The sequence below is a fragment of the Erythrolamprus reginae genome, chromosome 2 (assembly GCF_031021105.1).
Source record: "Erythrolamprus reginae isolate rEryReg1 chromosome 2, rEryReg1.hap1, whole genome shotgun sequence".
NCBI classification, from domain to species: Eukaryota; Metazoa; Chordata; class Lepidosauria; order Squamata; family Dipsadidae; genus Erythrolamprus; species Erythrolamprus reginae.
Genome location: NC_091951.1, coordinates 199749333 through 200037690, shown reverse-complemented (window position 1 = coordinate 200037690; position 288358 = coordinate 199749333). Strand labels below are relative to the sequence as shown.

The following is a 288358-nucleotide window of genomic DNA, read 5'->3' as shown; positions in this document are numbered from 1 at the left end:
GCAAGCGATCGTGGGCTTCCTGTGGCATGCCCATGTCTTTACAGCACTATACAGCATTGGCTACCGATTAGTTTCTGAACACAATTAAAAGCGTTGGTTATGACCTATAAACCCCTACAGGGCATGGGACTAGATTACTTATGGGACTATCTTCTGCCTCATACATCCCAGTGTCAAGTCACACAAAGTCGGCCTTCTCCAGGTCCTGTCAGCCACAGAAGGTCATCTGTGGGACCTAGGGGAAAAGCCTTCTCTATGGCAGCCCCTGGTGCGTTTTACCATATGATTTAAATCAAAATTCTTTTCAGGTTCGGAGAAAAATGAAGGTCTTTCATCTCCCTGCTGTGCCTCCATGGCTGGCTCCAATCTTCGATGATTTGGGATTAAATGGTAACTGCTCATCTATTAATAAACAAAGAGATTTAGGAGCCAAGATATCTATGTCCTGCAGTTTGCAAAAGTCTTGGACAGTTATTTTTTCAAACAAAGGCAGATATACGTGTCCCAGGATCAATGTTTCAGGATCCAATCTTTGTCGGTCATGAGGTTTAGTCTTTGGAGCTTTTGGACTTAGGGAACTTCTCTCCAGCAGTTATTTTTTCCTCAACCCCCATTAGACCGTGAAGAAAAAAACCAATGGCAGAAACACAAATGGCTGATTTTTATGATCAGTGTTAACATTACATTATGATAAGGTATGCTATGTACAAATTTGTGTTCCGGAAATCTATTCCGAAAACCAAATGGGAACATATTATGCTGCCAGTTCTTGGAATAATTGGATGGGCAAGTTTGAATTACAAGTAGAAACATTAACGCAAGATAAATTTGGGGGAAGGAGTGAGTGGAAGCTTTAAATACCAGCAGAATACATTGGGAACGAAGTTTACCTCTGGAGGAGAACCCAGGAGTAACAGCGAATAAGGTGAGAAAAAAGAGCAAATTTCTTTTGAGGCTAACTCTTCAGGACAGATAGTTTGGTATAGTGGGCAAGGCAGTGGGTTAAAAACTTCTGGTTAGGCCTAGCAAAGGAAATGTGTTGCTTCTGATGTTGTATCACATATATTATATACAAACGATCAACAGTTCTCTGACAATACATAATTATTTATCTATGCAAATGATATAGCAGTGGCCAAAGAATGATCAAGTTTCGATGAGCTAGTTGGAAGACTCACTGTAGCCCTTGAAAAATTATGGAAATGTTTATTCAGAACAACAAAAATCAGGAAACAACTCTACAGAATTTATGGGATATGGCAAAAGCCTTCCAAAGAGGGGTAGTAATTGCACATTTGGCTAGGAGAAATAAAGGATTACAGTGAAAAAAATTATTGGGCAGTTTAAAACAAATAGAAATTGATTTACAAAAGAAATCCACAAAATTTAAGAAATTTAGAAGAAAACAAAATCTTATGAGACATAAGTTAAACTTATTAGACAAGAAGAAATAGCTAGGAGTATTAGATCAGCAAAACAAGATCATTTTGAAAATGCTAATAAGCTGGGCAGATGGCTATCCCATAAACTAAAAAAAGAAAAAGATAAAAATTATGATTCAACAACTTGAGGGTAAAGACAAAAAGGTATACTACCAACAAGATAAGAAAAAGGAGATTATATTCGAGTATTTTAAAGAACTACTGTATATGCAAAAGATGAAATTGAATAGGGAGAAATAATAAATTATTTTCAAGGTATGAATTTAAATACAATTAATAAAGATAATAATGAAATGTTGAATAGAGCCATAACTAAAGAGGAATTGATTCTAGCTGTCTCAAAACAAAAAAATAATAAAACACAGAAGTAAATACACTATTTTTGGCTACGAACAGTATCACAAGCCTTCCCTTAACACTTTAAACCCCTAAACTGTAATTTCTCATTCCCTTAGCAACCATTTAGATTATTACTCACCATGTTCATTTATTAAAGTGTATTTAAAAAAATATTTATTAAAGGCGGACGAAAGTTTGGGGATGACGTATGACGTCATCGGGTGGGAAAAACTGTGGTATAGGGAAAAAAACAGCAAAGTATTTTTTAATTAATATTTTTGAAAAACTGTGGTATAGCCGTTTCGCGAAGTTTGAACCCACGAAAATCGAGGGACCACTGTATATCCAAAATCTTGGGAAGAAGCAATATGATATCTTGGGAAGAAGATATATTGATTCAAAAAGAAGATTCAGACGCTAATCAAATTAAAAATTACAGAACAATATCCTTGCTAAATGTAGATTATAATATATATATGACTATAATAGCTGGAAGAATTAAAATAATTTTAAACAAAATTATTCAACCTGACCAAAATAGTTTTTTATCCACAAGACAAATTAGAAATAATACCTCAATAGTTTTAAACATACTAGAATACTATGAGGATAACAGTAATAAACAATTGGCAATGGTTTTCTTAGATGCACAAAAAGCATTTGATAACCGAAATTGGGACTTTCTAAAACAACAAATCAAAATTATGAAATTTGGCTCTAAATCTGAAAAGATGATTGATGCTATTTACACAAAACAAACAGCACGGATGAGGATAAATGGAGATATGATGGATGGATTTAACATTAGCAAAGGCATAAGACAAGGATGTCCACTATCCCCTTTATTATTTATCTTTTCAATTGAAATACTGCTTAATCAAATTAGAAATAATACCAAAATTAGAGGCACTAAGACCAAAAATGGATCATATAAAACCCAGGCATTTGCAGATAACCTGGTGTTCTTCCCTGAAGAACTGATAACCTCACTAATAAATTTATTACAAGAAATAGAAGCATTTGGGAAAGTTGCCGGACTTAAAATTAATAAAGACAAAACAAAAACTCTAACCAAAAACTGCACTCAAATTCAAATTAGGGAGCTAGCTGAAAAATCAGATCTTCAAGTGACAAAGAAAATTAAATATTTAGGTCTATGGCTTACAGCAAGATGCACCTCAATAAAAGAAGATAATTATACAAAACTCCTTCACAAAACAAGACCTAGAGAAGTGGAGTAAAATTCAGATGTCACTACTAGGCAGGATTGCAATTATAAAATCTAACATTTTACCAAGATGGCTCTCTCCTAGGGAGCGCATCCACATTTGCAGAGCAAGTTGACATTGTTGTCAATGAAGCAGTATGCATCATGATAAGATGCCTTAAACCCACACCAATTGAGAAAGTGTATCCTCTTATTTGTATTCTCCACCTAGGATTAGGAGAGTGGTAACAGCAGGTGTCCAGAGAACCAAACAATAGAATGATCCCTGACATATTCTGAATTGACAGGTGCCCCAAACTCATCAACTTAGATCTGGGAAGAGTTTTATGGCACAAAAATATGATTGAAGGCAGGAGAAAAAATGAATTAGAAGATGGAGGAGTGAAGTCACAAAACAAGAAATAATCCCAGAAGAAAATGTGGCGGAGGGATTTGATCTCTCGTATCTTACTTGGAGGACATTGAATAGCCAGAGGGTGGGAGCGCTTAAATATGGGACCAATATCCTTAGTTGTTGCAGCATAACAATATGTGCGAATATCGGGAGAAGAGGGTCTGGCTCAATTGCTGGTCTGTCAATTACTACCAATTAGAGTGCCCCAAGTTATTTATTTATTTATTTATTTATTTATTTATTTATTTATTTATTTATTTATTTATTAGATTTGTATGCCGCCCCTCTCTGTAGACTGTTTGTTTCTGGCCAATGGTCAAACAGAAAAGGTGGCCTCATTTTCTGATTTTAAGGTTTGATCTGGACGCCAAACAAACAAACAAACAAACAAACAAAGCAAATAAGCAAGCTCTAAGAAGTCAATAGCAAAACATTTCTGGAAAAGATTATCAAGAAAATCTATGGAGTTGAATGTTCAGAGATCAGAAGGGATAACTGATTTGAAACTTACAAGAATAAAACACCTGTATTAAGACAATAATTATTATCCTAAGGATGGCCTATCCTTATTCAAGCCATCTCTCCTTATAAGACTCTATTTCCTGGACTCTCATAGAAATTTTGTCAGATTTTGTTGAGAGAATGGAATAGAATGGAATGAAATGGAGTAGGGTAGGGGTAGGGTAGAGTAGAGTAGAGTAGAGTAGAGTAGAACAGAACAGAACAGAACAGAATAGAATAGAATTCTTTATTTGCCAAGTGTGATTGGACACACAAGGAATTTGCCTTTGGTGCATATGCTCCCAGTGTACATAGAAAGTCAAGATACATTTGTCAAGAATCACAAGGTACAACGCTTATTGATAGTCATTAAATTATTATTTAAATTTAAGATGTTAAATAAGATGTTAAACAAGCCTAACTTGTTATACTTCTCTTCTCTACAGCTCAGACATGGTGTTCTGGCTGTATTAAGGTTTTGGTCCTGTGGAGAATGATTCCCACAGAGGCAAAACTTTAAATCTCACTTTGTCCCACAGGATGAAGCACCCATGATCCATCCTTATATTTCAATAATTGAATTATGCTGTTCTAAGAGCAATTCTAGGACCGTTTCAAATACCACTTTGCCTTTAATCCACAGCTGGTGTTTCTCACTCAACTCTCTTCCAGAAAGACTGCTACACAAAGAAAGTCTCTCCTCTGCCCTAAGTGAGTGGCTTCATAAACAGCAACAAATGGATACTAGAAAATTACATGCACTCTTCCTAGCCAGCTTCCTTGTACTCATGTTCTTGGGGGTTCTCACAGAGGCCTGCGGCTGTAAGCGAGCAACTCTCAAGGAAGCATGTTGCCAAAGTGAATTTGGTGAGTTTTGAAAATGAATGTTTTCTCCCTTACATCCCTTACATCTCTTAGTACTCCCCTCTTCCATACTGCCTGCATAAATCCTTCCTATTGCAATATAATTCATTCCTATAGAAAACCTAAGGAATTCTTTATTGGCCAACTGTGATTCGACACACAACAAATTTGTGTTGGTGCATATGCTTTCAGTGTACATACAGGTACGTTCGTCAAGAATCATAAGGTACAACACTTTGTCGTAGGGTACAAATAAACAATGACATCACATTAAATCATAAATCAATATAAATCATAAGGATTCAAGCAACAAAGTTACAGTCATTTAGTCATAAGTAGCCAGAGATGGGTGATAGGAATGAGGAGAAGATTAATAGTAGTGCAGGCTTAATTATAATAATAATTTATTAGACTTGTATGCTGCCCGTCTCCGAAAACTCGGGGTGGCTGTTTGTGATAGCATTTGGGAAAAAACTAGTTATTCTGATTATGTCTAGGATGTGAGAGGTATGTAAATATTTTCACAGCCAATTTTTTGTCTCGTGCAGTATACAAGTTCTCAATGGAAGGCAGGTTCAGGGCCACCATCAGGAATTTTGGGGCCCCGTACAGCCTAAGTGTCTGGGGGCCCCCCCGCTATTTTAAAACTATTTTAAGTCGCCAAGCCACTCCATCCCCCGGGGATCATTTCCCGCTTCACGCCAAGCGAGGCGGCCCCATAGGCCAGTGTTTCCCAACCTTGGCAACTTGAAGATATCTGGACTTTAACTCCCAGAATTCCCCAGCCAGCGAATGCTGGCTGGGGAATTCTGGGAGTTGAAGTCCAGATATCTTCAAGTTGTCAAGGTTGGGAAGCACTGCCATAGGCTATTTCAGGAACTGGGTTAAGCCGATTGTGTGGACTCGTCCAGGAGAAAGAAAGAAGCAGGAGAGACAAGGGAAAGAAAGATCCTGGCATCGGTCAGGCGGAGCGAGGCTTATTTACAGCTCCTTGGCACTTCTCCCTTCTTGTTGACAAAACCATGTGCTTTCTAGCGAGGGGAGAGGGGAGGGGGATCCCACACCCGTCAGCCACCGGAGAGGAGCTGGAAAGGACGAGGGGAGAGAAAAAGCAGGGTACCAGCAGTCAGGCGGGTGTCTTGAGGGGGCACTCCCATCTGGAAGGAAGGGAAGAAAGGTGAGGGCGAGCTATGAAGGAAGGAAGGAAGGAATGGTAAAAGGGGCGATCAAGAGAGGAATGGGTGAATGAATGGACGGAGGGTGGAAAGGAAGCAAGGAAAGGTGTGAAAGGGGAGAGTAAGAGAGGAAGGAGTGAAAGAAGGGAGGGAGGGAGGGAGGAAAGAAGGGAGGAAGGAGAAGGAAAGCAAGAAATGGAGGGAGGGAAAGAAAGAAAGAAAGAAAGAAAGAGAAAGGGGGAAGGGACAGGAACAGAGGGAGGAAGGAAACTTATGAAAGGGGAGAGTAAGAGAGGAAGGACTGAAGGAAGGGAGGGAGGGAAGAAGGGAGGAAGGAGAAAGAAAAGAAGAAATAGAGGAAGGGAAGGTAAAAGAGAGAAAGAAAAAGAGCAAGAAAGAGAAAGAAAGAAAAAGAAAGAAAGAGAATGAAAGAGAAATAAAAAGAGAGAGGGGGAATGAAAGAAATGGAAGGAGGGAAGGAAGGAGAGAAAGAAAGCAAGAGAAAGAAAGCAAGAGAAAGAAAAAAGAATGAAAGAGAAAGAAAGAAAGAGGAAAGAAAGAGAATGAAAGAGAAATAAAAAGAGAGGGGGAATGAAAGAAATGGAAAGAGGGAAGGAAGGAGAGAAAGAAAGAGAAAGAAGGAAAGAAAGATAAAGAAAAAAGAATGAAAGAGCAAGAGAGAAATAGAGAAATAAAGAAAAAGCAACGAAAGAAATTGTGATTTTTACAATTCCCTCCTCCGCTCCCCACAAACCACCTACCCCTCTATCGCAAGAGGGAAGCGCCCGAGGCGCCGGGTTCCCCTTTCTCCCTCGCCCGCATCCTTGCCGCGGTGACTCACCAGGAGAAGGCTGGAGACCCACGCGGCTCCTCAGGGGGCCTTGCGGAAGGCGGCGGCGGAAGCCCCCATGGCCGGCGCTGGGTGTGAGAAAGGATGCTTTCTGCGCAGGCGGAGGCCAAGAGCTGAGAAGGGCGCGCCTTGCCTACCCTCTCCGGAAGAGCTGCCCATCTAGCAGTCCCGCTGCCCCATTGCCCAGCAGGGGATGATGGGCAAGGGACGCCTTGGGGAAGGAGGGCAGGGCGGGAAGGGAAGGAGGGGGCTGGCGGGGGTTTAGGAAAGGGGAGCCCGCCAGGCACAAGGGAACGCTGGCCGCATGGGGCTCCGAGGCCAGCCTTGCAGCTCCTCGGCAGGAGGAGCCGAAAGCCATCGGGAGAGGACTGGGCTCAGCAGGACCTCTTCTGGAAGTGAATTCCATAAACCAATGACCCTCTGGGTGAAGAAATATTTCCCTTGATTTGTCCTCACTTTCTTACCTATGAGCTTTAGGGAGTGCCCCCTCGTCCTAGTATTGTGTGATAGAGAAAAGAATTTTTCTCTATCCACTTTTTCTATCCCTTGCATGATTTTATACACTTCGATCAAGTCACCCCTTAAACGCCGTCTTTCAAGGCTGAAGAGACCAAGGCATTGTAACCTGGATATGATGGAATTTGCCTGTTATTGTCATCAATATTTTCATGTAATCAGGTTTCAATAAAGCATAGGGCAGTTGTGAATTGCATCTGTTTATGAGTATTTCATCCATCTTATATTAATTTCAGAAGTCTTTGTGAAGAAGACTAACCAGCACCATCTAGTTGGCTTTGTATTGAGAAATCTTCAATTTAAACCTCTTACTGGAAAATGTCTCTCACTCCTTCCCTCCCTCTCTTTCCCTCTTTCTGCAGTGATGAGGGTTAAATTTTTGGGTGTCATGGTGGATCCTGGCTCTCCTTCATATATGAAAGTAAATAAGTTTACTATTGAGCCCATCGAGGTAAGTCTCTCATCTTCCTGAAACTTATGTTGAAGAGCAAGTGGACAGATATTCAGTCTTTTTTGATGGGATATTTTTCCTCTCGTGATAAATTGTCCTAAACTGCTCTTGTCCTTATCATATCCAGATGTACAAAGGTCTACCCACGCTACGAAATAAAAAGGCTCTTTACAGCCCACAACAGGAATTCCTTCACTGTGGATATGTACACCACGGCCCTCTTGTGGGAGCAGACTACATAATTTCAGGTAGAGAATATCAATTATCTAATAACAGCACAATTAATACATAAATTAAAGAGGATGGCGCATTGCATACCAATATTTTCAACATTATTGTTGGTATATCTCGGTATAGCTGGGCTAAGAGACCTTCGACATACACCGAGCAGAGAATTTTAACAGAGTGTGGGTGTGTGATAAAGCCAAAGAAACAAAGACACAGACTTAGTTATGCTTAATAAGTACTATTTAAATATAGACAACAGATAGAAACAATTCATAATAAGCACTAAGCAAATACAATGCAATACGCACAAAGCTAATACACTCCCCCTCCAAGGCAAAGTAATAATGACTGAGCAGAAATGTGCATCACAGCGTCATTTGAGGGAAGAAGTACTGGCGCCCTCTAATGACGAACCAGCCTAGAATATTTAACAGTTAAAGAGACAGTACAATTTTACAGTGATAGTACAAGTTTAAAGTGATGGTACAGTACAAGTTTACAATGGCAAACCCTAACAAACATGTACCATGTACTATCAATTATCATTATTCCAATCTTCTCTCTATTATTTCTTGGTGACTTTTCATTTCATTTTTAGAGGTTATAAGCCAGTGTCAGTGAGGTATTGTCATTTCCCATAGAGATATCAAGAGTATAGATCTGTTGAGGAAAGGGTGTGTGGTGGTGCAGTGGCTTAATGACACTAGAACTGCTGGCCAGAAATGGTCTGTACTCCAAAGGTTTCAGCCCAGCCCCTGTGAGACCGAGTGAGATCTCCTCACTAATTGTCTAGTTCCTGTCCACCCCACAGTTCAAAAACATACAACATTTTATTTAGTTATTTATTTATTTATTCATTCATTCATTCATTCATTCATTTATTTATTTATTTATTTGTCAAAACATGTACAAGATAATAGGTATGGTATAAACATAAACAAAAGCAAAGTAGGTACAGTATAGGTAAATTTGGACAATAGGACAGTAGGACAGGGCTGATGGGCCCTTACAGACCTCTTAGGAATGGGGTGAGGTCGACTGTAGACAGTCTAAGGCACAGGTCCCCAAACGTGGCCATTTAAAGACTTGTGGACTTCAACTCCCAGAATTCCTCAGCCTGCTTAGCTGGCTGGAGAATTCTGGGAGTTGAAGTCCACAAGTCTTAAAGTTGCCAAGTTTGAAGACCTCTGGTCTAAGGTTTTGGGGTTTGAGGAAGAAACCACAGAGTCAGGTAAATGCATTCCATGCATTGATCACTCTGTTGCTAAAGTCGTATTTTCTGCAGTTGAATTTCAAGCGGTTTGAGTTTGAATCTATTTTGTGCGTGTGTGTTGTTGAGGTTCAGTGACTGGTAGGACATTGTGGTAGATGATTTTATGAACTACATTTAGATCAGATTGAAGGCAATGTAGCTCAAGGTTTTCTAAGCCCAAAATTTCAAGTGTGGTGGAATAAGGTACTGTATTCTATTGTGAGCAGAGGAGTGGAGGACTCTTCTTGTGAATTATTTCTGGATTCTCTCAATTGTATTAATGTTGAAAATTTATTTATTTATTTATTTATTTATTTAGTTAGTTAGTTAGTTAGTTAGTTAGTTAGTTAGTTAGTCCAATACATGATGATACACATTGAAGAGAATAGATAAGTAGTAATATAAATTAAGAAAAGGAAAGAAGAAAAGATATAAAAGTATAGGAGATCATATATGAAAGGAAGAAAAGATAAATGAGATAAGGAGAGACAATTGGACAGGGGATGGAAGGCACACTGGTGCACTTATGCAGTGTGGGTTCCAGACATGTGAGCTGTATTTGAGGATTGGTCTGGCAAATGTTTTGTATGCTTTGGTTAGCCGTTTAATATTGCCAGAGAAGAAGATTAGGTTAACAACTCTTAGTGCCTTTTTGACAATGTTGTTACAATGGGCTCTGGCACTTAGGTAATTAGATATGAGTATTCCCAGGTCCTTAATAGAGTGAGGGTCATCTACAAGGTTGGGTCCTCCAAGTTTGTATTTTGAGTTTGAGCTTGAGGTATTGACTGTTGTATTGGAATATCATTTTGAAAAATTGAATTTTCATTTATCTGTGCTATAATTCTTTATCCAATGCTTCTAAACATGCTTCTATGCATGCTTCTATGGAATCTATGGAGTCTACGGAGAGGAGAAGCATACAAATTTGATTAATAATAATAATAATAATAATAATAATCCATGTTTGTTTGTTGTGTTTTTATGGTTGTTTACAAGCATTGGAATCTATCAGAAATGGTAATTAGTTTATCCAGTTTACCCAGTGGCTATCTGTTTTTTTATTTGTAGGCAAGTATTGTGGGCATAATTTGAGAAAATATGGCATTTTTTGAATTCATTCTCCTCTTTGATAATTTTGAAAATATATTGCAATTATATTGCATGTATATAAATGGGTACCACTGTCAGAGTATTTTTTTAATTTGTGTTGGAAACGTGACGGAAACCAGGCACAAGGCAGTTTTCTCAATAAAGACACAACAGAAAGAGTTCCTTCCTCAGAAGGCTCCTTTACTTCTTTAGTAGTATCAAAATGTAACTCCTTTCTTTACACTATATTACAGAAGAAATCACTAATCAACTACTATCAGACCACACTATACTAAACCACTAAACCATTAGACCACACCCACGCAAAAGGTGTATTACATTACATACCTGTGCTGACCAATCGGATCATAGATCTGATTAGATTATAGATCAGATCATTGCATCATTGTGCTAAAACACCATGAGTCAGCGTTTTCTTTACTTCCACTGAACTTGTAATATTACTTCAGGGTTATATGCTGACAACCACTTCAGTGGGAAGCCTCATTCATAGCATTGAACAGAATGAACTACCGGTAACAATCTAGGCTGCCAAGACTGCACTGGCTCTAGTCAATGATGTCCCTAGTACATGTCCCTGACATTTTTTGCCATATGCAAAATAAATAATAAATGTTGAGAAAAGGACAAAGTTGGCTTATTTACAACTGACATCATTCCCTACTTAAAAGGTAGAGCAAATACCAGAAAGATGTCAAGAATTTTTAACAACAACAATAATAATAATAATTTATTAGATTTGTATGCCGCCCCCTCTCCGAATACTCGGGGCGGCTCAGAGCAATAATAAAAACAATGTTATAGCGAAACAAATCTAATATTTTTTTAAAAGCATATAAAACCCTATCATATTTAAAAACCAAACAACACATATATACCAAACATAAAATATAAAAGCCTGGGGGAAGATGTCTCAACTCCCCCATGCCTGGCGATATAGGTGTGTCTTGAGTAGTTTACGAAAGACAAGGAGGGTGGGGGCAGTTCTAATCTGGGGGGGGAGTTGATTCCAGAGGGCCGGGGCCACCACAGAGAAGGCTCTTCTCATGGGGCCTGCCAAACGACATTGTTTAGTCGACCGGACCTGGAGAAGGCCAACTCTGTGGGACCTTATCGGTTGCTGGGATTCGTGGAGTAGCAGGCAGTTCTGGAGGTACTCTGGTCCAATGCCATGTAGGGCTTTAAAGGTCATAACCAACACTTATTGTGAACAAATCATATCAGTTACATATTGACACCTTTGTTATGTATCTTTTCTATTTCATAAGGGTCGATGTTTGCTGATCATCTTCACATCAAAAGCTGTGACTTTGTAACACCATGGTATAAATTAAATGAGGAACAGAGAGAGCTCCTGAAGGGTGACGACAAAAACAAATGCAATACCATGTGTGCATAATTATAATCTTAATGGTCTTCACTGTCAATATACTAATGCTTAGAAAATGACAAATCAATTAGATGTACCTGAATGCTTGTTAGAAGAGAAAGCAAATGTTCAAAACAAGATAAACAGCAAATAAATCTAATAAATGAAATAAAATAAAATGTGATTTAAGAGTGTCCTTTATTTTTCAGATGTGTATGTTGTCCGTGTCATTCCATTTTGCTATATACAAAAGGAAAAAAAAAACATCCACAGTAAATATCATTAATAAGCCATGATAAACAGATAAACACTGTACAATTCACTATCTTAAAAACAGTTTTTTGAAAAATAGCAATTCTATGATAATTACATGATAACTCACAAGTTCATTTAATAGCAAGGTGCCATTCTATAATTTTTACCACTTTCTGAAAGGATGAGCTAAATAGGGGAAGCCATCTTCTCTCCAAAGGAACTGGGATTTCCCTAGGATTAGCGCTGCGATGGAAAGACGTGGTTCCGGTTCTTCCTCTTCCAGTTCTGGTTCTTCCAGTTTCATGGTTATTGCTAGAAAAAACATGTACGGTAACTCTTCCCAGCTACAAAGCTGAAGGGATTAGATACTGTGGCCTACAGGTTAATTCTCTGCCTTAGAAGGCAAAGGCTGCAAGCTGCCTGGCGATATAGGTGGGTCTTGAGTAGTTTACGAAAGACAAGGAGGGTGGGGGCAGTTCTAATCTGGGGGGGGAGTTGATTCCAGAGGGCTGGGGCCGCCACAGGGAAGGCTCTTCTCCTGGGGCCTGCCAAACAACATTGTTTAGTCAACCGGACCTGGAGAAGGCCAACTCTATGGGACCTTATCGATTGCTGGGATTCGTGCAGTAGCAGGCGGTTCTGGAGGTACTCTGGTCCAATGCCATGTAGGGCTTTAAAGGTCATAACCAACACTTATTGTGAACAAATCGTATCAGTTACATATTGACACCTTTGTTATGTATCTTTTCTATTTCATAAGGGTCAATGTTTGCTGATCATCTTCACATCAAAAGCTGTGACTTTGTAACACCATGGTATAAATTAACTGCGAAAAAGAAATTGTTCCTGGAGGGTGATGGCAATAAGAGATGCAATACTATGTGTGCATAATTATAATCTTAATGGTCTTCACTATCAATATACTAATGCTTAGAAAATGACAAATCAATTAGATGTACCTGAATGCTTGTTTAGAAGAGAAAGCAAATGTTCAAAACAAGATAAACAGCAAATAAATCTAATAAATGAAATAAAATAAAATGTGATTTAAGAGTGTCCTTAATTTTTCAGATGTGTATGTTGTCCGTGTCATTCCATTTTGCTATATACAAAAGGGAAAAAAAACATCCACAGTAAATATCATTAATAAGCCATGATAAACAGATAAACACTGTACAATTCACTATCTTAAAAACAGTTTTTTGAAAAATAGCAATTCTATGATAATTACATGATAACTCACAAGTTCATTTAATAGCAAGGTGCCATTCTATAATTTTTACCACTTTCTGAAAGGATGAGCTAAATAGGGGAAGCCAGCTTCTCTCCAAAGGAACTGGGATTTCCCTAGGGTTAGCGCTGTGATGGAAAGACGTGGTTCTGGTTCTTCCTCTTCCAGTTTTGGTTCTTCCAGTTTCATGGTTATTGTTAGAAAAAACATATAACTCTTCCCAGCTTCAAAGCTGAAGGGATTAGATACTGTGGTCTAGAGGTTAATTCTCTGCCTTAGAAGGAAAAGGCTGCAAGTTCAAATCCCAGTGAGGATATGGCTAGCTGATGAGGCCAGAACGAGGCCGAAATAGATCTATCCTAGTCTCCCTTAATATAGGATTGTTTGGATTGGTTTATGTGCCCTAAAATTGTTTTTGATTCCTGTCAACCACATAAATCTTTTTCTATGACTGGAAACTTCATTTTGAAAAATGCAAAATCTTAGTTGTGTAGTCAACAGTTGTTTTTTAGGATTTATTTGTTTGTTTGTTTGTTTGTTTGTTAAACATGTATAGGATAGTAGTTTGTATAAACATAACATAAGTAAAAATAATGATAAAGAGGACAATCGGACAGTAGGACAGGGATGGTAAGCACAATGGTGCACTTATGCATGCCCCTTACAGATCTCTTAGAAACAGGGAAAGGTCACCTGTCCACATCAGCACAAGAACACTTGACAACTCCCATAGCCCATTCAGTCATATGATATCACTTTGTCTTGTGTCCAACCCAGAATTTACAAAGTTTGATGCCAATTCTTTCTGAGCCTAAAAGCTAGTTAATTAATTAATCTGACAAGGTTCTGTTATTGCATCAAGTTATGAAAGGGGGGGAACATTTATTTCCTTCTCTTTGTTAACTGGTAGACACATAATCTTTTCCAACCATGTTGGGTTACTGCAAAAATCATTTTCCTTAATAACTGGTCTGTAGGGAGGCGGAACCAATGAAGATGTTCCGCCCCAGACGCCTGATGGACCCAGAGGGCTTTCAGACGGCGCTTGGGGTTATTCCAGAGGCACTCATCCACAGTTTGGCGGAGTCTCTTGCGGAGGCCTGGAACATGGCTGCAGCGGAGGCTCTTGACCGGATTGCGCCTTTGCGACCTCTCCGTGGCGCTAGACCCCGTAGAGCCCCATGGTTCAACGAGGAGCTCCAGGAGTTGAAACGCCAAAAGATACGTCTAGAGAAGCGATGGAGGAAGAGTAGCTCTGAATCTGATCGAACACTTGTAAGAGCTTTTATTAAGACTTACAAAGTGGCACTCAAGGCGGCAAGATGCGCGTACCATGCCGCCTTGATTGCATCAGCGGAATCCCACCTGGCCGCTCTGTTTAGGGTGACCTGCTCCCTTCTTAACCAGGGGGGAGTTGGGGAGCCCTTGCAGAGTAGTGCCGAGGATTTTAACACGTTTTTCGCTGATAAAGTCGCTCAGATCCGGGCCGACCTCGACTCCAATTGTAAAACAGAGTCGACTGACAATGAGTCAGTCGAGGTGACTGGGGCACGTACTTGTCCACCCGTCTGGGAAGAGTTTGATCTGGTGACACCTGATGAAGTGGACAAGGCCATTGGAGCTGTGAGTTCCGCCACCTGTCTACTGGATCCGTGTCCCTCCTGGTTGGTCTCGGCCAGCAGGGAGGTGACACGGAGCTGGGCCCAGGAGATTACCAACGCTTCCTTGGGGAGGAACATTTCCAAACCCGGATGGGACTCAGGGGCCAAGCTCATATATCCACCTTTGCAAACACCAGCTCAGGATGCAGTTTTACTATACCAGATTGTCCTAATGCAAAGAATCAGCTTTCGCCTTAGATACTGATGCAGGGGGTATGTGTGTGTAATTTGCCAACCATTCATTTAAAGAGTTAATTAAAGACAAGCTTCATAAGCTAAGGGCTACAAGACCTGCCAAAACCTCCCTTTAGTTATACTTTCTAGCTGGAAGGGGGGAGGACAAAAGAGGAAGAGGGTTCGGACTAGTGTGAAGGCTAAAAGGTTAAAAAGTTGCAACTGCCACAATTCCCTAGAGACCAGGGATCTCTGACCTTGGCAACTTTAAGACTTGTGGACTTCAACTCCCAGAATCCCTCAGCCAGCAAAGTTGCCACTACCACTGTTCCCTGTTGACAAGGAATCTCCGACCTTGGCAAGGGGATTCTGGGAGTTAAAGTCCACAAGTCTTAAAGTGACCATGGTTGGAGACCCCTGCTTTGGACCATGAAGTGCGCACATTAAAAGCCACAGAAGCGCAGACAGACAGCGCAAAGTTGCGAAGCGTTTACGAGGAGGAGGAGGAGGACGAAACCAGGCCGGAGCCAGAGTGCCTTCCTCCCACCGGCCAGGAAGAGAGCGTGGCAGTTGCCTCCCCAATGGGTGGCGGGAAACATCAGCTTGTCTTGCCACAGCTTGTCCTGGTGCCGCCTCCGAGCGCTCGAGTCAGCGCACTCTTCAGACCGACCCAGGCACTTTATCTGGAAGACAGCGGGGGGCTTGAGAGCCCTGCACATCTAGCCCTCGCGCAGTGCCTCCAGGTGTTCCTCCTTGCCCTGGATCAGCAGCACCTGCTTGTCGATCCAGCCCAGGAAGAAGGTCTAGGCAGCAGGGTGGTGGAAGAGGAGGCGGTGGAGGCAAGGGACTTGTGGCCGTCCCCCTCCCCGTGGCACAAGGTGAGCATGGTGGTCGGGTGTTTGCTGTCAGGCAGCAGGGGCCCGCTGATGTCAAACCCTGCCCCAGTCTGCAAATCCAGCTGCCCGGGAAAGTGACCAGGCTGAAAAGCACACCGCTTCCCTGGAGAAGCACATCACTTCCTGTGCAAGCGATCGTGGGCTTCCTGTGGCATGCCCATGTCTTTACAGCACTATACAGCATTGGCTACCGATTAGTTTCTGAACACAATTAAAAGCGTTGGTTATGACCTATAAACCCCTACAGGGCATGGGACTAGATTACTTATGGGACTATCTTCTGCCTCATACATCCCAGTGTCAAGTCACACAAAGTCGGCCTTCTCCAGGTCCTGTCAGCCACAGAAGGTCATCTGTGGGACCTAGGGGAAAAGCCTTCTCTGTGGCAGCCCCTGGTGCGTTTTACCATATGATTTAAATCAAAATTCTTTTCAGGTTCGGAGAAAAATGAAGGTCTTTCATCTCCCTGCTGTGCCTCCATGGCTGGCTCCAATCTTCGATGATTTGGGATTAAATGGTAACTGCTCATCTATTAATAAACAAAGAGATTTAGGAGCCAAGATATCTATGTCCTGCAGTTTGCAAAAGTCTTGGACAGTTATTTTTTCAAACAAAGGCAGATATACGTGTCCCAGGATCAATGTTTCAGGATCCAATCTTTGTCGGTCATGAGGTTTAGTCTTTGGAGCTTTTGGACTTAGGGAACTTCTCTCCAGCAGTTATTTTTTCCTCAACCCCCATTAGACCGTGAAGAAAAAAACCAATGCCAGAAACACAAATGGCTGATTTTTATGATCAGTGTTAACATTACATTATGATAAGGTATGCTATGTACAAATTTGTGTTCCGGAAATCTATTCCGAAAACCAAATGGGAACATATTATGCTGCCAGTTCTTGGAATAATTGGATGGGCAAGTTTGAATTACAAGTAGAAACATTAACGCAAGATAAATTTGGGGGAAGGAGTGAGTGGAAGCTTTAAATACCAGCAGAATACATTGGGAACGAAGTTTACCTCTGGAGGAGAACCCAGGAGTAACAGCGAATAAGGTGAGAAAAAAGAGCAAATTTCTTTTGAGGCTAACTCTTCAGGACAGATAGTTTGGTATAGTGGGCAAGGCAGTGGGTTAAAAACTTCTGGTTAGGCCTAGCAAAGGAAATGTGTTGCTTCTGATGTTGTATCACATATATTATATACAAACGATCAACAGTTCTCGGACAATACATAATTATTTATCTATGCAAATGATATAGCAGTGGCCAAAGAATGATCAAGTTTCGATGAGCTAGTTGGAAGACTCACTGTAGCCCTTGAAAAATTATGGAAATGTTTATTCAGAACAACAAAAATCAGGAAACAACTCTACAGAATTTATGGGATATGGCAAAAGCCTACCAAAGAGGGGTAGTAATTGCACATTTGGCTAGGAGAAATAAAGGATTACAGTGAAAAAAATTATTGGGCAGTTTAAAACAAATAGAAATTGATTTACAAAAGAAATCCACAAAATTTAAGAAATTTAGAAGAAAACAAAATCTTATGAGACATAAGTTAAACTTATTAGACAAGAAGAAATAGCTAGGAGTATTAGATCAGCAAAACAAGATCATTTTGAAAATGCTAATAAGCTGGGCAGATGGCTATCCCATAAACTAAAAAAAGAAAAAGATAAAAATTATGATTCAACAACTTGAGGGTAAAGACAAAAAGGTATACTACCAACAAGATAAGAAAAAGGAGATTATATTCGAGTATTTTAAAGAACTACTGTATATGCAAAAGATGAAATTGAATAGGGAGAAATAATAAATTATTTTCAAGGTATGAATTTAAATACAATTAATAAAGATAATAATGAAATGTTGAATAGAGCCATAACTAAAGAGGAATTGATTCTAGCTGTCTCAAAACAAAAAAATAATAAAACACCCAGACCGGATGGCCTTCCAGGTGAATATTATAAAGCTACTTTGGATATCATTGTAGACTTATTATTGTAAGTATGTAATGAAACCTTACAGAAAGCAATACAGTGTTCCCTCAATTTTCGCAGGGGATGCGTTTTGAGACCGCCCGCGAAAGTCGAATTTCCGCAAAGTAGAGATGCAGAAGTAAATACACTATTTTTGGCTACGAACAGTATCACAAGCCTTCCCTTAACACTTTAAACCCCTAAACTGTAATTTCTCATTCCCTTAGCAACCATTTAGATTATTACTCACCATGTTCATTTATTAAAGTGTATTTAAAAAAATATTTATTAAAGGCGGACGAAAGTTTGGGGATGACGTATGACGTCATCGGGTGGGAAAAACTGTGGTATAGGGAAAAAAACAGCAAAGTATTTTTTAATTAATATTTTTGAAAAACCGTGGTATAGCCGTTTCGCGAAGTTTGAACCCGCGAAAATCGAGGGACCACTGTATATCCAAAATCTTGGGAAGAAGCAATATGATATCTTGGGAAGAAGATATATTGATTCAAAAAGAAGATTCAGACGCTAATCAAATTAAAAATTACAGAACAATATCCTTGCTAAATGTAGATTATAAAATATATATGACTATAATAGTTGGAAGAATTAAAATAATTTTAAACAAAATTATTCAACCTGACCAAAATAGTTTTTTATCCACAAGACAAATTAGAAATAATACCTCAATAGTTTTAAACATACTAGAATACTATGAGGATAACAGTAATAAACAATTGGCAATGGTTTTCTTAGATGCACAAAAAGCATTTGATAACCGAAATTGGGACTTTCTAAAACAACAAATCAAAATTATGAAATTTGGCTCTAAATCTGAAAAGATGATTGATGCTCTTTACACAAAACAAACAGCACGGATGAGGATAAATGGAGATATGATGGATGGATTTAACATTAGCAAAGGCATAAGACAAGGATGTCCACTATCCCCTTTATTATTTATCTTTTCAATTGAAATACTGCTTAATCAAATTAGAAATAATACCAAAATTAGAGGCACTAAGACCAAAAATGGATCATATAAAACCCAGGCATTTGCAGATAACCTGGTGTTCTTCCCTGAAGAACTGATAACCTCACTAATAAATTTATTACAAGAAATAGAAGCATTTGGGAAAGTTGCCGGACTTAAAATTAATAAAGACAAAACAAAAATTCTAACCAAAAACTGCACTCAAATTCAAATTAGGGAGCTAGCTGAAAAATCAGATCTTCAAGTGACAAAGAAAATTAAATATTTAGGTCTATGGCTTACAGCAAGATGCACCTCAATAAAAGAAGATAATTATACAAAACTCCTTCACAAAACAAGACCTAGAGAAGTGGAGTAAAATTCAGATGTCACTACTAGGCAGGATTGCAATTATAAAATCTAACATTTTACCAAGATGGCTCTCTCCTAGGGAGCGCATCCACATTTGCAGAGCAAGTTGACATTGTTGTCAATGAAGCAGTATGCATCATGATAAGATGCCTTAAACCCACACCAATTGAGAAAGTGTATCCTCTTATTTGTATTCTCCACCTAGGATTAGGAGAGTGGTAACAGCAGGTGTCCAGAGAACCAAACAATAGAATGATCCCTGACATATTCTGAATTGACAGGTGCCCCAAACTCATCAACTTAGATCTGGGAAGAGTTTTATGGCACAAAAATATGATTGAAGGCAGGAGAAAAAATGAATTAGAAGATGGAGGAGTGAAGTCACAAAACAAGAAATAATCCCAGAAGAAAATGTGGCGGAGGGATTTGATCTCTCGTATCTTACTTGGAGGACATTGAATAGCCAGAGGGTGGGAGCGCTTAAATATGGGACCAATATCCTTAGTTGTTGCAGCATAACAATATGTGCGAATATCGGGAGAAGAGGGTCTGGCTCAATTGCTGGTCTGTCAATTACTACCAATTAGAGTGCCCCAAGTTATTTATTTATTTATTTATTTATTTATTAGATTTGTATGCCGCCCCTCTCTGTAGACTGTTTGTTTCTGGCCAATGGTCAAACAGAAAAGGTGGCCTCATTTTCTGATTTTAAGGTTTGATCTGGACGCCAAACAAACAAACAAACAAAGCAAATAAGCAAGCTCTAAGAAGTCAATAGCAAAACATTTCTGGAAAAGATTATCAAGAAAATCTATGGAGTTGAATGTTCAGAGATCAGAAGGGATAACTGATTTGAAACTTACAAGAATAAAACACCTGTATTAAGACAATAATTATTATCCTAAGGATGGCCTATCCTTATTCAAGCCATCTCTCCTTATAAGACTCTATTTCCTGGACTCTCATAGAAATTTTGTCAGATTTTGTTGAGAGAATGGAATAGAATGGAATGAAATGGAGTAGGGTAGGGGTAGGGTAGAGTAGAGTAGAGTAGAGTAGAACAGAACAGGACAGAATAGAATAGAATTCTTTATTTGCCAAGTGTGATTGGACACACAAGGAATTTGCCTTTGGTGCATATGCTCCCAGTGTACATAGAAAGTCAAGATACATTTGTCAAGAATCACAAGGTACAACGCTTATTGATAGTCATTAAATTATTATTTAAATTTAAGATGTTAAATATGTCTTTGAGCCTAACTTGTTATACTTCTCTTCTCTACAGCTCAGACATGGTGTTCTGGCTGTATTAAGGTTTTGGTCCTGTGGAGAATGATTCCCACAGAGGCAAAACTTTAAATCTCACTTTGTCCCACAGGATGAAGCACCCATGATCCATCCTTATATTTCAATAATTGAATTATGCTGTTCTAAGAGCAATTCTAGGACCGTTTCAAATACCACTTTGCCTTTAATCCACAGCTGGTGTTTCTCACTCAACTCTCTTCCAGAAAGACTGCTACACAAAGAAAGTCTCTCCTCTGCCCTAAGTGAGTGGCTTCATAAGCAGCAACAAATGGATACTAGAAAATTACATGCACTCTTCCTAGCCAGCTTCCTTGTACTCATGTTCTTGGGGGTTCTCACAGAGGCCTGCGGCTGTAAGCGATCAACTCTGAAGGAAGCATGTTGCCAAAGTGAATTTGGTGAGTTTTGAAAATGAATGTTTTTTCCCTTACATCCCTTACATCTCTTAGTATTCCCCTCTTCCATACTACCTGCATAAATCCTTCCTGTTGCATTAAAATTCATTCCTATAGAAAACCTAAGGAATTCTTTATTGGCCAAGTGTGATTCAACACACAACAAATTTGTGTTGGTGCATATGCTTTCAGTGTACATACAGGTACGTTCGTCAAGAATCATAAGGTACAACACTTTGTCGTAGGGTACAAATAAACAATGACATCACATTTAATCATAAATCAATATAAATCATAAGGATTCAAGCAACAAAGTTACAGTCATTTAGTCATAAGTAGCCAGAGATGGGTGATAGGAATGAGGAGAAGATTAATAGCAGTGCAGGCTTAATTATAATAATAATTTATTAGACTTGTATGCTGCCCGTATCCGAAAACTCGGGGTGGCTGTTTGTGATAGCGTTTGGGAAAAAACTAGTTATTCTGATTATGTCTAGGATGTGAGAGGTATGTAAATATTTTCACAGCCAATTTTTTGTCTCGTGCAGTATACAAGTTCTCAATGGAAGGCAGGTTCAGGGCCACCATCAGGAATTTTGGGGTCCCATACAGCCTAAGTGTCTGCCCCCCCCCCGCCATTTTAAAACTATTTTAAGTCGCCAAGCCACTCCATCCCCCGGGGATCATTTCCCGCTTCACGCCAAGCGAGGCGGTCCCATAGGCCAGTGTTTCCCAACCTTGGCAACTTGAAGATATCTAGAATTTAACTCCCAGAATTCCCCAGCCAGCGAATGCTGGCTGGGGAATTCTGGGAGTTGAAGTCCAGATATCTTCAAGTTGTCAAGGTTGGGAAGCACTGCCATAGGCTATTTCAGGAACTGGGTTAAGCCGATTGTGTGGACTCATCCAGGAGAAAGAAAGAAGCGGGAGTGACAAGGGAAAGAAAGATCCTCCTGGCATCGGTCAGGCGGAGCGAGGCTTATTTACGGCTCCTTGGCACTTCTCCCTTCTTGTTGACAAAACCATGTGCTTTTTAGCGAGGGGAGAGGGGAGGAGGATCCCACACCCGGCAGCCACCGGAGAGGAGCTGGAAAGGACGAGGGGAGAGAAAAAGCAGGGTACCAGCAGTCAGGCGGGTGTCTTGAGGGGGCACTCCCATCTGGAAGGAAGGGAAGAAAGGTGAGGGCGAGCTATGAAGGAAGGAAGGAAGGAAGGAAGGAAGGAAGGAATGGTAAAAGGGGCGATCAAGAGAGGAATGGGTGAATGAATGGACGGAGGGTGGGAAGGAAGGAAGGAAAGAGGGAAGGGACAGGAACAGAGGAAGGGTGCAAAGTAAGCAAGGAAAGGTGTGAAAGGGGAGAGTAAGAGAGGAAGAAGTGAAAGAAGGGAGGGAGGAAAGAAGGGAGGAAGGAGAAGGAAAGCAAGAAATGGAGGGAGGGAAGGAAAGAAAGAAAGAGAAAGGGGGAAGGGACAGGAACAGAGGAAGGAAGGAAGGAAACTTATGAAAGGGGAGAGTAAGAGAGGAAGGACTGAAGGAAGGGAGGGAGGGAAGAAGGTAGGAAGGAGAAAGAAAAGAAGAAATAGAGGAAGGGAAGGTAAAAGAGAGAAAGAAAAAGAGCAAGAAAGAGAAAGAAAGAAAAAGAAAGAGAATGAAAGAGAAATAAAAAGAGAGAGGGGGAATGAAATGGAAGGAGGGAGGGTGCAAAGTAAGCAAGGAAAGGTGTGAAAGGGGAGAGTAAGAGAGGAAGAAGTGAAAGAAGGGAGGGAGGAAAGAAGGGAGGAAGGAGAAGGAAAGCAAGAAATGGAGGGAGGGAAGGAAAGAAAGAAAGAGAAAGGGGGAAGGGACAGGAACAGAGGAAGGAAGGAAGGAAACTTATGAAAGGGGAGAGTAAGAGAGGAAGGACTGAAGGAAGGGAGGGAGGGAAGAAGGTAGGAAGGAGAAAGAAAAGAAGAAATAGAGGAAGGGAAGGTAAAAGAGAGAAAGAAAAAGAGCAAAAAAGAGAAAGAAAGAAAAAGAAAGAGAATGAAAGAGAAATAAAAAGAGAGAGGGGGAATGAAATGGAAGGAGGGAAGGAAGGAGAGAAAGAAAGAGGGAGAAAGAAAGCAAGAGAAAGAAAAAAAGAATGAAAGAGAAAGAGAGAAAGAAAGAAAAAGAAACAAAAGAAAGAAAGAAAGAGGAAAGAAAGAGAATGAAAAAGGAATAAAAAGAGAGGGGGAATGAAAGAAATGGAAAGAGGGAAGGAAGGAGAGAAAGCAAGAGAAAGAAAGAAAGCAAGATAAAGAAAAAAGAATGAAAGAGCAAGAGAGAAATAGAGAAAGAAAGAAAAAGCTACGAAAGAAATTGTGATTTTTACAATTCCCTCCTCCGCTCCCCACAAACCACCTACCCTTCTATCGCAAGAGGGAAGCGCCCGAGGCGCCGGGTTCCCCTTTCTCCCTCACCCGCATCCTTGCCGTGGTGACTCACCAGGAGAAGGCTGGAGACCCACGCGGCTCCTCAGGGGGCCTTGCGGAAGGCGGCGGCGGAAGCCCCCATGGCCGGCGCTGGGTGCGAGAAAGGATGCTTTCTGCGCGGGCGGAGGCTGAGAGCTGAGAAGGGCGCGCCTTGCCCACCCTCGCCGGAAGAGCTGCCCATCTAGCAGTCCCGCTGCCCCATTGCCCGGCAGGGGATGATGGGCAAGGGACGCCTCGGGGAAGAAGGGCAGGGCGGGAAGGGAAGGAGGGGGCTGGCGGGGGTTTAGGAAAGGGGAGCCCGCCGGGCATGAGGGAACGCTGGCCACACGGGGCTCCGAGGCCAGCCTTGCAGCTCCTCGGCGGGAGGAGCCGAAAGCCATCGGGAGAGGACTGGGCTCAGCAGGACCTCTTCTGGAAGTGAATTCCATAAACCAATGACCCTCTGGGTGAAGAAATATTTCCCTTGATTTGTCCTCACTTTCTTACCTATGAGCTTTAGGGAGTGCCCCCTCGTCCTAGTATTGTGTGATAGAGAAAATAATTTTTCTCTATCCACTTTTTCTATCCCTTGCGTGATTTTATACACTTCGATCAAGTCACCCCTTAAACGCCGTCTTTCAAGGCTGAAGAGACCAAGGCATTGTAACCTGGATATGATGGAATTTGCCTGTTATTGTCATCAATATTTTCATGTAATCAGGTTTCAATAAAGCATAGGGCAGTTGTGAATTGCATCTGTTTATGAGTATTTCATCCATCTTATATTAATTTCAGAACTCTTTGTGAAGAAGACTAACCAGCACCATCTAGTTGGCTTTGTATTGAGAAATCTTCAATTTAAACCTCTTACTGGAAAATGTCTCTCACTCCTTCCCTCCCTCTCTTTCCCTCTTTCTGCAGTGATGAGGGTTAAATTTTTGGGTGTCATGGTGGATCCTGGCTCTCCTTCATATATGAAAGTAAATAAGTTTACTATTGAGCCCATCAAGGTAAGTCTCTCATCTTCCTGAAACTTATGTTGAAGAGCAAGTGGACAGATATTCAGTCTTTTTTGATGGGATGTTTTTCCTCTCGTGATAAATTGTCCTAAACTGCTCTTGTCCTTATCATATCCAGATATACAAAGGTGTACCCGCGGTACGAAATAAAAAGGCTCTCTACAGCCCACAACAGGAATTCCTTCACTGTGGATATGTACACCATGGCCCTCTTGTGGGAGCAGACTACATAATTTCAGGTAGAGAATATCAATTATCTAATAACAGCACAATTAATACATAAATTAAAGAGGATGGCACATTGCATACCAATATTTTCAACATTATTGTTGGTATATCTCGGTATAGCTGGGCTAAGAGACCTTCGACATACACCGAGCAGAGAATTTTAACAGAGTGTGGGTGTGTGATAAAGCCAAAGAAACAAAGACACAGACTTAGTTATGCTTAATAAGTACTATTTAAATATAGACAACAGATAGAAACAATTCATAATAAGCACTAAGCAAATACAATGCAATACGCACAAAGCTAATACACTCCCCCTCCAAGGCAAAGTAATAATGACTGAGCAGAAATGTGCATCACAGCGTCATTTGAGGGAAGGAGTACTGGCGCCCTCTAATGACGAACCAGCCTAGAATATTTAACAGTTAAAGAGACAGTACAATTTTACAGTGATAGTACAAGTTTAAAGTGATGGTACAGTACAAGTTTACAATGGCAAACCCTAACAAACATGTACCATGTACGATCAATTATCATTATTCCAATCTTCTCTCTATTATTTCTTGGTGACTTTTCATTTCATTTTTAGAGGTTATAAGCCAGTGTCAGTGGGGTATTGTCATTTCCCATAGAGATATCAAGAGTATAGATCTGTTGAGGAAAGGGTGTGTGGTGGTGCAGTGGCTTAATGACACTAGAACTGCTGGCCAGAAATGGTCTGTACTCCAAAGGTTTCAGCCCAGCCCCTGTGAGACCGAGTGAGATCTCCTCACTAATTGTCTAGTTCCTGTCCACCCCACAGTTCAAAAACATACAACATTTTATTTAGTTATTTATTTATTTATTCATTCATTCATTCATTTATTTATTTATTTATTTGTCAAAACATGTACAAGATAATAGGTATGGTATAAACATAAACAAAAGCAAAGTAGGTATAGGTAAATTTGGACAATAGGACAGTAGGACAGGGCTGGTGGGCACGATGGTGCGGTTATGCATACCCCTTACAGACCTCTTAGGAATGGGGTGAGGTCGACTGTAGACAGTCTAAGGCACAGGTCCCCAGACGTGGCCATTTAAAGACTTGTGGACTTCAACTCCCAGAATTCCTCAGCCTGCTTAGCTGGCTGGAGAATTCTGGGAGTTGAAGTCCACAAGTCTTAAAGTTGCCAAGTTTGAAGACCTCTGGTCTAAGGTTTTGGGGTTTGAGGAAGAAACCACAGAGTCAGGTAAGTGCATTCCATGCATTGATCACTCTGTTGCTAAAGTCGTATTTTCTGCAGTTGAATTTCAAGCGGTTTGAGTTTGAATCTATTTTGTGCGTGTGTGTTGTTGAGGTTCAGTGACTGGTAGGACATTGTGGTAGATGATTTTATGAACTACATTTAGATCAGATTGAAGGCAATGTAGCTCAAGGTTTTCTAAGCCCAAAATTTCAAGTGTGGTGGAATAAGGTACTGTATTCTATTGTGAGCAGAGGAGTGGAGGACTCTTCTTGTGAATTATTTCTGGATTCTCTCAATTGTATTAATGTCGAAAATTTATTTATTTATTTATTTATTTATTTATTTATTTATTTATTTAGTTAGTTAGTTAGTTAGTTAGTTAGTTAGTTAGTTAGTTAGTTAGTTAGTCCAATACATGATGATACACATTGAAGAGAATAGATAAGTAGTAATATAAATTAAGAAAAGGAAAGAAGAAAAGATATAAAAGTATAGGAGATCATATACGAAAGGAAGAAAAGATAAATGAGATAAGGAGAGACAATTGGACAGGGGATGGAAGGCACACTGGTGCACTTATGCAGTGTGGGTTCCAGACGTGTGAGCTGTATTTGAGGATTGGTCTGGCAAATGTTTTGTATGCTTTGGTTAGCCGTTTAATATTGCCAGAGAAGAAGATTAGGTTAACAACTCTTAGTGCCTTTTTGACAATGTTGTTACAATGGGCTCTGGCACTTAGGTAATTAGATATGAGTATTCCCAGGTCCTTAATAGAGTGAGGGTCATCTACAAGGTTGGGTCCTCCAAGTTTGTATTTTGTATTCTGACTCCTTTTTTTTTTTTACCAATGTGTAAGACAGAGCATTTATGGTTGAGATTTTAAGTTGCCAGTTATCAGACCATTGTGATACATGGTCTAGATCTTTTTGAAGGATAGAAGTATTGTTGGTGGTGTTGAATAGTTTAACATTGTCAGCAAACATAATGCAGTTACTTATAATATGATCACAAAGGTTGTTTATGTAAAGAATGAATAGTGTTGGTCCTAGAATACTGCCTTGAGGGACATCACTGTTGGCAGGTGCAGGATTTGATAGGGCACTCCCTATTTTAATGATTTGTTGTCTGTTTGACAAGAACACAGCTATCCAATCATGAAAAGGACCAGAGATGTCATAAGATTTTAGTTTTCTAAGTAGTTGAGCAAAAAGATATTGTAGTAGTCTTCAGCAGTATTACAGTCAGAGAATAATGTTTGCCAATCAAGATAAGAGAGGTCAACATCTATGATATTATAGTTGGCTTTTTAAAAATTGTGATTGGTTATACTTTTATCGTGGTCATTTTTGTAAGGACATCTATTGAGACAAAAGTCAATCATGCTATGGTCGCTGCTTGAAAAGGGCTCTATTGTTTGTAGTCCATAAATTGAGTGTAAACTGTTGCAGAAGATGAAATTGAGACAATTGCTGAGTCTAGTATTGTTTGTTACTAGGTGTTCAAGCCCTAGATTAGTAGTACCATTGAACATTCATTTAGGGTCCAACTAATATGAGGTCACCAAGAAAAATGAGATGATGTGGGTAGGATGCTGCCCACATTAGTAGTGAGGTTAGCTTGTTTCCATGTGTGATGCCGTAATCAGGGTCTCTGTAGTATAATAGGAAGTGTGGAATTTACGGTCAGTTTGCAGATGATGGTTTCTGGAAGATCAAGTTCATGTCTAACTTAGATATTTTTAAGGTTTCGTGATTTTTGTAGAAGATGGCAACTCCACCTCCTCTACAGGTTTCAAGATCAGACCGGTAAACATGATAGTCTCTTATTGTAATAATGGAGTCAGAGAGGGCGGCATTCAGCCATGTTTTGCAGATGAATATAATGTTGAATTTACCAGTTTTTTGTAAGAGGAGGAGTTCAGGTATTTTGTTTATGATGCTTCTTGCATTAATTAGTTTGCATTTGAAATCAGCTGTTGGTGATATTGAGGAACTAAGGGGTGGGTATACTTAGTTTTGGGTGATGAGGGATTAGTTTTGGGTGGATGGGGGGGTGGTAGATTGCATGACTTAGCTTTGATGGTGTTAGTGCGGTAGTCAATGTATATGTCAGTATATCCTTGGTCTTGAAGACTTTTAAGATCTGCTGGGAGTTCACGGGAGCGGATTTGTTGCAGGATTTATAGGTCAGGCTGGGATTGGTGTCATTTCTGCTAATAGAGTTTATAGTATAGATGTATTTACATTTGGTGGATTCATCCTTGCAAACTAATCTACAAAATTGTGGGGCCACCAAACATCTCTATACTTGAACTTGGGACCATGTCTAGAAACTTCAGTGATGTCTTCAGAGGAGATTGTTTGTTCTAAAATTTTGCAAACCATTCATTGGTTCATTGGTGATATGCAGCCCAAATAAGATAGCGTTATTACGTTTCTATTCATGCCCAAGGGTGCCTTTGTTGAGTAAGGATATATTGTTTGAATGGTTGGTAGATGTATATGGTTGTGCATGTGACTGAGATAGTGGTTTTTGAGTTTGAGCTTGAGGTATTGACTGTTGTATTGGAATATCATTTTGAAAAATTGAATTTTCATTTATCTGTGCTATAATTCTTTATCCAATGCTTCTAAACATGCTTCTATGCATGCTTCTATGGAATCTATGGAGTCTACGGAGAGGAGAAGCATACAAATTTGATTAATAATAATAATAATAATAATAATAATAATAATAATAATAATCCATGTTTGTTTGTTGTGTTTTTATGGTTGTTTACAAGCATTGGAATCTATCAGAAATGATAATTAATTTATCAGTTTATCCAGTGGCTATCTGTTTGTTTATTTGTAGGCAAGTATTGTGGGCATAATTTGAGCAAATGTGGCATTTTTTGAATTCATTCTCCTCTTTGATAATTTTGAAAATATATTGCAATTATATTGCATGTATATAAATGGGTACCACTGTCAGAGTATTTTTTTAATTTGTGTTGGAAACGTGGCGGAAACCAGGCACAAGGCAGTTTTCTCAATAAAGACACAACAGAAAGAGTTCCTTCCTCAGAAGGCTCCTTTACTTCTTTAGTAGTATCAAAATGTAACTCCTTTCTTTACACTATATTACAGAACAAATCACTAATCAACTACTATCAGACCACACTATACTAAACCACTAAACCATTAGACCACACCCACGCAAAAGGTGTATTACATTACATACCTGTGCTGACCAATCGGATCATAGATCTGATTAGATTATAGATCAGATCATTGCATCATTGTGCTAAAACACCATGAGTCAGCGTTTTCTTTACTTCCACTGAACTTGTAATATTACTTCAGGGTTATATGCTGACAACCACTTCAGTGGGAAGCCTCATTCATAGCATTGAACAGAATGAACTACCGGTAACAATCTAGGCTGCCAAGACTGCACTGGCTCTAGTCAATGATGTCCCTAGTACAGGTCCCTGACATTTTTTGCCATATGCAAAATAAATAATAAATGTTGAGAAAAGGACAAAGTTGGCTTATTTACAACTGACATCATTCCCTACTTAAAAGGTAGAGCAAATACCAGAAAGATGTCAAGAATTTTTAACAACAACAACAACAACAATAATAATAATAATAATAATAATAATTTATTAGATTTGTATGCCGCCCCCTCTCCGAAGACTCGGGGCGGCTCACAGCAATAATCAAAACAATGTTATAGCGAAACAAATCTAATATTTTTTAAAAAGCATATAAAACCCTATCATATTTAAAAACCAAACAACACATAGATACCAAACATAAAATATAAAAGCCTGGGGGAAGATGTCTCAACTCCCCCATGCCTGGCGATATAGGTGGGTCTTGAGTAGTTTACAAAAGACAAGGAGGATGGGGGCAGTTCTAATCTGGGGGGGGGGGAGTTGATTCCAGAGGGCCGGGGCCACCACAGAGAAGGCTCTTCTCCTGGGGCCTGCCAAACGACATTGTTTAGTCGACCGGACCTGGAGAAGGCCAACTCTGTGGGACCTTATCGGTTGCTGGGATTTGTGGAGTAGCAGGCAGTTCTGGAGGTACTCTGGTCCAATGCCATGTAGGGCTTTAAAGGTCATAACCAACACTTATTGTGAACAAATGGTATCAGTTACATATTGACACCTTTGTTATGTATCTTTTCTATTTCATAAGGGATGATGTTTGCTGATCATCTTCACATCAAAAGCTGTGACTTTGTAACACCATGGTATAAATTAAATGAGGAACAGAGAGAGCTCCTGAAGGGTGACGACAAAAACAACTGCAATACCATGTGTGCATAATTATAATCTTAATGGTCTTCACTGTCAATATACTAATGCTTAGAAAATGACAAATCAATTAGATGTACCTGAATGCTTGTTAGAAGAGAAAGCAAATGTTCAAAACAAGATAAACAGCAAATAAATCTAATAAATAAAATAAAATAAAATGTGATTTAAGAGTGTCCTTTATTTTTCAGATGTGTATGTTGTCCGTGTCATTCCATTTTGCTATATACAAAAGGGGAAAAAAACATCCACAGTAAATATCATTAATAAGCCATGATAAACAAATAAACACTGTACAATTCACTATCTTAAAAACAGTTTTTTGAAAAATAGCAATTCTATGATAATTACATGATTACTCACAAGTTCATTTAATAGCAAGGTGCCATTCTATAATTTTTACCACTTTCTGAAAGGATGAGCTAAATAGGGGAAGCCATCTTCTCTCCAAAGGAATTGGGATTTCCCTAGGATTAGCGCTGCGATGGAAAGACGTGGTTCTGGTTCTTCCTCTTCCAGTTCTGGTTCTTCCAGTTTCATGGTTATTGCTAGAAAAAACATGTACGGTAACTCTTCCCAGCTACAAAGCTGAAGGGATTAGATACTGTGGCCTAGAGGTTAATTCTCTGCCTTAGAAGGCAAAGGCTGCAAGCTGCCTGGCGATATAGGTGGGTCTTGAGTAGTTTATGAAAGACAAAGAGGGTGGGGGCAGTTCTAATCTGGGGGGGAGTTGATTCCAGACGGCTGGGGCTGCCACAGAGAAGGCTCTTCTCCTGGGGCCTGCCAAACAACATTGTTTAGTCAACCGGACCTGGAGAAGGCCAACTCTATGGGACCTTATCGATTGTTGGGATTCGTGCAGTAGCAGGCGGTTCTGGAGGTACTCTGGTCCAATGCCATGTAGGGTTTTAAAGGTCATAACCAACACTTATTGTGAACAAATCGTATCAGTTACATATTGACACCTTTGTTATGTATCTTTTAAATTTCATAAGGGTCAATGTTTGCTGATCATCTTCACATCAAAAGCTGTGACTTTGTAACACCATGGTATAAATTAACTGCAAAAAAGAAATCGTTCCTGGAGGGTGACGGCAATAAGAGATGCAATACTATGTGTGCATAATTATAATCTTAATGGTCTTCACTATCAATATACTAATGCTTAGAAAATGACAAATCAATTAGATGTACCTGAATGCTTGTTTAGAAGAGAAAACAAATGTTCAAAACAAGATAAACAGCAAATAAATCTAATAAATGTAATAAAATAAAATGTGATTTAAGAGTGTCCTTAATTTTTCAGATGTGTATGTTGTCTGTGTCATTCCATTTTGCTATATACAAAAGGGAAAAAAAACCATCCACAGTAAATATCATTAATAAGCCATGATAAACAAATAAACACTGTACAATTCACTATCTTAAAAACAGTTTTTTGAAAAATAGCAATTCTATGATAATTACATGATAACTCACAAGTTCATTTAATAGCAAGGTGCCCTTCTATAATTTTTACCACTTTCTGAAAGGATGAGCTAAATAGGGGAAGCCATCTTCTCTCCAAAGGAATTGGGATTTCCCTAGGATTAGCGCTGCGATGGAAAGACATGGTTCTGGTTCTTCCTCTTCCAGTTCTGGTTCTTCCAGTTTCATGGTTATTGCTAGAAAAAACATGTACGGTAACTCTTCCCAGCTACAAAGCTGAAGGGATTAGATACTGTGGCCTAGAGGTTAATTCTCTGCCTTAGAAGGCAAAGGCTGCAAGCTGCCTGGCGATATAGGTGGGTCTTGAGTAGTTTATGAAAGACAAGGAGGGTGGGGGCAGTTCTAATCTGGGGGGGAGTTGATTCCAGAGGGCTGGGGCCGCCACAGAGAAGGCTCTTCTCCTGGGGCCTGCCAAACAACATTGTTTAGTCAACCGGACCTGGAGAAGGCCAACTCTATGGGACCTTATCGATTGTTGGGATTCGTGCAGTAGCAGGCGGTTCTGGAGGTACTCTGGTCCAATGCCATGTAGGGTTTTAAAGGTCATAACCAACACTTATTGTGAACAAATCGTATCAGTTACATATTGACACCTTTGTTATGTATCTTTTAAATTTCATAAGGGTCAATGTTTGCTGATCATCTTCACATCAAAAGCTGTGACTTTGTAACACCATGGTATAAATTAACTGTGAAAAAGAAATCGTTCCTGGAGGGTGACAGCAATAAGAGATGCAATACTATGTGTGCATAATTATAATCTTAATGGTCTTCACTATCAATATACTAATGCTTAGAAAATGACAAATCAATTAGATGTACCTGAATGCTTGTTTAGAAGAGAAAACAAATGTTCAAAACAAGATAAACAGCAAATAAATCTAATAAATGAAATAAAATAAAATGTGATTTAAGAGTGTCCTTAATTTTTCAGATGTGTATGTTGTCTGTGTCATTCCATTTTGCTATATACAAAAGGGGGGGAAAACCATCCACAGTAAATATCATTAATAAGCCATGATAAACAAATAAACACTGTACAATTCACTATCTTAAAAACAGTTTTTTGAAAAATAGCAATTCTATGATAATTACATGATAACTCACAAGTTCATTTAATAGCAAGGTGCCCTTCTATAATTTTTACCACTTTCTGAAAGGATGAGCTAAATAGGGGAAGCCATCTTCTCTCCAAAGGAATTGGGATTTCCCTAGGATTAGCGCTGCGATGGAAAGACATGGTTCTGGTTCTTCCTCTTCCAGTTCTGGTTCTTCCAGTTTCATGGTTATTGCTAGAAAAAACATATAATTCTTCCCAGCTACAAAGCTGAAGGGATTAGATACTGTGGCCTAGAGGTTAATTCTCTGCCTTAGAAGGCAAAGGCTGCAAGCTGCCTGGCGATATAGGTGGGTCTTGAGTAGTTTACGAAAGACAAGGAGGGTGGGGGCAGTTCTAATCTGGGGGGGGGACTTGATTCCAGAGGGCTGGGGCCGCCACAGAGAAGGCTCTTCTCCTGGGGCCTGCCAAACGACATTGTTTAGTCAACCGGACCTGGAGAAGGCCAACTCTGTGGGACCTTATCGATTGCTGGGATTCGTGCAGTAGCAGGCGGTTCTGGAGGTACTCTGGTCCAATGCCACGTAGGGGTTTAAAGGTCATAACCAACAGTTATTGTGAACAAATCGTATCAGTTACATATTGACACCTTTGTTATGTATCTTTTCTATTTCATAAGGGTCAATGTTTGCTGATCATCTTCACATCAAAAGCTGTGACTTTGTAACACCATGGTATAAATTAACTGCGAAAAAGAAATTGTTCCTGGAGGGTGACGGCAATAAAAGATGCAATACCATGTGTGCATAATTATAATCTTAATGGTCTTCACTATCAATATACTAATGCTTAGAAAATGACAAATCAATTAGATGTACCTGAATGCTTGTTTAGAAGAGAAAGCAAATGTTCAAAACAAGATAAACAGCAAATAAATCTAATAAATGAAATAAAATAAAATGTGATTTAAGAGTGTCCTTAATTTTTCAGATGTGTATGTTGTCCGTGTCATTCCATTTTGCTATATACAAAAGGGGAAAAAATCCACAGTAAATATCATTAATAAACCATGATAAACAGATAAACACTGTACAATTCACTATCTTAAAAAACAGTTTTTTGAAAAATAGCAATTCTATGATAATTACATGATAACTCACAAGTTCATTTAATAGCAAGGTGCCATTCTATAATTTTTACCACTTTCTGAAAGGATGAGCTAAATATGGGAAGCCATCTTCTCTCCAAAGGAATTGGGATTTCCCTAGGATTAGCGCTGCGATGGAAAGACGTGGTCCTGGTTCTTCCACTTCCAGTTCTGGTTCTTCCAGTTTCATGGTTATTGCTAGAAAAAACATATAATTCTTCCCAGCTACAAAGCTGAAGGGATTAGATACTGTGGCCTAGAGGTTAATTCTCTGCCTTAGAAGGAAAAGGCTGCAAGTTCAAATCCCAGTGAGGATATGGCTAGCTGATGAGGCCAGAACGAGGCTGAAATAGATCTATCCTAGTCTCCCTTAATTTTCAATTGCAGCAAAAACATGTGACACAAACACACACACACTAACATATATATATATATACACACAGTGAAAGGCTACCAAAATTTTTACTACCACACTGTGTGTGTGGCTTATGCAGGACGCCCTGCATTTTCATTCAACATCTTTCAGTGCAAATTGGGCGCTCTAGGGTGCAGCTCCATTTTCGCTACCCCACTGCGTTCCTCCCCGTCCAGGCAGGTGTATATGTACAGTCTATGTATATGTATGTTTTTGTATCTTTGTTGTTTCTATTTATGCTCCGTGTCATCAGTTGGAGTTGGGCAGTATCCAAGTTGAAGAAGATGAACAAGTCAATAAATAATAAGATGGGAATGCAATATTGAAAAAGAAGTGAGGGGCCATGTTCATTCCCAGTGATGTTCAACACTCTCACACACCCAATGCTTTTTCTTTACTTCCTGTCACTTTCCACTGCTGAACTTTCCCTCCATTCCATTCAATGTTTCTTGGTTGCCTTTTTCCCACCCTTCTCTCAGATTTTTTGACATTTTGTCATCTCAAATACTCCCTTGTCCAACTCTCCTACTTGCCTCCTGCTTTCTCTTTCTTGGCTCTTTGTTCCTTTATCCATATCTCTTCCTCCTCTCTGTTGGCTTTTCTTTTCTTTTTTTCATTAGTCAAGTGCTGGTTTTCCCAGCCCATGCATGATGCTTGGAAATTGTTTATCGCCGCTAAAACACTAAAGTTATAGGATTGTTTGGATTGGTTTATGTGCCCTAAAATTGTTTTTGATTCCTGTCAACCACATAAATCTTTTTCTATGACTGGAAACTTCATTTTGAAAAATGCAAAATCTTAGTTGTGTAGTCAACAGTTGTTTTTTAGGATTTATTTGTTTGTTTGTTTGTTTGTTTGTTTGTTAAACATGTATAGGATAGTAGTTTGTATAAACATAACATAAGTAAAAATAATGATAAAGAGGACAATCGGACAGTAGGACAGGGATGGTAAGCACAATGGTGCACTTATGCATGCCCCTTACAGCAGTGATTTTCAACCTTTTTTGAGCCGCGGCACACTTTTTACATTTACAAAATCCTGGGGCACACCACCAACCAAAATGACACAAAAAGACAGTAAATATTATTTATTTATTTACTATTTATTTATTCAATTTTTATGCCCCCTTCTCCTTAGACTCAGGGCGGCTTACAACATGTTAGCAATAGCACTTTTTAACAGAGCCAGCATATTGCCCCCACAATCTGGGTCCTCATTTTACCCACTCCCGTGTAACATCCCCTTATAAATACAGTCAATCATCAATCATCCCTCCTCAAATTTATACTACTGTCTCATTTCTGTCTCTCCCCCCCCCCCTCTTATATGTGTGTGTGTACTCAAACCATTTCCAAAACCAGGTGAGGGCTGGGGTTTTATTCTCTTTTATTCTTTTCGAAAACAGGTGAGGGCTGGGGTTTTTTTTTCTCTCTCTCTCTTGTTTCTCTCTCCTCTCATTCTCTGCCTCAATCATTTTCTCATTTCTCCCTTTTTGTTCTCATTTCTCTCTCTCTCTCCTTTCCTCTTCCTATCTGTCTCTCTTGCTTTCTTTTTCTCTCTCTCTGTCTTTCTTTCTTTCAGTATCTCTTGCTATCTCTCTTTTTCTCTTGCTTTTCTTCTCTCGTGCTTTTTCTTGTTCTTTCTCTCTCTCTGTTGCTCTCTCTCATTCTCTTATTTTCTCTCTCTCTCTCTTAGTCTCTCTCTCTCTTGTTCTCTCTTATTTTCTTTCTCTCTCTTGTTCTTTCTCTCTCTCTCATGCTTTCTCTCTCTTGTTCTTTCTCACTCTCTCTCTCTCTCTGTTGCTCTCTCTCATTCTCTCTCTTCCTTTCTTCTCTGTGGAGGCCAGCGAAGGTTTCCCTTAGTTTGAATGTTCCGAGCAAGCTGGCAGGGGGATGGGAAGCAGCCCCTTTACTGACAGCCCGGGACGGGACTGTGAGAGGGGTGGGCGTTCCCACAGCGCTTGGAGCGGCTAGCGGCCGGATCGCCAGCACCGCTGCAGCCACCGCTGTGGAAGAAGCCGCACCCCAAAAAAGCCAGAGAGAAGGAAGGATCGGGCGGGCGGGGACAGCCACAAGTGGAAGCCTCAGCCCTGTAGCCCCCTCGCGCCCATGGCTTCTCGTCGATGCCTCTGCCTGCCAGATCCGTGGGAGTGCTAATAGCGGCGGCGGCGGCGGACAGGAGCTCCCTCCCCCCCGCTATTCCCACCACCGCCGCTATTAGCACTCCCGCGGATCGGGCAGGCAGAGGCATCGACGAGAAGCCATGGGCGCGAGGGGGCTACAGGGCTGAAGCTCCCACTTGCAGGAGCCGCGCCCCCCCCGCTATTGCCTGCCACCGCCGCTATTAGCACTCCTGATGCCACAAGTGAAAGCCTCAGCCGCTGCTATTGCCATCCCGCCGAGTCCCAAGCTCACCTGCTGCAAAGAAGGAAGGCACGAAGAAGAAAGGCGCGAAAATGAAGGTGTGAAGAAGGAAGCCGGGACACTCAACTTCCGGTTTGGGAAGCGGAACTTGGCGGCACACCTGACCTTGTCTCGCGGCACACTAGTGTGCCGCGGCACACCGGTTGGGAAACGCTGCCTTACAGATCTCTTAGAAACAGGGAAAGGTCAGCTGTCCACATCAGCACAAGAACACTTGACAACTCCCATAGCCCATTCAGTCATATGATATCACTTTGTCTTGTGTCCAACTCAGAATTTACAAAGTTTGATGCCAATTCTTTCTGAGCCTAAAAGCTAGTTAATTAATTAATCTGACAAGGTTCTGTTATTGCATCAAGTTATGAAAGGGGGGGGAGCATTTATTTCCTTCTCTTTGTTAACTGGTAGACACATAATCTTTTCCAACCATGTTGGGTTACTGCAAAAATCATTTTCCTTAATAACTAGTCTGTAGGGAGGCGGAACCAATGAAGATGTTCCGCCCCAGACGCCTGATGGACCCAGAGGGCTTTCAGACGGCGCTTGGGGTTATTCCAGAGGCACTCCTCCACAGTTCGGCGGAGTCTCTTGCGGAGGCCTGGAACACGGCTGCAGCGGAGGCTCTTGACCGGATTGCGCCTTTGCGACCTCTCCGTGGCGCTAGACCCCGTAGAGCCCCATGGTTCAACGAGGAGCTCCGGGAGTTGAAACGCCAAAAGAGACGTCTAGAGAAGCGATGGAGGAAGAGTAGCTCTGAAACTGATCGAACACTTGTAAGAGCTTTTATTAAGACTTACAAAGTGGCGCTCAAGGTGGCAAGATGCGCGTACCATGTCGCCTTGATTGCATCAGCGGAATCCCGCCTGGCCGCTATGTTTAGGGTGACCCGCTCCCTTCTTAACCAGGGGGGAGTTGAGGAGCCCTTGCAGAGTAGTGCCGAGGATTTTAACACGTTTTTCGCTGATAAAGTCGCTCAGATCCGGGCCGACCTCGACTCCAATTGTAAAACAGAGTCGACTGATTACCAACGCTTCCTTGGGGAGGGGAGTTTTTCCAACACTCTATAAAGAAGCGCTCGTGCGCCCCCTCCTCAAGAAGCCTTCCCTGGACCCAGCCGTACTTAATAACTATCGTCCAATCTCCAACCTTCCCTTTATGGGGAAGGTTGTTGAGAAGGTGGTGGCACTACAGCTCCAACAGTCCTTGGAAGAAGCCGATTATCTAGGTCCCCAGCAGTCGGGTTTCAGGCCAGGTTACAGCACGGAAACCGCTTTGGTCGCGTTGATGGATGATCTCTGGCGGGGCCGGGACAGGGGTTTATCCTCTGTCCTGGTGCTCCTCGATCTCTCAGCGGCTTTCAATACCATCGACCATGGTATCCTTCTGCACCGGTTGGAGGGGTTGGGGGTGGGAGGCACTGTTCTCCAGTGGTTCTCCTCCTATCTCTCTGGCCAGTCGCAGTTGGTGTTAGTGGGGGGTCAGAGGTTGGCTCCGAGGTCTCTCCCTTGTGGGGTGCCTCAGGGGTCGGTCCTCTCCCCCTTGCTATTTAACATCTACATGAAACCGCTGGGTGAGATCATCCAAGGACATGGGGTGAGGTATCATCAATATGCCGATGATACCCAGCTTTACATCTCCACCCCATGTCCAGTCAACGAAGCGGTGGAAGTGATGTGCCGGTGCCTGGAGGCTGTTGGGGCCTGGATGGGTGTCAACAGACTCAAGCTGAACCCGGATAAGATGGAGTGGCTGTGGGTTTTGCCTCCCAAGGACAATCCCATCTGTCCATCCATTACCCTGGGGTGGGAATTACTGACCCCCTCAGAGAGGGTCCGCAACTTGGGCGTCCTCCTCGATCCACATCTCACATTAGAAAACCAAACCATCTCTCAGATGTGGCGAGGTTGGCGTTTGCCCAGGTTCGCCTGGTGCACCAGTTGCGGCCCTATCTGGACCGGGACTCATTGCTCACAGTCACTCATGCCCTCATCACCTCGAGGTTCGACTACTGTAATGCTCTCTACATGGGGCTACCTTTGAAAAGTGTTCAGAAACTTCAGATCGTGCAAAATGCAGCTGCGAGAGCAGTCATGGGCCTACCTAGGTATGCCCATGTTTCACCAACACTCCGCAGTCTGCATTAGCTGCCGATCAATTTCCGGTCATAATTCAAAGTGTTGGTTATGACCTTTAAAGCCCTTCATGGCATCGGACCAGAATATCTCCGAGACCGCCTCCTGCCGCACGAATCCCAGCGACCGATTAGGTCCCACAGAGTGGGCCTTCTCCAGGTCCCGTCAACTAAAAAATGTCGGTTGGCGGGCCCCAGGGGAAGAGCCTTCTCTGTGGCGGCACCGGCTCTCTGGAACCAACTCCCCCTGGAGATTAGGACCGCCCCTACTCTTCCTGCCTTCCGTAAACTCCTTAAAACCCATCTTTGCCATCAGGCATGGGGGAATTGAAACATCTCCCCCTGGGCACGTTTAATTTATACATGGTATGCTTGTCTGTGTGTCTGTTAGTATATGGGGTTCTTTTAAATCTTTAAATATTTTAATTAATTGGATTATTTATGATTTGTTTCACTTGTTTTGAGCCGCCCCAAGTCTTCGGAGAGGGGCGGCATACAAATCCAAATAATAAATAAATAATAAATACCAGCCACATTATGATGAGGAGGTCTTCTGCTCTATTTTTATTTACTGGATCGAATCTCTGGAGAGGGGTGGCAATCAAATCAAATCAAATCAAATCAAATCAAATCAAATCAATAAATTATATTTTCCTTCCTACTGTGTCCTATCTACATTGGCATTCCATATTCAAAATGCAAGCAGCACAACTTGCTTGCATGCTCTGTCATTAGCTTGTTCTTGACCATAAAACCTGTCAACTTCTTGTTCTCCATTGGTAGTTGAACATAAACCTAAATATTTATAATTTAAAGGGCCACCTGTGAAATATACTTGGTCACTGACTACATTGCATCCAAAAACTGGCCATACTATAAAAGCAGCACTATTCCTTTGGTTTTTATGCCCTGAGCAATAAAAAAAGAAGAAGCAACGATTCTAGTCCATTGCAACTTGTTAATTAATTAATTGATTTATTTATTTATTCAATTTTTATGCCGCCCTTCTCCTTAGACTCAGGGCGGCTTACAACCTGTTAGCAATAGCACTTTTTAACAGAGTCAGCCTATTGCCCCCACAATCCGGGTCCTCATTTTACCCACCTCGGAAGGATGGAAGGCTGAGTCAACCTTGAGCCGGTGATGAGATTTGAACCGCTGACCTACAGATCTAAAGTCAGCTTCAGTGGCCTGCAGTACAGCACTCTATCTGCTGCGCTACCCTGGCTCTTTAATGCTCAGTAGTAAAATCAGCCTTTCAATCTTTCAATATGTTCAATTTTCCTGCTTATGCTGCTTTACGGTTCATGTTCTTACTGTAATTCTGCCTTCAGAATTCTTTTTCCTTCATCGGCCACTGAACATCTGGAAGGCTTTAATCTAGATTTAATGTAGACATAGATTGACCAATCAATGCATCTCACAAAAACAGGAAAGAGTTCGGTTTATGGGCCATGCCAGGCTTTGAATAGCACCATGAAGGCAAACCTATGACACATGCGTCACAAATGGCACACAGAGCCATATCTGAGTGCACGCAAGGCATTGCCCTATGTGCGTGCCTGACAGCTGATTTTCAGCCTTCCGGAGGGCTGGAGTGGCCATTTTTAACCCTCCCCCGGCTTCAGGAAAATCTCCAGAATCTGTGGAGCCTTTATTTTGGCCCTCCTTGGGCTTCAGGAAAGCCTCCTGTAGCCTGTTGAAGGCAAAAAAAATGGCCCAATGGACCTAGCAAAAGTCCGAGAGTAGAACAACCCCCCCCCCCCCAGCTACAGTGTTTCCTTTACCAGCAGGAGGTGCTACAGACTCAGTTCCATAGTATTTTTCCTTGAAGGGAAGTAGAAGGAAAAAAGCATTTTTAAAAAATGAGATGATAATAATGATACAATGTCCCAGTATTGTGGCACCCTCTATTGATTAAATAAATGCTTGCTCTTCTTCTTCTTCTTTTTTTGATGGGTTGGAGAAATAAAAAGACGAAAAAACTTTCTGTGGCCCGTGGCCTTCCTGGATCTCTGGAGATTCCACCCCAGATCCCACTGTTTGGGCATGCAAGGCTTTTCCTCCCACTCAGCTCTGTTTGGGGATGGGAGGCTTTCCCCCTTCCCAGCTCCATTTGGAGAAAGAAAATCCCCCCCCCCACTCCCAGTTCCATTTGTGAAAAGAGGCTTTTCCCCTCTCCCACCACTGTTTTGGGATGTCAGGCCAAAACAGAGGGAGTCATGCGCGCATGCATGGTGGGTTACACACACATGTGCAGGGGGAGGGACGTTCAGGAGGGGTGTTGCATTATGGACATGGGTGCATATGTGACAGTGCAAGTGCGCATACTTTTGGCATGCGAGTGAAAAAAGGTTCCCCGTGACATGGTAAGAGCTATGGTGGCGCAGTGGTTGAAATGCAGAATTGCAGGCTAATTCTGCTGATTGCTGTTGTGGTTAGCTCTGGCCCAGCTCCTGCCCCAAGGAATGTGGAGGTGGAGGTGGGGGAGACATCCACACGCCGCTGTTCTGTCTGGGTCCCTCCAGAAGCCAACACCAAACCAAAAAGAGAAACCAGACACACTGGTAAAAAGCAAAGGCAGTTTATATAATTCAAAGCAAACACAGGTAACAGAAACTGTTCTTACAGACAGGAACACGCTGGAACTTCACAGAGGTTTCACGAAGACCATGAAATAAAACAGGATTCTTGCTGTCAAAAACAACACTGGAGATAACAAACCCACGCCTCCCCCAAGTCTTCCAGACTTCTAGGCCACAAGCCAAGATCAGAGACACCGAGAAGCAAAGCAGGGTCACAGAACTTCCAGTTGATAACGCTCCACAAGGCTGCAAGGGCGGGCCTGCCTTTTAAACCCTGCTGAGGAGAACCACACCCAAACCCAGCTGTTGCCAATTCAGTGATGCAAATACCTTTCTAATTGATCCCATCTCTGAGCTGCACGTCGCTGTCTCATGTCAATTATAGCCTGTGCGTCTTCATCCAATGAGTCCAGGCTACTAGCTGGGGAGAGGCCCCCCCCGGGGCTCTCAGGCTGCTCTCCCTCCTCCTCTTCCTGACTTTCCTCTCCCCCGTCTGCCTGGTCCTCCCCCTCCTGTTCACTGTCCTCCTCCTCCAGGCATGGAGCCAGCAGAGACACAGCCGGTCCCTGAGGAGCCTCAGGCTGAATCACAACATGCCGCAGGCCTGTTTTGCTCCCAGTAGAATCTGCTGACAAAGTCTCCTCTGACCAAGGAAGCGTGAGTGACAGGGAAGAGGGGAGTTTGGCAGACAGCCCAGGAGGAGATCAGTCATCTGTATCATCCCTGGATTCTGAACAAGAATTAATGACACATCCACACATGTGTAGAGTGATGCATAGGAGACAACAACTGAAGGATTATTACAAGAGAAAATGAGGCCACCTGTGGTTGGGTGGGGCTGCTGTAATTAGTGCGACAGATAAAAGTGCAGTCTGGTGTTTTAGCCTCATGGCAGTTTATCTGATTCGTTGTTTCATCAAGATCGTGGTTTTTGCTGTTCAGGATTGTGTGTGTGGACTCTCTGGACTTTAGAATTGGACTCAATTTCCCAGTTATTGGGTGAGCAATTAGACTGCATTTAACCTGTGTCTTGTGTGTACCAGAAAATCCCTTTGACATTTAAAAAGGGAGCTGTTTCTGTTTTTCTGTTTATAAAAACCTTTGGGTTTTCTTTTTATTGTGTGGTGTGTGTCTTCCTGGACTAATTACCCTGTAATTATGCGGTTGAGACACGCCAGAAGAACAATTGCCCGCTGTTCAATTCTGACCAGCTGAAGGTTGACTCAGTCTTCCATCCTTCCGAGATGGGTAAAATAAAGAACCATATTACAGGTCATTCCAGAGGGCCTTAAATACCTTGCACCAGCTGTTGAGCTACAACAGGGTTATAGCTCACAGGCTGGATGTGTCAAACGCTGGTCATGCCTACCTCTGGTTTAGCAAAGTGGGAAAAACTGTAATTCGTCATGTGACAACATGATACCCACGAGTTTGATGGCCCTGAGCTAGAGTGATTTATAACCCTTGTGAATATATCATTCGTTAGTTCTTATCTCATCTGGTTCTTCCTCCTATGTGGTTATTGCTACTGTTATATATATATATGTTTTCTTACCTTTGTTGTTTCTATTTATGCTCCATGTCATCAGTTCCAGTAGGGCAGTGTCCAAGTTGAAGAAGATGAACAAATCAATAAATAGTAAGGTGGGAATGCAATATTGAGTTTGTTTTCTGGGCCATGCCGGGCTTTGAAAAGCACCATGATGGCAAACCTCTGGAACACGTATCACAGGTGGCACGCAGAGCCATATCTGATTTTTGGCCTTCCGGAGGGCTGGGGTGGCCATTTTTATCCTTCCCAGGCTCCTGGAAAACCTCCAGAGTCGTTGGATGCTGAAAAATGGACCCAACAGGCCAGCAGTGGGCTACAAGCCGGAATGCTAAATTGCACTGGCCGCGGCGGCTCATAAGTGTTTACAGTACCAGTGCGATTTTGCTTCTGCACCTGTGGAGGTAGCAAAGTCATGCACAGAGCCGCAGGTGTGCCCGTATTTCTGCATGCGCAGAAGCAAAAAAACCTTGCCAAAACACAGGCGCACCTGCGGCTCTCTGAGCGATTTTGCTACCTCTACAGATGCAGAAGCAAGATCGTGCTGACCCCGCAAGCACTTACGAGCCACGGCGGTGAGTGCAATTTAGCATTCCGGCTCGTAGCCCACTGCTGCAACAGGCCTATCAGAAGTTCAGAATTTTCAGTAGACCTGTTGAGCCCTTTTTTGCCTCTTGAAGCCCAAGGAAGGCAAAAAATGGCCCAATGGGCCTACGAAAAATCCAGGCGCTTCAGTGAGACCTGCGTGCATGCATGGGCAGCGGGGTGGGGTTGTGCGCGCATGTGTGGGGGAGAGGGCCTTGTATTATGGGTGTGGGCGCACATACATTCACTATTACATGTGTTTGCATCCTTTTGGCACCCAAGCATCTCTGGAATACCACGTCAAGGACTATGCTTCAAACGTTGGGTTCATTTTTTAACTTTATATTGATTTTAATTTATTATTTAAATGTCTAACGTTTATGTGTACATTTTTTTTAATTTTTTATCGTGTGTGGGAACTTAGAACAAAAAACCCCACAGCTACAGTATTTCTTTTACCAGCAGGAGGTGCTACAGACTCAGTTTCATAGCCTTTTTCCTTGAAGGGAAGTAGAAAAAAAAGCATTTTTAAAAAATGAGATGATAACAGTGATACAATGTCCCAGTATTGTGGCGCCCTCTATTGATTAAATAAACGCCTGCTCTTCTTTTCTTTTCTTTTTTTTGATGGGTTGGAGAAATAAAAAGACGAATAAAACAGTGAGCAGATCTTAGAGAAAGTGAATAATAAAAATTGGGGGGGGGGGGAATCAGGAAGATGGGGTGGAAGCAGAAGAAAAACCAGATTAGTAAGAGCAGCAGCAATTGGGTCCAAGAAAGGAGCCAGAAACAGTAACTGATGTGACACACGGACCAAAATAGGGAAAGATGTCATATTTTTTATGCCGTTCCTAAAGAAGGAGCTCTGGTATTCCAGAAAGTTTGTTGAATCAAGCCAAAGGTCTAGTTAGTTATAGTTAATTTTAGCACCATTTTTTGCCATGGTCGTTCCGCAAATCTCAGAAAGTTGTTAAGCGAATCACATAGTTGTTAAACACATCCAGCTTCCATGGTTGAATTTATCAATTGAACTTGGGATACTGCGGTCACCATAAATGCATGTTGGTTGCCAAGTTCTTGAAATTTGATCAGGTGATCACAAGGCTGCTGAACTGTCATAAGCATGGGACTGCCCATTAGTCAGGTTTATTTTCAGTGCCATCGTAACTTCAAACAGTTGCTAAACAAATGTAAGTCAAGGAGGATCTGTAAAAAATGCATCACTACCCATCTCTACCCACCAGAAATTGGGATTTGGAAACCTATTGCCTCTAATGAGGGTAAACCCATTTTGCAGCTTTTTCTCCCTATTTTTCTAATGAGGAGTCCCAATCAGAGTTACCATCAAATGGAAAGAGAGTGACCTGGCCACACAGCCTATGCTTGATGGGAGGCTAAAGTAGACTTACCTGGACTTTGGACTTTCAGCACTCCTCATCCTTAGAAAGAATTCTAAAATTGATCTCTCTCCTTCACCTCAGGAAGAACCAGCATGACACCATAGGAGTTGTTATTATTATTATTATTATTATTATTATTATTATTATTATTATTATTTTGGCATACCGGTGTTGTGGTTAGCTCTGGCCCACCTCCTGCCCCAAGGATTGTGGATGTCGGGGAGACAGCCACATGCTGCAGGCCTGTTTTGCCCCCCCCCCCCCGGTAGAATCTGATGATGAAGGCTCCTCTGACCAAGAAGACATGAGTGACAGGGAGGAGGAGAGTGTGGCAGACAGCTCAGAAGGAGATAAATTATCTAGCACCTCCTTGGATTCAGAAAAAGAGTTAATGATACAGCCACGCATGAGGAGAGTGATGCATAGGCAACAACAACTGAGAGATTATTATCAAAGAAAATGAGGCCACCTGTGGTTGGGTGGGGCTGTGGTAATTAGTGAGGCTGCTATAAATAGCAGCCTGTGGGTTTGGCCATTGTGGAGGATTATCTGATCATTATGTTTTGTGACTGCTTTACTGACTTTGACCTTTTGTGTGCTGATTTCCCCCCGCTTTGAAACTAAACCAGAGCAAAGTGTGTTTCACTTTGTGAAAAAAGGACTGTGAATTGCCTCACAGCTGCAAGCTAAGTATTACAGAACTGATAAGGGACTTGTACAAATTACCAGTTTGTTTGGAGACGAGTGCTCTTTGCTATACCAAAAGAGGGCTTAGGTTAAGGGAATTTTCCTTATAAAGAACATTGTGTTGAATTTTCAAACGTGTGTGTGTCTGAAATTTTATCTGTGCATTTTTGGGAGGATTCTACCAGAGAGCCCGACAGAACAACCAGATGATGCAATGCAAGCACACTATTGTTGTAGTGCCAGTGGCAATAGTCATATACAGGTAACCTTTATTTAGCAACTGCATTTAGCTATCATTTAGCAATTATGAGTGATGAAAATCCTCACATTTAGGGCCTTACTTCAACCAAAGGAAGCTGAAGTAAGATCATAAGCACAGTTATGGTTTCTCTTAGTGACTGCTTTACTTAACAACAAAATTGCCGGTCTTGATTGTGATTGGTAAGTGAGGAGTGTCTGTGTTTTAAACTACTTAAATAAAAATTGGTGTCTGTCCATTTTCTTCCATGAAAACGTACTTTTTGATACATGCTTCTCACTCATTCTATCACTCAACTTTTCTTTCCCAACAGAGCCCCAAATGTATCCTTGCATCAGAGAATATTTCCTCAGTCCACCATTTGTTTTGGTTAAAAACTGTTCTAACCATAAGGATTATTGTAATTTCTAATCAGTTTGAACTTCACTGGACAGTTTGTTCTTTTCAAGAAAATTCAGAGGTTAAAAAAAAATAAGGTTCTGCATTTAGGCAAGAGAAACAAAATGCACAGGTCCAGTATATGTGGTACCTCACTCAATAGTAATAATTGTGAAAGGGATCTTGAAGTCCTAGTGGACAACCATTTAAATATGAGCCAGCAGTGTGCTGCAGCTGTCAAAAAAGCCAACACAGTTCTAGGCTGCATTAAGAGAGGGATAGAATCAACATCATGTGAAGTGTTAATACCACTTTATACACACTTGGACTACTGCATTCAGTTTTGGTCACCATGACATAAAAAAGATGTTGATACACTAGAAAGAGTGCAGAGAAGAGCAACAAAGATGATTAGGGAACTGGAGGCTAAAACATATCAAGAACAATTGCAGGAACTCAGTATGTCTAGTTTAATGAAAAGAAAGACTAGGGGAGACATGATAGCAGGGTTCCAATATATAAAGGACTGCCACAAAGAAGAGGGAGTCAGGCTATTCTCCAAAGCATCTGAGGGCAGGACAAGAAGCAATGGGGGGAACTCAGATAAACAGATTAACAGAGTTGTAGGTCATCTAATCCACCCCAGCCCCACTCAAGCAGGAGACCTAACACCACTCCTGACAAATGGCAATACAATCTCTTCTTAAAAGTCTCATCAAGAAGACTTTCAAGACTCAACAAGACTCAACAAGTCTTAAGAGATTGGTGAACCATTTGTCTTAAAAGGTTTAGGGTCCTGGTTCCCAACGTGGGGCCTATGCGCCACAGGGGGGCAATTTCATTTTTATTGGGGGCAATTGTTTAAACTTAGTTAATGGCCTTTTAGGCTTTCTCCTTGTGAGTAGTTCACTTTTTGAATAATAAGAATTATATGTCATTGGGGGAGGCCTTAGGATTTTAGAGATGCTTAGGTGGGGCATGGCCAAAAAAAGGTTGGGAACCATTGATTTAGAGTTTGAGTGGAGGGTTTGACTAGAAGACCTCCAATGTCCCTTCCAACTCTGTTAATCTATTCTATTCTATTCTATTCTATTCTATTCCATTCCATCCTTTCCCATCCCATCCCATCCCATCCCGTTTATTTTTCCATGTATATGTTTTCTAAAGAAATCTACTTGGCCAGATCAATTAACAGAGCAGGATAGATCTACTCCAGGAGTGTTTAATTACACCAGTATATAAACAAAATAAATAGTTACTTTTGTATACACTTCTCTGAGTCAGCTCTGCATTTTTTCCCTGTCAATGTTGGGAAGTGTAGTAACCATGCAATCTAATGTTTATGTTCTGGTACATTAATAGTGCAGCTTTGTATTGTACTATAAAATCGCAAAATTGACTTTAAATGAGCTTATTTTTCCCCCCCACACAAAAAAAGTAGACCACGTGATCCATGGTAGCAAATAAGACTGCTGCCCTTTTTAAAATGGCTTCCTAGCCACATTTTACCATGATAATGAACAAGCAACTGCTTTAAATGGTTTGTGTGTATCCAATATACCCTTATTTATTTTACATTGGAATTTTGTTTATGAAATAGAAGTAATGTGACAATAAATGGTGTTTTTAAAATAATGTTTGACACTGATCTCACAGGTTTCAATGTGAAGAAGGATCCTTAAGAACGTGGGACATTGCAAAAAATTATTTTCATTGCTAAGATACATCAACAAAGTTAACATCTCCCCCGGGCCTATACAATTCATGTATGGTATGTTTGTGTGTATGTCTGCTTTAATAATGGGTTTTTTAAAAATGTTTTTAAATTATTAGATTTGTCTTGAATTGTTTTATTGTTGTGAGCTGCCCCGAGTCTACGGAGAGGGGTGGCATACAAATCTAATCTAATAAATAATCTAATCTAATCTAATCTAATCTAATCAATAAATAAATAAACAAACAAAGAACAGAACAGAACAGAACAAGAATCTTGCCAAATCAAGATAACTATCCATGTAACCCAGCATTTTGTATATCAACAGGACCCATATATGCATTGGGAAGCTCAACACAGGGACAGACTGATCAATTAACTGTGATCAACTCCTCCACACCCCTTTCTTCCCATGCTGCATATAATTTGTTTTATCTATCCACTTCTTCGTTTTGATGTCATCATACCCCTTCCTCTTCGTATCTCTTCATACGTAGTGTCTGTATGTGTGCTTTGATTTCATTCCAGTGATAGAACATGCATTTTTCCAATAAGTATTCGTATTTTTAATATAGATATATTTATTTATTTATTTATGTTTTTTACATCACTGATCCATTGAAATTTTGATTCACAGAGACAGAACCACAGCAATAGGAAAGGCCTCTATTCCCACAAAAATAGTGTGCGAGGGGGATGCACTTTCCAGACAAGAATAAATAACAAAGATACCAAGTTAGCACTTTAAATTGTCCTTCCCAGATCTCTTGGTGGCAAAGGAGTAGATCTCTGGGGGAAAGAGGCTGAAGAATGGAAAAAGGGGTGTAACACACAGGAATTGAGCCTCTGCTGCATCCCCCTCCCCAACCTGACAGTTAAGTTGCAAACACAGCTCAAAGCATCATGTCACAACACAGCTACAACACGCGACTTTGCAGCTATCAGACCATCACGCATTAAGTGGCCCTGTCCCCATGATCTTTTCAGAGAAGGGGACAGGAGGAATCGACACAGCTTTAGGGTTAAAGGAGAATCACAAAAATAGAGTGGGGGGTTTCTCTCTTGAGTTATATACAAGGAGTGGGGGGAGAGGGAGGGGACCAAGTTCTGCTTTTGGATGTGAACCCCCTTGTATGTCCATCGGGGATGAAGTTTTATTTCTTCAGTCATCAAAATAGCAAAAGCATCCCTTGGCTATAGTGGCAGTACTATGGCTGTTTTGGGGGAAGAGCAGATAGATTTGATTGGCCAAGTGGGAGGAAGGACAGGAAATGAGCTTGAAAAAAACAACTGCATTCTCCACCACAAACTCAAAAGTATTGGCCAATTGTCTCCCCTCCATTACGACTGGGTTCTAAACAGTGAAGGGCTACCAAAATTTTTACTACCACACTGTAGGCGTGGCTTACGCAGGATGCCCTGCATTTTCTTTCAATATCTTTCTGTACGAATTGGGTTCTCTGGGGTGGAGCTCCATTTTTTTCTGCCCCACTGCATTCCCCCTCATCCAGGCAGTAGCCCACCCCTGGTTCTTAGCAAAAGGTCTGGGGATAAAGTACCTCATTGGCCCTTCCCAGCACCTTCCTGACGATCAGTAGATGCTAAAGCTTACAGTGGAGTGACAGACTGGGAGTGCTACTAGGAGGGTGGGAGGGGGGAAAAACACAACCAAAACCAGTGTGAGGTAGGATGGAAAGGAGGTGTGTGTCTAGATTAAGGCTTGCCGAGTATACGGTTACCAAAACGCATGGGGAGAAAGTTGCACATCGCTGAAGTGGGGAGGCGGAACCTGCAGCCAAGGCAACAAGAGTTGGAAGCGGGCAGCTAAGGAGTAGGGACAACGGGATTGTGCAAAGGGCAAGTGGCAATTGACTGGCTTACTCACAAACAGCAACATAGACATCTTTGTGGCCACAAACACAGACATGGGCCCCAGGACAAGTCCCCTCCCTCATGCTATGTAGAGAGATCCCTGGAGACCCCTCTCCTCTCCCTTTTTCCCAAGCTTGAGGGCCTCTAGGCTGGGAGAAGAGAACCAGGCATAAAGATTGCATATTTATAGAGGAGAGATGTGGACTTGAGAAATCTGCAGCCTCCAGATGAAAGGGGGGGGGGTGGGAGATCCTGATGGAAGGAAGGAAGGAAGGAAGCTCTCTGATAACCGGCAAGTTTGGTTTGCAGGGGGATAAATATATTCTGCAGAAATGGATACAGAATTAGTCGTAGAAAACAGAGCAAAAAATAGGTTCTTGGAACAAAGGATAGTGGCAGAGGGAAGATTTAGGATTTTAAGGGAACATAAACAGAGCCGCCTGCCCAGAAGACTGTGTAGTTCTTGTTGCATTTAGGGTAGAGATGGTCATGTTTTGGTGCATGCATGCACACATGCATGCACAAACACACACACACATGTGTGTATCTGTGTATCTCTCTCTCTCCCCAGATAATTGCTCTGTACAGACACCTTCTTCATTATAGGCCACCCAGAATCAACTATGTGAGATGAGCAGCTGCATAAATCTAATAAATCAGTACACAACCAAATTATAATTTGAAACAAACATTCAGAATGTAAAAGGCCTCAAAAGCCTGGGGGATTTAATATCAACCCATTTTCTAGCTCTGACCATTTCCAGCAAGTGCTCTTCCTTTGTATCCTTAAGATTTTTATTAATATTGATTGTTTCTTCATTGCTTATTTGACCCCTATGGCAATCCTTAAGTGCTGCACCTCTATGATTCTTGACGAATGTATCTTTTTCTTTGTTGTACACTGAGAGTCTATGCACCAAAGACCAATTCCTTTGGTGTGCAATCACACTTGGCCAATAAAGAATTATATTCTATTTTACCAGGGATCTCCACCAGGGATAGATATCGCTTCCTCCTTTCCATGGGATTGCCGTTAATGGAGGGGAGGGCAGAAGAAATTCTTCAAAATGAAGGGGGGGGGGGAAGAGAAGAGTGGGGTTAAAAAAATAAACAGATAAACAGATTCCTTTTGGAAGAGCATTCATTCCCACGGGGGTGGGTGGGTCGAAGCAGTGAAGGGACACGGGGTTCAGAGTCTCAGAAGAAGACGGGTGGGGGAAGGGATCTAGGCCCCGGGGAAGTGGAGGGTCGCAGCACAGAGGGGAAGTCTCTCAGTCGGAGAAGAGGCTGGCGAAGCTCTGTCGGAGGCTGCGGATGCTCTCAGCACGCACTTCGTCCTGACTAAGGCTGCCCCGCGGCGCCGGTGCCTCTGCAAGGGGGAAGGTATTGGTCAGAGACTGGGATTTGCTAAGGGACAGTGAGGGAGGAATGGGGGGGAGTGGGGGGGGAGTGGGGGCAGGAAAGAAGGGAGGGGTAGACGGAGAGGAGAAATGAGAAACACACTATTAAAATCAGGTCAGGCAACAGAACTTGCTTTGTCTGAAACGCTGGGAGAGAAGAAAGGGGATCTTGGGAAGCAATGCCCTCCTTCTCTAGAGTAGGGTAAGGAGCAAGCACGGAGCTGCAAAGCGGGCAAGGCCATCGAGGGGCCTCACCGCCCCCTCCAGCCCTAATTTTAATACTGCAAAGGAGGGTGCTTCCAAGTAGGGGGAGACTGGGGAAACGATCCCGCCGCAGGAAAAACATGAGGGAAGAGGGAAATTCTCAGGCGTTTTCTTCCAAATTGAAACAGCTCTCCCACCACCACCCCTATCCCTCTCTCCCCGCCCCACGTCCCATTCCAATTCTTTTCATTGACGGAGAGATTCCCGTTGAATTGAGAGCAGGGGAGCAGGGGCTCCCTGTGTTATTTTGGCACGCCTGGGCTGATAGAGGAGCTGCAGCAACGATCTGAAGAAGTTATTCAGCAAGAAGTACTTTTTGGAAGCCCTAAGTGCTGCTGCCCTTGTGGGTAACTGCTTCGCTGTTTGGTTTGGTTTTTTAAAAAATTCTTCTTTTGATCTCAGCAAAACTGACCTCCTAGAACTGGCGTTAGCTCGGGAAGCCCACTGAAAGCACTCTCCCCCTTTCACCGGTCAAACAATTTCATCCCTGTTTCTATGCCACCCCATGGGAAACACTTGCCACAGGCACAGCAAGGGATGATGAAATACAATCTTTCCTGAATGTATGCTAACCCCCTCAGCTTTAAATGTATCCTGCAAGGTTTGATTTATATACTGTAGTTAGTGGGTTTTAAAATGGACTTTAAAAAGAAAAATATCTTTGTTTTTTCAAATTTCAACTCAAGAACATGACATCTTAAAGCATGGGTGGAGATGCATCATTTCAAATGATGACCTTGTATATGTGTAGAATTGAGTAACCTTTTTTTTTTGTTTCTGGACAAGGTGGGTTTTTTAAAAAAATAAATAAAAAGCAGTCTAATTCTCACAGTGGCAAGCAAAAGCGAACATTTTAAAAAATTTAGCAAGACAGCAGTGATGATGTCAGTGAAGAATTTCTTATAAGCAAGTGACCTTTCATTCCCTTCCCTGCCTTGTCATTCCTACTTCACCTAATCATCCCTGGTGCAAATATTCTAACCCCTAACCCCTCAGTGAACTTGGACAAAGGTGAAAAGGACACAAAATGACAACACACTGAATTTGCAAAAAGTGAATCCCGAATTGGAGGATAGGGGAAAGTGCATGTAGCACTGCTTGTGCCCTTAAGTATCTGAGGTTACCAGGTCACCGTGGCAACCTACCAAAAGCCCGCCCCCTGTTTATCTAGGAACAAAACCCCCACTTTGCGAAAATTAAGTCTCGGGAGCCTGCCTAACCCTGCTTCCTTCATAGAGAACCCAAGAGTCCAACGCTTACTTCAGCTGGGGCTGGGGTGGAGGAGGCAGATCCTGACTGGGTTTCTGGGCAACTTGTGGCTTTCCTTGGCTTGGCGGGGGGCGGTTCCCTTGTTGCCCTGGGACACCGGGGCCCTGCCCCTGAGTACTGGGCCTCGGCTGCTGGGTGGTGGGCGGTGCTGGGCGCTGCTGCTGGGCTCCTGCTCCCGGAGGGCGCTGCTGGGTCAGGCCCCCTTGGCTGCCCTGCCGTGGATGCTGCCGTGGCTGGCCGCCAGCCGCTGGAGGGCGCTGGGCCTGCTGCTGCTGTTGCCCTGGGAGGCCCCCAGACGCTGTCTTGGTCAGGCCAGCCCCCGCAGGCCGTTGCGGCTGCTGGGGTGGGGATCCTTGCTGCCACTGCTGCTGTCCTCCACCACTGGGGCTCGGGCCTCTCTGAGGCTGGGGGGACTGTGGAGCAGAGGGCGGCCCCTGCTGGCGAGACTGTTGGGCTGCAGGCTGGCGCTGCCCTGCGGGCCGTTGCTGAGCCTGTGGTGGGGGCTGCTGGGTGGTGGGGCTGGGCAGGCGCTGGCCCATTGCGGGACCCCCGGGCTGTGGGGTAAGGCCTGAGAGTTGCTGGCCTTGGGGCGTGGGGCGTTGCTGAGACGGAGGGCGCTGGGAGCCTGGAGGCGGCTGCTGAGGTCCTCCTGAAAGACAGAGTGAACTCTGTTTTAGACTTCTTAAATTCTCTTTCGACAAAATATTCTGATGCCTCCCACCTGAGCCACTGTTTCCCCCATAGCATAATTCACCTTGGGGTGGAGGTCTCTGTTGGGCTGGTGGGCCTTGTCTCTGTCCAGCTTGAACTGGCTGAGCCTATGAACAAAAACAAACAAAAGCAGGCGCATGCATCAAAACTTATCCTTCTTTCCTTTTATCCCGTCCTGCCCAGCTACAGTTTTCCCAATTATGTGATATTTTACCTTCTTTGTAGCATTGGCCACGCAATACAGGAATGTCTCTAAATTTTTCCCTAGTAGGCTGCCCATTCAGACATTCAATCCCCCCCCAAATGAATGGATGACGGAGGAATCTCTCTCCCCTGGAGCCATCAAATACAGTAGTACCTCTAGATTTATTTATTTATTTTATTTATTTATTGGATTTGTATGCCGCCCCTCTCCGGAGACTCGTTTAATTAGATACGAGTTTAATTCGTTCCAGAACCGAGCTCGTATGTCGATCAACTCGTATCTCGAACGAATGCCTTTAGCCTTTTTTTCCCCCTGCTGCGATAACCAGAAGCAAGGATTCTTGCGCCAACTAGTGGAAGCTCGGCTCGTATCCCGAATTTGAGCTCGGGTGTCGAACAGAAATTTTGCTCCCGTCGTGGCTCGTAACTTGGAATACTCGCATGTGGAGCAGCTCGTATCTTGAGGTACTACTATACTGGGGACCATGTAAACTCTTCGCAAACCATGAGGAATGGATTGACCAAACCGAGAGTTTTCCTTGCTCTTCCTTTTTCCTAAATCAGTGATGGCGAACCTATGGCACGGGTGCCACAGGTGGCATGCGGAGCCGTATCTGCTGGCACACGAGCTGTTGCCCTAGTTCAGTTCCAATATGTATGTGTGTTCCAGCCAGTTGATTTTTGACTCGCGCAGAGGCTCTGGGAGGACGTTTTGGCTCCCAGAGAGCCTCCAGGCGCAATGGGGGAGGGTGTTTTTACCCTTCCCCAGCTCCAGGGAAGCCTTTGGAGCCTGGAAAGGATGAAACATGAACCTACTGGGTCCATCAGAAGTTGGGAAACAAGCCATTTCCAGCCTCCAGACAGCCTCCGTGGGGCAGGAGAAGCTGTCCCTCCCCCCAGGCATTGAATTATGGATGTGGGTATGCTCTATTGGCACCCAAGGAAAAAAGGTTCGCCATCATTGTCTTAGATGTTTAGCAAAAGATGGGGGTGGTGTGGAGTGGAGAGGGGCGGCATATAAATCCAGTTAATAAAATAAATAAAATAAATAAAGTGTCTCTAGATCGCTGAAATTTGTTTTGACAGATGTGATGATAGCAATTTAGCTACGGAAAAGCTTCAAAGGACAAGAGAAGCATTCTTCTTCATAACACAAACTGTTATGGCAGCCACTACATTCAATGGCCTTTAAAGGAACATTAGACAAATAACAGCCATTTTGCTTGAGACAGTTATATACTTCCAGAATTAGAGGCAGTATGCCTCTGAATGCCTATTGCTAGGAACCATGAATAGGAGGACCTGGTGGCACTTGTGAATTTCACAGTGGCCTGTAGCTGGCAATTACTGTGGGAAACAGAACGCTGGATGGCATCCAGGAGAGTGGCTCTTAAGATCTTGAAAGCGAGACTGGACAAATTCGAAGTAGACCAATCTACCAATGTTTATTATCCACGGCATTTAAATGAAATCTCTACAGATATTATTATTGTTGTTGTTGTTGTTGTTGTTGTTGTTATAGTTATTGTTATTTTTGTTTTGTTGTTGTTGTTATTATTATTATTATTATTATTATTATTATTATTATTATTATTTCAATGCAACACAGCAAACGAGATCACTATGCTGGATTTCGTATTTCATCACCAGTCGGGCGCTTCCCAAGCACCTAGGACTGCGTGATGTAGCGGCGAATTATGTTTGCCAATCCCAGTAAAGCGGGGATTGCAATTGGTAAAGCGGGGATTTGCAATTGACAGATGGAGTTTTTGTCAATTCCTATGGTTTTCAAATGTCCGCTGAGATCCTTTGGTACTACGCCCAGCATGCCAAGTACCACTGGGACCACTTTCACTGGCTTATGCCAGAATCGTTGCAGCTCAATTTTTAGATCTTCGTATTTCACTAATTTCTCTAGCTGCTTCTCCTCAATTCTGCTGTTCCCTGGGATTGCGATGTCGATGATCCATACTTTCTTTTTCTCCACGATCACAATGTCTGGTGTGTTATGCTTCAGAATTCGATCAGTCTGAAGTCGGAAGGCCCATAGTAGTTTTGCTTGCTCATTTTCGACCACTTTTTCGGGCTGATGATCCCACCAGTTCTTTGCCACTGGTAAATGGTAGTTCCGGCACAAGTTCTAGTGGATCATCTGTGCCACATATTATTATTATTATTATTATTATTATTATTATTATTATTATTATTATTATTATTATTATTATTATAGTATTATAGAGGAACATCAGGTGCTTGAGATCAAATAGTTAGATAGAAATGTTGACTTGGATTTCATCGTATAGGCCAGTGTTGGCGAACCTTTTCGGCACCAAGTGCCGAAATAGGAGCATACAGACGTGTGCATGGGAGCACTGGAAACCGGAAGAGCGGCATGAGTGCGCCGGGAACCTTAGCTTCCAGTTTCTGGCATGCACATGTGTGCTGATCTCCTGATCTTCCGGTTTCTGGAATGCATGCATGTGCAAAACAAGCTGGCCAGCACACATGTATATGCCAGAAAACAGAAGCTCGGCTTCCCGGAACACATAGCGTGCCAGGGAACTGCTCTTCCAGTTTGCAGTGCTCCTGCACAACTGGCCGGTGCACACCTGTAAGAGCAATGGATGAGGGCTGGAATGCCTGAAGAGATGGTCTGCATGCCACATCTGGCACGCGTGCCATAGTTTGGCCATCACGGGTATAGGCTTTACTAAGCCATCTAAGTGTCCATTATAATAATAATAATAAATTTTATTGTCATTGTCAAAATCAACAAATTGGCAACGAAAGTCGTGTGACACCCAGAGACCAGTCCCATCATACATAAAAACAGAATAGGTAAATTTAAAAGTAGAATAAAAAATAGAGTAAAAAATAGACTAAATGTCCCACCCACTACAAATTCCTCACCCTGAACCTCTCAACCATCTACATGACAAACCGAGTAATATTGTCCAACACTTCACTGATGGTGACCCTTTAGTTTGTTGTTAAGTGCGAGTATAGCTCTGGGATAAAAACTATTCAGGAAACATGTGGCCCAAGTTCTAGTTGTTCTATATCTTCTGCCAGAAGGCAACAATTCAAAGAGATTGTAAGCAGGATGAGAAGAGTCCATGAGAATAGTATGCACCTTCCTAGAACAGCGAGATGTGAAGATGTCATCCAGGGCGGGTAGCTGGAGACCAATGATGTTCTGGGCAGTTTTAATAATTCTCTGTAGAGCTTTTTTGTTTGCTACAGAGCTGCTCCCATACCAAGCTAGAATGCCGTATGTCAAGACACTCTCAATGGTGCTGCGATAGTAGGACAACAGTAGATGCTGAGATAAATTTATCTTCCTGAGCATTCTCAGGAAGTACAGCCTCTTTTGTGCCTTCTTCATAAGCATATTAACATTCATAGTCCATGAGAGGTCTTCTGAGATATAAGTGCCCAGAAATTTGAAACTACCAACCCTCTCCACCTCCTCGCCATTTATGTGCAATGGTGAATATACATCTTTCTTCCTCCTAAAGTCAATGATCAGTTCTTTAGTTTTTTTGGTGTTAAGTGCAAGATTGTTTTCTTTACACCATAATGTCAGCCCTTCTACTTCATTTCTATAAGCAGACTCATTGTTCTTATTAATGAGCCCCACCACTGTCGTATCGTCTGCAAATTTAATTTATTATCAAAAACAAAATATTTATTTTTATTTATTTATTAGATTTGTATGCCGCCCCTCTCCGAAGACTCGGGGCGGCTAACAACAATAAAAAGACAATGTAAACAAATCTAATATTAAAAATACTCTAAAAAAACCCAATTTAAAGAACCAATCATACATACAAACATACTATGTATAAATTCTATAAGCCTAGGGGAAGGGAAATTTCAATTCCCCCATGCTGGACGACAGAGGTGGGTTTTAAGGAGCGTGCGAAAGGCAAGGAGGGTGGGGGCAACTCTGATATCTGGGGGGAGCTGATTCCAGAGGGTTGGGGCCGCCACAGAGAAGGCTCTTCTCCTAGGTCCCGCCAAACAACATTGCTTAGTCGATGGGACCCGGAGAAGGCCAACTCTGTGGGACCTAACCGGTCGCTGGGATTCGTGCGGCAGAAGGCGGTCCCGGAGGTATTCTGGTCCGATGCCATGAAGGGCTTTATAGGTCAAAATAGTTTTAGTGCCTCATGCTGAAATCTCCTGCACCTTTTGGACCCACCAGCTTTTAATTAGAAATTTCAGATACTAACCCTGGTCCTAATGCAGGCAACCTGTGCTTGGTTCCCTTTACTGTTGCCATAATCTGAACTCATTAACTATGATTGTTTGCTGCTCTGAGCCAGCATTCCCTCCTCCTCCTGACTCCCTTCCTCCAGTTTCTAGTAAGCAGTGACTAAACATAAACAAAACAAAAAACGAGGAATGACTCCTCTTGTGTTTATGATGAAAAACAAAGTGGTAATACCTGGGCATGCTGTCCTGAGGCAGAGCGCACAGGGGAGGGCACGGGAGTGCGAGGAATGACCTGGGCCATGCGTGACAGTACCAGCTCCACAATCAGCTGCTTATCTTCCTCTTGATGGTCTCCAATCAAAGGCATGGATGATCCCACTACCTGAGGAAAGGCCAAGAACAAACAGGAAGTGAGCTGTTTCCCTTAAGTAGAACACTGGTGGATTAGTCCAAGGCCTTCTGCAGAAAATGACGTTATTTTGTTGCTTTCTAAATGCCTACTTTAAACATGAATGGCACTAGCAAATTAAAAGCAGAAGTTTCAATTTGGGATGAAAACTAATAGGTGATTAAAAAATATGGATAACATCCAGAGAATATCTTTCCTCTGACAGCCCATCTCCCTACAGAAGATAAACATCTGCAGAATGGGGATAATAACAGATGACCACCATTACAGGGTATTTGTTGGAAGGATTACGTGTGCTGTGTGTATAAACACTAAGCAATAGTGTTAACAAAACCACATGGTGCAATGGGTGGTGACTCAAAGAACACAGTCTGATTCCATGTAGCCAGGAAATAACTGGAACTAAGCCAGTTTGCCCCACTGCCTGTAACATGGAAAACCAACATAAACGTCAATAGACAAAATATACATTCGCCCTAAACATAGGAAAATACAATAGAAGCAGAGTGATATAGGTACTGTATATATTTATCTCTCAAAGGACCCTAACATTAACCACCAGTTGTTTTATCACGGTTGAGTTTTCCAAGACACATTGAACTATAATATTCTGAATATTAGTAAAAACTTTTATTTTTAATGTGGGTCAAGGTTTTTCCAAACCATCCCCCAAATCTTTTCAGTAAATATCCGTAAGGTTTTCTGCCACAATAGGAATGATGGTTCCCTGATGGACTAAATGAATGCTGTATTGTTTGAGTAAAAGGGGAGAGAGAAAGTGAATGGCCTGATGCCACCTAGTGAGTTTCGCAGCTGAAGATGGATTTCAACTCTTTGGCCTGAAAGTGTCCAATACTGTCCCAGTATCTTAAAAACACATGCATGTTGAAGTTTCAATATTTCCAGAACTAACTTGTTAAAAAGAGCCGATTGGCTTAAAAATCCTCAATTTAAAAAGAAACTTTTAACCTGGCTTTTATACCGTATACCATATTCTAATCTTCCCTTCTTTTAGAATTTTTTTAAAAGGTTTGTGTTCCCTGGTATATTTGTTAAAATATAAGCATTCTCAGCAGCTCACCTCAATAATGTGGTCACGTCCATCCTTGCCATGCAGAGCTTCTACCGCACAGATGTCCAAACCACCAAAAATTTCCGAACAAGTGTCCACCCATAGCTTGTACCTACCGCAGAATGGAAAAGATCAAGGACAGAGAGAAAATTATAAATCTAGCACAAGTACAGAACCCTCCTGATTTTACCACTTTCACTCAGATATATTTAGCCAAAAGAGCTTGGGAAGCCATAGAGAGGAAGAGCTTTCCTTATTTATAACACTTTCTATCTACTCAATCATATTTCCCCATCCATGCCACTCACCTATCCGACATAGCTATTTGCTCCAACATGGCAGAGCCAGTATTGGTTTTCCAGTTGCCTGAAACAGAGGTCCTCCTGCCAGGGGAAAGAGGACAACATGGGTAATAAAAGATCCAGAGAGGAATCAGAAAGCAAACATTTGCTTGAAACAGGAGGTCAATAGCATCAAGAGAAAGACTGATAGAGATTGACACAGGGAAAATCAAATGGGGCTTGGGTGTATTAAATATGGTGTTTTGAGAAACTGAACCCTCAAAGGAGGTACAATTTAAACTTTCACTCAGAGGTAGCACAAACACAGTCCAAAAAGTGAGAAAACAGGATGGTACGTATCTTTCATAGTTTGTTTGGTTATTTTTTTTTAAAAAAAAATAAAATTTCATCAAGCGTAGATATTTCAATTTTACATGACAAATGCGTGTTTGCCAGAATTCCCATATATCAATTATTAAAGATGTAAGACACAAACTTTTGCATATGGTCACTGCTTCCAGGGTGGTTTCTAGAAAGTGACTTGAAAATACTGATGAGGGTCAATAAAGTTTCGTGGAAGACATCATTCTGCTGAAGGGAGGAGGCAAAGTAGAAAGGAAGTTGATTTAAGTAATGGTGGGATCAAGTGCAGGTCAAGAAGCTTCGAGGGGGAAGTGGGAACATTTGCTAAGAGTAAAGAGGTATAAACATGGGGAAATTTCACCAGACTCACATGTAGGCTTTGTAGTTATTGCCAATCTTCTGTATACGGATATCATACTTGGCATCGATAAAAGGTTCTGAGGTGGCATAGGTCTTGGTGAGAGCTACTACACTGGCTATGTCCTGGAAATCATACTGGTTCTCCACCTTGACCTGTAACAAACAGAAGCCTTTGCATTCACTGTCTCAAACACGAGAGAATAAGCTTGCATCATCCACATTTCAGCAACCAAATGTTGACCTCTTTAAAGCCTGATTTACCCTCCCAAATTGCATGTTTTACGTATTTCCTGGTGAGGTTTACTATGTGAATTTCTCTTCCTCATATGATCACGTCATACAGGAATACAATAGTGCCGTCTGCCTGTAGCCCATTATTTACATTTATTTCCCCCCAAATGTTAAGCATGAAAATACAAAAAAAACCACATCACATAATACCGTATTTTTGGGAGTATAAGACCCACCAGAATATAAGATGCACCTAGATTATAGAGGTGGAAAACAAGGAAAAAAGTATTCTGAACCAAATGGTGTAGTAATATATTATTTAATAAAATACCAGTGTAGCATAATACTTTTTACAAACATGTACTTTTTACAAACTTCAAACTTGACAGCTTTAAGACTTGTGGACTTCAACTCCCAGAATTCCTCTTCCAGTCATGCTAGCTCAGGAATGGGAGTTAAAGTCCACAAGTCTTAAACTTGCCAAGTTTGAAGACCCTTGCGCCCTTAACACCTGATCCAGGGGTCTTCAAACTTGACAGCTTTAAGACTAGTGGACTTCAACTCCCAGAATTCCTCCTCCAGTCATGCTAGATGGGATAATTAGCCAAAAAAGCCCCATTTTTGCAAAAAAAAGAGCCATTTTTTGCCTGTTTTTTCACAAAATTGGGATGGCCAAAGGATCTGGGAAGCTTGCAAGGATGGGGGGGGGGTGGCAAAAATGCCCCCAGTTTGGTGAAAAATGGGCCATGTTTCACCCATTTTTTCACAAAAATTGAAACTTTTTTTGCCTTCCCTTAGCCCCCATGAGCTCTCTGTAGGCTCCCTAGACCCTTTGCCCACCCCATTTTTGTGAAGGGGGGGGGAAGACAACCCATTTTTGGCCCAAACTGGGCCATTTTGCCCTCTCCCAGACTTTCTGTCCAAACATGGGATGTGGGGGCAGGGCTTTGGGAGAGCAAAAATTGCTGTATTTCGTGTATAAGACGCACCGACATTTCCATCCTTGGAGGGGTGGAGGTGCATTATATATTCTGAAAAATACAGTGAGTTAAACAGTGCTAGAAGTTCTTTATTTGGGAACACCTACGGACATCATTTTCTCATGAATTCAGCCTGCCATCAACAACTAGCAGAAATCTTTATCTAATGGTTGGGTCGATTTTGTAGTGTCAGTCTTTTTGACAAATGAGATGATGTGATGCCTTTTGCCTTGGAAGAACCAATGATGCCAGCAATCTTTGGACCCAATGGGTATTTGATATGGTGGACATTTGGCCACGGTCGCCGAACTGGTAGTGATGGCCAGCTGGCTGAACCGCTGAACTGGTCCCCTGCTTGCCGCTCGCTCGCCCCGCTGCAGTTGGTGAAAACCTGAAGGAAATGGATTATCCAAACCCATTTCTGTCAGCTTTCAGGCTGGGATTTAGTACTGAGACAGGACTGATGGTTATTGATGTAAATGACTTATGGTAGAGCTAAGATGAAGTTGGTGCAGCCATCCTTTGTGCTTTTGATCTTTTAGTGCAGGGGTGTCAAACTTGCAGTGTAATAATAATAATAATAATAATAATAATAATAATAATTATAATTATTATTATTATTATTATTATTATTATTATTATTATTATTATTTATTAGATTTGTATGCCGCCCCTTTTCCCCTCTTCGCTAAAAAGGGGGGTGGGGGTGGCCAGTATATGACTCATCCAGCCCATGGGCAGCAAATTTGGCTCCCCTGTTTTAGTGGCTATCAATATTGTCAACCATAGTAGCCTTCTAAGCCAGTTTCATGGGCTAGGGAATGGAGGCACATGTATACAGTACAGTGATTTTCTTCCTTTCTCTGGACCAATTCCTGTTGATACTGTTGGGGGAAGTAGAGAGAGAGATCATTATCATGACCCCTCTTTTGTGGGAACTCACATGCTCCATTCTTTTCATCTCCTTTTCAGTTACTACGTGAGGTAATCCACTGGTTTGGAGTTTTGATACATTGATGACTCTGGATTGGTCAAGTAAGATGTTCTATCCTTGTCTGGAAGCTATGCAGATTTGGACAGGGGAGGACCCTCTCTGACTCAATCCCATCAAAACCAAGTGGCTGTGGGTATTTGGTCTATCGGATCTGGAGATATTCCATCTCTGACTGAGTGAGATTGCATTTCTCCATTCCAGAGTGTGCAATCTGGCAGTCTCCCCAGGCCGCAGGCTCCTGCCTGAGAAGCAGGTTGTAGCCTTAGCCAGGAAGACCTTTGCACAGCTTCATCTGGAGCCCCAGTTCTGTCCTTTCTTAGAATGGGAGTTTCTTCAGATAGTCACTGATGCCTGGTCACCTCCTGGCCTAACTACTGTAGCATGTTCTACACAGTGCAATCCTTGAAGACTATTCAATTGGTCCAGAATGCAGCAGTGATGGTGGTGATGAGCATGCCTGTCAGTGATGGGCTCCTATAGGCACGGTCATGAATGAGTTCCGGTAGCAAAATTTGGAGCTCCACCCCAGAGCACCCAACTTGCACTGAAAGATGTTGAAACAAAATGCATAAGCCACGCCCACAATGTGATAGTAAAAATTTTGGTAGCCCATCACTGATGCCTTGGTATGCAGATGTTATTTATTATTATTATTATTATTATTATTATTATTATTATTAATTAGATTTGTATGCCGCCCCTCTCCGCAGACTCGGGGTGGCTCACAGCAATAATAAAAACAATGTACAACAAATCTAATAATTAAAAGTCACTAAAAACCCCTTATTAAAAAGCAAAACACACACAAACATACCATGCATAACTTGTATAGGCCTGGGGGCAAAGGAGTATCTCACTTCCCCCATGCCTGACGACATGGTTTCATGGTTCCAGATAATACCTTTAAAGCCTTACTTGTACGGGCCTGGTTATCTAATATGTCCCATAGTATCAACCTGCCTGATTTAATCTGGCAGGGTTGGCACTCTCCGAGTTCCTTTGATTGAATAAAGCCCTCTAACGTATAACTTGCTCACTGGAATGAATCTCTCCCTGAGATCCAGATGGCTCGCACCCTGCTGGTGTTTTGAAGGGCCTTAAAGACTCAGCTTCCCCCAGGACTTTATCAACAATGAGTGAAATTGCCTGGATTGTGTGCAGTTTGTTTCTCTTCTGTTCGTGTCAACTTTCCCTCCTTTATTTTTGTTTCTCATTGTTGTTGTTTTCACAAACATCAGGCAACATCTCTCCAGCCAAATGTACTCATCCAGTCTGGTCTTTCAGAGACGATCTGCCACTCCCACCCCCACCTCATCCTCATTTTGTGATGTAAAGCAGGTATGGATCAGACAGCAAGCCTTCTTGGTGGAAATATCCCCTTCCCCCTCTGCATAATTTTTCAGCCACCACTTTGCAGATGGTTTGGAAACAGCTCAAAAGCTCTAACAAGTCTTTGGTCCCAGTTGAATGGTTGCGGGTAGCTATCTTGAGTCTGCTTTTACTTTCTCGTGTTTTTGTTATATTGTGGGTTCTTTCTGTTTTGGCCTTTATTTGTGGTTTTATGCTGCCCAGGACCGGGCTAGGTCACAAGTACAGCTAAATAAAGAAACAAACAAAAACAAATATCTATACTTGTTCCTAAACAAAAGTGGAATTATGAATTGCAACTGGAGTTGCTGGGAAATATTTTAACGCTGAAGATCTATTTGCAGCTAAATTGGGGCTGAAGTTATTGGGAAGAAATATTTATTCTTCCCACAATTGCCCCCTGAAAAGGAGAGGAAATGTGGACCTCAGAGCCAAAACAGGAATGCCCTACAATCTAATGGGTTTCTTTCTCAACAATGAAAATAAACTAGGAAAGAGGAAAAGAACATACTGTTACTTGCAACTTGGGAAGAGACACAAAGCAGGAGCTTAGCAGCTCTGTGGCCTAGGTATTAAACTTTGCATTCCAGGCAGAGCAGGGATCTAAGCGATCAGCATGTAACAGATACCGAGATAAACAAAGATGAAGGCAAACTAATTAATCTAGATCATTTTTTAAAAAAAACAAAACCTTGGAGTTGCCTTGCAGGCCCTCTCGCCACTGCTGAGTCAATCTGCTTTGAGTGAGAAGAACATTTTAACAGGGTGAAAATGGTTGACCCCACCGAGTATCCCTGTGCCTGGCTCTTTGCCTCAGTTTCAGATCACTGACAATCCCATGACACCCCCTCCAAGGTAGCATTGCCAGATATCTGAATAGGGAAAAGTCTGCAGGGACAATTGGATACACTACCTATATGGCAGTGATGGCGAACTGTTGAATATTCATTACCTTATGTCACAGACTGCTGAATGGTGATTGATTTAAAATGCCCGGGAAATTCAAATGCAGGTCAGTTATTTTGAGCGGGAAGAAACAATATATAAAAAGCCGGGAAAGCCATTACTGTTGCAGTTCGCGCCTGGATACATTTCATATAGCAACTCTGTTTCTGCTATGCAGTGAATAGACTTTGCTTTAATCTGACTCCAGTGTCAGTATTTTTCATTGGCGACGAGGATGGGATTAAGTGCCACAGGTGGCACGCGGAGCCATGTCTGCTGGCACATGGGCTGTTGCCCTAGCTCAGCTTCAACGTGCATGTGTGTGCTGGCCAGCTGATTTTTGGCTCACACAGAGGCTCTGGGAGGGCATTTTTGGCTTCCAGAGAGCCTCCGGAGGATGGGGGAGGGCGTTTATACCCTCCCCTTGCTCCAGGAAGCCCCTTGAAGCCTGGGGAGGGCAAAACACGAGCCTACTGGGCCCACCAGAAGTAGGGAAACAGGCCATTTCCAGCCTCCAGAGGGCCTCTGTGGAGCAAGGGAAGCTGTTTTCTCCCTTCCCAGGCATTGAATTATGAATGTGGGTACTCACATATATGCGATAGCACGCACCCACACTCTTTCGGCACCCGAAGAAGAAAAGGTTCACCATCACTGCTATATGGTATTTTATTCATTGGAGAGGAAGGGGTTACAAGTGAATAAAGAAGCACACAGTAAAGTGGGGGAATAAATAAATACAGTACTGAGAAGAGATGAGATGTGGTGGGTCAGTGGCTAAGACACTGAGCTTGTCGATCAGAAGGTCGGCAGTTCAGCGGTTCCAAACCTTAGCACCGCATAGTGGAGTGAGCTTCTGTTACTTGTCCCAGCTTCTGCCAAGCTAGCAGTTCGAAAGCACGTAAAAAATGCAAGTAGAAAAATAGTGACCACCTTTGGTGGGAATGTAACAGTGTTCTGAGACATCTTCAGACAGCGCTGGTTCTTTGGCTTAGAAACGAAGATGAGCCGGAAACGACTAGCAAGCATGTGTAGACCTTTAGCCCTTAGAGGCAAAAGGCTTCAACTTCTAATTGAGGTTTGGTCAATTTCAGGCAGCTGTCACACCAGTGGGAGGGTACTAATTAAGGTCACAGAGCTGAGTTTCTGAACTTGGGGTTAGCACTTATTGGGGAAATACTATACAAAATAAGCTAACACTTATTGGAAAACATATACCCCAAAAGCTGAACCATTTTTTATGTTAAGGCTATGCCTGCCAGACAAAGGATACCAGAATGAATAAATAAATTAATGAATAAAGTGAATTAAAATATCCTGTTCCAAAAATTGAAAATAATTAAAATATTCACTAATAATTCTATAATTGACAAGGTCTGAATTCACTTGTGGCAGCATGACCTGCTTGTGATCCACCAAAGTGAATGCAGAACCTATTATTTATATATTATATTATATTATATTATATTATTATTATATTATATTATATTGTATTATAGTATATTATAGTATAATATAGTATATACTATACTATACTATACTATAAACTATACTATACTATACTATACTATACTATACTATACTATATATTCATTCATTTATTTATTAGATTTCTATGCCGCCCTCCTTGGGGGGACTCAGGGCAGCGTACAACATTATAAATGCAAATATATGTATAACAAAATCTAAATTACTTTTAAAAGAACTATAAAAAATTACTAAAAGTGTTAGAAAACCCCATGTACAGTCATGCACATTCCTCCAATTCAATCATTCATAATACCAGAACAAAAAAGGCTCCTTTTGCTAAACATCTGATAATCATACTCTGAGCTAATGGGTGATCCTACAGAAGTTAATACTTGGATGGTGACAAAAGAGTAGGGGAATGCTAATTTAATCCTAATATGGTAAAGGAGGGCTGAGAAAGCCCATTTCAGAAAGTTGGGGAAACGGGAAAGCAAAATCATGGTAACAAAAAAGATAGTTGCCACCACAAGAAGTTTATGCCATGGTTAAACGCAAGTGGGAAAAGATCTTTAGCAAAAGGGTTGCATTAACATATCTCAGAGGAATATCTGGGTGAATTTTATTGCAGGATGGTGGTTTGTGATTATGCTCGAGGGTTTTTTGAGAACTTTTATACCTCACCTTTCCCATTCCAGAATGAGCATGGCCCATCTTTACCACCACTGGGTATTTGGAGGTTGTCAGCTGGAAAAAAGAAAAATAAGAAGGAAGAATCACCAAATGTTGACAATCACTGCCATTAGGCACCATGGTCACTACATTAAAAAGTCACTGCATTAAAAGAAATTAGAATATTGCAAAACAAGGAGTCATGTATACTGGTGGTTAAAAGTTCACGAACCCTTTTTTATTTTCAACATTTCTGAATAAATATGACCTAAGACATCATCTGTTCTCAATGTTGGGATTCAGTTTTTTTTTACTACCAATTCTGGCCGTAGGGTGACATGGGTTGGTGGGGGTGGCAGGGGAAGGATGCTGTAAAATCTCCATTCCCACCCACTCCAGGGGAAGGTTACTGCAAAATCCCCATTTGGGACTGGCACTCTTGAGGCAGAGAATAGATGGCGGTGGGGCCAGTCAGAGGTGGTATTTACCGGTTCTCCAAACTACTCAAAATTTCTGCTACCGATTCTGGTCAGAATCTGCTGAAACCCACCTCTGCCAGTTCTCCACTCAAGTCCTAAAGCTATATAAAGATATCCCAATTAAAATGAGCCAAAAATTTTGTGTCTTCATTTATTTACAGAGGAAAATGATCCAAATGGCCATGCACAAATAAATAAACTCAATAAATAAATGGACAACTATGAATTGTTTTCAATCTTAATATGAAACGGGCCTTGTAAGCAATTTAGAGTCAATGGAAGGAAGGCATGGCAGGCAGAAAATCTTATTACAGTATTTTGTTACAACCCAATGATTCCTTAATACTTGGTGATTTGTAACTTGAATACATGCATACACTGAATGTATGAAATTCCGCCAGTGACATTTGATCTGTACTGTTGCAACTCTCCAGTGTTAAATAAACCTGCATGTATCAGCTTGAAATCCAGCCTAAATTTATAAGACATAAATGTTCACCCAAAAAGAATATACTTGTTCCATCTATTAATTTATGAGTTACTTTTCCAGACAATTGCAACATATTCCATACAACACACAAATGCTATTCTTACTGATAATTGTGCATGTATTTACGCTGCAGATTACGTTTATACCAGGAATCATGGATTTGAAAAGGCTTAAATATATTGTTAGGAAAGAGAATATCAAGGTGTTGCCAAGATTTCCAAAAGTTACCAGTATCATGCATTATGTGTATAAGTTGTAAAGAATAATAGTATTCTGATTGTTTGAACCAAAGTATATGGGATACGAAGAAACTTGTATTTTTATTTTCTGTATTATAATATTTTCCTATTAACCTAAGTGGGGTTTTAATGTAACTGATTACATGCTTTAATCAGCTATCAATCTTCCTATTTTTTCCTGCAGCTGAACGGAAAGCGGAAGCTCTTGGTAAAACAGCCAACAATGTCCTAGTTGTGGTAGATAGACTATCTTGGTATGTCGTGAAATCCAGCTTTACTGGAAGCAGCTTGTAGTACGTACCTTTTACTGGGAAATATTTCTGGGAAAAGAGGTCTCCCAGTTAAGGTTTAAATTATCCCCCCCTCCTGAAGTTTAATATGTGACCAGAAGGTATTCTTGGGGAACACATAAACACATTACTGAAACAATGGCCAATCAAAATTGAAGCAACATCAAGTGATGTAAATAATACTGGTTTTAATTTTGATTGCAACTGAATTTACTCTCCTGTTTTGTTTCTTGTTATTTGCTTCCATCATTTTATACTACCTATAGTATAGACCAGTCCTACATGGCATGGGACTGGGTTCGTTCTAGGTCTTCTCCCTCAGGGTGTCTACCTAGCCTACCTGGTCATTTGTGGAATACATTCATACACAGAAGGTGGGAGGGGAGGAGGCAGAGAGGGAGGGAGAGAAAGAGAGAGAGAGAGGAGGGAGGGAGAGAAAGAAAGAGAGAGAAAGTGGAGGGAGGGAGAGAAAGAGAGGAGGGAGGGAGAGAAAGAGAAGAGGGAGGGAGAGAAAGAGAGGAGGGAGGGTGAGAGAGAGAGAGAAAGAGCGAAAGAGGGAGAGAAAGTGAGAGAAAGAAGATGGAGGGAGAGAGAGAAGGAGGGAGAGAGGAAGGAGAGAAAGAAAGAGAGAGGGAGAAAGAGAGGAGGGAGGGAAAGAGAGGAGGGAGGGAGAGAAAGAGGAGGGAGGGTGGAAGTGAGAGAGGAGAGAGGGAGAGAAAGAGAGGGAGGGAAAGAAAGAAAGGATGGAGGGAGAGAAGGAAAGAGAGGAGGGAGGGAGAGAAAGAGAAAGTGAGAGAAAGAAAGAGACAGAGAGGATGGAGGGAGAGAAAGAAAGAGAGAGAAAGAGAGGAAGGAGGGAGGGAGAGAAAGAGAAAGAAAGGGAGGGGGGAGGGAGGGAGGGAGGGAGAGGAGGGGAAGTACCCAGACTTTTAGTTACCATTTAGTTACCATTAAAAAGCTACCATTTTACCCAGGCATTGGAATTGAGTGAGGATGTTTGGGGTTGGGGCATCCCAAGGGGATGACTAAGATGCCAGTTTTATGTTTTTATTAGTTTAGAAATTATTGTTGTAAGCCACCTAGAGCAGCATTTTAAAATAAGCCCCTGGGCAAACCTTTTACCTAGTGTAAATAAATGAAAAAGGTACTATCCATACCTGACACTGCTTAACTATGTCCCAGCAAGATGAGGCAGTATACCAAGCACAGAATAAAGCTTCTCTCAAACTATGTTCTTCAGGGAAATGAGGAATACAAAATAGTAATGACATCTTTGCAAGTAGTCCTCAATTTATGACTGTAATTGAGCCTGGAATTATAGTCCTAAATCATGGCGATGGTTAAATTATTGTAATGAACTCCCCCAGAGGATGCTTTTGAGCTTGGATCTAAAACTGCAGATAATGTAAAATATTATGGCTGGGTTGCCAAAGGGGGCAATTTATCAGGATTTTATTGCATCTATTTGGAACCTAACTGCTTGGGTTGCCAGTTTACTATCGAATTAAATTGAAATATGCGTTATATAAAGCCCTGTTTATCTTAGGACAGATTTGATAAACCTTTTCATTTGCTGAATGCCACCTCGTAACAGGCAGGATTCCCTCGTCACAACCTTGTAATTCATTACATTTTCCAAAATTTCATAAGACTGTATGTAATGTACAGTATCACAAGATTTTGAACATCCCACTTCAGATTTTGTGTAAACATAGAAACATAGAAACATCGAAGATTGACGGCAGGAAAAGACCTCATAGTCCATCTAGTCTGCCCGTATACCATTTCCTGTATTTTATCTTAGGATGGATATATGTTTTATCCCAGGCATGTTTAAATTCAGTGACTGTGGATTTACCAACCACGTCTGCTGGAAGTTTGTTCCAAGGATCTACTACTCTTTCAGTAAAATAATATTTTCTCATGTTGCTTTTGATCTTTCCCCCAACTAACTTCAGATTGTGTCCCCTTGTTCTTGTGTTCACTTTCCTATTAAAAACATTAAAACTTTTCTATTTAACATTAACACTTTCCTATTAAAAATGTTACATGTGATCTTAACATTTTCACAGGCGTTTTGAGGAAGGCACAGGTAAGAAAGCAGAAATCTTGCAATGCTGCCTTCCCATGACTTTGGATCTTGATATATAATTTAATATGATTTAAACAATTTTTAGTGTGCAATGTCTGGCCACATTAATGGAATTCACGGAGACCCATTCAGATGATGTCGTTTTCCATTTGTAATTCTCTGTGTCTTACCAACATTTCATCCGTAATTTCTCTTACCATAAAAACAATAACATTGTGGAAGGGAAGACAGAATACTTGCACTAGAGAATGACTTTCTCTAGTGATGATGCAAAATAATTGAGGGCTCATTGATTAATATGATTTTGTCCTGTAATTTGCTAATATCATTTTGGAATAATATTTAAAGGTACAGTAGATAAATAGATTAAAGGGGGAAATTTTTAGTGTTAAAGATGTTAAATCCTAAAACTCTGGAATTTGACTATTTTTGAGGAGTTGTGATTAGCATCGACTGGGGTGATGCTAAGAAAATTATTTTGAGGGATTAGAAAAATAGCAATATTTTTGGTAGTAAGGATTAGATTCAGGAGATATGTGACACCCATTTTAAAAAGGCAATTTTATCTCTTAATCAAAAGAGATTCAATGCAATTTCCTGGGGCATAGATTTTGGGACATTTTTGTAATATTAGACATCATTTTTCCTGGGGCATAGATTTTGGGACATTTTTGTAATATTAGACATCATTTTTTCTAAGGCAACCTCTAGAAATCTGTTTTGATTGACAAATAGAGTTTTCACCATTTGTGTTGGTTGTTTGCTTGTTTTGTTTTTATAGAGTTTTTAAATGTATTTTCCCCAAATTCTGTAATTTTCCTTATTTCTTTCTGTAAAAGAAAGAAAAAAGAATCCCAATTTCACTTGCATACTTATCACCAAGAAAATAATACACTTTCTTAACCTTTTAAAGAAGATCATACCGGAACTCAGGGAAGTATACTTAAAGTCACACTGGCTGGGAATTTCACAAGTTGAAGTCCAACTTATTGGAGGATATCAAGTTGAGGAAAGCAGGTCCAGATGTTTGACTCATCACAAAATCCTTCAACTCTCATCATCAGCATGGAATCAGCATGCAAATGATTTTGCCTGTTACACAACCATTGTAGAGTCATCAGATATGACTATCTAAAGTTCGTCCTCCTACGTAGGAATTTTGTAATGTATGAAGCACCACCAAAATCAAAGGTGGAATTTGCGATGTTCTCAGAGTGCCACTTCAGAAGTTACAGATCATAGGTGGAGACACAAAATAACATTTAAAAATTCCCAGTGTGTTTCTAAACCTCTGACTGGTTTATTGCAAGATACCCATGCATCTAAATACATGATCTAAGTATTGCCCACAAGATCATATGCTACAATGTCCTGCCTGTCAATGACTACTTCAGCTTCAATCACAACAACACAAGAGCACACAATAGATTCAAGCTTAATATTAACCACTCCAAACTTGACTGTAAAAAATACGACTTTAGTAATTGAGTTGTCAAAGCGTGGAACTCATTACCGGATTCCGTAGTGTCCTCCCCTAACCCGCAACATTTTACCTTTAGACTATCCACAGTTGACCTTTCCAGATTCCTAAGAGGTCAGTAAGGGCCGTGCATAAGCGCACTAGCGTGCCTTCCGTCCCCTGTCCTATTGCCTCTCCGATATCTCATATATCTTCTCTTCTATCCCTGTATCTTCTATTCTCTCATTGATATATTTTATTCCTATATTTTCTCTTCTATTCTTTCTTTGATATATTTTACTTCGAGTGTATTCTCTATAACCTTCACTGTGTATTATTTAGTATTGGACTAACTAACTAAGTAACTAGCTAACTAAATAAATAAAAAAATAAATATTCAATGCTTTTCACTAAAATTTAAATGGTGTACAAAAAAAATGCCTCAATATACCAAAATTAGCTTCAGTAACTACTTGTGATGCTTCAAGACATTTTTTTAAACATCCCTCTACCTTATTCATACTGGTAGAATTTTACAATATTTGGAGGATATTTAGACAACACTTTTCACTTGTTAATATTCTTGCGCTTCCCTATCCTTTGTTTTTTTCCCCTTACGCAATATTAAGAATGGAAAAATAATAACTTCCTGGCAGGAAGATTTAGTTGGAAGATTTCTAGCAATACGCATGTCCTGGTATTATGTTTTAGGAACAGTGAATAAACAGTTTGAACATTACTCAGACAATTCAGATTTGTTTTTAATAAAGAAAGAAGAGGATTGGAAGTAAGTAATGGGGATTTCAGCCTTTACAAATGGGATAATTGAGCAACATCTGGGTGCTGCTGGCATCACATTCAAAGATATTACGCAATTATTCCTTCTTAATCAATTTTTATAGAAAAAAACAAACATGGAAGAAGTAATGGGAAAATGCAAGAATTGCTTGTTTAAAAGATGGTTGAATTGACTATACAACTGGTAAGTGAAGTGAGGTGACTGCAAAATAACAAAAAATTATATCCTCTAAACACACCTGATAGATTTTGATGAAATGGGTAGACTTTTTTCATTAGAGAAAAAATATTGTCTGCATTTATTAGTAACTGGAAACTTCTTGTGGACATTTTGCAAAAAAAAATTAAAAAATGAAAATTAAAAAATGAATTAAAAAATTAAAAAATGAAAATTAAAAACTTCTTGTGGACATTTTGCAAAAAAAATTAAAAAATTAAAAAATTAAAAAATGAAATGAGACATGATTAGATATGATAGATTATAGAAAGAAGAACAATTATGATATAAAACTTTAGAGAGAGAAGTTAAAATAGATTTGTACTTATAACTTGTGAATATCAGAAGCCATTTTTTATCTTATTTCTTTCCTTTTTATTTTTATTCAACTTATTTCTTGCACTTTTTAATATTAATTTATATTACTATGTGTTTGAAAAATTTAATTAAAAATTATATAAAAACAAACAAGAATATCAGTCACCTCTAACCCATATAACATAGGAGTAATCAATATTATGAAAGGTCAAGTGATTGTGACCTTAGCAGAAAAGTTAGTTTCACAGTACTGTAGTATTGAAACACATTTTGGAAATAAAGGTAGGATTTTCAAATTTTGAGAATTCAAAACTCTGATTCTAAAATCTGGCTATTAATATTTATAATGATATAAACTATAAAGCATGCACACTCATTTGTTTAGGTTTTCTACAAGAGCATATTTAGAGAATAGGACAGAACAGAACAAAATATTATTCTATTATTGGCCAAGTACAATTGGACACACAAGGAATTTGTCTTGGGTGTATATGGTCTCAGTGTATATAAGGAGAACAAAATACATTCATCAAGAATAAAAAGATACAACACTTAGTAATAACTTAAATTACTAATAGTTATCAAATCATAATAGGAAACAAAAATAATTGAAAGATACAAGCAACATGGTTATAGTAATATAACAGTAAGTGTCTACTAGGATTAAGAAAATGACAACATAACAGAAATCATATAGAATTTGTTCATGGTGACTACAAAATAACCCTTTGCATTGAACATTATTGCAGAGTATTACTATACATTTAAAACTTGGTCTTTGATGTCCTCAAATGTTAGTGTTGAATATCAAATACATGTAGTCCTTGGTGAACAATAGCAACTGGGAATGGAATTTCCATCACTAAGTGATGTGGTTGGAAAGTGTGGTGCAACATGATGGCCTCACTTAGTGACAGCAGTTCCAGCACCTCCTGGTTGCCAACATTAAAGAAATCCCACAGTGTCATTAAGCAAGGGCCTCAGGTAGTCACCATTTGCAACTTATTTCTGGTTTTCCCATTGACTTTGCTTGTAGCAAGCCAAAGAAGATTGCAAATGGTGTCTACATGAATGCAGGGATGGACAGAAATTTGAGGACGGGTCATAAATACCACTCGTTCAGCATCATCACACGTTCAAATGATCGCTGAATGCGTGATGGTTAAGCAAGCAGCACCTGTATTACCCAGCTAGTTAATATCAAATATAGTCTTTGAGAAAAACGTCACTGTCCCTCTTTGCAGACATTCTGTAACAGGAAATGTTTTATTTACTTCCCCCATTTAACAACTTCCTTTCCTTATACTAACACTTCTTAACAGAAGAGTTAATCTTCAGGGTGAAAGCAGGACACAAATTTCAACTGATCTCCAATTCTTAGCGAGTAGAGGGATTAAGCCACAGAGAAACAAGGCTACTCAAGGAAACAAGGAATTTCTCATCAAGTCCAGACATTCTTTGAAAGGTTGCAATTTTGAAAAACCACATGTCAACTTAATATTAATGTTCAAGGCAAATCTTTGTCATCAACGCATCCAGAAAATGGAGTGAAGGGTAAAAAAAACCTAAGGAATTAGTGAGCAGTCTTGGGAAGCTAGACGGTCTAAGGCAGTAGCAGAGGTTTGATCAATCTGTCAAAAACTTTGATACACTGCTTACACTTTGAACAGCAAGAACAAAGATAGTACATATTCTAGAATAAAAACACAACTAGCTGTAGTCCAGTAAGCAACATAACAAGTGGCCGCATTTAACTCATCTTCATTGATCTACACAATAGTTTAGAGAGCCTGGAAAGGAACCTTGGTTCCTTGAAAATGTCAACATCACCTTTAAATAGCCATAGAAGGGGCAATTTAATTATAGTGTCATTTCCAAGAGAAAAAAGCCAAACAAATTTAAGGAACCACATGCCACTTTATACCACATTATTTATATACTGGTGTAGTAAGGTCACCAAAAATCACTATTACGTTATTTTTTTTAGGCCAGGGGATATGTCAATGGTTCTCCATGTTCTGGAAATCTACTCTTCAAGTTTAAAGCAATATTTGTCCTCAAATCATTTTGGATTGTAAACAATGCTGGAACTTACAGTTCTCAAAGGCAGTGTTTTCCGACCTTGGCCACTTGAAGATATCTGGACTTCAACTCCCAGAAGTCTCCAACCAACATTGGTTGGGGAATTCTGGGAGTTGAAGTCCAAATATCTTCAAGTGGCCAAGGTTGGGAAACACTGCTCTAAGGAACTCATAAATGGTACTTTCTAACTGTATGCAATTTCCATCACATACGCCTGTGATGGCGAACCTACAGCACGTGTGCCACGGGTGACACGGGAGAGCTCCGATATGAAAATTAATGAAAATAAACCTTATGTCAGCTCCAGTGCACATGTGCATGCTAGCCAGTGCAAAAAAACCACGCCGAACAGGCAAACTGGAAGTTCGGAAAAACGGACTTCTGGTTTGGCCGTTGTGCTGTTTTCCCCACTCCTGAGGCTTCAGGAAGCTTCCCTGAAGATTCCGGAGTGCAAAAAATAGCACAATGGGCAAACCGGAAGTCTGTTTTTCTGAACTCCTGGTTTATCCATTTAGCTGTTTTTTCACCGTCCCGGGCTTCAGTGAGGCCTGTGCGCATGCGTGGGGATGGGGGAGGGATTGTGCTCATGCGCAGGAGCAGCGGGTGGGGGTGCGCATGCAGAGGGGGAGGGAATTGATGTGGGCACTGCGCACTTGATAGCACACACACACACATTCTTTTGACACGTGAACCAATATGCCATCTTGTTTAGCATTGTATTTCCAAGTTCAATCATCAGAAATATAGAAGAATGCAGTACACTTACGACCACAATTGAGCCCAGAATTTATGTTGCTAAGTTTGACATTTGTTAAGTGGGTTTTGCCCCATTTTACAACTTTTCCTGCCACATTTGTTAAGTGAATCACTCAGATGTTAGATTACTAGCACAGCTGTTAAGTGAATCTGGCTTCCTATTGACTTTGCTTATCAGAAGGTCACGAAAACATGATCACACAATCCCGACACAAGCATCCGAATGTAAAACATTTGACTATGGGGATATTGCAATGGTTGTATGAAAAATGGTCATAAACCACCGTTGTAAGTCGAGGACTACTTGTGCAATGTAATTGTTAACTATGGTCCTTCCTAGGCAGATGAACAGATTTGAGATTTACTGTTAAATTAACGTGAATATTTCAGGCAGTGCGCAACTTACCACCAATCACTTAATTGACTCCAAGAAAGCTAAATGGGAATCAGACAGGTATGAAATTATGAAGATTGCCCTACTCCCCCCACCAACCACTTGTGTTCACGTGATTACAGTTTGGATACTTGGCAATTGGCGTGCATTTATGGCCATTTGCAGAGTTCAATGCTCACATGAAAGTGATTTAGACTTTTTTCCCCTTCTTCTGGAAACTGGGTTTTCTGGTGAAAATGCCCAATAATGAACAATGGTTTCACTTAATAACGTGATGTTTGCTTAGCAACCATGTGCTCTCTTTATGATGGTCACATTCACTTAATGACCATTGCAAAAAAAAAGTTGTAAAAGGGTGTGCTCCTGTGGGGATCCATTTAAAGATCATTACTACTTACAGCTCTAATTGAGGGTTCAGTTATGATTGCAAGTTGAAGGTGACCTGTATTGTCTGGTTAATTGCTTAATTTTTCATGTTTACCTTATTTTATTTATTTTATTAATTTTTTTCAAAAAAAATATTTTTATTAATTTTTCATAAAAGGACAAACAAAGCAAACAAACATTGAACATATACAGGGGCTACAATTGCCCCACTTAAAATAGAAGTCTTTCTAATACAGAAAAGAAAACACAAAAATTTGTATGATCAATACAGAGAATATAAAAAAGAGATTTTTTTTAAATTTTTCATATATTAAAACTTGTAAGATAATCAATTCATATATATATATTTCTTTCTATCCCATTCATTTAGTATTCTTTTTATTCAACCATATATAAATCCTTTCCCAAATTTTATACAAATCTGATTCTTCTTGATTGTTTACCTTATTTTAAATAGCACCTCCATTCCTTGATGTGGAAATGGAACAGACCAAGAATGTTTTTAAACCTTTCAACCATACAGTACTTTGGACAAAAATCCCTACCACCAACAGCGCAATCTCTTGAGATATTATTAGCACTTTTGAAAGATGGAATTAGTTTTAGGAGGAGGACCACCCAGAAGAAAGAGGTTTAAAACCCTCCCTCTTTTGATCAGTTTGAAGCTTAATCAGTCATCAGCCTCCTCCAGTGAAGAAGACACTGAATAATAAACACGCATAATGTCAAACATGTCTGGACTTTCATTTCACAAGAACCGTATTCTCCAAACACTTAAAAACTCCTACTCTGGTTTCCACTGAAAATGTAGTCCTAACAGGAAACTATGAAGTGATGCAATACTCACATATAACTTTTTTCATGTGGTAATTACGGCAGCAATTCCAGTCACCAGAATCATTACGGGAGCAGAAATTGAGGGAAGACATGATCTCAGCAATACCCCCACACATATCCACTTGGTCAGAGCATCATTTTGCATAAGGCTGTGGGCTTCCCTGCTCCTGGGCCCCCCACCTCACAATTAAAGCATTTTTTTTAATGGAATACTGTGACATTCAAGATTTTAAAGATTTTAAAAGGTGAGGTTTTAAAAGCTCACCTCTTGCCAGCAGGCCTGAGGCCGTTGAATACTGGTATCCTGCTCCGGACGATAATATGAGTGTGTGATTGTGATAGGATGAATGTTGGTGCCTGTTTTTAACAATTCCGGGGTTTTAGAATTAGATTTTATGTTTGGGTTTTCTACACGTTGTAATTTGTATTTTCTTGTCTTGTAAGCCGCCCTGAGTGTACAGAGAAGGACAGCATCGAAATACAAACAAACAAATTAAATTATGCTGTCATTTTCCCTCTCACATTGCTGTGGATTCATCAGTCCTGCCAGGGCTCCAAGATGCCCAGATCTCTGATGTATTATTTTCTCATTTTTTATTTTAGTCAGTCTATGCCAAATTAAATATACTGTACAAATGCTGCAATCAATGTGAGCTGTATAATTTTGAGATCTGGTTTGCAAAATGGGCTAGGAAACAATGATAGAAACATAGAAGACTGACGGCAGAAAAAGACCTCATGGTCCATCTAGTCTGCTCTTATACTATTTCCTGTATTTTATCTTACAATGGATATATGTTTATCCCAGGCATGTTTAAATTCAGTTACTGTGGATTTATCTACGTGTGCTGGAAGTTTATTCCAAGGATCTACTACTCTTTCAGTAAAATAATATTTTCTCATGTTGCTTTTGATCTTTCCCCCAACTAACTTCAGATTGCGTCCCCTTGTTCTTGTGTTCACTTTCCTATTAAAAACACTTCCCTCCTGGACCTTATTTAACCCTTTAACATATTTAAATGTTTCGATCATGTCCCCCCTTTTCCTTCTGTCCTCCAGACTATACAGATTGAGTTCATGAAGTCTTTCCTGATACGTTTTATGCTTAAGACCTTCCACCATTCTTGTAGCCCGTCTTTGGACCCGTTCAATTTTGTCAATATCTTTTTGTAGGTGAGGTCTCCCGTACTGAACACAGTATTCCAATTGTGGTCTCACCAGTACTCTATATAGCGGGATCATAATCTCCCTCTTCCTGCTCGTTATACCTCTAGCTATGCAGCCAAGCATCCTATTTACTTTCCCTACCGCCTGACTGCACTGTTCACCCATTTTAAGACTGTCAGAAATCACTACCCCTAAATCATTATGAAGTTTTTGTTAACACAGAACTGCCAATACAATACTCAGATTGAGAATTCCTTTTTCCCAAGTGCATTATTTTACATTTGGAAACATTAAACTGCAGTTTCCATTGCAATTTTGATCAACCTCAAAATTGTCGAGCCTTCGGATCCTTCAACTGTGATTATTTTTTCTAGCCAGTTTGCTTCATTCGGTGAATAAACATCACTTTGCTGTATCATGTTGCACACCATTTTGCTCTTTCTCTCCCTGATAGTCCATTTCCCTTTCAGGCCTTGACTATCACTTCACCGTTTTAAGCAATGGTTGGGTCACACTGTTTTACACACACAGACACACACACACACACACACACACACACACACACACCAAAACCCTCAGCAGAACCTGGTAAGATTATACTGTATAAGACCACCAACATCTTAACAAGATTTATGGGCTAATATTATTTTACTAAGCAAGGTGCCATTGGGTCCTTGTACTCTCCCTTTTATTTGAATCCATAACACTGCACAGAGCCCGGGTGGATAGAGCTAATATGACTTCTGCCACATATTGCTCAGCTGAAGATGAGATGATGGTCTCCATCCCTTTTTTCTTTCTTTTTTAAAATATATTTTTATTATTTTCAAAATAAAAAGACATAACAACAGATGAACATAAAATAGCCAAAACATAACACATAACATAAAAAGGAGCTACAATTGCTCCGCTCAGTATTGAAGTCATCTTAGTACAGAAAGGAAAAAGTTAATTATAATTTAGATCAGTTCAGAAGAGTAAACATTTCTGTAAAATATCTATATCTAATAAATTTAGCTATTAAACTCTATATTTCAACATCTTTAAACATTCTTTTTATTCCATCAACAATAAACCTTTTGCCAAGTTTTATAAAATTCTGTTTCCACTTGATTATTCAACCGCCTCATCATCATATCTAATTCTGCGCATTCCATAATCTTACTAAAAAATCTCATCGTCCTTGGGGATTTCCATCTCTTTCCATTTTTGTGCAAAAGCAATCCTTGAAGCTACTAAAATATGAATTATTAAATAATATATTTCTTTTTTATATTTATCATTTGCAATACCTAATTTAAAAAATTCTGGAGTCGTCTTAATTTCTTGTTCTGTTATTTCTCTTAGCCATCCTTCCACCTTATTCCAATAATTCTTTGCTTTCGAACATTTATTTATTTATTTTATTTACTCATTTGTCCAATACACAAACACATAGGAAGAAAGATAGACATGTGATAATATAAAAGAGGGTGAAAGTGAACTTAGAGGAGAGGATATATGAAAGGAAGAGAATATATAGGATAGTTGAAAGAAAGGCAAGACAATTGGACAGGGGACGAAAGGCACACCAGTGCACTTATTTACGCCCCTTACTGGCCTCTTAGGAACCTGGAGAGGTCAATCGTGGAGAGTCTAAGGGAGAAGTGTTGGGGGTTAGTGGTTGACACAATTGAGTCCAGTAATGAGTTCCACGCTTCGATAACTCGATTGTTGAAATCATATTTTTTACAGTCAAGTTTGGAGCGGTTCGTATTAAGTTTGAATCTGTTGCATGCTCTTGTGTTATTGGGGTTGAAGCTGAAGTAGTCATTGACCGGTAGGATATTGCAGCATATGATCTTGTGGGCAATACTCAAATCGTGTTTTAAGCGCCGTAGTTCTAGGCTTTCTAGGCCCAGGATTGTTAGTCTATTTTCGACCTCTTTGAGATTCTATTAGGTGGCAAATGCCATCTATAGAACATCTTTATTTGATTTTCTTTAAAAGAACCTTTTTTCTTAGAAGGAAATAAGCAGAATGATGGCAGTCTTCTAGCAGATAGTTCACTGCCAGGGCAGCCAGCGTTCTAAAGTGAAGGTTAAAATATGCATGGGAAAGCGCTGGTTGCTGTGTGTGTCACAAGAGCCCAGTAGTCTGATAGAGTGCCAAATCGTAGAAGACACAGAAGGGGGGAGAGGAGTTGTGCAGATTATCCTTCCAATATTCCCAATTCGACAGCTGCCTCCTAGCCTTGCTACTTGCAACCTGACAAAGTGCATCCGCCTCAACTCAAAATCCCTGCCCACGAATTCCTCTTTGGGGCCCATTCTGTCGCAATCCCAATTGCGATTACTACCAGCGCTTTGCCCCCACACACAAATATCATCAGGCTTCCCATCCATTTTGCTCAGAGGGACGAGAGCAGCTGTTTCCAACTGAGGCCTGGCTTTCAGCCCAGCGCTTGAGTTTCCTTTTCAGACAAATGCCTGGCTATTCAGCCCTACACCAGTTCCAGGAACAATGGATTATTCAGGGAAAGTGAACCACCCCCATATAACTAAATACACAAACTGTTACGCTCCATCCTTAGCAGCAACTGCAGTGCAATGGGTTTGTCTGAGAGAATACAGCCGTGCTCCAAATAACCGTATCTTCCTTCCCACTAACCTCACTGCCCACTCAGAGCCAAGATTAGAATTTATGGTTCCTGGTTTCAAACTCAACCAGGTCTAACCGCAGAGAAAATAAGGGTAGAACGTTTTAAGTCTTGGATCTCGGTTACATGCTAAGGACCAAACGTTCATTTGATGTTCTTGACATGAATATCCTGCTTTTTAAGCTCTAGCCCAGAAAGCTTTTAAAGAAATTTATGCCCAAAATTGTGTTTATGACACACACTTCATATATGGAAAGTTTCTTACTGAATCTGCTTGGCTTCACTTTAACAGATGAGGGGGAAGATCTGTCTCATCATTTTTCTAAATATAGTGGGGTGGGGGACTTTAAACATAGTTTTCCGCAACATACTGATAGATTTCCCATCACTATAACATATTTATTCAATTAATGAAAATAAACTGAGCTTATTCCCACGTTAGTGCTTGCCAAAAGAGCTACTCCTCCCATGTGCTTCTCTTTCTCTTCCTTCCCTCTCCCATGTGTTCCTCTATCCCCTGGCACCAAATCCACCTGGCACCGGGCACCAAGAGAAGGGAACATCAGGCGCTTCCCCATTGGTCCTCTGGAGGGCGAACATCACAGCTGGCTTTCCAGAGGAAGCTGTGAAGGAAGCCACATCACAAACAATTGCCATTCTAGGACATCACACTCGCTCTCCTTAATGGCCCAGGCTTTCCAGCATTATGCTGGAACACACACACACAGACATACACCCACCACCCCACCCAAAGAGTGTTTGGGGTGACACACATACACACACAAACACACACACATGCAATGTATGTATGTATGTATGTATGTATGTATGTATGTATGTATGTATTATTTCTCCAGGCCACAAGAATTTCTCTTTCACCAACTTCCAGCTCAAAGAACCTCATTAGTTTATTCATTCTAAATTCTAATTCCAAATTCAGATTACCAAAAAGAAATATAGTATGTGTGGCCGATAGTAAATGCATTTTTATTTTTTTATTTTGTTCAATACATAATGAAGGTTTTAGTGGGTATATATATATACACACATAGTAAAATACATGATGAAGGTTATAGAGGAGATACTCATAGTAAAATATATCTAAGAAAGAATAGAAAAGAAGATATAGTAATAGAACATATCAATGAAAGAATAGAAGAAGAGATATAGGAATAGAAGAAAGGTATAGTAGATATAGAAGAGCAATAGGACAGGGGACGGAAGGCACTCTATTGCATTTGTACTCGCCCCTTACTGACCTCTTAGGAATCTGGATAGGTCAACCGTAGATAATCTAAGGGTAAAATGTTGGGGGTTTGGGGATGACACTATGGAGTCCGGTAATGAGTTCCACGCTTCGACAACTTGGTTACTGAAGTCATATATGCATGGTAAGTTAGGCAGATTTTTTTCCACTTCAGGATAAAGGAATTTGCAACTTTGAATGTTTCTCACTAAGGACACAATTAACCTAAGGAGAAAGGATCAGCCTAGCTCTCTTGCCAATATGCTATTTTTCTGCATGCAGAAAAGATAGTAGGGAATATCAATGACAGGAGGAAAAGTTAATATGGAAGTATACAAAAGTGTATAAAATTTATTCCTTTGTGTTTACATAGTGGAATATTTGTGTCCTCTAGGTGTCCTTTGAGTGATATTTTATGATAACTCTGTAAGTCAAAAGCCTACCCATGACATTCTCCATCACACCGATGAGTGGTTGCTATGCAACCAAGAGTTCAAGTTGTTTGAAAGTGAAAGTAGATCAACTTACTTGGATTGAAGACAAAAGCAACTGTCTGCTCCAGAAATGGGTCAGGATTCTAAGTTTAAAAAAGTTTTTAACAATCGGAAAATAAGTTAGAATAACAGACCACTGAGGCTGAGTAAAGAACTGGGAACAAGGTAATCTTTTAGTTTGAAGGAATCTTGCTAGCAAACTACCAAGAGGCCAATATTTGAAATACAGTGAAAATGGGATGAAGGTCTGATGAAAGAGCCAGTTATGAAGGCAACAGAGTTACACATCCAAAGAGTTTAATGAAGAGATCTAGCTGGAGGGAACTTATGGCAAATAGACTTGGAAAATGAACTGCCTCTGAAGCCAAAACCCCAAGGAATAACTGAAGAAAGGGGGGAAAGAAAGAAAGAGAAACTCTTGTATTGGATTTAGCAATATTGGAGGTTAGGGAAATCTGGTTAGAGGAAAAAGCCACTTAGGAGTTTATTGAGTAGGAAATTGAATTGGACTTCAGCAACAGTAACTGAGTACATTCTATCTAATTAAGGCTACGCTCTTTGATGAGTAAAACTTCATACATTCTGGATTATCATTTAGAATGACCCCAGGTTGTGGTATCAATCAATTTCTACACCACAGAATTAAGTTAACTACATTATAAGAGTTCAGGTAATTTTGCTAGAAGCAGGGGTGGGCTACTGCCCGGACAGGAGGGAGGGGGAACGCAGTGGGATAATGAAAATGGAGCTCCACCCCAGAGCACCCAATTTTCACTGAAAGATGTTGAAAGAAAATGCATAAGCCATGCGCACAGTGTGGTAGTAAAAAATTTGGTAGCCCTTCACTGGATAGAAGTGATTGGATTACTTTTTTATTAGTTGAGATCTGTTAGGGATTTTTTTTTTTAAACAACTAAAACAGCCAGACTAAAGCCAGACTTTAGTTCCCCAAACTTTTAAAAATGAGGAACACAAAATAACGCTAGCATAGGAAAAACAAAATAAAGTTTCGCCACAGGAAATAAAGGGGGAACATACTTCAACACAGAAAAATAAGCCATGATTCACTGCAAGTTTTGAAGCATAGTTTAACTTTCAAACATAACACAATTTATAGTACAATTGAAAAACAGGACAATTTATTTTAGTTATTTACCCTATGCATGCCACAGTGTGGCAAGACAAGTATATAAATTGCAAGCCTTTTAGTTCCAGAGTTGGAACTAAAATATGTAAAATTCTGAAATCTTGCATCCCAAAACATTTTTAAAAAAATCAAACTTGGCATTCCATAACTTTTCATGCACTCTTTGGAGCCACTACTCATTTTTTAAGAGTTTCCAAAGGCCAGAACAATGGGAGGCAACCTGATTTCTCAGAGAAGAGGTTTCATACAAGAGATGCTGCTACTGAGTAGCAGTGCCTATGGGCCTCTACTTCATAGAAACAAGGAATTTTTCCTGAGACACTTGAGTTGGAGGGTGGCTAGAGCAGTGTTTTCCAACCTTGGCAACTTGGAGATATCTGGACTTCAACTCCCAGAATTCCCCAGCCAGCATTCACTGGCTGGGGAATTCTGGGAGTTGAAGTCCAAATATCTTCAAGTCGCCAAGGTTGGGAAACACTGGGCTAGAGGAAAGAGTCTGGCAAGTAACTTGGAGCTATGTAGGAATTTGTAAGAAAGAACCAGCAATTGTACTTGGAAGCTAATAGGACGCCAGCATAGGGATTTGAGCACTCGTGCAATAGGTTGATGATAAAGTTGTTATTCCGCCCCAAGTCATAAAAACTCGCTGAGTAATTTTTTCAGCCATTTTCTTTTTCCAGTCCCTCTGATTTCACAGGGTAGTTATTGTGGGAAAGAAATAAGAGGTGGGAGCATGGTTTATTTATTTGTTTATTTATTCATTTGTCCATTAAACAAATACATAGGAAGAAAAATAGACATGTGATAATATAAAAGAGGGTGAAAGTGAACTTAGAGGAGAGGATATATGACAGGAAGAGAATATATAAGATAGGTGAAAGAAAGAAAGGAAAGACAAGTTCACCTATAACTGTAGTTGAAACTCCAAAAGGTATGTTTGGAAGACATTGTAAAAAAGTTACTCCTTCCCTCCATCCTTCTTGAATCTTTAATGACAAGTTGAAAGCAAAATAAACACTACTTTATAGTATGTTTCACTGAGTCACTGAAAAGAAAGAAAAATAACATTTAAGGTGATGAAACTTTTTGTTCAGTCTTTGGAGTAAGCAGAAATCTAACAGATTTCGTTAATGCTCCAGAGAGCAGCTTTACACAAAGCTTTCTCATTTTCAAAGAGACACTTGATTCAGATTGATATATATGAACTCTCAGTCCACATGTCATGTTATAATCTATTTTACAACTTTCGTTGTGTTTAAAAAGCAACTTACTCTGCAGTGAGGTTAGTGTTCACGTCTGTAATTATACGCTATATACCAGTATTACTCAACCTCAGAAACTTTAGGATGGTGGGATTTCAACTCCCAGTTATGCTGGCTGGGGAATTCTGGAAGTTGAAATCCACCCGTCTTAAAGTTCCTGAAGTTGAGAAACCCTGCTAAATAACATTTCAATTTTCACCTTGATCTTAGCAGTGATGGGCTGCTACGGGTATGGTCAGGTATGTAGAACCAATAGAAAAAATTTGAATTTTTTCCCCTTTTTTCCCCCCCTATGGGCTCTGGGTATGTTTTTCCTATTGCAGTAAATGAGGCTGAATGTGTATAATTTTAGAAGAGGTGTGTGTGTGTGTGTGTGTGTGTGTGCATACACATACAGTTTAAATAATAGATAATTAAATATATAATGTATATTTTTGTGTGCCTGTGTGTAATATGTATGTACACATGTGGCGTATATACATAGAATTAAATAGTATATTTTGGATATTCAGTAATAGTAAATAGATAGGGAAATTGTATCTCTGAGGCAATTGGCCTCAAATTGGCCTCAAATTGGCCACCTTTAAGCCAGTCACATGACCTTTAACCCACCCCCCGGTCACATGGTTGTCAAGCCACTCCCACCTGGTCACATGGTTGTCAAGCCACTCCCACCTGGTCACATGGCCAGCAAACCACACCCACAAATAAGCTATGCCCACAGTGTGCTAGTAAAATTTTTTGCAGCCCTTCGTAGGTGGCATACTTTTCTCTCAACTATCATTGCTATTCTTATTTATTTACTTACTTACTTACTTACTTACTTACTTACTTACTTACTTACTTACTTATTATTTCAATTTCTAGGCCGCCCTTCTCTTGAGACTCAGGGCGGCTTACAACATAAAGACAAATACATAAGATAAAACAGTAGAAACTGAAGATTAAAACTAAGCCAATTTAAAACAAATCCATTTAACATGTTAAAATCTAATTTAACAAAACCTAAAAACCCATGTCCTTAAACTCCTTCAATCAGATTCATATCAGTCTCTATCATAATATGTGCTGGAGCAGAGTGTCTGTATTCAACACCCCAAGTCTGCCAACAAAGATGTGTCATCAATATTTTCTGAAAGGCCAGGAGGGTGAAAACAGTAAGAATCTCTAGGAGGAGTTGATTCCAAAGGGCTGGAGCCACCACAGAGAAAGCTCTTCCCCTAGGACCCGCCAGCCGGCATTGCTTGATGGACGGGACCTGGAGAAGGCCAACCCTGTGAGCCCTGACCGGGTGTTGGGATACATGAGACAAGAGACGGTCCCATAGGTATTCTGGTCCTAAGCCATATAGGGCTTTATAGGTAACAATCAACACTTTAAATTGCGTTCGGAGACTAATCGGAAGGCAAGGCAGCTTGTGGAGTGTTGATGAAACATGGGCATACCTGGGAAGGCCCATGATGGCTCGTGTGGCTGCATTTTGGACCATTCTTACATTCTTCAAAGGTAGCCCCATGTAGAGAGTGTTGCAGTAGTCGAACCTCAAGGTGATGAGCTGATACATCACACAGGATTGTAGTTTGGTCTAAAAAGACCAGTTATGTCAAGGATTTATCAGGACCTTTTAAATAGTTGTCAGAGAAATAAGGTAGGTCTGAAAATTGTTAAAATGTAGAGTTTTATTGAGTAACACACTTAGCTCTATCTCCTAAGCTTTTGCCCCTTCACATGTATATATTTTTCCATTATTTTTATTTTTGATTCCTGTTCCAATGCTAACATTGTCCCCTGCTTTTTCTTGATCTCCAGATAATTGTAAAATAGAGTTCCAAATCCTTGTAACCGGAAGAATCAGACAGAAACATAAGGGAACACATAATGCTGAGTACTCTCCATTCCTGGGGCCTCTCTATTATTTTCATAATGACTTTACTCATCTTGGACACCACCAAAAGAAAAAGTAAATAAAAACTCCCAGTTTCCTGCCAGTGATGAATGGAAAAATCTATTTTCCCTTTTCAACAACAATTTCCTCAGCCTGTTTTTTCTCAGCCACACATCCAGTAACCACAGGTGTTCTTTCTCCTAACCCCAGCTCATTCGTCATACTTCTGGATAATTTTGTGACAAGAAATCTGCTATCAATGAAATGGCTCATTACTTTGCATCTCAGGCAGTCAGATTTCCATTCCGTCATAGATGCCTGATTGCATTCTGTTTGTGTGGTTCAAAAAAGTTCAAAAAGCGGTTGATACTTCATACCAATGCAAACACACAAAAAAATGTATTCCGTTCATCTTCTAGAAAGAGATTATTCTAGAACAGGAATCCCCAACTCATAAGAACATAAGAAGAGCCATGCTGGATCAGGCCAAAGCTCATTGAGTCCAGCATTCAAATCTAAATAGATAGATAGATAGATAGATAGATAGATAGATAGATAGATAGATAGATAGATAGATAAATAAATTCTGTGTCACACAGTGGCCCACCAATTGTCCATGGGGATCTTGAGCAGAAAGAGAAGGCAAGACCCTCCCTTTCCCCTGACCCCCAGCAAATGATACTCAAGGGAATCCTGCCTGCATCAAGCAACATAGAGGCGGCACATGGACATCCGTTTCAATACTTGGCATCCATGAATCTGTCTAATCCTGCCTTGAAGCTATCAAGGCTCACAGCTGTCACGACCTCTTCTGGAAGTGAATTCCATAAACCAATGACCCTCTGGGTGAAGAAATATTTCCTTTGATTTGTCCTCACTTTCTTGCCTATGAGCTTTAGGGAGTGCCCCCTTGTCCTAGTATTGTGTGATAGAGAATATAATTTTTCTCTATCCACATTTTCTATCCCATGCATGATTTTATAGACTTCGATCAAGTCACCCCTTAAACGCCGTCTTTCAAGGCTGAACTCCCAGTCTGTGGACCAACACCGGGCCGCAATATGCCAGAAACTGTCCTGTGCAAACAAAGCAAAGCCTCATCCAGGTATACAGGCACCACATAAAACCACATCCAGCCCAGTCTTCAGAAAAACCTCTCTCCATGGAACTGGTCCCCAATGTCCAAAACATTGGGGGCCGCTGTTCTAGAAAGTACAAGACTCTGTTTGCATGACAGAGGAAAAGGTTCACACATTGGCACATCAGCAATGTAACTTAATTCTCTCTGTGGATTCTCCTTTAAGAGGTTTTAGATCTACAGATCTATCTTGCTACAGAGCACTGCACACCAAGACAACTAGACACAAGAACAGTTTTTTCCCGAACGCCATCACTCTACTAAACAAATAATTCCCTCAACACTGTCAGACTTTCTACTAAATCTGCACTTCTATTCTACTAGTTTTTCTCATCATTCCTTTCACCCATTTCCTCCCATGTTGACTGTATGACTGTAACTTGTTCCTTATATCCTAAGATTTTTATTAATATTGCTTCTTCACTGCTTATTTGACCCCTATGACAATCATTAAGTGTCGTACCACATGATTCTTGACAAATGTATATTTTATTTTATGTACGCTGAGAGTATATGCACCAAGACAAATTCCTTGTGTGTCCAATCACACTTTGCCAATAAAATTCTATTCTACTCTACTCTATTCTATTTTATCTAATCTAAGATGGAAAATGGGCCATTTCATAAATAGCAAATACCTGCATAAAGAAATTATTATTATTATTATTATTTATTGGATTTGTATGCCGCTCCTCTCCATAGACTCGGGGCGGCATACAAATCCAATTAATAATAATAATAATAATAATAATAATAATAATAATAATAATAATTTCTTTATGCAGGTATTTGCCATTTATGAAATGGCCCATTTTCCATCCTAGATTAGATGGAATGCTGCAATGATTTCCTCAATTATACAAAAAGGGAGTTTTTGGATGTATTCAATAAGAAGGAAGAAGAAGACGAATAATTGGGAAAGGGATACTCAAATCTCCAGGAAGAGAATACAGCCCATTGCATCAGTTTTCAGCCAGAGTAATGCAGTTGACAACTACAAATTTTCTGTTTCTGAGAGATTGCTCAAAGTCCCAGTTGGAATGTATGTAGAGATGAGACTTCAGATGTCTACGAGATTATCTCCTTGTGTAAATTCCACTCAGCACAGCAAGTACAATCCCCCCCTTCATAATTCTTATTGTCAAAATTTATAATAAACACGACTTTGAACCAGATGGGGAGGATTTTCAGTGCAAACAAATAGTGGGCCAATCAAAACATATACCGATTAAGTAATGCTCTGAAACTTTTATTCAAAAGTAAATCACCTACATAAATGTGCTTTTTAAAGCTATACAGTGTTCCCTCGCTTTTCGCGGGGGATGTGTTCCGAGACCGCCCGCGAAAGTCGAATTTCCGCAAAGTAGAGATGCGGAAGTAAATACACTATTTTTGGCTATGAACAGTATCACAAACCTTCCCTTAACACTTTAAACCCCTAAATTGCAATTTTCCATTCCCTTAGCAACCATTTAGCTTATTACTCACCATGTTTATTTATTAAAGTTTATTAAAAAAATATTTATTAAAAGCAGACAAAAGTTTGGCAATGACATATGACATCATTGGGTGGGAAAAAATGTGGTTTAGGGAAAAACCCCGCAAAGTATTTTTTAATTAATATTTTTGAAAAACCGTGGTATAGACTTTTCGCGAAGTTCAAACCCGCGAAAATCGAGGGAACACTGTACATGACTTTTATAGGATTTCCTGTTTGAGCAGTGGGTTCGAGTAGAAGACCTGGATGCTAAAATCTACTAGTCTCGTGAAGAGAAGGACGAGGGGAGACATGATATCAGTGTTCCAATATTTGAGGGGATGCCACAGAGAGTGTTGGACCTATTTTCCAAAGCACCTGTAGGCAGACAAGGAATAATGGATGGAAAATGAACAAGGAGAGATTCAACCTGGAAATAATGAGAATTTTTCTGACACTGGGAGCAATTAACCATTGGAAGGGACCAATTCATCATTGGAAGCTTTCAAGAAAAAACAAAGTGCCATCTGCCAGAAATTGTGTAGGGTCTACCTGGGTGGGGGGTTTGATTAGAAGACCTACAAGGTCCCTTCCAACTCTGTTAATAATCTGTATCTGTACCTCCAAAATCCCTTCCAACTCTGTTGTTTTGCTATTCTGCTATTCTTGGTATGTAGCTGTTTGGAAAATTCCTGCACCTAGTATAACAATAAGATGTTTAGCATGGTTCTACAGAGCACTCGGTCTTTGTCAAAGAGTAACTGGTAAATATTATTGTAAATGGGGGATTGTAAATGGAAATGCAACTCAAAGAGGATTATTATCAAAAGCTAAAATAGTTAAACCACCTTCTGTGCTAATAATGCCTTGTAGTGATCAGAATTGGCTTTCAAATGGATAGCTGTTTGCCAGAATAAATTGAAAAATAATAATTTTGAACGCCCAGCAAAATTGTATAAATTGTGCAATATAAGCTTCATTTGGAAGTACCCAAATTTGGAAAGAATAGATCATTATGCCACATTTCGCCAGGATTCTTGAAGTGTATCCAGAATAAGAGTTTCTGTGACGAATGTTGCTGATAGTCTCTTTAAGCAGATAACATTGGCGGATTATTCAAGTACAAAATATGTGTAAATAGGCCTGTCTGGACATGTACATCCAGAAGCATACTTTCCTGTGACTGTCTCCAATAGCCATCTAATTAATCATCTGTGAACAAATGTAATCCTGCTCAATCTCCTAAACTATAATTAGGATATTCAAAGAGATGATTATGTTCTTTCTCCCTTCCGTTTGCACACAAATTTCACTTTTCCCGTAATGCTGTATCTGCACTACCATACAAGAAGCAAGCTATCTCACGTAGAAAAATTATGAATTATAATTTGGAACTATGATCATTGACAGTATCAAAGTAGGCATAACCTTGTCCTTATGAGGTCTGAAAATGAAACAAAAAGCAGGGAAGTGTTTATAATTGTGTCACAGTTCCACGTAACAATTTCAGGGTTTCAAGTAACAGAGTGGGGCAATCGTTCCTCTTTAAAATAGGTCAAGAGGTCATGGAAAACTATGGAAAAAATCACAGAATAATCCCCAACAAAAGAAAACTCCAGGGCTTGAAGTTCCCCAAAGTTCCATTCTATTAGAGATGTCATATTGACACATCTAGGAAAACACGAATCTGAAAGGTTTTGGGTTTTCCACACCCAAAAGAAAGTTAAAAGTCTCTGCCTCCAGCATCCACATGTCCATCACATTTTCCAAATAATGCACCGTCCCAACTGGAAATGCCTTCCAGGCACGTTCCTCTAGGTGCAGATCAACATGACCTTGACTCTTGGAGAAAGGAATATTGTTTTGACTATAGCTCCCCACTCATGCAATCCCCCCTCCCAGCTTCTCACAGCACTAACTGTGGCAGGTACGAAGGCCTGATACCCTGTTTGTTAATGTTCACAGTTGCAACTTCTATTCTGTCAAGACCAGGATCAGTTAAGCCTTTCTGCCCAGCCCTGACTATGCCCTCTTCTTTGAACTGGATGTTCCAGTCTAATGTTAGAAAAAAAGGTGAGGCTGGGAGGTTTGCAGAGTTGTTACAATCCTGTGATAGAACTTTCACCGTTTTCTCCTGCACAAAACCACGGCTTCAGTTTGTGCCAGATCGTTCCTCATCACCTCTGCTGAGCTAGATTTCATGAGCAGTCCTGAAGAGACTAATTTTCTGAGTCATATACTAATGCGCAATTTTAAAAGCTACTATATAACTCTTTACATGAGCCATGAACTCAGGATCAGGAAGAAACTAAACAAGCAATAGCAGCGGCATATTTTTCTGTGATACACACTCTTGCGCCATCATTGAGGTCAGATCGAGAGAAGGGATGGCAATGTAATCACCATCTTTTTAATGATCTGTCACGATATTCTGCCCAGAGTTGTTTTGGATTATTTTATTTTTATTTATTTGGAAATTTATATTGCCGCCTATTTGCACATGGTGATTCTAGGTAGCTTACAAGTAGTGATGGGCGAACCCAACGGTGTTCGGGTTCGGCAAGTTCAGACGAACTTTACACAAAATTCGGCCGAACCTGAACCGAACCCAAACCCGAACCCAAATGGAGAATCCCACCAAGAAATTCCGGGGGCGGAGCTTTGACGTCATGTATACCGGCAGGTTGCTAAGGACGCCAAGGTGATCACTTCCTGGATTCGCCCCCGGAATCTCTTCATGGGAGGGATTCCCCAGCTCCTTCAAAGGGAGGTCTTCACGTAAAAATAAACATTGTTATTTTTACGTGAAAGGACACCGCAGTGGCGCTGCAAGCATAGGGCGGTCCTTTCACGTAAAAATAAACAACATCAGGAAGTTATCACCTTCGTGTCCTTAGCAACCTGCCGGTGACATCAAAGCTCTGAACGCCGAACGCGACCCTGAACTTTGCCCAAAGTTTCAAAAAATTTCGAATTCGTGTTCGGCATACCGAACACCACAAAATTCAGTACGGACCCGAATTGTGCGGGTTTGGTTCACCCATAACTACTTACAAGTATATAAAACCTCATACAAATACAATAAAACTAATTAAAGAGAGAATAAATAATATAATAATATAATAATCCACACCCACCCCTCCCGGTGACAACAATGATGAGTCGGGAGCATATAAATTTGATGAATAAAGTGAATTAAAATACAGTATCCCGTTCCAAAAATTGAAAATAATTAAAATATTCCCTAATAATACTATAATTGATCATGTCTGAATTTGCTTGGGGAAGCATGACCTGCTTGTGACCCACCAAAGTGAGTATAGAAGAACCGTTGCACTTACCTGAACGGTCTTCTCGCTGCACTGCAAGGAGAGTCCAACATGGGTTAATCTTCAGCCTTGCTGGAAGGGACTGAGTTAAAAATTAACATATTTTACTGGTCCAACCCCCATGCTGCCCTTCCTGGGTCAGTCTTATAATAAAACGAAGTCATAGTGATAGTAAACCAAAGAACTTTATTAAACCAACTAAACTGGCATTAAACTCCAACTATGACAAACCTGTGACCCTGGGCCAACACAGCCGGGTGGGTTTGGACTCTCCTTGCAGTGCAGCGAGAAGACCGTTCAGGTAAGTGCAACGGTTCTTCTCCACTTGCACTGCTTCGGAGAGTCCAACATGGGATATACCCAAGCTGAACTATTAGGGGGGGGGGGAAGCTGGACCAGGGGCGCAGTATCGTTGCAAACTCTCTGCAGTACTCTGCGTCCGAAGGCCGCTTCAGCAGAAGCGAAAGTGTCCAATCTGTAATGTCGAATGAATGTATTAGGTGCGGCCCAGGTTGCCGCACGGCAATATCGTCGATCGGGGCCTGTGTTGTCCAGGCCGCCGATGTGGCCGCACTCCTCGTTGAGTGTGCTGTGATGCCTTGTGGTATTGGTGTAGACCCTGATTTGTAAGCGGTGATGATACAGGAGCTGATCCAGCAACTAATTGTCTTGGGTGACACTTTATTCCCCATAGATGCTGGAAAGTATGAGACGAATAGGGCTTCCGTTTTTCTAAAGGTGTTAGTCCGTCGTATATAAATTTTGATGGCCCGTCTAACATCTAACTTGTGCCATCTTAGTTCCAGTGGGTGCGACCCCTGGGTACAAAAGTCTGGTAACACAATGTCTTGAGATCTGTGGAAAACCGTGTTCACTTTTGGTAAGAAGGAAGGGTCTGGCCGGAGGACCACCTTGTTGGTGTGGAATGTGCATAAGTCCGGTCTTACTGATAAAGCTGAAAGCTCTGAGACCCTCCTTGCTGATGTGATTGCAGTAAGGAATGCCGTCTTCAGTGATAACAGCCGTAGCGGAATCTCCCTTAAGGGTTCAAAGGGAGGTTCCGTGAGGGCTTGCAAAACTAGGGGCAGATCCCATGTGGGAAAACGGTGTATAGTAGGAGGTCTGATGTTCGCTGCCCCTCTAATAAAGTCCCGAATCCACGGGTGCTGGGAAATCAGAGTAGAAAAGTCCATCTTAAGTATTGTGGCAATTGCTGCCGTCTGTCTGCGAAGTGTATTCGGAGCTAATCCCCTGTCCAATCCTGCCTGCAAGAACTCCAGGATCTGGATTACTGATGGTGACTGAGGATCCTGATTGCGACCTCTGCAAAAGGAGCAGTAAGCCCTCCAGGTTGCCTGGTAAATTCGCGTCGTGGAGGGACGGCGCGCTGCTTGTATGGTGGTTATCACCTTGTCCGGGACCCGTTCCTTCCTTAATCTCTCCCCCTCAAGTGCCACACGGCAAGACTCCACCACTGGGGGTCTGGATGGCAAATTGACCCCTGCGTCAGTACCACCTTGTGGTGTGGTATGCGCCACGGGGGGGAAATTGAAAGGTCCATGAGATCCGCGAACCAAGGGCGTCTGGGCCAATGTGGGGCCACCAGAAGCAACTCTGCTTGTTCCTGTAGCAGTTTGTGTACAACCTTTGGTATGAGACAGACAGGGGGGAATGCATACAGCAGTCCTTCCGGCCACGGGCAGGTTAGCGCATTGATCTGTTCCGCTCCTGGTGATGGGAACCTTGAGAAGAACCTTGGTAGGTGGCTGTTGTGGCATGTGGCAAATAGGTCCACCTCCGGAGTCCCGTATTTGTGCACGATGTCCAGGAATAGATCTGTGCTCAGACTCCACTCTGTCGGGTCTATGGTGGTCCGACTGAGCCAATCCGCCTGTATGTTTGAGGTGCCGGATATGTGTTCCGCTCGTATGGATGCGAGATGTTGCTCTGCCCACCTGAACAGAGACTGGGATTCTCTCATCAGTAGACCTGATTTCGTGCCACCTTGATGATTGATGTGTGCCCTTGTCGCCACATTGTCTGTAAGTATCAGTACACTCCGGTCTTTCACCAGTCCTGAGAAGTGTCTGAGCGCCAGGTGAACCGCTCTGAGTTCCAAGTAATTGATATTGTGATATGCTAGTTCCTCCGGACTCCATAGACCCTGGGCCACTCCTACGTTGGAGTGAGCCCCCCAACCTGAAAGGCTCGCGTCCGTTGTTATGGTTACCTCTTGTTGTAACAGGAACGGCGACCCCTGATGTAGGGCTGATGACTTCCACCATGGGAGTGATCGGCGTACCTCTGGCGGGATCCTGACCAATCTGGAAGAGTGGCTGGTTCTGTTCCGTTGAAACGGAATGAGAAACCACTGTAGTGGTCTGGCATGAAGCCTGGCCCAGGGTACAATGTCTATGCAGGAAATGAGGACTCCCAACAGTTGGGATAGGAATGCCAGAGTTGTTGTAGCGCTGTGTTGCAATTCTGAGATCAACGCTCTGACCTTGTCCTGACGGTCCGATGACAGGAAGACCCTGCCGGCCATGGTGTCTATATTGGTGCCCAGGTGGGGTAAGTACCTGGTTGGTATGAGGTGACTCTTTTGGTAATTGATAGAGAACCCCATACTTTCCAAGGTGTCCATAGTCTCTGTCAGATCCTGATGTGCACGACTGGGGCTGCTGGACAATATGATGATATCGTCCAAATACGCCATCAGGCGTAGAGGACGTGTCCTGAGCTGTGCGGTGAGTATGTCCAATAATTTTGTAAATGTCCTGGGTGCTGACGATAGGCCAAATGGCATGGCCCTGTACTGAAAATGATGGTTTTCGAAACAAAACCGGAGGAATTTCCTGTAATCCGGATGCACTGGGACATGTAGGTATGCCTCTTTGAGGTCTATTGACGTCAACCAGTCCTGTTGACGTATTGCCGCTAGTATGGTCCTTAGCGAGTGCATTTTGAACCTGCGGTATTTTATGTATAGGTTCAACTGCCTCAGGTTGAGAATGAGGCGGCAACCTCCCGAGGTCTTGGGTACTATGAACACGATGGAATAATACCCTTGCCCCTGCTGATGCGGTGGAACCGTCTCGATGGCACCGATTTGGAATAGATGATGAATCTCTTGGTAAAGGAGGTTGCGCTTGTGATTGTTGGAGAGTACTGGGCACTGCAGAAATCTGTTTGGAGGTTTTTGGGTAAACTCCAGGGTGAGTCCCTGAGCTATGGTATTTAGAGCCCAAGTGTCTGTGGATATAGACGCCCAGGAGGCGGTGAAATGCTGCAGCCGTCCTCCTATGGGGAGTGTCTTGGTAAAGTCATTTGTTCCTTCTAAAACCTCCCCTGTTGGAACCTCTATAGGCCTTCCTTGTTTGTTGGAACTGCCTGTTCCTGTCCCCGAAGGTACTCCTATCTCCTCTGTAGGACGGTTGGGAGAAAGACCCCTGGGTATATGATCTTCCAGCCTGGGGTACCGTGGAGGAAGATTCAGCCCGAAAGGGCTGGCGTCTAAAATACGGGGCAGTGCGTCTTTCCTGCCGTCTGTAGGTTCTAGGCATGACTTTTTTCTTGTCCTTGTCCTCCACGAGGACCTTGTCAAGAGATTCTCCGAACAATTTTGATCCATCAAATGGGGCCGAGGCTAAACGTCCTTTGGACTTGGCGTCAGCCTGCCAGGTCCGGAGCCAGAGTAAGCGACGGGATGATTGATTTGCTGCTAGGGCTCGTGAGGAGAAACGAGATGCTGACAAAGTGGCGTCCGCCGAAAATTCTGCAGCAGCTAGCAACTTGTTAAGATCTTGTCTTAGGCGGCCCTCCTCAGGTCCCAGCTTCGAAAGCATTTCCTGGAGCCAAAGGACTGAGGCCCTATTAAAAAATGACGCTGCTGAAGCTGCTTTAAGAGCCCATGCCGTCATCTGATGAGCTTTTTTATTTATTCCCTCCGCCCTCCGGTCCTCCGGCTTTAGGCCATCCGCCACGTCGGAGGGAACTAATGCATTAGATACTAGGGCTGCAATTGGAGCATCCACCGATGGAAATTCCAGCAAATTTTCCAGTTCTGGCTCAAATGCGTAAAATTTACGCTCAGAAGCTGTTGGGCCTAGAGCGGCTGCTGGATATTGCCAGGGCCTCTTAACATTGTCCAAGAAAAGCTTAGGAGCCGGAATAAGGTCAGCATCCCTTTGGAGCTCCGTGAGCACCCTTGAGGCCGGTTGAGGGACTGATGCTGTATCTGTGGGCTTCTCCGGGGTACCCAAAGCAACAGCCATCTTTGCCTTATTCAGCAGTACACGAAATATAGAGGGCCTAAAGAGACCTGTATATGTTGGTGGTTCTGGGGGTGCTCCCTCATCTTCAGATAGGCCATCATCTGGCTCTGAGCCTTGTCCTCTAAATGCAGGATCTTCTAGAAAGGAATCATGAGCAGGGGACGGGGGAGCTGGGGCTGCCCAGATATTCCTCTGTAATGAAGGAGGAGGAGGAGGATGTGGAGAGGCAGGGGGTGCATTTGCTTGTTGTACACCAGTTACTATGCCATGCGAATATGCTGAAGCAATCATATCTTGCAAGGCAGGTGGTAAGCGTTGCCAGGTATCTGGTGAGGATCTGAGCCCTGCAGCTGTTGGGGTAAACGTGGCTGTAGGTTGTGGTGCCATGTGCCATGCGGGAGAAGCGGAAGATGGCCTGGTAACCTCAGGTCTTATTGATTCCGCCACCTGGGATGGGCCCCCAAACCTATCTGGTGACCAGTCTTTGTCTGTGGCCAAACCAATTCCCTCAGGAAGTCTTGGGGGGGGGGTCCCGGTTATTATGTCCCCAGTCTGACCTGGCATCAATGACAAAGCTGCATTGCTCTGTTTCTGAGCCTCTAATTGTTCTTCCAATGCTTTAATCCGACGCTCGGCCTCTCTTAAGCCAGATGAGGACTGAGAGGTCTTCGATTTTGCCTTAGAGGAGTGTGTTTTCTCCTTGGCCTTTACAGTTGAGGGCTCTGTTGACCCCTGCTGTGGAAGATCAGCCATTGGGAATGAATCTGAGCCTCCGATAATGCAAAGTGCAGAGAAACCTCTTTTTTGCTGCGTAACAAGTTTTAACCGAGCAAAAAGATGGCCACCGCCAGTAGAGGGCAGCCTTTTCCTGTGAAGGAAAGGATATCCGCTTCCTGCCTCTCTAGGGATGAGTCAGGCTCTCCGTTAGTCCTCCGACTCTGGTGGGCGGAAGTCGACCTCTGTGGGTCTGCCCCAAATATGGCGGCCTCCTGTATAGCGCGCCATGGCTCTAATGGCCGCGCCCTTAAATTGGCCGTTTCAAACGGCAACGGGGATCGGCCGAATGCTCGTTTCTGGGCGGCGTTTTTGGCGGGAATTTTGAAATCTCCGCTGTTGCCCTGGCCAATATTGCGAAAAAATCGCATCCTCCGAGGTATGGCCGCGCAGGCCGGGGACCTCCGTTGCTGGCGAGTTGTGGCGGGAAATTCGAATCTCCTCCTTCCTTGTCTTGAGAAATCGCTCCGAAAGACGGTATGGCCGCGCAGGCCAGGGACCTCTTTCGCTGGCGACACCCGGTCTCGGGAGCTGTACCCACGCAGGGAAGAGGCTCCGACCTGGGAAGACTTTTTAAGGGCAATGCTCCACAGAGCAGGGGCCCAATCCCGCCGAGGTGAGCTGCTCCATGAATCTGAAAAACAGAAAGAGAAAAAGAATTATTAGTAATAAGACATATTCTTTAATAAAACAATTAAAAGTACTAAAAACATCCATAAAAAACCACTCCTAGACTCCAAGAGTCCTAGGAGGAAAAACTCATGTGTCCCTTCACTATGACTGAGTTTTTTAGACTGACCCAGGAAGGGCAGCATGGGGGTTGGACCAGTAAAATATGTTAATTTTTAACTCAGTCCCTTCCAGCAAGGCTGAAGATTAACCCATGTTGGACTCTCCAAAGCAGTGCAAGTGGAGAACCTATTATTCATATATAATGGGCTATATTGGTTTTTTGATCATTCAAAGGTGGCTAGTTTAAAACTAAAGGTGTGGCTGGCATATCTTGGCAAGGCAGAAAAAGCACGAGCAAATACTGTAGGAACAATGTGACTAAATCAAATGAAGTAGTATCTGACAGAAGAAGCCCAACATACTAATTATCCTGTAGATCTGTGATGGCACATGGAACAATATCTGAGGCCATGAGAGGTGTAACCCTATGTCAGCTCCAGGGCACATGTCTGTGCTGCCCAGCTGATTTTCAACCTTCTGGAGGGTGGAGGGGAGGCCATTTTTGACCTCCCCAGGCTTCAGGAAAGCCTCCGGAGCCTGTGGATGGTGAAAAACTGACCCAATGGGCCTACCGGAAGTATGAACGTCTGGTAGATATGTTGGGCCCATTTTTCACTATCCACAGGCTCTGGAGACTTTCCTGAAGCCTGGGAAGGGCAAAAAACAGCACAACGCGGGCCTAGCAGAAGTCCAGAGGTTTCAGTGAGGTCTGTGGGCATGCGTGGGGGGGAATGCCAGAGAGGTTTATTTTATTTATTTATTTATTTTGTCCAATACACAATAATACACAATGAAGGTAATAGAGGACACCTTCGAGGAAATAGAATTAGAGAACGAATAGAAGAGAGAGTATAGGATAAAATAATCAATGAGGGAATAGAAGAAAGATATAGGGATAGAAGAGAAGATATATGGGATATAGGAGAGACAATAGGACAAGGGGCGGAAGGCATTCTAGTGCACTTATGCACACCCCTTACTAACCTGTTAGGAATCTGGAGAGGTCAGCCATGGACAGTCTAAGGGTAAAATGTTGGGGGTTAGGGGATGATACTATGGAATCTGGTAATGAGTTCCACGCTTCAACAACTCTATTACTAAAGTCATATTTTTTACACTCAAGTTTGGAGCGGTTAATATTGAACTTGAATCTGTTATGTGCTCTTGTGTTGTTGTGATTGAAGTTGAAGTAGTCGTTGACAGGCAGGACATTGCAGCATATAATCTTGTGGGCAATACTTAGATCATGTTTAAGATGTCGTAGTTCTAAGCTTTCAAGGCCCAGGATTGTAAATCTAGTTTTGTATGGTATTCTGTTACGGGAGGAGGAATGCAGGATTCTTCTGGTGAAGTATCTCTGGACATTTTCAAGGGTGTTAATGTCTGAGATGCGATATGAGTTCCAAACAGATGGGCTGTATTCTAGGATGGGTCTGGCAAAAGTTTTGTATGCTCTGGTAAGTAGTGTGAGATTTCCAGAGCAGAAGCTACGTAGGATTAGATTAACAACTCTTGAAGCTTTCTTGGCGATGTTGTTGCAGTGGGCTTTGGCACTTAGGTCTTTAGTAATTAGTACTCCGAGGTCTTTAACCGAATGGGGGTTATCTGTGATAATTTGATTATTCAGTTTGTATTTGGAGTTCAGATTCTTCTTCCCGATGTGTAGGACAGAGCATTTGCTGGTTGAGATTGTATGCATGCACATGCATGGGGGCAGGGCTTTGCATTATGGGTGGGTGCTATCTCGTGTGCACACATCCTTTTGGCACATGAGCAAAAAAAAAAAAAAGTTTGCCATCACTGCTATCGGTGTTTCTGACATTCAGTTCTCATGTACAATTCTGCCTTCTTTTCTCTGACAGCTCCAGAATCCCTGCTGAAAATTGTCCTCTCTCCTCCTCTACAAGGCAGCTCCTTCTCCTGAAATAGCATTTTTCTCTTTGCCTACCAAGCCATTGTGCCTGAGTCATCCTATTCCGTGTCTTCTCTGCCAAAGAATGAACTCACTTAAACTCTGCAGCTTCCTGGCTTTCTTCTCCTCACCTTACAACGCAACTTAGTTGTATATCATGGGATACCCTGCTGAGTCTATATACAGCAATGTTAATGTTGGCAAATTGGTGGATTACCAACGTTGGTAACGTTGGTGAATGGAAAGTTGCTCTCATCACTTACCTCACCTCTCATACGCTCTGCACTCTGAAGACTCACAACTATTTTGGCATACATTTCCTGACTAGAATCCACTGGATTGTATTTACGGAGTTTGATACGTACCTAATATTGTACTATTAAAAATGACAGGAAACTACCACTAGAAAGTTCAGAGTCAGTAACAGAAATCACATAAGCAAACGAGCACACTTAATACTATGCTTTATTCTGATCTAAATAAAATTCCTCCCTCCCTCCTTCCTTCCTCCTTTCCTTCCTTCTTTCCTTCTTTCCTTCCTTCCTTCTTTCCTTCCTTCCTTCTTTCCTTCCTTCTTTCCTTCCTTCCTTCCTTCCTTATTTCCTTCCTTCCTTCTTTCCTTCCTTCCTTCTTTCCTTCCTTCCTTCCTTCCTTCTTTCCTTCCTTCCTTCCTTCCTTCCTTTCCTTTCATCAACTTTATTCTTTAATATGTTTCTTTTATATAAGCTGATACATCTTTCATTGGTTAAAAGAGTGAAATAGGAGGAAGAGACATATTTATAGAGCTAAGTAGTGAAAGCCCCAAAGATGTTTTTTTTTTCAAAAGGCAACTAGACCTTGTTTTGTGGTGGAAGCTTCATTTCCATTCTGTTTAATACTTAGCAGAAAAGCCACAGGACCTTAGGACATTCATTATGAAAAATCAAACAGCAATAGTGTCTCTAATCACACAGCAAGAGCCTTATATCAAGTTTAGCTGTTTACACCACCCACTGCAGTAATCTATCAGGACTGGCACTGATTCTCCAATGTCTTAGAAAGAAAGAGACCTCATCACTTGATGCCCAATCCTACCTGCTAAGACTTGGACAGGGATAATCTGCATTCAAGTAGATGGACCAATGCTGAACAACAATCTCAAAAATCTAGTTAAATGGCCACATCAAGATTAAACACCATCAATACAATGCTAATGATGACTTTTCTTTCATTGTGGATTTGTAGCACAGTTTTAGCACAACAGATATAAACTTGGTGATTTAAAATACAACTGAAATAAAGGGGGAAAGTAGAAAAGGGGACATTTTCTTTACTTATATTACAGTGATCCCTTGATTTTCACGGTCTCGATTTTCGCGAAACGCTATACCACGGTTTTTCAAAAAATATTAATTAAAAAATACTCCACGGTTTTTTTGCTATACCACGGTTTTTCCCACCCGATGACGTCATACGTCATCACCAAGAGTCACTTCTCTGTCTCTTTCTCTTTCTTTCCTGTCATTCTCTGCTTCAATCATTTTCTCATTTCTCTTTTTTTCTCCCCTTTTTTCTATCATTTCTCTCTTCCTTCCACTCTTCTCTCTCTCTTTCTTCCTCTCTCTCACTCTCTTCCTTCCTTTCTCATCTTTCTTTCTCTCTCTCTTTCTCTATCTTGCTTCTTCCTCTCTCACACTCTCTTCCTCCCTCTCTCATCTCTTTCTTTCCTTCTCTCACTTTTTCTATCTCTCCCCCTCTTGCTCTCGAGCGGCCGGGCGGGCAGGTGAACGGGCGAGCGGCGAGCGAGCGGCCGGGCGGGCGGGTGAATGGGCGAGCGGCGAGCGAGCGGCCGGGCAGGTGGGTGAACGGGCGAGCGGCGAGCGAGTGAGCGAGCGGCCGGGCGGGTGAACAGGCAAGCGGCGAGCGGGCGGGCGGGTGAACGGGCGAGCGGCGAGCGGCCGGGCGGGTGGGTGAACGGGCGAGCGGCGAGCGAGCGGCCGGGCGGGCAGGTGAACGGCGGGCAGGCGGGTGCTGGGGGGGCGGGGGCAGCCGACATTCAAAGCAATCTTTGTTGGCTTCCGCACTTTCGTCGCTCCCCGGCTCCACCATCTGCGCATGCGCGGCCATGGAAAAAAAGGGCGCCCATGCACAGATGGTGTTTTTACTTCCGCACCACTATACCGCGGAAAATCGATTATCGCGGGAGGTCTTGGAACGTAACCCCCGCGATAATCGAGGGATCACTGTATTACATATCTCTCTCCTCAATGTGTATTATGTATTGGACAAAGTAAATAACTAAATAACTAAATAACTAAATAACTAAATAACTAAATAACTAAAAAACTAACTAACTAACTAACTAAATAAGTAAATAAACAAACAAACAAACAAACAAATAAATAAATAAATAAATAAATTTCTTAGGTTCTTCTGTGCTCTTTCAGCATTTCCACCCTCCCTCCAATTTGGGAAGGGATTTTGTAGAAATAGGCCTCCATAATAACCTACAAACAGGGTGGTCAATGTCGGGGAAAGCATCTAGACGTGAAACCCTGATAGTTTACAATCATCTCATTTTTCACTTGGAATGTATATAAGAATATTTTGATTTCCAAGTAGCATATTGTAATACCAAAACAAACACATAAAAATATGCTTGATGTAAGTGCTGTCAGGGCAGCTGCTGTATTATTAACTAACTGTGAAAGGCGTTGTCTTAGAGGTGAAATTGTGAAATTATATTGTCAGATTTTAAATACCAACTTACAGCATACTATTAACTGATGCTACAGCAGCACTTCTTTAAGTGCATATACGGTACAAATCCATCATCCATCCATCGTTGGAAAAGAAAGTCATGATGGAATCTGCACTTGCAATTTAATTGATCATCCAAAAGCATATGTGAAAAGAGTTTCAAAATCTCCCACTCTCTCAGTAAAAATTCTACAGTGGTACCTCTACTTAAGAACTTAATTCTTAAGTAGAAACGCTCTTAAGTAGAAGCAATTTTTCCCATAGGAATCAATGTAAAAGCAAATAATGCGTGCAAACCCATTAGGAAAGAAATAAAAGCTCGGAATTTGGGTGGGAGGAGGAGGAAGAAAAAGAGGACAGTCGCTGCCGAAGGAAGAAGGGGAGGGGAAGGGAATCAAAAAAATCCAAACCTTTAAAGCTTTTTTAAAAAAAGAGGGACTCTGAGGTGGCGAGGAGGAGCATGCACCTCCAATACACCGGGCACAAGGCTGCCTCCCATACGCTGCCTCCCATACAATGGCTGCTGCTGCTGCTACCTGCTGCCTCTTCCTCCCCATGCTGAAGGGCTCCCCTCTCCTCTCATGCAGCCACGCCTTTCCTTCGCTGTGGTGACTCCTCGGATGCCCAGAGCAAAGGGAGCATTTCTTTCCTCTGGGCGCTGGCAGAGGTTTATTATCTCCAAACACCCAGAGAAAGGAAAATGCTTTGTTCTCTCTGGACTGCCAAAGCCTCGTTAAGCGCCACTAAAAGGCTCCTCTGGCAGCCCAGATGGCCGGGATTAAAGGGGGAATGGCAGGAAACTGGCCGGACCCTCGTGCCGCTCTCAAATTTCCTGGGAAATTTTTCCAGGCTCGGGTTCTTAAGTAGAAAATGGTTCTTAAGAAGAGGCAAAAAAAATCTTGAACACCCGGTTCTTATCTAGAAAAGTTCTTAAGCAGAGGCGTTCTTAAGTAGAGGTACCACTGTACTTGCGCATTTAATCAATGCAAAGGGGTTCCTACACAATGCATCCCAAAATAAATTAATGTGTTGTATAGAAGTTATTCTGTGGAAATATGGATAAAGAAGCACATTTGGCCAGATCAAGGAGCTCTAGTTTCAGATATTAGGGGTACTCTGAGGAGTTCATTCATAGCTTCATAAATCCTTTTGGCCCTGATCTAATAATAGCAATAGTACAGTGTTCCCTCAATTTTCGCGGGTTCAAACTTCACAAATAGCCTATACCACGGTTTTTCAAAAAATATTAATTGAAAAATACTTCATGAGTTTTTTACTATACCACGGTTTTTCCTCCCCGATGTCATCATATGTCATCACCAAACTAATAATTTTTTGCAAATAAATAACAAAAAAAATTATTGTTAATAAATAATTATGTTTATAAATATCAGGATCACTAAGTGTCTTATTCAATGGTGAGTACCAGTAATAATGATGAGTAAATGGTTGTTAAGGGAATGGGAAATGGTAATTTAGGGGTTTAAAATGTTAAGGGAAGGCTTGTGATAGTGTCCACAGCCAAAAATGGTGTATTTACTTCCGCATCTCTACTTCGCGGAAATTCGACTTTCGCAGGTGGTCTCGGAACGCATCCCCGCGAAAATTGAGGGAACACTGTACTTAGACTTATATTCTGCTTCATAGTGCTTTACAGCATTGACTGAGTGGTTTACAAATGTCAGCATATTGCCCCCAACATTCTGGGTCCTCATTTTACCAACCTTGGAAGGATTGAAGGCTAAGTCAATCTTGAGCCAGTCAGGATCAAATTCCTATCTGTGGGCAGAGTTAGCCTACAATATGGCATTCTAACCACTGCACCACCACAGCTCATGCGACTCCTGTTCCATATTCTTCTCTCCTAAGCTTGCTTTAATGCACAGATTCTGGCTTGAGTAAAATCAGAGTTCCATGTTCAACCTGATATAAAATGTGTTTTAAAATAATAAGCCAAAATAAGCCAGCAACAATCCTAATTTATTTTCCTGATCAAGCAACATAATAGACCCCAATATGAATGCAGCTGGCAAGCTTATACACGGCAGTTGGCAAGCTTATCCATACCAGACAAAATCTTTCCACTGCTGCCAGAACATGTTAGAAAGCAGGTATCAGAACATAAAGTTTGCAATAACAGCATTTGCTAATGAATTTATAATTTATGGGTTATGAAACAGTGGCCAGCATACAGATCTGACCTGTTATTTCGCTAAGCAAAGCATTTTTTTTGCTTTCAATTTAATTCAAATTTGAATTTAGGGAGCAGTCACACAAAAGTTTCTAACTCTTAACAACTGACCCATGCATCTCATTTGATCTATTTACAAACAAAACTTATACACATTCAAAAAACAAAAATGAGATTCTTTAATTTCTAGGATTATATAATTCAGAAGGGCTGGCAAAATTTAAACTATGTTCAGAATTTACAAACGAAGAATGAATCATATCTGTATGAGTCCTGGTTTCCATTTCCCAATAGCATAGGGAAACAATATTTTTTTCTATATTTATTATGTAACTTTATGCTTCAACAGCTCAAAAAACAAACCCAGAAGAGGGGTTTTTTCACAATACGTTTCAAGAGAATTACATCAAACCACAAAGTATACATGGTGTACCTCAAACATATCTAAAAATCAGCAATCTTCCTGAGAATTTTAAATAAATAAAATTTTATTTAATTTCTATTCTGCTACATATACTCACGGCCAAAAAAAATATCAGAAGCTGGGAACTATACATAATCTATTGATACAAGAGAGAATTTCCTTGGCTTTGTTCTTCCAGGTTATGAATGTTCTTCACAACTGGAACCATTAAAGCCCAATTGTAGCCAAAACTAACTTTGTTTTATGGCCAAATTAAGACCTGCCTATTGTCTGAAGGCGTTGGTTTATATTTATTGTAGTTCTGTCATACAATCTTGGGTGATCTCAAACCAAGTGTCAGGATGTATGCCAAGTACTGTATATAAAAGTGTGCCATAGGCATTATGGTCAAGAACTGCTTTCATTGGCCACAAAAACTTGGGCTAGTAATAACAAGTGTAAGTTGCAGACAATCCAGATTTTGTTTGTAAGGAAAAATTGTCTATCTAATGAGATTGTGGGTTTGCATCTCTAGAAGTTTTCAACCAATTTCTGCACAGGATTTTGCTGTTTATTGCAGAGGGTTCCGTTTAAATGATCTAATTCAGGAATTATCGGATTCTATGGAAATTGAATCTGATTAATACTTGGATAGGAAACTATTAGAAAATCCTCAATCTATGAGCTAAATTGGGAAGTTGAAAAATACATCCTAGAAAAATCAATGGCAAATCCCTTCCATACAACAGCCAAAGAAAACTACATGTAAAGTGTCTGTGTTGTTAATAAAGTTGATTAAAGAAATAAAAAGTGATATTTTATTCCTGCTTCATATTAATTACAATAACCTGTACTAGGATTTATTCTGTTAAGACTGTTTTATTGAAAGCATACAAAGCTGTAGTAGCATGTAGTATGTAATAAATTGTTTGTTTGTTTATCCATCCATCCATCCCATTTTTATTTTTACAAACAACCCAAGTGGATGAACATATCCAATATATTTTTCTCCTCCTATTTTCTTCACAGCAACTCTGTGAGGTGGGTTGGCCTGAGAGATAGTGACTGGCCCAAAGTCATTAATTCGGCTTTCATGGCTAAGACAGGATTTGAATTCACAGTCTCCTGATTTCTAGCTTAGTGCCTTAACCCCTGTGATAGAATAAGATTTGAATTCTTCTGTTCCAGTTTCAGAGATAGTTAATGCCATGTGCTTCTTTTGAGTTTGTCCACCAAGTAGTGTTAAATAAATGTTTGTGATACATTCCTGAGATTGTGTTGGTCCTTTTTTCTGTAATGAAGCCTCTCAAAGAGAGAAAAAGAATGAGAGGGGGGGGATGGAGGGAGAGAGGGAGGGGGGGGAGAGAGAGAGTATAAAGCCTGCAGAATTTCTACTTTCTCTATATTTCTATCTTAGGAAGTTTCTATTCCTATGATTACAAATAGAAGAAAGAGAAGAAAAACTACTGCAAGTATCATGTGCCAGAGAAGTTCAGGCAATTAACATTCATGTTTATTTCTTCTGTCATGAAGAACAACAGACCTTCCATTGATAATCAGGTGTCAAACAAGTTTTGCACAAAAGTGACACCCATCATTAAAGATTTTAAGTCTTGAAGTACACAAGAGGGAAGAAAAAACAATTTATATCCAGGCGAAGAAATGCCTGAGTTCTTTGGCTGCAGACGATGCCAAGGTTCCTTGGCATTTCAACCGAGAGGGAATTACAGTATTCTATTCTGAGAATAATCCTAGAGAACTGCTTGCTTCCTTGCTTATTTATACATAAGCATTTATTTATTTATACTATTCATTTATTTATACACAGACTGCCTGAGTCCCAGTGGCTCTGCGATGCTTTCAATTTAAAAAGTTACAAAACAAAAGGCAAAAGACAGGAAAGAAAGTGTGAGCAGCCCAAAGACAATACCAAATTGAAAAGGACTCTGTTTGGAAGTTCAACCCTCTCTTCTATGCTGAAACAGAAGGACCAAAGGTTTCATATGATTAAGTCACATTTCAATAGGGACTCTGTTTGGCTGTTATGTCACACTTTCCTTTGTGCAATTTCATACTACCAAAAGCTCAAGTAACTGCTATGCACACACACAAAAAAGATCTAAGTTGAACAAAGCATCTTGCCACTAGGAGATGCTGTGTCACAGAGATCTGGCAATAGTAATCAAATACCTGGCAAAAGATCAACAAAGAAATAATATTAAGCTTTCACATTAAAAATTTACATTGCTTAAAAAACTATTATCGTTTTATACAGTGGGAAATAATCCAGTAGAAAATACATCTACTTATGGGTTTCTTTGTTCTATCCATCAGCCCTATACAGCCAATTGCTTAATTGACTTGGACAACCTAAAAATTCTATACAGGTGAGTGCAGAGAATTCTGTGAGGATGAATGGGCAGGTAGCTGGATGAAGAACAAGTCTCTCCATTCTTTTTTCCATTTGTTGGCTTCATCCCCAATGTGGTTGAGAAAGAAGGGGAAAATCTTTTACTGTAGATTCACCCCCTTTTTTTCAAGATAGGAACTATTTTTAGCATCTTATTTACATTAATATTGTCTACTTCCATAATAGCTATTAAAGGGAATTCCGTTCTCTTGCAGTCAGTTCAAAAACATAGAACAGTATATTCGTACCAATATTATTTTTAAAATATTCAGAATAATCACTTTTGTGCGCTCTTATATCAAGCAACAATTATTACAGTCTATTGTAAATAGAAGAGGGGAAATACATAATAGTGCAAAGAAACAGCTAGATCTTATAAACTGAGAGGACCATATTCTCTGCTAACATGGCAGAGTTAACAAAAATACTATTCAGAGATGTCTTCTAAAAGGACCCAGCACTACATAGATCCTGAATGAGTCATAATTTCTTGAGTAAAAACAAAAAGGTTCAGAAATGTTGCCTTTTGTGCATTTGTCATAAACCAAGATATTGGTTAAAAAAATCCTGTTTAACCCATCTGTTTAATTCTATAGGAAAGGAACAGTCTGGCACACACCTCTACTTATAATTTAGCACAGCTGCTCGTTCCCATTTTCCTATTTGGCAGATGCAAGGACTGACAAAGGATACATAATTATCCGTTCTTGTACGGCTGCTTACACCCCTTTATCCCGAAATGTTCCACCTCTCATATACTCATGTCTCGAATGAGGCACACAACTGAGGTAGCTAAGTGATGAAATTCTGGCAACGCCCTTTTTGATATTCATGTTCCAATGAAATAATATTCTCTCTCCCTCCCTCCCTCTTTCTTTCCCTCTCCCCCTCTCTCTCTTTCCCTCCCACTTTCTCTCCCTCTCTCCCCCTCCAACTCTCGTTCTCTCTCCCTGTCTTCCTCTCCCCTCCACCCTCTCTCTCCAATATACACGTGAAAATGTCTATGGGCGGAATTTAGGAAGCTCCTGAATAGCCAGATTCTGTTCATTTATTCCCAAGTAAACATGACAAAGCTGGATCAAGATTGGGAGTCATATGGGCATGGCATGGAAGAGCGTATTTCCTTGCTCTCATTTCCTCCAGACCTTCTTCGGCAGGTGAGCTCCACCACTGCATTGTGCACCTCTTTTTTTGTCATCTCTGACAAAAAATTCCCATGAAAGGATTAAACAATACCTCAACATGTGAAGATATAAAGCAAAGCCACAGGGCTTCCTTACATTGTTTGGGACACTGCAGCCTAGCAATCTACTTAGGGTTTTATTTTTATTTATTTTTACCCAGAATACTGACATCATGGATTCTGACAGGACTACATTCCTGCAAAGAAATAAAACTCATCTCCAAATCAATATGGGGTTTTATAGTTATGACTTCTTTTTATTGTTCTGTATCTATTTGTATTCTATTTATATTATTATTGTAAGCTGCCTTGAGTCCTTCGGGATTGGGTGGTATTGAAGTCAAACAAACAAGCAAGCAAGCAAACAAACAAATAATAAATAGTAAATAAGTAAATAGGTAAATAAGTAATTAAGTAAACAAATAAATAGATTTTGTGATTTTAAAAAATCAGAGACATTTCAAAGGATTTAGCAAATAACCACTCTTCTCCCCAGGTGTTTTGTTTTCAATAAACACTACTTCTAAACCTCTCATTTGCTTGTCCACATGAAAACATTTCAGCCAGTTTCTGGGAATTTAGCAGCCAAAATCTCTCAAGCAGAGCGCAACCATAGTCCAGAAATCTGAGCTGTTTGTTAAAGCAACACTTCTAGACAATTTTGTGAGAAAATTCCAAACACTATTAACAATTTCTACAAAGAAGGAGAACTAGGAGGAAAAACACAAGAGGCTTGAAGAAGCCCAAAAAGGTTTATTCACTTTACAAAAAATGCCTTTTCTCTTACTACGACATTTGTGTCAATATCTCATAGCTAGATCCTTGACTAGAAATATTCAAACAATGCTTCAGAAGATGTTTAGTGTCTTTATTAGAAAACAGAGTGTATGCAGCAACAAGGATATGTGTTAGACAAATCTTATTGCAATCTTTGACAAATGGACAACATTAGTGAACCAGAGGAATGCTATGGATATAATTTACTTGGATTTCAGTAAAGCATTTGATAAAGTAGACCATAACCTACTATTTGAAAAAAAATAGAAAAAATGTAGGTTAGACAAAATCACCACCATATGGATTCATAATTGGCTGACCAATTGCACTTAATGTGTAGTCCTCAATGAAACTGCATCTACATGGAGGGAAGTTTGCAGTGGGGTACCCCAATGCTCTGTCTTAGGCCCAGTACTCTTCAACATCTTCCTCAATTATTTGGATGAGGGGACAGATAGAGTATTCATCAAATCTGCAGATGATATCAAGCTTGCAAGAATAGCCAACACTTCAGAAGACAGACTTAAGATAGAGAAAGATCTTGACAGACTTGAACATTGGGTGCTATTAATAAAATGAAATTCAATGATGAAAAAAGTAAGATTTTATATTTAGACAAGAAAAGCCAAAAACAGGTATAACATAGATGGTAGCTGGCTGAATAGTAGTAATTGTAAGAGAGATCTTGGCAACCTACTGGACAATCACTTAAATATGAGCCAGCAGTGTGCTACATCTGTAAAAATAAGCCAACACAGTTCTAGGCTGCATTAATAGAGGGATAGAATCAAGTTCACATGTTGCCTTAATACCACTTTACAATGCCTTGGTAAGACCACACGTGGAATATTGCATCCAGTTTTGGTCCCCACAAAATAAAAAAAGATGTTGGGAGACTCTAGAAAGAGTGCCAAGAAGAGCAACAAAGATTATTAGGGAACTGAAGGCTAAAACATATGAAGAACTGTTGCTGGAACTGGTATGTCTAATTTAATGAAAATAAGGACTAGAGATGACATGAAAGCAGTATTCCAATATCTCAGGGGTTGTCATAAAGAAGAGGGAGTCAAGCTATGGATGTAAACTAATCAAGGAGAGAAGCAACTTAGAACCTAGAAGAAATTTCTTGACAGAACAACTAATCAGTGGAACAACCTGCCACTGGAAGTGTGAATGCTCCAATACAGGAAGTTTTTAAAAAGAGGTTGAACAACCATTTGTCTGAAATGGTATAGGGTTCTCTGAGCATGTTTCCTGAGCAGGGGGCTGGATTAGTAGAATTCCAAGGTCCCTCCCAAGTCTGTTATTCTGATATGGTAACATAGCATCCCATATAACCACTTACATATGGTAGAAAAATGGTACAGTGGGGGCTTTTATAGAATTTATTAAGAAAGGTAGCACTATCCTTTATATCAGAGGTACTACAACTTAAGCCCTGTTTGTACCCATTTTTATAACTCGTGTAGCACTTTTTATGGTGACAATTTTAGTGAGGAAATAATAAAAAACAAAGTATAAATCCTAAAATAAGTTTTTACATAGTTTTCAAAATGAAGTAAACACCAATATAACAACAACCAGAAAATTCTGATCTTGCCACTTGAGACAGTTCTGTTCTTATATTGTATCCTGTGCTTCAGATCAGGACCCCAAATTAAACTAATAAACAAGCACTAGATATATTGTTTAGATTTTTTTTCTTTTGGGTAGTTTTATGCTGGGTGAGATGCCTGGCCCTCAACACGATTCCTTATAAATTCAAATTTGAATCTTTGTCTGTCCATCTCAACTCACAGGAGGAACAGAACAAGGAGTACATTAATGTTTGTGGTAACATTATATTTATCAATAAAAACAAAGTGTCAGGCCAAAGCCATCATTTTGAGTTAGAGACTTTGGCTTGCCACAAGTACTGTGGGAATTAGGGAGGGGTTATTGCATGAGAGGGAAAGATACTAGCCACAACAATTTTTTTTCCAGAAGATACAAGGTCATCCTTTGTTTGGCACCAGCCGGAAGTACATGGGAGGATCGTGGACAGTGAGGCAACTGGAGTGGTCCATGTGATGAACTTGTGGATGTGGGGATGAGGGAGAAACTTTAACCTGGGTGGAGAACTGTAAGAAAAGTTAGTATCGGGATGACTACAGTTCGTAACCAACATGGCTCTGTTAATAAATTGGAACTTGGAAGAAGGCCAAGGTTTGGACTCTGGTTTATTTTTTCGGCTATTATTTGGAATGCAGACACAAAGCATCATTAGCCATTTTTGCTTCTGCATAATTGGCTGTATGCTGACTATTAGTCTGGATGAGTGACATCCAAGATTATTGTTTACACAGAAGTAACCATGCGTTGACTATTGTCTGTTTGGATGACATTCAGGATTTTTGCTTTTGCAGCAAGACATGCTGACTTTTACTAATCAGTTGTGAAGAAAGGATCTAGAACCTCTTTTTCTGAGTCATTCAGTAGAAGATCATTGTAATAGTTACGTTCTGACACTTAGTTGCACTCCCTATGCCCCACAAACTATACGCAGGAGCGACTAAAAAAGGAAGTAGCCACATAGTTTCAAGGATACACACTCTTGTGCCATTTTCTGAGAAAAAGAGGATTCCCGAAGACTTACAAATAGCTAAAACTGTTCAAATCAATTCCCCCCTCTTATTTGTTTCAAGATATTTTTTAGCTTTCTAATCCATAAATCTAAACCAGAAGCTCACAAGCAAGCAGTAAAAAAAAAGAAATAATAATAAGCAAACTCTTTGGCAGATCACAATATGCCAGGATGGGCAATTTATTTATTTATTTGTGACCTCTATTCAATGTATGTGATGTGCTATTGAAAGCGCTTTAAAAAAAACCATAGGGTTGCCAACACCCCACCTCCCCAAAAGAAAGTAAACGCCACAGGGAAAGTGTAGATTGACGACAGTAAATTAACTTATAAACAATATAGATTAATGTGTAGGATAATTTCCTATATTAATAAATAAAATAATATTCAATGTTATGAGAGTGGCCAGCCCAATCTCCTAAAATGTTCAGAAAATCATATTAATTGTATTAATATTGGTCATTTTTCATTACAGAGTTAAACTAGATAGATAGATAGATAGATAGATAGATAGATAGATAGATAGATAGATAGATAGATGATAGATAGATAGATAGATAGATAGATAGATAGATAGATAGATAGATAGATAGAAAGATAGATAGATAGAAAGACAGAGAGAGAGACAGACAGACAAGTACAATACCACCAGGAGAGATACTTTAAATAGACAATCAAAAAAGGACAGTAAAAACTGATTAAATCTAAAGTATTTCTGAAGATTAACTCTACAGTGGAAATTATATAAAGTCAGCAAATATATAACACAGATGTTTTTCATTTTTCAAAATTCTTTTTTCCTAATCTAAAACCCAGTTCAGGAGTGAAGTATAGTGACACCAAGACAGCAAAAAAAGAATATTAAAATAACAAGCATGGAAGGGACCTTGCAGGTCTTCTAGTCGAATCCTCCACTCAAGCAAGAAACCACACGCCATTTGAGAAATGGTTGCCCAATCTCTTCTTTAAAACCTCCAGTGTTGGAGCACCCATGACTTCTGAAGGCAAGTTGTTCCACTTGTTCTAATTAATTGTTTTGTCAGGAAATTTCTCCTTAGTTCTAGGTTATTTCTCTTCTTGAATATCTGAGATATCTGAGGAGCTGTTTTGCCCCAGTGGGACTAGTTCGCCCCATTCGCTCCAGGCCTATCCTGAACTCCATTTGCTAAGGAACTCTGGCTGGCAGGCTCCAGGAGAAGAGCTTTTCCCATGGAATATTTGACCAGCAGAATTGAAAACTGTTCCCATCATTTTGGTATTTTAGAAGGGTATCAAATTCTGGTTTCGCCACTTAGTTTGGAGGTTCAAGGGGGCCGCTACCCCCCATGTTTCCTTGGTTCTACTTTTTCATACATACGTACCTACGTACATATGTACATACATACATACATACATACATACATACATACATACATACATACATCTGCCCAGAGTCACCTTGTTAGGGCATTTACAGCCTTTTGCAGCACCCCACAGTCATGTGTCCTTTTTTTTCCCAACGTTTTTGCTGGAAGCCAGCGTTTGCTTTCCATTTTCAGCAAAACAAACCATTGGTTCATTTAACTACTGCTGCAAATAAGGTTGGCTGGTCATATGAATGACCCATTTTATGATGTCATGATTTATGGCCATAACGGGCAGCTCCATTATGTTCGATATATGCCGAGAGCTACCTGTATTGAGAAACATAGAGGTATGACACAGAGGAAGAAAGAATTTATTATTATTATTTATTGGATTTGTATGCCGCCCCTCTCCGCAGACTCGGGGCGGCTAACAACAGTGGTAAAACAACATGAAACAACATGAACAATCCAATTAATAAAAATAAAAAAAAAAACCAAACATACCATGCATAACTTGTAGTAGCCTAGGGGGAAAGGATAACTTAACTCCCCCATGCCTGGCGACAAAGGTGGGTCTTAAGTAATTTGTGAAAGACAAGGAGGGTGGGGGCCGTTCTAATCTCTGGGGGGAGTTGGTTCCAGAGGGCCGGGGCCGCCACAGAGAAGGCTCTTCCCCTGGGGCCCGCCAAATGACATTGTTTGGTCAACGGGACCCGGAGAAGGCCAACTCTGTGGGACCTTATCGGCCACTGGGATTCGTGCGGTAGAAGACGGTTCCGTATGTATTCTGGCCCAATGTCATGTAGGGCTTTAAAGGTCATTACCAACACTTTGAATTGTGACCAGAAACCGATCGGCAGCCAGTGCAGTGCAGGTCATGAAGGAAAAGGTTTAGCTGGTGATCCCAAAGGTGCTTTTTCAAGAAGCAACTGGACTTCCTTGTTTTTCTTTGAAGACGTTTGGATTCTCGTCCAAGAAGCTTCTTTTGCATCTCTGACTGGATGGTGGGGAATGGCGCTTCCGCCAGAGCTGAAGAAACTTCTTGGATGCAAAGCGAAACGTCTTCAAGAAAAAAAAGGACATCCAGTCGCCTCTTGAAAAAGCACCTCTGGGACAACCATAACCTGGATGATTGAGAATCTCCAGTTTAGCTGGTGAGGTATTATCATTAAAACAACCCATCATTGATATAATGTGCAAGTTTATATGATTTAACAAATGGAAAATTCAGAGCCCTCGTAAGTTTGCATAATCTGCCTGTTCCGTTCCGTTCCATTCTACGTCAGGCATAGGGGAACTGAAACATCTCCCCCTTGCCCATGTTGTTTTGGTGTTAGATTGATTATGTGCTTGTTTTTAATATTCTGGGGTTGTTTTTTATGAATTTTTTAGCTTAACATTGTAATTGGATTGGTGGGTATTGGATTTGTTATTATGTATTGTTTTTACCTTGTTGTGAGCCGCCCCGAGTTTGCGGAGAGGGGCGGCATATAAATCCAATAAATCTAATCTAATCTAATCTACTAAGTATTTCTTCAGTTCTGTCCTCTTCATGTTGTATACCAGTGTTGGCGAACCTTTTTTTCCTCAGGTGCTGGAAGAGCGTGCGCACGTGCTATCGTGCATGTGTGAATGCCCATACATACCGGTATAATTCAATGTCTGGGGAGGGTGAAAACAGCTTCCCCTGCCCCCTGGAATACCTCTGGCATCCGGAAACGGACTGTTTCCCAACTTCTGGTGGGCCCAGTAGCCTCCCTCCCCAGGCTACAAAGGCTTCCCAGGAGCAGGGGGAGGGTAAAAACGCCCTCCCCCATCCCATCAGAGGCTCTCTGGAAGCCAAAAAAGTCCTCCAAGAGCCTCTGTGCAAGCCAAAAATCAGCTGGCCGGCACCCACATGCACATTAGAGCTGAGCTAGGGCAACAGATATACCTCCGCATGCCACCTGTGGCACCCCTGTTGTATACTATAACTTCAGTACGTTCATTTTGTCTGAAAAACATGTCCTTCCTTCACAGAATGTTTTATTAATCTCTCACTGACTAACTATGCCCGGTTTGACTACCTGGATGGAACTATCGAAAGAGAGACAACGGGCAGAAAACAAGCAAGGGGCGGTCAGGTAACAAGTGCGACATAACATGCTGGAGTCCTAAATCATACCATGGACAGTATTGTTTAATAAGGCCGAAAATTCTGAGAGGGAACAAGTTCTATACTGCCACCTGCTGGACACCCTTTGTATTTTCACCTCCCTGCCTCCCCTGCCAAGGCAGCCTTCTAAGCTCTCATCAGTCACCCTCTCTCTCTTTCAGTTGAGTAATCCAAAACTTCCTGACAAAATTCTTCCCTCTGAAGTTGCTAAAGCTGCTCCTTCCTCCCCGTCTCTAAAGGCACCGATCACCCCACCCCTGGCATGGTTGGCTCTCTTGCTAAAAAACCGCAGGCTGGATCAGTCACGCCTCCTTGGCACATAGGACAGGAAAAGCAGGGGGGGGAGTCATGGGGGAAGCGGGGTGAGCTTTAAATACCAATCCGATGGGCCGGGAGCTGCTATCTTGAAGTGGCAGGAGACGCCTGGACTGCAACAGAGAGCAAGGTGAGGGGAAGGGCTATTCTCTTGCAGGACCCCAATTCCTCCCTAGATTTCCCATCTCGAGGGGATCCCTCTGTAACCTCCCCACTTTTGAAATTTCAGCTGATTCCGCTGGTAAAACTCTTGGGCATTCCTTTCTTTTATCCCTGGACTAACCTCTCCTTTATCCATTTTTTTTCTTATTACCCCCAGGAACCTCTGAAGTTAGAAACTGTTGTTCAGCCAGGTTGTGTGTCCCGTCCCGTTCCCCCCCACCCCGAGCTCTGCTAAGGCTTTCTTCTTTCAAGTAAATATCCCAGGCTGTGCCGGGTGGTAGTGGAGGGTGTTTCCTGTAGGAAGAGGCCACCGTCAATGAATTGAGCAAAATGAAACCAGAGTCTTTCCTCACACTGGGTTTACCTCTTCAGTCATCTAATCCCCAATTTAGCTCCTGCCCTGCCTGCCCAGCCCACGCCACGAAAGACAAAGAGCTGGGTTCATCCACGCAGTAAGGAATTCCCCTCCTTGTCCCCAGCTAGGGAAAAACAGTGGTTGCCCAAGTCCAGGAGTTTCTACTGGTACTTTATAGCTGATGTTTTCTGTTCACACCCCTTCATTTCCTGCCGCTTCTTCACCTAGAATAACACTTCGTCTCTGTCCTCCAGGCTGCGTCTGAGTGGCTTCTATCCGTGCCTCCTCCCTGCAAAATGGATTCTAAAATGTGCAGATTCCTGGCGGTCGGCGTTTTTCTCCTCAGTCTGCAGGCGGACCCAACAGCAGCCTGCTCCTGTGCCCCTAGACATCCCCAGGCTGCCTTCTGCAATGCTGATATTGGTGAGTGCCTGGATCGTACCCACAGTAATGAAAATTCAACAGTTCTCTCTCCTGTTGTCTTATCTCGTTCTCTCTCAAGTTATCGTTCCTGCTATAGCCCATCGATCTGCTGTCTAATCCCTCTCTAATAAATTTCGTTAACTGTGATCTGCTCTATACTTACAAGTTTGTAAAGTCTTTTGTGTGTGATGGGGGGGGGGGTCTGTTATATTTTCTCAGTAATTAGGTTCTTTAATCTTCAGCCACCCTGAAGGGCACAGTAGATTAAATTGATGGTTTCACATTACAAGAGCAGCTATGCTAACTAATCATTAGTAATAACTTCCTAAGGAGCTGGTGGCATAAACTGCTTAATAGCGAAACAGTTTCTCTTGGAAAGTAGCAAACTCTTCCATTCTCTTTTTGCCTCCCCCTCCCCAGTTGTCTAAATCAGGGGTCTCCAACCTTGGGAACTTTAAGTCTGGAGGACTTCAACTCTGAGAATTCTGGGAGTTGAAGTCCACCAGGCTTAAAGTTCCCAAAATTGGAAACCCCTGGTCTAAATGACTTAATTAATTTAATTTAATTACTTAGATTTATAAGTCACCCTTCTCCAAATGGATTCAGGATGGCTTACAACAATAAAAACAATATACAAACAATAACAATGACTACTTATCAGACAAGTAGTTGTTTTCTGCATTAGCAAAGGGTTGGACTTGGTGATCCTCATAGCTTCTGGGGTGAATAAAGTTGTAAAAAGTATTGGGTGGGTGGAGGGGAAAATAACCAGATGGGATTGCAATTGGCTCATCTCCTTCCTCTTACCCAAAAACACTTGTGATTTCTAGCAAACGAAAGACAGAACAGGAGCTCTGCTGGATAAACTACCTGTCTGCCCCCATCTATTAAAACCAGCCTTTTGAGTCCTATAGTATTTAACTAGATGCCTCCAAAAACCCACAAGCATTTCTAGGCTTGTTTCCCAGCAACTGGCGCTGAAAAACATGCTATCAACCAATCCTGGAAATAATACATAATGATTATGATTTGTAGCCATAATGTTCACATTTATAGGAAGGGGAGGTTGAAGGACTTTTAGTACCACTATAAATTTATTTTTCTGGAATACAACCAAAGAATAAAAGCTGAGATTTCTTACCCATCAATGCCTCAGCCTATTACGACTGAAATAAGGTTGCCAGCTTCCCCCAACCTTTTTCTTTTCTTTTTCTTCTGGCAGAAGTTCTGTAATTTTCCATAGCAGTCTACTATAGATATTATGCTATTCCCTTCACCCCCAGCTCAAAATTTAATGTACAGTATACAGTACCAGAAAACCTTCCTTTGCTGGGATATACAGATCAGGCAGCTGTTAAAGGTAGAGGGATATGGCTCCCAACCTTGCTAAAGTCTACGGAGAGGGGCGGCATGCAAATCTAATAAATAAATAAATAATAATAATAATAAATAAATAAATAAATAAATAAATAAATAAATAAATAAATAAATAAATAAATAAATAAATAAATTGGCAGTCTAAACGGAAAGTTGTTTGTGTATCAGAGAATGCTGAGGCTTTATCCATCTTGCCTGTTTGTGGAAATATTTAAATATAGGAATTTATTCCCTTTGAAATCTTATTAACTACTATGCTATTATGCACATACAAAACACAGCACCGTTCCTACAGGGTGCTCTTAAATACAATCTATGCTGCCTTTCCTTTATTCAAAGGAATCACAAATGGACAAGTTTAATCTGTATGTCCAATTCTAATGCACAATATATTTTCTATTCAAGTATTTTGGCTCCATTTTTTTTTAAAAAACCTTTTATTTTCATTGTTTGAAAAATGCCTGGGCTTTCATATAACATTCAGGCAAGAAAAAGAGAAATAGCTGGAAAAAGAACGAGTATAAATATTCATCTTTGGGTAATGAAATAACCTACTCAGTCTTGTTTTAATGCCTTTAGCCTAAGAATAGGTGATCTCTGGCTTCTTGTATATCTGCCTCTAAATTCATACCCTGCCCTCCCTCCATAAACTCAAAGCAGTATCTATAGCTGTGATGGTAGATCTATGGCACATGGGGCCAAAGTGGCATGTGAAGCCATGTCCCCCGACACGTGTGCCCTTGCTTGTTTGTCTTCCGGGTTTCTGGCGCATGTGTGTGCCCAACAATCAGCTTTCCTTCGTGCATGCAGAAGTGCTGGAAACTGGCATGTACATGCGCACTGGCCAGCTGATTGTCAGGCACATATGCGCACTAGAACCCTGAAGTTTAGTCTTTCCAGAGCATGGTGCTGATGAGCACACGCATGACATTTCCACATAAAGGTTCACCATCATTGATCTATAGTTTTTCCTTCCACCAATTTATGCAGACAATGACCCTGACAGGGGAGCTGAGATTAGATTCAGAACCATGCAGTGAACTTCCAGGTGGTCACTCTGATAATAAATTAGAATAAACTGATATTAAATTATAACACAAATTTATAGTTTGATTGATTGGTTGGTTGGTTGGTGGGTGGGTGGGTGGGTGGGTTGGTTGATTGGATTTATATGCCACCCCTCTCCAAGGACTTACTATAGATCAGAATCAGACTAGATCCCCATATTAACTATTCTGAGAAGTTCTGGCTGCATTCACACATGTTTTGTCATTAGAAAAATACCGTGTGTATTCCCCACAAGTAGTGTCCCATTGCAGTTAAGAATTAGTCATTTAGGAAAGGCATATCAAACATGCTTTCATATGGCTAAAGCTACTTTAAAATAAAGCACAGTTTCACACATGTAGCCTTTTGACATCCTTACAACTAAACAAATAATGCCATGGGGTAGAGATGGGAGGAAAACAATATATGGTAAAGAATGCATTCAGTTTGCAATTCCATTTGCTTAGCTTAGCACGGTGTTCAAACATAACTGTACATTCTTCAGGTCAGTCCCTTTACCTGCCACCTGATTCTTTTAACTGGAGGTAACTAAATTTTAAACCTGGGATCTTCTGCATACCAAGCAAGCGTTTTATAGCTGAGCTCTGCTTCCTCCAAAACATAACTTAATATAATATAGCACTATAGCAGTTTTCTGATTCTGAATTAACAACACAGTGTGGCTGGCACAGCACACATAAACATAGTGAGCCACAGTTTAGAGGAGTTGAGAGAAGAGAAAGAAAGAAAACCCACAATTTTGCTCCTCCACATTTCTGTAGAACTAGATAGAAAATTTCGCAAAAGGAAACTTCGGGAAGGGCATGGAGTTGAGGGATAGACCGATTACTTCTCCACATCTTTCCTCTCCTGTAATTTTCTTTGGACTGATGACAATTCATCCATGGCTTTATTACTCAGCAACGGAGAACTGAAAGTTCAAATTAACTTAAATGAAAGATACTGATGTGGAAAAGATGTTTGTGTCTGTGTTGCTAGATCTGAGATACACGTAAACGTGTTTTCATCTATTTAATGTCCTTTGTTATTCTTTGTTACCAATTGCTGAAGTGGTATTTGTGTATCGTGTTTCCCCCCAAATAAGACCCTGTCTTTTTTTTTTTTGAACCCTGAAATAAGTGCTTGGCCTTATTGCCATGCACTCAAAAGCCCAATTGGGTTTATTATCAGGGGATGTCTTATTTTGGGGAAAATAGGGCACTAGCTCTTGAGTGGTCTGGAGGGAAGAGTTCAGATTGGCTCTTTATTCTGAAATCAAGTCCTTCACCATCATACACCATCTCCACATAAACGTAGGAAATAGTACTCAAAATTTATTTTGGGGAAGTAGTGAGGAAAAAAGATAAATACACATTTCCCATCCTTTCTGTGAACAACTGTATAGTCAGAGAATAATTCTCAATGGTCCAAAAAAATAGCTGATAATGTAAATCCAAATTCACTGTATGAGAATGTGTGTAGTGGATATCTCTAAATCCTAAAAAGAATCCAGAGATTTTTTAATAAGAGCACCTTGCCTGCTCTCTACAATATTATTTCAAAATTACCAAAAATAAAAAGCTGAAGGACGACTACTGATACTAGCCAAGCATTGTGTATCATTTTATAGCAGGATTCAGGGATACTAGACAGAAATTGATCTTTAAGGCTTTCAAGCTGACTAAATTGAGCCAGGAGTTATAACTGAGGTCCCAGGAATTTAAAGGGTCACAAACAACCCTTCGGCCTAAAACCAAAACAGTAATAACTAATAGTTAATGATAGAATCAAGGAAAATAAGATGTTACCTGCCATCTCTTTTTTTTGTAGTAATCAGAGGCAAATTTGTGGGTGTCAGCAAGCAGCATGTGAACATTTCTGTGGGAGAACCTGTGTGGTGGATACGCCATGAAATCAAAACAACCAAGGTAAGCACTTTCTCTGTTATTTGATAAGCACAGTGGTACCTCTACTTAAGAACGCCTCTACTTAAGAACTTTCCTAGATAAAAACCGGGTGTTCAATATTTTTTTGCCTCTTCTTAAGAACCATTTTCTACTTAAGAACCCGAGCCTGGAAAAATTTCCCAGGGAATTTGAGAGCGGCATGAAGGGCCAGCCACTTTCCTGCCACTCCCCCTGGGTTTCTCTCTCTGGCGCAGTGTATGGGAGGCAGCCTCGCGCCGGGTATATGGGAGGCGTGTGTTCTTCATCACCACCTCAGAGTCCCTCTTTTTTTTTTAAGCCTTAAAGTTTTGGATTTTTTTGATTCCCCTCACCTCATCTTCTTTCTTCAGCAACGTCTGTCCTCGTCCTCTTCTTCCTCCTCCTCCCACCCAAATTCCGAGCTTTTATTTCTTTCCGAATGGGTTTGCACGCAATATTTGCTTTTACATTGATTCCTATGGGAAAAATTGTTTCTACTTACAAACTTTTCTGCCTGGTCACGGACCGAATGTAAGTTCTTAAGTAGAGGTACCACTGTATTTCCTTTTCTTTCTGCAACCTCACTACAAGACTGGGAAATTACCAGTGGTTAAATCCCATTTTTTTACTACCAGTTCTGTGGGCGTGGTGTGGTGGGCTTGTGACTTGGTGGGCGTGGCAAGGGAAGGATATTGCAAAATCTCCATTCCCACCCTATTCTGGGACCAGCCAGAAGTGGTATTTGCCGGTTCTCCGAATCACTCGAAATTTCTGCTACCAGTTCTCCAGAACCTGCTGGATTTCATCCCTGGAAGTAACCTGATCCAAAATTACCATCTGAGTTTCCATGGTTGAAAGAAACCAAGAGACCCGCTGATAGCTTTCCCCAAAGCTGTCTTTAAGGAGACTGTTAACAGAAGATGCTTTTATAACGCCTTGTCCAAAAGTTCAAAGACACAAATCTGTGAGAAAATATTTTTGTAAAATAATATGAAACAAAATTCACTGGATATATTTATCCTTGACTCTACAATTTTCATTATTTCATGGATTCTGATTATCACATTGTTATCTCATTCCTCCATAATTGTTTAAAGTCTGAAAAAAGATGGCGGTATCCAATTAAAATTACTCAAGCATGCCTATACTCTTCACATACTTTATGAAGAAAATGAGAAACTGGTTGATATCTATTGATTCAATCAGCTTATATCAGTGATAGCGTGGCTTGGTGGGCAGGGCAGGGGTAGGATACTGCAAAATCTCATTCCCTCCCGATCAGCTGGGACTCGGGAGGCAGAGACAGATGAAGTCGGGGCCAGTCAGAGGTGGCATTTACCAGTTCCCCAAACTACTAAAAATTTCCGCTACCAGTTCTCCAGAACTGGTGTTGAAAACTACCTCTGGCTTATACTGAAACTGAGATTTGAAGTCTAACCTAGCAGATACAATGTAAGTTCTTCTGGTAGGGTTATGAATACCTCCCATCAACTAGCAGCCTTGATTTTCCTTTTTTCCCCTCATAGTAGTCCCTTCCTGGTCTGAATAATTCTCCCTCTTTCCTCCATCCCTGTACACATTCCTGTTCTTCTCTTTCTCCAGGTATACAAGGGCCCAGAAGAGATGCAAGATGTCCGCTTTCTCCACACTCCAGCTATGGAAAGCCTCTGTGGTTATGAACATAAGGGCCCACTCAAAGGGGAAGAATATGTCATTGCAGGTACAGAGTAATCCCTAACACCAGGCACATCTGAAAACAAATTCAGACATTCTTCTTTTTTTATCTTTGCATAAGCCATTATAACATTATCATGCATTTTTAGGGTTAACATATACAGTCAAGATTCTAGCATAGGCAAAAATCAAATACATACATGAATCCTACTGGTAACAGTCACAAGGTTCCAAAGTTTCTTAAATAATATTAATAGGTGAAATATCATTTACTTTGTCAAATCTCATAAGATTTTGGTATTTCCAGCTTATATTGAATGGAATCTCAGGCAAGAACAGCAAGAAGCTAACAAGATTGTGACAACAACAAACTTTTGTGAGATTTGATATTCTTCCAAGATTTTTAAAGTAGCTAAAAGCTGGGTTTTTTTAAAAAAAATATGTGTTTATATTTATGTTTGTACCAGGGATTATGGCATGGCATACACCTTCAAGGGCCCTAGTTTGAATATCAGTAAAATATCCCATAGCTAAAGAATTTTGAGTTTTGTTTTAGATGCTTAATAAAAAACAGATTTGAGAATGATGAGAAATGTCTATAAAAGGCTATAAATATTCTTATGAACATAAATAATGGGAGGAAAAACGGAAGAAATCTGTCATACCCAGCATAAAGAAAGAAGAGGGAATTGTGAATCCCCCCTCCCCTTCATATACACCCACAAATAATTCAAAACTACTACCGGTATATCTGAAAAACCCAACTATTCACAGTTGGTTTCAGTTTTAGTAGTACCTAATGTTTGCCACTCTTTTGAAGCTGTAATTCAATGGCAAAATAATGCCTTAACATTCCATAGAGAACTAGAAAAGACTTTTGCTTAAAAAAATTGCCATTTCACAGTACATATCTGATTTCATTTAATTAAAAAAATATGTCATATTGTCCCAAATTTATTATATTAGCAATATTAAATGGATAGGATGAAGCACATGTCTCCAAGACAGAACAAAAGTCCACAGCTCCTTATAAAATTTAGCTCTTTTCTTAGTCCTGCCATCGTATTGATTTTTCTGGTATTCTTTATATTTTGAACTGTTTCCATTCATAACATTTATTTAAAATATTTGTCACACAGTATAATCTCAATCTAATCTAAGCAATCACCTCAAGAAAATATATTCTGGTTGCAAATATAAATATGAAACTATGCATTAGAGAGTTACTCCCAAAAGAAAAACAATCACTTCTCACATTTATAAAACCAGCACGTCATGGAAAAACTAGGCCAGGCCAAAGCTTTTCTCTTTAACATCTACTTTTTGTGTGCAGTTAATTTTTTTCAACCAAGCATTCAAGACTAAGCCCCCACCTGCAGTCTGAAATGACACAGTCCAGGAACAGTTGTACCCCATAGTGAGTGGTTCTGCCAAGGCTGACCTCAAAGCTGCTTATAACAAGCAACTCAAGCAATATGTTTCTGCTCTCGGTGGGGGGAAAAAAAGAAAAGAAAAGCAGAAGTCTGTGGTTCATTTTGTGGGAAGGAGAAATTTAAATCCAGAATTAATTGCCCAAGATATAGAACACAAAACGTTATTACCTATCGCAGATGTTTTAACCTCATATTAAATGCACAGAAATATATGTGCACATATGAATAGTATGGGATTTGATTTCACAGGGAGTACCAGACTTCGTTAATTGAAAAAAGATGTCACATTGTCTCAAATTTTGGAAGAAACCTTGAACAAAAATCTGCAATACAGATTAGAACTATCTCATTTTGAAGTCATAGCTGTCTGATCTTTGGCTAAACCAGTGATTCCCCTTCTACTTCCACTATCAAGTAACCCATACTGTTAAAGCATCTTTTTCCCCAATGTTTAACTAAAATCTAAGCTAATCTTTAGCTTCAATTTTGCCTTTGGCATATTAAAGAATAAAGCCTTAATAAAATATCTAGAGTGAGCAGGAGAGATATTTTATATAGCGTATTTTTGAAGTATAAGATGCAACTAAGTTTTTGGGGAGGAAATAGGAGGGAAAATCTGCCTACCAGGTATTCATCTAGCTAGCATTGTTTGTCTGATCAACTTCAGCACATTATTTAACCCAGTGATTAGGGCTTTAAAAACCCTTAATCCCAAAGAGTAGCAATGAAAAAGCCTGCAAACATGTAAGACTGTTAGCACCTCGTTAGGGCTGGAAAAAACATTATTTAGAGAAAGTAGCAATGAAAAAGCCTGCAAGCCAATAAGAGCCTGGAAGATCGTTAGCACTTCATTAGGGCTGGGAAAAACATTAGCAATCAGCCTGAAAACTGGTAAGAGCCTAGAAGATCATTAGCACCTTGTTAGGGCTGGGGGGAAAAGCTTTAAAAAAGCTACATTCAGAGTATAAGATGCAGCCAAATTTTTAGGCTCTTTTAGTGGGGGGGAAGGTGCGTCTTATACCTCAAAAAAATATGGTAGTTCTCGTTTTAGTAAGTCAATGCCATACCAACAAAGGAAGAAGCCCAAATAAAAACAAAAATAAAAATATACTCACCAACTCCACGTTATTATTCATTCAGAGGACCAAGTTTAAAAAAAGTTTGGCAAAAAGTTTGCCTTACCATAGAAACCACATTTAATTTCGTTATTCATCCCAGAAAGGGGGGAAATAATATGTAGGATGTTCCACTTATGGTGGTGAAGATGTACAATACTAATATACATTGCTCAAAAATATAAAGGGAACACTTAAACAACACAATATAACTCCAAGTGAATTTCTGTGAAATCAATCACTCGACTTAGGAAGCAACACTGATTGACAATCAATTTCACAAGCTGTTGTGCACATTCAGCTTTGTATAAAACAAAGTATTCAATGAGAATATTTCATTGATTCAGATCTAGGATGTGTTATTTGAGTGTTCCCTTTATTTTTTTGAGCAGTGTATTTGCAAGATACTCAGCAAGCCAAAACTTGATTATAAAAGTAAAATCTGCAACTAAGGCATCAAATAGAATGTTTACATTCCATTTTAATTTCTCTCTCTCTCTCTTTCTTGGCCAACAGGGATGATGGATGGCAATCGGGTCATGATCACGGCCTGTTCCTTCATCCAGCCATGGTCTCAGCTTTCTCTGGCGCAGAAAAGAGGCTTGAGTCTGGACTACAGCAAGGGCTGCAACTGCACCGTGAGTGTCTGGGTCTAGGAAATACTCTGCCTGGGGGATCTTGACAGCAGAAGCAAATGCTTGCAGGCAGATTTGCAGTCTAGCCAAAAAAACCATTAGACACAGGCAGAAGGTTCTTTCTTATCCTGAAAGCTGAAATTATAACCCATTATCCAACGTTCCTCTGCCTTAAAGCCCTCCATTTGGCTAAGGTTACAATTCTGAAAACCTCCGGGTATAATGGTCATTGGCTATGCTAGCTGGGAAATTATGCTGATTGAGGTCAAAACACATCTGGAGGGCATCAGGCTGTTAAGGCTGTCCATGTTTATAGCTTTATCTAGCAATTCATCTACTCAGGCCACGGATGCAATCCATATAGAATAGATGATGGTATAGAGCAGTGTTTCCCAACCTTGGCAACTTGAAGATATTTGGATATATTCTGGGAGTCGAAGTCCAAATATCTTCAAGTTGCCAAGGTTGGGAAACACTGGTATAGAGTTCCATAGATTTTCATGAACTGACCAAGCTGGGAGATAAGAGACCAATCTCCTGCAAAAAAAAAAATTGTTTTCTGTGCTTGTTCCAAAGGAAGGAGACCTACAACAACTCTCATTAAGATCTTAATAGAATTTTTTTAAAAAAACACTACCGTATTACCCTGAAAAATAAGACCCTGTCTAATATATATTTTTGAACCCTGGAAATTGGCCTTATTTTCGGCGAGAGCTTATTATTTTGGGGCGTGTGGAGCAAGACAAGTCTCCTTTTGCCATGATTTTACCTGATTTCCAGCTCTGTCTCCCTAATTCTAACCAGAGGAAAAGGCAGGGACCGGTTGCACGGGCATTTGAATATTTTCGGGGAAGGCTTATTTTCAGGGGAGGGCTTATTATCCAGGGAGGCCTTATTTTCAGGGAAACACAGGTAGCCTACAAAAAGACTAATATCCTGAATTTTCATTCTGGAAATTTGTCCTTCTTGACAACCAATAAACTGAATATACATATGAAAGAATATTTAGAAATTAAAATGATAAGATTTTTTTTAGTTATATTGAATAAGTAAATTTTAATTATTTTATAACATGATAATAATAGATATAACGTTATAGATTAAAAATAGTATAAAGATAGAGTATTTTTGCAATATTACAAATTTCAATGCGTTATTTTTTTATTTTATTGCTAGTTTAAGTAACTTGATATTTTATAGAGAATTTATTTGAGCTATATGAATTATAACATAAAGATAACAGAGTTAAATTTAACAAGAACATAGAATGTGTGTGTTATATTTCTGTATTGATCTGATTACAGTTAGACTTTTTTTTTGTATTAGTTAGACTTCTACGATAAGCGGAGCAATGGTAGCTCCCTTAAATGTTGAATGTTTTGTCTTTTTTGTCTAATGAAAAACAATAAAAACATATTTTAAAAAAGAGGCAAAAGCTTCTAGCCTCTTGGAAAGCTAGAAAAAGCAGGATAATTATAATATCCTGCTTTTTCTAGCACTATTATCCTTCTTTTCTAGCTTTCCAAGAGGCTAGAAGCTTTTGCTTCTTATTGGTTGTCAAGAAGGACAGTTTTTTTAAGGGAGAAGGGAAGATCATAAAGTTGCAGCTTGTCATATATAGAATAAACTGACCATCCACACAGAGGGAAAGGGTTAATGGGAATGAGCAGCTCTACTTTGGTAAACAATGAAGTATGGGATTGATAATGATGAAGTGACTTGGGAAGATAGAGTTAAAGAGTTTTTTTGCCTGAGTGTTGGTTGTAAAGGAATACAGAAATGACACAGTCAATGTCATCTATCCTTCAGTCCTTGCTCAATTCAAAGCATACAGTATATTCCACTAAAATTAGAACCCTGGAAATGAAACAATTGATGTATGTTTGATAAGACATAATTATCCAATTTGCAACAACTTTGGGTTGTTTTTGGCCCCGTCATATTTGATTGCTTGTCCTAGATTACAGCAAAGTAGAACTAAGAAATTGAGAGATGCGGTATTGGAGTACAATATGATATTCAAGAGGAACATATCTCTCTCACACTATGTTCTTCTGCTATTCTTTCAACAGGTCATGCCTTGCCTTTCCATGCCGTGCTTCATCTCTTCTGACAACCAGTGCCTATGGACAGATGGGATCATGTCCCGGATATGGGATGGTCTTCAGGCCAAGCGCCTGGCGTGCCTGCCTCGGTCTGAGAGCTCCAACTTCTGCACCTGGCAATCCCTGAGTCCTCAAGGGCCTGGGTCCCTTCGCAAGTCTCGCCTCCTGAGGCAGTAAACATCTTATGGACTCTGGAGTGGTACTCCTCCTCCCCCTGACAATCCTTCCGTTTCTATCCGAGTTGTCTCTTTTTAAATAAATGCCAATTCCAACAATTAGGCTTGCTCAAGTTCTGTACTGGTTCTGGCAAGACAGTAGCAACAGCCTCTACGGTGGGACACAGTGGTTCCTCTAAGGCAGTGGTTCTCAACCTTTCTAAGGCCGCGACCCCTTAATACAGTTCCTCGTGTTGTGGTGACCCCCAACCATAAGTCTAGCGCCAATTCTCTCAACAGAGCTTTGAGCTGATTGGCAGGAAGGTCAGAGGGATGCCCCCACTGTAAATGCCTGATTGGTCGGATTGTAAAAATAAGTTCCAAGATGCCAGAATAGAAGCTTTAGTTCCTAATACCAGGGGAAATTTGTCTTTTCCCAGGGTCTCAGGCGAACCCCATGATGATGATGATGATGATGATGATGATGATGATGATGATAATAATAATAATAATAATAATAATAATAAATTTATTGTCATTGTCAAAAAAACCAACGAATTGTCATTGGCAAAGAAAGTCGTGTGACACCCAGAGACCATACATAAAATCAGAATAGGTAAATTTTAAAAATAGAATAAAAAATTGAATAAAAAATAGAATAAATGTCCCACCTACTACAAATTCCCCACCCTGAACCACTCAACCATCTACATGACAAACCGAGTAATATTGTCCAACAGTTCACTGATGGTGACCCTTTAGTTTGTTGTTAAGTGTGAGTATAGCTCTGGGATAAAAACTGAAATAGTCATTTGACCCCCAAAGGGGTCCCGACCCCCAGGTTGAGAACTACTGCTCTAAGGAAACCCAAGCAAACACTTTTAAATGTTTTTAATGGGGGGGACTTAGAACACGTCATGGCGAACCTATGGCACGCATGCCACAGGTGGCACACAGAGCCATATCTGAGGGCACACGAGGGCACGTCCTATGTCAGCTCCAGGACACATGTGTGCACTGGCCAACTGATTTTCAGCCTTCTGGAGGGTGGGGGAGACAGTTTTCACCCTCCCCAGGCTTCAGAAGGCTTCTCTGAAGCCTGAGAAGGGCAAAAAATAGCCCAACGGGCCTACCAGAAATTGGTTTTTGAACTTCCAATAGGCCTTCTGGGCTCATTTTTTGCCATCCACAGAGTCCGGAGGCTTCAGTGAGACCTGCACTCACGCGGGGAGGGGGCAGTGCAGGGGGATTTTGCATGCATACATGGGGGAGGGCATTGCATTAAGGGTGTGAGCATGTACGTGTGTGCTATCACATGCACACACACCCTCTTGGCACCCAAGCAAAAAATGGTTTGCCATCAATGACTTCAGAATGTATGTGGATAATTTTCACAAAAAGAACAGAAGAAGCTTTCAGCAGCCTGCAAAATGGCCTCCGCAGGGCCTTCCAGTTTCCCCCTGGAACTGTAGCCTTCAATCTTTCCTCCTGTCTGGGTGTCCTGAATTTACTATTCCACTGCCCACATTCTGGATTAGGAGTAAAGAAGCCATATTTCAAAGCTGCACAGCTCAGATGGGTATCCAAGGCGGAAACATGAAAATGTTGTTAGCATCAGCATATCTCTAAGCACAGGAAAAGTATTTTTAAGCCATCATTGAATAACTGCAAGGTCACAGGATTGCAATAGGCACACATACAGGATTTATGCACAAGGAAGAGCAGAAAAGTATGCATTATAAGGAATGGCTGAGTTCCTGCCAAGAGTGCTATCTATAGAAAGGAAGAGGGTAAGAAAGAGAAATATTATTTAGCCAAATCATCCTTCGCATTCCAAGACCACACAAAATTATTCAGCAGTTTGAAAATAGCTATGAGGAATACTCTTTAAATAACTTCTTCTTTGTTCGGATATTATATTACCCATACTTCTGAGAGCACTGGGCTTATTTTGAACCTTGGTCCCCTTCCAAGTCTGTTTAAGATATAACCGTAGTAATATGTGGCTTTTTGGCAGTTCAAAAGTGATCACCTACAGAGGCAAGCCATGGGAGTAAGGACGGATCTGCAGAGTTTCAAGCAGAAGAGGTCCCACCAATTATGTCTCACAGAATTGGCCTTCTCCAGGTCCCGTCGACAAAACAATGTCGTCTGGCAGGACCCAGGGGAAGAGCCTTCTCTGTGGCGGCCCCGACCCTCTGGAATCAACTCCCCCCGGAGATTAGGACTGCCCCCACCCTCCCTGCCTTTCGCAAACTCTTAAAAACCCACCTCTGCCGCCAGGCATGGGGAAATTGATTCCCTCTGGCCGTTTCATTTTATGTATGGTTTGTTTGGGGTGTATGACTGTTTTTATACTAAGGGTTCTAACTTTTCTTGTTAATCATTGGATTTGTACTGTGCTTTGCTGTTGTGAGCCGCTCCGAGTCTCCAGAGAGGGGCGGCATACAAATCTAATTATTATTATTATTATTATTATTATTATTATTATTATTATTATTATTATTATTAACAACAACAACAACAATAATAATAATAACAATAATAACAACAACATCATAATAATAATAATAATAATAATAATAATAATAATAATAATAATAATAATAATAATTTAAAAAGTAGGACATTCCCTGAAATTGTAAGCTGAACTTCTACAGCTTGGTTTTCATCAGGGGTGAAATTTAGCAGGTTCTGAAGAACTGGTAGCAGAAATTTCGAGTAGTTCGGAGCACCGGCAAATACCACTTCTGGCTGGCCCCAGAGGTGGGGTGGGAATGGGGATTTTGCAGTATCCTTCCCCTGACACGGCCACCAAGCCACACTCACAGAACTAATAGCACCCCTGGTTTTCATCACTGTGTTTTAGAATTATCCTAGGATTATATTGGTTTTACAGTCTCTGCTATACACCTCACAATAGAGAAAATTGAATGGAAGGCAGGAATGAAGCTGTGAGAAGATCACAAGTATAAATTAACCTCCAGGAAATGCTAAGATGCACAAAGAGAACACACATAGTATAAATGAGAATAATAATACATTTTCCAAGTTTTCCATAGATGAAAAAGGAATGTGCTATGTGCAAACACAAACAAGTAACATGATGATAGAGTAAGTATTGAATACTGAAACAAATTAAGTGGATCCATATATAGGAACAGTTTGCCAGCAAAATGCAACGTAAACAAACTGAGCCTTTGTATACCCAGAATTATATTTATTGTTCAATATACAGTGGTACCTCATGATACGAACCCCTCGTGATACGAACATCTCAAGATATGAACCCGGGGTTCGGAAATTTTTTGCCTCTTCTTACGAACTTTTTCCGGCTTACGAACCCACAGTAGATCGCAAAATGGCGCTCTGCTGGGTGCCGCTGCCCGGCTGTCACCTTTTAAAACAGCCGGGGGGCTTCTCAGCATTCTCCTGAACCCGAACCCGAACTTTTCGGGTTCGGGAGGCCACCAAGAAGCGCCGCAGCCCAGCTGTAACCTTCTGAAGCAGCCGGGCGCTTCTCGGCGGCCTCCGGAACCTGATCCCGAACCCGAACTTCAGGAGAACGCCGAGAAGCCCCCCGGCTGTTTCAGAAGGTGACAGCCAGGCAGCGGCGCCCAGCGGAGCGCCATTTTGTGATTTTTTTCCCCCTTTGCATGCATTAATCGCTTTTACATTATTTCCTATGGGAAACAATGTTTCGTCTTACAAACTTTTTGCCTTACGAACCTACTTCCGGAACCAATTAAGTTCGTAAGATGAGGTATTATTGTATTACTTTACATCATATTAGTTATTATGTTACATTCATTAAACTAATTTTTTATCTGTTACATTCATTAAAGTAATTATCAAGATTTGTTTTCACTGTTAAGAGAAAATAAATTTCATCACTTATAAGGGGAAAATTATTTCTTGCAAGCATTATTGGCAACATAGGAATATGTCACCCCTGCCTCCACTACATGAAGTCTTTCCTTAGAAAATGCATGAGAAAATATTTGCTGATAAATAATAAGTTTATAACAAATCAGATCAGAAAATTGTGGATATGAGTGGGAGTACGTATCTCGTGGGATTCTTGGTTCGAGAATAGTATCCATTGTCATTGGGCTCTTACTTCCAACATTAGTTCTAACATGAAGCAGAAATGCAGTCTATGTCCCTTTTTGTAGTCATGTTAACCCAGAACAGATGATTGAAAACCAAAACTAAGTGCATATTGAAGTATGGCCACTTCATTCTGAAGTCAAGCCTTGTCATATATGACTCATCTTTGAACAGGAAAATGAAGAATTACTGGCTAAGAAGGAATGACTATGACTATGATACGTTTTATATCTAAAAACCACATTAATGCTAGGTACATGCATAAACATGTTTATCCTCAATGGTCCAGCTCAGAAATGGCTACTTGCTCTTTTAATTATTAGAGTACGCAAAATGTGTAGATCGTGTTAATAATGTTTATAAAATTTGAGCCAAAATTCATAATTTTTATTTGTTGTTTGAAAAAGTCCCAATTTAGATTATCAAATGCTTTCTGAGCATCTAGGAAGATCACGGCTAATTGTTTCTCACTATGAATTTTGTAATATTCATTTATATTTAAAACAGTTCTGATGTCGTTTCTTATTTGCCTCATTGGTAAGAACCCATTTTGATCTTTGTGAATAATTTTGTTTAATATTCTTTTCAATCTTTCGGCTATTATAGCCTTAAAAAAAACATGTTCATCTCATACTCATACAACACTCAGAATGTGCTACTCAGAAAGATCCTCAACCATCCACACACCAGTCCAACTTACCATCTCCTTGTGATTGGGATAGTATGTCTGGTCAATGAGGGGGAATTCTTCGGGACCGAGCTTGCGATGCAGGCGGACCATCTGGGCAAACTATTGGAGAGACGGTGCAGTCAGAAACAGGGAAGATATTTCTAAAGCTACAGTATTTCCACAAGCTTCTAAGGTTAACTTTACTATATCAACCCCTCCCTTTGCAACTCCTGCCCTCTTCCTTTCCTCTACTCGAGCCTGAACATGAAAATTTATATTAACAGAACATGTTGTAAATGTCAGAAATCCTACACAATGTCCCCTATCATCAGTAGCACTTAGCTGACTCTTAGGGAGGTTCTGACATATTACACAGTCAGCCTAGATATGAATGACTTGGCCAGTTTTTTAATTCACTGTCCATGGGCCGTCCTCAAAGACAAGCTACAAGGTTCTGCTAATGTGGAATACAGCATCCAATGTGATTAACTCACTCAACCAAGAAAAATAGTATTTACTCATTTCCTTCTGAATCCAACATACAGTGCCACTCATGCCTATCTTTTAAATACATAATGATTTTGGGAAGCAGTTAATTCTAGAAACATCTGTTCTTAGTTAGCTTACTATGAGTTAAGAGAATTGGCATCTTGGATAGATTAGGTGATGACAAAGAGAAAGAGTTTCTTTGTGGAAAGTGTACCTAATACAACACTGCAATTATTTCAGCACACTTGTTTACTCAGACATTTTAATTACCTGACATTCCTTGCTGTTTTTAAAAATTGCTACCTACTGTTGTTGGAAAAGTGTTGTTTAACTGTTTCTTTAACTGCAGGAATGATGAATGATAACTGTATTTGAATATTTTACAATATCCAAAAGCAGCTTAATGTAGAAAAAGCCTGCCCCCCCGAATACCTCATTGAAAAAAATAAAAAAATGAGGCCAAGTCCTCCAGTTTATACGTTCCTTAATTTACAATATTAAATTTTCTATGTTCAGTTCTAATACAGAATCTACAGAACAGTGCCAATTATAATCTCCTGCCACTCACCACCCAAGGTTTGTCACAGAAGTTGTATACGGAATGCAAAGTGTTTGACGCTAGGCACACCTGCATACTGCAGGCCAATAACAATACCACGATGGTCTCCACCACGAGCCATGCTGTAGGCGTGCTGGCGGATCAGGACAAAGTCCGGTTTCAGGCTCCTGGAAGAAAAGGGGTGAATAGGAAGGAGAGGCAGGATAAAGAATCTAATACATTTGTCCACAAAACCTACTTCTTAATCTATAGCAGTGATGGCATATGTGCCACAGGTAGAATGCGGAGTCATATCTGCCAGCACATGAGCCATTGCCCTAGCTTAACTCCAGCATGCCGGCCAGCTGATTTTTGGCTCACAAGGAGGCTCTAGGAGGGTGTTTTTAGCTTCTGGAGAGCCTCCAGGGGGTAGATGAGGGCATTTTTGCTCTGGCACCTGGGGAGGGTGAAAAATGAGCCTACTGGATGTGTGTATTGCACCGCATGTGTGCAATAGGGTGTGCGCACATGCTTTTGGCACCTGAGGAACAAAAGGGTTGCCATCATTGATCTATAACTTCCATTTTGGGTGCCTAAATTAAAACATTTTACTCAATATGTTCACTTTCTTTTGGTCTTCTACTGCCACTGAGAGAGCTATAGACTCTCTGTGGGGGGTTAGGTAAAATGACATATTAAGATACAAAACACAGGAAATTCACAGCTTTTTTAAAGTACCCATGCAATTTGCAAAATTCGTTTTAAGCAGTCCATTAGTCTTGATTCAAGTTGGTCTCATTTCCTCAGTCGCTGGAGGAAAATGAAATGGTTACTCATTAAAACCCGAGGCTGCCACATTCCCAAGCTCAGGGATAAACAATAAGTATGTGTTCAGAGACTATACTAATTTCCAGACAGCGCATTGTTTATTCTGCCATCGCAATTCAATCTTCATGGGTGGTCAAGCTCTAGTAGAAATTTCCCAGCAATTATCAGAGCATATATGCTCAAAGCTTCTTCTAACACTTTCACTGCAGTCTGTGGGCCATGTCCCATTTGTGGTTACGTCAGATTTGACATGACAAAATTTGATGTGCTGCACCAATAGTATTCAGAGAGGTTGATCTGACACCAACATTTAGAAACCAAGTAGATAAAACTATTTAATTGATCCAGACATTTTAATAGATTTAGGGAATAATTGATTGAATTAAATGTGTAGTGTATGAAGGATTTATCTACTGATCTCATCTTTGGCATGTTTGCTGATATCCCACTCATCCTGAAGCCTGAATAAAGGAGTACAAAATACTGTGTTATCTGAGTGTGTACATTTGTATGTGCACTTCAAAACACAACCCTGGTGCTTAAGAAAACAAACTTTGCTTGGAATCTTTCTGTGATAGGTCAATCACAAGACTAAAAAGTGTAGGGAACCAATCCAGTTTACAATGGGAAGACTTGTCCTGGTTGTAGTCTTACTCCAGATTGAAATTTAAATAATATCCCTTTAAGATGGAGCTGCTTCCACATGACTTTATGTCTATTTAGGGGAAAGAACTGCCAGTATAAACATACTTACTCCCCAATGCAAATAATACCAGATGTGTTGGGGGATTGGGACGGAGAGACAGTCCAGATAGAAAATTCAGATTAAGAATGTGATGAGAGGGAAAAAAAGGTGAAAAGCTTCATACTTCTATCCCATAAGGGGTCCACGTCTGAAGTTTTTTTTTGCAAAATCAACCCTGCAACTTCGGTTTACCCTTCATTTAGTGGCTTAGATCCATAGCATATAAAAGAACTGAGGATCACACAGTAAATTGGATACAGCAATTATTTAAAGACAGAAGAAAATCCCATTTTTAACATCTCTACCATTTCATTTTTTAAAAGAGTTTGGGCAGTTAGTGCTGGGGAAGAATGTCCACTTTAGAACACAGCAAGCTTTCACCATCAGTTAAAATTACCATTAATGAATAATCTACTTCAACATTGTCCAATCTGATTATTTCCAGATGTGTTGGACATAACGAGGATTTAAGTGCAATACATCTGGAGAAATACATCTATCTCATACTGCAGCAGCCCTGGGATGCCACCATGTCATCACAGGGGGTCCATGAAGGCTTGAAGGAATGTTATGATTTAAATCTTGAGTTAAGTCTTGGGGGTCCCTGGCCACAAAAGGTATTTAAAGGGCGTCCATGGTGAAGAAAAGGTTGAGAACCACTGACATATTGTATGATAGCTTGGCGGCAGAGGAGCACTCGGGAAAAGCAAAACCCAAGGGGACATAAATTTGTGAGGGTTGATTTTTCAAATGCTGCTTAAAGAGCTCCAAAGATAGAAGAATAGCTGCAGGGATATATAAGATTACTTAGGGAGTCAAATAATCCCACAGAAACATCAAATTCTTCAATAACCTTTCATTGAGTACCGTATATATAGATTGCTCAAAAAAATAAAGGGAACACTTAAACAACATAATATAACTCCGAGTAAATCAAACTTCTGTGAAATCAAACTGTCCACTTAGGAAGCAGCACTGATTGACAATCAATTTAACATGCTGTTCTGCACATTCAACTTTGTACAGAACAAAGTATTCAGTAAGAATATTTCATTCATTCAGATCTAGGATGTGTTCTTTCAGTGTTCCTTTTTTTTTTGAGCAGTATATTTTATAGTTCTAGAGATGATAATAATGCATAATGTAGTGTATTGGATACTAACACTGCACTCCACTGCACAATCTCAGTAATCAGAAAAAATTTGGACAGAGGAACAATATTCTCCTCTTGGGTCAACAGGGGCAAATTACACATAAAAAGCAAAGATTTGTGTAACTGGCAATTTCATGTAAATTCCCAACTTCTAGTTCTATAATAAGCTTGGATAACCTCGGTGCACAATTTTTAACACACTACTTTAAGCATCCAAATGAAAGATTGTTTCTTTCAGTAGCCAAAGTCAGATTTGGTATTTCCCCTGAAACACATTAACGTCTAATGGAAAATTAATACATAAACACAGGTAGTCCTTGACTTAAGACCACAACTGAACCCTAATTCCATAAGTGAGTTTTGAGTGGCTATGCCTGACCTTTCTTGCAAACAATTGTTAAGCAGATGACTGACATTAGTAACCCGGTTCTTAAGTGAATCTGGCTTCCCCATTGACTTTGCTTGTCAAGAATTCACAAAAGGGGATCACATGATTCTGGGGCATTGGAACCATCATAAATATGAGTCAATTGCCAAGCGTCCTGAATTTTGATCACATGATCATTGAGATGCTGCAACTGTGAAAAATGGTCGTAAGTCATTTTTTTCCAGTACAGTTGTAACTTGGGATGATCACTAAATGAACTGTTGTAAGTTGAGAACTACCTGTACATTGATGATTGATGCCATGTTTCTACTCACCGTACTACTTTGATCCCATTGCGCATAACCTCCATGTCAACAGAAAAATTGCCATTAGCATGAGCCACCAAGTTCAAGTCACAGAATTCTGCCTAGTAGAAACAAAACGAAATCATATGGGTGGCACATTCATAAATTCTCAGAGCTGTCATCAATCTACTTTTCAAGGTATGGGGATATTCTTGATGATTGCTCCAGCCCACAGAGCAAGTTGTCTATCAACAAATGCAAACGGAAGCTGGCTTGTCTTTGAATTTCAGATAATAGTGTGATCCTTTAGATATTTCTGTAGGAAAATCAGCAAGATTGGATAAGTTTCTTTTGAAGAAAAATTGTCCATCACAGCAAGCAACTAGTTCAAAGTAAGAGTGCGGTGGCTTGTGTGATTAGGACACTAGATTGACAATCAGCAAGCCTATGTTCAAGACATGCTCCCATCGTGCATTTCAGCTCCTGCTAACCTAGCAATTTGAAAGTGAATAATCACGAGTAGATAAGGTAGGTACCATTTCAGTGAGCACTTAAGCAGGAATATGAAAGGAGGCCCCAATTGGGTGTCCACTGAGCACTGGTGATATCATTGGTTAATCCTTTCGACCCAGAAGTGCCTCAGTGTTTCCGACACAAATGCCCCGAGTCTTCGGAGAGGGGCGGCATACAAATCTAATAAAACTTAAACTTAAATGCAAGCAAGTTAAAAATTAAGTAAGTTATTAAGACCATAGCATGTAACAACATGACATGGAATAAGAATTAGTGAAATTAGTGATAAGAAAAAGAAAACAACAAATAACAAGCATCTGAGATAATTAAATTAACATGAAACCGGTGCTATAACTGAAAATTATTTTTTTCTAAGTTTAAAAGTGACCTGACTGCTAACAATTGGAATCACATCCACAGGAAGGCAGTCATCATTCAATATTCAACTTCTTGAGTTTACCATTTCCCCCAGTCTTCATGACATGGACTTCCTCAACTATCTACAGAAGATGAAGAATTTTAAGGTGTTTCTCAATAGCCGTTCTCAGCTCCCAGAGAGTGTTCATAAAACCAAAGAGTGACCTCAACTAAATGAATTCATGTCAACTTCCAGAAATCTTTTCTAAATTCAGAGATTTCCCAAGTGCTTCCTGATAAAAATTATGTATTTAATTATTTCACGCATTTTAATTATACTTGAATCATTTGTATGGTTTACCTTAATCATGAATTTTATTAAATGGTCAAAAATGGTCTAGCTGCACACACAAGACTAAATTACTTATTCGTTAGATATACAATCCATTCCAAAGCCAAGAGCTCAATTTAATATACATTGCATCCTTTCTTTTTGTTTCTCCTCAATTAACCTGTGTAATAGGTTATGCTGAGTGACAATGACTGGCCCATGGTTAAAGATGAACCTAGGTCTCCCTAGTTTTAATCCAAAATTACTACAAAATAACTATACTACAATCCACTTTTGAGTCACGATTAAATGAAGATCATCTAAAAGTCTAGACTGAAAATAATCCCTAGAGGTGGAGAGAAGTTCACAGCCCCATTAATAATAATAATAATAATAATAATAATAATAATAATAACAACAACAACAACAACAACAACAACAACAACAGGGATTTGGAAGGGACCTTGGAGGTCTTCTAGTCTACCCCCCTGCTAATCAGGAGATCCTACACTACTTCAAACAAATGGTTATCCAACATCTTCTTAAAAGCTTCCAGTGTTGGAGCATTCACAACTTCTGGAGGCAAGCTGTTCCACTGATTAATTGTTCTGTCAGGAAATTTCTTCTCAGTTCTAAGTTACTTCTCTCCTTGTTTAGTTTCCACCCATTGCTTCTTGTTCTATCCTCAGGTGCTTTCGAGAATAGTTTGACTCCTTCTTCTTTGTGGCAATGCCTGAGATATTAGAACACTGCTATCATGTCTCCCCTGGTCCTTCTCCTCATCAAACTAGCCATTCCCAGTTCCTGCAACCATTCTTCATATGTTTTAGCCTCTAGTCCCCTAATCATCTTTGTCGCTCTTCTCTGTACTTTTTCTAGAGTCTCAACATCCTTTTGCATTGTGGTGGCCGAAGCTGCATGCAGTATTCCAAGAGTAGCCTTACCAAGGGCATTATAAAGTGGTATTAACACTTCACGTGATCTTAATTCTATCCCTCTCTTAATAAAGCCTAGAACTGTGTTGGCTTTTTTGGCAGCTGCTGCACACTGCCGGCTCATATTTAAATGGTTGTCCACTAGGACTCCAAGATCCCTCTCACAGTTATTACTGTTGAGGGAGGTACGATAGGACATTACTGTAAGGGTTGGAAAAAACTAATTTTGGAACTACCTTTAGAAGAAAAACCCCCAGGATGGTACTTAGTTCATTTGCAGTTTCATTTTAAGGGCAGAAATATAGAAACTACATGGAGGTGGTATTTAACACCTCTCTTCCTTGGTCTTTATCCAATGGATTCTCAACAGAAGAATATAATCTAAATCAGGGGTCCCCAAACTTGGTAACTTTGAGACTTTTGGACTTCAACTCCCAGAATTCTATGCTGGCTGGATCATTTTGGGAGTTGAAGTCCAAAAGTCTCAAAGTTGCCAAGTTTTGAAGACCTCTGATCTAAATGGTGGTGAGGTAACTTCCTTGATCTATATCTTGCTTATCATGTCCAGTTTTTCTCCAGTGGTATGTATTTTATGCTATATTCTCAATTCAGGCTGAAAGGTTTGAACATTTTAAGTTCAATAAACTGCAATTCAAATAAGTCAACGTTGAAACCTAAGCAAACATTCCATGTAGACTTACCCTTAACCAAAGGTGCATCTAAAACACTCCCTAAATTCCTCACAAAGGCAATAGGACTTTCAGCATCAAGCAATGTTTGCTCCCCTCCACAAAAGAAAACTTTTGCAACAGAGCCATGCTTCTATGTAGTCCGCTGGCGGGTAAGCAATCTTGTTTAATATACCTGAAACCAGAGTAAAACTAATATTTGCAATTTACTTGCAGGCAGAGGGAGTTTCTTCCCCCATTGAAAGCAACTCCACTCCTCTTGACAGTTCAAGGGCTTCACTTGCATGTTGTTATTTCACTGGTCTTTTAAAATGAAAGGTAGCCTGGAGGCTTTGCATCACCCTGTCACAATACTGTTCTAATTTGTTTGCATAATACCAGACAGATGCACATAATGTAAACTAAGAATGTGGACACAGACACCACTGTGTTTTCTCAAAAATAAGACATATTTTTTTGAACCCTGAAATAAGCGCTTGGCCTTATTGCCATGCACTCAAAAGCCCGATTGTGCTTATTATCAGGGGATGTTTTATTTGGGGGAAAGAGGAGAGTTATTTATTTGTTTCTCCTTCTGTGCAAAACAGGAATAAAAATATTTTGTTTCCTCTAATGTCAGCGATGACTAAAGGTAGATAAGTCATTTGACATTTGATTGAATGGCATTTCTTCCATTACTGTTTCAAGGGCAATATAATATGAGGACAACTGTGAGTTTGGCTTTTAACTACTTTTGAAGCTAGTCCCAGACAATTGGCGGGGCCACGTGGGAGGGCCTTCTCTGTGGCGGCTCCAGTTCTATGGAGCCAACTGCCCCCAGAGACTTGTACTACACCCCACACTTCTGGCCTTCTGAAAGGCTGTGAAAACAAGGCTCTGCCGACAGGCTTGTGGGCTATAGAACAACTACTTGGCCCCAGAAAGATGAATGTTATTGAATGAATGTTTGTTTGGGTCTTTTATTGGTTTATATCTCTTGTGTTATTTAATGCTATATATTTTATTGTTTTATATTGCCTATGACTATATGCCGTCCAGAGTCCACTAGGAATTGGATGGCTTAGAAGTTAAATAAAATAAATTAAATTAAATTAAATTAAATTAAATTACACATCCCACTAAAAGGGCCCAATGCACAACAAGCAAGTATAGCACTGCATATTCTTAAAGCAGTATATTGCTGGTGTTACTTAACTCCAATTACTGCCAGCCCAAGTTGGAAATTGGAAATTGAAGCCCAACAATACTTGAAAAGTTATATGGTTGAAACTCTGATAAGGATTCCAGAAGTCAGTCCTTAATATTTGTTTCCAGACTTACCTGTTCAATCTTGATGTCCAATTCTCCATGAAGTTTCTTTCCCTTGAAATATTTTGCCCTGGAAAAATGGAAAAACATCATTATGTTTAAATTACCCCCAAATCAGATTGTTCTGCAAGTTTTGGGTCCAGACGGAGTCAATCAGTGATGGGCTACTAAAATTTTTACTACCACACTGAGGGTGTGGCTTATGTAGGATGCCCTGCATTTTTCTTTCAACATCTTTCAGTGCAAATTGGGTGCTCTGGGGTGGAGCTCCATTTTCGCTACCCTACTGCATTTCCCCCCCCACCTGGGCAGTAGCCCACCCCCTGGAGTCAATATTCATACTTACTCCTAATAGCACAGGAAGGCAAGATCTGTGCCCCTTCTCGAGGTGATCTCGAGTCGCCTTGAGAAGAGAGGGCATAGAAATCTAATAAATAAATAAATTAAATCTATACTACAAAGGGGATGAATCTAAGCTGAGCCTGATAAGCCAAGAAGCATCCGTTTGAACTGATGTCACACCTTAACCTCTTTTAAACCACCATTCGCTATTTCCTTGGTAAATCTGGAGGAATCCAAAACAACTAAGAAGAGGGCAGCTGTGATTCACAGGGGTAGGCTTCAAAAACTTTAGCAAGGGGTTCTCTGCCCAGTTGCTGGGTGGTCGTGGGCATGCTTGGGTGTGGCCTAGTCAGCTTCCTGTACCATGTGGGTGGGTGTTTTTGACCTCTCCAGGCTCTGGAGACTTTCCTCAAGCCTCCAGGATGGCAAAAACAGTCTCCCCAGGCTCCAGAGGCCCTCCCCAGGCTGGAAACAGGGAGGGGTGTGTGGGGCAAGGCCAGCCAGGAGTAGTTCTGCAAACTGCACAGAATCTTATCTAGAGGTTCTCCTGAACCCCCGTGAACCCCCAGCAATCCACCCCTGGCTTTGAACTATGTTTCACCAGATTTTTCTTCTGGCATCTTTTGCTCAGGAATATTCCACCGTTAACCAGCATAATCTCTAAAGACAAGTAAACATCCCCACTGATATTTAATGCCAATCCACTGATTTGGTTCCCATCCAAGGACTCATAAGTGATGCGGCCTTTTCCAAATCTTTTTTTAAAATGGAAAATCTTTTAGAATACAAATATAGTTGGATGTAGCAAATGTGCTATGATAACTGGTTTGTTTCTAAGGGAGAAGTCATTTATTTTTTATCTAGACTGCACTTCTATCTGGTGAGGCAAAAGCCATGCTTAAGATAGGATTGGAGAATCACACACACACACACACACAAAAAAAAATCAGGATACAAATCTCTCTGTTTTCCTCTTGTTGACCATGGGAAAGATCAATAAGGAGACAGGCCACTCCCTTCTATCTCCCCCTTTATGATATTCTGTTTTTCCCCCATCCTTTCCTTCTGGTCTATCAAGTTGCTAAGAAAAAAATAAATCATCCCTGCCAAGGACTAAAATGGAGACTTCGAGCTTTAGATACTATGTCAAGGTTGCCAATATTTGCATTAATATCAGCTTGGCAACTGAATTGAAGGTTTCTTCCCAAACAAACCTCACCAGACTTCACAAGAGCCCGCTATTCAATGGAAACTCCAAGGGATAATTGTTGCAATGAATTGTGATTAATGCACAATTTATTGATTACGTTTTACTTAATGCAGCTATTGAAGGCAAGTACTAAACCTCCCTTTTGTGGAACAGCTCACCCGACATGCAGTGAGTTTTGTGACTAGTAATAAACATTATCATCCCCTCCACTCCGAATTACATCCAGTTTAATTGCAAAAAGCCAAATTAGACAAGCAAATCCTTCCTCCGATCCAGAAAGCAATTCCAGGAAGAAAATACATCCTCACAAGGGATCTTTTTTCTCCGTGTGACAACTGCCCTTGCCCACCGCATCTGCTAGGTCAGACCCATGCTGAGAGGCCTAAATACATCAAAACTCTTCCAACAGACATTTCTAACAAGTTTTTAGGGCTGTCCAGTACTTTTATGGTTCAACTGAAAAAAATCACTAAGTAGGTTAAGTTTAGCCACGACATTCCTAACTAAACTCATGATCTGAGAGGCTGAGCATTTTGCCTGACTGGGCAAAACAACAGTGTCCTTTAAGTGGCTGGCTTTCATTTAATTTTCTATAAATCTGAGCTTATTGCTCTAAAAAAAAGAGAAAAACAGATGGAAGGGGGGGAAAGCTAATTAACATCTAAGCAGGAGGCCCACCTGCTCTTCCTCCCTCAGATAATTCTCTCTACAAAGAATTCTCACTAACATCTGAAGCTCACTGTCAGAAGCTGCAAGGATAGTAATTTAAAAAATAACTGACAAATCCTTTCGAACTGTTCCCCTCTAAAAGATATTTAGGATGGAGTGCCATCAGTCAAACTGATGTTCCTTAGATACTCTCATAATGCCATCTGGGGGATTCTTAATGCTTCATTATCCAGTATGTTAATTAATGGAAAATGCATTAATGCCACTGTATTATATCTGCTAAATATTGCCAATGATTATACAATGACACAAATTAATGGCTTGTGCTTTTATACCAGGATTTGTCATGAATCAACATGTGGGAATGATGTAACGCATGAGATCCAGGTGAAAGAGGCAGAAAGGTTGCTCAGATAAAGATTTCAGTTTATTTTGGCCTGTGAAATGCATTGGAATTAAGACTTTGAAGAAAACAAAGCTTCCCATTTCGCACCAGAAAAGAATGGGTCAACCAATAGTTCCCATAAGGATCAAGATTCAAAAATGGATAATGGATATACTTCAAATTAAGATAAATAGAAAACCTGAAGCGTTCCTCTTAGGAATTATAGATATATAAAAAAATAGACAAAAATAAATATTATTTAATGATACATATACTGACCGCAACTAGAATGGCGGTAGCCCAATGTTGGAAACAACCTAATCCACCAAAAGACTCACTAATATTAAAAAAAATTTGGACTGTGCAGAATCTGATGCTTTAACTCTTAAGTTAAAAAACAAGGAAGACTCTGATTATTATAAAACATGGAATTATTTTTTATGATTGGTTCAAGAGGAGAAACGAAAGTTCAAACTAAAACACGACAATAGCAATATAGTATGACATGTGTTTTTTGACACAATGGATTAGATATGATATGCATACAGTTGTTTTGTGAAAACAATTTTTTTATGAAATTAAATTAATTAACAAAGAGTGTACAGAAGGTGGCTAAGAAAACAATAATAACAAATAAGATATTGATAACCAAAAAGAAATAATAATGAATACCGATTGTCTTTCACCAGAAAATAATTTGATACTAGAAGGGATTGTATTTTCTCTCCTCACATGAGGACATCAATGATATATTCTTCGTTATTTGTTTATTGTTGTTATTGTTGTTATTGTTTATTGTTTTGTTGTTGTTTCATTTTTGTTTGTATTTTCTTCTTTTTGTATTTTGAAAATATGTAAATTTATATATGTTTGTTTGTTTTTTTCCCATTGGTTATTATGTTGTTTTTTAAATCAATTTAATAAAAATTATTTTTAAAAAAGAAAAAGAAAAGTACCAGGAGGTATGAAAAACACACAAAAATGAGACTGGCATCCACTGAACAAGTCTTATTATGTGGAATAATTAGGCTACTCACTTAATTGACCCAGGTTACTTATGGGACCATCTCTTGTCTCATGTATCCCAGCAACTAGTCAGAGCCCTCAGAGTCGGCCTTCTCCAGGTCCCATCAGCCAAGCAATGCCATTTGGCGGTCCCTAGGGGAAGGGCCTTCTCTGTGGCGTCCCCCACCCTCTGGAACCAACTCCCCCCAGAGATTCGTACTACCTGCACTCTCCTGGCCTTCCGGAAGTCTTTAAAAACTCACATTTGCGGGCAACCTGGGGCTGTTGAGCTTTAACACTCTGCTCCAGCCGTTAGCATGACTGTGATGTGAATAAGTGTGGTTATATGGTTTTGAATGTGAATGAGTGTGGTTATAGTTTGATGACTTGGGCTTTTTAGAATAGTTTTATAATTGGGCTTTAGAATTGTTTTTTGTATTGTTTTTATATGTTGTGAGCAGCCCTGAGTCTTCGGAGAGGGGTGACATATATGTCCAATTGATAAATAAAATACATGGGGATTGTAGTCTTTTGGAGCTTTCACACAGAAATGGGTGCAATATATGGTGATCCTCTCATCTGAATATTTTTGGAACTTGGATCACACACATTCTCAATTGGGCACCAAAATAGCTTGTCTTTTTTAAGGCTTTCAGGGAGGGAGGGAGGGCGGGGAGGGAGGAGGGAGGGAGGGAAAGAAGGAAGGAAGCAGGGAGGGAGGGAGGAAAAGAAGGAAGGAAGGAAGCAGGGAGGGAGGGAGGAAAAGAAGGAAGGAAGGAAGGAGGGAGGAAAAGAAGGAAGGAAGGAAGGAAGGAAGGAAGGAGGAAAAGAAGGAAGGAAGGAAGGAAGCAGGGAGGGAGGAAAAGAAGGAAGGAAGGAAGGAAGGAAGGAAGGAAGGAAGGAAGGAAGGAAGGAAGGAATTGAGGAAGGAAGGGAGGAAGGAAGGCTTTAAGATATCCATGTGTCTCTTAAAAGAACAATAGCCTGAAAAAGTCAGGCTACCTTAATGGATGGAGGAGATGCATCAAACTGATGGTCAGAAACTCTTCTTCAAAGTCATTTTCAAAGTATGCCCAGCTCTAAAAAAACAACATAGTCACTTATACTATCTGTTTTGCCCGAGACACTAGGTTCAGTACATCTTCAGAGAAAAGCAGAAGAGATTACGTCTGCTTGCATATTACTCAGAAGCCCCTTCCTAACTATCGCTTCTGTTTTTCGTCAGCTGATTGGAGGAAGTAACTTAAAGCCCGTCTCTTTCAGGACTGTTGCCTTCCCTTATTTTTTTTCCTGCTTTCCTCTTTTCTCAAACAAACTTATTTTACATTTAAACATCAGGCTTCATCATTTGAAAAGGGATGTTCTAATTTAAATGAAAAATTGTAACTCCCTAATTATTGTTTTTACATTCCCCGTTCTGTTTAGGGCCCCTTCTTAGGGTAGGATTAAAATCACCTTAAAATTTCCCTTCCTTAAAGGCAGCATTGCCATTTAATCCACTGTTCTGGCTTCATTGAAAACAGCCCGTTGCAAGTTTCACAAGCAAGGGAAAACGGGGCATTCCATTCCCTGCTGTTTGTTCCAATGCCAGGCCAAACTAGGTGCCAGCATTCATGAAAATCATTACTCCTTGTGAAAGGAGCTTTTCCGTAAGGAATTTAGAAATGGGGGGGGGGGAGAAGTGAAGGTCAGTGGCTGGTTCTCATTCACTTTAAAAAAAAAAAAAAAAGTCCCTGAAAAAAAAAGTCCCTGAGCTTGTTTCCAGCAGCACAAACACTCCTTTTCTTATATTTTACAAACTGGAAAACAGAAAAACCACTCTAAGGAAATTTCTTCTAATTTTATTTTATTTTTGCCCAATGTCCCACGAACCAGGATTTTACAATCAGTGGTGCATGTATAGCTAGCAGTATCCTAGAACTTAGGTGAGATGCAGGCGGGATGGCACAGTGGTTAGAGTGCAGCACTGCAGGCTACTTCAGCTAACTGCTAGTCCAGCAGTTCAAATCTCACCACCGGCTCAAGGTTGACTCAGCCTTCCATCCTTCCGAAATGGGTAACATGAAGACCTATATTGTTGGGGGCAATATGCTGATTCTGTAAACCACTTAGTGAGGGCTGTAAAAGTACTATGAAGCAGTATATAAGTCTAAATGCTATTGCATACCCTGCCAACTTCAGAGTAAGAGCTTCTGACGGAGGCATTTCATACTGCAAGGGAAAAGAGTCTTAAGACTCCTTTCCTGCAAAGGAAAAATAAATTACAGAATCAGAATCGTTGTGAACTCCAGGGGGTATATGGGCCAACTGAAGATAACCAGCCACACAAAGAACAGCTACTGCTCTGCAGTAGAGATGGGAAGCCTTGGCTATAATAGCCAACAGTGGGGAGTGAACCATTTCAGACACTACATTTCCCTGGACCTGCCTTGATGGGCATCTATCTATCTGTGACTTTTCATGCTGCTTTGTAGGGTGTTCAGAATTGTCCTGGTCCCAAATCTGTATTTCTGCTCAGCCAGCAGGCCAACATAATGTACCAATTTATTTATTATTTATTAATTAGGTTTCTGTGCCGCCCTTCTCCAGAGACTCAGGGCAGCTTACAACAAGACAATATGCAAGAAACATTTAAAATACTCAAAAACATAAAATCTAAAAGCACGTAAAAACTAACAAGTGTCATATTCTAAAACCCCAATTCATTTAAAAACCAGTCATTCACATTTCATACTAGGATACATTATCAATTCAACCATAGACCGGGATAGACATTAAAATTCAATGACTCCAGGCCTGTCGGCATAAGTGCGTTTTTAACGCTTTACGAAAGACTGGGAGGGTGGGGGGAGTTGATTTCAGAGTGCCGGGGCTGCCACAGAGTAGGCTCTTCTCCTAGGCGGTATTGCCTGGTTGACAGGACCTGGAGAAGGCCAACTCTGTGGGACCTGACTGGCCGCTGGGATACATGAGGCAGAAGACAGACCCGCAAGTAATCTGGTCCCATGTCATAACCAACACTTTGAATTGCATTCAGAGACTAATTGGCGGCCAACGCAGCTCGCGGAGTGCTGGAGAGACACGGGCATATCATGGGAGGCCAATGACTGCTCGCACAGCTGCATTTTTCACCATCTGCGGTCTCCAAACATTCCTCAAAGGTAGCCCCATGTGGAGGGGATAGACGAACCTCGAGGTAATAAGGGCGTGAGTGACTGTTAGAAAAGACTCCCGATCCAGATAGGGCCGCAACTGGTGCAGCAGGCGAACCTGGGCAAACGCCCCCCTCACCACAGCCAAGAGATGGTGTTCTAATCCTCACTTCTTGGCAGCCTGCTCAACAACAAGCAGGCCCTTCCCTGGAAACCCTTCTACCTATTCAGAACATGCCTTTCTCTGCCCAGACAGTGAGCACCAAGGGCAACTGTATCTCTTTCACAGCCACAACTGATGGGGGGAAAGGACTTGGTTTCTCATATGTTCTGGACAGCACTGAGGTCTGGAACATCTAGGGTCTCCTTTTATGGTCTTGGAGAGCAGAGATATCTCATCCTAAAACATGCTATTAAAATTATATTTATCATAAAAGATAAATAGAATAGAATAGAATAGAATAGAATTTTTATTGGCCAAGTGTGATTGGACACACAAGGAACTTGTCTTGGTGCATATGCTCTCAGCGTACATAAAATAAAATATAAATTTGTCAAGAATCATGTGGTACAACACTTAATGATTGTCATAGGGGTCAAATAAGCAATGAAGAAGCAATATTAATAAAAATCTTAGGATATAAGCAACAAGTTACAGTCATACAGTCAACATGGAGGAAATGGGTGAAAGGAATGATGAGAAAAACAAAGTGGTGACTATAAATATACAAATGTCCTTTTGGGGGGGAAATGGCTTTTCTCCTTCTATTTTCATTGTACCATAGATAGAATGTGTAAGATATAAATGATTAAAAACTATGGTCCAGGCTAACAGCTATGCCACTCTTTATAAGATGGTGCCCTCTAGTGTCAGAAACCGGAATTGACACTGAGGAGTAAGGGAAACAGATTAAAACTTTGCTTCCTGCTTTATCTAGTCCAGTGATTTTCAACCTTTTTTGAGCCGCGGCACATTTTTTACATTTACAGAACCATGGGGCACATTGAGGGGGGGGGCAGCTAAAAAAGTTTGGACAAAAAAATTATCTCTCTTCCTCCCTTTCGCTCTATTTCTCTCTCCCTCTTTCTCTCCTCCTTTTTTCTCTCTCCATCCCTCTTTCTTCCTTCCTTCTCTCCTCTTTTTTGCTCTCTTTCTCCCTCCCTACCTCCCTCTATGTCTTTCTCTCTCCCACCTTCCCTCCCTCTCTTTCTTTCTCTCTTTCTTTCTTTCTCCCTCTTGCTCTCTCTCTTGCTTTCTCTCTCTCTTGCTTTCTCTCTCTCTTTCTCTCTCTCTCTTTCTCTCTCTCTCTTTCTCTCTCTCTTGTTTTCTTTCTCTGAGCTTCGCGGCACACCTGACCATGTCACGCGGCACACTAGTGTGCCACGGCACACTGGTTGAAAAACACTGATCTAGTATAAACATAGTAGCAGTCTTTCTCAATCTTGGCATCTTTTAAGCTACAACGGACATCAATTTCCAGAATTCCCCAGCCAACAATACTGGCAACAATGCCAAGGTTGAAAAACATTGCATAGTACAATAGCGCAACTTCACAAGCTGTTCCTCCATTTATCAAATGTCAGCGGAGACTGCAGCAGTCAGAAAGAGACCAACTATGCTGAAGATTCAAACCATTGAACGCAAGGCTGGTAGCTGTGAGAAACACCCTAGACCAGGGCAAGCAGCAAGTCACATGTTCAGACCCTACTGTGCAGCACAGCCTGGGATTGTCTAAATTTTCCAAAGGAAGAGTATGTCTGCCTCTTTTCTGATATATAAAATAGGTTCATTCAGTCCAATCTATGCCATAAATGAGTATTTCATTACTTCCCACCTAAAAATGGTAGGACCCTGATGACTTTCAGCAGGAAACTGCAGAACATTGCCAGCATGTCAGAGCTGCCTGAAAATGAGGGTAAAGTCTATTACATATGGACCATGGGTCCATACATGGCCAATTAGCCATATAAATACCACTTCATTTTATATCCCACCTTTATTGTTTTTATAAATAAAAATAAAGGTGCTACAGTATTTATAAATAACTCATGACACATATATTACTCCTCTGCCCTCCTATTTTCCTCACAAAAACAACACTGAAAGAGGTGGGGAACTATGTCCCCTTTATGACTTGTGGACTTCAACTCCCAGGATTCCCACACTGGCCCTGGAATTCTGGGAGTTGAAGTTCACAAGTCATAAAATGGCCACAGATCCCCACCCCTGATAGTGAATTGAGCTGGGAGAGCAGGGTCACACAGCTAGCTTTCATGCCTAAATTGGTGGGACTAGAACTTACAGTCTCCTGACTTCTAGCCAGGGGTGGGCTGCTGCCTGGACTGGAAGGGGCGCAGTGGGGTAGCAAAAATGGAGCTCCACCCCAGAGCACCCAATTTGCACTGAAAGATGTTGAAAGAAAATGCAGTGTGTCCTGCATAAGCCACGCCCACAATGTGGTAGTAAAATTTTTGATAGCCCTTCACTGCTTCTAGCCTGAGGTGGGTGTTCACATTCCCAGCAAATACCTTTTAAACCTGCACATATATTTCAGACCTATGAAGTTATAATCTCAACAAATACTGGACCATCTCCAGACCAGATTCTCCACTAGTAGATTATTTACTTTCTGACACATTAAGGGAGGAATCCAGAATTAACAAACCTCCAATTCTCTACCACAAATCAACCTCCTCCATTTCCTGTCACATTCTTTTAAATTTTGGTACTACTACAGGCTATGGGGATTCTCAGTCATCCAGGTCATGGTTGTCCCAAAGGTGCTTTTTCAAGCAGCAACTGGGCTTTCTGGGTTTTCTTTGAAGACATTTCGCTTCTCATACAAGAAGCTTCAGCTCAGTTCAGCTTCTGCTCAGAGCTGAAGAAGCTTCTTGGATGAGAAGCAAAACATCTTCAAAAAAACCCAAACAAAACCCAGGAAGTCCAGTTGCCTCTTTAGTGTACTACAAACAAGGAATGTTTTTTACTGTCTCTTTTGGATAATCATTTGTCTGAAGTAGTGTAGGGTTTCCTGCCCAAGCAGGGGGTTAGACTAGAAGACCTTCAAGGTCCCTTCCAACTGTTGTGGTTTTATTCACAAAAAACAGTAATACAAAGTAAACAAGATAAGATCACAAGTGGAACACTTCCCAAGCGTCTAGGACTGTGTGATGTATTTTCGTATGATGGCCGCAGATCCAAGTACTTTCGCAACTGACAGATCATGATTTTGTCAATGTTTATTGTTTTCAAATGTGGGCTGAGGTCTTTTGGCACAGCACCCAGTGATTACCACTGGGACCACCTGTACTGGTTTATGCCAATCATTGTTGTTGTTACTGTTATGTTGTTGTTGTTGTTGTTGTTGTTGTTGTTATTATTATTATTATTATTATTATTATTATTATTATTAATTGGATTTGTATGCCGCCCCTCTCCGCAGACTCAGGGCGGCTAACAACGATAAAAAACAACATGTAACAATCCAATTTAATAAAACAACTAAAAACTCTTATTATAAAAACCAAACATACACACAAACATACCATACATAACTTGCAATGGCCTAGGGAATATCTTAACTTCCCTATGCCTGGCGACAAAGGTGGGTCTTAAGTAATTTGCGAAAGACAAGGAGGGTGGGGGCCGTTCTAATCTCTGGGGGGAGTTGATTCCAGAGGGCCGGGGCCGCCACAGAGAAGGCTCTTCCCATATGTTGTTATAGTTGTTTGCTTAGTTATTTTATGTATTTGTTTTGTCAAGTACATATTGGTGGTATACAAAGATATAATATTTATATACACGATACTAGTAAAAGAGAAACATTAGGTTGTTGTTGTGTAGTTGTTGTTGCCAAAAGTGAGCCCTGTAATTAACCCAACACAAATAAAGGAAAGAGGGCCTGCAATTGGCCTGCCATTTTTCCGCCAGAGGACGCGGCACCATTTCTTCCCACAAAAGAAACCCGACAGCTCTTACCGAACTACAACTCCCAGCAGCACCAGCCAGCAAGCAAGCGTTTTGAAGCATGTTGGGAGTTGTGGTTCCGTAGCTTAAACTCGAGGGGCCGCGTAGAATTTTATCGGGAATCTTCCCGCGGGGCTGGATTCTTATTTTAGAAGGAGTGAGTCATTCCAGATTTTTCAAAAGCCTCCTTTTCCATCGAGCCCAACCTCTTGATGTTTTGCAGGCAAGCTTGTTTGCGTTTGCCCTCCTGGGATGCTTTACGACCTATGCGGCGGCGTTCTCCCATACTAATAACCTCACCCCATTTAGCTTCGCGGCGCATTCACACGGGCTATCAGCTGCTGGGCATCCTGTCTCCGCCGGATCGAGATTAAAGCCTCCCCTTTCCCTTTCTATGCCAAACGTAAGACTTTCTGAAAATATAGCAGAAAATGCTGCGCCCGGTTCTTGCAAAGAATGGAATTCCAGCCATGTAACCACGGCTGTCGTTACCATTTGAGGTAGTGATTAGTGTACAATATTATAGTACCACCGAACCTCTCATTTGCAGAACTGTGCCGCCCTTTAGGACGGAGCATTTGACACCCCTCCCTCCTTTCACAACCCCTCCCAATCCTGAATAGCTTTTTTTCCCGTTCCCCCTCCTTTCTCTTTCTTCCCCCCTTCCCATTTCCGTAACGGATTGGGAGCATCGCAAAGACGCCCCCAGAGTTTTGTGACTCACTAGGATTAGTCGAGGGGGGAGAGGGAAAAAGAGAGGGAGGGCGGGCAAATAACTGCTTTAGCCATGCGACAAATTTGGAGGAGGGGATCTGCTGGTCGCAAGGTACTTGTGCTATGTGTGGATTCTTCCCCACGCGCGGAGCGAGCCCGCAGCCCTCTCCGGCTAGCCTGAAAAATCTACCAAGATAATGCACGAAAGCAACCGATGAGGATTGCCAAATTCAACGCTCTTGCTTTCTTCTTTGCGGTGCCCGGGATCCCGAGCCTGCGGACCCCTTTTGGCGCAAAAAAAAACCCCTTTGCCTTCCTTTGCTGCATTGCACGCAGGTCTGGGCCACCCTCCGTGCGAAAGCCCCCCCCCCCCCCCACTTTCCCAAGCTGTCTCTGTTTTCCTTCACTTGACATCGACCTTCGTGCCGAGAGCCGCGTTGCAGCCTTGCAAGATCACAACTCCCATAATCCCCGGTCAGGTGTGCCAAAGGGAATTCAGATTCCCAAACTGCCAGAACTGGAGAAAGCTGCAAGTCAGAGCAGCTGTCATGGCTAAATATATCGATATTCCCTGTTCGCAGGTTATCTCTGCAACAGCAACTGCGTTTCTAAAGCCGTTCTCTTGGTTCCCCCCCCCCCCCCCCCCAGATAATATCCTGGTCAGCTACCAGCTTTACAATCTACCGTGCAGTGATCTTTCTAGAATTTGCAGCCTGTGTCTAAAATGCTGCTCAAGAAATCGCTACCGCCATTTGTCCAACAGAGATGTCAATTTGCATTTTCCTTTTTAGCTGCAAGAACGACTTAAATCAAGGAGGCGCATATTTATTCCCGTTCTCTGCACAATCCTTTTTCACATGCACTTTAGTAAGGGAACTTCCCTGTGTTTGTGCAAATCCAACCACTTTTCTGGATTTAACCCGCAAAGACAATCCTCTGGGGCTACGTTTGTCTTCTATTGCACATCATGTCATTCACTTGCGACCTTTATAAAATCAGATGCTGGAATCTTTCCGGTTTTTGCAGAAGTACCCCAATGCTTTTGGGTAGTCTTCATTTCTGTGCTCTGTAAAATATATTTGCACAGTCCTGAGCTGTTGTGAAGGGAAGCCGTCCTGTTTTCCACTGCCAGGTAAAAGTCTCAAGTGGATTGGAAGCTGTATGCAGTCCTGGTGCACCATTTAACCCTTAGCATTCCTCCTGCCTGGCATTCAGAGTTGAGAGCCTGTTTTTAATGCTTCTTGCCAATTCCATTTCAATCTTTGCCATGTATTATGGTGCAGCTCTTCTTTCTGAGTCTTTTTTTTAATGCAGGTTTTTGTGATCACTTGAAGGATCCTAAGTCTTCCCCACTGTTCCGCCTGGCCGTGTGCCACCCAGGAATGAAGTAATTAATCAAACACACATATGCAGGCTTGTAAAAATAAAGCAGGGGTTGTTCTTTATATTCAGAAAACTGCAAACCACGGAGTTTCAGAGCAATGTTAGTTTCAGAGTTCAATAGATCAGAATTAATTACTCCAGTCAGTGCAGAAGCCTTTCAGGCTTACATCAGCCAGAAATAATTCATAGCTTAAATGTCAGAATGTCCAGAAATCCACAGCAAACACAAAACCACAATTCAACAAACTTTCTTCAAAACTGAATGATAGACTCCCACATAACCCTCCTCTTTTTCAAGGTTGCAGTAGCATCATTCTTATCACCTGTGACCTATAACCTGTTTCTGCCTTTGCGCAGCTACTCTTGTCTTCCCAGCATTCTCTGGACCCGAACATTAAGAATAGGATTGTTCATTAACTCCTCCCCTTCTGATTCAGATGAAACTCTGGCTGGAGATCTGACTGACTCCAATCCCCTCCCTTCTTGTTGTTCACTGTCTGATTGGTCCTCCAGCCAAACGGGTCTTCTGTGAACAGACTTCTCCCACTCCTCTGAGTCAAAATCAGCAGCCAAAGGAGCTGGCCTGAAGCCAACCACAATACCCACCCTGCTGTTTTTTAAAAGCCAGTTTCCCAGAGATATGGGCAAAGTAGTGCCCTGACCGAAATGGATTATGTATCTTTTAAAGCACAATAAAAGGTAAAGGAAGAAGGTGCTTGATCTTTTCTTTCTTTTTCCTTTTATCTACTTCCCAAAACATTGGTGGTAGGGGGAAATGCTATATGTGAGGAGGGAATGCTATGTGTGTGCTCCCTCCATTGAGCTCTTGAAGGAAAGGAAAGGTGTAAATTAAATAAATAAATGTAGGGTGTCATGTTCTGGCAACAGGCCATAAGAAAGAAATTATAACTGAGCCAAGAGAAAAATTACTGGCAGGAATCTGTCGGTGAGACCTAATTTATGCTGCAGAGCACCGCCCTGGCCATTAAGAGGCCTGCTATTCAATGAGATTCCGTGCGAGATTGCTTTGCTGCACAATTTGCTTTCTTGCTGCAATTGCACAGCAAACCTGGAAGCCGTTCATAAGCAACCCTAGTCAGACGCCGTGACTAGGACATCCAGTTTTATAACATTATCCCTCAACTTCATGGCACTTCAAAATAAATAAATAAATAAATGAAGACTTGAGCTAGGTTTAAAAAAAAAAAGCCAGTGGTTTCCGCATTGCAGCTCGCTATCTCTGCAGTCCTTTATTGCTACCCAACTAAAAGCCCATGGTGTAATGGGGAAGTGGACTGTTTCTGCACTGCTACAGAGCTGCGTTTTCGATTGCTTCGACGTGCGCTACTGTGTCTCCCACCCACACAAAGAAGAGTACATTTTGGCACTCTGCTGATTCCACACCCTGGCCAGTCATTCATCCCATAGCGAATCAGGATGTCACCAGGCTTTGCTTGCAATCATCCTCTGTAACTGAACATTCCGCTTAGTATAGCGGGAAATCGTTATCCTTTGATGGGGGAGCATCGTTTCTTTCGCATTTGCTGTGCTTCTGTCAGCCTTTTTTCTGGTGCAGTGACATCTGTTCTACCATCAATACCCCTAAGCTTGGCTTCCCTGGTTTTTTTTGCCCTGGGAGTGTGTGTGTGTGGGGGGGGGGGGGGTCTAGCCTTCATGAGATCCTCAGCATTAAGAATTAGAATTAACTACGTATACGTTTATGTTCTCACATCCTTTCGACCTTATAGACCCCCCTTTCCCTCCCCCTTTTTAACACTTGAAACTTAATAAACTTTATTTTTTAAAAAAAATAGAATTAAAGAGGACAGCTCTCAGCTGGTTTGATTCCAGGAGGCACAACTTACACTTCTCACTGAGATCTATTTCAGCACCTCATCCTTAGGAGTGCTGCCAGTGCTGTGGACTGAACGTTTTTGAGGATCGCACACACACATATTGCGGGTAGCCCACTATATGCCTTCACATCAGAGGTGGGCTCCTCCCAGTTTGGACCAGTTGTATGGAATCGGTAGTAACTTGGCGGACTGGGTCACTAGAAATGGCAACAACCCAGCCTAGCAAACCTCCGAGCCAGTTCTCTCGGCAGGTACCCGCCATCTTGTTTTTCTCGGCGGTATCGTAGATATCGCCATCTTGGTTTTTGCTTTTGCACATGTGCAAAAGCTTTTTTTTAAAAAGTAATGCGCAATGCCCACGCGTTCACACAGCGCTTCCCTGGGCGAATTGGCAGTAAAGGAATCCAGAACCCACCCCTGTTCCACATCTATTCCTTCACCATCCTGCAAAGAAAAGGGAGGAGGAAGGGAGGGAGGAAAGAAGGAAGGAAGGGAGGGTGGGAGGGAGAGGGGAAGGAAGAAAGGAAAGGAAGGAAGGAAAGAGAGAGAGAGAGACCCCAGAATTCAGAACCCTGGACCTGAAATGTCTGTCAACACCGCTGCTGTCTTTCTCTTGGTATTCTATCAGGTAAAGGTTTTTCAGCAATCAGGAGACACCACAACTCTCCTATATGTATGTGAGTGATAAGAGGGGAGAAACAATAGCAAACCATGGAATGTTCATGGCAACATTTTCCTTTGGACTCCAATTTTGTTCAAAAGCCATGAAGTGTTTCGAGAAGATTTAGCCCTAAACAAAACATTCTCCTTACAATGCACACATTCACAGTATACATATAGGTTTCATTAAACTGGGTAGGGGTGGAATAAAGAATGGGAGAGTTGCATGTGGCTTTGATGTGGCCTCCCTTTTATTGTTCTCAGAGTCCCCCAAACTGGATAGGACAAAAGGCTCAGGTCAAAGGTTTTGATTGTTATCTGTTCCGTAATTAACCGAATCTCTTTTTGCCTTCCAGAGAGCCTCGGGGGGGATTGGGGAAGGGCATTTTTACCCTCCCCTGGCTCCAGCGAAGCCTTTTGAGCCTGGGGAGGGTGAAACACGAGCCTACTGGGCCCACCAGAAGTTGGGGGAAGCTGTTTTTGGCCTCCCCAGCCATTGAATAATGGGAGTACGCACTCATGCATGCGCGATAGCGCACACACATGCTGTTTCAGTACCTGAGGGAAAAAAAGGTTCACCATCACTGGTATAGGGAAATGATGGTAAACCTATGACATGCAAGCCATCGCTCAGCTGAGGTCCACCACACATGCACACGTGCCTCCCACTGGCCAGCTGGTTTTTAGGGTGCATGGGGGGAAGTGGGGTGCATGTGGGGGTCTCGTGCGCGTGTGTGTGGGGAACCACAGGGGAGTGCAGTCCTCCCAGGAGGTTGCAGGGAGGTCTAGGCCCAAAATTTGGTGTGGGGGTGTGCAGCACACACACCCTGGGCTGTTTTTGTCCCAGGAGGCTGCAGGGAGGCCTAGGCCCAAAATTTGGTGTGAGGGTGTGCAGCACACATACCTTGGGCTGTTTTTGTCCCAGGAGGCTGCAGGGAGGCCTAGGCCCAAAATGTGGTGTGGGGGTGTGTAGCACACACACCCTGGGCTGTTTTGGGTCCCAGCAGGCTGAAGGGAGGCCTAGGCCCAAAATTCTGTGTGGGGGTGTGCAGCACATACACCCTGGCCTGTTTTTGGTCCCAGCAGGCTGCAGGGAGGCCTAGGCCCAAACTTTTGTGTGGGGATATGCAGCACACACACCCTGGCCTGTTTTTGGTCCCAGCAGGCTGCAGGGAGGCCTAGACCCAAAATTTTGTGTGTGTGTGTGTGTGCAGCACACACACCCTGGCCTGTTTTTGTCCCATGAGGCTGCAAGGAGGCCTACTAGGCCCAAAACAGCACAGAAGGGTCACACGTGATGTGTGGGGGATTGTGGAGAGTGAGGGGGTATCGTGTGCTCATGTAGTGGGGAATGAGGAAGTCAGGCACGCATGCATAGGGGCCCCCACATTGCATTATGGGTGCGGGCACCCACACATGCTGTAGCACACACACGCTTTTAGCACACAACGATAAAAAGGTTAGCCATCACTGGTATAGGGTTTCCTGCCTGAGCAGGGGGTTGGACTAGGTCCCTTCCAACTCTGTTATTCTATTCTATGTCCTTCATAGCCACACATGGACCTTGATCTAACAGAAGCAGCAACTCCCTGTCGTTCAAGGATCTTTTTTACATTGTGTTGTAAAACTTTTTTGGGTTGTACCTAACAAGCTGCAAATAGCAATTGTAACCAAAGTAATTGAGTAGCGGGAATTTTGGTGTTGATCCTGCCGTCACATAACAACATATCATCAAGGAAGCCAATGACTTAATCATCGTTTAATGTGCTGGGCAATCCTGAAACAGTCAACATGGCTGCTTTGTAAACAAATGGCTTATGAATTAGCATAATATCTAAACTTTGCCCATTGTACTCTAGACAGTAAGTCCTGGAAGTATGTCGTGAGGTGGGTCAAGGGCTTTCTACATGCAGAGGCTTGTTTTTGTTTTAATTCTGGCTGAATTCAAATCTGCGAGCCTCCTACAGCCTGAAGGGCAGCACCTAGAAGCAGCTTTACTGGTTCTGCCAAAACATTCAGGCTTTACGAAAGGACCCTGTGGCTCTGCGTTATTTATCTGCCCAACAAGCAAGGAACAGACTCCGCACTGCATCAAGTCTGCACCCGTCTTGCCTGCCTTCACTGCAGAGGAGACTTCATGTCTGGCAAGTGCAGAACTGATGTAAACATATGCCAGGTCCTTTTCTATAGATGACTAGGTCCTTTCAAGCCTTTAGTTCTCCGTAACACAGTCACTACATCGACTGTCCAAATCTCTCACTAAATCTCTTTGAAATGCAAAGATTACAAAGCAACAACCTGAGGATTTTGGAAAGGTTTTATTTTCTATTTTCTTTTTAAAGACAGAAGTGCAGGCTAAAGTTTTAGCAACCTGTAACATTCTCCTGAATTTATTTTTTTTTAAATCTGCTTTTCACAGGGAGAACTGTGTGAGCATATGTGGCGGCATTTTTATAACCTCCTGACATCGCCATGCTTCATTTCCAAGGAGAAAGTCACAATCAACACTTCCTGAATGGCCATGCACCGCCTTGACTTATGCTGCATCAAACACCCTCACAGCACCATTTCTCTGCATTGGCCTTCCAAAAAGAAAGAATAACATCTCTGCATTTCTCATTAAAGTCCGTCTGAGGTTATCTCTCTCTGGAATTAATCTCACCCAAGGGCCAAACCTGGCCTCTTTTAAAACATTCCAATTCAGTCTTGACCCAATTGCCTCTGAGCACGTGAAGAGCACATTACTCTTTGCACTCAGCGTTTAGAACGCGGAGGTAGGAATATGATACAAGTCAGAAGATGTGGTTACCTTCCAGGTTCTCTTTAAGGCACAAGGGGGTGGGGTGGAGAACGCAGTAGGGTAGCGAAAATGGAGCTCCACCCCAGAGCACCCAATTTGCACTGAAAGATGCTGAAAGAAAATGCAGGGCGTCCTGCATAAGCCACGCCCACAGTGTGGTAGTAAAAATTTTGGTAGCCCTTCACTGACCACAGGTATACAATCTGCAGTGCCAGGGCCTCATATGACCCTGCCCTAAGGCTCAGTATGGTCTCCACAGCCTCTCCAAATGTTGCCAGGAAAATATTTATTTTCAATCTAATAACCAACACAGTATAATCATTAAATTACACCAGGGAGTAATCAGTAATCGTGTTAGCTATGTTTAGTTAATTTACTTTTAATTAAATGGGGGAGTAATTAACTCGAGTGTACACTTTTCTTGATCTCATCCACTACTCAGGCTGAGTTTCCTTTTGAGGTGCGCTCCTGGCAACCCCAATCAAAAGCCAAGTGTGACTCTCGAGCAGGGCTGTCAAATGGGCCGGATGTATCACTTGCTGGTCATATTCCAGGTCCAGTTTAACAAAGGGAGAGGGAGTCCTGATCTGTCACATGATGCCACCATGATGATGCAAGTTTGACACTTCTGCTCTAGTATCTATAAAAGCATTTAGACTTATATACCACATCATAGTGTTTTTACAGCCCTCTCTAAGCAGTTTACAGAGTCAGCCTATTGCCCCCAACAATCTGGGTCCTCCTTTTACCCCCTTTGGAAGGATGGAAGGCTGAGTCAACCTTAAGCCAGTAGTGAGATTTGAACTGCTGAACTACAGCTAGCAGTTAGCTGAAGTAGCCTGCAGTACTGCACTCTAATTACTACTCCACCCCGGGCAACCCTTTAGTGCCACATGCCATGTTACTCAGACCCCTCATTTTACCAAGTACACACGAGACCCATTATGTGCCATCAAGTTGTTGCCGACTCATAGCAACCATATATGAGACGTCTCAGACTTACGACAGTTCACTTAATGACCGTTCAAAGGTAAAACAGCATTGGAAAAACTTGTGGTCATTTTTCACCCTTACGACCGTTGCAGCATCCCCATGGTCACGGATTAAAAATTGGGAGGCTTGGCAACTGGTGAATGTTTATGAGGCTTGCAGTGTCTTGCGGTCAGGCGATTTACCTTTTATGATGATGATAATAATAATAATAATAATAATAATAATAATAATAATAATAATAATTTTTATTAATATTGATTTTTCTTCATTGCTTATTTGACCCCTATGACAGTCATTAAGTGTTGTACCTCATGATTCTTGACAAATGTATCTTTTCTTTTATGTAACTGAGAGCCTATGCACCAAAGACAAATTGCTTGTGTGTCCAATTACACTTGGCCCATAAAGAATTCTATTCTATTCTATTTTATTCTATTCATCATAATAATAATAATAATAATAATAATAACAACAACAACAACAACAACAACAACAACAACAACAGAGTTGGAAGGGACCTTGGAGGTCTTCTAGTCCAACCCCCTACAGGAAATCCTATACTACTTCAGACAGATAAGCAAAGTCAGTGGGAAAGCTCAATTGTGGTGGTCAGTGGAGGATTACCTTGTATATACTATTGAATTTCCTTAGCCACAGCTGCAAAGGGAGCAGGAGTGCAAGGACAGCTATGCACATTGAATATTCCTTCCTAATACGATTCTTAAGGGTTGCTCCAGGTGGGATCTCTATTCAAGAGAATACTGTTTATAATCATCTCATTTCAAAGTATTCTTCTTTCATAAAGTAGAGGTCCCAATATTTCTTGAAAGCCTTAAAAATCAGCACTACTAGATAACCTAATTGTCTTAAACTTTTTTCAGACTCAGAATATGCAAAAACACTCATAGGAATATGTTTTTTAACCACAGCTTGCAAAAACCTAGTCTTTCCCTGTAACCTGCAGTGATGGTAAAAATCTGAAGAGAGCATAAAAAATGGAACATATCGTTCAATGTAACAAGGGACGATGGATCATATTTTAAGATTCCTTTAAATAAGTAATGGCCAGCGAGTAGAAAATTAAGTCAGGAGGGTACAGATCGAATTAGATCTTAACATGCCATTTGCTTTATTTGGAAATAGCTGTTCATATGATATTGTGTTCCAAGATGGCAAACCACCTTCCCCAGTAGCTTGAAGCAATAAACTCATAGTTCTGTCTACTCATCATAAATAAGCTATAATTGGACAACCAATGAAATATGAACTAACCGTGTGCAGCAGCAGCCAAAAACCCCAATGCAACTCCTAAGTTGTGTTAATACAATCAACATCAAGTGAGGTACTAATACCACCCTATAAAGCCTTAGTAAGACCACATCTGGAATGCTACATCCAGTTTTGGTCACCACGCTATTTAAAAAAAGAGTGGAAATAGTGCAGAGAAGAGGAATCAAGATGATGAGGGGACTAGAGGCTAAAACATACAGTAAACATCTAGTACATTGTCCTGAGCAAGTCTAGTGAAGAAAAGGACCAGGAGAGACTTAATAACCATGTTCTAATATTTGAGGGTCTGCCACAGAGAGGAAGGGGTCAAGCTATTCTCCAGAGCAATTGAAGGCCAGACAAGGAATAATGGATGTAAACTGAACAAGGAGAGATTCAACCTGGAAATAGTGAGAAATTTTCTGACAGTGAGAACAATCAGCCCATGGAACACCTTGCCTTCAGATGTTGTGGTAGCTTCATCACTGTAAGCTTTCAAGAAGAGACTGGACTGCCTTCAGTCAGAAATGGTGTAAGGTTTCCTGCTTGGGCAGGGGGGTTGGACTAGATGACCTACAAGGTCCCACAGAGTTGGCCTTCTCCGGGTTCCGTTGACAAAATAATGTTGTCTGGCGGGATCCAGGAGAAGAGCCTTCTCTGTGGCGGCCCTGGCCCTCTGGAATCAACTCCCCGTGAAGATTAGGACTGCCCCCACCCTCCTTGCCTTCTGTAAACTCCTGAAAACCCACCTATGTCGCCAGGCATGGGGAAATTGATTCCCCTGACTGTCCTGCTTTATGTATGGTTATGATTGTATGACTGTTTTTATAACTGTTTGTTTTTAACAGTTAGATTTGTACACTGTACTGTTGGAAGCCGCTCTGAGTCTTTGGAGAGGGGCGGCATACAAATCGAATTAATAATAATAATAATAATAATAATAATAATAATAATAATCTGTTAATAAAGTAGTGTAGGAACTAAACTCATGTTGTGTTTAGTAAACCATTCTTGCTTGCATGATACATATTGTTGAATGAACCACGTTAAATAAAGTATAGAACTATGCTATCAGAAGTGGAGATACAAAAATATAGACACCCATTATATAACTGCACTATAACACTATAACAGGCTCCTCCTCCAGCTAGTCCTCCTCCAGCTCTTTGCTGTCCAGCTCTAGTAGCGTTAATATTTGTTCTTCTCTGGAATTTTATTTTGACACATATTGTAGGCCCAGTCTCCCCAGTCTGGTAGACATCTATTGCAATCATAGGTTTAGGAGAATCAAAGTCTGTACATTTGGAGAGGTTGTGCTCAAGAAAAATGAGCATAAAGGTTTCAATCCTTTTTAAATAGAGCATTCACTTTAGCTCCTGGTTTTAACACAGGGCCCTGGAACTTCAATGTCTTTTTAATTACCATATTATTTGGAGTATAAGACGCACCTTAGTTTTGGGGGAGGAAAATAGCGGGGGAAATCTACCTACAAGGTATTCAACTGGCTAGCGTCCTTAGTCTGGTCAGCTTTAGTACATCATTTTATCCCCTGGTTGGGGCTGAAAAAAACAGCGATGAAAACAAGCCTGCAAAGGGCTGGAAAAAGAAACTTGGGAGTAGCAATGAAAACAAGCCTGCAAGCAGGGAAGATCATTAGCAGCTTGTTAGGGCTGGGGGGAAAAGCTTCCAAAAAGGGGGGGAGGGAGAAGCTACATTTGGAGTATAAGACGCATCCAAATTTTCAGCCTCTTTTATGGGAGAAAAGTTGCATCTTATACTCTGAAAAATACGGTACTATACTTTTGTAACTCTTAAATATGGGACACTGTTTCTAGTCATACTACATGGGGGAAAAGGTAGAGGGAGTTTTGACCCACTTCATGTAACATTTGATCTCCTATCTAGATCTAACCCATTTACAATAGGCCTTTCACATTAATTCATCTCCATTTATGAAATTGCAAATGATTTGATTTCAGTAATTGTGGGTGGAGATGTGCATGTATCAGGGAGAGAAGCATATGTTCCATTGCTCCACACAGTGATCCTCCCCTTGCTTTTAATCTCTCTATGGTAGAGTCCACTTTATTGAATTTGCCATTTAATGCACAGCTGCATCAGACATTAGGCTACATCACATGCAAAGGCAGCTATTTCCTGCGTCTGTCAATCCTCCCCAAAAGGCCTTATAAATACAGGCAGGCTGGATTAATAGCAAACCAATAGCATTGCTAGTTTTTCCTTCCTCTGTTCTGTGCATCTTCTTCATTCTGCCACAAAGTGCAGACAGAGTGAAGTCTAGCATAGCCAAATAACCTTCAATTCTTTGTTCCATTTCTGCAAATGTTCTCCTAGGCCCCACCTCCTAAAACCAAACAAGCACTAGAAGTTTTTTAATACAGTTGTGGTAGCTTATCTTGTTGGCACCTAATCATAGATTTGGAACAAAGCTAAAAATACGCAACCTTAGTCATGGCATCCGACCAGAATATCTCTGGGACCGCCTTCTGCCGCACAAATCCCAGCGACCGATTAGGTCCCACAGAGTTGGCCTTCTCCGGATTCCATCAACGAAACTTTGTCGTCTGGCGGGGAAGAGCCTTCTCTTTGGCGGCCCCAACCCTCTGGAATCAACTCCCCCCGGAGATCAGGACTGCTTGCCTTTCGCAAACTTCTCAAAACCCACCTCTGCCCTCAGGCATGGGGAAATTGATTCCACAGGACCGTTTTCGTTTTATGCATGGTTTGTCTGGGATGTATGACTGTTTTTATATTAAGGGTTTTAAACTGTTTTTTAACTACTGGATTTGTATTGTGTTTCATTGTTGTGAGCCGCCCCGAGTTTCCGGAGAGGGGCGGCATACAAATCTAATTAATAATAATAATAATAATAATAATAATAATAATAATAATAATCCTCTGAAATTGTTTGGAACTACAATCCTCAGTACTGTGAGCTGCAGCCTCAGTACATCTGGAGGAAGCAACAGAGAAAGGCAGCTTTAGAAGGCTTCCTCCCTCCTCCATTAACCATAATACCATAGAAGATAGATAGATAGATAGATAGATAGATAGATAGATGGATGGATGGATGGATGGATGGATGGATGGATGGACGGACGGACAGACAGACAGACAGATAGATAGATAGATAGATGTAGGCAGGCAGGCAGGCAGATGAGAGGGATGGATGGAACTGGTATTAAAGGGTTTGTATGCCACCCCAAGTCTATGGAGAAGGGCGGCATACAAATCGAATTAATAATAATAATAATAATAATAATAATAATAATAATAATAATAGAACCCATTACTGCTGCAGACCAATCATAAAACCATCCACCACTGTGACTACACCTGTAGGATTGCAGCATCTCTAAAGCACTTCTTGATGCAATGCCGGACATGAAATAACATATGCGCCAAAACCAAAAGGCTGCAATAGACCCCCTCTGTGGGTCAGCCCTACCTGGAATCCCACTGGGATAAGTTGTAGGAGCAGCCTCCATGCCGTTAAAATGGAAATAGACTTTTAGATTATTTCCACACTCACCCATGCAAAAAGAAAAGCAGCTCCATTAAGAACTTGCAAAGATGACCTGGGGAATTAGCTCCAAAGATGTCTTCCCCTTGAGTCTTGGGACCTTCTGATTATTTTCTCAGCTCAAAAGGGTTTCTTCAACATTGCCAGAATATTGTGTTGGAAGGACAATGAGCCAGTATAGAGAAGTATTGCAATCATTTGACATATGAGAGCACCTTTGAATATAGCCAAGTTCAGTGATGGCGAATCTATGGCACGGGTGGCAGAGGTGGTATGCGGAGCCTTATCTGCTGGTATGTGAATCATTGCCCTAGCTCAGCTCCAATGTGCATGTATGTGCCGGCCAGCTAACTTTTGGCTCCGGGAGGGCATTTTTTGCTTCCAGAGAGCATCCGGGAGGATGGGGGAGGGCGTTGTTACCCTCCCCCAGCTCTAGGGAAGTCTTTGGAGGGCAAAACACGAGCCTACTGAGCCCACCAGAAGTTGGGAAACAGGCTGTTTCTGGCCTCCAGAGGGCCTCCGGGGCTGGGGAAAGCTATTTTTGCCCTCCCCAGGCATTGAATTATGGGTGTGGGCACTTGCATTTTCTTTCGGCACCCAAGGAAAAAAAGGTTCACTATCACTGGCCTAGTTAGCCTTCAACAGGAGAATGGCCACATATCCAATGCAGAGACATCCAGCATACTGCATATATGCTGAAAGGGATGCCAAAAAGTTGCTAAAATATCTGACAAGCTGCAAATGGAAATAGACACGTGCTTGTTACCCCTAACACTTTACCCTTGGATTATCCATGGCTGACCTATCCAGATTCCTAAGAGGTCAGTAAGGGGCGAGTACAAGTGCACTAAAGTGCTTTCCGTCCCCTGTCCTATTGCTCTCCTATATCTCCTATACCTTTCTTCTATTCCTATATCTCTTCTTCTATTCTTTCATTGATATGTTCTATTACTATACCTTCTTTTTTATTCTTTCATAGATATATTTTTCTATGAGTAACTCCTCTATAACCTTCATCATGTATTTTACTGTGTGTGTGCGTGTGTGTGTGTGTGTGTGTGTGTATATACACCCACTAAAACTCTCATTGTGTGTTGGACAAAATAAATAATTTTTTTAAAAAATTGAATGATCAGGTATGTTTTCTCAGGCCACCCAGTCCCACTATCAGTCTTCTGACATACTTGTGATCAAAGATTCTGCCTGCAGTATTCATTTTGTCTGGAATAGTTTCTCTTGAAATGATTTAAAAGCCATGGGGGAAGGAGTTGGAATTTGGCACCGCTCTAGGAGGGGATAAGCACCAATGTCCTACACAACAGGTTGTCAGCAGTTCAAAATAGACATAATCAAAAATCTTTGTTGTTGTTGTTGTTTGCACTAAAAATAGAAGGCATCTTCACCATTTCAATAGAACTTTCCACAGTAGATCCTCTTAAATCAGCTCCCATTCTTTTCCAGGATATATTTACTCTCAGGTAAGCGTTTGTAGGCCTGTTCTGTACTGTTTCTGCCTTGCTAGCTCTGAAAGGGAGTATCGGCTGAGTAAATGTGCATAGGATGGTTTTGTTAACATCAGGAGAGAGACAAGGAATGAAACGCTATATAGCAGCTTTCCTGAGCTTCACCAACTCCAAAGGTTGCTGCCTCTACAGTTTGAACCTTATCAACACACAGCCCATGCTGCACAGCACATTATGGGGCTTTGTGTCCCAAACATCCAGTGGTGACAAGTCCAGGGAAAGCTGCTGCACAGTGAACAAGTCTTACAAATATTCAGCCAAGGGAGAAATTAGAGAGAGAAATTTAACCAAGACTGACACTCTTAAAATAGGGAATATAATAATAAGCACAGAAAACAAGAAGTACCTGCCGGATAGTCTCTGGGCTTCCCTGTGATGCCTTGCAGCTTATCATGTGTCCGGACAAAAGTACTCCTTGACTTGCGACCGCAATGGAGCCCCAAATGTTTGATGTTAAGTGAAGTTTGCCCCGTTTTACAACCTTACGTGCCACAGTTGTAATGTGAATCACTGCAGTGGCTAAGTGAGTAATGTGGTTGTGAAGGGAATCTGGCTTCCCCGTTGATTTTGCTTGGTAAGAAAATCACCAAAAGGGATCACGCCACCCCGGGACACTGCAACTGTCCTAAATATGCAGTGGGGGGCCACCATTCCCAGCAGCACTGGAAAAAAGTGCATGCGCGACACAGAATTCAGCTTCTGCGCATGCCCAGAAGCCAAATCTCATGCGAAGACACACAATTTTCACCTATCATTTACCTGATTTTCCACAGAAGCCAAAAAGCCAAAACCAGTGGAAATCAGTTAAGTTAAACACACACACCCCACCGCCACCTGCCCTGCTGTGAGTGCTGCCTTTTCCCAAGTAGGGTAGGGCAGGCGGAGGTCGGAGGAAGGCAGCGCTCGCAGCAGGGCAGCCCGGCAGAAGTCAGGGGAGCGCCGGTTGTGCCCAGCGGAAGCAATGGAGCTAGGCTATGCACTCAGTTGCCGCCACTGGAACCACGTTCCCCACTGTTCCGTGTCGGGCCCATCCCTATAAATATGAGTCTGTTGTCAAGCATCCCAAATTTTGGTCACACGACTATGGGGATACTGCAATGATCTTAAGTGTGAGATACGGTTGTAAGCAGTAGTGGGTTCCTACCAGTACAGGTGAGGATGCCAAACCATTGGTAAAACTGGAGCTGTGCGCACAGCTTTAGGTCTCTGGCGTGCGTATGCGTGCATCGCAGCAAAACTTTGCTTCTGCGCATGCACAGAAAGCAAAATGCACAGAAAGCATGCACAAAAAGCAAAATCTCATGAGTGACATGTAGATTTCTGTGACCTTTTGTTTCTGCGCATGCACGGAAGCAAAAAAATCACCGAAAACCCATGTCCCCTCGTGAGATTTTTATTCCTGCGCATGCGCAGAAGCAAAATCTCACTGGGATGCACATGTGCGCATGCCAGAGACCCAAAGCTGCGCATGCAGCACATTGATTATGGTGGGAGTGACAACCCCCGCCTGGTTGTAAGTCACTTTTTTCAGCGCTGTTGCAACTTTGAATGGTCACGGTTGTAAGTTGAGGGCTACCCTGTACAGCTGCAATTTAACACTAATAATCCTGTCTAGGTAAGGCCTGAAAAATAATAACATCTAGACATGCTGGTGAAATTGAGCAATTCTGCCCAGAAGCCAAAGGCCATCTAGCCATTCAAAGCAATGAGATATGAAGCCTTCAGCAGAGCCAGGGATAAATGATAACAAGAAGTAGTATCTCAAATATCTGCACTTCAGACAAGAATTATAAATATATATATATATAAAGTCCTACATGGCATAGGACCAGACTATCTCCGACACCACCTTCTGCCGCATGAATCCCAGCAACCAATGAGGTCCCACAGAGTTGGTCTCCTTAGGGCCCCATCGACCAAACAATGTCGGCTGGCGGGATCTAGCAGAAGACCCTTCTCTGTGGGGGGGTGGCCCTCTGGAATCAGCTCCCCACAGAGATTCACATTGCCCCCACCCTCCTCGCCTTCTGAAAGAGTTTAAAAACTCATCTTTGCCACCAGGCTTGGGGTTTTTAGATCTTCCCCGTGACCAATGAATGTTTTCAGTATGATTGTTGAATTTGTTTGATAGGTTTTCTTTTAATTGAATTTGATGGTTGTTTTAATGTATTATTAATTGGATTCATATTATTGTTCTGTTTTTGTACATGCTGTGGGCTGCCCCGAGTCCTCAGAGAGGGGCAGCATACAAATTCAATTAAATAAATAAATTAGAGGAGGGGCAAATAGGATCAGATGGTTCAAGCAAAGCCTAAAAGCTGTACTCAGGACAACGTACTAGGAAAGGATGGATGGGAGATGGCAAGGCCTACAAGGCAGTCATTGTTCGCTTGTTTGTTTGTTTGTTTGTTTGTTTGTTTGTTTGTTTGTTTGTTTGTTTGTTTGTTATTTGGATTTCTAGGCTGCCCTTCTCCAGGGTACTCAGGGCGGCTTACAGCATAAAAAAATACAAAATAGGCAGTAATAAAATCCAACCCTAAAAGCTACATTTGAAGATCCAAACATTTAAAACCTAATCTTAAAAACCCAAAACATTTAAAACCATTCAACTGACTTCATCTCATCACAGTCATACTATTCGGCTGGAACAGAGTGATAGCGCTCAACAGCCCCAGGCCTGCCAACAAAGGTGTGTTTTTAAAACCTTTCAAAAGGCCAGGACGGTGGGGGCAGTGCAAATTTCTGGAAGGAGTTGTTTCCAAAGGACTGGAGCCACCACAGAGAAGGCCCTTCCCTTAGGCCCCGCCAGGTGACATTGCATGGCTGACGGGACCTGGAGAAGTCCGACTCTGTGGGATCTGACCAGCCGCTAAGGTACATGAGGCAGGAGACGGGATATACATGGGTATACCTTTTGATCATCCCTTAGTCAGGATCACATACCAAGGAGAGACAGCAGGGGAGCAGCAGAGCCACGATTTTCCCTCCTTATCCCTCCGCGGCTTCCCAGGCATTGACACCCTCCATTTTGGCCTGCTGGGAAACAACCACCTCTGCATCCTAACATAGCATCCCCAGCAGGGATCCTGTGAGAAATGCCAGCGAGTTCTGCTCCCTGTGGCTCAATCCTCCCAAAGCCCTGGCTTCTTTGTGATAAAGATCCTCCCCTTTCCCAGCAAGCAGGCAGGTGAGGTGGGGGGATGAACAGCACATCAAGGAAAAAGTATCAAGTAAAACCTGGGGGGGGGGGGAATACTTGGCACCATGGCTCAGCCCTCTTTTCTCCTCTCAACTGTTCTCTGCTTCAAGCAGGCCATGATTCATCTCTCGCTACCTGACTCTGTTATTTCTTCCCCTAACCCCAAGATCTTCACCCTTAAATTATCTACTGTTGGCCTCTCCCCTTTTCTAAGAGGTCTGTAATAGTGCATAAGCACACTACTGTGCCTACCATCCATGTCCTTCTGTCCTATTATCCCTTTTATCACTTCTTCTTTTTTTCCAAAACTTTATTGATTTTCAGTAAAAAGACATACAAACTTACAAACGTTTAAACACATAGTAGGGGTTACAATTACCCCTCTTTTCTTGAAGTCTTCTTGAAGGTAATGAAAACTGTATGAATATAATCAAATGTTATTGATATTTTTTGTTGTTGCTATTGTTGTTGGCTTTTCTTTTTTTATCAATTTAACTTTATGTTTATTAGAATGCGCAAACAAAATTCTTCTTTTCAATTAGAATATTAGTTTGACTTAAAGATTTAAGATTTTATCCTTTTTTCTGTATTAAAAAATTGACTTTATCACTTCTTTATACTTGGTTATGTTAATACAAACTATAATTCTATACTTGTTTGACAAATATAATTAATTAATAAATGTCCCTTCGAAAGGGAATCCCTTTGTAGCTCCTTTCAGCATCTTTGTCATCATCGATCTGTCATCTGCAACCTGACCAGGAGCTGAGAGGAGGCTTTTGATGGTTTCCACTTGGTTAGAAATCTGGGGGTGCATTTGGGAACCTCTGGATTAGTCTGGCACATGCCAGTCTCAGAGGCTTAAGAACTTCATATAAGAAAAGGTCACATCATGAAAGTGCAGTTTATTACTTTACCAAGCACTTTTTAATGAAGTATTTGTGTAGTCACTCCTCCCCAATTTAATCAATGTTTTTAATTAATATAGTATCTTATTAGAATTGATTGAGAACATTAGAATATTAGGTATGCTCAGTCTAAAGCTCCATCTGGATTAATATTTTTGTCTCCCAATAGCAGCCAAGAATATTATTTGGGGAGCCTCAAAAGCGGGATTCATAGGCAATAAATTACCTTTGGAAGTCTGTGGGTGAGCGTGTAAATACACTGTGAAAATTCTAACACAGAAGTTTCCTTTCATGATCACATCTCATTGCTGTGGATGGAAACTGTCTTTGTTTTCATCCTTTAATGAAAATCTATTCCTGAGAAACCTCACAATTCCACTTTTGAGAGGGGGGATTCTGTGGGTTAAGAAAAATTGGGGTTGTGTCATTTGATTCCAGGAGGGTGCTGTGAAGCAGATGGAGGCACAAACATAACACATGTCTACAACTCTTCAAAGCAGCTGTGTCTTTTCCTAAGATTCCATGGCAGTGCCCCAAAGAACCCTTTTCAAATTATTACTAAAGCACTGCCAAGCCATAAAAAACTATAACGAAATCAGTTAACTATCAGACTTTGGAGTCACTCTGGAGAGAGAAGAAAAAAGAATATCTTACTAAAACTGAACTCAGCTTCTGGTTACCAGGTGGACATGTCCGCTTAGTTTTCTTGGCAATAGTACTGAAGTGGTTTAACATTGCTTTTTCCAGCATCTTTTTTTAGAAAAACCTTTTAAATACAATTTTAAAACCCGGTTCTCCCTTTCAAGTATAAACCAAGTCCAAAGCCATTCACTTTTTTTGAAAAATCATCCATACATAGGCAGGTATGGCAGCTTGCTATTTATTTACAAATTCATATAGCCTACTGTAATTATCTGAACTTTCTGGGAGACACACACACACACACACACACACACACACACACACATGCTAGGAAAACCGTATCTTATAAACCATGGGACAATATGCCCTACATATATGTCTATGTTTTTCCATGTCTCAGATCTCATATGAAAATTTTTCCTCTGGTGTCTGGTGGGAGGTGGGGGAAAATGGGACTTCATATCTCAAGAACTTTCCTATCCCAGGATTTGGAATTTGATTGTTCAGATTGTTTAGTTGGCAATTGATGTGCCAAGCACATAGTGTGCTTGGATGACAAAGCTTTGAATCTTGAAAAATAGAAGGTGCAAGAATGGAACTAAAGAAAGAATAGGTTGTTTGTTTGTTTCTTTAATTTATACATTAAAGAAGAGAACTATGTAGACCAGCATGCATTGCCCCTCAGATATATACAGTACATATCTCAAAGTGCAATCACTGAAATCAAATTTATTGCAGTTTTGTAGATGGGTATATGTACACCCACATTCTGATAACCCCTGCGACGTAGCTAGAACCAATCATATTGGCGTTTACCATTCCCTTGGATGATTTCAGAGACATGGAGAGAGGGGATCTGCTGCTTGGGTAACAGTCTATCCTCCATACTAACCTACCCAGGCTTAATGCTCTGGGAAGTCCAGAGCATGATATCAGGATATTTTGAGACCAAAGGATGCCAATACAATAGATTAACAGGGAAGGAGTACTGTAAACAATTAGATCTAGATAGAAAACCAAATGTTAAGTGTAATTGGTTATATCCCTTCCTTTGTCCTCTCCATCTGTCATGACCAGCAATGGTGTTTTACCTTTAACAGACTTGTTAAAAAGACATTGAGGTTTGAGTAACCAAGATTGAATTGCCTAACTCTATATTCAAATGATATATGTACAGTACAACTGTAACACTTGTGCTATCCAAATGTAGCTGACTCCATGGTGCCAGCAGCAATTCAATGTTTTAATTTTTAAAAAATATATATATTTGTATTAGAATTTTTAAATACAATAAAAATATAAAGAATCAAAGGAAAAGTAAGAAAGAAAAAAAGAAATTATAGAGTTAAGACTTGCACCCTTTTGACTATTGACTATCACCGTACTCTTCCCCCTCCCTCTTTTGTTTTAACTGTTATTTATCTTTTATCTAGTGGGTGTCTGCATTTTTCCAGTCCTAGTTCTAATAGTCCAGGTTTGTTTGGTTTACTTAATAGGCTATAACTGAATAGTATCACATAATGAGGAACACCATAAACCAAGGTTTTTATAACACATTGTGAGTTCCGACAGTGATCTGTTCATACAATACTTTATGGCCTACTTTAAAGTCCATAAACCTTTATAGCCACATATTGTGATATGTGGACCCATACATTAGTAAGATGAGTACCTATTGCTATGAGCTGCATGTACATTTTTTAAAAGCAAGGAAACAGGTATCCAGATAATCACTACATGGAACAAACATAGAGCTGGTACAGTATATCTCAGTGATGGCGAACCTGGGTGTGTGCTATTGTGCATACGTGAGTGTCCACACCAATAATTCAATGCCTGGGGAGGGTGAAAACAGCTTCCCCCACCCCCCAAAGGCCCTCTGGAGGCAGGAAACGGCCTGTCTCCCAACTTCTGGAAAGGCTTGTGTTTTGCCCTCTCCAGGCTCCAAAAGCTTCCCTGGAACTGGGAGATAATAAAAACGCCTTCCCCACCCCCCTGGAGGCTCTCTGGAAGCCAAAAATGCCCTCTCATAGCCTCTGTATGAGCCAAAAATCAGCTGGCTGGCACACACATGCACATTGGAGCTGAGCTAGGGCAATGGCTCGTGTGCCAGCAGATATGGCTTTGTGTGCCACCTGTGGCACCCGTGCCATAGGTTCGCCATCACTGGTATATCTCCTTGATGCTCACTATTGATCAGTTCACCTTAGCAATAATATACTAACCATAAGACTGAGCTCTCAGAACTGCAACCTAGAAAACTTTCATTTCTCAATATTATAGCAAAGCGCTGAAAAAACAGGTGGGCAAAGGTTTCATGAAAGAAGCTTGTTCTCAGGAGTGAGAAATTGCTAAGACAGGTGGGAGGCTCGTGCAATGTTCCTTATAGGCAACATTAAAAAAACAAACCAATGAATACGTCCTCACAAAAAAATAGGAGGCCTATATTTATCTTCTCTGATATTTAGCATAGAAACGTTCAATCATGTCAGACCTCAACATTCTGCAGTGCTGACGCTCAAGATCAGCTTGTTTCTTTGGAGAATGCTGAGCTCTGATTTTTCTTTGTCTCCTGACTATGACACAAGCAAAGGAAGACACACAAAAGCCCAACACACAAACAGGACGAGTGAAATCAATAGGATGCATTGCCTAGTGCTGGTCTGGGTCACTGCAGATTTAAATTCCCATTAAGCAATGATGCCCAGTTGGCCACGAGTCATTCTCTCAGACTAATTTACGTCACAAGGTGAGGATCAAAGAGGAGAAGAATAAGAAGCTTGAGTTCCATGAACGATACACCGAAATAAGTGAATATGCTGTCCTAGAAAAGCACAAACTGGGGGGGAAAGGATACAGTCATGGTCACAGAAGGCTCTTATTTCTCTGGAGTTCATCTATTATTATTATTAGGTTCGCCTGGTGCACCAGTTGCGGCCCTATTTGGACCGGGAGTCACTGCTCACAGTCACTCATGCCCTCATCACCTTGAGGCTCGACTACTGTAACGCTCTCTACATGGGGCTACCTTTGAAGAATGTTTGGAAACTTCAGATTGTGCAGAATGCAGCTGCAAGAGCAATCATGGGCTTTCCCAAATATGCCCATGTTACACCAACACTCCGCAGTCTGCATTGGTTGCCGAGCAGTTTCCGGTCACAATTCAAAGTGTTGGTTATGACCTATAAAGCCCTTCATGGCACCAGACCAGAATATCTCAGGGACTGCCTTCTGCTGCACGAATCCCAGCAGCCAGTTAGGTCCCACAGAGTGGGCCTTCACCGGTTCCCGTCAACTAAACAATGTCACTTGGCGGGACCCAGGGGAAGAGCCTTCTCTGCGGCAGCCCCGGCCCTCTGGAACCAACTCCCCCCAGAGATTAGAATTGCCCCCACCCTCCTTGCCTTTCGTAAGCTTCTTAAAACCCACCTCTGCCACCAGGCATGGGGGAACTGAGATACCCTTTCCCCCTAGGCCTTTACAATTTTATGCATGGTATGTCTGTATGTATGTATGGTTTTATAATAAGGGTTTTTAACTGTTTTAATATTGGATTGTTTATATGCTGTTCTTATTACTGTTGTTAGCCGCCCCGAGTCTACAGAGAGGGGCGGCATACAAATCCAATAGGTAAGTAAGTAAGTAAGTAAGTAAGTAAGTAAGTAAGTAAGTAAGTAAGTAAGTAAGTAAGTAAGTAAGTAAGTAAGTAAGTAAATGATAAAATGATAAAATGATAAAATGATAAAATGATAAAATGATAAAATGATAAAATGATAAAATGATAAAATGATAAAATGATAAAATGATAAAATGATAAAATAATAAAATAATAATAATAATTATTATTATTATTATTATTTAGATTTGTATGCCACCCCTCTCCGCAGACTATACATAGATAGTGGATGTGTCTTGGTGGTGTGCTTGGGCCGCTATACCCTTTCTATGGAAAACAACATTAATGTGGATGCACTGTAGCCATATTGCATCCAACGGAACCAGAAACATAAAGACTAAGGTCCCAAGCCAGGGGTGGGTTCCACTTACCTTCACCACCAGTTCCCATTGTAATGTTTTGCACACAGGCGCATGCGTTCCCATGTGCAATTTGGCTTCCACGCATGCTCAGTAGCTGGAATCGGCCCAAAACCCAGCCAAGGAGCCGATCAGTTGTGCTTTGAGTGAATGAATAAAGGTCAGTTTAAACCCACGCACAGGCGGGAGGGCCCTTTTACAAGCGGCAAAATAGGGAAAACCTTCAAAACAGTAAAAAATCCCCCCCCAAAAAGATGACGCCACCCATGGACCAGCACCAGCCGATCCAGTTCAGTGATATCACCAGCAGGTCGCTACCGGTTCATGAGAGCCTGTCTGAACTGGGGGGGAACCCACCCCTGTTCCAAGCAGCCCCCAGCCATGAAGCTCAGTGGCTGATCAAGCAGGATGTTCAAGAGGATAAAATGTTGTATTCTGTCCCTCAGATAAAGGAAAATACAGTAAGTAAAATAATTTAACAATTCCCCCAAACAGCCCATAGAGCAGTGTTTCCCAACCTTGGCAACTTGAAGATATCTGGACTTCAACTCCCAGAATTCCCCAGCCAGCAAATGCTGGCTGGGGAATTCTGGGAGTTGAAGTCCAAATATCTTCAAGTTGCCAAGGTTGGGAAACTCTGCCTTAGAGGACTGAGCATGTTTAATGACATTCTGGAGCTGATTGTCTAGAGTAGTGGTCTTCAACCTTTCTATTGCTGCAACCCCCTTAATACAGTTCCTCGTGTTGTGGTGACTCCCAACCTTAAGTCTAGTGCCAATTCTTTAGCTTTAAGCTGATTGGCAGGAAGGCCAGAGGGACACCCCCACTGTAAACATCTGATTGGTCGGATTGTAAAAATATGTTGCAAAGCACCAGAATAGAAGCTTTCGTTCCTAACACCATGGGAAATTTCTCTTTTCCCCTGGTCTTAGGCAACCCCTGTGAAATGGTCATCCAACCCCCAAGGGGGTCCCAACCCCCAGGTTGAGAACCACTGGTCTAGAGAATGAAGGTAAATTTGCCGTCAGGCATGGGGGAACTAAGACATCTCCCCCTGGGCAGGTTTTTAAATTGTGTATGGTATGCTTGTGAGTGTGTATGTATTATATGGGGTTTTCTTTTTAAATCTTAAATGTTTTAAATGTATTCAGATTATTTATGATTTGTTTTCTCTGCTGTGAGCCGCCCCGAGTCTTCGGAGAGGGGCGGCATACAAATCTAAATAATAAATAAATAAATAAATAAATAAATAAATAAATAAATAAATAAATAAATGAATGAATGAATGAATGAATGAATGAATGAATGAATGAATGAATAAATAAATAAATAAATAAATAAATTGCTGTCCAGCACTCTAATAGCTGGTTTAAATCTTCAAAAATCAATTCTATAATAGAAATTAGCAACATTTGGGGGCTTACAGATCCTTCCTGCCTTCTGGAGTATACCTATTATTCTTTAATTAGTGGGGCGGGCAAAAGATTCTTCACGTCCTTTGGTGAAACATAGCAAGCTGGTGAAAACTGATGCTGGTGGCATGGCAGCTAGATGGGAGCCTTCCAGATGGGATGGAAAATACAGACTGCAACTTTTTAAAATTGCAAATCACACTAGGTAAAATAATAATAATAATAATAATAATAATAATAATAATAATAATAATAATAATAATAATAATAGCCAGCAGTATGATTGGCCAACAGACTGCTGGATTTCTTCTTCTTTTCTCTCCTTGCTATTAGGAGACCAGGCTCCAGCAATGACTGTGCAAAATCCCATTTGGAAAACAAGCTGGTTCCAGCACCAAGCTGGAAGCTTTCATGGAAGGCAGGACTTCAGCAGATGACTCTTCCGCCCATATGAAGGCATTTCTAGGTCAAGGAACTGGCTGAAATTCTCCTTCTTGACAGTTGAAGGCATTTGCAAGCCTAGCTTCTCCTGTAAGATCACCAAACCTGGAAGATGGTTCCTCCCTTGCAATCCCTATGACTGTGTTGGAGGCTAATGATTGCTCCCTATCAACACCACCCAAACTGTTGCCCTAGCTCAGCTCCAATGTGCATGTGTGTGCCAACCAGCTGATTTTTGGCTTACAGAGGCTCTGGGAGGGCATTTTTGGCTTCCAGAGAGCCTCCATGGGGCTGAGGGAGAACACTTTTACCCTCCCCTAGCTGCAGGGAAGCCTTTGGAGCCTGGGGAGAGTGAAACACCATTCACCAGAAGTTGGGAAATAGGCTGTTTCTGGCCTCTAAAGGGCCTCCAGAGAGCCTCCAGGGGACGGGGAAAACTGTTTTCACCTTCCCCAGGCATTGAATTATGGGTGTGGGCACTCGCGCATACACAATAGAGCTCACCCACACTCTTTCAGCATCCGAGGAAAAAAAGGTTCACCATCACTGCTTTAGACTTATGGTAGCCCTTGGTCCAGGCTAAAGACATTGGACAAATATTGCCTTGACTATCATATTGTCCTCATGTTTTGCCTTGAATTTCCCTATAAAGTAGGGAAAGTACTAAATTCATCTGAAAGGATATCTCAATTTAATTTAATTTAATTTAATTCAATTTAATTCAATTCAATTGACTTATATGCCGCCCAATCCTATGGGACTTAGGGCGGCTTACAAAATTCCCAACCCTCAATTAATTTATCTTTAGAATACAGGGACACATTTTTTACCATTAAAATATTATGATCTGCTTAGGTTTGCTAAGAAAAGAAAAACAGAGGCAGGCAGATTTTTTCCAATATATGCTTCTATTGAAAAGGTCATCTTAAATTCAAGGTTGTTTTCCATTTGGAAAAGCACAAGTAAGCAAGAACACCATTGCTTTAGCTTCAAATTTCTCTCCATCCTTGATAACCCAGTTCTTATAAATATAGGAAATCCAGTCCATGATTCTATTTCTCAATCTTGCTAAGCGCTATTTAATCTAAGTCTTAGTTTAACTAGTTAGAAAGATAAATTATGGATTCCTAATGGCCAACGTTTAATCCTGCCTCTTCATATGCTACACTGCAGTTTAAGATTCCTACCAAGCAGCCTCTCCTTTTTAACATTTTATTCAAGAGTATAATTGATCATTTTCTTGTTTTGAGCAATGTTCCTATTTTTCTTGAAGACCTTGAAAGTGAAGGACTACTGAAATTTGTTTGGCAACCTAGTCAGCTTCTGCACACATGGAATATGGACCAAAACAATTCATAACAGATTACTTCAAAGCCCTTGAAAGATGGACAATCCATAAACATGATGAACAGGCAATATGTCCACCAACAGCAACAGCGCACATGCTGGCATTGGGGGTTACCATGAAAATGGAAGGCTGGGCAATCTAGAAGGTACAGGCCAGAGTGAGCTCTTCAGGATCAGGGAGGGTGTTTTTCCTCCATAAATTCTCTTTGTTCATGTATTAAGTTATCCAAAGGCATTAAAAGAAATCTTGGTTGGTCTTCCAATTTGGATCATGGAGGCTGTATCCATATTCCCCAAGTAGATAGTAGATAGAATTGTCTATCTGCTTGCTGGCAGTGGTCAGTATCACAAATTTATTGAAAAGTGTAAGAGGGTTTTTTTTAAAAAAAACAAAACAAAACAACCCAAAACTCTTCCTCAGTGGATGCCTGGTCTTTCCAGCCTATATTAATCTATCATTCAGCAATGATGACATAGGGTATGGATCCACTCCTTCTCAATGCTGATTCACCCACAATCTATACTTCAGTCACATAAACTGACCTCCATACAGTATCCGGAAGCCATGAGATTTCAGTCTCTCTGCTGGACCTTGGGAATTGTCTGATAGGGACTGAGTTTATTATTTATCACTTAATCTATTCATGTTGATTCTCAGTATAAGAAAAAAGACCATAGGATGACAGTATATAAATTAGTATTGTTGTGTTATAATAACCCTTGATTTTTGCCTTTCTATATAAAGTGCCACAGAATCCTTTGTTGTATTGTAATTAGCAATCCATTCTTATATTGATATCTCTTATTGAGAAGTCATGCGTCTTCATTTCCTGTACTTAAAAAGACTGCACCAAATACCAGAAACCACGGAAGCAGAATAGAAAACTCAAAAAGAATTCCATAGGATGACTCACTTAAGGAGAGATTTAATTCATCCAGTTGATTAAAGTACACGTCATAGATCACATCCATTCTAAATTTATATCCAGACTGGATTTACACTTTGTGAAAGATCTTGAATCATAAATAGACTGATATCTCAAGGCCTGCATTTCCTCATTAGCAGACCATAATTCTACTGTTAACAGGCCACAAATACATGTAAATTCTCTGTGTTAGTTTTTGGGATGTGAAGATCTATGAAGTAGTGAATGTTCAAGGCAGCACGAGTCCACAGCTTAATTAATTTGCAAAGGTCACCCCTTGCCAAAAAAAAAAAAGGAAGGAAGGAAGGAAGGAGAGAGAAAAATGTGGGCCCCGAAAAAATTATCAGGCAATCTGAAACACCAATTTAAGGCATGATAGGATGAGAGAAAGAGATTAGAATGATGGTTAGATATATATCAGACAATGATCAATGTGCTTGTTATTAGGAGATCTAAGAGTCTCTGAATATGTTTCAGTTAAAATTAGACCACACTGTGTAATCGTTTGAATAATTCTGATCACAGCCTAGACAAATTGCCATTCTCCTTAAACATCTTTGAAGAGAACCAAAGTGGCTCCACCAATAAGCTTCAGGAAAAAAAATGTCAGATGCTGTTCCTTAATCTTTCATGAAGTGGTGGTGAGGAGATTGCCCAGATCAAATCCCCAAATCTTCTAATTAATTATTAAAGCCACCCTAACTCTTAAAAGCTGAACTGAAAGGAAAGAGGGGCAGACTGTGAGGTAGGAGAACTGCCAAAACGGGTAGCTGGTATTTTCGCAATCCATCCCCAAAATGGGTAACATCTATGATACGAAAGTTGGGGGGGGGGGGGGTTTGGAAACCCTATGAATTCCCAAACTGCTATTTCACACCCTAGGAAACAGCACTTCCTTTTTCACATCTTGTAAATACTGCATTGCAAAAAAAAAAATTCACAGGAAGTGTTCTCTCCCTTTCTTGTCACTCTGCATTTCCTTATTGGGACTAACTAAACAGCAGTGGCCCCCGAATAGGACTAGACTCTAGTCTAGTGCAATACCCAAGTGGATGTCCAGGAGATCTCACCCAAACACCCTATTGTCCTGTTCTTTGTATTTCTCTCCTTCATGCCAAAAGGTTACAGACACTTAATCTTTGCTCAGACATGGAACAGACAGAAATCCAGTTCTGCCAATATATATTTTTAGAAGAAAAATGCCCCTCTGGAGGAAATTACAGGTGGCTGCGAAAATTAAGGAGCAAATAAAAAACTGAGAGAAAGTCCAGAAAGATAAAGTGGAAAAAGGAGGCAAGAATGTCAATGCATGAAGATACCCTACTAAAAGGGTATCAAGGGACTGTGGACTGGTTATAAGACAACATTGTCACATTCGCTTAAAGCCTTTCTCACTAACAAGTGCTTGATTCTTCCAGCACCACTGAGCCATTATTTTATAATAATAATGGGGATATGCTGCACGTTGCTTTAACATTGCTAGAAGAAAATGTTAAGTAACTAAGTAAGGAAACAGGCCCTTTTCAAAAAGAGCCTAAGAGACCTTAGAACTGGATCAGGGGTGAAACAAAGGAGGCTATTTCCCCATTTCTCCACCACTGCCCCTTACACTACCCCCACTGTGAAGAAGTTCAGTAGGAAATAATTTGGAAACCCCAATATGCCCCTTCCCCTATCTATAACTAACAGTTCATTTGAATCTGAATGGGAAAAACTACGAGGGAGGGAGGGAAGGAGGAAGGGAGGAAAGAAGGAAAGAAGGAAAGAAGGAAAGAAGGAAGGCTATGCATGGATGGATGGATGGATTCCCTTCTCCCCTTCACAGGTCCTTACCAGTCCGTCCCTGGCTCGTCGACTACCAATAGTACTTTGCTGCGTCCCGACGATGTTACAGAGCCAGCCACCCCGCCGACTTGCTCGCTGAAGGAGGCTGCCGCTGCCGCTGTCGTCTGCTTCACCGCGTTGGACAGCGACGAGAAGAAACCCCCGGCTCCACCGCTGCCGCCGCCGCCGCCGCCTCCGGCTCCAGGGCTGGGGGAGGCCGGTGGCCTTTCTGCTGGGGAGATGCTGCCTGACGATGGAGAGGTGGCGCTCGGCGGCGGCGGCGGCGGTTGAGGGCGCTGGAGGTCGGTCATGTAGCCGTTGGGCAGGTTGGCCATGAAGTTGCTGTCCGAGAGTCGCCTGCGGAGGTAATTCATCTCGGCGAGCGGTTGGAAGTCTCAAGGGTTATTGGGTGTCCCACAGATTGGAGGGGAGAGGGTCGTTCGATTGGGGTACCTCTGGAGGGAAAGATGAGGGTCTCTTCCCCGGGAGGATCACTAGAAGGAGGTTCCAACGACCTCCACCAGAAGCCCTCTTGGAGAAAAGGCTCGCCAAGTTGCCCTTAGAAAGAAGAACCGGTCAGCCAGCCTTGGGAAGAGGGTCTCTCGAGGTGGTCGGGGGAGGAGGAAGCTTCGATCGCCGGCCGAAGTTTCTAGCCCTGATTTTTCCCGGGAGCAGCTTGTTGTGGGGAATAGAAAAGAGATCGCTCGCCTGCCGGGGATCTGTTTCAAAAGGAGAAGGAGATGGAATTCGCAGAAGGGGATCTTGTTTTTCTCCCCTCCTGCTTGCCTCCTGCGGGGAGCTTCTATGAGGAAAGGGATTCCTTCTGCCCCTGCGCTTTTTGAGAGAAGGAAGGGGGGTATATATAGGAGGGGGGAACAGCCTGACGCGGCGCAAGTCCTGGAGTCTTCTGCAATCCTCAGCAACCAGCTCTATCTAGTGAATTGGGTCCGCTTCTGGACCCTCTTGGAAGCAATGGGAGCAACCTCTCCTTGCAAAGCGAATGTAGGGTTGCACCATTAACCATTGAGATCAGGGGGGAAAGTCTACGCTTATCTCCCATCCCTCCCCAGCAGGTGAGAATGGTATAGCCTGGGTACCCGACAGCACAGATGTAGAATACAAGGAGAGAAGGTGATGCTTATGGTGCTATCTTCCCCTCCGGAGACGGTGCTTGTCGTGCCAATCCCCCACCACCACCACCCTTGTAATGCTGTCGTCAATGTTTGTGGTATCATGAGACAAATTGGATTTCTGTTCCAGTGCTGCTTTTGCATTTCATAAGAATGGTTGGTTTAGATGAGTGCAAATCTCAAAACTGGGTGCCCTCAGAGAGGAAGCATCTTCAGGAAAATCAACGGTTTTGACTTCATCCTATATCTCTTTCAGAGGCTCAAAAAACACACTTCCCAAGCACCAAGATCCTAACCTAACCAATGAAGTCTGATTACAATACTTTTACCCAAAAAAATAAACCTGGAAAAAAAGATAATGGATGTCAGTAGTAAAAAAAAAAATAAATGTTGTGTTCCATGTCCATTATTCATGTATTTGTGTAGTGCATGAAACATACAAGTAGATGTTTTACAAAGAAACATGAGCAAAAGGAAGAGTTTCTTCTCTTGATCTTTCAGATTTCAAAATGGTGCAGATATATGCATTAGGCAGCTGCAGCAGCCAGTAATTTTCCAGAATGGACTCAAGCAGAAAAGATGGACAAAGTAGAAATAAGGATTCATCATTTACACCATAGACTAAGAGAACATATGAGAGCTGAGCTATATACAGTCCCACTACATCAGACAGAAGATAATTTCTGGGTGCAGAAATTAAAACATATGGCTTAGCTTTCTTCTTTTTTTGTTGTTGTTGTTGCTTATAGTTGCATAAATAAATTTACATATGCTTTCTCTTTCCTCATAAACTGGAGGTTTTATTTTTTTAAAAACCAAGATGTACTGTTTTTATTTTTACATAAAAAGATGATTTAAATTACATAGGCGGCAGCAACAGACAGTAGTTCACTACTGCTGCCAACGTTTTTATTGTGCTTTAAGAGATAGGCAGAAGAAAGCTTTCTGGTTGATGTGCGGTGGGTCAGAAGGTGTAATTCTGTTCTATTTGTTTGGCTATGCAGCACTTTAAATTTGATTTTAAATGTAAGACAAATCTGATTGTTGTTAGCCGCCCCGAGTTTTCAGAGAGGGGCGGCATATAAATCCAATAAAACTTGAAACTTGAAACTTGATTGCTGAAGTTAAGATAACCTAAGGGAAAATTTGGACGTGACTTTTTATTTGAAGAGATAAATACAACTCATTTTTGGGGTGGGAAACAAATGGGCTAAATATCATATTCTTTATTCAGTTTGCTGCTAAATCACATGGCTCTAGTTATTAAACCTTCAAATATCAGTTTAAAAACCCAGATCCATGAAGCCAGATGTCTATCCATTGCAAATATTTTAAAATATTAAAAAGTTTTTAAAAGCTGGTCTCTTATCACAGATGTATTTTATATTAGAACAATAAAAGAATTACACAGCAAAACTGCATTACAATAATATAGCATAAACTGATTTAAAACTATATGCCCCTTGATGTTAATATGTTAATAACACAATACAGTACATAACATAATTCAATCTAGGTATAATATTTATACTTTGCTAAAGCATAGCTAATTCCACAATAATTTATCTGCATGCTTTAATATTTGCAAAACAAAATTTAGCTGCATCAAATGTGATGTTATGCTTATTGCTTCCATAACTTCATATCTTCCAAATGATTGGGCATTTTATTATCCTTACTTTTCCTATTTTTATATTTTACTCAAGTTTCAAGAACTATATTGATCCATTGTGGTTGTCTTCTTATTGCTGGTAAAGAGATCTAAAACTGAAGCAGACAATATATATAAAAAATTATGATCGCAGATAGAACATAGCAGAACATCATTGAGATAATAAGCCAAGGCAGGAACTGCAAATAAAATAAACCTCTTCAGTTCAGACACAGAATGGAATGGAATGGAATAGAATAGAATAGAATAGAATAGAATTTTATTGGCCAAGTGTGATTGGGCACACAAGGAACTTGTGGGTGCATATTCTCTCAGTGTACATAAAAGAAGAGTTAAGTTCATCAAGAATCATAAGGTACAACACTTAATAATAGTCCGGGTACAAATAAGCAATCAAATCATATTAGAACCCAGTCAATATAAATTGTAGGGATACAAGCAACAAAGTTACAGTCATACAGTCATTTATGGAAGGAGATGGGTGATGGGAATAATGAGGGGATTAATAGTAATGTAGACTTAGTAGGTCGTTTGACAGTGTTGAGGGAATTATTTGTTTAGCAGAGTGATGGCATTTTGGAAAAATCTATTCTTTTGTTTAGTTGTCTTTATGTGCAGTGCTCTATAGCATCATTTTGAGGGTAGGAGTTGAAGAAGTTTGTGTCCAGGATATGATATCTCTGTATATATTTTCACAGCCCTCTTTTTGACTTGTGCCGTATACATGTCCTCAAGGAAGGAAGGCTGGCATCAATTGTTTTTTCTGCAGTTCTAATTATTCTCTGAAGTTCCCTCCCTTTTTCCCTCCCTCCCTCCCTCCGCCCCCCCCCCCACACACATATACACACAGAGCTATAGGTTTTCATTTAGTTCGTGAATGTTTAAGCTGCATTATAACGTTTTAATGGTACAGTAATTGAAGCAGCTGGTCAAGATACAGGATTGTTGGAGTGCTGTCCATGGTGCTGAAAATGTTAGTCTCTTTGTCCGTGGATTAACTCTTAATCCTCTGTGCTTCAGAAGTAGGAAATCTGTGATCCTCACAATGTTGTGAATTTAACTCCCATAAGTCTTAACAAATACAACCAATGATGAGCAATCCAAAAAATAGCAATAGCGATAGCACTTAGACTCATATACTGCTTCATGGTGCTTTACAGCATTTTCTAAGCAGTTTACAGAGGAAAGCAAATTGCCCCCAGCAATCTGGGCACTAATTTTACTGACCTCGGAAGGATGGAAGACTGATTCAACCTTGAGCCAGTGAAACTCGAACTGCCAACCTTCTGGCAGCCGGCAGTCACAGAAGTAGCCTGTAGTACTGCATTCTAACCACTGCACCACCACAACTCCACTACGGGAATGGTAAATTGGCAGTGTGCGGCGGGGTTACTTGTTCTAAAATTATCTTTCTAGTTTTCCAAACACCATCTGATAAGGTAGCTAGACAGATCAAGAAACAAATTACCATTTATGTAACCATTTAAACTTAATAATTATGAATCTTTTAGTCTGCATTAATTCCCATATTGATGCTTACATAGCCAAAGGAATATATATGAACAAAATATGCATTAGACTGAAGTTTATACTCTGCAAATTCAGATAGTTAATCTTTGCAAAAGGAAAGGTTAGCAAACTAATAATTAGACTCCTTCCTGAACCAAGAATTATAACTTAGTCACCTCCAATTGGACTATTGCAATTGACTCTATATGGGGCTGTTCCTGAAGGGTATCCAGAAACATCAGCTGTTGCAAAATGCAACATTGGCAGAAGTTATGTATATTTCTGATAGAATGCACATCACATCTGTGCTATGCAAGCTGCATTAATTATCGGCTTGTATACCAGGCTCACTTCAAGCTGGTGTTGACCGTTAAAGCCATACAAGGCACAGTATCAGTTTTTTTGAGGGGCCGCCTCTTCCCACTTTGCCCACCCCAGCTCTTCCAACAGAATGGACAAGTTATGGGTCCCATTATTTAGGCAACTATATTTAGCAGGCCTTGGGCAATGGGCCTTGCATGAGAGTGTGTCCACATTATGGAATTTCTCTCCCCAGAGATGAAGTCAGCCTCATCACTCCTGAGCTTTCAAAGACCCCTCAAACCTGCCTGGTTCAGCAGGCCTGGAGACCCTAGAGAACTGGTGACCTTGTGATATGGGTCTGTTATCATCAACATCTCTCCATCTATTATTCTCTTTTCCTATTTTTGTTCTTATCTTAGGGTTCTCAATGCCTTTTTAAAATAATTATTATATCATGGATTTAGCTAATGGTTGCATTTTTAAAATTATTATTTCATTGGATTGTTGTACACTGCCCATAGTCACTTTTGTGAAATATAAATTTGATTAATTAATAAGATCCCATTTCTGCATCTTTATGATTTCTACTTTTTCTAATACATGAAGTATAAGAGAAAATGGGAGTGTTGGTTGTTCTGACTCCATTTGAATTCATTTAGGTTATGTAGTTAAAGATAAAATCAGAGTCTATAAAGCTACTCAGTCTATGTCATCTTCAAAAACATTTGCTATAAGAAAAATGATGGTTGATGATGCAGGCCAGATACCATGAGAAACACCTATACATTATTCTAGTCAAACCAATTTTCATCTCATTTCCACATTTGCCTTGAGGCTCCCATGTTAATTCAGAATAATTATTCATTGCGACTTGCTTGCTCCTGATTAAGTGGGCTATGAACTGCTTGGAGATTGGGTGGTGCAAGCCTGTAATCCAGCGGTGTAGAGGCTGAGACTGGCATGGATAGCTTGAGCTCATGGGTTCAAGGCTGCAGTCTGCACTAACCAGGCTTTAACTTTGGCATCCATCCCAGGAATTGTCAGCCAGTGAGGTGTCGAGGACCAACAGAAGGTTGCCCTAAGTGCAGGGGGGTGAACCATATCAAAGACACAGTAACTCCATATGGAGTTCCATATTCCACAAATGAAAGATGTATTTCACACCAACTTCCATCCCTAGGTTACAGCCTGGGAACAACTCATGCTGTTTATATCAGATACTGAAAAAAAGAGTCTCCAATCATTATCCTTTTTTTTTTTTTTTGGATGGCTAAAAAATGACTTTAGGGGTCATTGTTGGGAGGTGGGGCCCTTTAGTAAAAACAATAATTCAATGTTGCATTCATGGCTGGGAATCTGATAGGATATTTTCAGAAAGCTCAGGGTTTGGAAAGCTGAAGCCCGGAAGAATCTGAACCCGCTGTGGTTTTGTGTTTTTAAAAAGTGGATGTTGACAGTAAATTCAATTGCCTCGCCCACAGGCCCTGTGGGAATAGTCTCCTGTTCTTGCTTTGTCTTCTCTCTCCATACTAAGTGGTAATTGCATGTCTCAATTCCAGACCTGCCAGGAGTTCTTTAGGTGTTAATAACACCCACAGCTGGTTGCATGTCTGCCAGCCCTGGCTGTATTTTAAATTATACCTCGTCATGCTGTTAGAGAACTGATTACTGAACTGTTACTGAACTGATTGGATTGCTTTAAGAGGGAGGGGACACAAAGAGCAGGGAGTTCCTATAGGTATGTCAAAATATTTTTTTCATATTTGTACAGAGCATTGTCTGTGGTGTGGTGTATGGAGGTGTCTGCATGACTTTATGATAGTCAAGGCAGTTCATGCAAAACATCTGGTATGAAACATGTTTATTAAGCCACAAATAATTGGTGTAACAATTAGCAGAATTGTTCCAAAGAATAGATTAGAATAGAATAGAATAGAATAGAATAGAATAGAATGGAATGGAATGGAATGGAATGGAATGGAATAGATTTTTTTATTGGCCAAGTGTGATTGGACACACAAGGAATTTGTCTTTGGTGCATATGCTCTCAGTATACATAAAAGAAAATATACATTTGTCAAGAATCCTGAGGTGCAAGACTTAATGATTGTCATAGGAAACAATCAATATTAATATAAATCATAAGGACACAATCATATCTGGGAGGAGATGAATGAAAGGAATGATGAGAAGACTAAGTAATAGAAATGCAGCCTTAGTAATAGTTTGACAGTGGTGAGGGAATTATTTTTTAGCAGAGTGATGGCATTCGGGGGAAAAACGTGTTCTTGTATCTAGTTTTCTTGGTGTGCAGTGCTCTACAACCTCGTTTTGATGGTAGGAGTTGAAACAATTTATGTCCAGGATGCGAGGGGTCAATAAATATTTTCACCGCCCTCTTTTTGACCCTTGCAGTATACAAGTCCTCAGTGGAAGGCAGGTTGGCAGCAATTGTTTTTTCTGCAGTTCTGATTATCCTGTGAAGTCTGTGTCGGTCTTGTTGGGTTGCAGAACCAAACCAGACCAGAGGTGCAAAAGACAGACTCAATAATTCCTCTGTAGAACTGTATCAGCAACGGGTCTCTACCAGCGGTGAGTTGCCACCAGTATGACCCCGTTCTGCAAACTTGTAGCAGTGGCAGCCGGAGGCTCTGCTTACCCAACCCGGATGCCTCTGTGCAGGTGCAGAAGTGGCACATGTGCAAGTGTGCGTGTGAACAGGTAGCAATGAGATTTGCACCCCATTACTGGTCCATACAAAGATCTGCTTTAGTTTTGTATTGTGCATTTGATTTCCTTTTATTCCCCGCTGCTTTGGGCATTTCAAATGGAAATGTGGTCTCAGTTAAGCAAATCTGGACTGCTGAACATCATTTGCCATCTAGCCATGCCTTTGTATGCATGACGGTGCATCTCTATGTATACTCCTGAATTTTAAAAAAAATCTGAACAGATATGCAAATTGCTCACCCACTGCAGAAATGGTGTTATTCACACAAGGTGCTCAGCTTCTTTTTGTGGGACTGCTCGTATTTTCTAATCCGATGGCCTCAGCAAACATATAGGCTGCTGAGACTGCAGTGGGCGGGTGGATGAGTGCGCAGAATGGAGACGGAAGGAGTATTGTCTGTTCAGGCATCACCATGGCAACCATTCTGAAAGAAGCTGGAAATCCCATTCTCTAAGCCTCCTTTCCTTTTCAAGGCACGAGAGAGAGAAAAGGGCAGATGAAGGGAAACGAGAAAAAAAATGCAGGGGCTAGATGAAAGCTCCCGGTTACTTCTGTTACCCGAGGGACAGATGAGAAAAGCTCGCAAGCACATTTTCCATCAACCACCTAATAATAAATAGAAGCTGAATCTTGTTTACGGATGACACTAGATGTCGCTGATGTCCTAATTTCATCTCATTGAATACAGGACACGGCAAAATCTTTTCTTTTTTTTCATCAGCCCTTCACCAAAACAATCTTCTCCAGACATATCGGGGCTTCGATTTCCAGGAATTCTGGGAGCTCCAAATTTGCCTGCTGGGAGAGTCATTGGGGAAACCAGCTGGAATATTGAAAGACAGCCTTTCCTGACTTGATTTTCTCCCAACTTCACATCTGGAGGCACTACATTGGGGAATCTGAGTGTGCCATCTATCAGATATGGCTCTCTCCTCTTCAAAAGGTGAACAAACAAAGGTATTCCAAAATATACCCTTTCTTCCAAATACCTCTACTTAAGAACGCCTCTACTTAAGAACTTTTCTAGATAAGAACTGGGTGTTCAATATTTTTTTATCTCTTCTTAAGAACTATTTTCTACTTAAGAACTCAAGCCCGGAAAAATTTGCTAGGAAATTCGAGAGCGGCACAAAGGGCCGGTCAGTTTACTGCCATTCCCCCTGGGTTTCTCTGGTGCAGTACATGGGAGGCAGCCTCACGCCGGGTGTATGGGAGGTGCGTGCTCCTCCTCACAGCCTCAGAGTCCTTCTTTTTTTTTTTAAGCCTTAAAGTTTTGGATTTTTTTGATTCTCCTCACCTCACCTTCTTCCTTCAGCGGTGACTGTCCTCCTCCTCTTCTTCCTCCTCCTCCTCCCACCCAAATTCTGAGCTTTTATTTCTTTCCTAATGGGTTTGCACACATTATTTGCTTTTACATTGATTCCTATGGAAAAAAATTGCTTCTACTTACAAACTTTTCTACTTAAGAACCTGGTCATGGAACCAATTAAGTTTGTAAGTAGAGGTACCACTGTACTGTGTCTTCTTGAATGGTCCCCAAGTTTTCCTGGAAACTAATCAAGCATCTCTACTTAGCCCTGATGTATAATTGGGAACTTTCTCTTATTAAATCCCTTTTTATTATGTAATTAAAGACTCATGAGTATTGCATGGAAGACATGGAATGGGGGGACAAGTGGAGAGGACACCCAGTATCAAAATATGGGTGCTTGGTGGGATTAAGGCTGCAGGTTGGATCCAAAAACCCTCCACTCCTCAGACCAAACCTGTTCCACCCTCTCCTGCACATTCCCTCTAGTAGTTCCATTCCCCCTTCCTGGAAATGTAGTACCAACTCATCCAAGATCTAGAAATCATCATTCAAGAAAGACAAGCTTTGTATGGGCACTGATGTGATTCATCACATTTTTTTTCATCCAGGCAAACCAGATCAGCCAGCATGTTGGCTCATGTTTTTCATGAGTAGGTATTTTGAAAATTCAGCATGCCATGCAAACTTGGCCCTGGCGGGGAGGTTTTTATTCCACACACCCAGAAAAATGAATTCATGAATGAATACAAATGCACTCCACAGGTTTGCCCTGCATTACATGTTGAAGAAGAATGTTCGTATGCAATATAGTCATTTGAGATTGCTTTAATTGCTAGGTGGATTCAATTTAAGGCAAAGAACTATGTAGACATTATACAGTGGTTCCTCTACTTATGAACTTAATTCGTTACGTGACCAGGTTCTTAAGTAGAAAAGTTTGTAAGAAGAAGCAATTTTTCTCATATGAATCAATGTAAAAGCAAATAATGCCTGCGATTGGGGAAACCACAGGGAAGGTGGAGACCCTGTTTCCTCCCAGGAGATTCCTAGAGAGGCCCCACGGAGGCTTCTCCCCACCTTTTCCAGCCCTGTTTCCTCCCAGGGGATTCCTAGAGAGGCCCCACAGAGGCTTCTCCCCACCTTTTCCAGCCCTGTTTCCTCCCAGGGAATTCCTAGAGAGACCCCACAGAGGCTTCTCCCTGGCTTTTCTGGCCCCATTTCCTCCCAGGAGATTCCTTGAGAGGCCCCACAGAGGCATCTCCCTACCTTTTCCAATTACATTTTCGGAGGCTTGGGTTTGTAAGTGGAAAATGGTTCTTGAGAAGAGGCAAAAAAATCTTGAACACCCTGTTCTTATCTAGAAAAGTTCGTAAGTAGAGGTGTTTGTAGGTAGAGGTACCACTGTATATCAATAATTATATGTCTATCAATATTGTCCAGTTGGCTCCTTGTCAGGGTATGTTAGCAAAACATTCATTTCATTTTTTCCAGGCTTTTTTTTTAAAAAAAGGACATCACTTATACCTTAAGCCAGTCCCACCAAATTCCAGAAAGTTTCTTTCCGCATTAATTGATTCTAGGACTGTATTTTAAGCAGGCTTAAAATGCAGTTTTTCATAGTGAACTATGAAACTAGGTTATTGATTGATGTTATATTGGATAGAAATGTATAATTATGTATGTTTTGATATGACTTATTGTATGTGCATGGATTTATACATGGAGATTGTGAAAAAAAATAAAAACTTTTTTTTAAAATGTAGTTTTATTCATATTTATAAGTAAAACTCATTGAATTATCTGACTAGGTTCACATATTACTTTTAGGTAGTGTTTTAAAAATAATAATAATAAATGTTTACATCTGCAAAGAGAACATTGATAAGGATACCAGGTCAGGATTGCAAAAATTTGGAGGGAGATGTTTTGCTCCCCAGAATTTCTTCAGAAAGTGTGGGCCCCACATTTTTGTTGTGGGGTGGGGGCATTTCTATAAAATATTGGACAGAAGGTCAAGATCGGCATGGGGCCTTAAGACATGCATTTCTACCCTCAAGCGCACCCTGTTTTGGGCCAAGCTGCCATCACATTACACAAAGCCTAGCATAGCTCCCCAAGCAAAGACCATTTGCTAGAGAAATGTGATCTTGGGTGGCAGGAAAAAAAACCCCAATATAATATGCCCAAAACAAACCAGATCCTGTGGGCTACTAACTCCTCGCTTCACACAGCCCTTCGGTAGTTCTTTTGTAGCTTCCACCTGTAGCTCCACCTGGCTAAACCTAAGCAGGCCTAAACACAGACCCCTGGAAGACACTTTCAACAGGTTGTGACAGGCCCAGCATGAACTCTTGGCCCAGACGGATGGAGGCCTAACCAGGTGTTTCAGAGGCACCAGCTGGTGAGCAAAAATGCAGCTGCCTCCAGGCAGGACTTGTAGATGAAGGTAAAGGGGGGGGGAATTTTTCCACTTGATGTAGGGACACTTCAAATAGAAGAGGAAACAATACATATTTCTTTAAAGGGGGGAACTGAGAGGCCCTGTGGTGGAGGAGGGTTTAAAGTGCTAGATGTGGCATTCCGTTGCCTCTTCAGTCATGATACTCACTGAACGATGACGGACCAGACATTATCCCCCGACTTTATTTATTTTATTTATTTATTTATTTGTCAAACAAGTATAGTATTATAGTACATATTAACATAACTAGTGATGGGCGAACCCAACAGTGTTCGGGTTCAGCAAGTTCAGCCGAACTTTACGCAAAATTCGGCCGAACCCGAACCGAACCCGAACCCGAACGGGGAATCCCTCCCACGAAGAGATTCTGAGGGTGGAGCTTTGATGTCACTGGCAGGTTGCTAAGGACGCCAAGGTGATCACTTCCAGGATTCCATGGAATCCAGGAAGTGATCACCTTGGCGTCCTTAGCAACCTGCCGGTGACATCAAAGCTCTGAACACCGAACACGACCCCGAACTTTGCCCGAAGTTTGAAAAAATTTCAGGTTCGGGTTCGGCATACCGAACACCGCAAAATTCAGTATGGACCCGAATTGTGCGGGTTCAGTTTGCTCATCACTAAACATAACATAACATAAGTAGAACGTAGTTATAGCAAGGATAATAAGACAGTAGGACAGGGGCATTAAGCACATAAGTGCACTTATGCACGCCCCTTACAGACCTCTTAGAAAAGGGAAGAGGTCAATTGCAGATAATGTAAGGTTGAAGATTTTGGGGTTGGGGGACCCCAAAATCTTCAACCTTACATTATCTCACAAGGTTGTTGTGAGAATAAAATGGGAATGAGCATCTTTAAGATCTTCCAGAAAAGACCAAACCTGATGTAATCTAAATATATATAAGCCAAATGCCACTCATGCATCATCACAAAATCTCCAGAACTGTAAAGCCTACAACTTGAAACTTGGCATATATGTTCCTCTTGACTTCCAGATGCTTGCTGTTGAAGGGTTTTTCAAAATGACCATCATATTATTAGTATTTCTTATATTATTATTAACATTCTCTGATGCTACGCCTTCATTAAACCAGGCATAGCTGTGGCCAGTGTGGACTCATCCGGCCTGTAGGCTTAGAGATTAGACATTCTACTCCCCCTCTCCACCTAAAAAGAACTCTGTTCCAACTGCCAGTCGCCTTATATTAACACGCTCTGATACTAAGCTGTCACACCTTCTACATACATTTTCAAGCTTTAAGTGTCAATGTATCAAGCCCAATCACATAGATTTGTAGCGCAGCATGGGTATCCAATTACTAGTAACTAAATATGGACTATATTTATGAAAGAGGAATTGCAAACTGTAGTATATTGGAATCTAATTTAATGAAAATAAAGACTAGGGGTGATATGGTAGCAGTATCTGAGGGGCTACCATAAAAAAGAGAGGGTCAACCTATTTTCCAAGCACCTGAAGGCAGGATAAGAAGCAATGGGTGGCAACTAATCAAGGGGAGAACCAACCTAGAACTAAGGAGAAATTTCCTGACAAAACAAATAATCAGTGGAACGACTTGCCTCCTGAAGCTGGGTGCCCCAACACAGAAAATTTTTAAGAAGAGTTTGAACAACCATTTGTCTGAAATGGTAGAATTTTGTTGGAACAAGTGACTGGACTAGTAATCCTCCAAGGTCACTTCCAACTCTGTTATTCTGTTGTTCTTTTATTCTGCAGCCTTTGCATCCAGACAACAACTAGGGTTATAAACAAATCAACTCTCTTTTCACATTAATATCTCTGTACATTATATATGCAGAGGTGAGGATTCATCTATAAACCATTTTTGACTGAAGGATTTGAAGCAACATTCTGCTTTTGGATTCTGAGATGGAATCGTGCCACGCCCTGTTCTGAAATGTTGACGTATGTGATCTTGACTACAATGTGAAATCAAAGATTCTCCTTCTTTCCATCTTGGACTGTGGCTGTGACGATCCGTCTGCTTCTAATTAGAACCTCTGCTTCTAATTTCACGTACATAATAACCACTTCCATCTTAATCAATGTGGTAGTGCCATTTGTGAGGCTACCTTCTTCTTCCTCCTCCCAAACAGCACGACCCTTTGTAGAAATACTTCCTGAGCTCTCATTACAATATCTCCTTTTCCAACAAAGTAAGACCTGAAAGTACATTCCTAGGATAGCACGTTCAAGAAGCTGTTGTGGAGTTGTGACACATGGATCACTTTACTATGTGTTCCTCATTACAAAATACTTCAAACGGCACACGCTCTCACGCATTCTTGTTGTTATCTTACCTGCTTTTTGATCAAATGCAGAGGAAGAACAGGCAAGAAAGCCATGCTAAGCTCTGGAAGTACCGCTACCTTTTTGTTTTACAAGAAGCTTAACTCTTATGCTGTTCAAAGAAAAGCAGAGTGCCAAGGAAAACTTTGCAGAACAATAAATGGGAGGTGATAGACAAACACCTTAAAAAGTGAATTAATCAGGAGAAATCTTCCAGTGCTGAAACTGTTCCCATTGATGAAAACTAGAACCATCCCATCATTCTCAAAACTTAGCTATGCTGGCTGGGTATCGCACAACTAAAATCCAAACAGATACAGAGTGTGTTAGATGTGGGGGGGATGAGATCAAGCAGGGAAGAAAAATCTGCTTACATTCATATAATACAGACAATTATTCATAGCACAGAGATTTAAAAACTGGAATGACTCAGTCAGTTCCTCCAGTGGAGAAGAAAGTGCCTTATATTCTTCTGTTACCCTGTTTGGTGTTCCTGGACAACCACAGTGGGGAAAAGGGAGGTTTTAGCTCTTTCAGGCTCCCCTCCATGGGAAACCCCACCTCCGGACTTCCGTGTTTTTGTGATGCTGCAGGGGAATCCCAGCAGGGGAATCCCAGCAGTGCAAAAACGGGTGCTTCGCTGGCAACAGAAGTCTGGAGGTGGGGTTTCAAGGACTTCGGTGTTTTTGCGATGCTGCGATTTCACTGATGCTCCCTTCACTGGGAAACCCCACCTCCGGACTTCCGTTGCCAGAAAAGTGCTCATTTTTGCAATGCTGGGATTCCCCTGCAGCATCGCAAAAATACAGAAGTCCAGAGGTGGGGTTTCCCATGGAGGGGAGCCTTAGGGGAATCCCAGCAGTGCAAAAACAGGCGCTTCGGCTGGCAAAAGGGGTGAATTTTGGGCCTGCACACATTAATCACTTTTCCATTGATTCGTATGGGAAACATTGTTTCGTCTTACAAACTTTTCACCTTAAGAACCTCATCCTGGAACCAATTAAGTTTATAAGACAAGGTATCACTGTATTATAACAGAATCTCAAAAGGCAATCAATTTACCCCTTTTCCCTCTCACTTTAGAGAACAAGTAATTCTCGACTTACATCAGTTCATTTAGTGACAATTCAAAGTTGCAATGCTGCTGAAAAAAAGTGACTTATGACCATTGTTCACAGTTACAAGCTTTGTAGCATCCCCATGATCATGTGATCAAAATTCAGGTGCTTGGCCACTGGTTCATACCTGTGACCATTGCTGTGTTCCAAGGTCATGTCATCACCTTTTGCAAGCTTCTGACGAGCGAAGTCAATGGGGAAGCCAGATTTATTTAACAACCGGTTTAGTAATTTGTCAACTGCACACAGGGGTGCGTTCCACTTACCTTCACCAATGGTTTGCATCATGAGGTTTTGCGTGTGTTTTCCGTGTGTCCATGTGAATTCACTTCAGCATATGCTCAGAAGGTGGTTTCAGCTCAAAACACAGCCGATGAGCTGCCCAGCGGTGCTTCAGATGAAGAAATAAAGGTTGGTATTAACCTGTGGGTGGACCGGGCGGTGTTCTGCCAGGCTCTCTGATAGGAGCCTCCCAAAAATTCAAGGGTACAAATTTCAGACACACACACATTTCAAAATTCAAAACAATGTTCTTTATCACAAAATTCAAAATAAACTAAGCACTCTTTTTGTATTGCAAAGAGCACTCGTCCCAAAACAACCGGGTAGTCTGTACAGTTACCCTTAAGCAGTCATTAAGTACTTAGCTAGCAGCTATGAAGAAACTTCACACCCCTTCTTCTTCCAACGAAGTGAGACACACACACACACGTTGCTCTGCTTTGTTTTCAAAGGCGTGAAAAAGCAATAAAGTCCAGAAAACACAGGATTCCTGACAAACTGCGATCAGATATTCTTCCACAACGGCCAAACCCACAGGCTGCTATTTATAGCAGCAGCCATAATTACTGGAGCCCCACCCAAACACAGGTGGCCTCACTTATCTCCTGCAATATGTTCTTACTTGGTCTCTTCTATGCATAATTCTGCACTTGCGTGGGTCCAAAACGTCATAATCTGAATCAATGGAAGATAAGGGAGATTGACTGCCTGGGCTGTGTGCCAAGCCCCCCTCTGCCGAGTCACTCCCACCTTCTTCTTCGTCTGAGGAAACTAAACTCTGATTGCCAATTTGGCTATTGCTGGGAACACAACAGACTGGGCATGTCAATTTATGAGATCTATAGTAATGAGACTCTGCTCCAAAACTACTGGGAATCAACGGAGGGCCGACCAGTGCGGTTTGGAGGCACTGTAAGAGTGGATGGGACAAGAGAGAAGGAAGATCTGAAATCATCATTGACACTAAGGACTCTGAGAGACAGGGAAATTAATTTAATAACCAGCATACTTGGGATAAGGACGTTCTACCGCCCCTTCTCTGAGGAGTGGGGGAGATATAGAATGACTCTTGACTCTGAGCAATTTGTGACTTTACTACCTGAGACCTTGGTGCTGTTGTTATTTGCTGCTGACTGGGTTCATTTTAATCAACTGAATTGTTATACTATTACCTATATTTTATATATTCTATATTTTCTATTTGTATTTGTATTTACTTCTTTTATTAGTATTTTAACTGTAGTATTTTAATTAATTGATTTATATTTTAACTAAATTATTGGGGGGGTGTTTTATTGATGGATAACTGGGATGGGCATAGGGTGTATGGAGCAAATGATTGGTACGGATGGGGCGGATGGGATGGGTGGGATCATAGTATGGGTGAAATGAATGGGAGTGATGTAAACAATACACTAGGCCAACCTGGCGCTGGAGAGGCGGGAGGGGGAGGGGCGGCTATCTCTGGGGTGACAGAGGGTCAGGATATCTCAGTGCTGCTGGGGAGAGGCAGATATGGCGGGAGTCACGGAGCTAGCCGTTACAGGGGAAGGAGGGATCGTTGCTTAATAACGATCCCTTGTTCCGGCTCCGTGAGCTCAACCCAGAATACTGGTGATGAGTGTAAATCTGGCCCTGGGCTCAGGTTGCTGCTACTCAATGCCAGGTCGGTGGTAAATAAAGCTCTCCTCATCCGGGATTTGATCCTGGATGAGGAGGCCGACCTGGCATGTGTAACTGAAACCTGGCTGGGCCCAGAGGGAGGAGTTCCTCTCTCTGAAATTTGCCCAGCCGGGTTTCAGATATGGCATCAACCTCGACCCCGGGGAAGGGGGGGAGGAGTGGCTATTATAGCCAGGGAGAGCCTTTGCCTGCGTAGACTCGTTGCTCCGGAGATTGCGGGTTGTGAGTCCCTCCTGGTGAAGTTGGACTTAGGGGTTCAGGTGGGCTTGTTTCTCACGTACCTGCCTCCCAGCTGCGTGGCACAAGCCCTGCCTGTGCTGCTCGAGGAGGTAGCCGGGCTGGCGGTGGGGTTCCCTAGACTTATTGTCTTGGGAGACCTCAACCTGCCGTCGCTCGGCGAATCCTCTGGATTGGCACAGGAGTTCATGGCCACCATGACAGCCATGGACCTGACCCAAGTAGTTCAGGGTCCGACTCATGAGGGGGGGCACTCACCCGACATGGTATTCCTCTCTGAGCAACTGAGTAATGGTCTGAGACTAAGGGGCTTAGAAGTGTTGCCTTTGTCATGGTCAGACCATTTTCTACTGCGGCTTGACTTCCTGGCTCCAATCCTCCCCCGCAGGGAGGCGGAACCAATTAAGATGTTCCGCCCCAGACGCCTGATGGATCCAGAAGGTTTTCAGAAGGCGCTTGGGGTTCTTCCAGATACACTCGTCCGCAGTCCGGCAGAGTCTCTGGCTGAGGCCTGGAACAAGGCGGCAGCAGAGGCCCTTGACCGTATTGCGCCGTTGCGACCTCTCCGTGGCGCTAGACCCCGTAGAGCTCCATGGTTCAACGAGGAGCTCCGGGAGTTGAAGCGCCAGAAGAGACGTCTAGAGAAGCGATGGAGGAAGAGTAAGTCCGAATCCGATCGAACACTTGTAAGAGCTTTTATTAAGACTTACAAAGTGGCGCTCAAGGCGGCAAGATGCGCGTATCATTCCGCCTTGATTGCATCAGCGGAATCCCGCCCGGCCGCTCTGTTTAGGGTGACCCGCTCCCTTCTTAATCAGGGGGGAGTTGGGGAGCCCTTACAGAGTAGCGCCGAGGACTTTAACACGTTTTTCGCTGATAAAATCGCTCGGATCCGGGCCGATCTCGACTCCAATTGTAAAACAGAGTCGACTGACAATGAGTCAGTCGAGGTGACTGGGGCTAAACGTCTTTGTCCATCTGTCTGGGAGGAGTTTGACTTGGTGACACCTGATGAAGTGGACAAGGCCATTGGAGCTGTGAGTTCTGCCACCTGTTCACTGGATCCGTGTCCCTCTTGGTTGGTTTCGGCCAGCCGAGAGGTGACACGGAGCTGGGCCCAGGAGATTACCAACGCTTCCTTGGGGAGGGGAGTCTTTCCAACACTCTATAAAGAAGCGCTCGTGCGCCCCCTCCTCAAGAAGCCCTCCCTGGACCCAGCCGTACTCAATAACTACCGTCCAGTCTCCAACCTTCCCTTCATGGGGAAGGTTGTCGAGAAGGTGGTGGCACTCCAGCTCCAGCGGTCCTTGGAAGAAGCCGATTATCTAGGTCCCCAGCAGTCGGGTTTCAGGCCCGGATACAGCACGGAAACTGCTTTGGTCGCGTTGATGGATGATCTCTGGCGGGCCCGGGACAGGGGCTTGTCCTCTGTCCTGGTGCTTCTTGACCTCTCAGCGGCTTTCGATACCATCGACCATGGTATCCTTCTGCGCCGGCTGGAGGGGTTGGGAGTGGGAGGCACTGTTCTACAGTGGTTCTCCTCCTACCTCTCCGGTCGGTCGCAGTCGGTGTTAGTGGGGGGTCAGAGGTCGACCTCTAGGTTTCTCCCTTGTGGGGTGCCTCAGGGGTCGGTCCTCTCCCCCCTGCTATTTAACATCTACATGAAACCGCTGGGTGAGATCATCCAAGGGCATGGGGTGAGGTATCATCAATATGCCGATGATACCCAGTTATACATCTCCACCCCATGTCCAGTCAACGAAGCAGCGGAAGTGATGTGCCGGTGCCTGGAGGCTGTTGGGGCCTGGATGGGTGTCAACAAACTCAAACTCAATCCAGACAAGACGGAGTGGCTGTGGGTCTTGCCTCCCAAGGACAATTCCATCTGTCCATCCATCACCCTGGGGGGAGAAACATTGACCCCCTCAGAGAGGGTTCGCAACTTGGGCGTCCTCCTCGATCCACAGCTCACATTAGAGAAACATCTTTCAGCTGTGGCGAGGGGGGCGTTTGCCCAGGTTCGCCTGGTGCATCAGTTGCGACCCTATTTGGACCGGGAGTCACTGCTCACAGTCACTCATGCCCTTATCACCTCGAGGCTCGACTACTGTAACGCTCTCTACATGGGGCTACCTTTGAAAAGTGTTCGGAAACTTCAGGTCGTGCAGAATGCAGCTGCGAGAGCAATCATGGGCTTTCCCAAATATGCCCATGTTACACCAACACTCCGCAGTCTGCATTGGTTGCCGATCAGTTTCCGGTCAGAATTCAAAGTGTTGGTTATGACCTATAAAGCCCTTCATGGCACCGGACCAGATTATCTCAGGAACCGCCTTCTGCCGCACGAATCCCAGCGGCCAGTTAGGTCCCACAGAGTGGGTCTTCTCCGGGTCCCGTCAACGAAACAATGCCACTTGGCGGGACCCAGGAGAAGAGCCTTCTCTGTGGCGGCCCCGGCCCTCTGGAACCAACTCCCCCCAGAGATTAGAATTGCCCCTACCCTCCTTGCCTTTTGTAAGCTACTCAAAACCCACCTCTGCCGCCAGGCATGGGGGAATTAAGACTTCTTCTCCCCCTAGGCTGATACAACTGTATGTATGGTATGTTTGTACGTATGTTGGTTTTATACATTAGGGGGTTTTAAGTTAGTTTTTAGTATTGGATTTTTACTGTATATTGTTTATGACTGTTGTTAGCCGCCCCGAGTTTTCGGAGAGGGGCGGCATATAAATCCAATAAATGAAATGAAAATGAAATGAACTGACCCTGTCAGCAAAACACAGGCCTGTGACATGTTAAAGTTTCCCCTGCATCCACCTCCACATTCCCTGGGGTAGGAGCTGGGCCCAAGCCAACCACAACAGGCGGGAGGGCTTTTTTCACATCATAGGAGGAGGAGCAGCCATCCAAACACTGGAAAAATTGCCAAAAATTACCCCCAAAAATGGTGGTGTGCATAGATTGGCACAGACAGAACCGGATCCATCTTCACGTCACCAGCAGGTCGTTAATGGTTTGGGCGATCTGATCTAAACCGGAAGGAATTCTTCCCTGAACTGCACTAATTCACTTAATGATTGTGGCAAGAAAGGTCATGAAACGGGGAAAAACTCATTTATAAATGTCTCACTTAACAACAGAAATTTGGGGCTCAGTTGTAGTTGTCAATTGAGGACAACCTGTATGTCAAAATTAGATTGAATGTCTTTCTCAACACTTTTCTTTCCCAGGGCTCAACTGATGTTTACTAAGCAGTTCTTGCATTCGTTCCTCAAGGCTATCTCCATAATCCACTGCCAGTAAGTGGGCATCCCTAAATGCACTTAATCTATTCAAAGAAGGCTCACCTTTCATAACTAAGTGCTAGGTATTATCCTGGAAATTTGGAATACAAAATGATGCTTTAATCCCTGAGATTTAGCGGCATAATCACATTTATAAATTACCTCCCTGGTGTAGGCAGGCCCACATTTGGACATAGAAAGCAAAAACAACCTTTCTTTTAAAATAATTGGAGTGGTTTGGGACAGGGTTCCATTTGGGTAGGCCTTAGTTGGTCACCACTTACCGTATTTTTCAGAGTATAAGACACACCGGAGTATAAGATGCACCTTAGATTTGGCAGAGGAAACAAGGAACAAAGACCTCTGCCTCCCAGCAATTGGCCAAACAGAAACCAGCACATATGATATACACTGTTTGTTGTGTATTTCTGTGCATGTGTATCTAACCCATAGAATTAGCAAAGAATTGGAGAAATGTACATTATGGCAGTATATTAATGCCAGAAAGTTTTCTTAAATGTAATCGCACCAACTCCTCCCAATCATTTAAATAGATCTACTCCATCGTCAGATCTATATGATAGCAGAAGAGCTACATCCAGAAAACAAAAGAAATTGGCAAGGCTGGTCAATCAAGAAAGTGAATGTCCTTCATTGCTGGCCATTCCTAGGTCTTATTTTACCTTCTTAACTTGACTTTACCATATTTTACTCCCCCCCCCCCTTTTGATTAAGACATACAAAAATAAGAACAAACACAAAAACACACATTTGGGATCAGACTTTCAATATATATACATTTTTACATTATTTTGTTAATGTTTATGCTAGTGCATTTTTATTTAAACTACCAATAAAGTTGCTTTTTTCCCTTAAGAAAATATAATCTCTATTGAAGATAAATAGGGGAGGAGATACATAATATTGGTACAAATGTATATGAATTTAGAGTATACAGTTATAAATCAAAATAAACGCTTACATAAAGAAAGAAAATAAGGAAGGAAATAAAGCTAAAGAGAGAGAAAGAAAAAGAGAGGAAAGGGGGAGGAAAAGAGAAGAAGAAAAAAAATTAAAAATAAATTTATCAGATGTCGTAAATAATGTCAACTTATCTGTAGACCCGACAGGTTTCTAAACTTGAGTTAGAGTTTAAGTTTTGTCGTTTTGAAGTTGCTTTTGACTTTCCCATATTTTGCACTCTCAGGTGGACCTGAGAAACCCAATTGGGGCTAGAAGTCAAGAGCACCAAGTTGGAGAAGGCTGATTTGGAAGTAGCTGCATGGGGGCTGAAGAAAAACAAAGCAGCTTGAATAAGGGAGCCAATTTGGGCAAGTCCCAGGGGTTTTTTTTCCCCCTATTCAGCCTTTCTGCTACTGAGTTGAGATTCAATTTGCAGCCTCCTGGTAGCCATTTATAGAAGCTCAGGTTAGCCTTCACTCAGATCTTCCCCTCCTGGCCTACAAAATACCGAGGCAGGATGAGGCGTGCCAGGCACTGGGCGAGGCAGATCTCAGTGGACCAAATAAGACCTGCCTGCCTGCCTTGGTGGATATTCCTTCCCTCGGGTGATGGGGTGGGTTGGGTGGGGAAGGCCATCGGAATGCAGCTCGACTGCTTTGGGGTGTGCAGGGAACCAGCCCTGACACGCGCTCCCAGCTGCTTGGCTCGTGGCTCCCTCACGCCAGGACTCGTGGGCCCCGCCTCTCCATCTTAATCCGGGAGACGCCAGATCCTTCTACCAATCCCTGCATGTCATAGCTGGTTATCATGGGACTTTGCATAAATATCATCCCCCCACCCGTTTCTTCCCACTTACACGGGGAGATTAAGCTCTAAAGCAGGGCTAGTGCAATTAAAATTTGTCAGTGGATAGCCTTAGGACAGCTGCAGGCTCTCAGCCCCTTAAACTCAAAATAGAGATAACAAGGTATTGACTTAATAGGCTTCCCCCCATCTCAAAGAATCTTATGCAGATACGTATAAAATAGGAATTTTAACATCTACCCCAGCCTGTGACTGAATGATAGGATAAATGTGGATGATTGGTGTGGTTTTTTTAAATATATTGTTGTTTTAGAATCTAAATTACATGGTTCTTAGTGTGTTTTATTAGATTTGTATATATGTTTTGTATTTACTTGTTGTGAGCTGACCTGAGTCTCAGGAGAAGGGTGGCATAGAAATCTAATTAATAAATAATAAAGAAATAAATTTCACGTGTGTAAAAAAACAAATCTGGAAATAAGTATGTTATATAAGAGATAGAAATGTAGGATAAATGGAAAAGAGCAGTCAGTTTATAGCCAGTGCCTCATTATTGGGAAAGGCCATCAATTTCTCTTCCCCCAGTTCCAAATTAAACCCAGTCCCCAGACATTTGGCAGGCTAGTCCTTGTTTGAACACATCCCAAGAAGGTGAGCTGACACCCCCCCCCCCAATTACAGTATTCCATTCACAATGTTACGCCGTCTTCTAATTGAAATCCCTTATTCCATGTCCTGCTCTCTGGAGCAAGAGAGAACAGGTCTTAATTTTCTTCTCTGTGACATCCTTTGCTTTTAGCTATGTAAAGAATGTTTTCTATTCCCCTCTCATTGCTCTCTGCTCAAGGCTTAGCATACCCAGCTCCCTCAATCTTCCTTCACTTCGTTTCTCGGCCCCTGGTCACTTCTGCAAGGCACTGAACCGGGCTGTACACGAGCAGAATAAAATGAAGATATTTACTGCCTGTGGTGCTCTCTGAATTCTGCATTGGCTTGGTCGGTAGCTAAATCACGTGGCTAACTCATTTATTTTATTTTATTTTGACTTCTAACTCATACTAAGCTTGTAAATTGATTGGGTTATTCAACAATCTGGTTCTGAAGAGGAAATGGTATTTCAAAGGATATAAGTATTGCCCACAAGATCATATGCTACAACGTCCTGCCTGTCAACGACTACTTCAGCTTCAACCACAACAACACAAGAGCACACAACAGATACAAGCTTAATATTAACCGCTCCAAATTGGACGGTAAAAAATACGACTTTAGTAATCGAGTTGTCGAAGCATGGAACTCATTACGGGACTCCGTAGTATCTTCCCTTAACCCACAACATTTTACCCTCAGACTATCCACAGTTGACCTCTCCAGATTCCTAAGAGGTCAGTAAGGGGCGTGCATAAGTGCACTAGCGTGCCTCCCGTCCCCTGTCCTATTGTCTCTCCTATATCTCATATATCATATCTACTATTATTCTACTCTAATCCTCTTATACTACTCTCATAATATCCTTCTATTCTCTAATTCAGTGTTTCCCAACCTTGGCCACTTGAAGATATTTGGACTTCAACTCCCAGAATTCCCCAGCCAGCGAATGCTGGCTAGGGAATTCTGGGAGTTGAAGTCCAGATATCTTCAAGTGGCCAAGGTTGGGAAACACTGCTCTAATTGATATACAGTGATCCCCCGAGTTTCGCGATCTCGATCATTGCGAAATGCTATATCGCGATTTTTCCACCCGATGACGTCACTCCCTTCCTTTCTCATCTTTCTTTCTCTCTCTCTTTCTCTATCTTGCTTCTTCCTCTCTCACACTCTCTTCCTCCCTCTCTCATCTCTTTCTTTCCTTCTCTCTCTTTCTCTATCTCTCCCCCTCTTGCTCTCGAGCGGGAAGCGAGCAGCCGGGCGGGCGGGCGAACGGGCAAGCGGCAAGCGGCAAGCGAGCGGCCGGGCGAGCGGGTGATGGGCAAGCAGCAAGCGGCAAGCGATCTTGGGGTTTCCCCTTTGCCTGGGCGGCGGGAAGACCCAGGGAAGGTTCCTTCGGCCGCCCAACAGCTGATCTGCTCCGCAGCGCGGCAGCAGCGAGGAGCCTGGGCAACGGGGAAACCCCATCTTCGGCTCCTCGCTGCTGCCGCGCTGCGGAGCAGATCAGCTGTTGGGCGGCCGAAGGGTCTTCCCCGCCGCCCACACGCAAACTCCACCATCTGCGCATGTGCGGCCATGGAAAAAGGGGCGCGCATGCGCAGATGGTGTTTTTACTTCCACACCACTACATCCCGAAATATCGATTATCGCGAGGGGTCTTGGAACGGAACCCTCGCGATAATCGGGGGATCACTGTATTCTATTCCTAAATTTTCACTTCTATTCTTCCTCTAATATATTTCACTCGAGTATAACCTCTATAACCTTCATTGTGTATTGTTGTGTATTGGACAAAATAAATAAATAAATAAAATAAATAAGAAGGAAAATGTTCAGGAAGCATCCCTCAAACTTAAATTCGTTCTTTCTAGGAATCACAAAAAAAATGTGAATTATGTAAGCAATTGTGAAAAGGACAACATCCCCTGTTTGCTTTGGGTTTTTTTCACAAGTACCATTATAAAAGTGCTCCACAGATAGAAACACATATACAGTATACACACACATACAAAGAGAGAGAGAGAGTACACAAGATTTTGCTTCTCACTGAAGAACCGGCATTTGTCACTATTAAAATTCACGTTGCTATTTCTCTAACCAATGAAATTCTCGTGAAATTGGGTTTTATCCTGTAGTGCAGAGGTCTCCAAACTAGGCAACTTTAAGACTTGTGGACTTCAACTCCCAGAATTGGCTTGTTGGCTTGTCTCGGTTAGCTAGGCTATGAAACCTTCGACAATACCGAGCAGAGAATTTTAACAGAGCGTGGATGTGTGATAAAGCCAAGACACAGACTTAGTTAAATAAGTATTATTTACATATAAACAAAATATAGAAACAATCCAGAATAAGCACGAAGCAAATACAGAATAATACGCACTGAGCAATTACAAGATGAGCACAAAGCAAAACACAATATAGATAACAAGCACAAAGCTAAAATACAATATAGATAATAAGCACGAAGCTTCTAAAAATATAGATAAAAGCACAAAGCTTATACAAGCACGAAGCTTAAACACGACTCCCCCATCTCTCAGGCAAAAGTAAACGAATTCTGAGAGTTGAAGTCCAAAAGTCTTAAAGTTGCCTAGTTTGGGGACCCCTGTTATAGTGTATGAGTTGCTCCACCTCTGCAGACATGGCAAACATTTCCTCCACCTCTCTATTCCGGCTGTGTTCTTGTTCAGTCAGCAAACCAGATGCTCATTTTTGATGAGCAAATTCAAGGCATCTTTTTAGGACTTTTTGCCGTTCCGCTAAACTAGGCAGCCTTTCAGAAAAAAGGGGGGTGGGATAAAGTGCTGTGGAAAAGAGAACCCTTGACAGGCCTAATACATACTCTGTATTGCTGCCCATCAGGATTTGCTGGGAAAGATGTAAGCTACCGCATCTGAAGCAGTGTTCAATTCTAAAATAGGATTTTCCAACCTTATTCCCTTCACGTGTACCGGATTTAAGATCCCAGGATACTCAGTTAGCATGGCAAGCTACAATCCCATCTAGAGAATTATTGAATTGGTTGAAGTCCAATACATTTGGAGGGCATCCGATTGGGAACGTTTTCTTTAAAAATAGAGTGCATATTCAAGCTTTTCCAGAATCAGTTTAGGCAGTTTCTCCAAGCTTCTTTCATTTCCATAAGAACCTCTGTCGACTTCTTATTCCAAATGATGATGATGATGATGATGATGATGATGATGATGGTGATGGTGATGGTTATGGTGATGATGGTGATGATGATGGTGATAATAATAATAATAATAACAACAATAATAAGAATAAGAATAATAAGAATAATTTATTAGATTTGTATGCCGCCCCTCTCTGCAGACTTGGATGCAAAATGCTTCCACAGCCCTTGTTTTCAGAAGTAACTGAACATGTGCACACATGCATACATGCATGTGCATAACCGCATGCAGACAAGTGTGTGAGAATGCATGCACACATAAAAACACATGCTGCTTGTTGCCCAATCCAACTGAAAGTTTGTTTGTTTGTCTGATTAATTTCTCCAATGCACTTGCAAGGAGAGTCCAGGATGGGTAATTCTTCAGTCTGATTGGTCGGGACTGAGTTTAATTTAAATAATAGGCAGGTACCGCCCCCCTTAGCCCTCCAGTCTAAAAACTCAGTCGCAGTATAGGGACTCTGAGTTTGTTTCTCTTCAATAAATTTATATTTATTGTTTATTGTTAATTATATGTATTAATTTAATTTAATATTTTGTTTTTCTCTTCCTTTTCTTATCTTGCAGGTGCAGTTGGGGGAAAACCTTTTTTCCTCAGGCAGCCCTGGATTCAAACCTCCAGTGGGTTTATCCAGGGGTCTGCAGCTCCTCCTTTCCCAACCCACGAGCTGGGCTGGCAGCCTTGTCCCCGGAGTGAGCACCCAGGGAGACTACCTCCGAGGTAGACCCTGGAAGAGAGGAAGGGGTTGACGCCTCGGGAGGGTCCGTCCCGCCCGTGGCGAATAAACCCGAGGACCAGGAGAGGAAGGTCCTCAGTGAAGAGGGGAGCGCGCCTCGCCCCCCCCCCCTTACCATCGGCGGAGAAGTCAAATGGGAAGCGCTGAAAGGCTCGACATGCCTTTATAATACGGCAGGGTCTGGCAGCGAGGAAAAGCCTCGGCGGTCGCCGTTTGCCTACAGCGCCGGAGGAAGGGCGGGGAAGCCAGGGGAGGCTTCCCGCCCGTTTCCATGGCAACAGCCGGCGGCCATTTCTAAGGAGCCCGTAATCGAGCGGGCAGGCCAGTTACTGTCTGAAGGCATCATTGGTTGCCAGGGCAACGGCCCGGCGGCCATGTTTTTTGAGCATGCGCACAGCAGCGTCTTCCTCAGCAAGGCTGTTTTTTTCGCGCCAAGTGTCCCCTCTGCCGAGAGACGCGCAGGCGCACAACACTAACCAGCAGTTACTGCCTTAGACGCCATTACTGCTAGCGGTTAGGAGCAACGATTCGGTTGTGGATTCTACCTTTAACAACCTTCGATTGCTGTTCAGCTGCTTGAGTGTGCAGAAGCAGACGATCCTTGCTGTCTCAACCTTTTCGTGAGTTATGGCTGACCAATCTATTCCGGCTGGGGAGGAAGCCAGTGCTACCAGGCCCCCTACCCCCAAGGAAAGGCCCCAGAAACAAAAATCTTCCCAAGGGGCTGCGCTCAGGGAGGCTGAGAAGAGGATTAAAGCGCTGGAGAAACAGTTAGAATCCTCTCAGAGGTCTGGAGGCACGCTTGCGCCTGCTCAGCCCCCCATTTCCATCCCTCAGCCAGCCTCCCCCTTATTTGCACCAGGGGTAGCAGGCTCGGCCTCGGTGAGGGACTGGTCACCGGAAAGATACTTCCAACCCTCAACTTCTTCCAGACCAGATGTCTTTGCTTTTGGAAGACAAGCAGCGTGGCCCAGCACATCTACTGCCCCACAGCCAATGCCCCCTCAGGGTGGCCAGACTTCAGCAGCCACTTTCACCCCTACGGCTGCTGGATTGCGCACGGCACAGGATGCCTGGCAAACCATGCCTCAAGCCCTGCAGGACCTGATTGTCAGCGCCTACACACAGGGGCAGGCTAGCGTGGCTCAGCAGCAGCAGGTACCGGCCGGACCTGCTCCGTCGAGATTCAGAGACCCCTGGACGGCTCCAGCCTCTCAATCCATCCTGGAGTCGGGGGAGGAGGATGAATTTTCCAGAGAAGGCTTCAGCGAGGATGAGGATGAGTTATCCGGCGATGAACAGCCACCTGAGCAACCCGCCTTACCAGGCCTGTTCAAGGCCTCACTCTTCCGGGTTCTCCTGAACAAAGCCAGGATCACCATTGACCAGGCTGGTGAGGGAGGTCAAGGGGCTGCTTCTGCTCTAGATCAGCCTACGAGTGGTCTCTTTGTATTTCCAAAACAGGAGACTGTTAATGTTCCATCCTCCCATCTTTTTCTAGAGATTGTACAACGCCCATGGGAAAACCCAGCGACGGGTCAGGGCCCGTCTAACCTGGACAGACGTTTCTACACCTTTGACCAGCACATGGAGGACCTCCTGGAGCTGCCGATAGTGGACAAGCCGGTAACCGGCCTAGTCTCAAATGCCCTAGTCCCTTCAGAATCCCAGGAGGGACTAAAAGCGGAAGACAAAAGGGCGGACAATGTTGTTCGCAGGGCTCACCAGATGTCAGCTTGGGCCGTAAGAGCCGCCTCGGCGGCATCATTCTTTAATAGAGCTACGCTCCTCTGGATAAAGGACATTCAGTCCAGAGTCGATCCGCAGGATGCGAGACTACGCCAAGACTTAAACAAACTGTTGGCGGCCACTGAATTTTCGGCGGACGCAACAGTCAATGCCGCCAAATTCTCATCAAGGGCAATGGCCGCGTCGGTCGCCTCCCGCAGACTCATCTGGCTAAGGAATTGGCAGGCCGACGTGAAGTCAAAATGGGCCCTAGCTTCTTCACCGTTTAAGGGCAAGAAGCTCTTCGGAGACATCTTGGACGATGTGCTAGTGGAGGATAGGGATAAGAAGAAGATTATGCCCAACTCCAGTAAGAAGCAAGGACGGCGTTTTACACCTTACCAACGGCGGCAGTCCTTTCGGAATGATTCCACCTCGACCAACAACCAAGGGTCGAGGCCCTACTTTCAGGGATCCTTCGGTCAGGGTTCCTTTCGCACGGACAGGAACCCACAATTTGATCGCTCCAGGTCCTACCAGGGCCGCCGTCCCTTTAGAGGTTCAGGCAGAGGGTTCAGGAAGACCAAGTGACTTTCTTCCGGACATCCCTTTAGGCGGCAGACTAACCCATTTCTCCGACGTCTGGACCAACACCTCATCAGATCCATGGGCGACTTCAACAGTTTCACAAGGCCTACAGATCGAATTTCTTTGCCCTCCACCTTGTCGCTACCTGCCTTGTCGCGCCCCCTTGGAGATGTCCAAGAAGAGGCTCCTATATCAGGAGGTATCTCACCTACTGGAGATAGGTGCCATCGAGGAGGTCCCTATACCTCAGCGGGGTTTGGGATTCTACTCAGCGATCTTCTTGGTACCAAAATCGTCAGGAGGGGCACGCCTCATTCTGAACCTGCGGAGACTGAACCTCTATGTAAAGTACAGGAGGTTCAGAATGCATTCTCTGCGTTCCATCCTGGCAGCTATCAGACAGGGGGACTACATGACGTCCATAGACCTACAAGAGGCCTACCTTCACGTCCCCATCCTTCCGTCTCACCGACAATATCTGCGCTTCAGCCTGGATGGAGTCCATTTTCAATACAGGGCCATGCCCTTCGGCCTTTCATCGGCCCCAAGATCCTTCACGAAGCTGCTGGACGTTCTCACGGCAGGCCTCAGGCAGAAGTCGGTGCACCTAATGGCCTATCTGGACGATATCGTGATTCTGTCCAGATCACGAGACCTTGCGCTTCAGGACCTGCATCTCACGATCCAGACACTTCAGGACCACGGCTTTTCGATCAACTTCGAAAAAAGCCACTTGACTCCCACAACACGGCTGGCCCACCTGGGTACCAGTATAGACTCCAGGAAGGGACTTGTTTTCCTGTCCCAGGAGAGGCAGTCCACTATCAGAGAGCTCGTCCGGAGCTTGGCGACACAGCAGTTCCCCAGACTCTCGTCTCTGTCCAAGCTTCTAGGTACACTGGTGTCCTGTATCGACATCATTCCATGGGCCAGGTACCACCTACGCCCTCTCCAGTGGTTCCTCCTACCATACCAAAGGAGAAAGACCAGCCATTCCCACCTTCAGGTGCACCTCGACCCGGCAGTTCGACGGTCCTTACGGTGGTGGATTTCCCCAGCTCTCACAAAGGGGTCACTCTTCCTAGACAAGCAATTTCTGACAATGACGACAGACGCCAGCCTGACGGGATGGGGAGCCCATCTTTCCTTCAATTTGGCCCAGGGCCTTTGGGACCCATCCGACCTGAGAGAAGTCAACATCAACTTCTTGGAGTTAAAGGCAGTTTCCCTGGCTCTCCTCAGCTTCGCGAACCTGGTAACGGGCCACCATGTCCTGGTTCGGACCGACAATGTCTCTACCCGGTCTCACATCAACAGACAAGGGGGGACTCGGTCTCGACGACTGATGAGGGAGTCAGAGTCCCTGTTCAGATGGGCAGAGGCAAATCTGGCTTCCCTGTCAGCGGAGCACATCTCAGGCGTAGAGAATGTGTGCGCGGACTGGCTGAGCCGGGAGACATTGGATCCAGGGGAGTGGCAGCTGGATCCAGCAATTTTTCAGATCATCACTCGAAAGTTTGGGATGCCAATCCTGGACCTGTTTGCTACCCGAAGCAACTCCCAGCTCCCACGTTTCTTCTCCCGCTTCCCGACCCCCGGAGCGGAAGGAGTGGACGCTCTTCGGATACGGTGGCCGCCAGGACTTCTATATGCATTTCCCCCGATCTCCATCATCCCCAGGGTCATGCGAAAGATTCTGGAGCAACGAGCGGAGGTACTGTTGCTGGCTCCATACTGGCCGCGTCGCCTTTGGTTTGCGGACTTGATGCAACTGTCAGTGTCACCCCCCTGGAGGATTCCAGATCACCTGATTTCCCTCTCCCAGGGCTCGATCTCCCATCCAGAGCCACAGTGGTGGCAGCTGACCGTATGGAAATTGAGCGGCAACATCTAAGACAACATCTCTTACCAGAGGCAGTTATTGATACAATCCAGGCGGCTCGCAGGCCTTCGACAAGAAGAATATACCAGGCTACCTGGGTTTCCTTCTCCAGGTTCTGTGAGGAGCGGGAGGTGGATCCACAAAAGGCCTCCCCTCCCCTGGTCCTAAGTTTTCTTCAGGCGGGCCTTGAAAAAGGTCTTGCTCCAAACACCTTACGCCGTCATGTGGCCGCTTTATCCACCATCATAGGAGGGGGCAACTCCCGCCCTCTGACCAGACACCCCTGGATCAGGGACTTTTTGAAAGGGGCAGCTAACATCAGACCACCACCGATCCATCGGTTCCCTTCTTGGGATTTATCCTTGGTGCTCCACGCCTTAACGGGACCTCCATTTGAACCCTTTCGCCACATACCTCTCAGAATGTTAACCCTCAAGACGGCCCTTTTGGTCGCAATCACATCCGCCAGGAGGGTCTCTGAGATTGCAGCGTTCTCAATCAGGGAGGATCTTTGCACCTTTCACACGGACAGGGTGGTCTTAAGACTTGACCCAGCCTTTCTACCAAAGATCAACTCTGCTTTCCACAGGGCACAGGAGGTAGTCCTCCCAGACTTCTGTACCCACGGGACTCACCCCTCGGAGCTTAGGTGGCATAAGCTCAATGTGAGACGAGCTCTGAAAATTTACATTCGCAGGACTCAGGGATTCAGAGTTTCGGAGGCTTTATTCGTGTCCTTTGCAACCAGGACGTTGGGCACTAAAGTCTCCCCTAGGACAATCAGCCGCTGGCTTTGTGATTGCATTAGAGAGGCTTACCGGACTAAAGGATCCCCTGTGCCTCAGGGACTCACGGGACATTCCACTCGTAGTACGGCCACTTCAGCAGCCTGGAGCACCCAGGCTTCACTAGAGGACATTTGCAGGGCGGCCACTTGGGCGGCGCCGTCCTCATTTATCAGACACTATCGAATTGACTCTTTCGCTTCCGCGGAAGCAGCGTTTGGGAGGAGGGTACTACAGCGGGTGTGTTCCTTCTCAGAGCCCCCGGTCCGACCTTCTCCCTCCCTTGGTTAATATCTTGGGTATATCCCATCCTGGACTCTCCTTGCAAGTGCATTGGAGAAGGACCGTTGAAACTTACCTGAACGGTCTTCTCGATGCACTGCAAGGAGAGTCCAGACCCACCCAAATTGGGACCAGGGACTCTTTCTGACAAGGGTATGCCTTTGGGAGTTGTTTTTTTCCAGTTACCTTGAATGTTGAATAAATTTGTGTTAGCTATACTGCTCCTTCGTTTCCTTTAGACTGGAGGGCTAAGGGGGGCGGTACCTGCCTATTATTTAAATTAAACTCAGTCCCGACCAATCAGACTGAAGAATTACCCATCCTGGACTCTCCTTGCAGTGCATCGAGAAGACCGTTCAGGTAAGTTTCAACGGTCCTTCTATGCCGACCTTTTCCTGAGACTCAAGGCGGCTTACATGTTAGAAATCTAAATAAAATTACATTCTAAAAAAACCCATAGTTAAAAATTAGACAAACAGATTCAGACCTCATAATATTCATTCATTGGGCAGGGCAAGATATCAAAGTATCAATGGCCCCAAGCCTGCCGGCAGAGGTCGATCTTTAGAGCTTTATGGAAGGCAGGGAGAGTGGAAGCAATACAAATCTCTTTCGGGAGCTCATTCAATAGGACTGGGGCCGCCACAGAGGAGGCTCTTCCACTAGGCCCCGCCAGATGACATTGTCTGGCTGATGGGACCTGGAGAAGGCCGACTCTGTGGGACCTGACCGGCCGCTGGGATGTATGAGGCAGAAGACGGTCCCATAGGTAATCTGGTCCCATGCCATGTAGGGCTTTATAGGTCATAACCAATGCATGAATGTCTGCTTATTATCAGATTTCATGTCACTTTAAAGCAGTGGTTCTCAACCTTTCTAATGCCGTGACCCCTTAATACAGTTCTTCACGTTGTGGTGACCCCCAACCATAAATCTAGTGTCAATTCTCCCAATAGAGCTTTAAGGTGATTGGCAGAAAGGTCAGAGGGACACTCCCACTGTAAACGCCTGATTGGTCGAATTGTAAAAATATGTTCCAAGGCACCAGAATAGAAGCTTTTGTTCCTAACACTATGGGAAATTTATTTTTATTATTATTATTATGTCAGTACAATACAGCAAACGAGATCACTATGCTGGATTTCATATTTCATCACCAGTCGGGTGCTTCCCAAGCACCTAGGACTGCGTGATGTAGCGGCAAATTATGTTTGCTGATCCCAGTAAAGCGGCCTTTTGCAATTGACAGATGGAGATTTTGTCAATTCCAATGGTTTTTAAATGTCCACTGAGATCCTTTGGCACTGCGCCCAGCATGCCAAGTACCACTGGGACCACTTTCACTATTATTATTATTATTATTATTATTATTATTATTATTATTTAGATTTGTATGCTGCCCTTCTCCAAAGACTTGGGGTGGCTCACAAATTTGTCTTTTTCCATGGTCTTAGGCGACCCCCATGAAACAGTCGTTTGACCCCCAAAGGGGTCCCCACCCCCAGGTTGAGAACCACCTCTTTAAAGAGAAACTAGCTTGTGCCAGAAAGCTTTCCAGAATGTATCCCGTGTTGAACTGACAATCCTCATATGTTTCTCCCACTCTGTAAGCCCCTTGGAATTCTCCTGTATATAAATCCTGAATAATAATTTTCTCGTTTCTTGACTTATACCAATGAGGTGTCTTTCCAAGCAACATGCTTCCTTCTTTCCATCAATCTTTTCAGTGTCTTTGGGAAGGGCATATAAAGGAGCCCCACCACCACCAATTCAAAAATATACCTTAGTATTTGAAATAATCACATGAACCAGTCCGTTTCATTAGTTGATTAATGGCTCTTGAATTCTTCAGAAGAGCCCAATCTTTCAATTTGTCATTTATAAATTAATACAAAGAAAGCAATATAAAAATGAAGTTAAGTGGCTGCAAAATTATTCCATTATATTCTGTTTTACTGTATTATTGAAGTACGGTAAAGCAATGAAGGGGAAAAAATAGTTATCCTCAGTACCACCAATACTAGATTAGCAAATCTTCCCTCAAATAATATAGCTCTTCTGTCAGTTCCTTTCTTCTCTCTGTTCCTGTCAGCAATGCAGATCCCTCCTCTGAAACTGATCACACATGTTCTCTAACAGAGCCAATATTCCCTACTCCTTTCGGACTACCACCATGCCTGGCTCTGCCTTTTACTTCCATTCCATTCCTATACAAACACAGAGAGAGGGAGGGGAGGGAAAGGGAGAGGGAGTGTGAGTGAGCAAAGGAGTGACACAATCCAGGCACACGCACTTGCCCAGAGGGGGCTAGAGGCGTGTGTCAGGCCTGTTGTGGCTGGCCAACTGAAGCCCCACCCCTTCAGAGGCACACTCCAGAAGTTCGCGAAGGGAAGTGGCATGCGGTACAAGGGTGTGTGACTTGTGTAAAAGAACAACCCTGCAGGGTCCAGGCAGTTGGTGATCCCCTCCCTTGTCTGAAGAAAGGGACGCTTTCAATGCAAGAAGGGTAGGAGAGGGGGAAAAAGAAAGATAAAGAAAGAAGTCGCAAGCCCAAGAAGGCCTGAAACGTTTAGATTCTGGGGACCACCTCCTTGGCACCCCCAATTCTGTAACAGAGTTCATACTCTTGCAATTCTCTGGGGTCAGCCTCCATCCTGTGTGGACGGTCCCTTCCCCCAACAGTGATGGCCTTGGCTGATTTTCATTACACCACAGGGATCAGCAGTGGATTCAAAGTCTACATCTTGGAAGGTGAGTATTCGAAAACCTTTCTTCCCCCCTTCTATGGCGCTTGGCACTTTTCCGGCTTTTTGGGTGAATACCTCAGGATTGAACTGGCATCTGCTCAGGGGTCAAACAACGTCACTATTGGGGGGTTGGAGGGGGAAGAAACTTTTATTAATTGAAAAGTAAGAGCCATCAGAATCGGTGAATTCTGATGCTAGCCTCCTCCTTAATTCCCAGAGGGCATTGGGAAAGAATGATTTGTGTGTGTGTGTTTTGTGTGTGTGTGTGTGTGTGTGTGTGTGTGTGTGTGTGTGTGTGCATTACACTGACTCTGGGATCAATCAGATCAGGAAAGTCCAGTTTTGAATGGGAAGAACATCTTTGCAGCAGCTGCTGTTACTCCTGCACAACACAGCTTAGCAATGTCCTCAGGGCATGAAAATTCATTCATGAGGCTCCAAGCGGGCCTTTTTGGACTCTGCTTTTCTAGCCCACCGGTCCTCCTCAGGACCAACTGCTATCCTTCTTAAAATACTATCCTTTGCCACCCAAACCTGTCCCCTTCTACCAAAGCAGCCAAACCCACTCCCTCAACCCACTCCATTATGTCAGGGTTTTTTTTCACCCTCTAAACAGAAAGAATTGTACCTGGACTTGCAACAGTCTCAAAACCATAATTTATTTATTTATAATTATATTATAATTATATATATCTGAGTATCTGGAGAAGGGCGGCATACAAATCTAATTAATAATAATAATAATAATAATAATAATAATAATAATAAATAAATAAATAAAATTTTAAAAATCAGATTTCTATGCTGCCCTTCTCCTGGGACTCATCCAATAATCCAAATTTGAGTATGTTTGCTTTCATTCATGTTGATTTATTTTCTTTTTTTCCCCAAAAAGTTTTTTTTATTTTTCTCCACCTTCTTAAATACAGATTCAACATTATGGTATATTACATGTACCATACAGAGTTCATAATTATAAATTTTTATCCTTTATTCATAGACCCCTATTTCATTTTCAAAAAAATTGTTAACCAACACCAGCCTGCCCCTTTAATTACCCTTTCTTGGGGCCCCCTTCCTCTTTCTCTCTTTCCTCCTCCTACCTACTTTCCCTTCATTCCTCCTAAGCCTCTCTCTCCCTCTTTCTTTCTTTTCTTTTCTTTCTTTCTTTCTTTCCTTTCTTTCTTTCCTTTCTTTCTTTCTTTCTCTTTCTTTCTTTCTTTCTTTCTTTCCTTTCTTTCTTTCTCTTTCTTTCTTTCTTTCCTTTCTTTGTCACCCTTCAGTTCTAATGAATCCCATAGGTTTCCTTGTGTTTGGCTAACATTTGAATTGGAAGCTCTTCGGGCAAGAACATGCAATGCTATATTTAGCAGGAATGAAGAGGTGTTTTTCCCTAAGGAATTTATTTTTAAATGGGAAGAATTCTCTTAGATTTCTTAAGACATGACCATGAAAACAGATGGGGGGGGGTATTTTTGAGTAAAGTTTATTTTATTTTATTTTATTTTATTTATTTTGTCCAAAACACAATGAGGGTTTTAGTGGGTATATAGTAAAATACATTATGAAGGTTATAGAGGAGATACTCATAGTAAAATATATCTAAGAAAGAATAGCAAAGAAGATATAGTAATAGAACATATCAATAAAAGAATAGAAGAAGAGATATAGGAACAGAAGAAAGGTATAGGAGATATAGGAGAGCAATAGGACAGGGGACGGAAGGCACTCTAGTGCACGTTTACTCGCCCCTTACTGACCTCTTAGAAATCTGGATAGGTCAACCGTAGATAATCTAAGGGTAAAGTGTTGGGGGTTTGGGGATGACACTATGGAGTCGGGTAATGAGTTCCACGCTTCGACAACTCGGTTACTGAAGTCATATTTTTTACAGTCAAGTTTGGAGCGGTTAATATTAAGTTTAAATCTGTTGTGTGCTCTTGTGTTGTTGTGGTTGAAGCTGAAGTAGTCGCCGACAGGCAGGACGTTGCAGCATATGATCTTGTGGGCAATACTTAGATCTTGTTTAAGGCGTCTTAGTTCTAAGCTTTCTAGGCCCAGGATTGAAAGTCTAGTCTCGTAGGGTATTCTATTTCGAGTGGAGGAATGAAGGGCTCTTCTGGTGAAGTATCTTTGGACATTTTCAAGGGTGTTAATGTCTGAGGTGCAATATGGGTTCCAAACAGATGAGCTGTATTCAAGGATGGGTCTGGCAAAAGTTTTGTAAGCTCTGGTAAGTAGTGTGAGATTGCCAGAGCAGAAGCTACGTAGGATTAGGTTTACAACTCTTGAAGCCTTCTTGGCTATGTTGTTGCAGTTCCTTTTGATATGGGTTGAGAAGGTTGTCTTTCACTGTTGTTGCTTGGATGTTATTTACCCTTAATGAAAATAATTTCGGGGGGGAGGGAGGGTCTTCGTTGCAGAAATGAAACTACTCAAATTTAGCTTCTGTAGAAGGGAAACCCAAATATTGAAGAATCTCACAATTCAAGTCATGCCCAGCAGTGCGCCCCCAAGTGAAATCTTGCAGACAAAACAAGACAATGTTTTGTTCGTGGACTTCAACATCTATGGCAACAAAGGGCTCTTCCAAAATTACTCTTTTTCTCTCTCCAAATTTCAACCAAGGCGCCTAGTTCTTTGAAACAAAGTAAATCTGGCCTACAAATAGGCCAAAGTTCACTGCTAATTAGTGAATCCCACACGTAAAAATGCAAGTCCTGATGCGCCTCTTATAAATGTGTGTCAAATGCTATGCCAAACCTGTCCGAACAAGAGCCATTCGTCACAGCAATTATGCCACCTATTTTAATAAGGGCAGAAAAGTTCAGTTTAAATATCTTCCCCGAGGGCCAATTTAGAGATTCGGGGAAAGTGTATGCCTCAGCCTGCCAAGAAATGAATTAGATCTCCTTAGCATGCAGGTGAGGAATCTACCTGCTTGAACAAACCAAGGGTTAGGTCAGTGGATCATGTCCAAACAAACAAGGAAGAACTAGGAGAATCAATTACGTACTTTTCTGGTTTTCCATTCTTCTGTTAGCTGTCATGTAAACCTATAAAATCTGTGTTTATGACTCATCGCCGTTCCTCTTGGATGCTGTAGCAATGGGGAATTCTGCAATTCCTGTGCCATTTATTCAGATTGTTTTTTTTAATTATTATTATTATTATTATTTATTATTATTAATTAAATAATTAGTATTAATTATTCAGATTCTGCGCATGCCACATGCTCACCCTGGGCAATGTTGCTGGTCAATGTGGAAAAATCATAATGGTTTCCCTCCAATGCATTATTTTAGTCAGTTTGACAATATTGCCTATAGTAGAAGGGAGAAGTACCTAGCGGATCTTGGCTGATCCCTGAAAGCTAAACGAGCTTGGAATTGGTTGGTATTTGGATCGGAGACCAAAAGGAAATCCCAAGATTATAGACTAGACTGGGAAATGAATATTATTATTATTATTATTATTATTATTATTATTATTATTATTATTTAGATTTGTATGCCGCCCCTCTCCGCAGACTCGGGGCGGCTACAATATTGAAATAGGAAAATGTTCCATTTTGTTTTGACATTTTAAAAAAAGCATTTCCATACAGGTTATACAACTTTACCACAGAAGGAAGAAACAAAACAATGATTAAGAAAAGTTAATATGAAATATTCTGTAATATACTGTAGAAAAGTTAATATACTGTATATATATATACAGTACAGTATACTGTATTGTGGATGAAGGCAATAGTGAATCATTTACATATTATAGTCCAAAAAATTACATGGATATGCCCATATAGTCACAACATTGTAAATTTTTACTATTCCATACCATGCCATGCCATGCCAAATGATAGCTAATGGTCCCCAATCTATAAGGACCTATGAATCCCTACATGGCATTGGACCAGATTACTTACAGGACTGTCATCTGCCGCATGAATCCCAGTGACCAGTCAGGTCCCACAGAGTTGGCCTTCTTCAGGTCCCGTAAACTAGACAAGGTTGCCTGGCAGGGCCTAGGAGAAGAGCCTTCTCTGTGGGGGCTCCGGCCCTCCTCCCCAGAGATCCGTACTGCCCCCACCCTTCCTGCCTTCCACAAGAGCTTGAAGATGCCTTATTGTGTAAAACCCTCATTGTGTATTGGACAAAATAAATAAATAAAAATAAAAGACCCTCTTGTGCCAACAGGCCTGGGGCCATTATATATTAGCCCTTGATTGATGAATGGAATATACACTGCTCAAAAAAATAAAGGGAACGCTTAAACAACACAATATAACTCCAAGTAAATCAAACTTCTGTGGAATCAAACTATCCACTTAGGAAGCAACACTGATTGACAATCAATTTCACATGCTGTTGTGCACATTCAACTTTGTACAGAACAAAGTATTCAATGAGAATATTTCATTCATTCAGATCTAGGATGTGTTATTTGAGTGCTCCCTTTATTTCTTTGAGCAGTGTATGTTAGATTGTTTCAATGAGAATGATTGATTTTTAAGAAACTGGGATTTTAGACTAGTTAGTTTAATTTCAAAATTGGATTTAGGATATTTAATCGTTTCTTTATGTGTTGTAAGTCGCCCCACATCCTCAGAGAAGGGCGGCATATAAATACAATCAATCAATCAATAAAATCTTCGCAGCTTGGTGGGCTGGCTGGGAGAGAGAGGGAAACTGTGTGTGTGTGTGTGTGTTTGTTTGTTTGTTTGTTTGCTTGATTTGTATGCTGCCCTTCTCCGAGGACCTGAGGCAGCTAACAGCATATAATACAACAATACAGTACAACGGCAAATCTAATTAAATTTAAAATTACAATCTAAAAATCCAATATTTAAAAACAATCATATCAGTTCAATCATACAACCTATATCTCATTTCGTTGGCCAGGAGGCTGAGATCTAGTTGCCCCAAGCCTGGTGACATAGGTGAGTCTTAAGACTCTTATGGAAGGCAAGGAGGGTGGGGGAGTGTGAATCTCCAGGGGGAGCTGATTCCAGAGGGCCGGGGCCTCCACAGAGAAGGCTCTTTCCCTAGGCCCTGCCAAGTGACATTATCTTGTTGACAGGGCCTGGAGAAGGCCAACTCTGTGGGACCTAATCAGTCGCTGGGATTCATACAGCAGAAGGCGGTCCCACAAGTAATCTGGCCCAATACAATGTAGGGCTTTATAGGTTATTATTTGTTTGTTTGTTTGTTTGTTTGTTTGTTTGTTTGTTTGTTTGTTTGTTTGTTTGTTTGTTCGTTCGTTCGTTCGTTCGTTCGTTCATTCATTTATTCATTCATTCACTTATTTATTTATTTATTTATTCATTCATTCATTCATTCATTCAATTTTTATGCCGCCCTTCTCCTTAGACTCAGGGCGGCTTACAACATGTTAGCAATAGCACTTTTTAATAGAGCCAGCCTATTGCCCCCACAATCCGGGTCCTCATTTTACCCACCTCGGAAGGATGGAAGGCTGAGTCAACCTTGAGCCGGTGATGAGATTTGAACCGCTGACCTACAGATCTACAGTCAACTTCAGGGGCCTGCAGTAAAGCACTCTACCTTGCTGCGCCATCCCGGCTCTTTTTAGCAACACTTTGAATTGTGTCCAGAAACCAATCAGCAACCAATGCAGTTATGCGAGGGTATGCGAGCAGCAGGCATTCATAGTTCCACTCGTGCAAGTGGTAGGCCAGCATGTACTGTATGTGTATTCGTGCCAGCCCATCTCTCGTGCAGCCTGGTTCCAAATAGGCCACGCCTTGGAAGAGGGCTACTGCTAGGGGTTTAGGGAACCTTGGCATCGCACACGATTCTTTAGTATTATCATTGCTAGGTACTGGGAGCAGGGCAGAAAAGCTGGGGGGGAAAGGCTTGCTTAATGCTACACGAATCAAAGACATGATGCGATCTCTGGAGAGGATAGAATTTCTATTTCACAGCTGGAACTGGAGCTGAGTTTAAGCTGACAGGGAATATTGAAAGAGTCTAACCTGAGCTAAAGATAGATGCAAGCCATGAAAAAAAAAACTTTGCACTTGTTTTGGCTGTGTTTTTTTAAAACAGGGTGAAAGCAATGGCTTACTCAGGGTGGAAATGGAGACCTCTCCGACTCAGTCTGGTGTTGATTTGAGCTACCCTCATATAAGTCCAGCCTTTACAACATTGTCAGGAAACTTAGTAAAGGTGATGGCAGTCATTCCTGATTGGCTATATAGTCTCGACAAAATGGGGAGTGGGGGAGAGGGCAGAATCTATGACAGTTTTATGAAATGTCTATTCCAGAAATAATAGGACCTCTGGGAACAGAGACAGGTGGTACATTAGGAATAGCTCCTTGCATGGCAGGCCCTGACATTTTTTATTTCCTGCACGCCCAGTTCAACACCTAATGTCAAAAGCAATAAATGCCAGAAGTACCTGCTTTTTCTTTGACAGGAACTGAAATGAAATGATGTCCATTTGTTATTTTTGACACCATTTCATTCTCCGGTGGTGCTTGGAAAATCAAATGTTTTAGGAGGAGGCTTTTTCGATGCAGCTGCAAAGTCTACATGAACCTGTTTTCCCATTGTTTTCCTATTAGGTCTTTTTTTTTTAACCAGGAAAAAAAATAATGAAGGACAAAAAGGTGGAGTTGCAGAAAAGCTTTTTTTCCTGTGATAAATGATAGATAGATAGATAGATAGATAGATAGATAGATAGATAGATAGATAGATATAGATAGATAGATACAGACAGACAGATAGACAGACAGATCAGACAGACAGATCAGACAGACAGACAGTTAGATGATAGACAGATAGGGGATAGATAATAGAGATAGATAAGTAGATAGTGTTGGTTATGACCTATAAAGCTCTACATGGCATTGGACCAGAATGCCTTCGAGACCGCCTTCTGCCACACGAATCCCAGTGACCGGTTAGGTCCCACAGAGTTGGCCTTCTCCGGGTTCTGTCGACTAAGCAATGCCGTCTGGCGGGACCAAGGGGAAGAGCCTTCTCTATGGCGGCCCCGGCCCTCTGGAATCAACTCCCCCCCAGAGAATAGAACTGCTTCCACCCTCCTTGTCTTTCGCAAGCTCCTAAAAACCCACCTATGTCACCAGGCTTGGGGAAGTTGATATTCTCATTAGCTACTATGATTTATGTATGGTTTGCTTGGGTCGTGTGATTAATTCTTATGATAAGGGTTTTAATCTGTTTTTTAATATTGGATTTGTACATTGTGCATTGTATTGTGAGCCGCCCCGAGTCTTTGGAGAGGGGTGGCATACAAATCTAACAAATAATAATAATAATAATAATAATAATTATTATTATTATTATTATTATTATTATTATTATTATTATCATTATCATTAATTATCATTAATTATTATTATTATTATCATTAATTATTATTATTATTATTATCATTAATTATTATTAATTATTATTATTATTATTATTATTATCATTATTTATTATTATTATTATTATTTATTATTATTATTATTATTATATATAATTGTATTTGTTAATATGGTAAAATACAAACTAAAAATTATAACTGATGAAGACTGTCTGTAAGAACTGACAGATCTTTAACTAAGTGGGCTATTTCTAATGCCTTAATTAATATATCAATTTGTTTGTTTGTTTGTTTGTTTGTTTGTTTGTTTATTTATTTATTTATTTATTTATTTGTTTGTTTGTTTGTTTGTTTGTTTGTTTGTTTGTTTGTTTATTTATTTATTTATTTATTTATTTATTTATTTATTTATTTATTTATTATTTATTTATTTATTTATTTATTTATTTATTTATTTATTTATTTATTTATTTATTTATTTATTTATTTATTAGATTTGTATGCCGCCCTCTCTGTAGAACATGGTCTTTTCAAATAATGGATGACATGCGTAACATCAACTGAATGTTTACAAACACTGCCCAAAAGTGTCAACTTAGCAGTTGCTCGCAGCCTTTCTTAGAACTGAAATGCAATGTTATCCCATACACACACACACACACACATCAAGTTTTCTCCACTTTTCTCAGCTGCCGTCCTATTTCCTCCTGCTAGGCCACTCTTCCTTTGAGAATGAGCAGAGGTTCCACCGTCTCCCAGCCTACCGGCTGCCCACCTGTCCAATCAAGCGCAAGGCCAGCCTGGATGGGAGAAGAATCCCTGAGGGACAGAAGGCATCCAAAGTCAGGCGATTGTCATGCCGGCCTATTGCAGTGTGAGTATACTGAGTGCTCAGCAGGGGGCAGTGTAACCCTAGAAGAAAATCCACCCCAGGGACTGTATCTTAACCTTGAAGAATGACAAGCCTTTGGTGAAGTTTCCAAGTTCTGTTCTTTTTTGCGTATAACAACCCTGCAAGGTAGCTCAGTGGTATCACCTCTTTATTGCACAGAGAGGATAAAGACTTGATGAAACATATCCCTTTTATTATAAGTGGGTTTGGAAGCAATAGCAATCGCATTTCGACTTATATACCTCTTCGTAGTGCTTTTACAGCCCTCTCTAAGTGGTTTACAGAATCCGCCTATTGTCCCCAACAATCTGGGTCCTCGTTTTACCCACCTCGGAAGGATGGAAGGATGAGTCAACCTTGAGCCGATAGTGAGATTTGAACTGCTGAACTACAGCTAGCAGTTAGTTGAAGCAGCCTGCAGTGCTGCACTTTAACCACTGTGCCAAAACCATTGAGGGGGAAATCCATAAAGAAGCATATCTACCAGTATTTTGAGAGTTCACTATTGGGGTTCACAAGAATAGTACAAGTTTTAGGCTAAAAATGTCCTGGCTTGCAGCTCAGGAGTTGAAATCTCCTCTTGTGCACACCAGTTTTACTCTGGATTTATTTCCTATCGCTTAGAAACTTTTTCCACCTATAGTAGCATTAAACCTAGGGAGGTACCCCTTAATCCTCTTACATGAATACACAAAGAGATAGTCCCCAAATCGATTGAGCCCAAAGTTTCTCTTGCTAAGTGACAAATTTGTTAATAGCAATAGCATTTAGACTTATATACCGCTTCATAGTGCTTTTACAGCCCTCTCTAAGCAGTTTACAGAATCAGCCTATTGCCCCCAACCATCTGGGTCCTCATTTTACCCCCCCCTTGGAAGGATGGAAGGCTGAGTCAACCTTGAGCCGGTGGTGAGATTTGATCTGCTGAACTACAGCTAGCAGTTAGCTGAAGCAGCCTGCAGTGCTGCACTCTAACCACTGGGCCACCCGAATCTTAAGTACGTTTTGCCTGATTTTACGATTTATTTTGCCACATATGTTGAGTGAATCACTGCAGTGGTTAAATAAATAGCCTAGTTATTAAGTGAATCTGGTTTCCCCATAGACTCTGCTTTTCAGACAGTCGCAAAAGGGGCTCAAATGACTCCAGGACACTACAACAGTCATAAATATTAGTCAGTTGTCAAGCCATCTGAATGTAAATCACGTGAACTTGTAGAAGCTGCAACAGTCATAAGTGTGAAAAATGGAGATAAGTCACTTTTTTGTGGCCACTGTAACTGCAAATGGTCACTAAACAAACTATTGTATGTTGTGCACGACCTGTACTACTTTTATGCCAGTCACTTCGCAACCTGCCAATGTTGGCCTTGTCATTTCAAAATGCTCCTGGTTCTTTCAAGATAGTGGGTTCCCACTAATCTGATTTCATTTTATTCTCCTTCCTCTGAGAAACTCCTGTTTTAAGCGGTTTCTTTCTCTCAGCAGTGACTCCAGAACCTGGCTTTGTATTAAGCTTTTCTTATCTGCAAAGCTGAGTTTCTGGAGAAGCCTTAGAAAAAGTCCAAATAGTTAACCCTCTCTTTTATTCTATAGCTGGTAAGATATTGAAGTGCCCCTGAATAAATTCACCTGTCTCCAAACAGAAGGACAAAATCTACACATTCTTTTCTCTGTTTCAAAAAGCCCAGAACTGGGTTTTAAGATTTTTGTTTGCAAAATGACCCACTTTAGCAAACCTGACGTCATTTTCTCTTTCAAAAGTTTAAAATTCCAATGTCCAATTGATATATAGACGTTGTCTGGAGGTAAATGTTTCCAGTTTAATAACATTCCAGTTTAAATGGCACACTGTGAATTTTAAATCCGATTGCACTGGGTGAGTCATTAATCTCTTAATTTCCAATTTCTCATGAATAATATAAGAGATTAAAATATGTAGACTCTCTTAGATTCATTTCACTTCTGTTTGTCTTGTTTTAATGGGGGGTGAGTGGGAATGACTAAAAGAGGCCGACAAGTTGGATATGAGCCATTGTTTTAAGCTAGAAAACTATTCTGGGAACTGATTCATAGACTAAAGGGCTTATCTTATCGTAAGGTATAAGAACACACCTTGAAATTCCAAAGCTATTTCAAAGTTTCCAAGAATGGATCACTTTCTTAAGGTGACGCTAAAATAACATGATTAAAGATATTCAGAGTGATCATTCTCAATGAAAGCAATGGATTTAGTTTAAACTAAATTTAATTTAATATTTTCCCTGGTCCAGTCAGCTTGGTTGGGGGTTTTTTGACCTGTTACCAGAGGTGGGCTGCTAAGGTTGAACGGTGACGTGTGCTCGCCCCTGTGGCTCTGAATACTAGCAGAGTCCAGCGTAATTATGCTACTGCACTTGGGCAAGTAGTGAAATCATGCGCGGACACGCAGGTGTTCCCAGGACATACCTGGATGTCCGTGCACAATTTCACTACCTGCCCAGGTTCAGTAGCAGAATTGCACTGGACTCTGCTAGCACTCAGGGCCATGGGGGCAAGCATATGTCACCGTTCCACCTTCGCAGCCCACCTCTGCCCGTTACCTTTTGGGTTATAACCAACATTATGCTGCATGATGAGGCCTCCTTGATGTTGGAGACATGACACTTTGCACATGGCTCAGAAGCACTTTTCTTACCACTACTCAAGTGATGAGACTGACCCTGAAGCCACAGAAGGGAATCCCAACCCATCCAATACTGGTGTTGCATCATAGGTTCTTTAAAAATCCACTAGTAACCCCAGTTGTACCCCTCTGGCATTTCCAGAGCTCTCTCCCGGTTGGAAAAGGCTTAATCGGTTCGCTTATATTCTCTCTTGCAATCGCCCCTCCCCTGGAGTTGGATTCCATGCGGGCGGGGGGACAGGGAGGCAGGTGTCCTATAGGAAAGACACAACGAACCCAGCTCCGTGAAAGCTAGAAGGCCTCCCTGCCGATAGGTGACTGGTTTTATGTGTGTGTGGGTCTCTCTCTCTTCCTCTCCAGCTCTCGGGAACAGGTGGCACCTCCTGCATTCGTCCCCGTTGCCCCCATTGCTGTGGCCTGTGTCTCCACCTCCAGCGCTGCTACTTGCAGGGATTCCCAGGGGCTTCCCCCCTCCTGCGCACAAAAACGCCCCCCAAAGGAGCCCCTCTCAGAGCCTGCCCTCACAGTCGCCCAGCTGCAGCAGGTAAGGGCCCTTTGATTGCCTTCTCTTCTCTTCTGTTTTCTTCTTCTGTTTTCTTCTCTTCTCTTCTCTTTTCTTTTCTTCTGTTTTCTTCTCTTCTCTTTTTCTTCTCTTCTCTCCTCCTCTTCCCTTCTCCTCTCCCCTCCCTTTTCTTCTCTTTTCTTCTCCCCTCCCCTCCCCTGACCTCCCCCTCCCCTTTCTTCCCTTCCCCTCTCCTCTCCTCTCCCCTCCTCTTTCCTCTCCTCTTCCCTCCCTTCTCCTCTCCCTTCTCTTTTCTCTTCTCCCCTCCTCTCCCCCTCCTCTCTTTTCCCCCTCTCCTCCATTCCCCTCCCCTCTTCTCCCCTCCTCTCTCCTCTCCTCTCCCCTCCCTCCCTTTCTCCTCCCCTCTCCTCTCCTCTCCTTTTCCTTCTCTTCCTCACTTTTTTCTCTGTCTCAATCTTTCAGATGCGACCATCAGTCATCACTTGCGCCCCGCGTCGGAGCTGCCAGGAAGCACCGCCAAGCCCCAGCTCTCCAGTAAGTCTTCACATTTCCTCACTTACATTATCTTTCCCTTCCTTTGAGCCCTTTGCTGACATTCCAAGAACATTTGTCCTGTGGAGTTGCCCCTCAGGATAGAGACCTTACACCTGCCTCTACCTAGGCTCGAACTGACAACCTCCTGTCTGTGAGGCAAGAGCTCCACCTCTAGGCCACAGCAGTTAGGAGCATGTTTTGTTACCAGACTAGGTAGCATCTTCAGTGCTAGAAGGGAGAGGGACTTGCATTTTGCCTTGTCAGGGTGGTTTTTTCCCTTGGAAATTTTTCGATTGTGCAGAGATGTCTATCTACCAAGGAGCTCTTCAATAGATCCATGAACACAGTGCAAACTCTACTCCATAAGTCAGTATGTAGCTTAGGTCAGGATAGCAATGGCGATAGCACTTACATACCTCTTTCAGCCCTCTCTAAGTGGTTTAAAGAGTCAGCTTATTTGCCCCAACAATCTGGGTCCTCAGCGATCCCTCCATGGAACTTCCTCTAGCTGTTGTGTCTTTCCCCATATTAGGGTCAAGGACCATGAACCACCCATTCCAAAGAGGAAGGAAGAGGAAGGAAGAGGGGGTGGGGGGAAACGGTCATTTAGAAAAAGGGGATGTGGATTGGAACCATGATTTTCTCACTGACACTGCAAAGCAAAATGCATCATTGGCCAGAATGGGTGCAACTATTTATAACTGAACTTCAGAAAACATCTGGAAGCAGCACGTTGACCTAGGCTAGATGTAATTTGAGACAAATTAAACCAGAAGTGGAGGTTTCCTAACTAACCAGCCTACTTCCCTTTCTCCCTAGCTCTCCCCAGCAAAGAACAACGTGACCTCCAATATCCTCCGCTCTCAAAGGCTTTGCACCACCAGCATCTCAACATCGTTCACCGGAGCAACATCTCCCAGGCAGACAATCAAAGAGGCAGATGGGAATCTCTAACCTAGCTTTTGATAGCCTATTCATTGTTGTTCATCTGGGGAAGTCCTCTTGTACCCCTGTAGCAGCCTGACCCAAAATCATGCTCGCCTCTTCCCAGAGGTGGTCTGCTAAGGTGGAACAGTGGCGTGTGCTCGCCTCTGTGGCTCTGAGTGCTAGCGGAGTCCAGCGTAATTATGCTACTGCACTTGGGAAGGTAGCGAAATTGTGGGCGAAGACGCAGGTGCACCCGTGGGTGACTGGTTTCGTGTGTGCCTCTCTCTCTTCCTCTCCAGCTCTCGGGATCAGGTAGCATCTCCTGCATATGTCCCCAATTTTGCTATCGGTCCAGGTGCGGTAGCATAATTGCGCTGAACTCCACTAGCACTCAGAGCCACGGTGGCGAGCACACGTCACCGTTCAACCTTAGCAGCCCACCTCTGCCTCTTCCCTTTTTTTGTGTGTGTATCTTGGTAGTCTACTCTGTTCCAACACTCTAAACCTAGCTGCATTCCTGACTTTAAATCCATAGATGTGAAAGCTGCACTCCAAATAGATAACTTCTTGCTAATATGGATGCGGGAAGAGTCTTCTAGTTCAGTAAAAGAACCAGCCGTCTGCCTCACAGTAGGCAAGGCGTGATGTTCTTTGTCCTTGCCATGTGGTTCTTGGGTATTGCCATTGAGCACTAAAGTCCAATTTAGTTTCCGTCTGTACCGGTGTTTTTCAGATTTGAGGTGCGTGGAGCTGAACCTCCAAGTTTCCCCAGACAACATTAAAGCTGCTGTTCTGTCCCAGTGATGAGCCTCTCAAGAAATAGGTTTTAGTAGCAAGGAGGTTTAAATGTTTCAAAAATGCATCAGAAAGCAAGAAATAAGTCCGTATCAATCTTAGAGCCTCAAACCATAATTCACTCCCCAAATACGTCTCTTTGATCTCCAACCTCTCATTACCATGACTCACTCCGAGTTGGCAGGAAGCCCAGAAACAGATATCCCACTTCTCAATTTGTAATGAAACATAATTAGTCCAAAAGCTCGATCAGCCATCTATCACAGTTGACTTCCGCAATGATTTGTCGCAAGGATCGCCCTTAAATAGCCAAAATCCGTGGCCAAGTGTTCTAGAGATCTACTCACGCAGAGACCTCCTCCTGCTCAGCCACTCATGCCTTCTGACACTTCTGCGTACTCTGGCATCAAGAAGAGCCTCTTCCTCTTCTCCTGAGTCACTCCATGGGCACCTCTGGAGGTTCAAAAGACCCGGGTTGGCTTTCAGCCTATGACCCCACATCCCCTCCAACTTCCTTGCTATCAAACTCGGGTGCCAAGTACATTGTCCTAGGATACCAACCAACACCAGTCTCTCAACCCTCAGAATCCCTGATCAGCTGCGCAGGACACCAATGGACCACAACAGATGCCAAGCTTGAGAAATCTGTTGCCTACATCAATAGTCATCTCCAAATCCTTTGGGAGTAAAAAAATGACATTCTCCAAGCAGAAGAAGGGGATTTAGAAGAACCTCAGTCTAAGGAAGAGAAGACAAATCTAGCCCAATAATAACCGAACCCAGTCATGATCCAGGAATATCAGCAAGAGGGGAACAGAAAACTGGAGCAAATGAAAAGGGATTTCCTCAGTGATGGGCTACCAAAATTTTTACTACCACACTATGGGCATGGCTTATGCATTTTGTTTCAACATCTTTCCGTGCAAATTGGGTGCTCTGGGGTGGAGCTTCAAATTTTGCTACCGAAACTGTGTTCCTGACTGTTCCCCTAGGAGCCCATCACTGGGTTTCCTAGAAAACGAAATGGCTATCTGGAACCTAGTGGGTTTTCTTGTAGATCCTACCTGCAATCCTCTATCAAAGAGTGTGCATGGTGTCAGTGAGATACACGCGAGCTAATAGTATAGATAGTCCTCATCTTACAACAGTTCCTTCAATGACTGTCCCAACTGGCAATGGCACTGAAAAAAGTGACTTATGACCATTTTCCACACGTGCGACCTTTGCAATATTCTTACAGCCATGTGGTTTACATTCGGATGTGCCGACACTGTCGGTTGCAGTGTCCCAGGGGTTCACATGATCCCCTTTTGTAACCTGACAATCAAAGTCAAGGGGGCAAAGTGGAGCAAAACTCACTTAACAAATTTCTCACTTGGCAATGTAAATGTTGGGCTCCATTGGGATGGGGTGGTAAGACCCACAGGTAAGGGCTACCTGTAACGAAGTAGAAAAAGTACTCTAAAAGGCTCAAATTGCTCTCCTATGTTGCACGTGGCCAGTGTAATCGTGCGTACACACACACATACCAATGGGGAATAAAATACAATAATGCCTTCTGGGGAAATCTTTATAACAATACACAACGTTGACGAAACACAAAGAAACGCATGAAAGAGGAAACGGTGGTTGACCTGGCACCACTGATTCTGGAGAATCAGAAACTGCAAGTAATCACGCTGGAAGAATCAGATGAGGAACTCCCACAGCCCTAGAAAATGGAGATTAGCTTCTCTGTGTCTCTGTACCTACTGATATTTCTCCTATTTGTAATTCAAGAATGTCAATAAAGTAGTATTTAACTGTGCAACGGAATGAGAGGTTGCTGTGAGGATAAAAGAATACCATTTTCTTGATGCTTCTTATCAAACTCTAGAAATAATCATTAAAAAAAGAAGCTATCAGGGGAGGGGGGGAAAGTTATCAAATTATTTATTTAGCTGGCAAAAAAAAAATTAAGTCTATTTTTAACTTAGGTGTACTTAAGTTAAATTTTTAAGTTTAACTCCATCCAAGTCTAAAGCAATGCACTGCATTCTACACTTCAGATCCCTGCCACTTTTGTCTGTTGCCAATCAGGCTTCAAGATTGCATGGAGGTTCAATAATATGTGAAGAAAGACGAAGTATGTTGGTAAACATACACGCACACGCACATACCTCATGTTCTGCCGGCGTGTCTCAACTGCCCGTAATTACAGGGCAATTAGTCCAGGAAGACACACACCACACGATAAAAGGAAAACCCAAAAGTTTTTATAAACAGAAAAACAGAAACAGCTCCCTTTTTAAATGTCAAAGGGATTTTCTGGTACACACAAGGCACAGGTTAAATGCAGTCCAATTGCTCACCCAATAACTGGGAAATTGAGTCCAATTCTAAAGTCCAGAGAGTCCACACACACAATCCTGAACAGCAAAAACCATGATCTTGACGAAACAATCAGATAAACTGCCATGAGGCTAAAACACCAGACTGCACTTTTATCTGTAGCACTAATTACAGCAGCCCCACCCAACCACAGGTGGCCTCATTTTCTCTTGTAATAATCCTTCAGTTGTTGTCTCCTATGCATCACTCTATGCAGGGATGATACAGAATCCAGGGATGATACAGATGACTGATTTCGTCCTGGGCTGTTTGCCAAACTCCCCTCTTCCCTGTCGCTCATGCTTCCTTGGTCAGTGGAGACTTCGTCGTCAGATTCTACTGGGAGCAAAACAGGCCTGCGGCATGTGGATATCTCCCCCACATCCACTTCCACATTCCTTGGGGCAGGAGCTGGGCCAGAGCTAACCACAACACCTCAAATAGATTATTAGAACAGAAAATATGACTTCAGCAATAGACTGATCAGTGCCTGGAATACACAACCTGATTCTGTGGTTTCTTCCCCAAACCCCAAAAACTTTAACCTAAGATTGTCTACAGTTGACCTCTCCCCATTTCTAAGAGGTCTGTAAGGGGCGTGCATAAGCGCACCACTGTTCCTACGGTCCCTGTCCTACTGTGCTATTGTCCTCTTTTATAGTTACTTTTTACTTATGTTTATATAAACTACTACTATCCTATACATGTTTGACAAAACAAATGAACAAACAAACAAACAAATAACATCTCTAGGAGGAATAAACAGAGAGTGTGGGACTTGCCACAACACAAACCTCTAAACAGAAGTGATCCTTGGCTCCATTTGTTGGGAAAGGTATAGAAACATAGAAGATTGATGGCAGAAAAAGACCTCATGGTCCATCTAGTCTGGCCTTATACAGTTCAGTGATGGAGAACCTTTTTCTCCTTGGCTGCCAAAAGAGCATTGGCATGCGCTTTCACCCATGTGCAAGTTCCCACACACATAATTCAATGCCTGGGGAGGGCAAAAACAGCTTCCCCCACGCCCCAGAGGCCCTCTGGAGGCTAGAAATGGTCTGTTTCTCAATTTCTGGTGGGCCCAGTAGGCTCATGTTTCACCCTCTCCAGTCTTCAAAGGCTTCCCTGGAGCCGGGGGGAGGGTAAAAACGCCCTCCCCCATCCCCCTGGAGGCTCTCTGAAAGCCAAAAAACAACCTCCCAGAGCCTCTGTGTGAGCCAAATATCAGCTGGCCAGCACTTACATACACGTTGGAGCTGAGCCAGGGCAACAGCTCGCGTGCCAGCAGATATGGCTCTGTGTGCCATAGAGATATCACCTTCATAGAGATATCACATTTCATAGAGATATCACCTTCAAGATATCACCTTCAAGAACGTTTCCCATAAAGATATTGCTGTCTGCTTCATGGCCTTCTGACCCTGACATCTAATAAGGGCAGGTCATGGACCACTCACAATAGTTTCCACCTATTGCTTCTTGTCCTACTCTCAGGTGCTTTGGAGAATAGGTTGACTCCCTCTTCTCTGTGGTAACCCCTGAGATATTGGAATACTAATATCATGTCTTCCCTGGTCCTTCTTTTCATCAAACTAACCACGCCCAGTTCCTGCAACCGTTCTTCATATGTTTTAGCCACCAGTGCCCTGAACATCTTTGTTGCTCTTTCTAGAGTCTCAACATCCTTTTTACCACCGTGGTGACCAAAACTGAATGCAGTATTCTAAGTGTGGCTTACCAAGGCATTATACAGGTCCCATTAGCCAAGCAATGCCGGCTGGTGGTCCCTAGGGGAAGAGCCTTCTCTGTGGCAGCTCCAGACCTTTGGAATCAACTCCCCCCAGAGATTTGTGCTGCTTCCACCCTCCTGGTCTTTTGGAAAATGTTGAAGACCCATCTTTGTTGGCAGGCTTGGGGCTGTTGAATACAGACTCTCTGCTCCAGTTTAAAATTAGATTTTAACATGTTTAATGGATTTTGTTTTAAATTGGCTTAGTTTTAATCCTCCATTTCTGTTTTATCTTATGTATTTATCTTTACTGAGTCACCAACATACCCAAATATGGGAGGGAGTTCACTCCTCCCTTTTGTCTTTTCAGTTCCACTACAAGGGCCATCCAGACACCAAACCATATTTTTCCAAACTTGCATAGCTGCTTTAAACTTCGTAACAGTGAAACACAAACTAGAATGAGGTGGTAGCTGACAATGCCATTCATTTAATAATTAAATCTTTAAACTAGATTTTTGTTTTACATTTATGGTTTTAAACAAACTGACTAATCTATTTTTCAGCACATCTATATGTTCACTGCATTTTTCATTGTATCTACAAGTAAAACATTCTAATGCCAAGTAGATTCCTTTACTTTCTATCTTCCTTTATATCTTTAACTCTTGTAGAACTCTTAAATAAGAGATCATTGGCTTAACACAGACTGAACTATACCCCTTAAACTGTAAACATATATACAATGCTAAAAAATATTTAAAATCAACCCAACACGGAACATGTGCATATTTTTTTTCGCCTTTACTGTATATAGAAGAGACAAAAGTCCAATGTAATTTATTACCCTACTATTATTTAATCATTAAAAAAGCAGTATATGATGGGTGCAAAAATCTTAGGAAGCAAAGTCAGCATTTCTCACACCCACTTATATTATGGTTCGCAGGAATTTCCAGTACAGCAATTTATAGCCTCCAGATCTGCAGAATCAATCTACAAGAAAGAAAAAGGAAGTCGGAGTTAAACAGGAAGTCCACTCCTACTGTATTCAATCACATTTGAATTCAGACGTTAAAAACAACAGTTTTCCTAGCAGCTGAATTGGGGAAATGCTATTGCGTAATTGCCTTTGTTAAATAACCAGGAATCAAATCCTTGCTGCTCTAGAGCAATTCATGAGAGCTCCACAAGCAGATTCCAATTTGCTCCCTGTTCCTTAATAGGATTTAGCTTTTGATACAGGAATAAAGACTCTCCCCCCTCCATAATGCTTCTTTTACATTCATCACTTAGCTGCCACCCAAGTTGTGTTGTAAAATGGAATCTACACAGAGAGCCCACAAGGATCTGAGAGGCACAACCCTTAGGATTACAAATTTCCAAACCAATTGGACAACAGGAGCATTCTTGTGTGCATAATCGAACCCTCTCTCTGCCTCCCTCCTGTTTTTTTGCAGAAAAATTGGACTTGGAATATGTCTAGTCCAGTGGTTCTCAACCTTTCTAATGTCACGACCCCTTAATACAGTTCATCATGTTGCAGTGACACACCAACCATAGGTCTAGTGCCAATTCTACCAACAGAGCTTTAAGCTGATTGGCAGGGAGGTCAGAGGGACACCCACACTGCAAACATCTGATTGGTTGGATTGTAAAAATATGTTCCAAGGCGCCAGAATAGAAGCTTTGGTTCCTAATAATACCATGGGAAGTTTGTCTTTTCCCGTGGTCTTAGGTGACCCCTGTGAAACCCCACTGGTCTAGTACTTGACACCTGCATCTCCTCTTTTTTTTTTTTAATAAATTTTATTTACAAGAATATATACAATAAACACAACAACATACAAATAACAATGAACAATGTACAGTAGCAACAAAACAAATAGTAAAAATCGGGCAGGTGAACGGCAGATCTATATTAAAAGTTTGTGCTATAAACATTCTCTATATTATATTATGACTAAAAATTACACTATAAGTAAATAAAAGATAAAATTGAGTGTAAAATAGCAAAGAAATTTTAGAAAGATAAGTTTAATTTTTACATATACAGTATCTTATTTCAGTCCTTTACTGGAATGATATAGACACCAGGCTGTTATCTTTCTATATATACAATTTGATATAAATCTCCTCTATAACCACAGATAAATGCCAGCAGTTTTGTGACATTTCTAAATACAGGATAGTCCCTTGCAGATTTGTCCCATGATGCTTCCCAAGATAGCCCAGACTTAGAAGTGCAATTTGCCCCACAACCTCCTGAGATGAACATACACACCCACCCTGCCCACCCCCAAAAGGAAATCTCACTGTCACCTCACCTTCACAAGGAGGCACATTTTGGCATGGTGCTTCTTCCTTCACTTCCAAGGCCTGCCCTTCCAGACGCTTACATTCAGGCTTGGGGTTTCCCCAAAAAGATATGTTTCGTTGCTTCCCATCCTCTCCTGTCAGCACTTTTCTGCAGCCCAGAAGAGAGAGAAACATAGAGAATCAGAGCCAACATCCCAGAAAGATTGAATGATGTGTTTTCTCTTCCTTGTGCTCCAATCTTATTTATCTAGGAAACATAGGAGTAATATCTAGGTTTATATACGGTGCTCAGAGACTTTGCCCATCATCTTTTTAATTTCCCATTACCATGATCCAATCACTCTTAGCCCACTATCCTTCCCCCCCCCCCCCCCCGCCACAAAGAATATGCTGCTCAGGGAAAAATGAGTCGAGGTGGCGCAGTGGGTAAAGTGCGGTACTGCAGGCCACTAAAGCTGACTGCTAGATCTGCAGGTCAGCGGTTCAAATCTCATCACCGGCTCAAGGTTGACTCAGCCTTCCATCCTTCCGAGGTGAGTAAAATGAGGACCCGGATTGTGGGGGAAATAGGCTGGCTCTGTTAAAAAGTGCCATTGCTAACAGGTTGTTAGCTGCCCCTAGTCTAAGGAGAAGGGCGGTGAATCATTTATCACAGGAACTGATTGGTAGGTTATTCAGGAGAGCAACAATGCTTCTTCCACCAGCAAGAATCGCTTTCCTTAATGTGTCCCTCATCATATATATCTCCTCCCTTCCAGAGTTCAGACTTACGAAAAATTAGGATACTTTGGCTCACAGACTCTCTTGCGAGACTTTACAGGTGCAGGTCCACAGGCTGGCTCACAGTGACTCCAAGAACTCCATTGTGTCCAATCTCCCTTCACTGAGAAGAAAACACACCAATCAAACCAGCAGGGGGCAGCCTTCACCACTGCCCCTTATCTAATATAGGATCAGGATTGAAATCGCAAACTGGGCCCAGAAAGACATGAGTGATAGATAGATAGATAGATAGATAGATAGATAGATAGATAGATAGATAGATAGATAGATAGATAGATAGATAGATAGATAGATAGATAGATAGATAGATAGATAGATAGATAGATAGATAGAGATAGATAGATAGATAGATAGATAGATAGATAGATAGATAGATAGATAGATAGATAGATAGATTAGATAGATAGATAGATAGATAGATAGATGATAGATAGATAGATAGATAGATAGATAGATAGATAGATAGATAGATAGATAGATAGATAGAGATAGATATCGACAAACAAATTATTGTCATTGTATGTGTATACACAGTATACACATACAACGAAAGTGATATGACCAGTCCCAACACACATAACAATCCAAAATAAATAAATAAATAAATAAATAAAATAACCCTGCCTTATCATAGAGTTCAGAGTCAGAGGTGTGTGCAACTTGGTTTCTAAATTAAGCAACTTTTTGACTTTCCATTAATCTACCAGATGAGTTATGTTTGCCCAGTGAGGGGCTACCAAAAATTTTACTACCACACTGTGGGCGTGGCTTATGCAGGACACCCTGCATTTTTTTTCTCAACATCTTTCTGTGCAAATTGGGTGCTCTGGGGTAGAGCTCCATTTTTGATACCCCACTGCGTCCCCCCCCCCATCCAGGCAATAGCCCACCCTATGTTTGCCTGATAAAATAAGCCTCCCATAAAAATCTTAACCCAGTTTAACACTAACCAAGCTTGTTGAATGAGCCTCCTAGGTTTGTAAGTAAGCTAGCTAGGGGTGTCATGTAAACCCAGCCACTCAAAGAGTTTAAGTCAGTTGCTATCCCTCAACGACAAATTATGGTAAAATTAGATGGGGGCCAAAAAGAACTTCTTAGAGGAGTCATAGGGGAAAAATAGGATATAAATCCTATTTTATTGTAATATAATTAAACTATATGCCATATATACACAGCATTAGGTTGGCACAATCCCCCTAGATTTGTGAATGGACGAAGTAGGGATTTTGGAAGAAGGAAGTATAAAAAGGGAAGTCATGAAAAGTCAGCCAGCCATGAGGCAAATAGAGTTTGCTCCCAGGTTTGTGTTATGAATAACAAAAAGGAACTGAATACAGTACTGGCTTGCTGAGCAATCTTCTCCCTTATTCATATTTTGCTGATTTAAACGTATTGTGTGATTTATTGAGGAAACTGTTACTTAAAAATGAATACAATGAGCACCTGAACGAGTCCGTACCAGGGCACAGACAGAAAACAGAATTAATCGAAGACAAATACATAAGTAAAAAAATGGAGCAATCCCTAAATCTACTCTCATTAAATATCAAACGATTAAATTCACACGCTAAGAGAAAATTAATTTTTACAAAAACCTGTCTACAAGAAGTACACATATTGCAACAAGATGAAAAACAGCTAAAAAATAACAAGTTAGGAAGACTACTTACAGCATTAATAATAATAATAATAATAATAATAATAATAATAATAATAATAATTTATTAGATTTGTATGCCGCCCCTCTTTTATCATTTAAAACAAAGAGAGGAATAGCAGTATATATCAAAAAAGAAACAGAAGCAGAAAAAAATATATATGCAGATAGGAAAGGAAGAATCTTAGTATTATTAGTAAAAATTGATGATGTCCAAATTGCACTTGTAGTTTTATATGCACCAAGTATAGATCAAAAAAAGTCTTTCACAAATTATACCAAAAATTAGTAAAGATAGGGATAGAGAATTTATGCTTAATAGGCTATTTTAATGGTGATATAGATTCAGATTATAAAATAGATTATAAAATAGTGATATAGATTATAAAAGCTCAAATAAAAATAGTTATAAAAAAAGAAATAAATAAATACAATGATGTCATCATAAATGTAAAATTCTGCAAGAGGAATGTTTTCTAGATAATGTTATGGAGATCAAATAGTGAGTGTTGTTTGCAGTTAGCTTCTGCTGCAGACGTGCAGAAAGAGCCCTTCAAAATCCCTATTTCTGTAAAGTTCTTGCTTTCCCTCTGCTGCACTTTTGACCTCACCACATTCATCAGTTAGTGCACAAAATGCTGGAGCCCTGAACTTTTTCAGCAGATAATAGATATGCTAACAAAAGTGCATGCTCAGAAGTGTCCTGAGCAGGTGGACAGAGCCTCCTGCCGCTGGCATTACTGATTCTGAGAACCGGTCCGAACCAGGAACAACCCACCGCTGGCTAACAAAAAGATTAAACAGATAAATTTAACTTTCCCACAAGCAATCGAGTTGGAAGGACACTTAAAAGCACCTTGATAAAGTGGGATCTCTCTTTGAAAAAGGAGAGAGAGAACCTTGATCCTCCTCATGTTACATTCCTTTGTATAATTAACATAACAAAGAAAAACAAAAGAGGAAAGTTGGTTGGACAAGATAAGAGTAACCCTTCCTTGCACAGTAAATCAACCGCAAAGCTTGTTTGAATATAGATAACCAGAGATTGGTTGGCAACAAGAAACTTTTTCTTATCAGAAGATAATATCCAGAAATCTTTCTGTAAATTGTCTTTTTTAATTTAGGAATGTTAAAAGCTATCTAATGAATCCATACAAACATAGGATAAACATTTTCCTACATTCCAATCTGTAACGTGGCTGAACATAGAAAATAGCTCAAATTAAAATACAAAATAACAGTTAACAAATCACAAAATCCATGTCATGTGCCCCTCACTTAGGAGGATCTTAATATTCAAAACATGTTTTAGTGGAATCCCTCTTCCTTTCTCAGGATTGTGTAAGAGAGAAACAGACTAAGCTACCTTCTGGCTTTTCAAAATGTGCTGGAATTCAATTCCCAGACCTTGAGCTCTTTAGGCAAAATGAGACTAATAATTGCCAGGCACCTGGAGCCTACCAGATTGGGGAAGACTGCTTTGGGACATGGGAGCTCTTTGTATCTTTTCTGATTTCCAATACTCACCAGGACAGTCTTGGAAATTGTAGCAGGTCCTCTGATCACTGGTGTCTCCTTCACAACGCTTGCCTGCGTTGTGCCTAACACACCTTCTATTTCTTAGCTGAGTGCCTGGGATTTCCTGACACTCAGTATCAAAACCACGGTAACAAGGCTTCCAAGGAGTCCATTCCCCCCACTGACCATCCACTGTGGGAAATGTATAAAAAAAAGATCTGGTCAGTGCAGAAAAGTTCTTCAGTCAGCTTCTCCAAGAGAGAAGAATCGAAGCCCAAAGCCACCCAGTTTTACAGGAACAAAATCATCCTTCCCCATATATTTATTTGGTGGTATACAAAGATATAAAAATGTTTACATACATGATACAAGTAAGAGAGAAACACTAGGACAGGGGATGCACACCCCTTACTGACCTCTTAGGAATCAGGAGAGGTCAACAGTTGGATAGTCTAAGGGTAAAGTTTTGGGAGTTGGGTGATGATACTACAGAGTCATACAGTGAGTCCCATGCATCAACTACTCAGTTACTAAAGTTGTATTTGATTTGATTTGATTGGATTGGATTTGTATGCCGCCCCTCTCCGTAGACTCGGGGCGGCTAACAACAGTAGTAAAACAGCATATGACAATCCAATATTAAAACAGTTAAAAACCCTTATTGTAAAACCAAACATACATACAGACATACCATGCATAAAATTGTAAAGGCCTAGGGAGAAAGAGTAGCTCAGTTCCCCCATGCCTGGTGGCAGAGGTGGGTTTTAAGAAGCTTATGAAAGGCAAGGAGGGTGGGAGCAATTCTAATCTCTGGGGGGAGTTGGTTCCAGAGGGCGGGGCCACCACAGAGAAGGCTCTTCCCCTGGGTCCCGCCAAGCGACATTGTTTAGTTGACGGGACCCGGAGAAGACCCACTCTGTGGGACCTAACTGGTCGCTGGGATTCGTGCAGCAGAAGGCAGTCCCTGCGATAGTCTGGTCCGGTGCCATGAAGGGCTTTATAGGTCGTAACCAACATTTCCTGCAGTCAAGTTTGGTATCTGGGTCCTATCTCTTGCAGTGTACCCAGAAGGGCAAGGGAACAACAGTACCGCTCTGTACCACTCTGCTGAAGACATCTGATGTTGCTAGCTCAGAAGTACTATGCATAAAATAAGGTCCTGACTCAAGAGACGCCATTAAACCCATCAGAACTGTTTGTCAGTGTTCAGCTTACCCCATCCCTTAGTTGAGCAGAAATCACGTCTAATTTAGATTCCAATTTATGCAAACATCAACTTGCAAGCAAAGGCTTTTTAGAACAGAACAGATGCCTAATGGGGTGGGGAGGCGCACCTCACTGGATTCAGCTACCTCAGAAGCAACTATCTGTGTTCAGGTTGTGAATTAGTCTCTCATAGTTCCTCCCTATTCTTTTACCTGCTTAGTTAGAAACATAGAAGATTGACGACAGAAAAAGACCTCAGGGTCCATCTAGTCTGCCCTTATACTATTCCCTGTATTTTATCTTAGAGTGGATATATGTTTCTCACAGGCAGGTTTAAATTAAGTTACTGTGGATTTACCAACCACGTCTGCTGGAAGTTTGTTCCAAGCATCTACTACTCTTTCAGTAAAATAATATTTCCTCGCGTTGCTTCTGATCTTTTCCCCAACTAACCTCAGATTGTGCCCCCTTGTACTCGTGTTCACTTTCCTATTAAAAACACTTCCCTCCTGAACCTTATTTAACCCTTTAATATATTTAAATGCTTCGATCATGTCCCCCCTTTCCCTTCTGTCCTCCAGACTATACAGAATTCATTAAGTCTTTCCTGATAAGTTTTATGCTTAAGACCTTCCAGCATTTTTGTAGCCCGTCTTTGGACCCGTTCAATTTTGTCAATATATTTTTGTAGGTGAGGTCTCCAGAACTGAACACAGTATTCCAAATGTGGTCTCACCAGCACTCTATACAGCGGGATCACAATCTCCCTCTTCCTGCTTGTTATACTATGCAGCCAAGCATTCTACTTGCTTTCCCTACTGCCTGACTGCACTGTTTTCCCCATTACCTGGGCAGGGCACCTTGATGGTGCAGGGTTGTTTACGTACATCCACCCCAGGGCAAGCCTTCCCTCCATGCTTTGGTGGAGGGTTATCACATAGACGCTTCTGCGAGAGTTGACCGACCCCACAGGTCACACTGCAAGCTTCAAATGGTTTCCAGCTGCCCCAGTTACCATCCCCTGTGGGAGAAAACGGTGGATGAAGTTAGAAGAGAGAAGAGGCAGGTCTTCATATTATTATTATTATTATTATTATTATTATTATTATTATTATTATTATTATTATTATTAATTAGATTTGTATGCCGCCTCTCTCCGCAGACTTATAACTTCCTGCCCCCCCCATACTTGTTCAGAGAAATGTCATAAAACAGTGGTTCTCAACCTTTCTAATGCCATGACCCCTTAATAGAGTTCCTCATGTTGTGGTGACCCCCAACCATAAGTCTAGCGCCAATTCTCCCAACAGAGTCTAGCGCCAATTCTCCCAACAGAGCTTTAAGCTGATTGGCAGGAAGGTAAGAAGGACACCCCCACTGTAAACGCCTGATTGACCAATTGTAAAAATATGTTCCAAGGGGTCAGAATAGAAGCTTTAGTTCCTAACACCATGGGAAATTTGTCTATTCCCATGGTCTTAGGGCACCCCTGTGAAATGATCGTTCGACCCCCCAAAGGGGTCCTGACTCCCAGGTTGAGAACCACTGCCATAAAAGCATATTTATTTATTTTATTATTTTTTATTAATCAGATTTGTATGCCGCCCCTCTCCGCAGACTCGTATATCTTTCCTGCTCTTAAAAAGTATCAGGGGCTCGTTTTCCCGAAGCTGGCACGCTACAGATGTCCTGGGGCGCAGCTCTCCTCAAGCCAAATCAAGGTGACCAATGAGGGTGTTTCAAAATATAAGAAAATCTGAATGGGCCAATGGGTCTATTCACCTCCAACTAGCTGGCCCAAGACCCAAGGAGCACATCCTCTGCTCGTTTGCTTTGTTGCTGAGAAGGTTGTCCTATGGCCAGCCATAAAGGGAAAGAGTATCTCCCTAGGAGTGCTAAGTTGCCTTCTACAGCCTGATGGTTGGGGGTGACTGAAAGTGTGGCTTCCTTCTCTTACGTGGGCAGAAGGGGATTCCTGAGCAGCTTTGGGATTCCCGGCTTGCTCCCGGACATGAGTTGCCTGGAGGACTGAAAGAAGGTGGAGGGTTGTTACACAGACGGCTCCGTTGTTGGTGAGGCTGTGAAGCTGAGCCTTCTGTAGCGCAGGAATGGGAGCAGGGCTGCCAAGGTCCCCAGTTGCCCCAGCTTCCATGAGCTGCATTGGAAAGAACATACATGAAAGAAGAATGAGAATCCAGAAGAGGCAGGGTCAAAAACCTGTGGAAGAGACCAGTCACATGGGATCTAGTTAATATCAGTCATACTTCTTTCTGATATTTTTGAGTTCATCCTTTCTGCTTTCTATCAGGCCTCAATATATCTCTTCCCCCAATCTGCCTGATCTGATCAAACTGATCTACCACTGAGATTTCCTTGAATTCAGATTTCCCCGGCTCATTCCTCCCAAAAGGGTAAAACTCATTTTGCAAAATCCTGAAAGCTGAAGTTAGAGGAACTGAAGTTGCTATCTTAGTACATTCATAACTTTTCTATCTCTTCTTGTTGCCTTTTATTTCCCCTGTCTGTATGTCTGTCTTACTTTTTTTTCTTCCTTCCTTCCTTCCTTCCTTCTTCCTCCTCCTTCTCTCCCTCCCTTCTTCCTTTCTTCTTTCCTTCCTTCCTTCCTTCTTTCTTTCCTTCCTTCTTCCTCCTCCTTCTCTCCCTCCCTTCTCCCTTCCTTCCTTCTTTCTTTCTTTCTGTCTTTCTTCATTCCTTCCTCCTCCTTCCTTGCATCTCCCTCCTATTCCCATCCTCCCTTCTTCTTTCTTTCTTTCTTTCTTTCTTTCTTTCCTTCCTTCCTTCTTCCTTCCTTCCTTCCTTCCTCCTCCTTCCTTCTTCCTCCTTCTCTCCCTCCCTCCTTCCTTCCTTCTTTCCTTCCTTCCTTCCTTCTTTCTTTCTGTCTTTCTTCATTCCTTCCTCCTCCTTCCTTGCATCTCCCTCCTATTCCCATCCTCCCTTCTTCTTTCTTTCTTTCTTTCCTTCCTTCCTTCTTTCTTTCTTTCTTTCCTTCCTTCCTTCTTTCTTTCTTCCTTCCTCCTCCTTCCTTCCTCCTTCTCTCCCTCCCTTCTTCCTTCCTTCCTTCTTTCCTTCCTTCCTTCCTTCTTTCTTTCTTTCTTTCTGTCTTTCTTCATTCCTTCCTCCTCCTTCCTTCCATCTCCCTCCTATTCCCTTCCTCCCTTCTTCTTTCTTTCCTTCCTTCCTTCCTTCTTTCTTTTTCCCATAGCAAGGAAGTGTGAAAACATTTTTTTTTAATTAATGAATTAAAAATTGCTATTAATGGTTAGAAGGAAATTCTGCTAAAAATCTTAAACTTGTGAGCCAGGTCAGAAAAATGTCATAGCTTCCTTATAGAATTGCCAAGGGCATCTTTATTGCTTTTAGGTATTTTGAACCTAAATAAAGTTTATTGGCTGTTTCTTATCTTACTAGTCCTAAAGAGGAATTTGACTTTTGTCAACAACTTCAAATAAAGCTATTCTGTATTGATCTGCTAGTAAAACTCAAGAAATCCCTGGTATTTTGCATAATTAAGAAGCTGTTATTTGACCTTTTCCTACTTAGTGGTGAATGGAAGTTAGTGAAATTGCCCTCAATCAGGACTGAAACTGGAATCCACACAGTTTGTTGTCAAAGCTTCAGCAACCAATTGTCCTCCAGCCCAAATCTAGTAACATTTGAGAAGGGACCTTCAGAGAAGCCATATGCAGAATGGATTGCCCATCCTAAATTAGAGACTGAAATACAATCTCTAGTAAACATTTCTCTTTTCTCCATCACACTACTTTTCAGTTCAGATTGTCCTTCAAGTATTTAATTACCCCAGTGGGTGGTGGTGGGGACATGATGGAAACATTTAAATATGTTAAAGGGTTAAATAAGGTATAGGAGGGAAGCGTTTTTAATAGGAAAGTGAACACAAGAACAAGGGGGCACAATCTGAGGTCAGTTGGGGGAAAGATCAGAAGCAATGTGAGGAAATATTATTTTACTGAAAGTAGATGCTTGGAACAAACTTCCAGCAGACCTGATTGGTAAATAGAAACATAGAAACATAGAAGTCTGACGGCAGAAAAAGACCTCATGATCCATCTAGTCTGCCCTTATACTATTTTCTGTATTTTATCTTAGGATGGATATATGTTTATCCCAGGCATGTATAAATTCAGTTACTGTGGATTTATCTACCACGTCTGCTGGAAGTTTGTTCCAAGGATCTACTATTCTTTCAGTAAAATAATATTTTCTCATGTTGCTTTTGATCTTTCCCCCAACTAACTTCAGATTGTGTCCCCTTGTTCTTGTGTTCACTTTCCTATTAAAAACACTTCCCTCCTGGACCTTATTTAACCCTTTAACATATTTAAATGTTTCGATCATGTCCCCCCTTTTCCTTCTGTCCTCCAGACTATACAGATTGAGTTCATTAAGTCTTTCCTTATACGTTTTATGCTTAAGATCTTCCACCATTCTTTTAGCCCGTTGTTGGACCCGTTCAATTTTGTCAATATCTTTTTGCAGGTGAGGTCTCCAGAACTGAACACAGTATTCCAAATGTGGTCTCACCAGCACTCTATATAGCGAGATCATAATCTCCACAGTATGAATTTAAACATGCCTGGAATAAACATATATCCATCTTAAGATAAAATACAGGAAGTCGTATAAGGGCAGACTAGATGGACCATGAGGTCTTTTTCTGCCATCAATCTTCTATGTTTCTATGTTTTCCATGGGTGGGGGGGGGGGGTTGTACATGCATGCTAAGTCCTTACAGTTTCCTTGGCAGGATTTCAGAAGTGGTTTGCCATTCCTGCTTCCTAGGCCTGAGGGCCACCTCGATGGCTTTGGAACTAAGGCAGGTTTAGAACCTACGGTCTTCCAGTTTCCAACATATGCCTTAGCTATTGCACCAAACTCTATTACATGAAACTATTACACCTCTTTATCCCAACTTACTTGGGCAAATCTGCCTGGTATCACATGGTCTGGTTTCTTTGCTTGCTCCTGTACAAGTGCCTCCACAGGATGGGGTTGGATTGGTGCAAGTTCGTTCTCTCAACTGGGTCCCAGTTCGGCAGGTCACTGAGCAAGGTTTCCAGTCACTCCATTCTGACCATCCACCCATCACTGCAAGGAAAGAACAGCTGACATCAAGGTCCAGGCATGCTGGAGAGTCATCAGCCCTCGGACATAACATAAAGCAATCCACATCCATCCAGGGGAATTACTAAATTGCAAAATCCCATTTCCTTGGGGCTGGGGGGATTCAAAAAAAAATGTACACACATTGAGGAAATGAAAATATCAAAGCAAATTATCACATGGGAAATGGTAATTTGTAGGCTTTATAGCAGACGTCTTCAAACTTGGCAACTTTAAAACTTGTGGACTTCAACTCCCAGAATTCTCCAGCCAACATCCTGGGAGTTGAAATCCACAAGTCTTAAAGTTGCTAAGCTTGAAGTTGCCAACTTTATAGCACCATCATTTTCTGGGGCTGGGCCCAAACAATGTAGAAGCATAGGATCCACACAGAATCACCGGATGTCCTGTGCAAATCATCAAACAAAGAAATCTCTCTTTAAACTTTCTGATTACAGGCATTAAAAGAAAACAATGGGAAAAAACCTTGAGAAACAAAAACAAAAAGTTTGTTTGCCTGTTTTTAGTTGCCTGTTGTAACTCACTTTAGAAACAATTTAGCCTGCTATCTCTACCACCCTAAACCAACACTTGTCTCGCGTTTTTCTGCCTATCAAAATAATTGCTGAAGACTTGAAGAATGAGAATGCTTGCGGTGTTTTCCTTCTTTCTAGTTCATTGATAATTTTATTTCGGAAACTATAGAAATTCCGTCAAAGCCAGTATTAATCTTGTTACCTACATACTCTCCCAAAGTGGGTGCCTCAGACATTGACAATCTCTTTGGGAGCCCTAGTGGCGCAGTGGTTAGAATGCAGTATTGCAGGTTAACTCTGCCCACTGCCTGGAGTTCAATCCTGACTAGGCTCAAGGCTTCCTCAGCCTTCCAAGAAGACCCAGATTGCTAGAGGCAATATGTTGGTGTTGTAAACTTCCCGAAAAGTGCTGTAAACACTACGGGGGCGATACATAAGTCTAAGTGCTATTGTTATTCATGGATCCAGTAATGGGGTGCAGCTGGAACAATCAGGTGCGCAGTTCCAGTTGGAAAAACGGAGGTGTGCATGCATGTCTACATTCCCGATGCATACACATACGCGCCCACACAAGATTCAGCTTCTGCGCATGCACAGGAAGCAAAACCTCACGCAAGGATGCTCATGCTGAAGAGATTTCACCGATGTTTGGCGAAATCGATAACCAGCAAAATCTCGCACGCCGAAGCATTCCTGTATGAGATTTCACTTCCTGCGCATGCGCAGAATCCGAGTCTCATGCCGGCATGTGTGCACACACTCTGGATGTACATGCGCCCATCACCAGGATAACACCGGTAGCGACGGCAACGGGCAGCCCTTCACTGGAATCCCAAGCTTGTACAGGTAGTCCTCGTTTAACAACCACTAATTCAGGGATTGTTTGAATTTACAAACCAGATTGTTTGAACAAGAAGACTTACAACCAGTTCTCATAGATGCAACCATCACTGTGATCTTCTAATACAGTGATGCAGAACCTAAGGCATGAGTGCCACAGGTGGCAGGCGGAGTCATATCTGCCGGCACAAGAGCCATTGCCCTAGCTCAGCTCCAGCATGCATGTGCACACCAGCCGGCTGATTTTCAGCTCGCATAGAGGCTCTGGGAGGGCATTTTCAGCTTCTGGGGGGCCTCCAAGGGGATAAGGGCGTTTTATCCCTCCCCAGGCTCCAAGGAAGCCTCTGGAGCCTGAGATGGGTGAAAAATGGGTCTACCGGGCTCACTAGAAGTTGGGAAACTAGACATTTCTGGCCTCCAGAGGGCCTCTGGGGGAGCAGGGGAGGCAATTTTCACCCTCCCCAGGCATTAAATTATGGGTGTGGGCACTGGTGCAGGGGCAATAGTGTGTGCACACGCACATCCGGCACCTAAGGGGAAAAAGGTTCGCCATCACTGCCCTAGTCAGAAGACCATGGTCCTAGTGATGGCTGCCGGTTTATAACTGCAAATAGTTGCAACATCCCAGCAGCCCATGAGATTGTCACTTGTGATCTTCTCTGCCAGCTTCCCACAAGCAAAGCAAAAACCAATGGAGAAGCTGGCAGGAGGTCACAAAGGGCAATCCCATGATGTCATGCTTAATGGCCATGTGGAATTCATTTAACGACAGCAACCAAAATTGCAACAAATGACCATTGTAATTTTGGCACAGTCATCTGATGTTATGCTTCCCAACTACCTTGCTTGGTGACAAAAGTTGTCGGCTACAATTTTCACCCTTAAACTGAGGATTACTTGTACTTCAAATAAATGAGATGAGATGTTGCTCTGCCTGAAGTTAAGCGCGACTGCGTCTAGCCCAGATACTCAGAAATAAGCTTGTGTTTTGCTCAGTAGGACTAGCAGCCAGATACATGGGTGTAAAACTGCAGCTACTGTGAGAATCTAATTTTAGGCAGATAGGATGCCATTGCCACTAAAGTGGGCAAGAACCCCAAAGCCCTCTTCCTGCCTAAGCAAGGGGTTGGGCTAGGACAGGGGTAGGCAAAGTTGGCTCTTCTATGACTTGTGGACTTCAACTCCCAGAATTCCTGAACCAATCATGCGAGCTCAGGAATTTTGGGAGTTGAAGTCCACATGTCATAGAAGAGCCATCTTTGCCCACCCTTGGACTAGCAGACCTCCAAGGTCCCTTCCAATTCTGCTGCTCTGTTCTGTTCTGTCCTGTCCTGCGCTGCGCTGCGCTCTGCTATTCTTTGCCTAAATTTGGAAGGACGCTGATGAAGACCAATTCACATGTACCTTTTTTTCTACAGGGTACATTGTACAAAAAGAAAAAAAAGAGGAAACATTCTGGAACACGGCTTTAAAAGTTGATCGTGATTGGTGCTGACAAGCTAACACTTGTGATGTCACAAACACATCTCCCCCACAACTTCTGCTGTTTTTTTGGGTTTTTTTAACGAGGAAAAGCAAGATGGCATAAATGAATTCAGGTGGTACATTGGAGGTGGAAATTCTCAAAATATCAACTTAAAATGGCAGGGGTGGGTGTATCGGACAGGTAACACTGCCAGCTAATTTAGCTGCTTCGGAAGACTACAAAATCTCAAAAATTCAAGGCCATGCAAGGATAAAGAAATTATCCTTGCATGGCCTTGAATTAAGGGGCATACATAAGTGCACTAATATGCCTATCGTCCCCTGTCCAATTGTCTTTCCTTATCCCTTATATCATATATATTCTCTCCTTCCCATCTACTTCTCTTCTTTTTTACTTCCTATCTTTTTATATATTACTTAATGTCTATTCTCTTTCATATGTATTGTATATTGGACAAAGAATAAATAAAATAAATAAAATAAATAAAATAAATAAAATAAATAAAATAAATAAAATAAATAAAATAAATAAAATAAATAAAATAAATAAAATAAATAAAATAAATAAAATAAATAAAATAAATAAAATAAATAAAATAAATAAAATAAATAAAATAAATAAAATAAATAAAATAAATAAAATAAATAAAATAAATAAAATGACCCTGGTTCCTTTCTTGCTTTGTGCTTAGGCAAAGATCAAGAGGAGAGAAAAACGCTTACCAGGGCAACATTCTTTCACAAGGCAGGGCTTCATTTCCCGCTCACGTGTGCCACTCGGACATGTCCCTGCATGGAAGCCATAACACACACGACTGCGCCGCTGGACCCCTTCCGTGCAGGAGACGGAGCATGAACCCCAGGGAGTCCATTCACTCCACGTAGCTACGCTAAAGGAAAAGCAGAACAAAGATAACTGACTTGGATCAGGGTTTCCCTGTGATGTAAAATCCAACCATGAAGGATTCCATTAGATTAGATCAAGGGTCCGTCAAGCCCAGCATCCTGTTTCCCCACAGGTATTTTAAATATTTCCACAAAGGGAATACTTAAAGAGCTCCAGTAGTGGGATCCATAAATAAGACAACAAGAACCATGTTGGATTAGAGCAGAGTTTCCAAAGCTTTTGACATATGTGTACCCCTTCTATAATTTTCGTAATTTAGTACCCCTCATCCAAAAAAATGGATGTATTTTAATAGCAATCAAAATATTTTTATTTTTTTTATTTTTTTGGTACATAAGCAAAAGAATAATAAACGAAAAATAAGATTATTCATAATAAAATATAAATAAATGTTATATTATAAATAATATTTATTTGGATCAATGAGAAGGATGAAATTGTTTGTGCTGAGATGACAGATCGTCATAACTTGGTTCCCTGGTTGTTAATTTTAATCTGAGATGCAGTTCTATGTCTAATAGTCTGTTCCTTTTTTTTTGACTCAATGTCTACAAATGCTGAAAAAGCAACTTCACATAAATATGAAGTTGGAAAAGGAAGATGTACAGTATTTAAGAACTTTTTTTGAATGCGTCCTCCACTAACCCTTCCTGTACCCCTAGGGGTATATGTACCACACTTTGGAAAACACTGGATTAGAGGAAAGGCCTATACTTTCATATCTGTGTTCCATAATCCCCCAAAGAACTTGGAAGGAGGAGCTAATTGCCATAGTGTTAACCCTATGAACAAGTACAACATTTAGTTTTCATATGTTGTTAACATTTCTTCAGAAGAAATAATCTGAAATTAAAACAACATTTTGTTTCTCTGGGTGTTTATGGTTAAATGTAGAGAAAACTATGTGTTGGTCACTTAAACCAAATCCAGTGCTATATAAAACAACAGGCAAGGGAAATGAAAAAACACCTGGAAGGTATAAGCACAAAAATACATTAATGTGGAATGTTAGGAAACTGTCTTATACTGCCTGGGTTTACAGATACTTGTGGCTCATAATGGCTTCAATAAACCATTGTTTAAAAATCTGTTTTAGCATATAATTCATGGACACAGATCAATGTTTCAATTAACCATTTTAATTAATTTTAATAACTGATTTTAATTAACTGCATCAATGTTCTTATGTTTTATACTCATTATTATTGAAATAATAGCAATAGCAATTAGACTTAAATACCGTGTTTTCCCCAAAATAAGACAGGGGATTCTATTTTTTGACCAAAAATGCCCTTGGCCTTATTATCTGGGGTGGCTTATTTTGGGGAGGGGTGGAAGGAGGAAGGGCAGCCTGTGAGACATGTGTCCTACCTCACACTTGTACTTCCATCGCGTTGTGTCCCAGGGCGGCCCATTCCAAAAGAAAATGTATCACGAGTTAAATGTGGGTCTTCTCCGGGTCCCGTCAACCAAACAATGTCGCTTGACGGGACCCAGAGGAAGAGCCTTCTCTGTGGCGGCCCCAACCCTCTGGAACCAACTCCCCCCAGAGATTAGAATTGCCCCACCCTCCTTGCCTTTCGTAAGCTGCTTAAAACCCACCTCTGCTGCCAGGCATGGGGGAACTAAGATACACTTCCCCCCTAGGCCTTTACAATTTTATGCATGGTATGTTTGTATGTATGACTGGTTTTTTATATAATGGGTTTTTAACTGTTTTTTAGTATTGGATTTTGTTGTACTGTTTTACTGCTGTTGTTAGCCGCCCCTAGTCTGCGGAGAGGGGCGGCATACAAATCCAATAAATAATAATAATAATAATAATAATAATAATAATAATAATAAATCAAACTTCTCGAACTCACAAGACATTTTCTTTTAGAATGGGCTGTCCTGCACACAATGCCGAGGAATACAAGGGAGGTACCACTACAAGTGTCAGGTAGGATGCGTGTCTTGCGGTGGGGTGGAATTTAGGGGTGGCAGGTTGGATGGAGCGGGGTGGGCCACATGACGCACATCCTACCTGACACTTGTACCTCTGTCGCATTCCTCAGCATTGTGTCCAGGGCAGCTGGACTGGCTCAGCTGGTCTAGGCTGCCTTCAGCAGCATTTTGAAACACACTCCTGCCTGTGATGAAGGGATCAATGCTTGTCTCCTGTTCTTCACAGGCAGGAATGTGTTTCCATCAGATAAGCTGAGCTAGTCCCGCGGTGTGTGTGCACACACCTGCCTCTCACTTGTCCTCGCTTTCCCTGACAAAAGAGCGCCCTCCGGAGAAAGAGAGGCTCCCGGCATGTTCCCCTTCTTTCCCAAAAAAGTATTTGTGGGGGCTTATTTTCATGGCAGGACTTATTTCAACGCATGTCCTGGAAAGCCCTGTGGGGCTTATTATCAGGACATGTCTTATTTTCGGGGAAACAAGATACCATCCCATAGGGCTTTACCACATACTCTGGGTGAAACTATGGCACGGGTGCCACAGGTGGCACGCGGAGCCATATCTGCTGGCACATGAGCTGTTGCCCATGCCCAGTTCCAACCTGCATGTGTGTGCCAGCCAGCTGATTTTTAGTTCGCACAGAGGCTTTGGGAGGGTGTTTTTGGCTTCCAGAGAGCCTCCAGGGGGTGGGAGAGGGCGTTTTTACTCTGCCCCAGCTCCAAGGGAGCCTTTGGAGCCTGTGGGGGGTGAAACACGGGCCTACTGGGCGCAACAGAAGTTGGGAAACACCCATTTCCGGCCTCCAGAGGGTCTCTGGAGGCAGGGAAAGCTGTGTTCACCCTCCCCAGGCATTGAATTATGGGTGTGGGCATTCACACATGCATGCTAGCACATGCCCACGCTCTTTTGGCACCCAAGGAAAAAAAGGTTCTCCATCACTGCTCTAGGTGGTTTACCTTTTCAGCATATTGCCCCAATAATCTTGGTCCTCATTTTATCAACCTTGGAAAGATGGAAGGCTATGTCAACCTAGAGCTCTGTCAAGATAGAATTCTAGAGTCTGGGTAGAGCAGTGTTTCCCAACCTTGGCAACTTGAAGATATCTGGACTTCAACTCCCAGAATTCCCCAGCCAGCATTCGCTGGCTGGGGAATTCTGGGAGTTGAAGTCCAAATATCTTCAAGTTGCCAAGGCTGGGAAACACTGAGGTAGAGTTAGCCTACAATACTGCACTCTAACCACTGTGACAACAGGGCTCTTAAATAAGTTGCCCTTAGTGGTGGGTCCAGTATAAACAGAAAGCCTGGGCATAAGTCTTCAGAGAGGGGCGGCATACAAATCTAATAAATATAATATAATATAATATAATATAATATAATATAATATAATATAATATAATATAATATAATATAATATAATATAATATAATATAATATAATATAATATAATATAATATAATATAATATAATATAATATAATATAATATAATATAATATAATATAATATAATATAATATAATATAATATAATATAATATAATATAATATAATATAATATAATATAATATAATATAATATAATATACCATAATATAATATATATAAATTAAACATTTCTGTCAATGGGGTCATGTGATGGAATATTGTTGCCACTGACCAATAGGAGCTTTTGAATGGTTGGGCAGTAACTTATTTAACCCTGCCTGGAGATGAGAACTCCATGCTGCTGTATGCTACCCTATAGCCCGGTGATAGTGAACCTTTTATACCCATTCCCTCCCTTTGCACATGGACAACCCCCCATTGCCCTCCATATGTGTGCACTCCCCCTACCACTGCCCCCCACGCCCGTACACAAGCCTCCCAATGGATTCCTGAAGTCTGGGGATGGTGAAAAATGGCCAAGTGGGCCAAGTAGAAGTTCGGAAAGAAACATCCAGTTGGCCTGCTGGATCATTTTTTTGCCATCCCCAGGCTTCATAAGCCTGGGGTGAGCAAAGCCGAAAATCAGCTGGTCAGTGTGCACATACACACTGGAGCTGACCTAGGGCAACACATCGCGTGCCCTCCGGTGTGGCTCCACGTGCCTCCTGTGACAAGCATGCCATAGGTTCTCCATCATGGCTATAGCCTCTCTTCCTATTGGGGAGATGGGATAAGCTAAGGGAAGACTCCCAGCATTCCACCAAAGGGCAATTTTTGAAGAGTTCAAAGAAAGTAGGCTTAGGAACCTTTCTGCAGCACATGAAAAACATGCAGTTAATTAGAACTGTAGAAGTTTCACTTACCGGCAGGACTGGCAGAGCCCACGCTCAGTCAACTTAAAGCCATATTGATGGTTTAGGCAGCAGTCGTCCTGGAGAACTTCACTTCCCAATAAGTTACCGCAAGCCCCCGAGGTCTCATCAAATGTTTTGTAGCATAGAACATTCACAGCCTCTGAAAAGAGAAGCCCAGTTTAGCTCTGAGATCAGGGAGCCGCTGCCCAGGAGCAGACATTTTTATCCACACTGGAACAGTGCAGGGGCAAGTACAAGTGCACTAGAGTGCCTTCCGTCCCCTGTCCTATTGCTCTCCTATATCTCCTATACTTTTCTTCTATTCCTATATCTCTTCTTCTATTCTTTCATTGATATGTTCTATTACTATATCTTCTTTTCTATTATTTCTTAGATATATTTTATGATGAGTATCTCCTCTATAACCTTCATCATGTATGTTACTATGTGTATATAGATATATACCCACTAAAACCCTCATTGTGTATTGGACAAAATAAATAAATAATAAAAATAAATAAATAAAAATAAAGAGTTCAGAGGAAGATGGAAGAGCCAAGAAAAAGACAGCAAAATAAACATCAGAAAGCTGAGAAGAGGCTTGTTTCTGAAAGTGATGGTTTCGTTTGCATTTTCTATCTTTTATAACTACACTCCACATGAGCATTCATTTGTCCGTAATATCAATTAGTCCCTTAATCCAGGCAGTGGTTGCTACTTACTGATGCTACTAGTGAGCTTCCCGCAGAGCTCTGCGTCTCCGGCGCCCACGTACATCCAAGCATGTTCAGGAAGCAAAAAATCTCACAAGGGGATGCGCACGCATGATTTCAGCAGTTTTTTTGCTTCCACACATGCGCAGAAGCAAAAAAGCTGCTAAAATCTCTCTCGCATGTGCATCCCCTCACAGAATTTTGCTTCCACGCATGCGCAGAAGCAAAATATCACTTGGAATCATGGGTGCACGTGCCAGAAATGTGGAGTTGCACGTGCAGCTCCATTTTCGCTACCAGAGCTATGGTGTGGCCCATACCAGTAGCAACCCACTACTGCCTTAGTCAGATAGGTATTCAAAATCAATAATGTCCGTTTTGCTCAAATATCTACATTTTTAAAAAGCCATTTACCTAGGGGCACCAATAAAATAGATATACAGTGGTACCTCTACTTACGAACTTAATTTGTTCTGTGACCAGGTTCTTAAGTAGAAAAGTTTGTAAGAAAAAGCAATTTTTCCCATAGGAATCAATGTAAAAGCAAATAATGCGTGCGACTGGGGAAACCACAGGGAGGGTGGAGGCCCTGTTTCCTCCCAGGAGATTCCTAGAGAGGCCCCATGGAGGCTTCTCCCTGCCTTTTCTGGCCCTGTTTCCTCCCAGGAGATTCCTAGAGAGGGCCCATGGAGGCTTCTCCCTACCTTTTCCGGCCCCATTTCCTCCCAGGTGATTCTTAGAGAGGCCCCATGGAGGCTTCTCCCTGCCTTTTCCGGTTACAGTTTCGGAGGCTCGGGTTTGTAAGTGGAAAATGGTTCTTGAGAAGAGGCAAAAAAATCTTGAACACCCGGGTATTATCTAGAAAACTTCATAAGTAGAGGCATTCTTAGGTAGAAGTACCACTGTGTAAAAAACGAAAGGGAACAAGTCCCATCTGAATGTTCTCCATAGGTAAAGGAAGGCAAATATACGTGTCCCACAATAATGTTGCCGGATCTAATCTGGGTTAGTCAAGGTTTTCTCTTCCAAGCTTTTGGACTCATGTTAGAGTCCATCCTCCTCAGATAACAACTCTCTCAGAGCTCCAGCAAAGTCCAAAAGGTCGGAAAATTAAATCTCTGATCCTGTTGACTAACCCAGATTGGATATTGCTCTCCATAGACATCCAGATTATTAATATGAAGAATAACCCAAGGCCTTGCATTTTGTTTCGTCAAACAGAAAAGCCAGGTTTCTTATGCATGTAGAAGTAGATCCAATACGTATACTGTAGTTGCAGAAGATGATATTAAAAAACCCTGCTGATTTGGGAGACATCTTGACTGGCTGTTGGATTTTCCTTCTATTCTGGAAATGGGATGGTACCTACAAGCTTCTTCTCTGGTAATTTTGAACTGCTAACAAGAGCTTGCAAAACATTTGTCAGACCAATCCTAGAATACAGCCTGCCTGTATGGAACCCACATTGCATATCTGACATCAACACAATTGAGAGAGTCCAGAAATATTTCACAAGAAGAGTCCTTCATTCCTCTTCTCACAACAAAATACTTTACTCTTCCAGACTTGAAATTCTTGGTTTAGACAACTTACAACTCCGTTGTCTCCGTTCTGACTTAATTATAGTTCATAAAATCATATACCAAAATGTCCTACCTGTTAACGACTACTTCACCTTCAACCGCAACAACACACGAACACGAAATCGATTTAAACTAAATGTCAACCGCTCCAAACTTGACTGCAAAAAATATGACTTCAGCAACAGAGTAATCAACGCCTGGAATGCACTACCTGATTCTGTGGTTTCTACTCCTAATCCCAAAACCTTTAACCTTAGACTATCTACAATTGACCTCTCCCCCTTTCTAAGAGGTCTATATGGGGTGTGCATAAGCGCATCACTGTGCCTACCGTCCCTGTCCTATTGTCTTCTTTTGTTACTTTTTATCATTATTTATCTAACGTTTAATTTGTACAAATTATCACCCTATAATTGTTTGACAAAATAAATAAATAAAATAAAATAAAATAAATAAAGCTGACCTAAGGTCAGAAAAACTGCCCTGTGGGGTACCGGAAGGGAAAAAGCAGTTGTGTTTTCCAAACAAAACAGCAACTGGAAGAGGGATCTAAGAGCAACATCTGGAAAGAAGGTCTACCAATACTGCTCCCTACCCTCCAATTACCACCATCACCTCGAATTGCTGAAGTTGGTCACTTTTTAAAAATTTCCCGCAAGATACTAAGATAGCAGCACCGCTGAGTACTTTGGAGGATTTAAATGGTGGCTAGATTCAACCACCCCAAATTATTCCATTTGGGTCTTTCTTTTTAAATGGGCCAGGATTGCTCTGCTCCTTGTCCTATACCTTTCCTTCTCCACCTGCTTGAGTGAGATTAAGGTCTTCTTTGCAGAATCCGTAGTTGCCCTCATTCTTTCAGTGATCAGTCATTTGATAGCTATGCTGTTTCAGTTTTAATGAATGCTCACCAACTGCACTTTTTATATGTCTCTGCAATATGTATCTATTGTTCCCATTCCCCTCGCCAGCTGAGCAAGGGTAACATTTCATGTGCCTCAGGAAGTGGACATTGATCTATTAAACCCTTCTGCCTGTAGTAAACATAAAAATGTCATCATGCTTTATTTCATTTCTGATGGTAAAGGCCTCAAGGTGGGATTTATGGAAGCTAGCTCCAGAGTGCAATTTATAAATCCTCATTCTATGTTGTTGACAGTTGCCTGATAACACAGACAATAAAGAGGAGAGCTTGAATTTAATTTTAAAAAAAGCAGCACATGGAAAATATATTTTTGAATCAGAAGCAGGAAGTTTACACTTTTTCCACCAGGTTTTTATATTCTCCAAAGTTTATAATTCATTATCAACACAGCACACCCACTCATCTTTTTAGTTCCTGTTAGTTGGACTTTCTGAATACAGTACAAATAATGTTCAAGTAACAGATTTATTTTATGGGTTTATTGTTATTTTTATCATTATTATACCCTTATATTAACTACTTGTGATTTGTTCGCTGGAAGGCTGTGTGCCAATAACTGCAAATAAAAATAAATAAATATTCCTAAGAACTTCATAGTGTATTGTATTATTTATTTCCAGGAGTAATAATTTCTGTTGACTCCAGTGATATTGATAGCCAAATCTGGCCCTAGGTTCTGTCTTTGTTTACCTTCGCAATAAGCAACCGAGTTGGAAGATCATTTAAAAGCAGTTTATTGGGGTACCCTGTTAAAGTGGGATCTCCCTATGAAAAAGGAGGACCTCAAGCCCCATTTTACATTCCTTTTTATAAAAGGAAATGCAAGAGGAAAGTTGATTGGATAGGATATAATTCAAGCGGCTGTCAGTATGTGCTTTATTGAATATTGAATTTCCTTATCCATTTTCACGTTTAGGATACCTAGAAGGAATAATTCCGGTTTAAATTGTACTTTTTTGTCCTGTTATTTCTTCCATCCAGTTCTTTATTTTGCACAATACACTTTTGATTTTGGACAGGTCCACCACATATGATAATGGTTACCCTGCTTATACCCACATCCCCAACATTGTGCTGAACAATTTTGATACATTTTGGCCAATCTCACTGGTGGTAGATGCCAACGGTAAAACGTTTTGTAAAGATTATCTTCGTACACTACCGATTTTGTTAGCTTATAATACTTTCCCCATAATTTCTCCCAAAGGTCTAATCATTGTTTCTTTCACAGTTTCTTCTTCCATTTTAAATCTTAGAAATATATTGTGTGCTTTTGTAATCATTTTTCACCTGTTCTTAACAATATTTTGTCTAATTCCAATTGCTTTCGGTAAGGGGCGTACATAAGTGCACTGGTGTGCCTTTCGTCCCCTGTCCAATTGTCTTTCCTTTCTCTCACTTATCATATATATTTTCTTTCTTTCATATATCCTCTCCTCTAAGTTCACTTTACCCTTATATATATTACTGCATGTCTATTTTTCTTCCTATGTATTTGTGTATTGGACAAATGAATAAATAAATAAATATCAAATTGTTCTACATCTTTTTTATATTTTGTTTTGATTTGCAAATAGGGCCACCAGTCAATCTTTATTCCTTTATTTTTCAATGTGTGATTTCAATACTCCTTGTTTTTACAAATATCTCACCATTTTACTCAGGTCTAGGGCATTTGGTTATTCCATAGTCTCCATCGTTGATGCCTAAATTGGAAATTTTCTATACTAGTGGTTTTTCTTTATCTTCTTCCAGACATCTAACAAAGCATCCTTCATTACATGCCTGAAAGTATGTGTGAATTTTGTTCTTCCCTTCCCATAGAAATGCGTGACAGCTGATTCACAGATTGTGACCTTCTAATGTCAATATCCTCTTACATTTCAATTGAACCCAATCCTTCAGCCATGGATTCCAAGCAAGTTAAAGCTACAGCGTGGTCCTCCATTATTTCAGAATAAAACACAGGCAACGAGAGCACAGGAACCAACACATGAGGCAACAGCTACAAACATGCCGTCTGCAATGGCTCAAGCCCTGGAATTCTTCAATGCTGAAAGGGAAACCTGGAGCACATATATGTCCAAATTCCAGATTTTCCTACAGGCAAGTAACCTGCACGATGCTCTTAAACTACTGTGGGTCAGACATATACGATTTAGCACAAATGCTAGCAGACCCCGAACCCGTAAACCGGCTGCAGGTAGAAATTTATTTATTTATTATTTATTTATTATTTAGATTTGTATGCCGCCCCTCTCCGCGAACTCGGGGCGGCAAATTGACTGGACATCGGAGGTCCCCGAAGCACAAGGAGAAGAACAGTGTTAACAGATATGAACAGATTAACAGAGTTGGAAGGGAACTTGTAGGTCATCCAGTCCAACCCCCTGCCCAAGCAGAAGACCCTGCCTATACCAGGAAGAGACTGGTTGCTCAGTCTCTTCCTGAAAGCCTCCAGGGATGAAGCTCTCTGAATTTCTGAAGACAAGCTCTTCTATTACCGTATTTTTCAAAGTATAAGACGCACCCTTTTCCTCCCTAAAAGAGGCTGATAATTTGGGTGCATTTTTTTTATTATTATTATTATTATTATTATTATTATTATTATTTTAAAAATTTTGAGTTTTGACAAACCAACACACAGACACTTAACATTAAACATTTACATTTCCCTAGATACATAAAACACAAATTGATTTTTTTACAATTCCATTTACTGTACATAATAGTCTTTTACTGCTAGTTTCTCTTTTTTCTCTCGATCCAGTTGTACAATTTTTCCCATACTCTATAGTAGTTTTTATTTTGTTGATTTTGCATTTCGTAAGTTAATTTGCTTAATTTAGTGCAGTCTAATTTTTTTTTTTTATTACCATCTCTTCATTTGCCGTTTTTTCTTGCTTCCAAATTTGCGCAAATGCCAATCTTGCTGCAGTTAATATATGGATTATTAGATAATAATTTTCTTTACTGTTATTATTATTAATTAGATTTGTATGCTGCCCCTCTCTGAAGACTTGCGATGGCTCACAACATAACAGTGATACAATGCATTACAAATCCAATAGTTAAAAAATTTAAACCAATTAAAAACATTGATAACATAATAAAATCCCTAACTACATAATCATACACATTCAACCCAGTCCATCATACAATAAGGTGAAAAACATAACAAAAGGGGGGGGGGGGTAGTTATCCCTACGCCTGGCAACAAAGGTGGATCTTCAGCATTTTATGGAAGGCGAGGAAGGGGGGCTGTTCGAATCTCTGGAGGGAGTTGATTCCAGAGGGCCAGGGCCGCCACAGAGAAGGCTGTTCCCCTGCGCCCCGCCAGCCGATATTGTTTAGTTGACGGGACCCGGAGAAGGCCAACTCTGTGGGACCTAATTGGCCTCTGGGATTTGTGCAGCAGAAGGCAGTCCCGGAGGTATTCTGGTCCGATGCCATGTAGGGCTTTATAGGTCATAAGCAACACTTTGAATTGTTACCGGAAATTGATCGGCAGCCAGTGCAGGCCGCGGAGTTTTGATGAGACATGGGCATACCTAGGGAAGCCCATGATTGTTCTCGCAGCCGCATTCTGCACGATCTGAAGTTTCCAAACACTTTTCAGAGGTAGCCCCATGTAGAGAGCATTGCAGTAGTCGAACATCGAGGTGATGAGGGCATGAGTGACTGTGAGCAGTGACTCCTTGTCCAAATAGGGCCGCAAGTGGTGCACCAGGTGAATCTGGGCAAACGCCCTCCTCGCCACAGTCGAAATATCATGTTCCAATGTGAGCTTTGGGTCGAGGAGGACGCCCAAGTTGCGAACCCTCTCTGAGGGGGTCAATAATTCCCCCCTCCAGGGTAATGGACAAACAGATGGAATTGTCCTTGGGAGGCAAGACCCACAGCCACTCCATCTTGTCAGGGTTGAGCTTGAGCCTGTTGACACCCATCCAGACCCTAACAGCCTCCAGGCACCGGCACATCACTTCCACTGCTTTACCAACTGGACATGGGGTGGAGATAACTGGGTATCATCAGCATACCCATACCCTTGGATGATCTCACCCAGCGGTTTCATGTAGATATTAAATAGCAGGGGGGAGAGGACCGACCCCTGAGGCACCCAGCAAGGGAGCAACGTAGAGGTCAACCAAAATCTTTTAATAAAAATTATATTAAAAATAACATTATGTAAGAAGGTTTCCATTCACAGACAGAAGCCTTTCTTAATGTTTCTCAAATCTCTCTTCCATGTGTGTTTACCTTAGCTTATTAAAATATAGATCATAAAATATATGATCATGAAATACATGATCAGGGATCAAACACACACACACACACACAAATTTTAAAGCAAAAAAGGTGCATAACATGCATGTTTGTTAAAAAAAATATTTATGGTTGAGCTAAGCATCTGGGCAATTGATCAAAGTCTAACCGCCTTTGCTATATTGCAAAATTTGGCTACAATTCTAGATATTTCAGTTAATAAATCAGAATAATTTGAATAATTTATCTTACTATTTTAGTTTCGTTACCTGAGCAGATACAGCTGTATAAAACAACTGTTATGAACTGTTTTATAGATGGTTTTACACCAAAAATAGATATTTCTATCAGTACCTCTAAAGAGATTATACATTGATTTTGCATGGACATCAGTCAGTCTCACCTGATACCAGGTATTAATCCAATTTCTTCACAAGAGACTTAAAAAGAATCTATATATCCGTGGGAAGCACATTGGAGGTGATATCTCAAGTTCCATGTAAATATATTTCACCATAGTTTTCAGATGAAGTTTCATTTATGCAGGTTTAAGTTACTTTCCAAAAAACCAATTTACTTTGAATGGGGTAGTGGAGAGCCAGTTTTTTAGGGCATCAGGTTAGAAACCAGAAGACCATGAGTTCCTGCCCTGGTTTAGCCATAAAAGCTGTCTGGAGTGACTCTGGACCAGTCACTCTCTCAACCCAGTCTACTTCATAGGGTGGTTTATTTTATTTATTTTATTTTATTTATTAGATTTGTATGCCGCTCCTCTCCGCAGACTAGGGGCGGCTCACAAGAATAATAAAAAAACAATGTATCACAAATCTAATATTAAAAAAGTCTCTAAAACCCCTTATTTAAAAAGCAAGAAACACACACACAAACATACCATGCATAAATTATATAGGCCAGGGGGAGATGTCTCAATTCCCCCATGCCTGGTTGTTGTTGGGGAGAATATAAAATGAGGGAGGAATATTAGGTAAGTTTGCTGCGTTATTTATAAACATAATAAAGGTGGGACATAAATAAATACACACGTCTTTAAAGGAGAATATAATAATAATAATAATAATAATAATAATAATAATAATAATAATGGTGGTGATGATCATGATGATAATAATAATAATAATTATTATTATTATTATTATTATTATTATTATTAATAATATTATTATTATTATTATTATTATTTATTGGATTTGTATGCCACCCCTTTCCGAGGACTCAGGGTGGCTCAGGGTCCTTGGTGTTCCCTGAGGTTGGTAGTTTTCTGGCAGATGTTTCATTACCCAAACTACGGTAGTTAAGAGCAACACAATATCATTAGCACTGATGGGGTTACCTAGTTTGGTAATGAAATGTCGGCCAGAACAAGAACCAAGCTCAGAGAGCATCAAGCACCAAGGACTCCAAATCTTTCTCTCTTTTCTCTCTCTTTTCTCTCTCTTTTTCTTTTCCTTTCTCTCCTTTCCTTTCTTTTCCCCTCTGTTAAACAGGGGCATGTCAGGCAGAAACTGAATAGGAGAAAACCCTGGGAGAACTGCCTTCAATGGAACTCATCCAAAGTATACCAGTTCTGCTGTGGCAACAGAAAACTAGTAACCAGTAAACTAACAATCACTTTTTAAAACTTGGCTTTGTTCCTGTGCTCAGTACATAGACATAAAGCTTTCCCCCAAAGATGGAAAATAATAGGTTAAATGGGCTTAATTTCTTACTGTGGTATTAAAGGCACAGGACAGGTGCATGCATAAAAACCTTTCCCAGACCTCTCTCCCTTCTACCCTTTTTTTACCTGCAGGGGATTCCAGGCTCACAAAAAACCAGCATGCTATCCAGAGGAACTGCAAACTCTTCTGCCCCAGGGTCTCCATGATGGGTTTTGACTCCAGGAAGAAGCATAAGAAAAAATGGAAGGGCTTTTTAAATGAGCAACAGGGGAAGTCCCGAGGCTGTGGGTGACTCCACCCTGGTAGGTGGGACAGCCTAAGGTTTTAATTTCTCTCTTTTGGGAAGCCTCTGTGAGCAAGGGGCAAGGGGGCAGTTCTGGCTAGGGACAATGGACAGTGTGCAGGAATATTGGAAGCGAGTTCTGGTGTGTGTGTCTCTGCAGAAAAACAGTGAGTGCACGGTATATACACTGCTCAAAAAAATAAAGGGAACACTTAAACAACACAATATAATTCCAATTAAAACAAACTTCTGTGAAATCAAACTGTCCACTTAGGAAGCAACACTGATTGACAATCAATTTCACATGCTGTTGTGTGTATTCAACTTTGTACAGAACAAAGTATTCAATGAGAATATTTCATTCATTCAAATCTAGGATGTGTTATTTGAGTGTTCCCTTTATTTTTTTTTAACAGTATAAGATCATGGATGTTCTAAAATGCAGTAACAGGAAAATAATCCACCAAGAGAAGGATGCACCTGTTGTAACGTCTACTCTGATCAATCCCAAATTCTACTGTAATTAGATGGTCCATAACTCAGGGCTTCCATAGGAGGCCTCAATTATACCACCGTTCTGCCTCCTTCGTAACATTTTGCAGAGCATCAAAATGTCATTGTCCTCCACATTAGACCCTCCTGTATTTTCCCGTTGCTTCTTCCATCTTTTTCTTCCAAAGAGAAAAATCCATTAATGATGGAAAGATGAAGTCGCTGTTCATCTATTTTGCACTGTATTTTCACTATTTTACACTGTATTTTCAGAATTTTGCACTTTATTTTCTGAACATGCCATCCAGAAGCTTCCTCTCTGCCATTGACAGAAGTCCACCAGCCTTTAAGTATGGACAGGAAAAGTTTTACATTCCTGACTTGCTTGGAATTTGTCAAATAACAGAAATTTAGCCTCCTGATGGATTGTCTGACAGTGACATACAAAGAGAATATACCTCAGCTTTATTTAACACTCCGTATTTTGTATTTGGGGAAAGAAAAATGCAGTTTCATCTTCCCCATCCAAATTTTTTTTAAAAAAGAAAAGGTATAATACTGAATGTTGGCATGTAGGATATGGTGGGGGAGAGATTCGGCCTGTATCAATAACATTTTGCCAAGTGTAATAATTCTTGGTAACCTTAAAGAGGAAGTTTTCATGCTGAACTTTTATTTTCATAATTGCAACACACTTGTTTTTCTCCCCTCATATCTGTGTTGACTCCTTCTTTGAGTTGAAGTTCCTCCCAGCTGAAGTTTGGCCCCAGATCCTGCAGACTTCATCATCTTCAAATACAGAGAGGGTAAATATATCTGATTTGCTACAGTGAGTTTAGCAACAGTAGTTAAGCATGCGCTGCACAGATCCAGGAACCACAAGATGGCAGCAAAGAGAAAGCATTTTTATGCTTGGTTGCTACCAACAAGTGACCCTGGTTGCTACCAGCAGTTTATCAGTTCTGAAGTAGTGGTTTACTTCTAGATTTTTTCCTACCCCGATAAGAATGGGATAAATCCTCCCTCCCTTCCCTCCTTTCCTTGCCCCTTGAAATAAGACCTATCATGTTTTCCAGGTTTGCCTAATATAAAGACCTATCCCTAAAGTAAGCCCTACTTAAGCATCTATACAGCAGCATGGCTGCCTATTCCATCTGGTTGTTTATGGTGGCCCAGCAGTGAGGCAAGGTGGGTGGAGCCATCCACACCCTGATATCTGCCACCTCATGGCTGCGGTTCCACCAACCCCATCCAGAAGGATCTCGCATGTCCACTGGCCCACTTCTTCTGCTTGCTCCCAAAGCCACAACAGAATAGGAGGCTGAGCTATGTGATGGTGCTGTAGTTGTGAGGCAGGTGTCAGGCGATGGATGGCTTGGCTGCAGGGGCCCTAAGGTAAGCCAATGCAGGGAGCATGGGGCAGTTCCACTCCCTCCCTCATGGCAGTGAGACTAGCAAGTGCAAGCAGAAGAATGTATTTATTTATTTATTTTATTTATTTATTTTGTCCAATACACAATAATACACAATGAAGGTAATAGAGAACACCTTCAAGGAAATAGAATTAGAGAAAGAATAGAAGAGAGAGTATAGGATAAAATAATCAATGAGAGAATAGAAGAAAGATATAGGGATAGAAGAGAAGATATATGCGATATAGGAGAGACAGTAGGACAGGGGTCGGAAAGCACTCTAGTGCACTTAGTGTATTTTTTACACTCATGTTTGGAGCGGTTAATATTGAGCTTGAATCTGTTATGTGCTCTTGTGTTGTTTTGGTTGAAGCTGAAGTAGTCGTTGACAGGCAGGACATTGCACCATATAATCTTGTGGGCAATACTTATCATATTTAAGGCATCTTAGTTCTAAGTTTTCTAGGCCCAGGATTGTAAGTCTAGTTTCGTAGGGTATTCTGTTACGGCAGGAGGAATGCAGGACTCTTCTGGTGAAGTATCTCTGGACATTTTCAGGGGTGTTAATGTCTGAGGTGCAGTATGGGTTCCAAACAGATGAGCTGTATTCTAGGATGGGTCTGGCAAAAGTTCTGTAAGCTCTGGTAAGTAGTGTGAGATTTCCAGAGCAGAAGCTACGTACAACTCTTGAAGCCTTCTTGGCGATGTGGTTGCAGTGCGCTTCCCATGCACTCTTAAAATGGAAATAAGACATTCCCCCCAAAATAAGCCCTAGGCCTTATTTTGGAGGACCCCCCCATGCACGCATGATCCCCTTGCTAGGCAGGGGTTGCTACTTACTGCTGCTACTGGAACAATCCGCCTGCAGCGCTGTGTCGCTGGCATATGCACGTGTGTGTGCCCCAGCAAGAATTTGCTTCTGCGCATGTACAGGAAGCAAAATCTCACAAGAGGATGCACGCATGAGAGATATTCTGGTGGTTTTTTGCTTCCGCGCATGCACAGAAACAAAAACTTGCTGAAATCTCTCTCAAGTGCACGTCCTCTCGTGAAATTTTGTTTCCTGCACATGCGCAGAAGCAAAATTCCATTGGGGTGCGCTCATGCGCACAACGGTGACACGACGCTGCAGGTGCAGCTCCATTTTTGCTACTGGTATGCAGTGTGGCCCGTACCGGCCAGCAACCCAATACTGCCCCCCACCCACCTCTGCACATGTGTGCACAACCCCACCGCAGGTGCCCCACCCCCTGTGCATACGTATATGGCTCTCCACCTGCCTCCTGCCCCCTGTGAATGCATGAGTGATTCCCAGGGGTAGACAGCAATCAGAATGGGATGGAACGCAGTTCCACCGGCGGAAATGAAGATGTGTGCGCAGCTCCAGCAGATCAGCGGCCGTCACCTCCTGGATTACTGCTCTTGGCTGGGTTCTCATTTTTTCCTCTGCTGCTGCTGCTGCATCTACGCTCCTTGCTTTTTTCCTCTTTCCTCCTTCCTGGCCTTGGACGAGCTTCCCTCTCTCCTGCTCGGCTCCCCTTCATCCTCACGCGGCCACCTCCCACGTGACGTGCAAGCAGAAGGCGTGGGTGGAAGCGGCGCTGGCAGCACCCGTTCGCCTAGCTATCCAGCCTGAAGCTGGGGGCGGGGGCACTCATGAAGGAAACGCAAAGCAAATTGTCACCCCAGCGAGCGACACTGGTAAGATTGAATGTCGAGTTCACTTGAACGATGATGATCATTCAAGCCATTCCCACCTGATCACATGGCCGGCAAGCCACTCCCATCCAATCACATGACCATTAAGTCACGCCCACAAAATAAGCCACACCCACATTGTGGCAGTAAAAATTTTGGCCTGCCCATTACTGCTGATTCCCCACATGTGCCCCAAGTATGCATGCACTTTTCAATTCAATTCAATTTATTAGATTTGTATGCCGCCCCTCTCTGAAGACCTTTCCTGAATGCATCCCGCCCACCCACCCCGCATGCATGGCAGCCGCCCAAAAACTAGCTGGCTGGCAGGAAGTGCACATGGTGGAGCTGAGAGGGTGTGCCATAGGTTAACCATCACGGATATAGGGCCTCCTGCTTGAGCAGGGGATGGACTAGAGATGAGCACCAAGGTCCCTGTTATTCTGCTACTCCTACCCAATTCCTGAGCGGAGAACTGCAAGTTACGATGGCAAGAATTGTTGTCGGATCCAAGTTGGGAAAACCTGCTCTAGACAGTTTGAAGATAATATTTTTGGCATGGTCTAAAAAACGAGGCTGGTGTTTAAAGATACGCTTACAGCAGCCTTGTGAAAAAGGTTCATTGTCTGCCGTAGCAATTCTCTCGGAATGCTCTTCCCACAAATCAGGGGTCCGATTACGACCCCAGTTGGGGAGCAGAATTTTTATGGCTGAGCAAGAGGGCTGTTAAATGAGTCGTGTCTAATTTTACAGGCTTTTTTTGCCATGGTTGTTAAAGCAAATCACTGTAGTTAAGTGAATTGTGGTTACGAAACAAACGCAGCTGGGAAGGTCGCAAAGAAGGCAAACACAAGACCCAGGATCCTGCCGCTATCCTAAATACATGCCAATTCCCAATCAACCAGTTTTTGAGCCTGTAACTATGAGGATGCTGCAATGGTTATAGGTGCAAGGACCAATTTAATCTGTACGTCAAATTGGAAATAAATAAATAAATAAATAGATAGATAGATAGATAGATAGATAGATAGATAGATAGATAGATAAATAAATAAATAAATAGTGCCTTTGTAATTTTGAATAGTCACTAAACCAATGGTTGTAAGCTGAGGAGTATCTGTCTGTGCCTTTTTATTTTTGCAAATCTTTAAAATTCATCTTAACAATACTGGCTTACTGCTACTTATTTTTCATCCTTAATGTCTTTTCTGTTCTATTTGGGTGTTTGTTGGAATTACCTGATCTCTGAAGCAAGCATGGTCTTTCCAAAAATAAAAAATGGTAAAATTCAGGCTCATTCAGAAAGTTTTCAGGAATGGATTGTGAAGTTATAGGTGCCAATATTCATTTTATTATATTGTAGTTTTTGCACTTATTGTTCTTATATTATTTTATTGCAAGGTACTGCCCGGAAGCTCTCTGGCTTGAAGCAAAAGATAAATCTCATAAATAAATAGGAACAAATAAACAGAAATGAATTTCCTGTTACAATAAGAGCTATTCTGAAAAAGTGATACACTTACAAGCACTGCTGACATACAACAAGCCTTTCTGCAGAATTCCACCCCAAATATTTTTGAAATATTCCAGCCACGCACATGCCCACTTTCCCACCAATAAAAATATTTTGTTGAAAAAAAATATTCCAATTGTTGTGCAGGCATCCTCACTTGCATTGTTTTAAACCTGGGCCCTCCCATTGTGAAGCACACATTTTGCATACTAGGTTGCAATGCCCCCAGGTGTACAAATGGCTTTGGAATTGGAAAAAGAGCATTATAGCACTACAACGTGGATTCCAGACCTTAATATGGAAATGTAATACAGTACATGGATTCCTTAAAAATCTAAATAATAATTGAATTTGCTAGCAGCAATAACATGCACTCATGATTTTCCATTTGGGCTAGGAGAGGTTAAATCTGTCACCCTCCTTTTTGAAAAGGAAACCAAAAAAAAAGACTTGGTTTCCCTCTTTTATTTCCTCATGTTGCAAGTGGTAAAACCACTACCACTTATAAATCAACTGTTTCCAGAAACCGCAATAGAAATTCAGCTCCTTTATTAGGAATGGCTATTCAAAGCACAGAAAAGTAAATAATGCAGGATAAAAGAATCCTGGCTGGGAAATAAAGAGCTATGTCTTTTGGATATAGTTTATCTAGATATTAATACTGACAGTATTGACATTGTAGTTACGAATTTCTGGATCGGCTTCTATGAACTCCGCATACAACTCAAAAGATGACTAGATCTAGGTGAAACAAACTTATACATAGACTACTGTGCTGAACACATCAAAAACAAGACCCGCAATCCATCCCACAACATCCAACCCACCATCACCCAATAACAAATCAACATCCCATATGCCACCAACCAAGACTAGGAAAGTGTGCCCCTTACTTCCTCAATCCAATCCAATACTAATCCCAAATGTAAAATAATCAATGCAAGAAGCGTAGTTAACCGCTGGCTTGCCAATCAATCTGGCAGCACATGCGCAGATGATTTTTAAAAAATAATATATTTTTTTTTTAAAATGGCGGCCTCGAGGGACCAGTAATCAACGAGTGATGACACCAGCGTGGTACTCCTAGTACAGCACACCACACCATACCAGTAGCAACCCATTACTGCCTCTAATAAACAATTTGATTTCAGAAAAAAAATATCCTGTAACCTGAAATTCCTACACTACAAAAACATATGGACTACACACTTCAATCAGGGCAAATCAATAGATGCACATTACATACACTTCTGTAAAGCGTTCGATTCAGTGGTTCATGATAAACTACTTCTAAAACCAATTCTTGAATAAAGCTCATCTATCTGGAACTCACACTGCATTTCAGACATAAATGCATTAAAAAGTGTCCAGAGATACTTTATGAAAAGAGCCCTCCTCTCCTCTACTCACAGCAGAATATCTTATGCAACCAGACTTGAAATCCTAGACTTAGAAAGCTTAGAACAACGTCGCCTTCGACACGACCTAAGCATAGCTCATAAAATCATCTGCTACAACATCCTTCCTGTCAACCACTACTTCAGCTTCAACCACAACAATACACAAGCACACAACAGACACAAACTCAGAGTAAACCACTCCAAATTTGACTGTAGAAAATACGATTTCAGCAACCAAGTAGTGAATGCCTGGAACTCACTACCTGACTCTGTAGTTTTGTCACCAAGCCCCCAAAGCTTTACCCTTAGACAATCCACTGTTGACCTCACCCAATTCCTAAGAGGTCAGAAAGAGGCGTGCACCAGCATGCCTACCATCCCTGTCCTAATGTTTCCCTCTTATTAGTACCCATCTTATGTATACAAACAATGTTATTTCTATGTATACTACCAATACGTACTTGGTAAAATAAAATAAAATAAATAAATAAATCTCTTTTAGTGTTTGCAATAATGTAACATTTTGTATCATTTAGTAAGTCCTTGCGTTAATTAACATTAGGAACAGACTTATCTGTATACTGTATATTTTTCTCCTTCTACGTAAAACATTCAGTGCCCTCTAGTGTTCACTTTCTAAAATAATCTTTGCCATAGCCAGGAACAAATTAAGTCTTTTTCCAATACAGTGATCCCCCGAGTTTCGCGATCTCGATCTTTGCGAAAGGCTATATCGCGATTTTTCCACCCGATGACGTCACTCCCTTCCTTTCTCATCTTTCTTTCTCTCTCTCTTTCTCTATCTTGCTTCTTCCTCTCTCACACTCTCTTCCTCCCTCTCTCATCTCTTTCTTTCCTTCTCTCTCTTTCTCTATCTCTCCCCCTCTTGCTCTCGAGCGGCAAGCGAGAAGCCGGGCGGGCGGGTGAACGGGCAAGCGGAGTGGCTGGGCGGGCGGGTGAACGGGCAAGTGAGCAGCCGGGAGGGTGGGCGAACGGGCAAGCGGAGCGGCCGGGCGGGCGGGTGAACGGGCAAGCGAGCAGCCGGGTGGGCGGGTGAACGGGCAAGCGGCAAGCGATCTTGGGGTTTCCCCTTTGCCTGGGCGGCGGGAAGACCCAGGGAAGGTTCCTTCGGCCGCCCAACAGCTGATCTGCTCCGCAGCGCGGCAGCAGCGGGGAGCCGAAGATGGGGTTTCCCCGCGACGGGGAAACCCCATCTTCGGCTCCTCGCTGCTGCCGCGCTGCGGAGCAGATCAGCTGTTGGGCGGCCGAAGGAACCTTCCCTGGGTCTTCCCCGCCGCCCACACGCAAACTCCACCATCTGCGCATGTGCGGCCATGGAAAAAGGGGCGCGCATGCGCAGATGGTGTTTTTACTTCCGCACCACTACATCCCGAAAAATCGATTATCGCGAGGGGTCTTGGAATGGAACCCTCGCGATAATCGGGGGATCACATAATTAATTTCAAAATTTTATGGTAGATAAAATATACAATCAGTAGTCCAAATGTATTGAGACTCTGAATCCATTTGTAACTTTTAAAAAATCAAAATCAAACTTTTGGCTCTTTATTTCAAACTATTTAATTTTATAAATTGATAATTATTTTTTCTTTTGTTCAGATTTGAAGATAAAAGTGATCCAATGACTTTCTAAACTTGTCATTTTAAATTTCTCTTATAGCTTTAAGATGGCTAGTAGACAATTTCCAAAAATGTTTAGAATTAAGATTTGTGAACTTAATGTCTTCATCTTCAGGCCACTCAATGTGATAGAATTTAATTCCCCCCCCCCAACCATTTTTTCTATGTCTCTTCTCACAGGTGTCTTCAAAGCTTTAATAAAGCTCTTTTGTAAATCTAATACTGTATAAAAGAATTATCCAGGTCATTTTCTTGATTTATTATTTGTATTTCTCTTTTGATTTTTTAAAACATTTTCCACATTCTCATAATCTGTTTTTTGTGAATCCATTTGCTGCTGTCTCTGTCTTGTGAAATAAAACTTATTCCTTATCTGCCATTTTTACATAGCATTTTTGGATACAACCTGTCCATAGAAGCAACCAACGCTATTAATATTGTTGATGATAATAACCTCTTTTCCCATTCTTTCAAAAGTATCTTTCAATATTTTCAATGTTTAAATGTTTTGCGTCATTTTATACATGCCAGCTAGCTAGCTGTTAATTAGGCTTGTGTATTTTTCTCCTTTTACTAAAATCTTTAGTTCCCTCTAGTGTTAAATTTTTAAAACTTAGCTTACTGCTGTTTATTTCACTTTAAAAAAAATCTAAAATTTATGATTAAAATTTTCTTCCACTTAAGGATTGGAACAAAATTCACACAACATTTTTATACTTGTCAATCGGAAGGTCTCTAATAACTTAAAAAACAATCAATTTCTGAATGTGGTTAGAAAAGGAGGTTGGTTAATTTATTGTCCTTTAAAAGGTGCCAAGTACCTTTTAGCTATTCTGGATGTCTCCCAGTATTCACTGTAATATTTTTATATCATTTTCAATTATCTCTCCCCCTCTCCCACTCTTTCTTCAAAATCTACTAATATCTCACACCTCTCTGGGTCTCTAGAGAGATACTGCCCTTCATGACACTTTCAATCTTCATTAAAATGTTTTCTTTTTCCTGAATAAAATGCAGACTTCCTGGAAGATTTTTAAGACCTATCATGAATTTGCATTCCAGATGAAGTTAAAGTGGAAAAATAAAAGCCTCTTAGCTAGGATATCTGTTACTTCCATACTAAAACTTTTCAGTATTGAATTGTTCTATGCTCAGTTATTTTCACAACCATCTTTGTAATCCAAATTATCTATTCATTTAGGGTTATCAAGCTGAATAATTTCAGATGATCACTGCATGGCATTAAAAAAAAACAACCCTCTGTGCTGCCATCTACCTGGTGCCCAGACTTTTGTAATTAAATAAACAAAAATAAATGAACACAATTATTATGCTGCTTTCCCAAAAGTTTGTGCATTTGTGGATATTACTATAATTCATTGCTTTGTCTTCTTTTAAAGGGAGGGTGACTCAGCAAAGCAAGCAGAGCCTTCTCTGTGGCGGCCCCGGCCCTCTGGAACCAACTCCCCCCAGAGATTAGAATTGCCCCCACCCTCCTTGCCTTTTGTAAGCTACTTAAAACCCACCTCTGCTGCCAGGCATGGGGGAACTGAGATACTCTTTCCCCCTAGGCCGTTACAATTTTATGCATGGTATGTCTGTATGTCTGTTTGGTTTTTATTATAATGGGTTTTTAATTGTTTTTAGTATTGGATTATTATTATATGATGTCTTATTATTGCTGTTAGCTGCCCCGAGTCTTCGGAGAGGGGCGGCATACAAATCCAATAAGTAAGTAAGTAAGTAAGTAAGTAAGTAAGTAAGTAAGTAAGTAAGTAAGTAAGTAAGTAAGTAAATAAATAAACAAATAAACAAATAAACAAACAAATAAATAAATAAACAAATAAACAAATAAACAAACAAACAAATAAACAAATAAACAAATAATTTGTAGAGAAATGCATATCTATTCCAGAAATGTATTCTACATTTGTGGAGAAACATCTGCTGATTTAACCAGGTTTTTTCTTCCTTTAATGATTCACAGAGCTATCAGACAAAAATGAATACAATGTCTACTGACATGAATCAGGGTTTTTTGTCATTCATTTCTGATTTATAGGGACACTGAGAGAATTTGCATTGGAGATAAATTCCTTATGTGTCCAATCACACTTGGCTAGTAAAGTATTCTGTTCTGTTCTGTTCTGTTTTGTTCTGTTCTGTTCATAAGACCATTCACCAGAAATCATAATTACTGTGATCGAATTCACCTCTACTGCAAAATAGAGCAGAGAATAGAGTGAGTGGTTTTTTCAATCATGAAGACCTAACTATTTAGCAAATATTCATGTCTCTTTTCAACATAAAATTCCCAGACTGGTTTTATTATAAATATAAAACCAGCGTCTATAGAAAATCATATCTTGCATGAATATTTCAATCCTATCAAATGTCTTTTTTTGTCCACAGCAAGTAGTCTGAGGAGTGAAAGATTAATGATGAGCATATCTCTTTAAATATTTTTATACAATGTATATTCGACTTGAATAATATACTGTAGGGGCGAGTACAAGTGCACTAGAGTGCCTTCCGTCCCCTGTCCTATTGCTTTCCTCCTGTACCTTTCTTCTATTCCTATATCTCTTCTATTCTTTCATTGATATGTTCTATTACTGTACCTTCTTTTCTATTATTTCTTAGATATATTTTACTATGAGTATCTCCTCTATAACCTTCATCATGTATTTTACTATGTGTATATAGATATATACCCACTAAAACCCTCATTGTGTATTGGACAAAATAAATAAATAAAATAAATAAATAAAAACTGTAGTCATTGGGGATTTTAAAAAATTGAAAAGCAGCCAACGAAGTTCATCCATTGTTTTTGAAGAAAAACTTCATCTATCCTATCCTATCCTATCCTGACATAAACTAATCTAATCTGTTCTAATCTAATTCTGTTCTATCTAATGAGTTGTGGGCTGACCACGGTGTATCCACACATAGCTGGTAAGACCTATACAGGCACAGAACGTTCTGCCACACGTCAGACAGACATGTGTGGGCCCTACTATTACAGCATTTGCCAGCTTGCTTCTCTGGTGCTATGGTTGTCTTTCTGTCTTCAAATGTCTGGCAGCTTTGGTGGATCAACGTGCACCATGTCGACCAATCTTGTACCAGGGTTTCTCAGGAGGTGGTGTCGATATACAAGGACTAGAGAGAGGCTTTTCAGCATGTCTTTGTATCACTGACTTTGTCCCCCATGCAATCACTTTCCTAGAGACAGCTCACGATAGAGGAGCTATTTGGGGATGTGGTGGTCTGGCATCCTTGCAACATGGCCTTCCAGTGTGTCTGGGCTTTGATCATCAGGGTGTGAACTGGTGGCATGTCTGCTCTGGAGATGAAGAATACTGAGACAGGCAGGTTCAAAGACGGTTCCTTTATTTAGCTCTTTTTGGAAAGTGACATTCAGCAGGGAATGCGTCTGCTGTCAATGAGAAAAGCCGCTCTATTTATACTTTTGCGGCTCGCGCCAAAAGGAACTGTCATGCGTCTGAACCAATCAGACGCGACCTCTTATTATTTACATTATCTGCCCGGAGACAGCGTTTGTACAAGATTCAACTATTTACATAGGATTTAACACCCCTCCCTCCTTAGTCTGGAACATGTCAATCAGTCAACCATGTGATATAGTCCTCCAATCTGCTTGGTCTACGCAAGGCTCTTTCCGACCTGCACAGATCATTTGAGTCCTCGCTTTCGACGGTGGAGGTCGGTTCGCCTGTACCTCCACAGTGCGGCTGGGGCCGAGTTTGAGCTCCGGCCCGCTGAGTTGAGTGGGCAGGCACAACACCGACCTCTGAGGACGAAGATGGCTCGGCGTCGCTGGAGGACCTTTCCTGGCTTGGTAAGTCCATTTGTAAATCCAACAAATTGGGTTGTGTGTAAAAGTCTGATAGGGGGGAAGAGTTTGCATTAGCGGTTTGATCATGGGAGGATCCAATGCGTCCTCTCAAGTGGTCAATGTGCCGCTTCCACATGCGGCCATCCTCTAGTTGTACATAATAAGTTTTGGGAGCAGTTTGCTGTACAATCTTTCCCTTAATCCAGTTTAACCCCCCATCAAAAAATTTTGCGAAAACATTTTGACCCAGGTACAAATTCCTTTCAGGAGTTACAGACATATAATCATGACAATTATTATTGCAATACCGTGGGTGTAACCTGTCCAGAGGGGACCTGAGTTTTCTACCCATTAAGATTTCTGCAGGACTCTTGTGTGTAAGGGAATTGGGTGTAATATGCTGTACTAATAAGAATTGGTCCAAATGTTGCTGTACTTCTCCAGGGCCTGCTCTGCGCAATGCCTCCTTGGCCACCCTTACGTACCGTTCCGCCAGACCATTAACCCATGGCGAGTAAGGTGATGTGAGTGCGTGTCTGACCCCCAAGTTACTTAGGAATATTTCAAATTGCCTGGCTGTCAATTGGGGCCCATTGTCTGACACCAAGATGTCAGGACAGCCATGAGTGGTAAACAAATGGTGTAAAACCCTTATGGTAGCACAAGTGGTTATATTACTCATTGCAATTATCTCAACCCATTTGGAGAAAGCATCTACTGAGACCCTATTGGGCCTGCGAAATCAATGTGTATCCTGGACCAAGGCCCAGCAGGTTTCTCCCACTCTACTGGAGCTGTTTTGGGGGGATTAGGTCGTGACTCCTGGCATGGGTCACACTTGGCTATCCACCGTTCAATGTCTGTATCCAGACCTGGCCACCACAAGTGCCCCCGGGCTAAACTCTTCATTCTGACAATACCAGGATGGCCTACATGTAACATAGTGAGTACTTTAGTCTTTAGTCTTTCAGGAATGATTACTCTATCACCCCACAATAGACAACCCTTAATATATGACAATTCTAACCTTTTGGTTTTAAACTCACTTAATTTTGCCTCTTCGGGGTATCCGTGCCATCCCTTTAGTACACAATTTATAACTTTTTGTAGAGTTGGGTCTTGCTGGGTGTGCGCAGCCACCTCCTTTGCTGTTGTTATTGAATTCTCCTCAAAATCTATTATTAACACATCCTCAGATGGGGCTGGGTCTTCAACTAAGTCTGACATGGGGCACCTACTTAGGCCATCAGCGTGGTTGATGGTTTTGCCCCCTTTGTGAATGAGCTCATACTGATACCCCGAAAGAAATAAGGCCCACCTAATTAGTCTGGGGGACATAAATGGAGGTGTTGGCTTGTTAGAAGCCAGAAGGCCCAATAAAGGCTTGTGGTCAGTGATCAATTCAAACCTCCTTCCAAACAGATAGTTATGGAACTTTTTTACACCAGCCACTAAGGCTAAAGCCTCCTTATCTAGTTGGCTATAATTTCTTTCAGTGCTGGTCATTGTTCTGGAAAAGAAAGCGATTGGGGCTTCAGTATTATTAGGCAGGACATGTGCCAATACCCCACCTACCCCATAAGGTGATGCGTCGCACGTAAGCCTGACGGGTAGTAATGTACTATATTGAACCACCACGCTTTTGGAGGTTAATAATTGTTTAATTTGAAAAAAGGCTTCGTGCTCAGTTTTGCCCCAGGTCCAGGGAATTCCCTTCTGAAGCAGCCGGTGTAGGGGTTCTGCTGCCGTTGCCTTCTGTTTCAAAAAGATAGAGTAAAAATTAAGAAGGCCTAGAAAAGCCTGTAATTCTGTTTTATTTTTTGGTTCTGGCGCTTCCCTGATAGCTTTTAACTTTTCGGTAGTGGGGTGGATACCATTTCCATCTATTCCATATCCTAAGAATTCTACACTTTCAGTTCCCCACACGCATTTGTCAGGTTTGATCCTCAGGCCCTTAGATTGCAGTCTATGCAAAACCTCTCTTATTCTTTGGTTTAGTTGCGATTGGTTTTCACCACAAATTAATATATCATCAAAGTAGGGGATAGTCCCCTTAACCCCGGTCAATAAACGTTCCATTATGCTCTGAAAAATCCCAGGGGCTATGCTTACCCCAAATTGTAGTCTGGTGCATTTAAAGGCACCCCTGTGGGTGACGATAGTCTGTGCTAGTGATGTTGGCTCATCAACTGGTTGTTGGTAAGCCTCTGCGAGGTTGATTATTGCGAATACCCTCCCTTCCCCCAGGGAGTGAAGGATTTGTTGTACCACTGGAATGGGGTATGGGTGATGTTGGAGGGCTTTGTTGAGTGTGGATTTATAGTCCGCACAGACTCTTAAGGAGCCATCTGGTTTTAGAGGTGTGACTATGGACGTTTCCCAAGGCCCTTGCTCTACAGGGACCAGGATGCCCTGGGCTATGAGTTTATCGAGCTGTAGGTCAAGCTTCGGGAGAAGAGGTAAAGGCACCCTTCGGGGCTTGAGTCTGACCGGGGGGACCTTAGGGTCAATAGAAAATGATATAGGGGGCCCTTTATAAGTTCCCAAGGTGGGGCTAAAAACCTCTGGAAATTCCTGTAAGAAATTGGGAATGTTATCAGAGTTAACAGTACAGATACCCGAAATTTCAATACCCAATGGGTCCATCCAAGTCAATCCTAGAAGAGAGTGTTTAGCCCCTGCAACCACAACCATAGGAAGGAGACATTTAACATTTTTAAAGTTAACAGGTACATGTACTTTTCCTAACACAGGTATGACGTTCCCTTGAAAATCTCTAATTACCAATGTAGTTTGTAATAGATCAGATTTTAAGAGGTTAGGCATGTACATCTTAAGCTTTTCCCATGGCATAATAGTATATTTAGACCCCGTGTCCAGTTCCAGATTGCATGGTCTGTTGTTTAGGAGCAGCGAGATTACGATTTTGCTCCCATTTTTCGTTGTTGTGCTATTTACAGAAAATTGTTCGTTACCTCTTGTGTAGTCGCGGTTAGCGGTTGGGTAGTTTCTGCGGCTGGAACCTCGGGGGAATCTGTTGTCTCGCGGTTGGGTTGTCTGGTTGGAAAATCGAGAAGGACGAGGAGTGGAGAAGGATTCCTCGGGCAGAGGGGCTCTGCAGGCCTCGGCGATGTGGCCAAGTCGGTTGCAGCGGCGGCAGATGGCGTCCTGGAAGAGGCAGCGTTGGCGCGGATGGTTCCCTCGGCAGCCGGAGCAAGGAGCAGTGGGGCGAGGGTATCTGGGTTGTCTCGATTGGTCACTCTGCAGTAGGAGACAGTTGTCCTCGGAGATGGCAGGTGGGCTGAGGTCGTCTGGGGCCTCGGCGCGGGAAGCTGAAGAGACGATTTTGGAAACGGTTTCTCTCTTGTCATGTTCTTTTAGCTCTTTGGCGGCAGCGTCGGCGACCTCGGCGGTTTGTGCCTACTTGATTACCGCCTGGAGAGTAGGCTCGTCTTCGGTGAGGAGCTTGTTGCGGACCGTGGCATTTCTCATTCCGAAGATGAGGGCATCGGTGAGGCGAGCTTCCGGGCTGTCAAACTTGCATTTTGACAGCACTGTTCGAAGTCGCGTGGCGAATTGGTTAATGGACTCGGAGTCGAGTTGTGTCATTCTAGAGAACTGGTGCCTGAACACGACGGCTGGCTTTGTGGGTTTGAAGTGGATAGCGAGCCTTGCTTGTAGGTCGTCCCATGGAACGGATTTTGCTGGCAGCGGGTCGGTTAGAGTCTGTGCGAGGTCAAAGATTTCTGGGCCGCAGTAGTTTAAGAAAATTGCCAGCTTTCGGTCGGCGTCCCTCATCCCGGCGGCTTCGAGGAAGATTTCGAATTTGGCCATGTAGGCGTCCCAGGATGACTTCTCCGGATCGAAGTATTCAGGAGCCCGGCCGATTTGAAGGTTGTTCATCTTGCACGCGTGGTTTCTCCGTCCGTCGTCGCCAGTGAAGAATACTGAGACAGGCAGGTTCAAAGACGGTTCCTTTATTTAGCTCTTTTTGGAAAGTGACATTCAGCAGCGAACGTGTCTGCTGTCAATGAGAAAAGCCGCTCTATTTATACTTTTGCGGCTCGCGCCAAAAGGAACTGTCATGCGTCTGAACCAATCAGACGCGACCTCTTATTATTTACATTATCTGCCCGGAGACAGCGTTTGTACAAGATTCAACTATTTACATAGGATTTAACAGGAGAGGATTTCTGTGTCTGGCACATTATCCTGCCACTGGATCCTCAGAAGTCCTCAGAGGCAGATCAACTTGGAAATAAGGAAGAACTTCCTGATGATCAGAACGATCAATCAGTGGAACAACCTACCAGTGGACGTTGTGAACTCCAATACTCTGGACATTTTTAAGAGGAAATTGGACTGCCATTTGGCTGGGATGCTATAGGGTTCCTGCTTAGGCAGGGGGTTGGACTTGATGACCCGCATGGTTCCTTCCAACTCTAACAATAAGTAAGTAAGTAAGTAAGTAAGTAAGTAAGTAAGTAAGTAAGTAAGTAAGTAAATAAATAAATAAATACATATATACATAAATAAATAAATAAATAAATAAATAAATAAATAAATAAATAAATAAATAGTTCAATTGCCTAGGGTGCCTCCTGTATACAGTTCAAGCCCCACCGGCATACATCAGGGTAGTTAGCACTATTGCTCAGTAGACTTTGAGCTTTATAGCAAGACTTATTCCATGGTGGTTCCAAACGCAGAACTTGCCTTAGCAATTGTGCAGTTGATCTCAATGTCAGTTGCACGGGAGAGGGTGCTGGCAAGGTATGTAAATCAGTCCACTGCTTGCAACTTTTGTCCCTTCACTGTGATGATAGGCTCTTAGTGTTGGGCATTCAGAGCTGGTTGGTGCATCACTTTGGTCTTCTTTGCGTTGATGAGGAGGCCAAAGTTGTCGCAGGGTGCTGCAAATTTATCCACACTGGCTTGAATTTCCTGCTCTGATCCAGCATCCAGGACACAGTTGCCAGCAAAGATCATGCAGAATGCAGCTGCGAGAGCAATCATGGGCTTCCCCAAATATGCCCATGTTACACCAACACTCCGCAGTCTGCATTGGTTGCCGATCAGTTTCCGGTCACAATTCAAAGTGTTGGTTATGACCTATAAAGCCCTTCATGGCATCGGACCAGATTATCTCAGGGACCACCTTCTGCCGCACGAATCCAAGCAACCAGTTAGGTCCCACAGAGTTGGCCTTCTCCGGGTCGCATCAACTAAACAATGTCGTTTGGCGGGACCCAGGAGAAGAGCCTTCTCTGTGGCGGCCCCGGTCCTTTGGAACCAACTCCCCCCAGAGATTAGAATTGCCCCCACCCTCCTTGCCTTTCGTAAGTTCCTTAAAACCCACCTCTGCCGTCAGGCATGGGGGAACTGAGATATTCTTTCCCCCTAGGCCTTACAATTTACGCACGGTATGTTTGTATGTATGTTTGGTTTTATAATAAGGGTTTTTTTAGTTGTTTAGTATTGGATTGTTACATGCTGTTTTTTTATGACTGTTGTTAGATGCCCCGAGTCTGCAAAGAATGGCAGCATACAAATCCAATAAATAAATAAGTAAGAAAGTAAGTAAGTAGGTAGGTAGGTAGGTAGGTAGGTAGGTAGGTAGATAGATAGATAGATAGATAGATAGATAGATAGATAGATAGATAGATAAATAGGAGGTCACGTAGCACAGTCTCCTTTACCTTGGTGACAGCATGGAGTCTTCACAGGTTGAATAGCTTCCCATCGGTCCTGTATCTCAGACTGACTCCAAAGGAACTGTTCTGGAAGGCTTCTGACAGCATAGAAGCAGTGCCAATAATTGCTATATGTGCCCACAAGAGGGAGACAGCAAACCATAGAATTCATCACATTCATTAGGAATGGAGTGTTCAAAGTAATCCTCTCAAGTCTCTTTGGGTTTGTTTTAAGCGGCTTTACGTATCGCCTAAATTTCTTATTTAATGATATTTCTACTTACGCTTTTACTGGCTTGTTTTTATAGCATTTGACTGCTGATTTCTATGTAGCATTTATTGGGTTTTTCTTGCGTATTTTATTGCCATAGCCATTTTTTGTGGGAAAGGCAGAATGTGAATGTAACTGAGGAAATGTAAAAAGAAGGCTTGGATAAATGTAAAGCATTTGGAGAATCTTACCTCCTCCTAGAACCAGTTACAAAGGCAGCAAGAGCCATATATCCGATAGCTGCCCAAATTAGTCAGATGGAGAGTTTTTAAGAGTCATTCTGTACTTTGACAGGATGAAGTCATGGAATGAAGGGACAGAAAAGGATAATAATGAATATTAGTGCCTAAAGGGCTATTCCAAGCATTCAAAAGGCACATCATCACCTCCTGTCCAAAGAAAAGCTAAAAGCATTTTTCTTTCTCCTGGCATAATTGCTTAGATGGTGGGAAGTATGAGGAGGCAGCGAAAACTGCTGGTGCTGTCTACTGCTTTGCTAGCCAAAGAACAATTGTGTCGCCATCTAGGGTGGGGGGAAATTGTTTCAGTCAGGAAGCTGGGATACTTTCTGATTTGCATGAAGTCTAGGGGAAAACCATTGTCAACCCTTAGAGGTAATCCAGACCAGAAGCACTAACCTGTCCATGACTACTAATGCTGGCTTTATTGTAAACTTGCAGTAACAAAATCTTATAAATACGAGAGCACATTCCTCCTCTTGTAGTTCTTCCTCTTGTTGTCCCTCCTTCTCTTTCTCTTTCTCCTCCTCCTCCTGCCTCTTAAGGACATTCTCACAGACCATTACAACCACTCCTGCAAAGATTGAAACTCTGGAACATTGTAGAGAAGTATGGAGATGGCCATGAAGGAGAAATTCATTAGGTAAATTTAGAAGAGACTGAGAAGGAAAGTTAAGATTGTCTCGCCTTGTGTGTAAGAGATTATCTTGGGTATAAGACAGTAGTTCTCAACCTTTCTAATGCCACGACCCCTTAATACAGTTCCTCATGTTGTGGTGACCCCCAACCATAAGTCTAGCACCAATTCTCTCAACAGAGCTTTAAGCTGATTGGCAGGAAGGTAAGAGGGACAACCCCAATGTAAACACCTGATTGGTCAGATTGTAAAAATATATTCCAAGGCGTCCTAATAGAAGCTTTAGTTCCTAATCACCATGGGAAATTTGTCTTTTCCCATGTTCTTAGGCGACCCCTGTGAAACATTGTTCGACCCCCAAAGGGTCCCAGGTTGAGAACCACTGGTATAAGAGATGGGGGAAAGGAAAACCTTTGTCAAGCTTTCAATATTCTGTCATTATAATCATTATATCCTTTAATAATACTATAGAGTACCAGTAATTTCTGTGGCATCTTCAGTATTTCCCGATAAGATTGAAATATTGAAGGGCTCGCAAACATGAAGACCCAGGTTTTTCTTACATTGCTACAGCACCCCCTATTTTACAGGAATAGAGCAATCTGGCCACTGAAAGAGAAATCTGCAACAATGTGCCCACAGTAGAATAGTTTGTACAGTAGATTCTTTTATTAGCATTTGAAGGAAAGGATCAACTTCATGCCTTCCGATTAAACGTGATTGTCTCCACTTTTACATGTTACATACGAAGTGATGTGCAATAGCTCTGACTGCCATGTTGTTGTGGTTGGCTCTGGCCCAGCTCCTGCCCCAGGGAATGTGGAGGTGGATGCAGGGGAAACTTCAACATGTCACAGGCCTGTATTATTGCCAACAGAATCAGTTCAGAGTTTAGTTTCCTTGGACGAAGAAGAAGGTGGGAGTGACTCGGCAGAGGGGGGCTTGGCACACAGCCCAGGCACTCAATCTCCCTTATCTTCCATTGATTCAGATGAAGACGTTTGAACCCACGCAAGCGCAGAATTTTGTGTAGAGGAGACCAAGTAAGAACATATTACAGGAGATAAGTGAGGCCACCTGTGTTTGGGTGGGGTTCCAGTAATTAGGGCTGCTGCTATAAATAGCAGCATGTGGGTTTAGCCGTTGGGGAAGAGTATCTGATCGCAGTTCGTCAGGAATCCTGTGTTTTCTGGTCTTTGTTGCTTTTTCACGCCTTTGAAAACAAAGCAGAGCAACATGTTGTGTGTGTGTGTGTGTCTCACTTCATTGGAAGAAGAAGGGTTGTGAAGTTTCTTCACAGCTGCTAGCTAAGTACTTAATGACTGCTTAAGGAAATTGTACAGACTACCCAGTTGTTTTGGGAGGAGTGCTCTTTGCAATACAAAAAGAGTGCTTAGTTTATTTTGAATTTTGTGATAAAGAACATTGCTTTGAATTTTCAAACGTGTGTGTGTCTGAAATTTGTACCCTTGAATTTTCGGGAGGTTCCTATCAGAGAGCCCGGCAGAACACATGTCAGATTGTGAGAATTTTTTTTCACCTAGAGCAACCTTGGCAACTTTAAGGCTTGGGGAATTCTGAGAGTTGACGTCCACAAGTCTTAAAGTTGCCATGGTTAGAGATTCCTGGCCTAGAACATAACTACAAGCGTGTGTGAATGTTACCCTTGGAACGAAGCCCCTCTCTTCAGAGATTCAGTTCTATTTATTAAATTCCACCCCAACCTTTCTCGTCCAGAGATCTTTAAGATCTGCTGGACTTCAACGATGATGATTCTCAGATAGCATGCTGGCAATGATCCCTCTCTAGGAATTAAAAGGTTTGAAATCAAAGACATCTGGAGGGCACCAAATGTTGATGTCATTTGCTGCCAGGAAAGGGCATAATTTTGGAGGTAGTCATAAGGAAGAGGGTAGCTATTATGTCATTTCTGATTTGGACTATTGGACCATGTCCAAATCCTCCTCTGCAGTTATAATATAACTCTGGACAATAACTCTTGCATGACTTTCTATTCCCCTTTCCTTTCCTCATTTCATTACTAGAGGGTACTGGTACCATATTTTTTCAGACTATAAGACATACTTTTTTGTCTCCCAAAAATGGGGTGAAAATATCTGTGCATCTTATAGACCAAATATTGCCGAAGCCCTACCCATCCACCCCCATTTTTGGCCCCATTTTCTGGCCTTTTTTGGCCTTTTCCAGGACTGTTTTGAGGGCTTTTGGTGCATTTTTAAGGCTTTTGGGGCCATTTTCAGAAGAGCCACAGTAGCGCAATAGAAACATAAAAACATAGAAGACTGACGGCAGAAAAAGACCTCATGGTCCATCTAATCTGCCCTTATACTATTTCCTGTATTTTATCTTACAATGGAAAATTGTTTATCCTACGCATGTTTAAATTCAGTTACTGTGGATTTACCAACCACATCTGCTGGAAGTTTGTTCCAAGGATCTACTACTCTTTCAGTAAAATAATATTTTCTCATGTTGCTTTTGATCTTTCCCCCAACTAACTTCAGATTGTGTCCCCTTGTTCTTGTGTTCACTTTCCTATTAAAAACACTTCCCTCCTGAACCCTTTAACATATTTAAATGCTTCAATCATGTCCCCCCTTTTCCTTCTGTCCTCCAGACTATACACATTGAGTCCATTAAGTCTTTCCTGATACGTTTTATGCGTAAGACCTTCCACCAATGGTTAGAGTCCAGTACTACAGGCTACTTCTGCTGATCACCAGCTGCCAGCAGTTTAACAAATCGAATCTCACCAGGCTCAAGGTTGACTCAGCCTTCCATCCTTCTGAGGTGGGTAAAATGAGGATCCAGATTGTTGGTAATAATATATGCTGACTCTGCAAACCCTTAGAGAGGGCTGTAAAGCACTGTGAAGTGGTATATAAGTCTAAATGCTATTTTTGGACTGAGTTTTTTTTTTTTTTAAGACCAGAAAAAGCCTCACAGGCCAAAAAAGGTCTCAAAATTGGGCTGGGAAAAGCCTCAAAAACAGCTCCCCCCAAAAACCTTCAAGAACAGCCCCAAATAAGTGTCACAAATTGCCCCCAAAAGTCTCAAAATGACACCCCCCCCCAAAAAAAAGCCTTGAAAACGGGCTGGAAAAAAACCTCAAAATTGGGCCAGAAAAAAGCCTCGAAATTAGACAGAAAAAAGGCTAGAAAAGCCTCCCTCCCAAAAAAAAAGGCCAAAAAATGAAACGCACAGAGGCCAAAAACTTTTCGTTGTTATTTTTCTCTTCAAAATTTAGCTGCATCTTATAGTCTTATATGTCTCATGGTCTGAAAAAATACGGTATTTTATGTGGGCCCAGAAAACCTGAACATTAGACTAGGAAGCAAAACTGACTAGGCCCCCGACTAGACAATGCGGTGAAAATGACAAGGAATCTTGGGGTTAGGAATGTTTCTGTCTTGTTTTGGGAGGGGGTTCTCCACTGCAGAGCTGTCCCCCAATCCTCAGGTCAGCAGAAAACTCTACCACCGGCATGGAATTGCCTGCCTGCTCTGAGTCATTGCCGAATGATGCTGTGCTAATTTTGTGTGCTTGGCATACAATAAGCAAAGTGATTGGTTGAAATCCCCCAGCTTTGTTGTCCTCTGCCTCTACAGCAGCTGGCAGGAAAAGAATTGACTAATCACAGCACAACAGCAAGAATGGAGCAGATCTTGCTGCAAGATTCTGTCCATCAGCTTTAGAGTCCTTCTTAGGCTTTCGCCTCCCCATTACCCCCGTTCTGTTGGAATTTGAGTCC

At 41.7% G+C, this 288358-nt stretch overlaps 4 protein-coding genes across 4 annotated transcripts; 2 read left to right on the top strand and 2 right to left on the bottom strand.

Annotated features, from left to right (window-relative positions):
* Positions 1-51036: 51036 nt before the first annotated feature.
* On the bottom strand, positions 51037-183854 carry SYN1 (synapsin I). The gene is given in 14 exon segments (XM_070741167.1): positions 51037-51277; positions 52795-53452; positions 53558-53621; positions 58169-58318; positions 59427-59529; positions 59726-59800; positions 60432-60574; positions 67088-67150; positions 134747-134836; positions 135774-135818; positions 135820-135931; positions 139172-139263; positions 143287-143344; positions 183490-183854. Coding segments are annotated over 14 exon segments (2154 nt in total). The 3' UTR covers positions 51037-51141.
* TIMP1 (TIMP metallopeptidase inhibitor 1) lies at positions 117410-130056 on the top strand. The gene is made up of 6 exons (XM_070741168.1): positions 117410-117660; positions 118302-118470; positions 122725-122822; positions 124422-124539; positions 127558-127679; positions 129749-130056. Exons 2-6 carry the CDS (start codon positions 118344-118346, stop codon positions 129956-129958), a joined length of 675 nt encoding a protein of 224 aa, XP_070597269.1. The 5' UTR covers positions 117410-117660; positions 118302-118343; the 3' UTR covers positions 129959-130056.
* A 33673-nt stretch (positions 183855-217527) lies between the features above and the next one.
* LOC139158767 (uncharacterized) lies at positions 217528-233374 on the top strand. Its single transcript, XM_070736104.1, has 5 exons — positions 217528-217877; positions 225946-226105; positions 229149-229332; positions 229774-229845; positions 230665-233374. Exons 1-5 carry the CDS (start codon positions 217811-217813, stop codon positions 230797-230799), a joined length of 618 nt encoding a protein of 205 aa, XP_070592205.1. The 5' UTR covers positions 217528-217810; the 3' UTR covers positions 230800-233374.
* Positions 233375-236136: 2762 nt separating this feature from the next.
* Positions 236137-265688, bottom strand: CFP (complement factor properdin). Its single transcript, XM_070741166.1, has 10 exons — positions 265571-265688; positions 256289-256439; positions 251876-252042; positions 248106-248276; positions 245107-245304; positions 243997-244170; positions 241953-242135; positions 238757-238868; positions 237994-238133; positions 236137-236662 (listed from the first exon to the last, which is right to left on the bottom strand). Exons 1-10 carry the CDS (start codon positions 265647-265649, stop codon positions 236658-236660), a joined length of 1380 nt encoding a protein of 459 aa, XP_070597267.1. The 5' UTR covers positions 265650-265688; the 3' UTR covers positions 236137-236657.
* Positions 265689-288358: the final 22670 nt, after the last annotated feature.

Bases quoted from the DNA above. Each gene is read 5' to 3' on its own strand.
- TIMP1 (XM_070741168.1), top strand. From the start codon at position 118,344: ATGGATTCTAAAATGTGCAGATTCCTGGCGGTCGGCGTTTTTCTCCTC. The intron at 122,823-124,421 runs GTAAGCACTTTC...CTCTTTCTCCAG, and splicing joins ATGAAATCAAAACAACCAAG to GTATACAAGGGCCCAGAAGA. The intron at 124,540-127,557 runs GTACAGAGTAAT...CTTGGCCAACAG, and splicing joins GGAAGAATATGTCATTGCAG to GGATGATGGATGGCAATCGG.
- LOC139158767 (XM_070736104.1), top strand. From the start codon at position 217,811: ATGGCCTTGGCTGATTTTCATTACACCACAGGGATCAGCAGTGGATTC. The intron at 217,878-225,945 runs GTGAGTATTCGA...TCCTCCTGCTAG, and splicing joins CAAAGTCTACATCTTGGAAG to GCCACTCTTCCTTTGAGAAT. The intron at 226,106-229,148 runs GTGAGTATACTG...CTTCCTCTCCAG, and splicing joins TCATGCCGGCCTATTGCAGT to CTCTCGGGAACAGGTGGCAC.
- CFP (XM_070741166.1), bottom strand. From the start codon at position 265,649: ATGGAGACCCTGGGGCAGAAGAGTTTGCAGTTCCTCTGGATAGCATGC. The intron at 242,136-243,996 runs GTAATGGGGAAA...CATTTCCCACAG, and splicing joins CATCAAGGTGCCCTGCCCAG to TGGATGGTCAGTGGGGGGAA. The intron at 238,869-241,952 runs GTGAGTATTGGA...TTTTCTTCTCAG, and splicing joins CAATTTCCAAGACTGTCCTG to TGAAGGGAGATTGGACACAA.